General features: G+C 37.7%; 1 protein-coding gene and 1 long non-coding RNA gene across 4 annotated transcripts; both read right to left on the reverse strand.

Moving 5' to 3' along the window:
- Positions 1-1,106: 1,106 nt before the first annotated feature.
- On the reverse strand, positions 1,107-179,999 carry LOC135773845 (protein unc-13 homolog C). Of its 3 annotated transcripts, none has more exons than XM_065283701.1 (33): positions 179,523-179,999; positions 170,195-173,664; positions 163,325-163,347; positions 158,802-158,845; positions 156,117-156,195; positions 152,335-152,388; positions 137,517-137,736; positions 135,656-135,883; positions 130,362-130,503; positions 115,199-115,368; positions 111,785-111,900; positions 111,412-111,575; positions 98,754-98,907; positions 98,512-98,580; positions 91,404-91,493; positions 85,977-86,105; positions 74,463-74,596; positions 73,333-73,418; positions 51,339-51,465; positions 46,114-46,210; positions 43,247-43,390; positions 40,309-40,386; positions 34,557-34,634; positions 34,241-34,267; positions 26,634-26,722; positions 22,640-22,780; positions 22,439-22,562; positions 22,227-22,286; positions 16,763-16,843; positions 15,339-15,486; positions 7,339-7,431; positions 6,588-6,747; positions 1,107-2,237 (listed from the first exon to the last, which is right to left on the reverse strand). In XM_065283701.1, the coding sequence occupies exons 2-33, from the start codon at positions 173,442-173,444 to the stop codon at positions 1,952-1,954; spliced, it is 6,885 nt and encodes a 2,294-aa protein (XP_065139773.1). In that variant the 5' UTR covers positions 173,445-173,664; positions 179,523-179,999; the 3' UTR covers positions 1,107-1,951. The 3 variants fall into 3 exon arrangements, with proteins under 3 accessions (XP_065139773.1, XP_065139772.1, XP_065139774.1); XM_065283700.1 differs by having other exon boundaries at positions 152,335-152,406; XM_065283702.1 differs by lacking the exon at positions 34,241-34,267 and having other exon boundaries at positions 152,335-152,406.
- Positions 180,000-260,211: 80,212 nt separating this feature from the next.
- On the reverse strand, positions 260,212-262,857 carry LOC135773844 (uncharacterized). The gene is made up of 3 exons (XR_010543587.2): positions 262,608-262,857; positions 261,601-261,665; positions 260,212-261,230 (listed from the first exon to the last, which is right to left on the reverse strand). It is a non-coding gene; the product is annotated as an uncharacterized lncRNA (long non-coding RNA).
- Positions 262,858-288,358: the final 25,501 nt, after the last annotated feature.

Here is a 288,358-nt window from a genome sequence, read left to right on the forward strand (position 1 = left end):
AACACTCCAGCCCAGGTGGTGGCGATAATCTGCCTTTGCCAATTGCAAGAATACAAACAAAGTCCCTGGCGCGGAGTAATACCGTACCTTACATCACATCTAATACAAGTCAATGGAGTTGGCAAAAACTACGATAAAACCTGTTGGAAAGCATCTTTTGCAGCGATTTTTGTGTGAGCATACCAGTGAACACCCCTGACCACTCGGTGAGTTTTACGTCTTTGTAAATGAAAGTTTAATGCATTTTAGAAAGGATTGATCCAGTGCACCTATGCAGCCATTGTAGAGGTGGGAGGTGATACAAGAAACACCTGAAAATTCTCGGGTACTGAACTTCTTCTTTAAGTGAAAAATATTGTTTTTAATTCAAATTGTAATTGGCTAAATGATCAGATGTCCTTTTGAAACCAACATAAACTCATATAGCAGAAACACCAACATGTTCAGATCAAAGTTCACCCGAAAATCGAATTCAAACAAAAAGTGAACTGAAGAGATTAAGACATATTTTAGGACCTTTTAGAGTCTTGCTCTCATCACCATTTGAAATTAAAGCACATTACTGCATTAAATACATTTTTAACAGTTATAGTAATTTAGGATTCAAATGACTTTGCCATGAAGCATTGTTAAACTTTTAAAGTCTTTTGATTTTGGGGTAAAATGTGACCTGGACAGGTGAAATATACTGTATAACGTCTCTCTCTATATATGGAAAATAAATGTGAATCTTCAATAACTGCTTGTACAATACTGCAATACTGTAATATAGTGTAAATGAGTTGCTTAAAATGCAAAACAATGAGTCTTTCTTTACAATTTGTCACTAAATATATTTACATGACATACAATTTGCCATCAGTGCAATACATAGGAATGTTGCATAAATACCAAATGTTAAACTTTTCCTCTGTAAACAAAAATAAATGAAATGACAGTGATTGATATAATGTTTTCTATTTACCACTTATCAAACAATTTCACCAAAAAACCCCAAAATAAACTCTGATACCGGCTTCTCGACAATCTGCACATAAGTATAGACTGCTTTTTATACAGTTTATGGGTTGTTTTTGTCTGAACAACTTCAGATATAACTTTGGCAGTTTTTATTTTTTCAAAATAAACACTGTTAAAAATAAATGAATGATGATATGAAAGATTCAGCAAATGTGACGTAAGCTTTGCCTTTCAGAGCCCATTTTCACAGTGATAATTCAGAAAGGCTGGAAGCCTGTTATAAAAACAAAACCTAAAGTAAATAAACATACGAATAAACAAACGATAAAGATCGTTTCACCCCTCTCTGCCCGGACCGGCAGCACACAAGGTGTTTATCATGTTGTCAACAGCTATAAAATTACAAACACTTATGAAGAGATTCGTAGCAGTCATCGCCATTTAAAAAATGGTCTTGGCTTAAAATACAAAACGTTGTAAGGGTGAGAATCCGACCTGATGCCCATAGTGACTGTGAACACATGGGAGGAGAGACGTCACCAAGAAAACGAGACCACGAGTGCTGTCTTGATGGAAGCAAAACAATAAGAAAAAAAAGGAAACGGAAAACAAAGGAAAACCGCTACACATTTAAAGAGAGGATGACGCACACCGGACAAAAGAATCGAGCAAATTTAGAAAGACTTCACCAATAATTCAGACGCATTTGTATTTAGACTATAGATTTTTTTTTCTTAAACTCATCAAGTTTGGCACTTTATCTGAACAAATACAATATCTGTTCAAAAAGACTAATCGTCATACAAAACTGTATTCAACGTCTCTTGAACGTAACTTTGTAGAATATAATATTTGATAGAGAGAGCATACGGTAGGTAAACACTTTGTACGTACTTGTAGTTTAAAATGAACATTCCAACAGATGTTTTACACACATGCACAAAAACAAACACAACCGCCTGTCGCCATATCGTTTCCCCAACGAATCTCTTCACGATACTTCCTCGGCTGAGCGCGTGTCCGTTTTGAGACGCACAAACTCTTTGGCCACTTCGTCGTTGGTCCTTTGTGACAGTATTCTCATGATGGTCAGGCCGGTTTCGTCCATCGTAATGTTTCTGACGAGCGGATAGCTGGCGTTCACGTTGCCTTTCTCCGCCAGTTCCCGGAGCTGCAGGACCGTCATGCCGATGATGCGATCCTCTCGGGCGAAGCAATAGTCCTTCACGGAAATGTGAAGCTCGTAGGCCTCAGGGCCGTGCTCATTACTCAGCACGCTGGAAAGAGCACAAACGCATCATTTATATTAGTTTAATACCAGATCGGACTTTTTTGATAAAGTTACATGCTGTTGATCTCGACCTTCATTTTGTGAGACTGGATAGACTTTTAATTTAGGATCTGTCAGACACAGAAAGTACATTTACACAATGAGAACACACATAAGGGCTCTTATGATAGTTTAAGACTCTATTGGACTAAAAGGCTCTTAAATATCGAAAGATGTGCTTTGAGTTTCTGTCGCTTTATGCAGTGAAAGTTTAATCAGTTGACTTTTAGCTGTGAATGTCTATTCAATTGTAAAATGCAGGGTTTTTAGTTGAAGCGCGCCAGTAAAGCTGAGTCTTAATTATCCACAAGAGCCTTGAAAGCTTTAAAGGGGACTATCAGATGTAAATCTTTATGTAGAGGATTTGGTTTTGTAGGCTTTCTGTGGCTTGAAGGCGATTTGGTCAATACAGTTGAAAAAACAAAAAGTAAATGGAAACAAACTACTTTATTAATGTAATATAAATTGGGTATTTATTTAAATTGTATAAATCCTTGCTGTACTCTGCCAAAAAGCTGTACATTATTTGAATTTTAATACATTTAATAAAAATACATTTAATATTTTCAGTCCTAAATTTAATCTATGTAGATTTGATGGACAATATTTTTTTCCATCACTGTACTGTATTACAAGAAAATATGCTTATTTCCCGTTACAATGATAACAATAGGCATGCATTAATTCATGCTTTGATGCATTACTTTATTACTTTGATTGATTATTATTATTATTAATAATATTATTATTATTATATTTATTTATTTATTTATTTAGACGATTTGAGTTTTTTTTTGTTTGTTATAAATTTGTCATGTTAATGATGTATTATGCTGAGTTTTTTATTTTATCTATAGTGTGTCTGTTTTGTAAGGTTATTGTGTTTTGTATTCTGTTCGTGTTTTTGGGACCCCCTTGAAAATTAGATGTTACATCTCAAGGGACTATCCTTTCAATAAATTCAAATTCATGCAGCTTATCTTTGGTGATTTGTGCGTTTTAGGGCTGTCAAAAGATTAATCACGATTAATCGCATACAAAATAAAAGTTTGTTTTGGCATAATATATATGTCTGCACTGTGTATAATTATTTTGTTTATATAAATACACACATATGCATGTATGAATTAAGAAACATTTACATGTATATATTTTTAATATATTTTCTATTATATATATAAATAAATTAAAAAATGTACATGAATATTTTTTTTCTTAAATGCATGTGTGTATGCATGTGCACACACAGATATATTATGCAAACACAAACTTTTAATTTGTATACGATTAATCGCGATTAATCTTTTGACAGCCCATGCTTTTAAATCATTTGGAAGCCTAAAGTTTGTGATGATGTGTGAAGTGTTTGTTTAGCTCATTCATTCAGCAAAGCAATGAAAAACACAACTTTTCCTCAGTTTGACAACCTTTGTGTTTTGCTTTTTTAGCAAGAAAATAAAAATCTTTAAAGTCATTCGGTCCTGTCACATCATGAAACAAACATCAAGTATGGATGATAGCTTTAGTCAATTATACTGTATGTCATTATAGGACAAACTATTATTCAGTTCATTATCAAGTTTAAAGTTCCCATGAAATGAAATGAAATTTTATTTTATTTTACCATATATGCTTTATTCAGATTTGTTGAGAAATTTTCCAGGGGTGTTGATTATTTTTCTGTAATACGCAAAGCTAACCTGACAAATGTCTTAAAATAACCACCAAGAACCAAAGTTCAGGGTTCCCACACCGTAGTTAACTTCAAATTCAAGGACCTTTCAAGGACTTTCCAGGTCCAATACCCTCAAATTCAAGGACTAAATGTGGGACACATTTCAAGTAAGAGCAAGGTTACATCGTGTTACCTTTTAAGATACATTGTTACAGTTCCCTTTCGAGGGAACTCGCGCTGCGTCACTGCGGTGACACTTTGGGGACGCCTCCAGGGGTAAGTGCGTCTGAATCTGTATCAAATTCAACTAATGGTGAGGCTTTACGACAACGACAGGGTGACGCGGGAGCCAGGAAGTATATCGCTATCTGAAATATTGCCAAAGACGCCGTTACAGGGACGCAGGAAGTATGGCAAGGGAGACGCAGCGTCTCTTCCCTTCTCAGGGAACAACAGTTACATATGTAACCCGAGACGTTTTCATGTGTCAAACACAACTATGCAAAAAAGCATTTTGGTATGAATCAACATTCACATACAGAAGATATAAATTTAAAGCAAACAGATTAGCACGTGTTCATAATAAGTCTAGAATTTTTATGATTTTTTACACCCCTAGTGGTAACCGTGGTATAAGACTCCGGTCCTTTAAATCAGTGGTTCCCAACCTTTTTTGCCCCAAGTACCCCCACAGCCCTATCAGTAAGGCTCAAGTACCCCTTCATCGAAACTAAACCTAAGTTGTGTTTTAAAGACAAATAATTAGTAATATTTATTAATTTTAAACATTAAAGTAAAAAGCACTGACTGATGTAGCATGTTTATTTCAACAAACCAGTATCATTGTGATCAGTGTTTGCATTTTATCAGCTCATTTGCATTTTAAAAGACACACCCAAAAACGGCACATTTTACTCAGCCCTACAAAATGGCAATTTTGACATGCTATAATTAATTATCTGTTGGGTGTTTTGAGATAAAACTTCACATATGGGTTCTGGGTACGCCAAAGACTTATTTTACAAATTAAAAAAATTTAATCATATGACCCCTTTAAGGGCCTTTTACAGCTTGCGCAAACCATCATTTTGGCGTTAAATAACGACTGAACTTACTAAAGACACGCAGTAGATATTTCGCTCTGAAAAGGTGTTACTTTTGCGACCTTATTGCATTTGCATTTGTGGAAGTTTTCCTTTTAGAAGCAACATTAATGCGAGGAGAGTATTAAATTTTGCCAGAGGAACATACTTTAAAAAATATATATATAGTTTGCCAAGCCATGCTATGTTTAATTTGCTGGAGAAAAGAGGAGGAGAAGTCACGAGGAGAAGTCAAATCAGGTATTTCAAACTTCTTTTACCGTTCATCTTTCGTCCTCCTGTTCTTACTTTCACTTAGCTGGAATTTCACACTCCGCAATCCGCATTTTCATTGCGATGTCCTGCCGAGGTCTCTTATTTGCGACCCTGTACTAAATTGTGCTGCTCTTATAGATTGCAATGGTCATTATAGAAATGTGCATATGTCATTATTGTGCCTGTGTATTTTATTTGCGCCTTTGTAGTAAATCACACGCAAATTGTCCACTCCGGTGCTTATTTGGAATTGAGCTCTAACGTCCTTTTTAGTAAATGCCCTAAATTTACTACAATCTCAATTTAAGTTACTGATAATTAAAGTGTGCAAATAAGTTAAATTATTCAGTTCAAATATTAAGAGAAACAAAATGTGTTAAGACATTCTCTATAAATACAAAAGACATCATACGGGACAATATATGTTAGCCAAAAACAATGCAAAAGTTTTTTTTGCATAATTTGAAAATGTAATGGCAGCGGGAATGAATATTATAGCATTATTTGAACATTATTTATAGTTAATAAACTTTGTGTCTTTAGAAACTATTCAGGTTCATTGAAAATAGTCAGATCTTTCTTGAGTTGGACATCGCTATTGCGTTTTGGATCATGCAGCGCATTTACTCTTGACGCCTAATTATATTAATGATAAGATTAAAATTACAAAGTTGTCCTTTTTACAATGCTTTCCTCACAAAAATCAATCTTAGGTAAATGACTGGACAAACGAAAGACATTTTTATTAAAAGTAAATGAGATCAAAGTAAAATGTAAATCTTTTCGCGTACCCCCTGGAAACTCTTCACGTACCCCCTGGGGTACGCGTACCCCCGGTTGGGAATCACTGCTTTAAATTATGTAGGGAATAATTGACGATGGGCCATTAAATTATTCGGAAAGAATGCACCAGGTGGTAACGCAGCACAGCGCTAAGATTGCTGTTAAAAACAATTGAAAGGACCGGAGTCAATTATTCCGATCAGCACCCCGTCAATTACTCAGAAAAATAATCAACACCCGTGGAACATTTCTCAACCAATCAGAATAAAGCATTCAACAGGCCCGTGGTATAATTGAAAATAATGCACACCCGCTGTGTAACGGATTACCGGGTGTGCTTATTTTCGAATAATTCAACGGCCCGTCGACAATGATTCCTTACATATAATTTGGTATGGCCCAAAACGCTGACAAAATTCAAAAGTTATAAGCATTTATCTAACAATCCATTAATATTATCATGGTACAGTGTTAGACTTACTACTGGAATGTTTCATTGTATTTTGGAGACCAGTTGTTGTTCTTAGTTTTGGTGCTAAACTTTCGTTTCTTGTCAGCCAGGTGCGGTCCAATAGCGTTGATCTCCACGAATGGGCGGAACATGGCATTGGTCTGCCAGTTCATGTTGTTCACACCCACCACTGAAAAGCGGAGGAGTCACAGGTTACGTCACATAACACATTATTGTTAATAATAATTATTCATTTCTGTATTGATAACTGACTTTTTTGAAGCAACATGAATGTTCATCATGATTGAACATCTATTCATTTAAGCGTGAACTATCCCTTTGACCAGCTAATCTACCTGTCTGAACTGTCATGATCCATCTGTCTATGTGTCTTCATGATCTGTCTGTCATGATCCATCCATTTGTGTATCATGATCTGTCTGTGTGTAATGGTATTTTGTTAGTCATGTTAGTTGTTGGTGACAGGTTTTGGATATCGATTAGGTTTATAGTTCAGGTGTCTCTCTGTAGTTCATTAAATAGAGATGGAGTTGTGGATAAAGAGCCCTGCTGAGTGCCATTAAACACAGAGGAAACTTTCATCCTGGTAATTAAAGCACCAGCAAATGTCTCCCTCAATCTAAACACATTAGCAGTGAAATTACACAAATTGATTAAATGAGTATACTGTCTGTGGCAAAGAGAAACAAGTTCATTCCAATCACTTGTCGTAACCTCAACATCAGAGCTCACAGTACATTAATCCTGAATAAACTGCTACCTTTAACGCTGACTTTGTGCTCTCCTGTGCCGGGGTGAGAGATCAGATCCACCTGGACTGCCACCTCCCCGAATGATCCAGACGTTGACTGACCTGAAAACAAATAAATATTTGTAATGTATTCAGATAAGTGTTGAGGACAAATGTAAGGAGTGAGAGATTTTTCTTAATTTAGGAGTGACAGAAACACAAACTATTAAGCAGATCATTGGGTTTGAATGTGTCCTGCATTTTAATAGAGCGCCAGTGCTTCATGTAAACTCTCAAAGGGGTGTTTACACCAGCGTTCAACAAAACCACACACACACGCACGGATGTGCAGTCTTTTCACCCGCATGATAAATGATCATTGCTTACATGCATCCAATAAATATTCCTGCAAAAGCAAGCAGAATGTGTCGTAACTGATAATTGAAAATATGGCACCAGATTTTTTAACACAATAGCCTCATTTCTGAACCAAGTGTTCTGCCTAGAAATTTATAGCATCACTATTTCCATTCCAATGCAATGCATTCTGGGATTGTCTTTCTCATTAACATACAAACAGTAGCACATAGAGATGAGTGGTCTGAGATTTCCATACTATTTAGAATGCTCTCTTAAAGGAAAACACCACCGTTTTTCAATATTTTACTATGTTCTTACCTCAATTTAGATGAATTAAAGGTGCAGTGTGTAAATTTTAAAAGGATCTCTTGACAGAAATGCTAAATAATTCAAAACTACATTATTAGAGGTGTTTGAAGACCTTTCATAATGAACCGTTATGTGTTTATTACCTTAGAATGAGATGTTTTTATCTACAAACACCGAGGGTCCCATTACATGGAAGTCGCCATTTTGTGCTGCCATGTTTCTACAGAAGCCCTTAACAGACAACATTTTTTTACTAAGTTGTCTTCCACGATGAGATGTTTGTCCGGTGGCGGCTACCGTAGCTTCTCTATGTGTTTCAAAAGCGAGGGGTAAAGGGCGATTTATAGTCGTGCGTAGGTCCTACGGCGTAGCAGCGACGGCGTAGGTTCCGCGTCGGTTTTCATTTATACTTGTGCGTCGCCGTCCGCGTCGACGTGCAAACACACGCGAAACCGCTGGTTGGCAGTAATCACGCGTGTGACCACAGTAGCAGCAGAAGTCGTCAGAGAAGAAGAAGCTAAGCAAGTTAACCCACAAACGAAGAAGAAATAGCAACTTGTTGTGTATAATTTGAGAAGACCAGCAATGATGGAAGTAAATAAACAGTGACTTATGTTTCAGTTTGAGTTAAATCACTCCTCAACTTGGCTCATCTTTGTTTTCACCGTCACAAACGGAAATACCTATGACGCAGTTTTTTTACCTGACGGGAGGGGTTCTGGTGGACCAATCACAGAGCTTGCGGTCCGCGTAGAGCCAACGCGCTGTTAGAAATTTTGTGAGTGCGCGTCAGGCTACGCAGAGCTACGCACAGGCTACGGATAGCCACGTAGCTACGGCGTAGGACCTACGCACGACTATAAATCGCCCTTAAGCCGTGGACTAAGCTGTTGGTTGCAATTCGCAACCTCACCACTAGATGCTACTAAAATTTACACACTGCACCTTTAATACATACCTATCTTTTTTCAATGCGTACACTTAATCTTTGTACAGCGTGCCGTGAATGTGTTAGCATTTAGCCTAGCTCCATTCATTCCTTAGGATCCTAACAGGGATTAATTTAGAAGCCACCAAACACTTCCATGAACTAATGAATTAATGGGGCTAGGCCAGTTTTTCCCAACCAGGGGGTCGGGGCCCTAAGCAGATTTCCAAGGGGGCCTCAAGATGACTTAAAATTATTAAAAATTGTACAAAACAAGCATTAAAATAAGCTAAAACAAGCAAAAATCATTGTTGTTTTGGAAATACTCACGCATGTGCATGACATCACCGTTATCACAGTTCTGCATTTACATTACACAGAGATGACAAGGCAAGTAAATAACCAGCCAAAAAGCATAAAACGGCCCCTTAAAAGGGAGACATTAAGCGAATTCTAGGTTTTAGACACAGACAAGTGAAAACTAAAGAAACACTGCAGATGTTTCATTTAAAGTCAGTCCTGCACATCCATACCTTCATTCAAGGCCAACATCTATGCAAAGCAAAGATTACATGTTGAAAATTTCACATCACATTTTTTATACATTTGGGGAAATTCAATACATCATTTAAAAGCGATACCCACAAAGCAAAGCTGTTTAACAGAGAAAATGAAAAACCTGCTTTTTACTTGAACTAATGTTGAAAAAAGAAAATCTACATTACTTGGTTTCTCCCTTATTCGTTTTTACTCACTGTGTCCTTCACTACCTCAACATAAAGTCTATTGTGATTAATATCATCTCTGGCTAGTGTTTCCCACAGAATTTTGTGAGACTATGGGTGCTCAACATATTTTCCACTGGGAGGGCACCCGGAAGAAAATTTTGCATATTTTAAAGGGTAAATGCTGTAATTTTGTGCATTTTAAGAGCAAAATTAATAATAATAATAATAATAATAATAATAATAACCTTTATTTTTTATAGCTCTTTTAAATGTACATCTCAAAGCGCTGTACAGAAACAATTAAAACAACAAAGATACAGCACACAAAAATATTAAAACTAAAGAGACATAATACATTGTAAAATAAATATAAAAGACAATAAATCAATTAAAAGGTAACCTTAAAAAATGAGTTTTAAGCTAAAATTTAAAAATATCAAAGATTTAGCTTCCCTAATCTCAATCGGTAAAGAATTTCAAAGTTTTGGAGCTAAGAAAAAGCCCTGTCTTCCATTAATCTTAAATAATTTGAGAGTACATTTAAAAGACCAGTGACTCAATCTATAAAGAGTACAATAGGTATAGTAATATTAATCCTGTATAATTTCAGTAACAAAGTGGGCGGGGCTTTGCAAGAAGGGGTGTGTTCGTACAGTACGTGTTTGTGTGTGTGCTGCGCACATTGTACTGAAGCAACAGAAAGGGGGACGGATTTCGTCTAACTGTGAACAAAACCACAGTGCAGAATTTAACGTTAGAAATATTTATGTTGTAATAAGGAAAGAATTTGGCTCGTCTTAAAAGGAAACCCACTTTTTTCATCATAGAAAAGCAGCACCTCAGGCGCAGTAATATTGACAAAGTTTGAGCGAGAAGTGAAGTTGTCAGAAGTGATGATGTTACTGCGCACCAGTAATGCGCGGGTCAATGTATAAACAACCCGCACCCGACCGATGTTTTCAACTAACCCACCTGCAACTCGGACCAAAAAAAAAAAAGTATTGTACCCGACCCGCTCCATGGCCCGCATTTTTAAAAGTAGTAATTGTTTAAAATAGTTAATTGGCATCTTTATTTCAAATGACCCGACTGACCGCGACCCGAGTATCATTAAAAATATTTTTGGATGACTCGTAACCACGGATGACCACAGGCACCCGCTCATTTCGGATCAACCAGCGCATCACATCGCCGAGGTCAAAGTGCTGCAAACTAAGTGCTCTTCCGCCATACAATATAGTTCTCATTTTTATCAGCTTAAAATATCTCCACTTTTATTTTGTGCCACCATACTTACTCGTGTAACTACTCATGTAACAGTCTTTAAATAGGGAAAACATGGAAGTGTTTGGTGGCTTCTAAATTCATCCCTGTTTGGATCCTAAAGAATGAATGGGGCTAGGCTAAATGCTAACACATTCACAATGCGCTGTACAAAGATTAAGTGCACCCATTGAAAAAAGATTGGTATGTATTAATTCATCTAAGTTGAGGTAAGAACATAGTAAAATATTGAAAAACTGTGGTGTTTTCCTTTAAGACTGCGGCAGAACAAAGTAGACTTTGGCGGGCCGTCATAGTCTCGTCAATGAATGCGAAACACTGCAGGCCTTTAGTTGAATCTGAACTCTTTTGGAGAGATGAATCTGGTCAGATGATCAGTTTGAAACAGAAGTTGTGGAGAATGATGGAGGAGCGATGAGTGGGTTTAGTATCAGGTCACATTCACTCAAACTAATTTACAGGCAAATGATGGGTGTTAGCTAAATGAAAGAGTACAGAATGACCTCCAGGTCTCATGACAGACATCACCAATCGATTCAGATCAGATTAACCTCGTCTCTGTTCTCATCTGCTCTCTGACCTCTCGTAACAAACGCTGTGTTTCTGACACAGATGTCTGACAAGAATGTGGATGTATTTTGTTAGCACCATCAGATGTGTAATACATAACAACAGCTGGCAAACCAAATTAAAACTGTTTGTTCTAGAAAAGACATCAATTTCAGATTAGTCATTTCGCTCCGAAGAGGTCAATTGATGAGAAATTGATTTCATAATATAAAAGAAAAACTCACTGGCAGACTGTGAACTCGTTCGACAGATTTACACATCAAACCTAACAGGTCTTCTCACAATTCTTCAGCTCATATGTAAATGAATATTGATCACACCTGCTCTTCTTGCATTGTTTACAACAAAATACTGCAGTACATTGAGCAGCAGATGTTTATGAAAGGAATTAAATAGATATACACAACAGATCTCCCACAGATTGAAATAAAATAACTTTTTACATTTTAGTACATTTACTAAGGGTACTTAGTGTATTTTAGTGCACTTTTTTTCTCATGGGATACAATTTAACCCTTAACCCCCTGGACCCCACTAATTTTCAAACCCTGGCTGCGGCCATGATTACATCTGAACTGTGTGAAGCTTTGAATTCAGAGACAAACAGAATAGATGAGTTCATTTCCCTCCAGTTATAAGAACTGAATTGAAAATCTCCACAGCCTGTTTCAAACGGTCAAAGTTCATAGCGCACAATCACATGCTTATTACACTGAATATAACCCAGTTAAAGTTTCAATCTCTCCAAATATATCATATATAAATGGTGAATACTAAACCCAGTTATTATCATGTAGACAGTGAAGCTGTGCTCTAGACTGAGTTTGTAATTCAAGTTTCTTTCCTGAAAACTTTTGTAATCCTGACCCAGTGTGACATCTTTGAAATATATGGTGTAAACCAGCAGAGATTTCCCCCTCAGAACCAAAGGAACCCTGGTTTTCCATCACTTGCCCGACAGAAAACCCCAGAACTAAAATGATGAATTACAGCGCATGTGAACTCAGATGAATTATTAACAAAATAAGAGCAAGCAAACACAGCTCATCACCTCAAAAGAAATACTGTACACCCAGAAATATACACCATATTGTGTAGGACACATTAAAACAGATTGATTTTGACCTCAGGAGCTTTGGGGAACAGAAACAGACACAGTAAACACTGTATACTTGCTTACTATTTTTTGTTAAATAGCATGTGAAACAGTATACTACACTGAAAAAAACTTCTGGTCATCGGTTGCACATGATTAAATTAGGCTTTCTTAAAATGAATTTAATATAAATTAAAATAAATTTCATTTTAAGAAAACTTGATTCAATCATGTTGAACTGGTGTACAAAATTAAATTACGTCGATCCAACAATTTTTTTTTAAAGTGTATATGCAATGATGAACATTTGATGCACGGGTCAACTTATAACCAGGTAATCCGCGGGTCGGGAAAAGAAATTGTCATTTAATTTGCGTGGTGGGTTGGGGCGGGTCATTAAAAACGAAATAAAAAAACCCACGTATGTTGCATGCAATTCTCACAACATACCCGCAGGTTGGGTAAAGAAATTTTCACTTTATTTGCGTGGTGGGTTGGGGCGGGTCATTAAAAACTAAATAAAAAACATGTATGTTGGGTGCAATTCCCACAACATACCCGCAGGTAACCCGCAGGTTTGGTAAAGAAATTGTCACTTTTTTTTGCATGGCAGGTTGGGGCGGGTCATTAAAAACTAAATTAAAAAAACCCATGTATGTTGCGTGCAATTCCCTATAACGTATATTAAATTAAATTAGTTTACTGTATAGTTTAGCATAAAATGACAGAAATTGTCTCAAGCAGCTGTGAGACGCTGTCGGTCGTGGGTGCAGCATTTGCAGTGTTGCCAGATCCCATTGTGAAAAATCCTCTTTAGACATAGTATTGAATCTTTTAGCAATTAATGTGACACTTTGGGAAATTCATAAAGTCAGAATGTCAAGGTTAGTGTTAGCAATGTCTTTATTTCTGAAAAACAAGATCTGAAGTTATATTTTTTTCTTTATGGCCTATTTTGTTTGTTTTCGTACTAATATCTGGCAACTCGGGATGACTAGCACTTAAAGCAACACTATGTAGTTTTTTTACCTTTAAATAATGTCTCTAAAATTATTTCAGTGATAGAACAATTTTTAACTGGACAAATTGTACTGTTGCTGCAACCTGAGCAGCCTCCTAGCTGCTACAAGCACACTCTGAAAGTGGCGGTGGAGGGTAGGAAACACAGCCCCGCCCCTCCCCCTGCCTGCAGAAGAGTGTCTGATACAAGGCACTGTTGCGCTTTTCAACCACATGGGGGAGCTGTGAGTCATTTTTACATGGAAACTACATAGTGTTGCTTTAAATTGTAATCAAATGGCACATCATTCAGCGTAGCCAGGTTATTGCTGACATGATACTACATTCGATAAGACACACGCAATAATCATCATGATTATTTATGTAAGAAACACTTTCAACACTAAAAATCAGTAGAAAATAACACAAAGATCCAGAAAAATTGGGTTTAAATTAAATGTGTCAAATATTTAACCAGGTAATCTGCGGGTCGGGTAAAGAAATTGTCACTTTATTTGCGTGGTGGGTTGGGGCGTGTCATAAAAAAAAAAAACACGTATGTTGCATGCAATTCTCACAACATACCCGCAACATACCCGAAGGTCAGGTAAAGAAATTGTCACTTTATTTGCGTGGTGGGTTGGGGCGGGTCACTAAAAACTAAATTAAAAAACCCATGTATGTTGTGTGCAATTCCCTATAACGTATATTAAATATTTGGGAATATATATTTTCAAATTTTATTAGGTTCTAATAAGGTTAAAATACGTAGGTCTATGTAGGTCTACATAGTACGGAGCCCCTAAAGGGACATGGAGCAAAAATGAAATGAAAGTTTCACGTGCGCATGCGAAACTAAACGCAATAGTTTCACGTGCGCACGCAACATTTTCACGTGAGCACTTCTGCACTTGAAAGGTTTTACGTGAGCACATGAAACTAAAATTTTGATTTTTTTACTCCAATGTCACCTTAGGGGCTCGGTAACATAGCAATACAACTTGCATGATATCCCAAACCTTTGTTTTTTATGTCACGAAAGCGCCAAGCAGTCACAAAAACAAAACAAATGGAGAAATTAAAGTAAAGATGGAAGATGATGAGAAATTAAGGTCAGGAATTTACATCATTAAATGAAAAATGCTAAATCTAATGTTTGGGACTGGTTCTCAGAAATAGTTGTGACGTAATCTAATGGCTGTTTAGGCTGAAATAAAGCCTGTTTTCATTTACATTACAATGCCGAATATGTCTATTTAATGGTCGCGGGTGCAGGGCAGGTTATAAAAATAGAAATAATTTAATAAAAGCTGGAAAAAAACAGACCTGCGCATCTTTAATGTGATTTTATTATGCTGTGTATCCACTTCGGAGAATTATAATCTTGGAAATAAATACATTTTCCTAACTGTCTCCTATTAACTGTTGGCAAACCAAGATATCTCTGAAAGAGCCTATGATGTTTTAAAACACTCTCTCTCTATCTATGTAAACGGCTCACTATGGGGATCGGAAATGATTCAGTATCACACGCTGCGTGCCTGGATAGCAAACTGCTCATTCTGGCATGATGACTTGTAGCAGGTCATCCTTGTAGGTTTTCCACATATACAGAAAATCTACATACTGTGCACAGATTTACCGCACATACTGCATACTACGTTCTTTCAATACCAGTGGGCAAGTAATAATACAGCACTATAAAAGTAATACCGTGTTTCCCAGCTCCAGTCTGACAGATCTATGAGTCTCTTACCTTGAGATAGTTGGGTGCATATATATTTCTTGATCAAGGCATCTGTGGGTTGCGTGTAAAGGCTCAGGGCGTATTTCAAGGACTTAAGTTCAGGACTCTTCTCCAAGAAGGTTTTCTTCAAGCCGTTCCCTCCCGCATGGAAATATTGCTGAGCGGAAAAACACGACGACTAGTTAGTTTGAAACTAAAAACTAAAAGCTCTGCTACACAATACAGCAACAGCGATGATAAAAACATTTTAACATTTTAGTTGTGTCATGAAGAAATGAAAAGGTATATCTGAATGGCTGAGGCCAAGACTAAGTGGATTTAAGGTGAAAGTATTACCTATAATCATGCCGAGAGCATTCGGTCATTTTTATTATCTCATTTTTGACGGAGTTGCCGTTTGGTGGCTTTTGCATTTGAGCTAGGGATGCATAACGATTAATGGCGATGATTCTATAGCAAAATAAAAGTTTTTGTTTACATCATATATGTGTGTGAACTGTGTATAATAACTTTGCATAGATAAATGTATATTGTATATTTAAAAAATGTTTTCATGTGTATATACATTTTTATATTTATGTATAATTTATATTATATATAAATACTTAATTTATAAATATATATTTTTTCTAAAAATTATACATGCATGTGTGCATATTTATTTATACATAATTATTATACACAGTTATGCATCCCTAATTTGAGCTCTTCAAAAATCTGTATTATGCTATTTTGTATATGCTGTAAATAAGACAGACAATAGCTTTAAAAAAAATATAATGATGTTTTATCATTAACTCATTCTTAGGCTTAGTGTTTGTGCTGTTGGAACACACATTAGATAAAAAAAAATTGAGATTAGATGAAAAACAACGGCTGTTTTGATCTTTTGTTGGTGCATTATTTCTCCTTTATTATTCATAATTTCCCAGCATGCATTTGGGATGAGTCACATTAAACATCCAGTTCCCTTTGTTGTTTAAGCTAAAGGCTCATGAAATCATAAATCTCAGACGCAGGTTACATTAAAGCCCCATCATGCATGTTTTTATTTACTTATAAAACATCTACAATATTTTTCTTATTCTTACACATTGATGATCTTACTGATAATCCTGCGCATGTATCTTTCCTTTCTATAATCTGACACATCCATTATAACAAGAAGAGTTTAATTCAAGGCTTCTGCTTCAGTAACTTCACAAATGAGATTTAGCGTTCAGATCACTGATGGGCAGGATTTAAACGTTATGACAAATTCACAAGAGGAGGTTTCTTTGGAGACAATGAAGACTGAATGAGTCCCTGAAGGAAAAGGGAGTTATGGGCTGGAAAACTGAGTGGCAAATCACTCCTTTAAATCTGCCATCTTAAACTAACACTAAGGGTAGGACAATGTCTTTATCATATGGCTACAAAACCAGATACAGTACCTTGATGGTGGGCAGCACTAGATCCATGGCGGCACACTGCCGAGGACTCAGACTACGAGCATCCTCTCGAGTCACATGTTCCTGATAAACAAATACAGTATTTATTTACATGACCATCATATTCTAATACCAAGAAAAAATTTCCTAAAATGAATCCCCAATAAAAGAGAGACATTTACTGAGTCAATTACACATTAACAATAAAACATCATACTTTATTTTTTACCACTGGCTATATGGGTACCAAAGCAGTCTTTAATTAATGTAAAAGACAAAGGATATAAGTGTTTTTTTAGGGCTGCCAAAGGATTAACTCTTTACCTGCCAGCGTAAAAAAGGTTCAAAGCATTCTTTTTTCGAGGGCGCTCGATGCGAAGTTTGTCACAACATGTATGTAGCCCGTCATGTGTGTGGTTCGTAATTTCAAAATATGTGTTCTGCGCTTTGAGAGATCCTGTGTGCATCACGTGTCTTGTCAAAATAAGTGCCTGCTGCAGACGTGTCTTAAGGGTTTATGATAACAAAAGACACTCGCGTTTGCCAGATACTCACATAATCTTATGCGTAATCAGAGTTTTGTGTTTAGGGAGTGTCTTGCGTGTATTTTGTATACGTGAGTGTCTCTTTTATCATAAACGGTTTTGACGGGTGTGCAGCAGGCAGTTCTTTTGACAAAACACGTAATGCACACAGGATCTCTCGACGTGCAAAACACATATTTTGAAAAATGAACCACACACATGACAGTCCGAACACTTATTTCGAATTAGTGCCCCTCAGATAAACAGTCACGAGCCGCCACTGGTTCCAAGCCAGTGCTAGCATATTTTTAAATGAGTTTCACAAAAGTTAAATGCCTTCCAGAAAATGTTCTTCTTTAAAAATATAAATATATAAAATATCAAATGAAAGAAGAGACCCTCTGCTTTCAAAAAAAGTTGCATTTTTGTAAAGGACTTTTGTTATGCTGTGTTCAGACCAGCCGTGGTAGAGGCGTTAAGCGCAAGTGATTTCAATGTAAAGTCGTTGATGCGCATCTGGAGGTCTCACGGCGCAAAAGAGGCGTTAAGCGTGAGGCGCCCTAAAGATGCCCTAGCGTGTCTAGATCGTGCGAATGGCGCAAATTGCAAGATGCGTGGATGCGAATTTGACGCCTTAAACGCGGCTGGTGTGAACCCTGCATTAGAGACCAAATTCAGAGCAATGATCAAAACACACACATGATTTTTTACAGTTTTTGGATCAGTGGATGCTTCAGTGTTTTATAAGTTGGGTAAGAGCGCCACTTAGTGGATTATAGTGGAAATATGGATTGCCGGAAAAAACACATCATTGTCAGGGAAGCGTTTTCTCCTAAGTGACAAGATAACTCGTCAATGGCGGAGGAAAGAGTTAATCACGATTAATCGCATACAAAATAAAGTTTGCGTTTGCATTATATATGTGTGTGAAATGGGTGTAATTATTATGTATATATAAATACAAACACAGTCATTCATATTTATTTAAAAAACATTTACATGTGTACAGTAAATATATATATATATATATATATATATATATATATATATATATATATTTATATATATATTTATTTATATATTTTATATTATTCAGCTGCGAAAAAAATTAAGAGACCACTCCAGACATAAATCACCTCAACACTGATTGCATTTTTCCTAAATACTTTGTGTAACTTAAAAACAAAAGTATTTTATTATTAAAAAAATGTATTTAAACTTATTTTCTTTGCAGTATTGAAGATCAGAAAACACTGTGTCTATTTGTTATTTTGACCATGTTTTCCCAATTTCAATTTTCAGTAAATAAATGCAAATAAAACATAATTTTTTATTAAGAATTTGGTAGAAATGTTGTCGGTAGATGACAAAATGAAACAAAAATTAGCATTTTACTTAAACATAATATTTTTTTTTCCATAGCTGTATATTATATTATATTATATTATATTATATTATATTATATTATATTATATTATATTATATTATATTATATTATATTATAATTATTACACAAAGTACACACACGTATATTATTCAAAAACAAACTTTTATTTTCCATGCGATTGATCACGATTAATCATTTGCCCTTAGAAAAAATATCCTGAGAAATCTGTCTCTATAACAACCCTACACTAAAATAGCATCTGACTGCAGGACTCTGCTTTTCTTATTATAATGTATATTATTGTTGTTGTTGTTTCTCAACATCAGAATCCTGGCAGTATTGAAGTGGAAAATATTCAATCAATACTGAAGATATACAACATTCAGGGATAAACAGGGTCTTTACTATTGATCACTGTCTAAAGAAACAATTCTCAGAGGAAAAAGACTTTGTAGCCTCAGCACAATTGAAGATAAAACCCGTTTCATTTAAGGTCAATGGATGTCCAATGTTTAATAAGCTTGAGACGCATAATCTCAGCAGGCAGTGTGATTTATAATGAATCCTTTAACAAATCACTTCAAGTTCTGTGTGTGAACGGATTTGTGTCCTTTTCATGTTCCCAGGTCACATGTTTGAAATGTGGTCACACCTTTAACTTGACTGGAGAGTATTGATAAAGCGTTAAGACAAGATTTGTATGGACACAGATGAAAGCTCTGTTCAGGTCAGTTGATACAGTCTGCTTCACTGCACCACAAACCAATATATCCTCAAAAACACACCCTCTATAGAGGTGAAACCGCCCTCAATTTATAACTCATCATCCGATATTTTCAGCAATACATTTTGGTCCACGGTATGTAGTCAGCAAGACACCTTATGAGATTTGGAAAGGCGAAACCTTTTCACGCACAGTTACTGTAGTAAAGAAGTCATAATAATAAGACAGTTTGAAGTAAAAGTACAATTGACCAGAGGTGTTTTAATGCATATCAAATGAGAGAGAAAATGCTTGTGGATGCAAATTATGAGAACCGCTCAGATCCAAACAACTCTTCATCATCCAGACGCAAAGCCCTCCGCAGGACAGATGATGGAAAGAAATCATCACAGGTCTCCTGCATTGCTTTACTGAAACTGTAATGATGTTCACAGTTAGCCAGACCGCACTGAAGGTTTTTAAGACAGAGATAAAGGGGAAAGCTGGAAACCATTTTCAAGGAAAATGGGCACTACATGATCTTGCAGTAAATAACCTGCTCTTATTTCACCCACTGAGCTAAACCACAGGGGACGTCACCTGCTAAAGCTGACGTATACAAAGTGTCCTGTCTGTCGCGGCCTGTTTGTCCTTCATCTCTTTGTGAGGATGGAAAACAACACTGAGAATGAACTTGGCTTCTGATAAACATGCATTTGTAGCAGCTTAAAAGGTACATTTACATTTATATTTAGTCATTTAGCAGACACTTTCATCCAACGCGACTTACAAATGAGGTAAACAATAGAAGCAATTAGAACAACAGCAATACATAAGGGCACAAAAACTAGTCTCATCAAGTCAAACACAGTATACATAGCCAAGAGTTTTTTTTAAGAACAGAAAATATAAAGATCCAAGAAAAGATCCAGAGAATATGCAATAGTGATTTTTTTCTCCTTTTTGGGAAGGCACCACAAGACGTCAGCGATCGAGAACTAACCTGATCTCACGAAAATCTGTATTATAGTCACGGAAAATGTAATCCATTTATCCGTGACCATGTTGATAACTTTAAATCTAAACGTAAAAGTTTTTTCTTTAACAAAGCATTCACATAATTGGTACAGTAAATTATACTTATCTCGCAATAGTTAGCTTGTACGGAACAAAGCATTCACATAACTCGTCTGGGTAATATACTAATGCTGCAATAGCTAGCCTGTCTGGAACCAAGCATACATTAAAACACAACACTGTGTGACACTTGCGTTACATGCGAACGGCCCCTACGCTAATAAAATTTTGTTTCTCTCCCTGTCTCGTCCTCAAACCCGAGGACATTGAGACAAACAGACCCAGTTCCGGCTGCCGTAGAGGTCAACTCACTTGGCTTCTGATAAACATGCATTTGTAGCAGCTTAAAAGGTAGATTTACATTTATATTTAGTCATTTAGTAGACATTTTCATCCAAAGTGACTTACAAATGAGGTGAACAATAGAAGCAATTAGAACAACAGCAATACATAAGGGCACGAAAACTAGTCTCATCAAGTCAAACACAGTATACATAGCCAAGAGTTTTTTTTTTTAAGAACAGAAAATATAAAGATGGATAAATAACAAACGAAACTTTGAATTAGTAAGTAAGATGTTGGTGGAAGGGATGGGTTTTTAGCCGATTCTTAAGATGGTCGCAACCGGCAGATCATTCACATATGTGGAACAGATCCATAGAAAATGTGAAGGCAACACAAGACGTCAGCGATCGAGAACTAACCTGATCTCACGAAAATCTGTGTTATAGTCACGGAAAATGTTATCAATTTATCGGTGACCATGTTGATAACTTTAAATCTAAACGTAAAAGTTTTTTCTTTAACAAAGCATTCACATAATTTGTACAGTAAATTATACTTATCTCGCAATAGTTAGCTTGTACGGAACAAAGCATTCACATAACTCGTCTGGGTAATATACTAATGCTGCAATAGCTAGCCTGTCTGGAACTTAGCATACATTAAAACACAACACCGTGTGACACTTGCGTTACATGTGAACGACCCCTACGCTAATAAGATTTTGTTTCTCTCCCTGTCTCGTCCTCAAACCCGAGGACATTGAGACAAACAGACCCAGTTCCGGCTGCCGTAGAGGTCAACTCACCATGCCCAGCCGATGCCTGACCAATGACCACTGATGGAAACCTGTTAAATCTTCTTATCCATTTACATCCCATTTACATCCCATTTAAATATATATATATATATATATATATATATATATAACATCAACAAATATATATATATATATATCTCCTATGGGTTTTTTTTCCTCCTAGGACTTTTTTCCCTCCTGGCTAAAAAGTCGGGAGGTTTTTCTCCTAGGTGCATTTTTTTTTTCAAAGAAATTTTTTTTTCTTGAAGGCATTACATTTTTGTGAAAATTTTGTGAAATGTTGTTGCTGGCTGGCAACATTTAAAACAAAACGCTGGCGGGGAAAGAGTTAACCTCCCATCATACAGTAAATATCCTTCCAAATTGCCTTGCTGATTTTTCTGTGCAACACAAAAGAAAGTTTCACATCGACCTCCTCTGATCTGCTCTTAAATCACATTCTCCAGCACTAGTACATATAAATACAGTACAGCAAAGCTTTCAGCTCATTCAGTTTGATATTGATATTGTCTACTGTGGAGCCTGACATACGAGGCCACTATAAAGTGTTGTCGAAAGGATAAAATCAGCACAGCACATTGATAAATAAATGTCTAAATAAATTTAATTTTAAAATACTATTATAGTCATGTACTGTATGTGACTTTATTCATAGATTCAATTATAAAACGCACCTTCAGTTTGGATAACTGACCAAGATCCTTGGCAGCACTGAAGAGCATCTGAGCTCCTTGCTGTTAAAAACACACAAAACAAAGCACTTAAAGGTGGATTATCTCACAGATACTTCATTTTTTATTTACACTTAAAAAAATAAAAGTTGCTATATGATATACCATGCAATACATTGTAAGTCGCTTTGATCAAAAGACAGAGAAACACTCACTGTTTGATCTGAGAGGGGAGGAAGAACAATCTGTCGTTCGATGGTGTTGAGCACTATTTTCCACAGCTCCTTCAGAACTCGCTTGAGGACCGTTTTCTCACAGATCTTAGCAAACAATATTAAACTGAAGAGGAAAGCAAGAAGCTGATCAGTGTGATATCTCACGGGAGATCTATTGATGGATTACTGTGCTTTTCTTACTTCTTGTCAAGCAGATCCATGAGAGGTCTCAGGACAGTTTCTGCATCCATAGCTGCGTTACTTTTGTTCCCTGCGTTTCCTTTCATCTGGTTCAGCTCCTGGTTCATTTGTTTGACACAGTCCTCAATGACGGGCTTAAAACTAAGAAAGAAACATTATAAACATTTTGGGGTGGTGTCCCAGACATGTATTAGCTTAAAGGTCACGTTCTTCCTGATCCCATTTTTTAAACTTTAGTTAGTGTGTAATGTTGCTATAATAGCATAAATAATACCTGTAAAATGATAAAGCTCAAAGTTCACTGTCAGGCGATATATTTTCTTTAACAGAATTCCCCTTTCAAAGCCTACAGCGATCGGCCGGTTTGGACTGCAGCCCTCAACTTCCTGCTTTAATGACGTCACTAGAACAGTTTTTTGACTAAACTCCGCCCACAGGAATACGTCAGTCACCAGCTTAGCTCAAATGGCTCTGCTAAACTAAGCTGCTATCGAATCACAACACACTAAACAAACTACACAATCAGAACTCGATACGTATTTCTGAAGGAGGGACTTCATAGGACAAGGAAGACATCAGCCTGTTTTGAGGACAGTGAAAACAGCGCTATACAGATACGAAAATTGTGTGAAAAATACTGCGTTTTTTTACACTTGATACATGAACACATGTTATATTGCGCACTGTAAACACAATCAAGGCTTCAAAAACACAGAAAGAACGGGACCTTTAAACCAGGACTAGTTTAACTAGTTTTAACAAACATGCTTTACTAAAAACATTACTGGCGTGCATTCTGAGGTAAAACAAAGGGCACTGATGTATTTTAAGATATGTCAGTGCAAGTTGTTTTTGAGTTTGGACAGCTCTTACATTTATTTAAGTCCTGGACTAATCTAATCCCTGTTCGGGAAACCGCCCCATAACGTTTCCACATGTGCACATCGCAAACATTTTCATAACAACAAAAAGATGATTTTGATCTGGGGCCCGTTCTTCGTACGTCGCTTAATACATCCGAGATCAAATGAGACATCCGAGAAGTTTAGATCTGGCTAATTATAATCTCGCTTATTTGGTTCTTTGAACACCACTGCTGTTGATGATTATTATGGCAGGATTGAATTATCTGAGATCACTACGCGTTCGTGCACTGCAAGAAAAGTCAATACATATCGATAGTAGAAACACTGATCAGCCACGCTGTGATTGGCCAGTTGTTACAATGGCCAAGAACACGCCCATTTTTAACCCCTGCAGTCTGAGAGCTATTGATGGAAGGTTGTGAACTTTTTATGTGACTGAATTTAAAAACCCAGTTAAAGCTACTTTAGTACATAAATCACCATAAATAATTCAAAATTTTCTGTAAAAATATAATCTTGATATCTTTGCTATGCTTGTCAAAGATTGAAATTAATGATTGTAATTAAAATTTGATGCTCCTAAAGTACTTTAAGTCTCTTTTAAAAACAGTTAAATGCTATTTTGTCTGTTTGTAACAGCAACTTAAAAAGCAGAATAAAAAAACACAGGTGGTGGCCCTCCATCTTCATGTGATGTGCTGGCAGGAGTGATGTCTCTAAACTGGCTGATTGTACAGATAATCTCTGGAGCAGTTGTTCTTTCTTAAACCGACAGCCAATGCAACAATTTAATTCCTGATAAATAAAAATTTTTAATTGTAGTGTATTATAAGATAGTGTTTTCCTCTCTTTTGTGCAGTTGTAGATAATACACCAACACTTTTAGCAGTTTCCAATAATGTGGTAAATAAAGTATGATGTGCAGTAAGGGAATGGTAATGTTATTCTACATCAAAAGATTATAAAATACAACCGTTTCTGATAGCAATGCACATGACAGTAAAGAAATCCTCTCAGATGGTAGTCCTTTAGAGAAACTATATGCAAGTGGTTAAATAAGTTTACTTAAATTGCATTATTCTTAACTGATTTCTGACTATATTAGCAGTATTCCACGTTAACCGAAAGTCCTGCATCTGCTGAGTCTGCACAGAAAAGTGTAGTAAAGAAGATAAAGATATGTGAAAATATGTGCAAAAAACTTATTTGGTTATTTTGGTCATTTTTGTCACAGAACAGGGACAGGGTAACATATTTGTAGACAACGTTTTAAAGATAGAACAGATAGAAATTACTAAACGAAAACCCTTTTTATGCATGACATTGAAAGCTACTTGACAATCTAAAGACAAAACTAAAATAGGAGATTAGTTTATTCAAATGAAAATTATTTCACACTGAGTAATAGTCTTTATTGTACATAACATCTATTAGTGCTGGGTATGATTAATTGCTGTTTTTATTAAGGAAAATTCAAACAAATTTAAAATGAATGTGATCAGCATGTCATTCGTTTAAGAATAATAATAAAACACCTGTTAAACAAGTCGCACAAGTACAGGAAAATATATTTGTTATATTATATATTTTTTAAATAACATCGCTAAAAGATTTAATTAATATATTCTTTTTTTATTACGTGTTGAATTTGAAAAGCTCTTTATATTAATCATGCATCTTACGCAGATTGCGCTCGTATAATGAAGAATACGCGACTGCGTCAGACTTTCCGTATCACATTCGCTTAAAAAGGTACAAACTAATCTTGTTTACATGAAATAAGCCTGCTCCCGAGCAGGTTTGAGCTTAGGGACCTGTTGCTATGACACCAAGTTTAGAATGAGCTTCGAAGAACCAAATAATCCAAGATCATGCCAAATCATCAACAATCAAATCCAGCTAACTGAGTTAGCGACGTACGAAGAACGGGCCCCGCCAAGATTCATCAGTGTATGCTTTTACCAAAACAAGTTTTCTTTTTTGCTGATGTAACCAAACCTAAGGTGGGGATACAGTCATTTTAATCTAATTTCTTAACCATTCATTTGCAACTTAAATATAATAAAATATTTCCTAGCCTACTGGTTCGTGTACTTTTGCGCCCATTCATTTTCCAACAAATCAATAAAAAACAAACACGTGCTTTTCTCTTTATTTGTATTCAGCCTGATGAAGAGATAAACCAAATTCAAAGTAATTTTTTTTTACTGAAAATCAAATAATTGGCATTCAACTTTTTTCAGTTTTACAAAAATACTAAATTGCATATTATTTGCGTTGACCTGGAAGATAATGTTCCCTACAAAGACCGCCATAAAGAAAGTTTTGCATTTTCACATTCAGACTCTTTTTGGCTGTTAAGTTTGAATGTGAAAACACTAGAAAACTGGTAAAAATACTTTTTCAATATTTATTTGTGCATTTTTGCATTATATTGTATTAAAAATGTATTATAAAGGTGCAAAAAGTCTACAAAAATCGAAAAATATGTCAATATGATTTTTTAGGGTAGAATCTTCTGAATACAGTTCTAATTTAAATTTTGACCTTTAACATTGCATTTTAAAAAAGCAACAAGCATTTATATTATATATATATATATATATATATATATATATATATATATATATATTTTTTTTTTTTTTTTTTTATTCTTCTTGTCATGGTTCAAAAAGATAAATAAATGCACCGATATATCGGCCGATGATGCTTGCTATGCTTCTCAACGAATTATGGCAAACACATGCAGCTATGACATGCAGCTCCAGGATATGGCTTAAGGATATATTTATTTTGCTGTTCTTCAATCCTTTTTTAGGTATTTTCATGATAATAAAGAATATTTATAATGATTATGTTTGACTGTTGTTTTTTTCAAATGCATAAACGACTCAAACTAAGTGATTTCAGATTGATAAGGACTTACTAATCAAAAGCCGTAGTACATGAATTAGCTGTGAATAATATCGGCTGTGCGATTCAGAATAGTTATCGGCCACATATTATTAGTGTATATCGGCATTTATCGGTGCACCCCTAGTAAAAATTCATCCAGAAATAATGCATGTGTGTGTTGTATTTACATATTTTAACATTTAATTTGAATGTGTCCTTAAATTGTCCCTCACCTGGAGCCGAAGACTCCGCTGAGCTCATCCAGCACCGTGTTAAGTTTATTCTGCAGCTCTTTGAGTAGACCGCTCGCCTCAGCATCCAGCTATAAGAGACACAACATCACTCTCAATGAGCGATCATCATACGGCAAATATGATCCATTTTGAATGATACAGAATCTATCATAGATACAGATTGTACAGAATCAACACTTCTGCAACTTCTACATTACAAATAGTCTCCAGGGTCCAAAGTTTACAGTTTAGGAACATAATCTGAGCTTCACTTTTATTAATAACATGCAGATCTGTCCCAACTTGCACTTCTAGTAATATGCAAACGCTAAGCAAATCAAAAAAGAATTATTGCCATTGTTAAAAATGCATTTGTTTTTAATAAACAAGCGGGGTTAGCATGAAGTATTCAGAGCTAGTAAATATTCTCATTCACCCCAGCGACTGAAAAATTGGATTTTGGACCATGGTTGTATAATAATCAATATAGCTCAGCTAAACAGGTTGACTTGATTCAGAACTGGCTGACAGATTTGTTTGAATGACATGATTTGGTGATTTTATCTGCTGCACAGCAAGCCCTCAGTCAAGTGCACACGGTCGGTGTTGACTGAGAAATCGCTTGACTAATGATGACTGTGAATTCAATACAAGCCTCTCATCACAGAGAGAGATCAGCCAATGAGACGCAGGTGTTTGGCATTCAAACCTTATCATGACAGAGTCACACTAAACAGATGCTGTGTCCGTTCACTCGCTTACTCGCATTTGAGTGCACTATATGCAATTGAGTGAGCGATTTGAGACACTGCACAAAAAATATGCATCAGAAACAACATTTTATTTGTTCACTATTAAAATGATTTTACTATTATGTTTATTAATATATTATTTCAAATAAAAGCACTGTCTATCACATTTATAATTTTTTTTAAAGTACAAAATAAAAGTCAATATGTACCAACACAAGTGTACAAAAATAAATTTGTAATGTTTAGTTTAGTTTCAGTATTCTTAAGCTTATTCCAGTCACGCATTCGTCTCGCGTTGTATCATAGAAAAAAGTGAGCGAGTCATTTAAATTCGGTTGTAACTTTACTGTTTAGTGCTTAATCCTGTTCTGTACACGCACACTAAATTAATTTACAGGACTGAAAGGAAAAAGTCTTCTGTATGCGTGGTTCAGAAAATGACAGAGGCACGAGCGTTTGCTGACTAGTGTTGCCAGATCTTGCATGAAAAATACAGCAAAGAAGAAAAATCAAATAATAAACTGAAATATATCCTAAGGCTTTTCCTAAAAAAGATCATATTGGGACCGGCAGCTTCTTACTTTAATCACACCAAAAACTTGTTTGTTAATGAGCCACAACGGTACAAAAAAGACGAGGACCTGGCAACACTGCAAGACAGCACTGAGAGAATCAGCCTCACAAATGCAAACATATAATAAATTGATGGTCTCTTTAGTTTGTTTAATCTTTAAAGCAGTGTTGTTGTACACAGCGTGGCTGGAGATGGATGGCTGAATTGTGAAGTGTAACATGTTTATGATTCTCTGTAAGCAGGCGGCAGGTCAGATCAATAAGTGATGGCAGATGTCTGGTGTCATGAATAAGATCTCATCAGGTTAATGGAGATGCGAGGAACAGGTGAAAATCTCCAGTGACACATGCTTCACAAATTTAGAGAATTTAGTCAATCCTGTAAAAATTTCAAATGTTTAAAATAAACATTATTATAAAATATTATAAAACGGTTAGTTCCAGTCCTTGATTCTGATTGGTCAATATCTGTGGTTTATTTATGATAACACACATCTATGACTGCTGTATCCAACAATTTTGTATATCACTGTGCAGCACCCTTAGCAATGTAAACATATGTGACCCTGGGTCGTAAGTTGCATGGGTATTTGTAGAAATACAAGCCAAAAATATGGTACATTGTATGGGTTAAAATGATTGATTTTTAAAATGATGCCAAAACCATTAGTTAATTATGCAAAGATCATGCTCCATATAGCTATTTTGCATATTTCCCGATAAATTTATTTTTGTGAGTTGATGCAGCAAAATCACAAACAAAATTGAGCAGAAACTCGCCTACAAACTTGCACTCATTCCTACCGCTCTTTGGAGATTTCCCATTCAAGTTTGGTTCCCATGCAAGCTTAGGATTTCCCAATTCAGTAAAAAACATCATTACATCGGTAAGCCAGTAGAGGGCGCTAAAACAGACCTTTTCGTTTGTAATTGTTGATGCTAAAGGACTTCATTTGGACTTTGACCTTAAAAAGCGATTTTCATAGCGACCATATCAATAGAAAGCTTTTTTATTCAGATTTTAGATGATGTATGAATCTCCATATCAGAAAATTTACCCTTACGACTGGTTTTGTGGTCTAGGGTTAAATATGTTAAGACAGACGACTGTCTGCCAGGGACTATTTTTCTAACGGACGTATATTTAGTTATTTTACCGTATTTTCCGGACTATAACTCACACTTTTTTCATAATTTGGCTGGTGCTGTGTCATATAGTCAGGTGCGCCTTGTATTTTGACATATATGAACAAAGAGACAACATTACTGTCTACAGTCCTGAGAGTCCGCTCTATGCTGCTCCTGTATATATGTAATTCAATGAATTCTGTGATGCGGAATGACGACCTGTGAACTTGATGCGTGTTGGCTTGTTTTGTTCATTTATCCTATTCAGCCTTCCAGATATGTTCAGTATGCTATTGTGTATCGTGTAAATAAATGATAATGTTACGTTAACATACGGACACCTATTCAGCCTGCTGTTCTGTGTGCTAAGGATTTTGTGAAATAATTTCCTAAATAAATGCAACGTATAGTCCACTGCGACTTATATATGTTTTTTCGTCTTCATGACGCATTTTTGATTTACTCCAGAGCGGCTTATAGTCCGTAAATTATGGTACTTCATGAAAGTTGTGTTGATACATATTTTTTTGCTCCAATATTTGTATTGTGTGGAAACCCTTTTATAAAAGCAATAAGATACTTGAAGCGTTGCTATATTGTAAAAAAACGTTAATTATTCTACACTACAGCACTGCCTCTCATACTTTATTGCTTACATAACAACACAAATGGGGTCGAAAAGAAAAAATAATGCTTTTTATGTTTATATTTTTGTAAGCTTATTTTAGAAAAAAATATAAAAAGTGACAAATAACAATATTTTACCCTCATTACATTAAAGGTGCATTATGTAACTTTTAGAAGGATGTTTTGACAGAAATGCAATATTATATACATGACTATATTATCAGTGGTGTACATTATTATGTAATGAAAAGTATTGTTTTTATTACCTAAGAATGAGCCGTTTTTATCTACATACACAATGGGTCTTCTTACATGGAAGTCTCCGTCATGTTTCTACAGCAGCCCTAAATGGACAAACTTGTCTGCAGAGCGCAATTCGTCCCTGCGTTCTCTCATGTCGACATGTTTGTCCTGTGGCAGCTACCATAATATGCGTTTTAAAATTGAGGGGTGAGCTGTTGGTTGCAATTCCCAATCTCACCACTAGATGCTGCTATAATTTACAAACAACACATTTAAAGCAAAACAAAATGTAATCTTTTTACTATGAACAATATTCATAAAAATAAACCAGCACTATACTAAATACAATACTTTCAACATCCCTGAGACTCTGTGCATAGCAATTTTAAAGCCATCGCACCTGACTATGACTTCCGCAGTTAATTTTTCCTTGATCATTTCTTTGTAATTCCATGATAACAGCCACTGTAATTAAACTCTTCTTTCAGTTTGCTAATTGCTTTGGGAACGGTGGCTTTGCCAGACTTGGTCGGGTCACATTTTTTAACCCGAGTGTTTTATATGCACTTCCTCAGAAAGAAATAACGGAAAAGTAGAGCTCATACATTAGTCATACTTTATATAAGCTAAACTACTTATTTAAGAATGGTAGCCTGTAGCCTTTACTTTAACAAAGACACCCACGATTGATGATCCTTTATTAATCTGTAATTAGATTTTAAATGACTTGGCCAGACAAAAACACAAAACATTAAAATAAATCAGAACTTTACTGAAAAGTTTTCAACACCTGCAGGCAGGTGTGATTAAAAAGGCAGACAGATGACAGATCTGCCCAAAGCATAAACGCTGGGAACTCGATTGTTTATTTTGCTTTGCCAGCCAGGCTGAATTTTATTAAAGCAAAACAAAATCTCACCAAGAGAATCGCTTCAAACTTCAAGGTTTGTTAGCTGTGAGTATTTTAATACATTAGTTGAACCAAAGATTAATCTTGTGATCATTTACACCCCTTATGTACTTTTAAACCTCTTTAAATGTTTTCTCCGTCCTGGAAGTCGAACGATGATGCTCTACCTTTGATCTGTTCATCACACAATCTGGTATTCACTACCTTCTCGTTTTATTACGGATGAGAGAAAACTTGGGTTTGGATTATGAGGGGAGTAAATGATGCTAAGGATTTAGCATCTCAGTTTATAAATAAAAATCACTCCTTTGAGGTTTCAAGTTAAGCGTCTCAAGCACGTGCAGCATGCGCCTGAGGGACCGGGACAGGAAACAGGAAGAAAACGTAAAGATGGGCGGAGTTTCAATGACAGCAAGTGGGCACGTGCTGGTCATAGCCTGGATGGATTAATCAACTTGGATGAACTGAGACTGCAGCCAGATTCCCAGCCAAGACCCAGAGCTCTGCTTCAAGAATATTTCACCCAAAAATACAAATCTCTGCTTACGTTATGGACACCAAAGAGGGTGTTTTGTTTACAATGCAGTGATAAGAAATGAAAAGTTGGCCTGTTAAGCTTTGAACATACTGTAATACATTTTATACATTACAAAAGTCGATATAGCTCATGCATTATATTCCAAGCCTTCTGACACCAAATATTAGTTTTGTTTAAGACTTAAGTTTGCTAAACATTTACTGAAATTCACTTTTCACGCAAAAATCACAAAATCATGAAACATCATGGTTTTACCATTGACTTACATTTTAATTGAACATCTTTTAGATCTTGCTCCTTAAAAGATTGGGAATATACAATAACACTAGCAGTTTTGATACTTTATATGACATTTTTAAGTTTAAAAGAGCTGTAAGAGAACTAGAAAAATGTATTTCTTAGTATTTTTGCCTTGTTTTCCAGTACAAATTAGCAAACATTACATATATAATGATCAGAGAGTACAGTATATTACATATTTGAGTTTAAGCTTAAAACAAGAAAACTATCTGAATTAGGTATTTAAATGGCCTGTTACTAAATAAAATAATACGATAATTTATTAGTAGATAGTTAGGTTACATGCTAGGTTAATGTATCTGTTTCTCTGAAACACAATGCTGAAGCCAGTTCATCTCTCTTTGAAATGTGCCTTCCGCTCCATAATGTCTGTTTTCGCTTTCGTCTTTGTGATCCTGCCCACAGCCAATATATCCAGCAGTGTATTTCAACAGCTCGGTTGCCAGTTATTACGGTTGCTTAAATGAGACCACAGTGGCCCATAAATGCAACCTCCGAAATGAGCTGCAGATCAAGTTATAAAAATCAACACGAGCAGGTTTGTAATTTGTAGACAATAATGCACGAAAACATTGCAAACGTATGCATTCAATCGTCAGTGTGCTCCAGTATTTGTCTGCCAATCCGAAAGAATTGTTACATTGTTAAATGTTACATACTGTACTGAACCTTTAATAAAAAGTACAAATTGTAAAGTTTCTTTACACGATTAGCTTATTTTATTTGGATAATTTTCTTCAGAAAACAAGACTTAGGGCCAGATTTACTAACAGCTTGCGCCAGCGCAAACCATCATTTTGGCATTAAATAACGATGCACAGTGGATAATAAGCGTTGAAAAGGTGTGGTCTAGTTATTTTTGCGACTGACCTTATTGCATATGCATTTCTAGGAGTTTCCTTTCAGATGCCAAATTTATGGGCCAAAAATATTTAAATAATTCACGCAAAGCGATTTACTAATGTTTGCGCATGTGATATTACTGGTATTTGAGCCATTATTTAACGTTAAAAAAGCATGTCTTAAAGGAAAACACCACAGTTTTTTTATATTTTACTATGTTCTTACCTCAACTTAGACAAATGAATACATACCTATATTTTTTCATTGCATGCACTTAATCTTTGTACAGCGCATTGTAAATATGTTAGCATTTAGCCTAGCCCCATTCATTCTCTAGGATCCAAACAGGGATGAATTTAGAAGCCACCAAACACTTACATGTTTTTCCTATTTAAATACTGTTACATGGCGAAAGAGCACTTAGTTTGCAGCACTTTGACCTCGGGCACAGTAATATTGACAAAGTTTGAGTAAAAGGGAGTTTCTCAGGAGTGATGATGTTACTGCGCGTCCAGGTCGAAGTGCTTGCAAACTAAGAGCTCTTCCGTCATACAATATAGTTCTCATTTTTATCCGCTTAAAAAATCACCACTTTTTATTTTGTGCCACCCTACTTACTCATGTAATAGTCTTTAAATAGGGAAAACATGGAAGTGTTTGGTGTCTTCTAAATTCATCCCTGTTTGGATCCTAAAGAATGAATGGGGCTAGGCTAAATGCTAACACATTCACGACACGCTGTACAAAGATTAATTTGCACACATTAAAAAAAGATAGGTGTGTATTAATTCGTCTAAGTTGAGGTAAGAACATCGTAAAATATCGAAAAACGATGGTGTTTTCCTTTAAATCATTTTGCGCTTGAAATGGCTGAAATTGTTGCTGTAGGAGCGGCATCAGATAGATCAGAGAGAGTGTGGTACAAGGCAGAAGATTTTTTTACATTTTATAACAGTTTATTTGGAATGCCAGAGGAACATTTTATTCAAAAATATTGTTTGCCAAGTCATGTTATTTTTAATTTCCCGAAGGAAATAAAAGAGAAGTCACTAGGAGGTCACACAATACCAGATGTTTTAAAACTTCTCGTAAGCCTTCATTTTTTGTCATCCGGTTTGTCATCCGTACTTTTCAGTGTCCTATGGCTTTGTTAGCTGGGATTTCACACCCCAAATTTTCCACGGCGATGTCCGTGGTGCTGATCTCAAGCGCATCAGGTGATAGTAGATCACTTTCACCTCATCAGCTCTGCTTATTTATGGCCCTGAACTATTTTGCGCTGCTTTAAGTAGACTGCGTTGGTCATTATGGAAATCAGCTGTTGCACTTGTGTTATTTAATGTGCGCCACTCCCATCTGCGCTTTTTTGGAATTCCGCTCCCATGCTAATTTCCCCGTTTAGTAAATCTAGCCCTTAATATGTTAAGTCTTTTGCTTCTCAAGTAAATGTATTTTGATTTAAGAATTATTTTATATTCGTACTGGAAAACAAGACAACAATGCTGAGTTAAAAATCTGGACATTCATCAATAAAGCTTATTTTGTAACTGATTGTGACAGTTTTTATTTTAGGGTGAATTATTCCTGTAATATGATTATATATTTCATCAGGCGTTATTAAAACTCAAGAACATTCTGTGTCTGGCTTTAAAGTTCTGACTGTAAGTAAAAAGAGAGGAACCTGTTCACACACCTTGCAGAAGACCACAGAACCTTCCTCCTGGTACAAGAGCCCAGAGGAGACGGAGACAAAATCACAACAAGATACACAACTCGTAACAAAAACCTCAAAGTTAAACACATGCATACTTCACATGATGATATGTTATACTGTTTTGATTCGTGTCCTGTTAGAAATTACTTTCATAACATTGTGAGATTGGACTTCACATCTAACAACAACCAATGAATTAGTCAGTGCATACAGTAATTCAAACATCACAGCAGCAGGTGATCTACAATAACTGACACAGTTATCCGGATTTGCGGTAAACAAGCAGGATACTGACCTGTTTTCCTCCCATGGATTCAAACATTTTCTCCAGCTGAACTCGGAGTTGCTGAATGTTGTTGAGGAGGATACAGGGCTGTCACAGAAAAAACAACAAACAATACATTTTATGACTGATTGATAGTTCTGCTTCTGGTGTTAATGGTGGTCTCAGGCGTTTGGATGAGTTAGCATAATTTACCTTCATCAGTGACAGTAAATCTTTGTTTCATTATATGAAATCTATGTCTCTCCACCTCTCTAGAGACGAACACATTGAATATAGTCATATGGACTCAAGCACTCAGATATTCTGAACCAGTGGCGTCACCAGGACCTTTTTAGGTGGGCTTTTACCCCCCAGAATTTCTGCCCATGCACCCAACCCAAAGAAAATGTGATTTATTCCACAATCTATACATGAATGCATGGGTTGTTTCTCAAAACGAAGGCTGCAGCCCATTTGTAAGCTGCAAAGTCTTATTTTAGAATATTAACAATTATAAAGTTGAATGGTAGGTAAGGAATAATTAACGACAGGCCGTTCAATTACAAGAAAATAATGCACACCCAAGGTGGTAATGGGCCCGGCACGACGCAAAGCAGGTGTGTACTATTTTTGAATAATTCAAAGGACCAATTATTTTGCTTATACCACGGTTACCAAAAACATTGCTCTGGTGTCTATTTTTAAGACATTTGACATGTTAGGTATGCGGTTTATTGAAAAATAATCAACACCTATGAAACATTTCTCGACCAATCAGAATACAGCACTCATATAATCTTAGTTAATCGTAAATTGTTGCTATATGCTTATGCACCAAAAGCGGTGCTTATGACTTGTGAATGTAATGCTCTGTAAACCAGGCTTGATAACGTATGCAGCCTGCATTAGCGTGTGAAAGCCGCGTGTGAAATTCTAGTCATCGAGACATTCACACGGAAATTCGCGTATTGGGAGGGGCTTCTGCGACTCCGCTAGCTTTCTATAATCACTTCACTACTAAAGCAAGCTCCTGATTGGTTAATGCGGTGCATTTTTCCGCCAAAGTTCAAATTTTTCAACTCAAGCTTTTGTCGAGGAAACACACAATTTGCGCCATTCAAACTAGACGCGCGAATGAGGCGGAAACGCGTCTACCGCGCCGCGCTAAACACCTCATTCGCGCCACGAGACCTCCAGACGCGCGCCAACACGTCTTCACATTGACTTAACATTGAAATCACTCGCGATTGACGCCTCTACCGCGTCTGGTGTAAACGCAGCATAAAACTAACAGTGGTAAATAGCACCAAAAGCGGTTTTTGGCTCGTAATCATAGAGGAACCATTTTTAGTGCTATATAGCACCTATGAAGAACCATACGGGGTCATATAGCACCACTATAGCACCACATATGGTTCTACATAGCACAATATGGTTCTACACCGGTGCTACACAGGTACTTCATCGGTGCTATATGTCACTTACAATGGTTCCTCTATGATTACAAGCCAAGAACCACTTTTAGTGCTATTTAGCCCCCTTTGTTTTTAGAGTGTACTTCTAAGCGAGAAGAAAACAATACACTTTGGGATGGTCTTCCTCTGCCTGTTCTCTGTTCAGTGAGCGGCAGGGAGAAACAGCGCCTTCAGACACATCCGACTGTGCAAAAGCGTTTCCCAAAACCTGCCGCTGACTGTTTAGACATAAGAACATGAATATACTTCTATAAAAATATATGTGCATAGTTTGTTATCTAGACGCTGGGTGTGCTGCATTAGATAAATACAGTAATACTGCCAAAATCACAGTGTATAATAATGATGATTAGACGCCGTGTCAGTTAGTGAAAGTTACTGCCGGCTAACCTATAGAATTAATATGTCACATTTAATTACTATTTTTTTACTGGTTTTTATGTCTGACAACAGTAACAGAAAATATACTGTATGTATACAGTCTTGTTCAAAATAATAGCAGTACAATGTGACTAACCAGAATAATCAAGGTTTTTAGTATATTTTTTATTGCTACGTGGCAAACAAGTTACCAGTAGGTTCAGTAGATTCTCAGAAAACAAATGAGACCCAGCATTCATGATATGCACGCTCTTAAGGCTGTGCAATTGGGCAATTAGTTGAATTAGTTGAAAGGGGTGTGTTCAAAAAAATAGCAGTGTCTACCTTTGACTGTACAAACTCAAAACTATTTTGTACAAACATTTTTTTTTCTGGGATTTAGCAATCCTGTGAATCACTAAACTAATAATTAGTTGTATGACCACAGTTTTTTGTGGCATGGAGTCAACCAACTTGTGGCACCTCTCAGCTGTTATTCCACTCCATGATTCTTTAACAACATTCCACAATTCATTCACATTTCTTGGTTTTGCTTCAGAAACAGCATTTTTGATATCACCCCACAGGTTCTCAATTGGATTAAGGTCTGGAGATTGGCCTGGCCACTCCATAACATTAATTTTGTTGGTTTGGAACCAAGACTTTGCCCGTTTACTAGTGTGTTTTGGGTCATTGTCTTGTTGAAACAACCATTTCAAGGGCATGTCCTCTTCAGCATAGGGCAACATGACCTCTTCAAGTATTTTAACATATGCAAACTGATCCATGATCCCTGGTATGCAATAAATAGGCCCAACACCATAGTAGGAGAAACATGCCCATATCATGATGCTTGCACCTCCATGCTTCACTGTGTACTGTGGCTTGAATTCAGAGTTTGGGGGTCGTCTCACAAACTGCCTGTGGCCCTTGGACCCAAAAAGAACAATTTTACTCTCATCAGTCCACAAAATGTTCCTCCATTTCTCTTTAGGCCAGTTGATGTGTTCTTTGGCAAATTGTAACCTCTTCTGCACATGCCTTTTTTTAACAGAGGGACTTTGCGGGGGATTCTTGAAAATAGATTAGCTTCACACAGACGTCTTCTAACTGTCACAGTACTTACAGGTAACTCCAGACTGTCTTTGATCATCCTGGAGGTGATCATTGGCTGAGCCTTTGCCATTCTGGTTATTCTTCTATCCATTTTGATGGTTGTCTTCCGTTTTCTTCCACGTCTCTCTGGTTTTGCTCTCCATTTTAAGGCATTGGAGATCATTTTAGCTGAACAGCCTATCATTTTTTGCACCTCTTTATAGGTTTTCCCCTCTCCAATCAACTTTTTAATCAAAGTACGCTGTTCTTCTGAACAATGTCTTGAACGACCCATTTTCCTCAGCTTTCAAATGCATGTTCAACAAGTGTTGGCTTCATCCTTAAATAGGGGCCACCTGATTCACACCTGTTTCTTCACAAAATTGATGACCTCAGTGATTGAATGTCACACTGCTTTTTTTTTAACACACCCCTTTCAACTAATTCAACTAATTGCCCAATTGCACAGCCTTAAGAGCGTGCATATCATGAATGCTGGGTCTCATTTGTTTTCTGACAATCTACTGAACCTACTGGTAACTTGTTTGCCACGTAGCAATAAAAAAATATACTAAAAACCTTGATTATTCTGGCTAGTCACATTGTACTGCTATTATTTTGAACAAGACTGTATATGAATAACTTTATTGAGCACTTAGCTGCATTAAAATACATGACAGTTCAGAGACTAGTAGCAAAAGTGCAAACACAAGTCTGGCTTTAAGCACACGTCACATAATAATATGCTTATTAGCACATTTAGAATCAATTTTGAATCGAATCGGCACCCTAAGAATCAATTCTGAATCACATCATGAGGGTCCAAATGATTCCCACCCCTAATATCATATCAAAAAGGCATTTGTTTTCAATAAAAATTAAGAAAATGTTCAAAAAGTGGAAATAAAGTGCCTAATGTTGGGTGAACTATCAGTTATAGGGACACTCCTTTTTTTTTAAAATAAGCTCATTTTCCAGCTCCCCTAGAGTCAAACATTTGATTTTTACCGTATTGGAATCCATTCAGCCGATCTCCGGGTCTGGCGCTAGCACTTTTTAGCATAGCTTAGCATAATCCATTGAATCTGATTTGACCATTAGCATCACGCTAAAAAATACCCAAAGAGTTGTGATATTTCTCCTATTTAAAACTTGACTCTTCTGTAGTTACATTGTGTACTAAGACCGACGGAAAATTAAAAGTTGCTATTTTCTAGGCCGATATGGATATGAACTATACTCTCATTCTGGTGTAATAATCAAGGACTTTGCTGCTGTAACATGGCTGCAGGAGGCACAATGATATTACGCAGCGCCCAAAAATAGTCCCATTGGTAACTTTCAATAGCAAGGGACTATTTTCGGGCACTGCGTAATATCATTGTGCCTGATGGTAATTATTGCATCCTGTTAATCTACAAAAATACTGATGTGCAAAAAGGGTCTGCCAATATAGATAGCATTTATTTACTATTAACACTTATTGCCAATTGAATTAACTTTATTTAATTAATTAAACTTATTTTCACCTACTGTAAATAAAAAAAGAACATTTACATATTGTCACTTGACAAATTTTTTGTTTCGAGTTTCATTGTTTCAAGCAGCCATTGGCAGCGCATATTGATCACATTAAAAACTATACTAAACTATGATTGTATAGATAGTTAGCAGAGAAATTGAAAGGACGTGCAGTATTGTGGATCCCTAGAGGGCAATTTAAATTTTAAGACCGATAAGACGTTTTAGCACCATCTTATTATTTTCATCATAATTAAGCAAATGTTCCTCTCCAATTCTCTTTAAATGGTCAGAAGTAATAAGCTGCAAGGTCAGTTTCATTATTACAGGTGAAGCAAACGAACACTTAACCCACTCCAGCTTCTGACAGATGAGATTATTTACTGTTGTGTGTGCGTTTAAACGTCACATAACCACTGACAAGATCAGAGATGAACCAGAAATACAGTCAAGCGAGACGTCCAAACTCTTTGGTATTAGTACCGTATAAGTACATTCGATGTGCAAAACTGTGTAATTATCCATAAATTAATTAAAAAACAGACTCTACCGATCTGCATATTCTCACACTTCTTAAAGGTCACGTGTCAACTGTGTGACAAATACACATGTGATACCCGAAATATACGTCTCATTAAAGAAAACGACAACATTTGGCAATTTTACAACATTAATTCAAAGAAAGCATGAACCTTGGATGTTATTAGGTTGATATACGAGACATTGATGCGTTTAAGCATGTACTGTAGATATTCTCAGTACGAACCAAGCTGTCTATTAAGGGATTGATGTGTTCAGACGAGCGTCTAAGTCAGCATAGAGATATGCGTTTAATCACCATCCACACCGTTTTTTCTCTGTGCTCCTGTCAGGGCACTTAAAAGATTCATCTGTCTTTCGTACTGCTACAGACATCCTGCACGTCGAGCTTTTATATTCATTACACAAAGACACTGTAAAATATCGTAGCGGGACAAAAGCGCCTCTGAATTAGCTTGTCATTTTAAACAAAGGAGGGAAAGTTAAAAGAGCCGTGGAAGCGGACGGGACGTGAGGCGAGAACATCTAGCAGTACATTTGTCGTCTACATGTTGGCGTTTGGCCTTCGGTAGAGCGGAGATAACACTGATCGCGACCGCCCGTGCCCATCAAAGTCACGTCTCACTAGGGTCGCCTGGCCGGTCTCCATGGCAACGATCATGGAGCACGTCCCGCCTAATCTGATCAAGCCATGTTTCGACACTTGGAGGGTCATGACTTTAAAAAAAACGCTGACATTTATTGTGGTTGTAGGAGAACACGTGCGTGCGTGCGTGCGTGTGTTAACTCACCACTTTATCCTTGTTCAGATGATTGCTGAAGTCTTTTGTGATGATGGCTGCATACTGGAGGAGGACTTTATTTATGGTCTGCAAAAATATAAAAAGCACAACAGGGTTTTAACGTATTAAAGCAAGCCGCTGTGAAAGTAATCACTCAAAAAAACAGCTTTTTATTTATCTTAATGATCAAACTTCTTCAGCAAGTAATCTGTATGTATCTGCTGTCAGATGAGGCTTTGCTTCATCAAGAAAATCTGCATCATCAACCTGCTGCCAAGTGTAAGTAAATAAAACACTTAATATATTTAATAAATATGTAAATAAGTAAATGATATGCGTCTGCTAAGGCAGCCCTAATAGATTTCTCATGCCAAGTTTGTTTGAAGTAATCAATGCCTCCTACAAGACTTATTACCCACAATCCTTTGGGAGGAGCCGAGAGATTTTAAAGGCCTTCGATGTCACATTTAAATCACGCACATTTAAAATATCCCAGTAATTGTGTGGAAATCTCTTGGAAATCTCTTAAAACACTTGGATAATGTTGTGTGTGTGTGTGTGTACAGGCTACAAGTGAACTACCGAACGTCTCTTTACATCAAAGTCATCAACACCAAGCTTCCCGCAGCTCTTTCAAACTTCATTAAACACATTTAAAAACATGGTTCCTGATGTTTCAATCATCTGTGGATGAATATTTGTAGGGAATTGTGCCCATGTTTTTGAGATCTTAATGCGTGATACTGTTTAAAGTCCCAGACAAAGTTTGTAGTCCCATGTAGCAACTTGTTAGTAACCGCCCTTAAAAGGTGCAGTGTGTAATTTTTAGAAGGATCTTTTGACAAAAATGCAAAATAATTTACAAAACTATATTATTAGAAGTGTTTAAAGGCCTTTCATAATGAACCGTTATGTGTTTATTACCTTAGAACGAGACCTTTTTATTTACATACACCGAGGGTCCCCTTACATGGAAGTCGCCATTTTGTGCTGCCATTTTTCTACAGAAGCCCTTAAAGGACAATTTTTTAACTAAGTTGACTCCGAAGATGACATGTTTGTCCGGTGGCGGCTACCGTAGCTTCTCTATGTGTTTCAAAAGCGAGGGGTGAGCCATGGACTAAGCCGTTGGTTGCAATTCGCAACCTCACCACTAGATGCCACTAAAATTTACACACTGCACCCTTAAAAGATACATTAAAAAGTCACAAGTGTGGGTACTACTGGTGTGTTTTTTGAGGTAGAGTAAAACGTGAAAATATCTTGGGCTTGTGTTACCAATATCTTATTTAAAGATGCAATTTGTATTATCTGCACCGCTAGATGGCGCCAGATCAAATCAATAACAATGACGTAGATGAACTCTTTCCCCGCCATTGACGAGATATCTCGTCAATTAAGAGAAAACGCTTCCCGCCAATGACGAGATTTTCCGTCTTTCTGCAATACCGCTATTATCCACCAGGTGGCGCCCTTCCGCAACTTTTTAAAACCGGAAGTATTGCCCTATGGCAAGCTGCTGCATGTCCGTGTCTGTTTTAAAGATCGCTCTGGATGGGATCTCTATGAAAAGTCCGTCACAAATATGGAATTATTTTTGCTTTTTGCTCAAAATATGGTGTTTTTGCAAAAACCTACCCATATTCAAAAGCTGATTACAAAAGAACCACTGAAGGTAGGATGAAACGGTTTTTTTTGTTTGAAAGCAGAGGGTCTGTTCTTTCATTTGGTATATTGTATGTTTATTTATTTAAAGAAGAACATTTTCTGGAAGGCATTAAACTTTGGTGAAAATCATGAAAAACGCTGGCGCTGGCTGGCAACTTTTTTTAAAAACGCTGGCGGTGAAAGAGTTAAAGATGCTCTGAAGCAGCGTGGACTGATGGGATTTGTTTTCTTTAACTCAAATGCTGATGGCCATCAATCAGACGGGAACGAGAAATCATGTTACACATGAGGTTAAGTAATCAAGTTTTATAAATGTTGCGTTTGATGACATTGTTTTTTTTCTTTATGTAAGGTTTCATGTAATGTTCAAAACGCAATTGTTAGTCATAGATGTTACAGTATTAGTCCAATACGATGGTTTGTTAACACAGCAAAGAATTAAGTGTTCAGATGAACAAAATTACTATACAAAAAGCGTGTGGCCTGACAGACGCGATTACTTCCGCATTTGTCCACGCCACTGTTGTCATGTGGTTTTTACATCAGTAAAGGCGATAACAAAGGGTAACATAGATATTAACGTCATTTACAAAAAAAACCGTTCTATTTCATCATAAACAATCTGAAAACAGGCTTTAAGTGTAAAATATCGAATTTTCTGGAAGGCATTAAACTTTTTTGAAAATTCTGAAAAATGCTGGCGCTGGCTGGCAACTTAAAAAAAAAAAATGCTGGTGGGGAAAGAGTTAATGAACAGTGCTGGGGTAACGCATTACAAGTAACGTGCATTACGTAATAATATTACTTTTCTGAAGTAACGAGTAAACTAACGCATTACTTTATAAATGTACACATTAATATCTGAGTTACGTTTTTAAAAAAGTAATGCGAGTTACTTTTCAGTTTAATTAATTGAATTTAAAAAAATAAAATAATGTACTGAATTAAATTGAACATATTAACGTAGAATTATGCACTCTGTGCGACTGATAATGGCAGGCCTAAGTTTGACATTTTTGCCATCATAAAAACACCTGCAAGGCCTGAAAGAGATCAAGCCTTAGCCAAGTAAGAAAAAGTAACGCAAAACTTAAAAATAACTAAAAATAATTTTTGGGAAGAAACTTAATATTGTAATGCATTACTTTTAAAAGTAACCTTCCCCATCACTGTTAATGAACAATCACTGTTGTGTGCAAGAGCAACCCTTTAAAATCTAGTGTAGTGCACACCTTTAATATTATGATAATATCATCATGTAAGACAAGGCTTTCCCTACCTTCGCAAATCTCCGCATGAAGTGAGCAAGAGCTTGAGGATTTGGACACTCCAGCTTCTTAATGATCTCAAAGCTTTGATTCAACTGTGTGAACACATCCACCACCGAGCAAGAGAAGAGAGCGTGTTCAGATGTCTGCTGGAACTGCAATGAAAACACAACAATTCAACTACAAACAATGAACACATTTGACCACATTAACATAATTAATCACATGAACACGTCTGATCAAATGAATACATTTAAGGAACGGAGCTCTCCAAAAGATCTTGCAGATCTTGTGCTGGAATGAAGAAGGACCGCTGGGAACGGCTGTCAACATAACCTATGACACAATTAACCTGTGACTCTTTTCTTTTTCTCCAGGCGCTTTACCAACGACCACAAACCTTATAATCATTACACAATTAACTCAAGTGCTGCTCCATTAGCATCTTAATATTTAAGAGTTGTCACCTGTAAAACTAAACTACTAGCAAACATGTTTATCCACCTGCTCCGCTCCTGTGATTTCTCATCTAGTAAACACAAAGATAAAAAACAGCGTTTGTTTCTCTGTTACATTAATCTGTGTCTGAAATGTTTGTGTGTACAGTAATTATATTTCTCTTGTGTATAATGATGCAGCGCAGGCTAATAATAACCGCACTAAATGAAATTGTGTTTTTACTGCAACAGGTTTGTGTAATTACGATATGAAACCATCACGCCGCTGATTTGTTTTCGTCTGTGAGTTGAAAAGCAGGCAGGATAAATGTGTGTTTTTATCAAGCATGTATTTGAATAGGTTCAATCTGAAGAGCACTCATCACCAATTCACCTCAGTTTATCAAAACACTTTATTCAACTTATTTAATGCAGGTGCTTTGAGAATATCGACGTACGTGCAACCGGGTTAGATAAATTCTGAATGACACCTGCTGAAGGGTAATATTCATACTCTTTTATCAAGAATAGGCTGTTTTATGTGCTAATGTGGCCCTCGAGACATCCCAGGGTGATCACATTTACAAGATGAATGCATGTGAATGAAGAACAATATTGATTTTACAAGTGGAAAATCTGGATTGATTTTGAGTCCTGAATCTTTGATTTAGGGTGGAAGCTGAATCATATTGATGATACTAAATTACAATTACATAATGTACGGCAAAAATGTGTTTTAAATATATGTGAAATACATTTTGTAAAAAGTAAAGCACAATAAAATATATTTTGAATTTGAAAATATATTAAATTTTAACCTTCATTTATCAAAATGTATTTTAGGGGCAAGCATAATTTAAATGAATGTTAAATTAAAAAGAAAGGAATTTTACAATCAAACTGCAGAAAAAGAAATTCCTGTCCAAAATATATTTTACACTTATGTTAAATACTGTGAAGTGAATTTTATAAAGTATATTTTTGCGGGTGAAAATATTTTATTTTGACCTTTTCAAACCTGTTACATTTACAAATCTGTAACATAAACAAAATTTTCTGCCAATGTGACGTGAATATAATTCCTTATATTGAGAGCTAAATATTTTAAAATGCTTTCAAATATATTCCAAAAAATTATAAATCTGGCAAAAATATTGTTGAATATAATTTTAAATATATTTCAAAATATACAAAAATGGCCAAAAAAGTGTATTTGTGAAAAAAAAATTAAACATATTCTAAAATATTTTTTATCAAATATCTTTTCATCGAATATATTTTACTATATATACATACTATATAACATATACAAAATTTTCTTCCAATAATTCCTTTGATTGAAATACATTGAGAGCTAAATATTTAAAAAAGTAAAAAATATTGTCGAATATAATTCTAAATACATGTCAAAATATACAAAAATGGCCAAAAAATGTGTATTTGTGAAAAAATATATATTAAACATATTTTAAAATATTTTTAATCAAATATATTTTTATCAAATATATTTTACTATATATATTTACAAATTTGTAACATAAACAAAATTTTCTTCCAATGTGACGTGAATATAATTCCTTGGATTGAAATCCATTGAGAGCTAAATATTTTAAAATGCTTTCAAATATATTCCAAAAAATTATAAATCTACTCATACAGTATGGCAAAAAAAATTGTCGAATAAAATTTTAAATATATGTTAAAATATACAAAAATGGCCAAAAAAGTGAATTTGAGAAAAAATATATATATTTTAAACATATTCTAAAATATATTTTATCAAATATATTTGTATTGAATATATTTGATCAAATATATTTTACAATATATATTTACAAATTTGTAACGTAAACAAAAAGTTCTTCCAATGTGGCGTGAATACAATTCCTTGGATTGAAACACATTGAGAGCTAAATATTTTAAAATGCTTTCAAATATATTCCAAAAAAGTGTATTTGTGAAAAATATATATATTTTTAAACGTATTCTAAAATATATCAAATATGTTTTTGGCCATTTCTTTGTAAATTTTGACATATATTTAAAATTATTTTAAATAATATTTTTTGCCGATGAGTGGATTTAAAAATGTTTGTGTCTTGAGAATCGAACCTTGTCTTAAAGCTCTACCTGCAACAGAAACAAAGCACAAAATCATGTTTTCCATTCTTTGTTTCATTTGTTCTGAAAAAGCGTGAAGACGCAAAGAAATATAAAATCGCACAATGCATCTATTTGATTAAGACCCAAATCACTTGACCACACATCAGATCATAATTACAATTTCAGACTTATAAGCAGAAACATCCCAGCAGGATTAAAGCAGGAATCTATTACAGTATTTAATGTTATTGTGATGTTTAAATGTACAATTGCCCATTTACACATGAACAGCATTTACAGAAACATATTAATGACTCCAAACTCATGACAAATCTCACCCCATCTTTCTTATCTCTCTCAAGGGCTCCGTTGACGAAATCCATGGCTACATCTTCATTTTCATCCAACCACTGGATCACAAACGGTTCAAACCACCTGCAGAAAAACAATACAACAGACACCAGTGAAATGAAAGCGCGCACACGCAAAACTAACAAAAATACAAAAGCAACATCTAATTTCTTTGTCTTGTTATCTTATTTATATAGTCAAAAGGTGATGTTAATGATTTTTGTTCTTGCATCGCTCATCATGTCACATTTGCGACAGTTTTTTCCATCTGAAAACTAGCAAAGTGGATATGAACACAACTAAAAGGTGCAGTGTGTGCATTTTAGCGGCATCTAGTGGTGAGGTTGTGAATTGCAACCAACGGATTAGTCCACGGCTCATCCCTCGCTTTTGAAACACATAGAGAAGCTACGGTAGCCACCACCAGACAAACATGTCATCATCTGAGACAACTTAGTAAAAAAATTGTCCTTTAAGGGCTTCTGTAGAAAAATGGCGGCACAAAATGGCGACTTCCATCTAAGGGGACCCTCCGTGTATGTAAATAAAAAGGTCTCGTTCTAAGGTAATAAACACATAACAGTTCATTAATAAAAAGGTCTTTATACACACCTGATAATATAGTTTTGTATATTATTTTGCATTTCTGTCAACAGATCCTTCTAAAAATTACACACTGCACCTTTAAGTGCACCTGCGCCTAAGACCATGTGCTTAAATCGTTAAATGTTGTTGTTATTTTTAAACTCATTTCTTTGGAATATGTCTCTGAAGATGCTGGTTTGACACTAAGCAAATGTTTTTTTCCATTTAGGAATTATACCGTATGTACTAGCTGGAGGAATTTGCTTGCTAAAAATGTTCAAATAACAGCTTTAGCTTTAAATGTGTTTTTGTATTAATGGTTTATAAAAGCAAAAGCCACTTGAGGATATTAAGTAATCTAGTAAACACTCTGCCTGTTGTGCATAAATCCCGCTGGCAGGGAGGACGACTGATCACTGTTAAAATCCAATAAAAAGAATGATGTGATAATCACAGTATTTTACCATCGACTTAAAACAGTAATGGGAAACATGCTGAGCAAATGTTAACGGCTTAGAGTTCAGACACAACTGAGATTGTAATAAACTGTGTGTTGCTAATGATAAAATCTAGTGATGATGATGTCATATTGTTACTCTGTTATTCTGCAGTTAGCTTAGACAATTTTTATTTAGTCTCAGGTGTGCTATAAATTCTTGTTTATTATGAAACATTTATAATTTAGGAAACTAGGAAAAGTCCAATAAATTCCTAAAAACTGGTTCCCACACCTTAGTTAACGTCAAATTCAAGGACCTTTCAAGGACTTTCCAGGTCCAATACCCTCAAATTTAAGGACTAAATGTGGGGACACATTTCAAGTGAGAGCAAGGTTACATCGTTTTACCTTTTAAGATACATTCTTACAGGGGAACTCTTTCGAGGGAACTCGCGCTGCGTCACTGCGGTGACACTTTGGGGACATTTCCAGGAGTGAGTGCGTCTGAATGTGTATATAAATTCAACCAATGGTGAGGCTTAACGAAAGAGACAGCATGATGCTGGAGCCAGGAAGTATATCGCTATCTGAAATATTGCCAAAGACGGCTTTACACACTGTAAAAAAAATCCGTAGAAATTGCAGCTGGGTTGCCGGTAATTTACCGTAGATTTACATTTATGTTATTTACTGGCAACATTTTGTTCAAAGTTAAATGAACATTAAACATTTACAAGTCTTTGTCTTTACAGAGTAAAACTAAAAAAACAGCATCAAGCAAAACATTCTGGAAAACAAAATCTGAAGCAAAAAACAGAAAAAGGTTGATGATGATTTCTGGTTCCCAGAATGCTTTGCATGAGGCTGTTATTGTATAGTTTTATTCTGTAAAGATAAAGACTTGTTAATATTTAAAATTTATTTAACTTTGAACAAACTCTTGCCAGTAAATAACATAAATGTAAATCTACGGTAAATTACCGGCAACCCAGCTGCAATAACATTGTAATTTCTACGGAATTTTTTTACAGTGCAGGGACGCAGTATGGCAAGGGAGACGCAGCGTCTCGTTCCCTTCTCAGGAAACAACAGTTACATACATAACCCAAGACGTTTTCATGTGTCAAACACAACTGTGCAAAAAAGCATTTTGGTATGAATCAAATATAAGCATTTAAAGTGAACAGTTTAGCACGTGTCCTTAAAAAGTCTAGAATTTTTATGATATTATACACTACACAGGGAATAATATGGATTTTTTTCCTGAAAACTTCTTGCATAAAATAGATTCAAGCACTTTCAATGACCTGTATCTTATGTATGTATTTTTTCAAAAACTTCCCAGGGTCTTGAAGGATTTCAAGGACCCGTGGGAACCCTGTTAAATGACCACTAGCTTTGAATCCTTTCACAAAACAACATTCAAAAGTCACTTTGGATAAAAGCGTCTGCTAAATAGATAAATATCATACACACACTCTGATTCGTCCTCCTCTTTACTTTTTGAATGCAGACTTGTGATTGGTTTCTTTGGACCTATTCAACAATCTACACTGTAACAACGCAAGCTGGTTGTTTTATATGCATATCTCCCATCGTCTCCTCGAAGTGTAACTAATGTTAATAACTACGATGGGCGGAGCAGCTCCTCTGTGCCTCCACAGTGAAATCAATTCTCCTCAATGTAGCTTTTGATTGACAGGTGTGTTGCTCTACCCTGATGGTCTGTCCCTTCTGTCAAGCCACCTCTCCACACTCATAACTCACGCTAATGAATGAGTGAATTTCAACCACAGACAGCAGCCAATCAGAGCCAAGCATGTGTCTCTACTGTAGGTTCAGTACAGATGCTTTGTGGGTAATGTATGGATGTCAGGCTTACAGTTTCTATCAATACTTTTGGTACTTTTATTCTGAGGAAGCATTCAGACTGTGTCTCAGCACAAATATTAGATGTGAAAATAACTGACAGGATATATATATTATGAAATATAACATGAAATGTAAGATTAATGGTATATAATCCACAATATGTTCTTATAAAACACTATCAAACAGAAACACTAGCGGAAAATGTAACACTGGTTTACAAAACCAGTCATACGGGTAAATTTTTTAAATTGATATTTATTCATCATCTGATTTATTATTACTATTTATTACAACTATTCTATAACTGGAAAATTGAAAAAATTACCTTTAAAGTTGTCCAAATGAAGTTATTAGCAACACATATTATTAACTCTTTCTCCGCCATTGACAAGTAATCTCGTCAGTTAAGAGAAAACAGTTGAATAAATAATGTGTTCCTAATAAATAACGTGAATTTTTATGTTAATCTGCAATACCGGGATTATCCACTAGAATTTATAAAAATACTGATGCCAAAATTTTATTTACTAATTTTAAACTCTGAGTAAGTATTGATGTTTTGAATCTGATCTCTAACAAAATTCCTTCACAAAAATGCAACTATTTCAGCTTTTTGCTAAAAAAAATTTTTTTTAAAGAAAATACCCATATTTAAGAGTTTATAAGCAGATAAAAAAATTAAATAGGACGACATTTTGTTTGTTTATTGTTTGTTTGAAAGCAGAGGGTCTTTCATTTAATATATTTGTATGTTTATATACTTTTAAAAGAACATTTTCCTGGAAGGCATTTTGTGAAAATCACAAAAAATGCTGGCAGGCAACTTTTTAAAAAATGGCTGGCGGGGAATGAGTTAATGATAAATACATGTTTGATATATTAACAGTAGAAAATGTACATAATATCTTAATAAAATATGATCTTTACTTAATATCTTATGATTTTGGGCATAAAAAATATACTATACACTGTAAAAAATGATTTTCAAGAAAAAAAATCTTAGTATTTTTGTCTTGTTTTCAGTAAAAATTTCTAAAAATGTTCTTGATGTGCAAAACAACCCAAGAAAATAAGTCTAGTTTCTAGACCAAAAACATAAAATTTAAGTGATTTTGTGCATAAAACAAGCAAAAAAAATCTGCCAATAGGGAATTTTTCTTGAATTTAGTGTTCAAGAAAAATTTTCAAGATTTTTTGCTTACCCCATTGGCAGATTTTTTGGCTTGTTTTATGCACAAAATCACTTAAATATTTTTGGTCTAAAAACTTATTTTCTGGGGTCGTTCTGCTCATCAAGAAAAAGCATCTTAATTTAAGAATTTTTTCATCATTTTGACCTATACAATGTATTTTTGGCTATTGCTACAAATATACCCATGATACTTTTGACTGATTTTGGTCCAGGGTCACAAATATTGCTGCACTTATGTTCAAAATTATGAAAATGTGTTTTAAATGCTTAATCTTAAAGGCCTGGTTTCACAGACAAGGCTTATCCTAAGCCAGGACTATGCCTTAGTTAGGATATTTATGTAACTTTTATAAAAATACCTTAAAAAAAAATACATTACTGATGTGCATTTTGAGACATAACAATAACACTGGCATTTTAAGATATATCAATTTTTAAGTTATTTTCAGTTAAGACAGCTCAAACATTAATTTTAGTCTGGGACTATAGCCTTAAGCATTTTCCGTAAAACTATGTGCTTAAAGTGTAGGTTTAAACGCATAATGTATAAATATAAACAAATGAGAAAGAAACATAGTATTAATTTTATTTTTATATTATATGGAAAATAGCATTTAAATGTTTATAAACTGGTAAATATGTAAACATCAACAGAAAACCAAACATGCACTGCAAAAAATGACTTTCTTGCTTATTATTTTTGTCTTGTTTCCAGTAGAAATTTCTAAAAAATTGTAAATAAATTTTAAAACAAGCAAACATTTCTGCCAATGTGGTTGAATTAAGTGTTTAAGAAAAAAGAAATCTTATCAAGATTTATTTCTCACCCCATTGGCAGATATTTTTGCTTGTTTTAAGCACAAATTCACTTAAATTGTATATTTTTTTTGTCTAAAAACTAGAACTATTTCAAGAAAAAGCATCTTAATTTATGATTTTTTTTTTTATATTTCTACTGAAAACAAGACAAAAATACTAAGTAAGAAAGGGATTTTTTTCAGTGTGAATTTACACTCAACTAATAAATTCAAAGAAAGAGGACGTGTTCACTTCTTCATGACCACCACAAGCTGATGCTGTGAACTTAACTGCAAGTATGACAGATAAGATATATGGATACTTACAGGGAATATTCAGGAGGAATTCCCTTAAAGGCAGGCAGATCCCGGACATATTCATTGTGGAACCATTTCACTTTGAAGTGTAAATTCATGTACTCAGTGCTCTTGCATAGACGATGCTTATCGTGTTCTGCAAAAAAAAAAAAAAAAAAAGAAAGAAACATGAGTGAATGTTTTAAGATCGTAATGTCACACAGCATGCTATAACGGCATGCTATAATAAATGATCTGTGGCGTATTTTGAGCTGAAACTCAAACACATTCACAAACCAAACCACAGTATCTCAATTCTGCAATGAACTTCCATCACACATTGTGTCACCATTTAGACTTCTCGTAAAACACCTGAGGCATAGTTCAGAACACTATTAAGTCTTTATGCTATAAAGAAAAATACACAAATAACATTAAATAAATGGCAGGTTTTAAAGTTATGCCGCCATGCTGTGAACTGCAGTGTTGTCTGAGTTCTTGTGTGATGTTTTGTGGATCTGCACTTGCACACAGTGTGACAGTGACCACAGCGGGCCGAGCTTGTCTCAAAAGATGAAAACATGCACACCTGTGCAGACAGAGTCAGAGTCCCGCGGGGCTGCTGTGATATACTTTGACTGCTCAGATAATAAAGGTCAGAGAGGATTGTGGGTAGACATAGGAACAGACCTCAACCCACAACAGCTGCTACTGAAAATCCACACACAGTGAGGAAAGACCGGATACCAGAAAACTCTTACAGTCATTAAAGGAACCCAGAAGGGAGAAACAGAGAGCTTAAAAAATAACGATGGGAAAACAGTGAGACAAAAAGTGAGTTGTTTACTGCAGTCGTCAAATGTAGAAATCACCAGCGGGACACAAGAGATGGGGAACTCTGAGAATATACTGTATGCACAGTAACCTTGCAGTTTCTATACTTCAAACATGAAGATATATCACTTCTCGAAGAAATATTAAATTAATATCAACTCATGAAAGCATCGCTTTAAACAAGCATGCATGCATGACACTCCTGAATATCTACAGTACATGAAAAACATTCATCAGATCTTAAAATCCCATTTGTGACCGTAAAGGTGGTTTACATTTATTCAGTCCCTCCAGAAAAACGGGGTTATGCGATCGCATGATTCAATGCATAATCAGCCAAAGTCCGCATATTTATGCGAGGGTCGCATTTTTTAAATACGCCGCAATTTCACCACATGAATTGCAGATTTCTGCTTTCAAAATATGTGGGGCTTGCATGATTTCATAATCCCCGCATTTTCATAGCAAACAGTCATATATATTTTAGCAGAAAGTTGAAAAATGTTGCATTTACTTCACACATCCGCAGCCAAGTCCCCTGTTGTCATGGAAATGTTAGGAAGTGATGTAATTATGCTACGTGAACATCAATGAAGAGCATCAAGTTCCCGCAATTTTGGCAAGTTCCAAAAAGATATGACAAAAAGTTTTTGTTTGTGGCAAAAATATGGTGGGATAATACAGTGCAGTACCTACAATTTACAGTACTATAATTATTCGATATACAATATCAATTTTTACACTTTTGTACCTAAAAGGTGCATATTGGTACCTCAAAGGTACATATTTGTGGTACATATTAGGACCTTTGTAAAGGTACCATCACCGTGACTTTGTTTGTACCTTTTTTCCATCATCTTCCATATATACACTGCAAAACATTTCTTAGTATTTTTGTCTTGTTTTAGTAAAAATATCAAAAACTTCTTTAATTAAGATGCTTTTTCTTGATAAGCAAAACGACCAAAGAAAATAAGTCTAGTTTTTAGACCAAAAATATCAAATTTAAAGTGATTTTGTGCATAAAAAAGCAAAAAAATCTGACAATGGGGAAAGCAAAATTTTTTTCTTAAACACTAAATTCAAGAAAAAAAATTCTTACCCAATTAGCAGATTTTTTTGCTCGTTTTATGGCCAAAATCACCTGAATTTGATATATATATTTTTTTTAGATATTTTTACTAAAAAATGTGTCCTGAAAAATCGGTATAACAGCCACGTAATAGCTTACTCGGGAATTATGTCCTTTAAGAGACGACTTCAAATAACATAGATCATTTCTACAGAGCCGCGGTCTCTCTTTTTCTTTGTCTTTATTTCGTTACCAGCGCATCAGCAATCACATTGCTGTCATAGAGTTTGAGCATACAGTACTTTTAAAACACAATCGATCAAAGAATTGCAGAAGTATGACTTTATGAATCATGTAATTCACTTTATTGAAAAGTAATTTCAGAATTATCCTGCGATCGTCGCACCATGATCAAAATAAACTCTTTTACTGCAGTAATAATATTTAACAGGTAAACTTTTAACGCAGGTTTGAAAGGAAACTAAACATTTAGTCATGTGTCAATCATCATTAAAATCATATCGTAAACGGTGGTCTCTGTGCCTCCGCACCCAGTGTTACATACATACATCAACTCAACTTTGATCAAAGTTTACTAGTTACCCATTGCCAGATTAATCCTGCCTTTCACACAGCTATATCCCAGGTTTTCCTAGGAGGTTAACCTGAGTTAACATAGTGAGCCCTAAACTGTGGAATGGCCCATGTATTATTGATTATTTTTCTGAGAAATATTTGGGATTAAATGGCTTAACATGTTTAGTCTAATATTGAAACAAATCTAATCGTCCTTACTGTTTTAGGGCAACCAAATATTTGGTATATGTTTGAAAATATCAACATGCATAAAAAGAAAATGATGATCTAATGCACAACAGTCATTTTACATAATCCATTTAAAATTGAACAAAGAAAAATTTGTGTTCTTCCGCGTTTCCTATTAAACTGACATTTAGTGAGATGAAGGACTTTCTCACTTACGTGACCTGTTTCTAAATATTCACAGTACGATTTAAAACATTTAAACTACTGTATCAGACTGTGTTTATGAACATCTAAGTGCATTAGTGTCAGTCATTCATTCATTCAAGTTTCTGCATTAATGCAGCGTAAACTTCTGATTTCAGGCCCTTTGGCTAAATTTACACGCTGTTGTGTTTCTGTGCCGGACCTGGAGCCAAGGGTCACCCGAACCTACGACCTGACAAACAGCTCTTCATGAGTAATACTGCCTGTACGTCATAAAAAAACATTTGAAGGATCACTAATAAATAAAAGAAAAGAAAAGAAAAATTCAACATCATTTTGTATTTTTTGCAGTTCTCGATTCTTACACTTATAAATATGTTTTCCATTCTGCTTCTGAGGCACGACTGCATTATGCAAATGATTATTCAAACAAATGAAGAACTTTTTTTAGCTGCTCATCATGCAAACTCAGAAGTGATAAATGACAACAGCAGGTTTAATTCCTGACAGCCGACTGGACGTCGTTATATTGTGTGGATATGGGAATGTCGGTGATTGCTGATTTATCTTAAAGAAACTGCTCTGGCTGCACTACAGGGAAAAGTCGCTTGGAGAGTAACGTGAGGAATATCAGATGCCCTCTTTCACATTAACATCAAAGTGTTCAATCCATATTTCATTTCCTAACAGGAGTTTTTCCCCTGCAAATAAAGTCCTGATAAACACCTGCTACTTTTTTCCAGATACACAATGTTAAATCCAGCCGTGAGTCATTTAAAGCTAATTTGTTTGAGAACGATGCTGTAAAAATTTATTCATTTACAAGGAGAGAATCAATGGTTGGGTGAATCGCATGAAGCCTGTCAAAAACATATCAAACAACCAGAGTTATTATCGTTAACTAAAACAAACTGAAATTATTAAAGGTGCTCTGTGTACATTTTTGCAACATCTAGAGGTGAGATTGTGAATTTCAACCAACAGCGAAAACGTATAGAGAACCTACAGTAGCCACCACAGGACAAACGATATAGTGACAAAACGCACTTTGTAGAGCAGTTTGTCTGTTTAGGGCAAAATAGCAACTTGCATGTAGGGGGACCTGCGGTGTATGCCAATAAAAGCGGTTCATTCTAAGATAATAAAAACATTTCCATTATGTAATGTTTATGCACCACTGATAATATAGTTATGTATATTATATTGCATTGCTGTCAATAGATCCTCCTAAAATGTACACATTGTAACTTTAAAAATATGTCTGTTAACTCTTTTCCCGCCATTGACGAGTTATCTTGTCAATTAAGAGAAAATAGTTTTTACGGTAATCTGTAAATCTGCTATTATGCACTAGATGGCGCTCTTACCCAATTTATAAAAAACTCATGCAAAAAACTAATTTAATCAAATTTTAAACTCTGTGTATGTTTTGATCATTGCTCTGAATCTGATTTTTAACAAAAGTCCTTTACAAAAATGCAATTATCTCAGCTTTTTGTTCAAACTTTTTCAAAAAACATATTTAGGAGGTTATAAAAAGAACAAATAAAGATAGGATGAAACTTTCCCCCCATTTTGTTTGTCTGTTTGTTTGAAAGCAGAGGGTCTGTTCTTTCATTTGATATATTTGTATGTTTATATGTTTATAGAAGAACATTTTGTTCAACATTAGCATTTTGTAAAACTTTTGTGAAAATCACAAAAATGCTGGCTTTAAAAAAAAAGGGGGGGCTGGAGGAGGATGAGTTAATTGAAATCAAAAAAGCCTTAATTTTAAACTTGAAGTTAATGACAATTAGAAATACCTTAGCAAAATATTATTAATTGAAACAAAACAAAAACTAAACAAAAACTAAATCTGAAATAAAAAATACATTTAATTAAAATCAACATTAGCCTGAAAAAATAAAAAAACATGAAAAAAGCTTATAGCAAAGCTATTCAAAATTAAACTAAAATTAATATGACAGCTAAAAAATATAAAATCTAATTTAAAATAGTAATGAAACTAAAATGTACAAAAAATAAAAAATTACATTTAAATTGTATTTTTTCCAAATTAATTTATGATGATTTAAAGACTTTATAATAAGTATACTAAAATAGCTTTTTCTTTCCACAAAGTATAATTCTTTCTAAACTTTAGAGTATCTTTTCAAACCTGTAATCTGTGCTTTAGATATACATAAAAGTCACAAGCAGACCTCAGGTTTAACTGTGAATGGATGTTGATAAAAATCATGTGATGCACTATGACAGCTCAGCTTTAATTTCTTGACCTCAAGGCTCACACGAGTGCCAGCAATGCACAGTGAAGACACAAATGTTGTTTGGAAATGCGAACGCCCGGCGGCCTCGAGTGCCATCCACCCACATACAGTATACAGGGTTCCAGTGGACTGTGTGTCCACCTCCGTCATTTTAAGGTTTATTCAGTACGATCCCCTCATCTGAGACAGGCCCTTATTAAGCTCCGGGCACATCCAGCGTGGGCTTTTCTGACAGAACAAATTTAAGCGCAGTTGAACTTTGAACACAGGGGCATTATGCTACCGTTACACAACAGCGAGTCAGAGATTCCTGCTTTGTACTTTGTGCATACTTTCATTCAAAATGCCAGGCCAATTAAAGGTGCACTGTGTAACTTTTAGAAAAATCTCTAACCAGAAATGCAAAATAATATACATAACTATATTATCAGTGCTGTATAAAGACCTTACATAATGAACTGTATTGTTTTTATTACCTGAGAATGAGACGTTTTCATCTACATACACCGTATTTCGCGCCGCCATGTTTCTACAGTAGCCCTAAATGGACAAACTGTTCTATAGAGCGCATTTTGTCACTACGTTGTCTCAGACGATGACGTATTTGTCCTGTGGTGGTCGCCGTAGCTTCACTATGCGTTTCGAAAGGGAGGGGTGAGCTGTGGGTTGAGTTGTTGGTTGCAATTCACCGTCTCACCTCTAGATGCCACTAAAAATCTACACAGTGGACCTTTAAATGAACATTTGGAGATTATCACCACTACAACAACATCTATTGACAGATAACATCAATACGTTAAATGAAATTGAAACATATCAGACTTTTTAAACCTATGCATTTGCATTAGTGATATTCCTCTCTGGCTATTGACGTCTGTATTGATAGCTGAAAAACATATTGGTCAACCACTTTTTCTAACATTCCCAGTTAACCCCAAAGGAAAAGACAAAATACTGTGGAGTAAAAGAATTGATGATGATGACGATTTGAAGGTTTAGTCAAGAAGCAGGTGCTCTGATGAGAACTCTTGACTCTTCATATAAAGCACGATTTGTTATAAAACCTTAAGTGAAAAATGCAATAGATGCAAAGTGCAAATGTAATGATTATCAATTATGAATAAATTACAACTTCTATTCAAGATAGTGGGCACAATTACTCAAGTAAAATGAAAAGTACAGCAATAATGAGATGTGATAATGAAATAAGGGAAATGTGTTTAAACCGAGCTCATAACTGACTTAAAGTATAATATAGCCCAATTCTAATCAATGCTCTCTCCAGCATCAAAGATGAGATTTCAACCCGGGCTAATTTTCCCTTCTAAAATTAAAAAGCCACATGTCTCCAAAGTGTATAACTACAGCTCTTAATATCATTTATCATAAGTTATGCACTGAAACATCTTCCTCTCAGACTGCACTTCACACATAACTATAATGTTAGACCTGAAATACATCGGTTTACATTCTCCTAAACATGAGGGGGACAAAATGTTTTTGCATTTTTTGGTGAAATATTTATTTATTTAAATTAAATTCAGATTTAACACAAGGTTCTGCTACTTAACCAGGGTCTATGTAACCAGCATATATAGCATATAGGTAGAGAGAAGGTGTATTTTGTCTAGTGTGTGAAAATTCAAAATAAACAGCAAAATATTAAATTTAAGAGTTTGTTTTTACTGAAATAAATGTTCTCACCAAGTAAAGTACTGATAAAAGGTACCGCTGGGTACTGTTACCAAATTTCAGGTATTAAAAAAACGCCACCCAACCCTAAGCTGTGTCTGAAACCGCTCCATCGTTCACTAATTCACTATTCCCTATATAGCAAATGACAATTGAGTCCACTATATGAGGAAGAAGGAAAGAGAAAATGAGTGAGCGATTTCGGACACTGACGTAAATCCCATGCATCGTAGAGCTGTCGCAGAGATTCGTCATAAACCCTTACACCTGTGTGGCTTTATTGATTGTACTGTGAGACGGTAAAGTTTACTTTCTCACTGTTTGTTATATCATTTGTCATGTTTATTGTATTAGTTAATAATAAAGAGAACAAAACAACTGCTTATCATATTTATTTACTATTGTTTATTTATTAATTAATAAAAATGTGCACTATATTGTAAATAAAAGATATCGCAATTATTTTGAATTTGTTTTAATTCTCCATTCAATTGATATCCCTGCACATATATTTCTTGCTAATGTGGTTGTTTTCACTTATTGCAGTTTTTTTGTTGTGATGAAATTCAGTCATTCAGTCTTTGCGGCAGAACATAAAATGAACTTGAGTAAAAATCATGCCATTAGAAAACTTTATAGCACACAAATTGTAGTCAGTATTTGTAGCTGAAATGGTACAGCTTGAATGTAAGTCCCTTTGGATAAAAGCATCTGTCAATTGCATAAATGAATGTGTTCCTCAATTTCCCACATTGAATCAATAAGGTACCATCCATCCATTAAAAAATCCATCTTTCAATCCATGTTTACACAAGATAATGACACAATGTTTATTAAAAGATCAAATCTAAAAAAAAACATGTAATCAGTAAATAAATGTTGCTATGCAACAAAAATAATGAGTGCAACATCAATGAGCAAAACAATCTTCAGTTTCATAAGTAAGGAATAATTGAAGACGTTGCATTGAATTGTTCGAAAATAATGTACACCCAAGGTGGTAATGTGGCACGACACAAAGCGGAGTGCACCTTTACACTGCAGGTTTTTTTTATCTAATAAAATATGAAAATATATTTTCCCAAATATTTAATATAGGTCTATGGGGAATTACACGCAACATACATAGGATTTGTTTTTAATGACCCGACCCAACCCAACCTGCCCAGCAAATAAAGTGACAATATCTTTACCCGACCCACGGTTTTCCAACGCATCACTTGTATAGACCACCACCACACACACAATCAAATACACTCACACACCATCCTCTGAGGTTTAGTATCAATGATTTCTCAAGTCAGACCCCTTGTCTACTTTCGACACACCACTCAGCTTATTTCTCCTGTTGTTTACATTGATTAGAAACACCGAGAGACAAACAGACTCAATGGACCAGCTGATCATGGCTATCAAACACTGTCAATATGAGACTGTCAAGAGTTTGTTGTGTGAAGACCGAGGAGACAGGAATGTTTTACCTGCTGATGCACATTACAACGTGACACAGCTGGCTTTTAAAAGAAACCACAACATTATTTTCTGTCCAAAAGCTTTTTTGCTTCTCGCCTATGTATGGCTGAATAGGGGTGCACATTATCTGATTTCATATATAACAGCTTTCTCCCAATATATTAAAGGTATAGCGGAAGATTTTCATTTTCCGGGTGGATCACCACTGTTATTGGTCATCCCAGATGTCAATCATTCTGATTATATGTTGACGTATAACCGTCGTACGTGCTCGCCTCTACGTTCGCTTTCTGCACATGCGCACTTTCACGTGTATGTGTGTTGTGCTACGGTTTCAACAATTCATTGAATTTTCAAAATGTCTGAGGGTCGCAAGAGAAAAAGTGTCTACGAATTGTATGACAAGAAGAGAAAGGACTATAAATAAAGAAACAAGTCCAGAATGTTTATGGGAGACTATTTCACACGCTGGCGTGAGCTAAAAGGACAGGTTGGGCTTCCCACGCAAAGTTTCTACTGGAAAGGTACATTTTGTCATGCTATTTGGAGAAATCCATTTAAAATCACTGCTAGTAAAAGTTGATGTAAGCTATGATTTGCGATGCTAGCCCTGGCACAAGTCACGAACCGCACAGACACGGTAAACATGCCGACAGAAACTTGTAAACAGAGTGAAGAGAAGAACTGAGCTCCTGCACGCTCTCTCTCTGTCTCGTGCACGCGTTTAACAGGCGTTCCCTCTCCGGAGCATTTTTTTAAAAATATCGAGGGGCGGTTCTTTTAAATAATTCGGGAAAATTTTCCGCTATACGTTTAATATACCTATTATCATTATGATAATACTATGCAAATAATGTGTGGAAAAAGTAGCTTTTATAAGTGCGTTAAATATTTTAATAAATACAACAACCCTGTGATAGGGCTATACGTTCATATGGTAAGAGGTTTTCAGGTTAATAAACCATTCCGAAGCAGTTGTCTCTTTGTTTCTGCAGTTAAAAAGACAAAGATGGCAATTCTGACTATACTTTCATTATTTTAACCATTTCTTTACTTTTATTTTATTTATGGATCACTTGGGGCTATCTGATTTAACTATTTGTGCGTTGTGTTTATTCCCTCTGCACTTCAGGCATTTTGCACACATGTTCTGCACCTTGTTACTTGATTCTGACCTTATTTTTTGATTTATTATAAGGGTAAATTCTGATCTAATTAAAGTAAATTTTGGGTTGCTTTTCGTTGTAACGATGTTGCGTGCTGGCATGCAATTTAGCTAAACACACTTAAAGCTTTGCATGTCAGATTTAAAATTATATTTATGAGTTCATCAAACTAAACATCAAAATGCAAAATAATAAAGCGTAGTGTCTATAAAATCAGTCATTTCAGTATTTTTCTTGTTATGAATAAACGTTTAAGGAATTGTATATAAAGCTTAGTTTTTATCATTTACAGTAATAATCACAAATGATATGTTTTTAATCATAAATACTTTGACGTGCTAAATCTCAAAATTAAATAAGATTGCTGAACTAGTTTCCCAGGCGGGATCACATCTGTTATTTTTACGTTTAGTTATCGAAAATGTTTTTTGTTATATCTTCGTGTGATGTTCTGTTCATCGTGGCTTTAAAATGTTATGAGGAATCATTTCACGAATGTTTATACTGCCTTTCAGTTTTGGTCACTTTATCAGAAAGTTGTTTCTGTTGCTTGTGAAAAAAAATAAAAGTTAACCATTTGTTGACTACCTGTCTGGTCCCCCTCTCAACCAATGCACACACACACATGATTGACTATTAGTCGACTATATGCAAGATTCCCCATCTCTGATTTGAATATGTAAATCTAGTCTGGGACACCCCTAGTATACATCTATGCTTTCTTTCACTTTTAAACACTCTGGCAATAATGTAAATCCACATAACAGTTAAACCAATAACGCTTAAATTTTTCTTGTATCGAGTACAAACACAAGCTCTTCCCAAACAGTGAAAGTCAAGGCTCAGTTTAAACCTACCGCTCCATTGGGACTCAACTGAGATTAACAGTGAATCAATACAAGCAAACATCAGAAAAGATTTAGACCCGTCACCTGACTGGATTAAAGCAGGAGAGTTATGCTTCTTAACCATAAAGGTTTACAACTAATCGACCAATAAAAACTGACTTCTTTAGGGGTTTAGACAGATTTAAAATAGATAAGAAACACAACCAATACTGTACCATCAATCTTATTGGTATTCCCAAAATACAAATGACTTCAGTAACATCCCCCTCACAGTGAAACGTCTGAATGCTATGGCAATCGATAATAAAATAACAATACGAGTTGCACTTATTCAATAATAATGTCAGTAAACCTCACAGTTAAAATAAATCATACATGCAGAAGAAACGTGAGTACTGCACATCAACATTTATCCAATGCAATAACAAATAACAAGTAAAGCAAATGCTTAACATGATTCTTCATGCAGACTCTTATGCAACACCATTGTGGAGATTTCAGAAATAATCCAACATCTGACATTCACATACAAAAATCATTTTGATTGAAGTTACAACACTATTTGTCTGCAGAAGATTGCTGTAATATTTTGTTATTTTATGCAAGTATTTAATCTATTTCACAAACACATCTTATGTCCTGCTTACTGTCTTGTAAGCTGGGATGTACAAGTGAGCGGGGCACAAACTAACGCGGGGTTAATTGTAACACGACTACTTTACATATTTATACAAGGCCGAGCAATCTGTGCTTTTGCTTTTTTCTTACTGTCAGAAGATGATCTCCTGTAAAAATTTTGCTGTGTTTTAAGATGTTGAACAAAGAGTGTTTGTAAATTTCTTTCAATTTCTGAGTTGGGTGTGTAAGTCACCAAATTCAACCTTATATTATTTTAATCACTGTCTTGTTACTTAAATCATAACAATATTTTGAAACATGTCAGCAACTCTTAGTAACTGATAGCTGGGATTGAAAACTAAGTTTTACACAGCGGGATTAGTTGTCACACAGTGTTACAATGAAGCCTCAGGTATATGGAAGGTATTTTTGGACTTTTTTAAATTAATTAATTAAATTATAAAATAATTAATTAAATTATAAAACAAAAAATAAAATCGCAAAATATGTCCCAAATTTAAAAATGAAATGCTAAAATAAAAATTAAAACATCATATTAAATTATTTCATTTTTATTTTTAACGTGATGAAGCATCATTCCGGCCAAATTGAAATTTTTTATTAAATTGATGATTTGACAATTAATTTTCAATATAATCTTGAGTCAAGACTGACAATATTAAAATAAAAAGGCAAGCTTGAAAAGGAATCTGTAAATTCATTTTTTAAAAGGCTTTTTATTCATGCCCAAGCAATAATAGGGACAAAATCAGTGGTAATCAGTGGGTGGGGCTTACTTGCTTAAAAAAAGGGGATTGGCTGAAGCAGTGTTGCCAACTCAGTGACTGTGTTGCTTGCCAACTTAGCGACCTTATTGCTACATCTAGCAACTTTTAGACCCATTTAGCCAAACTAAGCGACTGTTTGGATGAATCTTAGCTTCACATCTGTACAGATAGGCTACTGTGTCGCTTGTACTGGCCAACGAGTGCCGGGTGGCGCTGTCACGGTGAAATGTGCGTCTACCCTCTGTGCATGGAGCTGGGCAGCGAGCAACATTTATACTGTACGAGCTGACGCGATTACATTTCAAAGGAGGAACAAACATTAAAAGAAGCTGGTCTGCTGTTATGTATGTGCGTATTTTTACACATCTGATCCGGTGAGGCGTCAGTTCAATGAATTGCAGACATACACAAACAGTCACTTACTTTTAAATGAGGGTCTACTCTGTACACTGCACTGGACACAACATAGGCTGCAGTTCTGACCATAGCTGAAGCGTGAAAGACGAGCTACGCACATAAATGCAGTGCGGTGATGTCACGGCATACAGAAATACATACAGTATTATTTCATGTTGTTAACAATACTGTTAAGAATGACTGATGCCTCACCGGATCAGATGTGTAAAAATAGGCACATACATAACAGCGGACCAGGCACTTTTTAGTGTTTGTTTCTCCTTTGAAATGTAAACAATCCACGCGTCAGCTCATACAGTCTAAATGTTGCTCACTGCCCAGCTTGGGCACAAATACATTTGCTATTTAAACAACGTGGCGCTAAACGTGAAAATGACAATTGCGCAGGGTGGAAACTAGCAAAAGACACTTGTGTTGCGCATTGCACTGCATTGCGCCGGCTGTAAGATAGAGCCCTAAGTGTTCATTTGTAGCAGAGATGTGTGTGTGTGTCAATTGTGTAAATTGTGTGATAAATCTAACTTAAACATAAGTTTTAAATGATAGAGCATAAAGCCAAAAGATGTTACTTTGTGCCCCGCTCTCCCCTACAGTGTTGTGCCACCATGCCACTATTAGATGTTGTTTTAGGAATGATATAGTGAGTGACCATATATAATTATTTCTCTTTATTAGTAAACATCCAGAAAATACTGGAAATGTGTATGCACTAAAAAACAGGAAAACAAGAGAGAAAAAGTAGCTTTGTGTATTTAGTTTGAGCTCCCTTTACACTTCAGCAATAGCAGGACCCTGCAGACTCTCTTAAACCCAAATAAAAGGAAATCCTAATTTATAATTGTAATCTAATTTTTTATGATTTTAGGTCTTCAGTCTCCTCAAAAGAGTTCAAGATGTGTTTAGTGCCAAGGCAGGTTTGCCAAAACTTTGCTAAAACAACAATGCTAGTGACTGTACTGCTGTTAGGGATTTTTTCTGATATTGTACCTCAAATCTAGACCATAAGCACATAAAAAGATGCTAGACTGCCTTACACGAGTCTAAGCTTGGAACTGTGAACAATTTCACAGCTTGTTGAACAACATTCACAACAATAGTCTGACTCTTGCCGCAGATTTTTTTTTCCAGGATATCACTGCCTAATCGACTTGAGGTGTGTGGTACACAACAGGCCTGTCGAGTTTTGTGTGACTGTGTCCTAATTCACAAAATAAAGTACATATTTACCTAAAGCATAAAGCAGTTAACGTAATCTTTCAAGAAAATAACTTCAGATTTAATTTGTAGCATGAATTACAAACTGGCAGACGAATCAAAGTGATTTTCTGTGCTAATGTGCATCAAATCAGAGAAAATGTCAATAAAGCGTTGGTTGAAATGAACCTGGAAAATTAAGAAGAGATAAAGCGAGCGAAAGAAAATCCACTGTGTTTTCTGACCTCTGTCGGTCTGTTATATTACGTTACATTAACTTACAATGTGATTCACTGCTCAGGAAAATTAACCACCTTCATCTTTCAACCCACTGCAAGACCAAAGTGCATCAAAGTCTTCATTAAACCACACACACAGACATTTCCTGCTAAGTGCTTCTGGGTAAGACTTGGACAAATGTATTGGGGACTAAGGATTGAATAAACAGGTCACAGAGAAAGATGCAGATATGGAGAGAGAGGGAGAGAGAGAGAGAGAGAGAGACCTCTGGAGGATGAGCGAGACCTTCAACTGCCCTAAACTTCCTAAAGTGCTTTTAGTCCATGACTCGGTCAACATTAGCAGCTGTTATCTGTAAACTGCAAAAAAGTTCAGTATATTATTTGCATGCTGAAGGAATCTTGACATAAACATCATAATGTGAATAAATGCAAGCTTAATTGCTTTTCATTCGTTTTTTTTTTTTAAAGCACAGATTTGCATTTCTAAATGCAATTTAAAGTCAAAAGTCGCTTTCTTTCAGTCTTGGAAGTAAAATTAGCAGGCTTTTAATTGCTGTAAATGTATGGATAGCCTACAAGATCTGTGCAATTTCAAAGAATAATTTACAAATATGCAAGAAAAGGTTTGTACTCTAAAAATACTTTATTTGTAACAAACAGGAGATAAATAATTTACAAACATGTGGAGAGCCTTCAGCCCTCGGACAGCGTTGTGTTTCGAAAAGCATTCCTTGAAAAAGAAAATCATCATATACAATAAATCTGTGGGGTAGCATTTAAAAACAAATCAAAATAAATGGAATATTTGCATTTGTTTAAAGCAAAACATTCAATTACTCACCAGGCTCCAAGTGAAGCAGCTCTTTAAGCCTTCTAATCGGTCCTCATTTATGTCCAAGAGACTCAATAATATCTTTAACAATTTATTCCTTTAATTTTTCATATTTAAAAACGTTTGTGTGCTGCTGTGCATCCATGTGTGTGATAAGCAAATGTGAGTTGCTGTCCCGTTTATAGGCGCATATTACTAACGCGCTCATTAAATAACAAAAACAATATTGCGCCATAGACTTTAGACCAGGTTCAGGTCTATTTTAGTTACCTCAAAATTGCAACAAGCCAACAATGCACCTGAACACACCTCGTTTTCAGACCAGAATGCCCATGGGCGCAAATACATTTGCTATTTAAACAATGTGGCGCTAAACGTGTAAATGATCATTGCGCCAGGTTGAAACTAGCAAAAGACACTTGTGTCGCACATTGCGCTGCACTGCGCAGGTTGTATGATAGGGCCCTTAATCTGAGCTGTTCAACCTTTCATCTTGATGTCTATTAAATTTACAGTATATCATAGAGAACTGAACAGCGTGAGAGAAGCAGCCAGTGAAGTTATGCATATATATACCATATGTGAATAAATCAACATAGCAATATATGTTAAACACCTGTCTTACGTTTTCATTGATAGACTTTCACGGGCTAATCTGTCTCATCACTGCGTGAAAGTATTTTACTCTGAATGTACATGCCTATATATACTGCATGTACTGTATATGCAGCAGACAAGAAATACCATAGGGTATACTTGAAGGAGGGACAGAAAACAATATCATAGAGATTACGGGGTGAAACTTTTGAACTGGGCAAAAGACAACCACCTAGCAACCATCCAAAATACCATAGCAACCATGCAGCAACCCAGTGAATACCACTCAGAGCACTTTAGCAATTGCATAGGAACCAGACAATTTAACATGTTGTTGTTGCCACAGTTTTCTGCATTTGCCTTGCCTTGATTTTACCACAGTTTCTCTAATTTGACCTTTCAATTACGGTAAAATACCACACAGCTTTAAAAAGTTATTACATTATTATACATCAGTTAAAAACAGCAGGCATCATGTTTATTTTTTAACGTTTGATGAAGATAATCAGGCACATACTGTATTATTATTCCAAGTTGATGCTATAGTTTGTGAATGTGAAGATTTACACTAAAATCTAATAAAAAAAACATTTCACTATCATCTGGCCGTTTCAGACCCTTCAGGACTAAAATGTTCAATTCTCAAACAAATATACATAAACTATTATATCTGTTCTTTGCAAGTATTTTATTGCTTCAGCAGCACTTTAATGGTTTACAATTAAAACTTGGCTGCTTATGGATTATGAGGTTATAAATAAGTTAAAACTTTAATAACTGTTATAATAAAGTTTATTTTTTAATACTGTATGTATGATGCTTCTGTTTGATCTGATTAAATTAACTGTGAGCTGTGAACACACAGTGGTAGTATATGAGTTTCCTCCGGTGTCGATCATTTCATTCACAGCATTTTAGTACCAATTTTTGTTCAATAATGTTGAAGAATGAGACTGAAATAACACAGTCTCACCCCATTTCGTCAATATTTGACGACACTTGACCATTCGTCATATGTTGACGTGAAGGGTATACCTTTCGCGTCATTTTTTGATGAACTGGGGACTTCAATACTATTACGTCCGTTGCATTCTCTTTCCTATTTTATTACCATTTGCGCGTCGGTTTAGGGTTAGATTACGCAAAATTAAACAGTGTACGCGAAATGAAACAGTTGTCACCTGGCGTTGGGGTTAGAGTTAGGTTTGGGTAGGGATGTCATTATGTAAATCTAACCCTAAACCGACGTGCAAATGGTAATAAAATAGGAAAGAGAATGCAACGGACGTAATAGTACTGAAGTCCCCAGTTCGTCAAAAAATGACGCGAAAGGTATACCCTTCACGTCAACATATGACGAATGGTCAAGTGTCGTCAAATATTGACGAAATGGGGTGAGACTGGGTTGACTGAAACTACAATTTCTCTGTAACATTTCTTAATAAAATTACTAAACTGCAGCAAATGTCACCGTTACACTGTAAAAAAAATCCGTAGAAATTGCAGCTGGGTGCCGGTAATTTACCGTAGATTTAAATTTATGTTATTTACTTGCAAAATTTTGTTCAAAGTTGAATGAACATTTAACATTTACAAGTCTTTGTCTTTACAGAGTAAAACTAAACAAACAGCATCAAGCTATTTTTTTTACAGTGTATATTCAACAGATAATGTTGATAGTTCACTACTCAAAATGATTTTAAAGCGGCTTATATTCCCAGTTGTGACGTATATCCGAGTGAAACAGCTTCTGAAATGAAAAAAGGTAGGGATGGACTTGAATTCACCAATCGAGAACTGATTGGATAGTTTGAAGTTGGGTCAACGATTAGTCACGACTAATCATTTGCAAAATAAAAGTTTTGTTTCCATAATATATGTGGGTGTACTGTGTCTAATAATTATGTTTAAATACACACCAGAAATGGGCACTCGAGTTGCATTTTTATGGACTTCAGACTCGAACTGAAATGACTTCAGACTTGACTCGACTCAACGTAAAAGACTTTTATATAGTCAAATCTGAAATTCTAATTTCATTAAGAAGGATTAGTAGAGGCATCAAGCACAAGTGATTTCAAGGTTAAGTAAATGTAAAGACGCGTTGACGCACGTCTGGAGGTCTCGTGGCGTGAATGAGGCGTTTAGCGCGGCAGCTACGATTTAAGGGAAACGCGCAAGTAAAAAAATCGGAGTGGCAGAATCCCCTCCCATGACGCGAATTTTTGTGTGAATGTCTCGATGACTAGAATTTCATGCACAAATGAAGCGAGTAAACTCAAAATGTTCAAGCGTCAAACTACGCGCGGTAGACGCGAATTTGATGCCTCAAACGCATCTGGTGTGAACCCACAGTTAGAAACTGCATTAACATGGCTTTGCAATTGTGTAACATAAATAAAAAATAGCTTTAATCTCAAAATAAAGTTTGACTAGTTTGAATTGAATAATAGTGTACTTTTACATGTGTTTATGTATATTATGTAGTGAACAGTTTTGTCTAAATAAAAAAGGGTATTTACAAAATTGTTTAATAAGCTTTTTCCCCCTCTGCAACGCATGAAATGACTCAAGACTCGCGCATACATATATTTAGGAAATATTTGCATATGTATATACATTTATGTATATGTTTTATACATAAATAAAAATATTTTACAAAAATACAAAAACTTGTAACCCGCGACTAATCATTAGGCAGCCCTAGCAAAAGTGTCTGCGTGCATGGATTTTATTTACTTTATTATCCATAGACTGGCATTAGCTTGGCACCTGGTTCCTATGGCAACCTAAAGCTGGAGTCTATCAGAGTGAACATAATGTTGAACACTTTATTCCCTGGACTGGCATAAATCAAACCACATGATTTATTAAGATTTATTTCAAACATAGCAATATCAACAGGTTCCTTTAAGGGTCAGGTTTAGGGGTGTGAGAGAAGTATTATCATTATCTAAGTATCAGACATTGTGTCTATAAGAGGATCTCACTAATATAGCTTTAAAAGTCTGTATGCGTGTTCATTAAATCCCTTTAGACCAGGGGTTTTCAAACTTTTTGTGTGTGTGGACCACTATTTGTAATCAAGAATTTTCGCAGACCACCTCATAATACTTATTATAAAATATGTTTACACAAAGTCCTGAATTAATCTGCACATCTAAATAGTCTTACTAGCACTAAACAAAAACTATAACTGGTCATCACATCAGTACAATAGGTTTCTTAACCTTATATCATAATTATTTATATACATATTCTTAGTGTTGGGAAAGTTCATTTTCTACATGAACTAGTTTAGTACACAGTTCACAAATTTTAAAATGAACTAGTTCAGTTCATAGTTCATATTTGAAAATGTTAAACTAGGTCACAGTTCCAAAAATGAACTAATTTATAGTTATTTTTTCCCATATTATTTTTTTTAAATGATTGCCATTATAGCCCATATAGAACCACCACAGACAGCAATTATTTGATCAGTTTTAACACTGAAGCTAAATGCATCAGATTTCATCTTCATGTCCAACTTTAAATCCTTATCCAACCAGGGTTTACATTAGCATTGACTGTCTTTTAATTTTTGTATTTGCTTACACATACCTTGAAAGGCTAGCTGGGTGGGGGTCGCACCCCGGGCGAGAAGCGCTGCGAGGCATTGCGTGTATGACAACTCGCAGGTATTGCACACCACACGTGCACGTTAAATAGCATGAGCTTATTCAAAGTATATTTCAAGATCCGGAATATGCGTTAGCAGCCTATGTTAATCGTTAACGATTTAGGACAAATATGATGTTATTTAATGTTAAACTATTTGAGTTGCGCAGCAGGAATTTCAGCAGCGTCTGTGTTGTTGTGATGACGCATGCAGCGTGACTGGTGAACACCGAGTGGTGGCGGTGTTGCCAGATTGGGTGTTTTTTCCGCTACACATTAAGGCCTGTTTACAGTGTGTTTTAGTCGGGTTTTCGCCTGGAAGAATATACAAATCTGGCACCCTATTGAACGACGTAAAACTGAGAGAGCGTGCCGTTCACAGGCACCAGAATGAATGACGTTCACAGTAACGTTTATTAGGCAGCAGTACACGTTCGCCCAAAATATGAACGAGTTTGTATATTAAAATATATTCTTATTTTGCCTTTTCACGGACCACCTGCAGTACCCTCACGGACCACTAGTGGTCCGCGGACCACAGTTTGGGAATGGCCGCTTTAGACGATCTGCTCTCAGACGTCTGTGTGTGTGTGTGTGTCTGAGAGAGAGAATAACCTTTCAATTCATTCAGCTTTTACTGTGGAAAACTTATGTGTGTGGCTTTTCAGTAGTCAGTCTGTGGTCAGGTTAACAACATTACTCTGTGTATTGTAGATGTTGATAGCAGGCCATCTGTGGTCATATTATGGGTCTAAAACCTGGAGACTATTAAAGAGAAGCAATGCTCTGCGGCACTAAACAACATCCACAAAAACAACAATCGAAACGTTCCCATCACCTCAATCACGAAACATACGCTATTACATGCGCAATGTTCCTTTAGCTCAATTGCAATCCATTAGCAGTGAAAGGTCAAGGGTTCGAGGAAACACACATACTGATAAAATGTATCTTGAACACAATTTAAGTCACCCTGGATAAAAGCATCTACATGATTAAACCATTTAAAACCTCAGGAGCTACCTAGAGTAAACTTAAATGAACCTACTCCCCAAACTGTTAATCCATCATGACAGCGATCTCTCCGGAAGAAAAACTGACCGCAGGAAATCACTGTTTAAACCAACAGCCACAATTACATCTCTTGTCAAACAGACAATGAATGTGGTCTGCCACTTTTTAATCAAGGGGCAACCTTCTCTTCTCTTTCGTAAATCCAACACTGAAGTGATTTAAAATGCAATTCACTGACTGGCCACTAGAGACAAGGGACAAGGCTCAAAAAGGGTCAATCCCATAGACCCCCAATACAATGCACAACTTTACAGCAAAAAAAATATGTTTACAGCCTGGTACAAAAAGTGGTTTTGGGACTATATAGCTAATTTTGCCCTTCATAACAACTATGAGAGGGTGAAGTTTTTAGTAGCTCATCCGTTGGAATTATATTAAAGGATTAGTCCATTTTCTTAAAAACAAAATCCAGATAATTTACTCACCACTATGTCATCCAAGACTGTTGATGTCTTTCTTTGTTCAGTTGAGAAGAAATTAAATTTTGTGAGGAAAACATTCCAGGATTTTTTTTCATTTTAATGGACTTTAATGGACCCCAACACTTAACAGTTTTAATGCAGTTTAAAATGGCAGTTTCTACACAGCTTCAAAGAACTCTAAACGATCCCAAACGAGGCATAGGGGTCTTTTCTAACAAAAAAATTTTGGCAAAAAAAAATTGCACTTTTAAACCACAACTTCTCGTCTTCCTCCGGAGGCTCCGGCTGTGTGACAAGCCAGCGCGACCTCACGTAATTGCGTAATGACGTCGAAAGGTCACGTGACCTCTTGACGTGATGACGTATTACGTGAGGTCGCACTGGCACGTCACAGGACCGGAGGTAGACGAGAAGTTGAGGTTAAAAATTGCATATTTTTATTTTTCTTGCCAAAAATGACAATCGTTTCGCTAGATAAGACCCTTATGCCTCGTTTGAGATTGTTTAGAGTCTTTTGAAACTGCAATTTTAAACTGCATTAAAACTGTTAAGTGATGGGCTCTATTAAAGTCCATTAAAATGAGAAAAATCCTGGAATGTTTTCATCAAAAAACATAATTTCTTCTCGACTGAACAAAGAAAGACATCAACATTTTGGATGACATGGTGGTAAGAAAATTATCTGGATTTTTTTTTAAAGAAAATTGACATCCTTTAACTTAAAGTTCTGCATAATTAAGGGTGTGACAGGTGGATTGCCGCTGCTGTTACTACAATTGAGCTAGGCAGGCGTGGTTTAAGCAACCAGGCACCTCCTATCCACCAACGTTCCGCCTCTTTGCCCATTTTTGGTTATCCAATTCTGTGTCTCAATCCGTTCCCTAGCTCCCGAGTTTGTGAGTCAGTATAGCTCACTTCACATTGGGACACTGTTCACGTATTTTCCTGTGACGTGGCTGCTTAAGCGCGTTGTGACAAATTACAGCTGTTCTTCATCAACAACCGGCAAAACCAAAATCTCTCTCTGACTTAATTTTTAAACATTTGTTAAAGTATATTATGAAAAATACTTTCATTATTCTCTTAAATATCCGTACATACATTTAGAGGAATATTACATTTAAATATTAAGTAGATTGTGGTGCGTTCCTGTCTAGCGAAGTGTGTTTATATCAAAATTGAAATAAACGTTTGTCTTTATAAAAGTTTGCATTTCATAAAGTTTATAGAGTTTGCTCTTGCGATTTTAGTTTGGAGAGCTTCAGAAAAGGTTGTTATTTTTGTGTAAGGGAACACAGGGACCATCAGTGCTCACTGGTTTTTGTGTTGCATGTTGGTAATTTTTAGGGAATGAAAATTCCAGTGCACTGGAAGGATTTTGCGATTGAGACAGCCCTTAAGATGGCAGACTCCCGATCAGTGCCCTAACTATTGAACAAGGGAGCTGATTAAGACACAGTCCAAGATTGACATGCGGTGACGTGCTGCTAAGATGGCGACATCCGGTTCCACCAACTTTGGGCTTCAAAAATGCTCTTCAAAAAACAAAGTCCATGTTTTATACAGTCTATGGTTTAAAAACATCAATGCATAAAATCCTCACACAAAAAATCCTTCTGCTCTCAGACAAGCTTTACAATAACAGACAAAACATCTGACACTTTCACTGAAAAGGTTTTAACGTAGTGACCACCGCATAAACATTAAAAACATGAGATCCAGAGAAAGAATTGTACCACTTTCTTATGATGTTAGTCAGTATAACTGTGATGTAATAACTAGGTTCGGGATTGGTTGATCTGTGACATCACACCAAACCTGCTGAGACGTTCAAAGATTAAGCAAGACCAACTCACCTTCCATTGCATACTTCATATCCATGGCAAAGAGGTTCCACATGATTTCAGCACTTATTTTACCCATATTCAGCTCTTGAGGGAACCTAAAATCAAATAAAACACACATTACAATCCTACAACATGAACTCTTTTTATGACCCTACAATTATTGTTTCTTTTTCTTTTTAACTGCACTTCAGATTAAACTAATTAAATAAAGTTATTGGACTTTCTGCTTCAAGGAAATTTGGTCTCCATCCATTGAACAAAACACAAAATATAAAACAAACATGCATGTGACAAATGTGCATTTAGCAGTCATGAACACATGCATCCATCACTATGAGAAATAAAGCATAAAATGTCAAGTGTCCCATCAGCGTATATTTGACCTTATTCACAAACTTGAGCACATTGTGTATACAGGCACCAATTCCACTGCACTACCCATCATGAGAGCTGTTTCTATGGTAACCAGTGCATCAGCTGCTGTACCGTATCACTGAGTGAATTGATCGCTTTTCTGCTCAGCACTGCTCAAAAACAATCTCCAATCTATTTAGACCAGGATCAGCTCGGTTTAGGCTCAGCTTAAATGCTTTGGGATGGACAGAAAATGCATGCACACACATACACGCACACACGTACGCACACATGCACGCACACACACCTTTCTCTCCTCTAAATCAAAGAAGAGTAAAAGTGAGAAACTAAAAGATTGTGAAAGAAATACAGTTCTTCTTTTTGTTGGTCTTTCAAATTAAATATTCAGATTAAATATTCAGTACCTCCGTCTGACAGTGATTTTCTGCTGGAGAAACGACAAACAATGCTGCTCTTCAAACACACGCACACAAACTTTCACAAACAGTATTGCACAATGAAGCACAAGATGAATCAAAGAAATCTGTCACCAAAACAGGCATTTGAGATATTAACAAGTCCTCATTAAAATCTAAAACAAACCACAAGCATGCAGTATTCATGGGTTTGATGCACTTGTTAGTAATGGATGTGAGTGTAGTGATTGGTATGTGTAAAGTAATGGTCATTTATGGGTTTGTGTTTGTCTGTATAATGCACTTGTTAGTAATGGGTTGTGGGTGTATGTAACACCCTGGGGTTAATGATGGGCGTGTGTTACATACTGGTTAATGATGGGTGTGTAAGCTGTTCTGTCTTCATCGATTACAGACACCATCAAAGTGATGAGTTTGGGCCAGAAATCCAGGTTCTTAATAGACGGACCCTGTTCCTCCCGTGGTAAATCCTGCTTCTTTGCCTGCAGAAAGTAAAACGTAGACTGATTAGTTTAAGATAAATGACACAATTTGTCCCTTTCCTTTCTTTAACCGACAATGTTTTGTAAAGTTTAAATAATTTAGTCAGAGTAAACAATAAAAAGAAAGTTATTTTAAAATTATTAAAATAATTTACACAGAGTTCAGTTCTTAAGATATACTGTCTCTCTTACTAAGCTTATCATTGTCTTTATTTATTATGTCTGTGTACAGCAGTCCTGCAAAGTAAAGATTTAACCTTGAAAAAAAATAATGCACAACATTCAACATTGACTCTCTTGCCAAACTACTCAGTAAAGAATATTTGTTCATCACAAATCTAAGTGGCAAAAGCAACACTCACCCCCCGGTAATCCCATAATGCCTTTCTGTCTAAGATCAGACTAAGCGTATTTGATGGACAATTGGGCTTCGTGCCAGTCTATTTCTGGCATCACTCCGGGCTGTATTCCACAGCAGAATGATTCTCATTGAAACTCATAAACTTGTCAGGCCCAATGGGACTTTGTCTCTAGAGTTACAGACCTACATTTTAAAGATCATGTAGAAAAAACAAAAACTGTGGCGTGCTGCTGTCCATGGTGCTGAAAGACTTACTGCAGTCTGATTGGTTGCTTTAGCGTTTCAAATGTGATCCTGCCTGTCAAAATGCTAAAGTCTTTTTTTGTAATTTTTTAAATATTTAATCATCCTACTATGGATGTTCATATTGACCGGTTAACCATTAACCGAAGGTAAAAATTTATGACAGATTAATATTATCAAATAAAAGAAAAAATACGCATGTCAACACGTGCCTACAAACGCGAGTTATTTTTGCCCTGACGGTCCGGTGAATTAATAATTTGTATGAGAAATCATTTGTAGGCAATGTGTCTGTGCTTGGGTTTGGAAGCTGCATGGAGACGCTGCATTGCAAGCTTAATATTGCATTTATATACTGTATTTGATTAATTATCATATGGTTTCTTTACTAAGTGTTTTAACTGTAATGCATATCTTAAAGTTCAATATTATGTGTCTTCTTCTGTCACCTGAATAAAACAGTTTTGCTATTAAGTTTCGGTTCATCAAAAAGACAGTGCATTGCTCCTTTAAAGTAAGTTCATTGCAAGTGCATCAAAACGTTTCCAAAAAAAGTGCAGTTGCATTGAAACAAAAATAACTTGCTCAGGAGCAAACAAAGCAAACATGATTGCTAATTGGTGGAAACTAAAAGGTTAAAAAAACAAAAACCAGACAACTGGTCAGCTTGAATGAGCAAATGTGACAGACGCATAATTAGTAGCTGTTGCTATGGAAAGCATTGAGTCTAAATACTAAAAGGTGTTAAAAAAAATAGAAAAATGTGTGCGTTGCAAGCTTGCAATGAAATTATAAGAATGGGAATTGGGGGTTTGGAGAGGCAATTCAGCTGTTACGTTTTTTTTGGTGATTATGAGGCTGAGCCAGTATTTTATTAATTGCTGTCTTATACAATTGTTTAATAAAACAAATTAGTTTACATATCTCGCTAATGCATCCATTATTCCATCAGGAAAAATCACCACAGCGTGTATGCGCAAGATGACGCGGTCCGTCTCAGTCTTGTGCGCATCCGGACAGACCTTCGCTGATCGCCTCTGTCCTAGACCAGGGGCGTTGCTAGACATAAAGCTCTACTGGGGCACAGGCCCCCCATTTTTTGCTGACTTTTTTTGAAAGCCTGCTGTGCAAGAAGTGTGCAACACTTCTATATAATGTCCTTAATTGCTTAACCCATTATTCTACAGTGCAACAGTTACTGCAAAAGATATATACAACTGTAATCTTCATCATACCTAACATTATTAACATGTTTGGAGGCATAAATAATGACAGCAGAGAAATATTTTGTACATTATACAATGATAGCAATGATTAATAACTTATTTTTACAAGAATATTTTAAGAAAACAGTCATTTTATGCCTGCTATACTAAATAATCTCAGTTACTGCTGTTTAGTGAACTAAATATTAATTTCATATCTGAAAATACAGAACAGTATAACACATACATCTGTTGATTTTCTCAGCAACAATGCAATTCTATAGACTTGACAAGAGGTTTTCCTGAGATATTATCTCTAATGTTTGAGACCTGACAGGATGAGGATGTAGTTTCTCTTAAATCCCTTAAACTCATCATCTCTCCTTTCTGCTTCTCTTTCCCTGCTTTGCACAAAACATTTCTGATGTCCATCTACAGAAGCCAATAATGATCGAGTCAAAATAAGATTAGCATTATTATTTAGAAACGTACTTTAGTCTCGTCATGTTTTCATAAGCTAACTCACTCGTGTGGCGTCACCTTTTGAATGCGGTTGTGCGCTAATGACGCAAAGACGCGCGCAGACATGGATACGTGCGTGCACGCGTCAATGCGACTGCTTTTTCGCTTTTACAAACGTAAATTGGGTAACTGCATTGCATATAGATCCGTTTTTGCCGCGATTGTCTTTGTAAAGGATTGCACTAGTTAACTGATACAATTTAAACTTGAGATTTACACCGGGGCACAAAAGATTTACACTGGGGCACGTGCCCCAGTAAAAGGGGTCTAGCGACGCCCCTGTCCTAGACCCTAACCATCTCTCTTTTTGCTCAAACAGAGAAAGACGACGCAAAAGCTTAAACTTTTTAAAATGTGTCCTGCTTTAGAAATGGCCACATAAAAAAAGAGACTATCCGCCCTTTTTAGATATTAATCCTCTGGACTAATCGCATGCTCTTTAATAATGTAATGTTGCGTGAAAAATTGATAATGTATGAATCCTGGTTCTCTTGTTGATCTTTTGTTGCTGTTGCATTTTCAAATTAATTAAATGTTTGTATTGTTCTTACCAGGTCACAGACAACCATTAACTGTATTTTTACTCAATGACAATTTAATTTAAAATCTTGTCAGTTTCTGGTTAATGTTCAGTTAACAAGCTGCAGGTGTCGGTCGGGAAAATTTGCTGATATGAACATTGGTATTCGGACGTAATGGCCAGAATGCCGCTCTAGTCCTGACTCCCAGAAAAAAAAGCCAATCGCCAACCATAAACCCTTTGGGAAAGGGACTTTGCACATAATCGACAAGTCTTGTTTGTCTTGTTCTAACAAGACCTGGAGGCATTGCAAATATAGCAGCGGAGTGACAAGACTTCTCTAAAAGGACTTTTAAACTGAAGCCAAAACGTCATTTACTCATTTTAAATTTGTTTTGATAATTGTTCTGAATATGAACAAAATTCCTTCACAAAAATGCAATTATTTCAGCTTTTTCTAAAAAACTTTATTTAAAAAAAATATTTATATATATATATATATACCTGTATTTAAGATACGATGAAAAATTTTTTTTCCCGTTTTGTTTGTCGGAAAGAAGAGAGTCTGTTGTTCCATTTGATATATTTGTATGTTTATATGTTTTTAGAAGCAAATTTTTCTGGAAGGCATTTTGTTAAACTTTTGCAAAAATCACAAAAAATGCTGGTGGGGAATGAGTTAAAAGACATAAATGGTAGAAGAAAGTCTTTGTGTTGAGATTGAATGTAGGAAACTATTAAACAAGAGACCTACAGACAATTTTAAAAATGAAGATTTCTGTGTTTCTGAACATACAGCTTTTCTGACTGACTTTCACTGCAATTCATGCTGAAGTCTGTGTTGAAAATGTAGGAGTCAGAAATGCAGGCTGATGTTGAGTAATACGTGCTGAATTAGATTATATGAACACCATTCAGCTCTGCTTACTGGAAGCATAGAAACGCTTGTCCTCTATTCCCAGTAATGGACAGAATCATGATACATTTCATTACAGTATATAGAAAAAATAAGGAGTTATGTCATTTTTTCTGTGTAACACTATATACCACACACAGAAGGTCTTATTTTAAAAATGTAGTCTGGATGGATTATAACAGGACCTCTGGGATTTTATATAATGTGGCTCCAAATGATCTTTAGGCATTTCTCACTTCGTTTTATATGTCACATTTAAAAAAAAACATATGAATGTCACATGCACATATGTGCCATGATATGGTATAGCCCTGAGTGCTTTTATATATAAAGGATAGAATTTTTTGTGTGAATTATATTGTTTAAATTATATTTTTCCATATATATGACAATATATTTCAATCGAGGTATAATTGTAGTAATAGCCAACAATGCATTGTATGGGTCAAAATTGTCATTTTTTTTATTGCCAGAAATCAATTAAAGATCATGTTTCATGACAATATTTAGTACATTTTCTTCCATAAATATATTATTATTTTTTATTATTAGTAATATATGTTGCTAAGGACTTCATTTGGACAACTTTAAAGGCGATTTGATCAATATTTAGATTTTTTTGCACCCGTATGGTGCATTCACACCAGACGCGGAAGAGGCGGCAATCCTGAGTGATTTACGTTAAGTCAATGCAAAGACCCGAATAGGTATCCTGGAAGGCCCAGCGTGTTGCCGCGTGATCCGCGCGAGTTAATAAAAATCTGAACTTTGGCGGATTTTCGTGCCGCGTTAACCAATCAGGAGCTTGCTCTAGCAGTGACGTGATTAAAGGAAGCAAGCGGATGCAGAAAAACAAAACAACAACGGACGACAATCATCATTACTACACGAGACATCTTTGTACTTTTAAAGGAATTAAAAGGATCTTGTTTGGAAGAGTGAGGCGGTCGAACAATCTGGTAAGTTTCCTCATTTGAGCCATATAAGCCCCTCCCATGATGTGAATTTACGCATTGAATGTCTCGAATGACTAGAATTTCACACTCGAAAGAAGCGAGTTAACTCAAGATGTTTGAGCGTCCAACTACACGTGAATAGCCCGTTTTTGCCGCCTCTTCCGTGTCTGGTGTGACTGCACAGTTAGATTCCAGATTTTCTAATATTTGTATCTCGGCCAATCCTAACAAACCATACGTCAGTGGAAAGGTTGTTTTAGTGCAGTAATAGTAACTGTATCCCTGTGAAGATCATAGGTGATTACCTCAAAAAATCAATAACTATTGACAAATCACAATCCATTTTGATGATTATTATTAAACGCATTCATTTATCTTCTCTATGTGTGTGTCTACATGTTGACAGCACCAGCTTCTATCTATCATCACACAGAGACACGAGTGAGATCATCATTGTGAGACAAAGCACCTTAACATACATGCACAGTGTACACAAACATGACACAATGTCTTCACACGGGCAAAGTGTTTTTCTTACACACATCACAGTCATAAACAGACACAACAGATGCAGCAGAGTCATTCCTCTCAGATGTGAGATCAGACACTAGATGGGTTTTCCTCAGGCTTTGTGTGTGAAGGCGTTTCAGCTGTTTTAAGAAAACAAAGCTTGTGCATTAAAAACTTGACACTAAATCTCTTGTGCTGGTTGATTGTGTCTGTGTGTGTGCCTTAATATATACATTTTGATTTAAAGATGTTTTCTCACTAGAGAAAATGAGAGAGAGAGAGAAGATTAAAATTGAATTGGGAAGACATCGGTCAACTGTTTAAAAACAGCTGATGATCAAAGCAGACTATATCTTGGCAATCAAAAGGGGCAGAAAACACAGCAAAACTCATAGTGTGTGTGTTATTGAATTGGATGACAATGACAAGAATTGAAGTTTGTATGGTCTGCACTTCTAGGATTTAATGAAAAAAAAAGTAAAACAAAGAGTAAAAAGCAAACTATTAAAGGGGACGTATCATAAAAATCTGAGTTTTTCCATGTTTGAGTGCTATATTTGGGTCCCCAGTGAACCATTCTCTTCAAGCATGTGAAAAAATAGGTCATTGAAATTTTGGCTCCCCTTGTGATGTCAGAAGGGGATAATACTGCCCCTTAATCTGCACTATCCAACCACAGCACTGCCATTTAGTGCAGAGATCAGCTCATTTGCATTTAAAAGAACACATTCAAAAATTGCACATTTTTGCTCACACCTACAGTACAAAGTGTACATTTTAACAAGTTATAATAAATTATCTATGGGGCATTTTGAGCTAAAACTTCACATATGTACTCTGGGGACACCAAGGGCCCTATAGACCCCTTCAAGGTTTGTAAACATTGAATGACTATCGGGAGCGCGCGCAGCATGGGGTCAAACTGTTCATACAAGCGAGGCTTTAAAATTTAATCTAACAGGGCTGAAAAATTATGACTTACCTCAAATGAAGTGAGCACTACAATCACAAGCCTTTTTGATATTTGTATTGTTCCAGTCTGCACGTTAATAGCTTGCAGCCGCAGATGTTGTATTTTTTTGTTTTTGAGATTCTGCATGAATCGCGAAAACTTAACGGAAGACCTGGTGCGATTTTCAGAGCCCACGACGTAAGTAGGCAATTATACGATACCGAATAACACGCAACTCAATCTGCTGTAATTACTTTTCTGACCCCGACATGCGCAGTGGGAACCGCCTGTGACGTGAACCGTGAAGGGGTCTATTTTAACGATGTGAAACGCAAGTGCGAACCGCAACGCGCAAGTGAGTTTGTGGGCGGATCTTGGGCGCTGTTGCTATTTCCCGGCGTGAGAAATAACTCTTGCGCCGGGCGCAAATCAATAAGGGGTTGGTCTGAAGTAGGTTCATTATTCATAGGTGTGGTTTGGGCGTAACGTCAAATAAACCAATCAGAACGTCATCCAACATTCCCTTTAAACGCAAGTGCGCAAGTACCATGGCGGGTTGCTATTATTATGACGGATTTACCAGGCGCACGCCAGGAGCGGTTCACAGCCGAGGAGACCGACGTTCTTGTAAGAGCAGTCAAAGACAGAGAAGTTGTTTTGTATGGGGATGGGAGAAACCCGCCCAAATCAGCGTCGGTTAAACAGGCGTGGGAGGAAATAGCCACAGTCTCATCAGCTGACATCCCCATCGTTGCGCAAAACGCTACAATGATGTCTGGAGACGGGGGAATCCCAAGCTTGCCAGCATAAATCGGGCACGCCGTGTAACGGGAGGTGGATCTGCCTCAGGACCTGACGCCAGCAGAGGACATCACTGCGTCCACCCTCACCGCTGAAAGGGTTTGGGGGCTTTGAAATCGGACCCAAGAAACGCAAGCAAGGTCCAACCCCAAAGTACTCTTACAAATCAAGTTCATATACATTAAGATTTCTTATGAAAACATTTTTATTATTATTTACATAAAATAAACGTAATACAGCCACACAACAAACTTATGAAAATATTTTAATCGTTATTTGCATGATAATTTTTTAACGCAGCCACACAATAAATAAAAACTATCACCACAATGCTCACCACAATGATTCCCCTTATCTCGTGTATTAATATTTTTATGTGTAACAATTGACTGACAAAGTCAATTGTGCTGGGTGCAAGATAGGGCCCCAAATATTTATTTTACATCAGTCTTATGAAATGTCCCCTTTAATATCAATTGGTATCGGTAGGCGACATTCCAAGTAATTGAATATCAGCACAGAAATTTTGTATTGGTGCATCCCTAAATAATGAGGGTTAACCAGATACTAAATAAGAAAAAATATGGAGCAGATTTGTCTATGTGTTTTTTTAAATCCCTTGAGAAAAAGCCATTTGACACAAACATGAATGTTTCTGACATAGAGTAAAACTAGATAGCTTAGCTTAAAAATTAATGTGGATATCGGCGTTCAAACCTTTAAATCTCAAACTCTGCTTAGATTTGCCAGAAAAGCAAATCCTCAAGAAGAACCACGCTCAATCTCTAGGGTCTGTATCTCAGAAGAAAACCCTCAAATCAATTCTCTTCTTCTGTGTTTCTTTGTTCTTCTTGAATCCTCCACCTTCTCTGTCTCTCAGGATCTAACAGGATTTGGTTGTGTCTGACCCCCCTTAAGACGTGATTATATAACACTCCCTCCTTTTGGGCTTCAGATTATTATATATATAATATATATTATTATATTATATATTATTATATATATACATAAGGGAAGGAACATGAATTCCCCCACTCTTTTCCCACAAATAAAGCCCTATTTTCCCTACACAGGCATTTGCCTCATTTAAAGAAAATGATAAAATGCCTTTGATTCAAAGTCACTAAAAATAATCTCTCCTGCACTGAGATCAGACTCTCTCTTCTCTGACCAGGGCTGTATGAGACCTCTGAGCAGTTATATAGGGGCTGATGGTGCTTCTCTGTCTGACGTTGATGGGTATCAGAGCGATGCTTAAAGGTCTGACTGCAAGCTTAATGAAGCAAGAAACACAAAATCATTTCTTTTCTTCAGGACAGAGGTCACTCATAAAGGGTGAATCTCCAAAAATATGTCTAGATAATGTTTAACTAAATGCAGTTACACTACTAACTAAACTGCATTGCTCAGTATTATGCCAATAGCAAAACCTTGTGTTGCTTCTTTAGCATCAGACAGCTTTGTGATTAATACTGTATTATGATAAAATGCTAAAATTGCCGTCTCTTATTTTTGCATGAATACTCTTCTCTCTTTTATATGAGGCATTAGCAGTGGCGGCCGGTGACTTCTTTTTTCGAGGGTACTTGATGCTAAGTTTGTCACAACATGTATGAAGCCCATCATGTGTGTGGTTCCTTTTTTCGGAATATGTGTTTTGCGCGTCGAGAGACCTATGTGCATCACGTGTCTTGTCAAAATAAGTGCCTGCTGCAGATGTCTCTAAAGGGTTTATGATAAAAGAGACGCTCACGTTTGCCAGATACTCGCATAATCAGAGTTTAATGTTAAGAGAGTGTCTTGCGTGTATTTTGTGAATGTGAACGTCTCTTTTATAATAAACAGTTTTGATGCGTGTGCAGCAGGCACTTATTTTGACAATACTCGTGATGCACATGGTTAACATGACGCAACAAACAAATATTTTGAAATTGCAAGCAACACACATGACACTCCGAACACATATTTTGAATTTGCGCCCCTCAGATGAGCAGTCACGAGCCGCCACTGGGCATTAGAAAAGTCTAGATTCAATTGAACATTTCATGTTAAAAAAGTGGGTGGCATTTTAGTATTTTAGTTCTTCAGAAACAATTCCATTTCTGTTTCTCGTAGCAAACTTTTGCTGTTCATCACTCTTTTTAAACCATTTTTTAAAGAGAGCTTCACTTTAGGTAATTCAACATGTAACTTGTAGCTTTGCAAACTTCAGTTCACCAGCGCTGGAGTGGACATTGACCCTCTCATGAGAACATCGCTTTGATCTGATCTCCACAGTCAGACATGACAAAAAGATTTCTCAAGGCCCGTCCACATCATACATTACACACACACGCACACACACACACACACACACATCACACATAAATGGGCTGTGATGCTTTGACGCCTGAGATCACAGAGAATTGCTTTAAGGAGTGCATTACGCTTGGCGAACATTGTCCCTCGCTGTGCTTCCTCCTCTTTATTACTACAGTATATGCCCTAAAAAGATCCAGTCAAATTATTTCCTGTGTCAGCATTTTTAAACTGCAAAGTTGACTAGATTTTATGATAAATATCAAAATAATGACCGCATAGGACTAGATGTCCCAAGAATATTGATATATTTAAGTCTTCCGCAATATCTAAACAATTAAATGGGAACACATTACAAAAACACTTTAACTGAATCCACAGACGTAACATTAAAATAAAGTGGTAGTTGAAAAATTGTTGGCGCGCCTGGTGCATGGTCCAACAGGGTTGTATCTATTCTCTTAATTATTCTCTCATGGTTGTGTTTTGGGCATAACGTGCAATAAACCAATCAGAGCCTCACATTCCTTTTAAAAGCGGGTTGCGCTTGAATGGTGGATTCGTTATTTACATGGCGTAAGACTTGACTGAAGCAAGGACTGAACGATTCTCCAAAAAAAAAAAAAAAAGAGATCATTATGTACATGCAATGACTATCCATTATGACATGTAGACATTTGTAATCTTTTCATTTTTTAATATTTGGCATGTTTTTATGCTGCTGTGTGTGTAGAACGCGCATTGTACACCCACCTTTAGGAGCATATTACTAATGCAGCCTTTAAATAAAAAATAAAAAAATACTGCAGCATTGACTTTAGGTGGGGTTTTATTTGGTCAATGGGCAATCATTTTCAGTTGCCTCAAAATAGCAATGCACCAACAAATGCGACCAAACACACCTCTTACGACCAGAACGCCCATGGGCAAACAGATGGGAAAAAGTGCATTTGGTATTTAAACAACGTGGCGCTGGAAGTGAAAATGATAACTGCGTTGTGCTAAAACTAGCAAAGACACTTGCATCACCCCTGGTGTTGCATATGCCGGGTGTATGATGGGTCCCAGAGACTCGTTCGAGCGCTCCCAGACCTTGAGAGACTCACATATGAATGTCTTTCATATGATCTTTTTCCTACTTAGCCCCTAAGCTCTGGAATGATTTGCCAACTGATGTCCGAGAATCAGACACATCGATCTCTTTAATCTAAACTTAAGACATTTCTCTTTAACAAAGCATTCACATCATTTGTCTAGTAAATGTACTTTTCTCGCAATAGTTAGCTTTTCAAGAACAAAGCATTCACATAACTCATCTGGGTAATATACTTATGCCGCAATAATTAGCCTGTCTGGAACCGAGCAGATTTTAAAACACAATACTGTATGACGCTTGCATAACATGCGAATGGCCCCTACGCTGATACGATTTTGTTTCTCTCAGACCCAGTTTCGAATGCCGTGAAGGTCATCACACCACAGATCAACTGGCCTTCCTTCAATGTGCTGATGTCTGACCAAGGACCACTGGTTGCCCCCGTTTAATCTACTCATTCGTGCTGGGGTTTTTTCAACCCCTGGGGAGTCAGCTGAAATTGGCTTAACTTAGCACCCTATGCATTACATTATTACTACGCTCGCTAGTATGGTTTAATCTTAGCAGCTGCATTCTGCTGCTTATGTTGTCCATCGATTTTCTGTGTTTTCTCCTGCATCTTTTAATGTAAAGCTATTTTGAAACAATTAAACAATTGTGAAAAGCGCTATATAAATAAAATTGTATTGAACTAATTAATTAATGTTCATTCTCAATGTTCATGCCAATGATAAGTGACCGCGATCAATTTAAAGTTAAAGTGCTTTGGTCGTTTTAGTTTATTTGTTAAGCATAAAACAGATCTGTGGTCCAGAAATTTGGTAATACAAATTAGCCACCTCATAATATACTGTATATATGAATTGTCATGAGATTGTGTTGGCACCGCTTATACACGCACACACACACACACAGAAAGCAAAATCCTAAATAACAGCATTTTGACACAGAATGTATTTTTTAGCAACATGTTGACCTGTGATTGTCTCTTTGCTCTCACCTGATCCAGTAGCTGGTTGTAGAGTTCATGACAGTTGTCAAAAATGTACTTGTATGTTGAATCCAGACATGCTTTAACACAATCCTTAACTACTGCACTGGCCCTGGGAGGATTCTGCAACTCTTGTACCTACAACACAAAATGACTCAGATAAAACAAACGCAAGCACACAAACAGACTTATGCAAGCTCTAATTGAGTGACATATTTTTGCAGGCCAACCCGGTAGTGGGACACTCGGGTTCCCTCGCCAAAAAGCCCATTATTTTTTCCCATAGACATTTGGTTTATTACAAAAAATAAGCTCTGTGTTTAACAAAAGTTTATGACACTTTTGACAACTTTGAAGTCTAAATGTGTTTACTAGAAATTAAAAGCTAACCTTAGGCTACAAGCGAAGTTTTGGACAGCTTTTTAAAACTTTATTAAACACATTTAAAAACATTTTCCCTGATAAGGAAATACTCGAGGATGAAGGTTTGCTGAGAATTGTGCCCATGTTGATCTTCATGCGTGATGGTATTTAAAGTCGCCATGAAATGGAAGTAGCGATTGTCTTATTTTTCCTGTGGTGACATATATCTGAGTGAAACGGCCTCTGAAATGAAATAAGACGGGATTGGACTTGAATTATTCCGTTGAGAACTGATTGGATTTTTTGAAGTAAGGTCATGTTGCTATTTGCTAATCGCTGCAATCTTCTCCGGGACCCCGCCCACCTGCCATACTATATGATCGGAAGTAAAGAAAGATCGTTTCGAGGAGGGGGGGATCGTTTCGATTTGCGTTTTTGATTAAAGATTATGAGGTCACATAAATTAAAAAAATATAATGAAGCTCATAGATAATCATTTGTAAAAAAATACCACAATATTCCAAAACAAATTAAAGTTTTTCATTTTAATTTAATTGTAACTTTAAAGTCCCAGACAAAGTTTGTAGCCCCATTGCAACTTGTTAGCAACCGCCCATTTAAAAATATGTTACAGATTTAAAAAGTCACAAGTGGGGTATTACTGGTGTGTTTTACTGTATGTCTTTTACTACAAAATGAAAATATAATAGCCTATTGTTAACTTAAGATCTAATTTAAGGAGTTTACCCCAAACCCCTTTCAAAAACCCACTTAGGGATGATGGAACCTTAAAATGCTACAGTGATGTTGTTAGAAAGTAGGTCTATAGTACATGTAAAGTTATTGAAATGAGATCTATTTATTTATGTCCTTCTTTGTGTCGTATGCAACTAACTTTATGTCCCATTCCTCTGAGCGTTGTGTGTTATAGAGCATGGGAATAAGGGGGACACTCTTTCATTACCCATAATGCATTGTGACAGCTGGAGCTTTAATACTCTGCCTGCCAGGCTCTCTCTGTGGGTGGGGCTTCCGCTACCTCTTAAGATGTACTTCACTGATTTGCCTGCTTAGCTGTCACTCATTAAAGCGACAGAGCTCCTTTTGATAATAAACTGACAGAGCTGTGCGTGTTTCATGCAATCATTTCCTAACGCGCCTCGGTCTACTTCGCAACGCTCATACACTCTTAAATGCTTACAGTTCAGAAGCAATCCAATCTGTATGTGGGTCAAAAACAAAAAAGACATCTAGCCCTGGGATGATAAAAGACAAATATTTTTAAATATAATTATACAGTATTCATGTGCCTGAGTCTTAGAAATGTAATGCTATAGTCTTTAAAAACTGTGCTTTAATTTTCATTTTTAATTGACACACATTGTTAGAATAAAATATCTCCCTTACATCTTGAATGTGTGTAAGCGTACATCCTAATTGTTACTTCAAGTTGAGACATTTAGTAATACTAGTTTTACTAAAAGAATCACTGCATCAGAAATATATATATATATATATTTTGTGAGACGCAATCTGACAGCTTAAGCTAACTTTATCCATGTTATAAAACAATATTATCTTATTTGTACAGTGTTGTAGTCGAGTCCAACTCGAGTCAGAGTCAAGACCAAGACCAGATAAAGCTGGATGTGGACTCTGTCTAAACTCGGACTCGACACTTGGTCTCTGGTCTTGACTTGGACTGGACACTTGATCTGTAGTACTGGTCTTGACTCGACCCTCAATCTCTGGTCTTGACTCAGACTCGATCTCTTGGTCTTGACTCGGACTTGACACTCAATCTCTGGTCTTGAATCAGACTCGACACTCAATATCTGGTCTTGGTCTCGACTCGGACTCAATCTGTGGTCTTGACTCAGACTCGACACTTGATCTCTGGTCTTGGTCTTGAGACTCGACACTTGATCTTTGGTCTTGACTCTGACTCGATACTCAATCTCTGGTCTATGTCTTGACTCGGACTCGACACTCGATCTCTGGTCTTGACTCAGACTCGACACTCGATCTCTGGTCTATGTCTTGACTTGGACTCGACACTCGATCTCTGGTCTTGACTCGGACTCGACACTCAATATCTGGTCTTGGTCTCGACTCGGACTCAATCTGTGGTCTTGACTCAGACTCGACACTTGATCTCTGGTCTTGGTCTTGAGACTCGACACTCGATCTTTGGTCTTGACTCTGACTCGATACTCAATCTCTGGTCTATGTCTTGACTCGGACTCGACACTCGATCTCTGGTCTTGACTCGGACTCGACACTCGATCTCTGGTCTATGTCTTGACTTGGACTCGACACTCGATCTCTGGTCTTGACTCGGACTCGACACTCGATCTCTGGTCTATGTCTTGACTCGGACTCGACACTCAATCTCTGGTCTTGACTCGGACTCAACACTCGATCTCTGGTCTATGTCTTGACTTGGACTCGACACTCGATCTCTGGTCTTGACTCGGACTCGACACTCGATCTCTGGTCTATGTCTTGACTCGGACTCGACACTCAATCTCTGGTCTTGACTCGGACTCAACACTCGATCTCTGGTCTATGTCTTGACTCGGAATCGACACTCGATCTATGCTCTTGACTCGGACTCTGCACTCAATCTCTGGTCTTGGTCTTGACTCGGACTCGACACTTGATCTCTGGTCTTGGCATAGACTCGACACGATCTCTGGTCTTGACTCTGACTCAATGTCTGGATTTGACTCGGACTCGACACATCAATCTATGCTCTTGACTCGGACTCTGCACTCAATCTCTGATCTGTCTTGACTCGGACTCAACACTCGATCTCTAGTCTTGACTCGGACTCGACACTCGATCTCTGCTCTTGACTTGGACTTGACACTCAATTTCTGGTCTTGACTCAGACTCGACACTCAATCTCTGGTCCTGATCTTGAATCAGACTCAACACTTGATCTCTGGTCTTGGTCTTGGCATGGACTCGACACGATCTCTGGTCTTGACTCTGACTCAATGTCTGGACTTGACTCGGACTCAACACTTGATCTCTTGTCTTGGTCTTGGCATGGACTCGACACAATCTCTGGTCTATGTCTTGACTCGGACTCAACACTCGATCTCTAGTCTTGACTCGGACTTGACACTCAATCTCTGCTCTCGAGTGGACTCGACACTTGATCTCTAGTCTTGACTAGGACTTGACACTCGATCTCTGGTCTTGACTTGGACTCGACACTCAATCTCTGGTCCTGATCTTGAATCAGATTCAACACTTGATCTCTGGTCTTGGTGTTGGCATGGACTCGACACGATCTCTGGTCTTGACTCTGACTCAATGTCTGGACTTGACTCGGACTCGACACTCAATCTCTGGTCTTGGCTCGAACTCGATCTCTGGTCTTGGCCTTGAATCGGACTCGACACTCAATCTCAGGTCTTGGTTCTTGACTCGGATTCAACAACACTGGATTTGCATAAACTGTACTGTTTGAGCTTCTACAACAACTTTTACATTTCTATTATAAACACAATAATTTTATTCTATTAACATTTCAAATAAAAAATAATAACTTAACATGACGTACAGTATATATTCCTCATGTGTTGCTTTGAATAAAAACCTGGTAAATGAATAAATGTAAATGTCCAGATGTAAAGCTTTCTAAATCTTTAACATCTTCAACTTCAATGTTTAAGTTAAACTACTACGGTATATATTATCTATCTGCTAATCTGGCAAAACCCCTTCAACACACGTCTCTGCATGCACTGACTGTGACAAAATTGAAGGGCAAATGTCTGGATGAGAGAAAATAAAGTAATAGCCTGGGAGGAGAGAGAGCAAAAAAAAAATCAATCTTAGTTATTTCTCTGTATTGGATATGAAGGCTTTTTTTACAACATATATTGACCTGCAATTGCAATAACTTGTCATTTATTAAAATGCGATCTTAACTGCACAACAGAGAATTCACCTCTGTATAATGATGAGCAATCGCATCTTCATCATGTCATCAACAGATGCACCTTCATGATTTCCTATTGTGTTTTCTCGTGTGATTCACCAAACACATTTACTCTGTTTACTCGCAGTTGGAAAATATATTCACAGTAATCTTAAAGACCCGTATCCTCCCTCATACAATGTCATAGAAAATTTGATTGCTATAGAAGCCCAAAACAAACCAGGTTTTGTTATTGTGCTCTATTGAATTCAATGTACTTCAAGAGCAAGATGTTTTATTTTATGCAAACAAAAGCGAAACATTGAAATCCTGCAGTGCTACTGAAAATGTTTCATTACTGATAGTAAAGCAACACGGTTTTATATTAAACCTAATGAAGCTGAACGTATTTGAAAACAATCTAGCAATATTTTCATTAATATTCACCTTTATCTGTGCCTGCTGCAGTAAAACATGTTTTACTGTAGGACTCTCGTCAGATTTGCAGCTCATTTAACAATCAATACACGATGCTGTCAATATGTAACTTAAATACATCAGAAATACAAAACTGTAGAGGCCAAGAAGCCTTGAACCTGTCAAGTATATATGCAGTTTATATTACAGACCAAAACCACATTTTGAGCTCATTTTAGGACTCTGACATTTACATTACAATTATTTTAAAAGCCGTGTAAAGCATTAGGATTTATTTTTGATGGATGGCGTGAAATATCATCTGGATATTTCTTTGTGAGATATATAAAATGTATATAAGATGAGATATATAAGACTATATCTCTCGGGAATATTCAGCGATTTGATATCAGGAGTTTGGCTGGTGTTTAATATATTCTTCTGTTTAATGCAGGAATGTCTCACAGTGCCAGATCACATTACACAACAATTGGCACAGGGTTTTGATCTCCTGTAACAACAGGAGAACCCCTGATGCTTTCATTAATAATTTATCGCCAAGAAATCCCTTTTGTCTTTCAATGCATGAAGGCTTTTAATTTTGTGTGTTTACATCTTTTTGATTCATGCTGTTGCTGAGTCACACACTTTCATTACTGTGTAAATAAGTGTGTTTGTGTGCGTGTGCGTGCGCGCGTGTGTGTGTGTGTGTGTGTGTGTACCTTCATCCTGAAAAAGGTGATGCTGGTTAACAGGTCGACTGTGGATTTGAGGTCCAGGAGTCTCTCTGGATTTCCAGCTGGGAAGTTATCCTGCAAACACACACACACACACACACACACACACACACAGAGAGAGAAATGAGACTTCAACTACATATTTCTTTACACTAATGTCATTGTCAAGTAATTTGATTTTAAGGATCATTTAATGATTCATAGAAATATTAGATAAATGATTAAATCAAAATCTCAAAATCATTTACAGTATGTGATCGCATGATTCAATGCATAATCAGCCAAAGTCTGCATATTTATGCAGGGACCACATTTTTTAAATACGCCACACTTTCACCGCATAAATTGCAGATTTCTGCTTGCAAAATATGCAGGGCTTGCATGATTTCATAACCCCCCATTTTTGTAGCAAAAAGTCATATATATCTTAGCAGAAAGTTATAAAATGTTGCATTTATTTCACACAAGCTCAGCCATGTCCCCAGTTGTTATGGGAACGTTAGGAAGTGACGTAATTTCATTGCATAAAATTGCATAAATATCCCGCAAATTCCATAATTTTTTTTTTTTTTAGAAAACGTGCTGCAAGATCAAGGATTTTTGCCGGCAACAATCACAAAAAAACTCTGTTTTTCATGAAGGACTGATGGCTCACATGTTATTTATTTATTTATGTATTGTTTTAACTATCATTACCTACTATTGTAATTAGGGATGCACCAATATTTCGCCCAATAATCGGTATTGGTCAATAAAAGCAAATTTTCACACAATCGGCTATCAGCATAGGCATCGACAGATATCAGTCTGAATAATTGGCTCTCGGTATCTGTGAATTTTTTTAATATCGATGCATCTCTAATTATAATAGCTTTTTGTAGGATATGCTGGTATTGTATATATTTCTTTTTCTGATCTTATTTGCATGCATAATTTTTAGGGCTGGGCATAGATTAATCTAGATTATTCTCATACAAAATAAAAGTAATTTTTTGCATAATATATACGTTTGTGATGTGTGTAAATATTATGTATATTTAAACACACACACATACATATATATAAACATTTAAGAAATGTTTTATTTAAATATAGTTTTTTTATTTATATATAATTTAGAATATATAAAAATATAAATAAATATATATATAGATGTAAATGTTTCTTAAATGCATACATGAATGTGTGTGTATTTATATTTACATAATAATTACACACAGCACAAAGTCATATGTTATGCAAAAAATTACTTTTATTTTGTATGAGATTAATCTAGCTCTAATCATTTTACATATTGCACATATTGCCCTTATATGAAAGGTCTGTTTGTCTGTTATTGTCTGTTTTTGGTGTCTGTTCAAAATAATATAAAAAAAATAAAGATTTAGATTATATATTACCATGCGCGCTAAACATGCATGGCCGTTGTAGTTTTGCGCACAGCTCGTCATCCTCCATCCTCCCTCGGGAAGCTTTTCTTCTTCTTGTTTCATTGGCGGGTGTCATTTGAGTTATATGTTATATATAGCCTACAGCTGCCTGCTTTACCAGAGGTGCATGTGCAAACATTAAATAGAAAGATTAAAAATACGGGAGAAATACGGGAAATTATTTAAACGAGATGATGGCGAGGTAGAATGGTAAAATACGGGAAATTCAAGAAAAAACGGGACGGTTGACAGCTATGGTTTATACAGTATTTTGCACTGAACATAAAGTTTAATAAAATAAAATAAATAAATATTTTTGTTAATCACAGATTTAATTGATGAAAAATGCTAACAAAACCACAAGTTACATCAAAAATTATAATGATTGCAATATGCCTTGCGTTTTGATTTATTTTCAGACTCTGTTTTATTCATGATGGCAAAACTCAATTTTCAAAAGCAATTACCACAGACTACCAGGAGCTGTCATTCAATCATCAGGACATTTACATCTATGAGATGCATATGAAGAAAACATTGGTTGAAACCTTTATATTGTAATGTCATCTGAGACATTTTAAATTCGATTTAATGCATACTTGGTGAAGACGTTTATCAAGAATATTTTCCAAATTAACTTTATATGTATATATAAAGAAAGATGTGTATTCAGATTTGTTAAATAAGAGATGAAAAAGACCTTAAAATTAGAAATGAGAAAAATCACAACAGTCATTCTTTCTTTTACTTTAACTTCAGTTCAGTACAATCCCAGTATGTTACCATGCTGTCCACCTAGGCGATTGCTCTTTCTAAAGAATTATAAATGCATTAATCTTAAATCAGACTTTATTTAGGTCCGTGGCAGTGCAGAAGGTCTAATAAGATCTGTCTGAAATACTGCATCTCTTCACCTGTTAATATTTCACATGCTCTCAGATTTTAAAGGGTTTGGCAGAGAGGCAGATGGTTGAATATATGCCAATGTCATGCTTTTTTGTTCACCACCCAGCAGCATTGTCCTGGGCGGTAACATTAATAACCCAAGCCATCGTCATGAGCATCAACGACAAAATATATCACAATTTAGCCGACGAGCAAAAGCCAGACGAGACAGAGAAAATGTCTTCTCCGGCTGTAAAGCTATCAACCTGCTCGCCGTACCGTGAAGAAATACGGTATATTTTGCATCGAGTGTAACAATAGAGGCCATGCATGCACAGATGACCCCACGTGTGCGTTGCGACAGGCAACAAACACGCAGCAAGAAAGCATGCTGGAGGAGGAGTTGTCAATCTGATGATCATTAAATCACGTTGATGGGTTTGAAATGTCAATGAGTTTTGTGTAGGGACGGTTATGTAATGATTTGACTTTTGTTCTGTAAGAATGAGGCAAGTGATTGACAATCACTCAAGGCGATTTAATCAAAGTTAAAGAGTCACATGCTGCCGGGACGCTCGCCTTCTGTTCCACGACGGATCTCAAATTATTTAGAGAGAGAGAAAGCTGTTTGTCAATAACAAGTCGAAACTGACACTGCGTCTGAATTCGTCTACTTTCATACTATATAGTAGACAAAAATTACTATGCGACGTATGTCAGAATTAATAGTATTCGAAAAACAGTATAGGGAAAACGTACCCGGATGACTTCATGTTTGTGTGTTTTGCTAAGTACCGAAATTGGTACTGAGAACTATGAAATTCAGGTTTTATGGTTAACCATGCTAAAGATATTACAGCGTCATTTTTTACTACCGTTTAACTGCGCAAATGTCACGACTTGAAAACCCCGTCCAGCATCAACCACATTTAGCGAAATCTAGTGGTACTGACACATGTTTACTTAATGTTTCTTTAGACAGGTCCATCTTTTCTATTCATTTTCCATTAAATGATGTAATCTGATGAGTTTAAAGCTCATTTCTACTCTGTTTGTTTGTTTCTTTCGTGATTGCTGTGAGCACAGGTGTCGTGGAGTTTACTCCTGGGTCCTAAAGTACACCCAATTTCTTACAACATACGCAGACAGATGACTTGCTGATTGGTCCTGTTTTTATATGAAAATCTGATTCACTCACTTATAATTTATCTGAACTAGATCAACATTTATCTCATAACCCCAAATGTGCCATGTTTAAAGGTATAGCGGAGAATTTTCTTTATCCGGGTGCATCATCAGGATTTTGGTCATCCCAGTTGTCAATCATTCTGATGATATGTTTACGCAAGGCCGTCGTACGTCCTCGTCCCTAGGTTCGCTTTCTGCGGATGCGCACTTTCAGGTGTTTATGTGTGGTGGGCTACGGTTTTAACCATTCATTGGTTGCGTTCTCAGCGTGTATTTTTCTAAATGTCTGAGGTTCGCAAGAGAAAAAGTGTAAACTCTCTCGTGCACACGTTTAATAGGCGATCCCTCTTGGGAGCAGGTAGAGTGTTGCGCAATTGCATTTTTTTTAAGTGGAGAGGGCGGTTCTTTTCTAAAATTCGGGAAAATCTTCTGCTATAGCTTCTGCTTTAATGTTAATTTTAATTGTTTGATGCAAATCCCAATTTCAATTTGCGCAATTTGAAGGGTAATGAAAATGCAGCTAATGATAATATCAAAAGAGAGCATGCAAAGACACAAAATAAACATTGCCAATAGCAGTTCACGTTCACAAGTTAGAAAGACTGTGACCAAATGTGTGTGAACGTCAGAGAAAATGGCAAACATGAACATATGGTGCAGGCTTCAGGCAGACTGGTAACAGACTGCTCAGGTGAGAGTTCATTAAACCGTGTGTCACAATCATAGTCGAGCTTTGATGAAAAATCATCCGAACGTCTAAAGGTCTCTACAGGAGATACACACAACATTTTGTCAACCACAGCCAGCTCTACCCGCCCCCTTTTCTATCAAACTGATGCTGGTGCTCTCTCAGAACCGAATCACATTTCCACATCCACTTTATCTTCAATAACACAAAAAACAGACTTTGTGGAGAGTGTGTCTGGTGTTTTATGAAGTTCTGGATAAAGTCAGCTTAAGTGTTTGTGTGTAATATATCCGCTGTATGGTGTAGACGACCCATCAGCTCGTGAAAATTTATCTAATAAAGAAGATGAGCTAAAACGCCATGGATGTGCTTCGGCCAAACCCGTCCAAGCTGTGAGGAGACCAAATTCACTTTGCTTTCAGAATTTCATTACAGTCAAATCCACCGAGTCCTCCAGATCCAGAGTGTTTTACTGTCAGTGCATGTTGCCTGGAAGCTGACGGCAGACAGCAGCAGGTAACAAGAGCACACAATCCCCTAAACGCCTGACACTTCAGTGCGTGTCTGTGTGTAGCAGTGTGTGTTTGTGTGTGTGTGTGTCAGCGGGTTTACGTTCACTATCAGTGCTGTATAACCCAAAGACGAACCACGCAGTCTACAGTGGGGTTTCCATCCAAACATAAAGCAAATCATTTTACAATTTGCAAAAAAAAATTAAAAAAAATGCAAATTAGGTGCGTTTCCATCAAGTTGTTTGAGCGAATAACTGTTGTAACCTAGTAAACAACAGTATATAAAACAAAGCATGCGTAGAAAATGGAAACAGGACTGCATTTAGTTAAGATTGAGCAAGTTATAAATTTACTAGCAGTGCAGCTTGTAATTGGCAAATAGAATGCTGTGCACAGAAAAAGGGATTCCGAATTTTTTATGCAGGCTAGCCTGGGTTTCCCCATGCTGCCTTGTGCGCAAATTTATTCATGCTGCATGTCTAACATGGAAACCATGGACCAATTTTTCCCCTGAAATAGGGGAATGGGGAGGGGGCAGCAAGACGATGACGACATCTATGTGACACACCGAAGCAGTTTTGTTTATCCAACACGGCAGTAGACGCAAAGTTACTTTTCAATGCAGCCTTAGATAGTGTTCTAAGTAGTTTTGAACGCAAGTTTATTTAAAAAAAAGAGCAACTTCTGGCGTTAAACAATTTCATATCCAAGAAGGATGTTTGGATATAACAAGACATGATAGCCACAGAGTTTTATAGGACCAACCTGCTAGGCATCGTCGTCGGCAAAGTCCATTTAACTTATAAATGGCAAGTGGTATTTATTAATATCATATTGTCATTATGCCTGTACTGTGGTTGTCACATGCAACTAAAATGTGTTGCTTTTCAATATCAATATACAGCTGTGTTGTTCAGCTGTGTGCACACATTCCCGATGAAAGTTGTTGCGCTTGAATTAAAGTCGCTCTACATACGTCATCTGGTATAATTGAATCGATTGGCTATGACCTACGTACAGACTAGGGATGCTAAACAATTAATTGCGATTAATCGTTAGCAGAATAAAAGTTTTTGTTTACATCATATATGTGCGTGAACTGTGTATAATAAATTTGTATAAATAAATGTACACACATGCATGTATATGTTTTAGAAATGTTTACATGTGTATACAGTATACATTTGTATATTTATGTATAATTTATATTATCTATAAATATAAATACTTAATTTATACATTTTTTTTTCTAAAAATTATACATGAATGTGTTCATATTTATATATATACATATTTATTATACACAGTTTACACACATATGTGATGTAAACAAAAACTTTTATTCTGCTAACGATTAATCGCGATTAATTGTTTAGCATCCCTAGTACAGACGCATTTGATAGACATTCGTAGCGCCCAATAAACGGCTCTCGGCATTCGTAAACCACGCATCAAATACGAGAAAATGAGCATGTGGTTTCTAGACCACGTCTCATTCGCTATGAGACTGGTCTGTTGTTAGTCAGCCTAGATGCAGGCATTAACAGCAAGGGCATTGTGGCGATGTCGAGCCCCATTTATTGTAAAGACAACATTAGCTGATACAGCTAGATGATCAGTCAAGTGGGTTTACATTTAAGCATTTACCGGATGATTTTATCCAAAGCGACTTAAAGATTAAAAAACAATGAAGCGATATGTCATGGGGAGGGTGCTAATAATACCAAGATACAAGTTTTCACATTTCTGACACAATACGCACTACTGTGTTCCCTTTAAGATGAGTCGCTTTCTCCTGAGTTAACTAGGTAAACAGCCTGCACTGTCAAAAATAAAGGTACAAAATCCGTCACTGGGGCAGTACCCTTTAAAAAGGTCCTAATATGTACCATTTAGGTACAAATATGTATCTTTGAACTACTAATATGTACCTTTGAAGGACTAATATGCACTGTTTGGGTACAAATGTGTACCTTTTTGAAAGGGTACTGTCCCAGTGACAACTTTTGTACCCTCATGGAGTAAAACAGTCCCACAGAAGACAAATATCACTGTACATATTTCCCTTATGTGTATTTAAAGAGACATTGCAGATATTTGGTAAGTAGAGCGACACAATTCAAGCATAATCTTTCAAATTTTCAGTCACACATATTGTTGCTATCTAAAGTTAATGCACATCAGCTTGCATTCTGCGAAGAGATCGTAAATGGCATTGTAAATGATGGTGGGATCACTAAAAGTGATGGAGAGGTTTAATTATCTCCATAGCAATATATAAAAGATACGAGATTTCCTTTCAATCACGGTAGAAGTGACTGAAACAGAAGATCCATCTGTAGGATCTGACGTCTCAAGATCTTCTGTCTGCAAATGTTGCTTTTACTCACCCGGTATTTGGAGAGGTCAATCCTTAAAGAGTTATGAAGCTGATCCAGGAGTTTCACAAACTTCTCCCTCTGCATAACAGCAAAAGACATAAAAACAAAACTACAGTCAGTATACTTAAATAACACCCATTATTTATTTATTCATCTGCTATTTTATCTGGACATTTATTACTTCATTAGAAATAAAAAATCCATGTAGCATATATGCAAAAATCCATCTGTCCATCCCGATTGCGACTCACTCCGAAGTTGGATGCGGCGAATCGGTCCGTGGCCGAGATGTTGGTGGTTGCAGTGGTGGTGTGAGCGAAATAGGCGTTGATGTTGGCAAGCAGGTTACTCATCACGGCCGGGACGCCGGGACACATGTACTTAGAGGACAGGCATGAGAAATGACTGAAAATGAGAAATGAAGAGAGAAACAGATTTAGATTGAGTCATAAAACTTGTTTAGTACTCATAACAATATTTGATTTCCCATGAGCACCAAACTCAAAATAAAGAAGAGGTATGTTGAGTCGCCTTCTAGATGATTTATAAACTGAAAATAAATTGGATAGATTTTACCACTATCATATACAGATATTAAAATAAATTATGCAAGATGTAAATAAACTTTGTGTCGGAATGAGCAAGGAACAAAATGTGGATTCTGCTATTGTGTTGAGCTGGAGGGCAGTAAGGTTAAAGAAGATTCATCAAGGAAGATATAGGAGAAGAGAAAGAGAAGAGGGATGAAGCAAATCACTAAAAATAGAAGCAGACCTGCAGGGCTGAAACTCAAAGCTGTGCGCGCGCACACACACACAGCAATACAGCAACGTGTTACATATACACATAAAAATCAGTGCTTTCTCTTGTTGTTGAATGCATCACATGAAAGAAGAGTTTACACAAACACATTTCATTTTTATATTCCTTGTGCTACATAATCACATACAATGTAAATAATTAATGATGGCCACAAATGTGCAGCAAACAGCATTTGTCTTTAAATGGAAGAAATTATTGTCAAACCACTCACATTTCATAGCAGACAGAATAATCATAAATAATCTTTGACACAGTCTCACATAAACAACGATTTAGTTTTTCTCCTCTGCAAACATCTTAGCACACAACAACCCTGCACTGAAAAAAAATCATCCTCTCCTTTATTTTTTAATCCCTATTAAACTCTCGACGTGCACTAATTTGTGATGTCAGTTTTTGTAACGCTGCTAACAATATCTATATAGCCTACTGTCTACAGACATTAATATTATTACCTTTCTATACATCGTTTAAAAGGTGTACTGGTTTAGCATCAGTATATAGTCTCTGTTTTGAGATACAGATGCTCTAGCATCATAAATGTAGTATTTTGGGAAAGAAGTCCGGATGACAACATGCAAAATATAAACGGGACTTCTTACCTTTGTGTTGATATAACGATCACGAGTCGAATCCAATCTGTTTCAGATGTGTGAATAACCCATGAAAATCGTCTAACAGAATACATCCAATGACCATTTTTTGTCCACAAATCCATATAATCCATAAAATATAGATATATAGTCTGTTGTTTACATCAGATTTCGCATGGACATTTGTAATAGAATATAATATACAATCTGATGGCCATTTACGTTGTAACACTGTATATGAGATTACACTTTAGGTTCTAGTAAACGCATAAACCCGGGTTCAAACTTTGTTTTTAAAAGTAGGCGGGAGTATAATATATAATATCCAAACAGTGCTGTCAAATATCGTGACGTCATCTAAATCGCTCGTTCCTCCAATGGAAGGATAGACAGAACGTGTAGCCAATTAGATAACGAATCCAACGATCTTTGTGTGACGTTTTTATTGCCTGGTGTGGAAACTGCATTTTATATGCTAACGTAAGGATAAATAATAATAAGAACGAAAATGTATATTCATGTAAACAAAAAACTTTTATTTTGGGGGCTGACTGGCACTTAGAAAAGTCACTAGTCTTACATTTTTCATTTTTCTCATTTTTGGGCCTATTGACCTCAAAAGTGAAACATAACTTCTTTAGACTTGTGGCTTAGGGATCATTGCATTTCTAGATTTCACACACATATTTATCATGAAGTTTTTTAATAATAAAAAAGTACTTCAGCCTCTCTAAACTTTTTTAACTTAAAATAATTTTGAAACCTGGAAAATAAAGCTCAAAGTGTCCATAAGCGTATACTCTAAATGGTTTAGTAAAAACTACCCTTTTAGTAAAAGTAGGTCTTTTCATGGTTTGGGCCAGAGTGGCAGTGCTTTTCAAGAGGTTAAACCAAAGCATTCTCATTAGAAATGCTGTTTTGATTCTTTTGTTAATGTGATGTCACACAAACAAAGCCCCACCCATAGCAACTGACTGCCTGGTTTATTTTACCCAAAAAATTTATCTGTTAATACATTGTTGTGTGATTGCGACTTAAATTACTATTGTCTCAGACTGTAATCACAGGACATTGGTTACAATAAATGATATGTGAGGTATTTGGACCTGAAACTTCACAGACACATTCTAGCCACACTTGAGACTTATATTATATCTTGTAAAAATGGGTGTAATATGTATAATTTAACATAAATCTGCATATATTTGCAGATTTGGGTTTTTTCTGGAGGATAAACAGCCTTATGGGACGTCAGGGTTTCCCGCAGCACATTTCAGTTCAGGCGGCCCGCCTAAGCTTGGAAACCCTACCGCCTTAACTAGGTCGTCAAAAAAACCCATTTCGCTGCATAAAAGGCCCTTAAGTACATCTCGGCGAATAGTGCGTACGCGCTTCACACCGCGAGCGGGGACGCACGCCACACGGTCAAAATGAGAAAGACGTGGTCCAGATCGTCACTGTCTGGAGGATAACTAGCCAGTTGATAAAACATCTTGAAGAATAGTGTGGACGCGCTTCACACCACGAGCTTGCACGCTAGCCACACAGCCAAAATGAGATAAAGATGTGGTTCGTCATGTCTGGAGGATAGCCAGTTGATAAAACGCATGTCTGTGAGAACTGTAAGTGGACTTATGTTTTGGAGTTAAAAACATTTAATTCATTAATAATTTGGTATGTGTTCATTTCTGTCATAGTTTCTTCAAAATTTAATTTAATTTGAGTGTTTTTTAAATAAAAATATTAACATTTTCATAATGACGAATACACCCCAACCCTTTGATTGCCACATCCTCTGCCCCGCCCACTCGCCTAACCCTACCACCTTAATTAACACATTTTCTGCGGGAAACCCTGGACGTACACACCAAACGCAAAGTGTGTATTTACGAAATATTACTTGCTGGCTTAACGTTGGGTCAGGCAAACGTTCAGGTCGAGTTAAATTTTATAACTTGTGCTGAAAACACGTTTTAGACAAATAGCAAGTGTTCACGGCAATCACTTGGCCCAATTCGCGCCATTCACATCGCCCCGCAAAAATTTGAGTCTATTCACGTCTCGGCATTGACTTTGCATGTAATCTACTCGTGCAAATCGTTAAATTCATGTTTTAATGTGTACACCTTAGGCCACACCCACTGTGACTAAAACCACACCCACCTCACTAAATCTTACCCACTGAAAAGCGACTGAATGTGAATTGGTATCAGCATTAGGATATCAGGTTGGGATGGTACATTTACTGTCCATTAAACAACCTTCACAAACTTACATTCCTCCAAAAGAAAATGTAGACAATAACTCACAAAAATTCAAGCTGGGGAGAACCACCAGCATTTTACCATAGTAAATCTGGACGGATGAAGTCATGTGATCTATAGATCGGTGACTGCAAACACTGACTCAAATCTCATTAGTTTTGATAGCGTGACCCCTATCACCCATTTATGGGTGATACACAGGGGGAATGAAGTTTTATGATGCCTGTATTTCCATCTCTTTTTTAACATAATTAAAAGACACTTAATCCAATAAAATACAGAATAAATAATATTTATTGGAAGGTGTTGTCATCCAGTTGTGGGGTAACAGCTTGCTTTTCTTTCACCATTTGATCTTTCCTCATTTTTAAAATCCTTTCCTTGCCGCTTCAACGGTCCATTGAGCTGCAGTGTAAATCAGGAAAATAAAACCTGACTCAATGTATTGACTTGTCTTTTCACTCGCCTGTCCTCTTTAACCTCCATGCACCTCTCTCTCTGCCTCCTTAATTGCAATGGCACTCAAGATCCAGGTGATATTTTCAGGATTTGTGGTTCGTTAGGGTCAGTACATGTGAATCAGGTATTATTCAGAACAGCAGGGATGGGTGGTATGACAATATGTATGGGCAAACAGATGGGCAAACAGATGTGAATGATACAGGTATAATCTATACACTTCAGTATATATGATTATTAGGGAGGACTGCTTTATTTAGTTTAACATACTACAAAAAATAAAATCATGTAATGTGTATATACAGTATATATAGCTTTATATGTACAGCTACAAAACATGTCTCATACAATTTGATTTTGGAGACAAAGTGCGCATTAGTTTTGCTGTTTTAAAAGATTATTCCATTTTCTTAAAAAATAATCCAGATAATTTACTCACCCCCGTGTCATCCAAAATGTTGATATCTTTCTTTGTTAAGTCGAGGAGAAATTAAGTTTTTTAAGAAAAACATTCCAGGATTTTTCTAATTTTAATAGACTTTATTGGACCCCAACAGTTTACATTTTTAATGCAGTTTTAAATTGCAGTTTCAACGCAGATTCAAAGGGCCCTAAACGATCCCAAAGAGGCATAAAGGGTCTTATCTAGCAAAACGATTGTCATTTTCAGCAAGAAAAATAAAAAATATGTACTTTTAAACCACAACTTCTCGTCTTGCACCAGCCGTGTGACACGCCAGCGTGACCTCACGTAAATGCATCATCATGTATGCATGACGTATGCGAAACTACCGCTCCAGTGTTTATAAGTGTTGAGAAGAGGAGCGTTCAGATGTTGTTGTATGTTTAATGATACTTATTAATGTCTTTGTGTCAGTTTATTGTTTAAAATGGTCCATAAGTGAGTGATTCAACGCGCTGACGCTTCACACGGCTAGTGCAAGACGAGAAGTTGTGGTTTAAAAGTACATATTTTTTATTTTTCTTGCCAATTTTTTATTTTTTATTTTCTTGCCAAAAAATCTGAAATGTTTTGCTAGATAAGACCCTTTATGCCTCGGTTGGAATCATTTACAGCCCTTTAAAGCTGCATTAAAACTGCAATTTTAAACTGCATTGAAACGGTAAACTGTTGGGGTCCAATAAAGTCTATTAAATTGAGAAAAAGTCCTGGAACGTTTTCCTCAAAAAACGTAATTTCTTCTTGACTGAACAAAGAAAGACATCAACATTTTGGATAAAGTGGGAGTGAGTAAATTATCAGTATATTTTTTTTAAGAAAGTGGAGTGAACCCAAGCGTTACAAAATAAGAAGCTGTTTTGCAATTGTATCTTTTACAAATAAATTTTCTCAAGATTTAATGGTTATTTAATTTATAGATACAATACATTTCCAACAAATAAACCATATTGTGATATAAACGGTTTAAACATTTGATGAACATCTGCATTTCTGGGTTTATGTGAACAAACACTGCACTGACTTCATCTTCTTCCAAAAATCAGAAACATACAGCTGATGACCGAAGACCTCAGCGTGAAATCATTAAATCACCCTCAGCAATAAAAATGCTGAATGTAAGAAAATATGGCCTGCATCTCTAATAACATCGGGGATGGATCACATGACTTGTTTATAAGGGGGTCGAAGAAAGGTCATCATCCAAGATAAGCTTCTGGAAAATTCAGAATGCATTCTGGGTAATGCTTGGATGCACACCACCAGCGACCAGCAATTGCAGAGCGACACAATCTCTTTTATTTTAAAAGAAGTTGCCATCTTGCTGCAACACGAGCGACAGTATGGTGTTTCCCAAACATAAAGTGAATCTTTTCAAAACGAGCAAAAAAATAGCAATTTACAAATGCAAATTAGGTGCGTTTTCATCAAGTTGTTAGAGCAAATGCCAGTGGTACAGTATTGGCTACCTAGTAATTAACAGAAAATAAAACAAAGCACGTTTAGAACAGCTTAAACCATAAAGAAAGTAAAATGTCGCAATAAGTAATGGCCACAGACTGATTATACAAGATTTATTTCTGTATCAAGACATAAAACCAAGTAAAGCCGTTGTCCACAATTGCACTGCTAAGAAGAGTCAGATTGTTTAAACAGGTCTCTCTGGGTCAGTTTGAAAAGTGTGCTTACAATGTACAGAATGGTGTAAAAAAACTCTAAACCAAATTAATTTCTTATTTAGTGCATTTGTTTGAAAATAGACATTAAACATACAGGTTTTTTATGTATTACAATGGCATAATTGGCGCTGTCAGCGTGCAGATTTACTGTACAGAGCTCTGCTGTCTATCTGCAGTATGTCTGTGTTCACTGGCAGCAGGTCATGAATTTACAATTCGTTTTCTATGAGAGTCGAGCAGTGTCTTACACAGGGGATTGTGGGATTGACAGCAGACCCACGATATTGATATGAAAATGACAAATTTGGGGAAGTTCTGAAAGCAAATGAGAGGCGGAGGATGGCGGGTGGCAGTCAATCATTGTAAAGATAAAGTTTGTCATTATTGACGGGCTTATAAAAACAGCAGAATGTGAATCATAACAAAAGCATTACAAAGAGACAATGGTGTATAGAGGACGAAACTATTACAATTAAGGCTACATTTCCATTGCATGTTTGAAGTAACTCAATTCCGATTTTTTACCCAAATGTGGCACAGATGACCCACAAATGCATAAGCAGGAAAAAAGTGCATACTTCCAATATTCTCCAATTGGTTACAGGCCTCATTCATACGTTGAAATAAATCAGATATGAATCGGATACAGTAAATGCATTCGCATCCGCAATGTAGGCGGACAGATTGGATATTCCCATCACAAGACGTGTGGTGCATCATTGAAAATGCGACACAGGTGGACACCACCCGTGATCACATGACTCTTCTTAGCAGAGCAATGGAGGAAGACAGCTCCACTTAGCTTTACTTATACAGAAATAAATCTTGTATAGTCATTTTGTCTGTGTCCATTATTTATCGCGACATTTTACTTCCTCTGTGGTTTAAGCTGTTCCAGGTCAGTATGTTTATACCTTTAATTGTTTTGCCGAGTGTTTAGTGTAAATGCAAATATCGAATACAAGTCGCTTTTAAAAGATGATGTAAGCGGGTTATCAAAAAAACAAAGTCGCTCAGTCGTATAGCATCGTGCACCCTAGTAGCCAAAAGGTCATGGGTTCGAACATACATACTGATTAAAATGTACTATTGTAATCCATTGCCAATGCAGTGTGCATATTTTACATACAGTACTGTAAATACTTCAATAAATTGAAAAAAGCTTTGAATTATACTTTTTACTTTCCAATAGGAAATTAAACAAATATTTATATTTATTCAAAACAGTACTATACTTAAATCCTGTGCTAGTGATTTCAAAGTAAATGTTTTACACAATACAGAATATTACAAAATAATAATGTTTTCAATATTGATTTATTTAGGGATTTATTTGTTGATGTATTGCGGGGGCTTTGGAATCCGCTGACTAGGGCTGGGCATCGATTCAGATGTTCCAGATCGATTCGATTTCGATATGCAAGCTATCAAATCGATTTGATTTCAATTCTCGGTTCAATTTTCGATTCCGGTTCTCGGGTCACTTTTTATACTCGTTCTCGATTGAACTCAATGAATATAGATTTAATACAAATACTATATTAATGAAAAAGAACAGTGAACAGCAGTTTACAAGTGGGTAATTAATAAAAAAAATTAAAAGCCACAACACTATCGTCGTCGTCTTGCTTGCAAAATCGAAATTGCTTCCATACCTCTGACTTTTTATGTGAAGGTGGCTAGTGACTAGTAATTAGATTAACTCTTTCACCGCCATTGACGAGATATCTCGTCAATTAAGAGAAAACGCTTCCCCGCCAATGACGAGATTTTCAGTCTTTCCGCAATACCGCTATTATCCACCAGGTGGCGCCCTTCCGCAACTTTTTAAACCCGGAAGAATTGCCCTATGGCAAGCGGCTGCATGTCCGTGTCTGTTTTAAAGATCGCTCTGAATGGGATCTCTATGAAAAGTCCGTCACAAAAATGGAATTATCTCTGCTTTTTGCTCAAAATGTGGTGTTTTTGCAGAAACCCATATTCAAAAGCTGATTACAAAAGAACCACTGAAGGTAGGATGAAACGGGGTTTTTTTTTTTGTTTGAAAGCAGAGGGTCTGTTCTTTCATTTGGTATATTGTATGTTTATATATTTAAAGAAGAACATTTTCTGGAAGGCATTAAACTTTGGTGAAAATCATGAAAAACGCTGGCGCTGGCTGACAACTTTTTTTTAAAACGCTGGCGGTGAAAGAGTTAACGTTAAAGGTGCAGTGTGTAATTTTTAAAAGGATCTCTTGACAGAAATGAAAAATAATTCAAAACTATTTTATTAGAGGTGTTTGAAGACCTTTCATAATGAACCGTTATGTGTTTATTACCTTAGAATGAGACGTTTTTATCTACATACACCGAGGGTCCCATTACATGGAAGTCGCCATTTTGGGCCGCCATGTTTCTACAGAAGCCCTTAACAGACAACATTTTTTGACTAAGTTGTCTTCGACGATGAGATGTTTGTCCGGTGGTGGCTACCATAGCTTCTCTATGTGTTTCAAAAGCGAGGGGTAAGCTGTGGACTAAGCCGTTGGTTGCAATTCGCAACCTCACCACTAGATGTCGCTAAAATTTACACACTGCACCTTTTATCTTACGTTCAATGTTTGCGGAAATAAATATGAAAGAAAAAATCGATTCGGCTCTTTGAGAATCGATTTTGAATCGACCATGTTTTAAAAAACGATTAATCGAAAAATCGATTGTTTTGCCCAGCCCTACCGCTGACCAATCAGAATTTCATTCCTCGATTTCTAATTTCCTTAATTTTGTGAGGTTTCACCCGTGCTTCCGAAAATCCAATCTCGCTTGTTGGTTCTTGACGTAAAAATACCATCTCCTTTATACGAGACTCCACAAACGTTTATGAGCACAATTTGTTTATATCACACATTTAAGTTATATCCTTATAAACTTGCTGTGTACACTACATTCTCCAAGCTCAGAAGACAACAATTCTTTAACAATTCATAAAAGATTCATCGCTTTCTGGCCATCTGGGATTTCAGTATGGAGCTAAAGGTTAGGATCATGATTTTTACACGGCACCGTGAGTGTTCTTAAGTACAGTTTGTTGTTTGCTTAAGGCACCCGAAAGTTGATGTCAGACTTAACAAGTGGATCTACACCCTCACATGAGTCCTGCACATTTCTACCCCTCATCTGCAAGATCCTTAAACCAACGAGCAAAAGCAACTGCAATCGGCACATTTAAAACAATATACAAATAAAAAAGTTTCATTGCCCAAGCTGCAGGACTCAGCATTGATATATGATATTCTAGTGTCCTGTACTGCAATGTTATATAGCACTATACCTAAGGAAGTAGACAGAGATAGAGAGAGAGACAGAGATAGAGAGTAAGGGATAAAGAGAGAGACATAAACTCTGAATGTAATTACGAGGGTAAGAGCCCTCAGAACAGTGTGGCTACACATAATTACCTTCTTCTAAACTGCAGAGAGAGAGAGAGAGAGAGAGAGAGAGAGAGAGAGAGAGAGAGAGAGAGAGAGAGAGAGAGAGAGAGAGAGAGAGAGAGAGAGAGAGAGAGAGAGAGAGAGAGAGAGAGAGAGAGAGAGAGAGAGAGAGAGAGAGAGGGGGTCTTTCACTGAAGACCACAGTCATTCTGATACAACAATGTGATTTATAAAGCCATCACATAACCGTAAGTCATCATCAGCAGGGCCTCACAGAGACCCAACACAAAACAAGTCTTTCTGTTGAATCACAATAAGCGTTAGTGCCCAGCATCATCTTTCAGTGCATGAGAGTCAAACACAAGCGTTAAATACCAGCACAACACACTGATCTATGTAAATGACTGGATTGCGCAGAGAACGCTTAACTAACAGCGTGAGGTGAAGCCGGCGCAGAGCTCGAGCGGTCATCTTGGTATTCCCAACCGGCAGATGGCGTCATTGACTTCCATTCAAAATCATGATCTAAATTCACCCGGCTTACAGCGTATCAGTCTGGTGTTATTTGCAATGTCTATGTTTTAATCGGGCAGGATAATGGATTTATAAAAAAATGTTAAGGTGAGTGTGTCTGCTGCATTCTGGTAATGACACGGGTACAAAGTTTTTTGACATTAAGCTACACCAACCCTGTATCACGAAATTACGTACCTATAGTCACATAACTCTTTGAGTGTTTTCCGTGACACTGACACGTTTTTTCCGCCTTTTTGCGTGAACATGTCACGTATTTCTGTGAACGTGTCACTGTCATTTATTTCTGTCATTTATTTGTTACTCAACTGTTTTGTCCTTTTTTTCAAACCATTGATGCTTCGGTTTAGGGTTAGATTTGGTGTTTGCGTTAGGATATCACTTTAAATATTGGTTTATACCTTTTTTCATGATTTATTTTTTATAAATTTTGATTGAATAGGGTTAGAATTTGTTTATGTAAGGATGTAATTTTATGTAAATCTAATCCGAAACCGAAGTGTCAATGGTAAGAAAATAAAACAAAACAGTTGATAACAAATACGTGACAGTGATACGTTCAAAGAAATACGTGACATGTTCACGCAAACGTGTCAGTGTCATGGAAAACACTCACAAATTATGTGACTATAGGTACCGTATTTTCCAGACTATAAGTCGCACTTTTTTTCATACTTTGGCTGGTCCCGCGACTTATAGTCAGGTGCGACTTATATGGCAAAATTAATTCATACTGACTAACATGAACCAAAAGAAATTTGTCATTAATACTAAATATGCTGCGGTCTGTCCGCTGATCTGATACTGTAATAAAGATGAATGTATAGTAACTTACTGTTTTAAAAACAAAATGTACTTTCAGTAAATAACTATGTACATGCTTAAGACATTTGCGTTGTAATAATGTACAGGGAGACTTCAGATATAAAAACGGAGACTAGTAAAGTGATGTTTTATCATTCAAATCTGATAACGTCCATTGATTTAATCGAATGTTTGGGTATACCAACATGGCGGCGCGGTGGCTTTACAATTTTGAGGTCATGCACGAGTTCAACAGAATCCCAATTCAGCAGAAACGAGCATCAGCTTTGAGGCATCGATCAATGATTCAATGGGTTTTCAGCGTTGTTGAATCTGATCTTATCGCAGGTAAGACACTGCAGGTGTGATATTTCAGCACAAAGCTGAAGGTTGTTTTTACTGATGTCTGATCTGAACAGTAAGAGCGTCGTATCTCAGCACATATTGCTCGGTGAATGTCACAATGTAATGCAGCTTGGCAGAAACGCTGCTGTCGGAGTCTTTGAGCGTCATCGCAGTTGGTGCTCCTCTTATAGTTTTTCACAGGGGGCGAAACGACATAAAACGGGCCGTTAATTTCTTTAAAGTCCGAGGGTGAGAGAGGGTGGGAAATGGTCATGAAACACTAAAATATGATTGTTTTAAAGCATTCTGTGATATCATTTACTCACCCTCACGTTTTTCTAAACTTGTTATCCTGGACCTCCCCGCAACCCCTTTTATATCAGTGTGGCTTAAAGATTTAATCTTTTTTCTAAAACTTAAAAAAGTCAAGTATAACATCATAGGCAAGGAGGAATACTTTTGATAAATGGCAACAAATTTTCACCTACTTTAATGATACAAAAATATTGAATGTGGATGGAGGGGAGGAATACATTTTTATTATTATGTACATATATTTTCTGTACTACTTGGGGAGTGGAGTTCTATTAATGTATATACATAATAGTTTTTTTTTTGGAGGGGGGTTAATATATCTTTTTTCTCCTTTTTTATTTATTATTATTTTTTAAATGTTGAATTTTCTCAAATTTTCTCTTGTTCCAGTTGGGGGGTTATGGGGTTGGGTAAGATGTGAATGTTAAATTATACAAATGCAACTTTGCAATAAAAAAAACGTTTGAATATAAATGTCTTTGTTCCGCTGAACACAAATATATTCAAACTTGTATATATTTCTTTTTCTGCTGAATATGAAAATATTAAAAAAAAAAATGTTAATATGTAAATAAACAAACAGATTTGGGGCACCATTCACTACCATAGTATTATTTTTTCCTACAATGGAAGTCAATGGTGCTCCAGATCTGATTGGTTGCAAACATTTTAGAACAGATCTTCATATTCAGCAAAACAAAGAAATGTATACAAGTTTGAAACAACTTAAGGGTGAGTAAATGATGACAAACTTTTTATTTTTCAATATTTTTTTCGTACAAAAAACATGACCAATTCTTTTAAAAATAAATAAATATTAAAAAATGTCATCAATCTCATTTATTTGCATAAATCTTGCATACATTAAAAGCATTAACATCTCACACTGAAAGCTTTGCATTAAAGGAAAACACCACTGTTTTTCAATATTGTAATATGATCTTACCTCAACTTACTGTAACAACTCATGTAAAACTCTTTAAATAGGGAAAACATGGAAGTGTTTGGTGGCTTCTTAATTCATCCCTGTTTGGATCCTAAGGAATGAATGGGGCTAAGCAAAATGCTAACACATTCACGACGTGCTGTACAAAGATTAAGTGCACGCATTGAAAAAAGATAGGTGTTTATTAATTCGTCAAAGTTGAGGTAAGAACGTAGTAAATATTGAAAAACTGTGGTGTTTTCCTTTAACTGGAAGTTTGTGTTATGTTTTACTCACGTCATGGCCTGGTAAATAGACTCCACGCCAAAACGCATGGCGAACTCATCCACAATCTCCTGCGACACGTCGTCAAAGTAAACCTTCCAGGCATCATCACCTTTAACCTGTGGGATCTTCACAACTCCACCGTTTTTCACCTCCGTCAGGAAGTGGAAGAGATTCTGGAAAGATCACAGAAACACAAACCTCAAGAAGAGCCGCTGTGAGGTCTTCTGCTATCACTTGTAAAGCTATAAACAGAAACAAGACTTTAAAGGTTATCCTTTTTTTATTTCTTATTTGATTTTGAAATTAAATAAATGTGACATATAAACATGACAGGTTTCATTAGATTCACCGAACCACTTCTAAGTGCTGTTGTCACACAAACCTCGTGTAAACATGTGTACTGGCCGTGAGGAGGAGCTACTTTCTCTTCCCCCTTCATCTCCACACTGATCTTCAGCCTGATCGCCCCAGACACCATCGACTTATCTGTCCGCTTCTCTGCACAGGAGACAAGAGTGACAGAGATGAACCGAGCGTAAGCGAACAGGTGTGTGAAGAAATACACAAATAGCTGCTAGAAAAGACAAAGAGAAATGAAAAGGAGATGTTGAACAGAGTGTCTCTCCTATCTGACCCTAATACAGCTGATCTCAGTACAGCGACCTGCAGCCAGACACACACAAAACCTCGTCAACTCACAGCTACATTCCATTACAAATCTGACCTGAGGTCAGACCGCAAATATAAGCTGGCCATGTCAAAATGTCTTTTTTACTCCTTTGAATCGCAGAAATACTGTACCTCATGCCTTCAACCTCAACATGAAACAATACCCTCAGCCCATTTTACTTTATCTGAGTTGCATTAACCATTGTTCAATTATTGCATTTTATATTAGCAAGACTAACACTAAACAGTTAATCTGTGTGATTTAGGTGACAGCAGTCTATAAAAAAAGACATTTCACATTGCAAAAAATGATTTTCAAGAAAAAACATTCTTAGTATTTTTGTCTTGTTTTAAGTCGAAATATCTTTTTTTTTTATTAAGATGCTTTTTCTTCATGAGCAAAACGACTCAAGAAAATAAGTCTAGTTTTTAGACCAAAAATATCAAATTTAAGTGATTTTGTGCATAAAACAAGCAAAAAAATCTGCCAATTGGGTAAGCAAAAAAATCTTGGACATTTTTCTTAAACACTAAATTCAAGAAAAATTCACAAAATTTGCTTACCCCATTGGCAGATTTTTTTTATTGTTTTATGCACAAAAACACTTAAATTTAATATTTTTGGTCTAAAAACTAGACTTATTTTCTTGGGTTGTTTTGCTCATCAAGAAAAAGCATGTTAATTTAAGAATTTTTAGATATTTTTACTAAAAACAAGACAAAAATATTAAGAATTATTTTTTTTTGAAAATTATTTTTTGCAGTGCAAGAGCCTCTCTTTAGAATAATGTGCATTATTAAATTGGTCACACTAAGATTATTGTATATTACACTGTAAAAAAGTGACTTAAAACCAGCAAAAACAAGCAGGCAAGCAAAACAGCAGAAACACTTAATTTAAAGGCGGGGTGCATGATCTTTGAAAGCTGATGTTGACAGCTTCTTTTAATAGACCCGCCCCACACATACGCAACCCAGGCAACGATGTCGGTTAATAGACACACCCCTTACTACTGATGGCTACAAGTGTGTTTGGTAGTCTGCCAGACTCTCTTTTCCAAAGTGTTTTTCAAAAATCATGCAACCCGCCTTTAAGAAAAAAATGTTAGAAAAAAAGTTAAAGATTTCATTTTCAGATTTTTTTGTTGTTTTAAGCAGAAATGGACTTATATTTTGGGTTTTTGTCTAAAACTAGATTCATTTTCTTGGGTCATTTTGCTCATCAGATAAATTTATCTTAATTTAAGAATTTATAGATATTTGTACTAAAAACAAGACAAAAATACTAAGTTAGAAAGTCATTTTTTGCAGTGCAGAAAAGTCAATTTCACATTGACATCCACACCAGCTGCTGAACATCCATTCGAATAAAACACTTTGCGGATAGATCCCCTCACATGTGCATTTTATAGCTGTTACTGATGCTGTAATTGATGTCTGGTGTGGGCTGAAGTATCCAAATGATCTTCTGAGTGTCTGGATCTTTCAGAGATGTGAACAGATGGAGAGAACATGCGCACACATCAGCGGTTGAGTCTGGCCTGAACAACGGCTCTAAAACCGCACGCTTCTGCAGCGAGACAAGCTAAACTATCTGACAATCCAACAAATAAACCATCAGCAAACTCAGTACATGTACAAGACAGTGAAAATATCTTCTGTATGTGAAAAACAAGAAATGAGAAGACTCTGGGAAGGCTGCACCAGCTGGTTGTACACCTGGTCGTAAAACTAGTTTGGTCGTAAATTGCGCGCTAAAGGCGGGGTGAATGATTTTTGAAAAACACTGGAAAAGGGAGTAGGGCTGAGTACCAAAACACACTTGTAGCCAATCACCAGTAAGGGGCGTGTCTACTAACCAACATTGTTGCATATGTGAGAAGGTCCAGATTCTATTGGGTTAGGGGCGTGTCAAATATCAACATTGGCTTTCAGAGATCATGCACCCGCCTTTAATCCTACTTAGAATTAATACCCGTTGCACCATCTAGGCGTAGCGACCGTCTGAGACTTATTCTGCGTACACACCAATTTTTTTTGCGTGAGTTGAATATTTTTGGCTTGCGTGAAGATGCGTTTGAGGCGAATAGCGCATGTTTTTGCAACAATCGCGCCACTCAATTTGCGTCATTCACATCGCCGTCTATTTGCGTCTTTACATTGACTTTTATGTACAACCAATCGTTGAATTCGCATTTGGTGTGTACGCCCCATAAAGGGGGTCACATACCGGGCAAGAAACGCAGCGTGTAGGACAACTCACAAGGATCGCACACCGAATGTGTGCATTAAATAGCGCAAGACTAGTCAGAAAGAGTCTACTTCTAGATGCAAAAGATGTGTTAGCATGGTTAATCGTTAACCATTTAGAACAAATATGATGTTATTTAATGTTATTACACGCGGTTGTTGAATGCTTTGTTCTGATTGGTTGAAAAATGTTCCATGGATGTTGATTATTTTTCTGTAAAACGCACACCTAACCTCTCAAATGTCTTAAAATAACCACCAGATTAGTGTCTTAGCAAGAATAATTGACAAAGGGCCGTTGAATTATTCGAAAATAATGCACACCCCAAATTATAATTTTCAAATAATTCAACGGCCCTTTGTCAATTATTGCTTACTTATATTATGTAAGTGACGTCAGACGCTGTACATTTATAAAAAAAATGTATAAAAAAAATGTATTCATTTTTTTTATATATGTCGCGGCGCTTCTCGCCCTGTGTGCAACCTCCTTTAATCTCACGTCTAGTCAAAGGTAGGAGTAAAGTGTAAAGCCTTGACTTGTTTCTATTGAAAACATTGAAATAATGTTTTCACTAGACGTGGCATCTCAATGTGACATGGAAAATGGCATGTCTAATACACAGCCTACGCAATCAGTACGCAATTTTTTTTTTAAAAGCCAGGCGTAGCTGAGCCCGACGTAAGGTTTACGGCCAACTTTTTATGTCGAGCAGGTGCAACCCGCCCCGGTATGAGCTGCCTGTATATTTTTTTGATCGTTTAGTTAGCTAAGGAAATACAAAAACATAAAACTCTTCTAAGATCATCACCACACTATTCTCTGTCAGGTTAAATTATCATATTGATAAAGTGATACCAGAGGCCCGGAACGTACCGAGATTGTACCAGACGTCCATTTCTCCGCTCAGCATTCGCACCTCAATGATGGTTTGACCCAGGAAATCATCCGATTCCTTCTTAAAGTGCTGCTTCACTCTGGACTTTATATCATCATCTTCATCCCACACACGCACTTTGATACGGTCTGTGGCGTTGTGACACTCGCTGTGAAGAGAGATGAGATGAAAAAGAGATGAAAAGCACTAATGAGATCATTCACTCAACATGGAAGACATCATTTGCTGTATCAACAAGTATTAAACAAACAATTTTTTAAATATTTTTTTTAGGTCAGAACAATATTTAAACATCATACCTATTTTACTTTTTGGAGGTTTTATCAGATAACTTTAGTGAAAACTGTAATCTGAACACAGAAACTGACACACAAACACACAAAGCCACTCAAGAACACACACTGAAACCCAAACGCACACTGACGCACGACCACACTATAACACAGACACACAATCACAAAGAGACACACAAACACACACACACAGACACATCAAATATCAGATATATCTAACTCACAAACAGACACAAACGCACGCAGACATACAAACACACACACACACACACACACACACACACACACACACACACACACACACACACACACACACACACACACACACACACACACACACAGACAGACACACAAACATACACAGAGAGACATGCAGACAGACACACAAACATGCACAAACACACAAAAACACACCTAATCACAGACAGACAAACAGGCAGACACACAAACACGTCTGATATAGCTAACCCACAAACACACAGACACACACACACAAACACACACACATTCACAGACACATCAAATATCAGATATATCTAACTCACAAACAGACACAAACGCACGCAGACATACAAACACACACACACACACACACACAGACAGACACACAAACATACACAGAGAGACATGCAGACAGACACACAAACATGCACAAACACACAAAAACACACCTAATCACAGACAGACAAACAGGCAGACACACAAACACATCTGATATAGCTAACCCACAAACACACAGACACACACAAACAAACACACACTGAAACACAAACGCACACTGACACACACACAATCACAAAGAGACACATATATTAAACACATCAAATATCAGATATATCTAACTCACAGACACAAACGCACACTTGCACGCAGACACACACACACACACGCAGACACACAAACATATACAGAGAGACATGCAGACAGACACACAAACATGCACAGACACACATAATCATAGACAGACACACACACAGCCAGACACACAAACACATCAGATAAAGCTAACCAACAAACACACAGAGACATATAAACAAACGCACACTGACACACACACAGACACACGCACACAGACACACAAACACAGACAGACAGACAGACAAACACACACACAGAGACATGCAGACAGACACACAAACAAACAAACAAACAAACACAGACAGACAAAAAGGCTGACGCAAAAACACAAGAGATATAGCTAACATACACAACGGAAATGTAATATATGACATATATGTCCCTATATCAAAACCGATCTTGGCATATATGTTACATATATATGCAATATATTAATATCACATATATAGATCCTCTGGATATATGAATATATAGGTTTAAAACATATATGAAATACTCATATTAAAATGTATATAAATACATATATTAATATCACATATATAGATACTCTTGATATATGAAGATATATGTTTTAAACCTATATGAAATACTCATATTAAAATGTATATAAATACATATATGAATATCACATATATAAATAATCTTGATATATGAGATATATTTTTTAAACCTATATGAAATACTCATATTAAAATGTATATAAATACATATATTAATATCACATATATAGATACTCTTGATATATGAAGATATATGTTTTAAACCTATATGAAATACTCATATTAAAATGTATATAAATACATATATGAATATAACATATATAGATACTCTTGATATATGAGATATATGTTTTAAACCTATATGAAATACTCATATTAAAATGTATATAAATACATATATTAATATCACATATATAGATACTCTTGATATATGAAGATATATGTTTTAAACCTATATGGAATACTCATATTAAAATTTATTTAAATACATATATTTAAAATATGTATATGTATGAATTCTTATATGGGTTTGTATTTTACAACCATATAAGATGGATTTTTACATGATACTGTATGCTCCAACCATATGATATCAATATGTTTTATGTCTAGATTTCTAAAACAACATAGCCTATATAGGTCTGTAAATATATTGTTAAAAAATTATTAGGGTCATAACATTATAACCCTGCCTAGTTTCAAACTGCATGCATTTGGCACAATACTATACTTTTATTATGGAGTTATACTCCATGGGGGCGGTTTCCCGGACAGATAGACTAGTCCTAGACTAAAACATTTTGAAGAGCTGTCCAAACTGAAAACAACTTGCACTGACATATCTTAAAATACATCAGGGCCCTGTGTTTTGCCTCAAAATGCATACAGGTAATGTTTTTAGTAAGGCATGTTTGTTAAAACTAGTTATATTTCCTAATTAAACTAAGGCCTAGTCCTGGATTAAGATAATCCCTGTCCGGGAAACCGCCCCCATGTTACTCAATGTACAAGCTAGAAATTAAGCTCTGCACAGCACAGGTCTACTAAAGGGTTAATGGTGCCACATGGTGATCAACAGTAAAAATGACAAATTTGACCTCTTTGCAAAAGGAAAAACCACCAACATTCAAAAATGCATGATAACAAGGTGTCATTGCTCTGCAATCAAAAAATGTGGTTATAATGGAAGTCAATGGGGCAAAAACAGCCACTAACAATAAATGAGGAAGAAAACAATAATCAAAAGCCAATGTTTTTACTTTATATTTGACATGCCCAAGACTGCGAAAAAGGTTAAAAAAATCCAGTCTACAATCACTTTTTGTATTGAAAATTTGTCATTTATATTTTCCCCAAATCCACTTATGAACTTGGCAATTAAAGAGTTAAAATCATGGAATTTTTGTAAAAATTTGGTAGTTTTGATCAGAACTGACTAACAAATTTATGCAAAAAAAGTGAAAAAATAATCTGATACATTTTTACAGATGTTTAATTTAGTGGATGTATTAAATTTGAACAATGCACAAGGGTTACATTTGCACAGTGTACCCCTGCATAAAATAAAAACAGGAGGAATAATAAAACGAACACTGTAAAATACAAGCTAAACAGCGCCTACTTCAGTAACACACAAATAGCTTAAGTTGTTAGCCCCTCCCATCCAACTGCCGGGTGGATCAGTGGATAGCGTGGACGACTTTCAACGTGAGGACCCGGGTTCGAGGCCCGACTGGACTCATCAGGTACATTACAAATAATAAATTGTGTTTGTGTGTTAAGTTGTGTGAATGGGTTGTACGTCCTACCTGTGGTCTGAAACATGCGAAAAATAGATAAAAACCACGGTTCAAATTTAATTATTTTATGATATATGATAAGTATATGTATGCAACATATATTAGACATATATGTGAAGTCATGTATGTCACATATATAAATAATTATATAGATGACATATATGTCTATGTATGTTTTTTGCACACATAGACATATATTTGTATGGGATAGACATATATGTCAATATATGAAATTATTCCATTTTCGAATAGGTGTCATATATGGTTGTACATATATGTACATATATGTTTCTACTTTATATTACCATATATTTCATATAGGGATATTTCATATATTCACATATATTACATTTCCGTATACACACATAAACAAACACACACTGAAACACAAATACACACTGACACACTAACACAGACACACAATCAGAAAAAGACACATACCACAAACATACACATAAACAAACACTGACAAACACACACAGACTCACAAACACACAAACAGACAGACAGATGCACAAACACATCAGATATAGCATATAACCAAACACACACTGAAACACAAATACACACTGACACACAAACACACACTAACACACACACACACACAAACACAGACAGACAGATGCACAAACACATATAGCTAACACACATAAACAAACACACAGAAACACAAATACACACTGACACACAAACACACTAACAAACAAACACAGACAGATGCACAAACACATCAGATATAGCTAACACACATAAACAAACACACACTGAAACACAAATACACACTGGCACAAAAACACACACTAACACAGGATCACAAAGAGACACATACACTAACACACACAGAGACACATCAAAGATCAGATACACACACAGAGAGACATGCAGACAGACACACAAACACACACTAAACACAGACAAATATAGCACAAACACACACATAAACAAACACACACACACACACACACACACACACACACACACACACCGACAAACAGACACAGCTTTTAAAGGTCATATGCTCCACTGAGTATCCAAACAGGGCACTCAGCCTCCTGTGGTCAATCTACAAAAACACAAAAACACACACTCTCACAAACACACACAGACAGACAGACAGAAAGCAAACAGACACACACTTGTAAACAATCTCTCCACAGATTCAGACAACACAAAAGCCTCACAGTCCTACAAACATCACAGTCTGAATGCAAATCCAATCAAAGAAATGCTCCTCCTTTATACTGAGTGACAGAATCTGATCACAAAAATACAAACATATAACATAAACATATAACTGCTGCTTTAAAAACGTTAGATAGAGTACAAATATTCAGTTTTAGTTGTTTATGAGTGCATATCCTCACAAACTTTGATAATGAAATATACACTGACCACTGATGAACAAAATGGGCGGTAACTTTTGTATAAAACTCCAGAAGGTATTGAGATCAATATATACCAGTTTAATGAAAATCGACTTGTCCTTACGCGTGTTACTGAGATGAGCCTGCGGTCTGGACAAAGCGGTTAAAAAGATTGAAATACATGTCACACTTTAGACTCCATCTGTTCATCTGTTGGCGTGATGCTTTATGGCACACGCTGCGTACTAAAACATTATGACTTCTGAGGAAAAAACCTTGTGTGAACAGAGAAAATGTTTCTGATGACAGATTTACAGTGACTCTTCATGAGCTCTCATAAAACGGTTACTCGTAGGAATATTTGATAGATATAAAGCCCTATAATGAGAGAATGAACTACCATTATTCAATCTTAAGTCAAATAAGATACAAACAAACAAAACCACAAAGATTATACGTATAATACGTGCCGAAATCATTCAGTCAATATCATTATCTCATTTTTCACGAAGGTAGTGTTAGGAGGCTATTTCATATAGGAGCTCCTCATACACACACATATATACTGAATACGACAGAGCAATTTCCCACTGGCTAACTTCTCTTACAGGCTCGCTGCTTTTATGACGTGCTGTCAGTACTGAAGTCTTCGAGGGTTTAGTGTTGCTCTCGACTGCTGAAACACAGTGATGGTGTCTCGAGGCTGTGTATCTATTGTAAAAACCACCGCACCATTACCGAAACACTGAACTAAAATAAACACCAAACCCAAGTGAAAACTGGCTTAGGCAAGTAGAAAAATAAAACATGATGCTGATGAACTGGAACATGAGCAATATCAAAAGAGCAACGATGCAAATATTTCAAGATTTTACTTGTCAATTATACATTTACACTCCACTATCATAGAAACACAACATTATCATTTTAATAAAAGTATTGTGTCATCGCAACAAGTTACCCTTTACCTCTGTGACGCATGGGTTTTAAATACAGATCAACATTCACAACTAGAAATACACTCACCTAAAGGATTATTAGGAACGCCTGTTCAATTTCTCATTAATGCAATTATGTAATCAACCAATCACTTGGCAGTTGCTTCAATGCATTTAGGGGTGTGGTCCTGGTCAAGACAATCTCCTGAACTCCAAACTGAATGTCAGAATGGGAAAGATAGGCGATTTAAGCAATTTGAGCATGGTTGTTGGTGTTAGACGGGCCACAATCTGCTCAGTTACTGGGATTTTCACGCACAACCATTTCTGGGGTTAACAAAGAACGGTGTGAAAAGGGAAAAACATCCAGTATGCGGCAGTCCTGTGGGCGAAAATGCCTTGTTGATGCTAGAGGTCAGAGGAGAATGGGCCGACTGATTCAAGTTGATAGAAGAGCAACTTTGACTGAAAATATCACTCGTTACAACCGAGGTATGCAGCAAAGCATTCGAGAAGCCACAACACGCACAACCTTGAGGCGGATGGGCTACAACAGCAGAAGACGCCACCGGGTACCACTCATCTCCACTACAAATAGGAAAAGAGGCTACAATTTGCACAAGCTCACCAAAATTGGACAATTAAATACTGGAAAAATGTTGCCTGGTCAGATAAATCTCGATTTCTGTTGAAACATTCAGATGGTAGAGTCAGAATTTGGCGAAAACAGAATAAAAACATGGATCCATCATGCCTTGTTACCACTGTGCAGGCTGGTTGTGGTGGTGTAATGGTGTGGGAGATGTTTTCTTGGCACACTTTAGGCCCCTTAGTGCCAATTGGGCATCGTTTAAATGCCACGGCCTACCTGAGCATTGTTTCTGACCATGTCCATCCCTTTATGACCACCATGTACCCATCCTCTGATTGCTACTTCCAGCAGGATAATGCACCATGTCACAAAGCTTGAATCATTTCAAATTGGTTTCTTGAACATGACAATGAGTTCACTGTACTAAAATGGCCCCCACAGTCACCAGATCTCAACCCAATAGAGCATCTTTGTGATGTGGTGGAACGGGAGCTTCGTGCCCTGGATGTGCATCTCACAAATCTCCATCAACTGCAAGATGGTATCATATCAATATGGGCCAACATTTCTAAAGAATGCTTTCAGCACCTTGTTGAATCAATGATATGAATGCATATAATTAGCTGCTTATTTGGAGCTCAGACCCAGAGGTAGGGCCGGTTGCTGTAGTTTCTTTCTTTTTAATCTATTTTCGAATGTCCATGGTGAAATTAGTTAATGCAATATACAACCTTGAAATCAGTGTTAGAAATTTTACGTAATGTTATTAGATTGGGGGAGCACGCTAAGTCAAGTCATCAATCAAAAATTGACCTTTCCTCACAGACTTTTCTTTAACTAAAATAATGCTATTTAATAGGGATGGGCACGAGTACTTCACAGACCGGCATATTACATCACATCAGTAACGTTACCATGCATGATTCAAAATTAATAGATAAAGTCTGCGCACCCACGCCGCGACAACCCACCGCTGCGTGCAATGCTGTGGAGCCGAACACACCTCACATCACTGAGGGAGGCACTATGGTTTAAGGATGCCGGGATTTTGGGATTCACTTCAGTAGGACGAAAATACAGTCAGTCAGATGCAAAATGTACAGCCCCGTCACAACTCCCCTTATATTATCTCATATTTAAACATCAAATGTCAAGAGATACCAGAGATCCATACGAGCATTAACATTACATCATGACTAAGAACAGGTCAGTGAGCAACACGACACAGCTAATCACTAAATTGATAGCAAAAGCTGCTTAATGTTATGAAGCTTGTGCTTTGGCTGGACCCATTTCAAAGCGCGCTGTTATGGTGCATCTGTTTTAAACAGAGATGGTGATAGAGAGGCAAGAGTTACAGATTGTAGCTTTAAATGGATTTAAATACAGTCTAAAACTAAGTTTGCATTTCACAGACAGGGTCACCTACAATTAGGTCTTCAAAGCGACTGTATTGTGTACTGTAGGATTTGGCTGTGATTACAGTATATTCACAGTATACTGTACTTATACTGTAGCACAACCTCTCATAGCTAAAAGCTGAAACAGGTCACAGATTCAACAGTTTATAATTACCCGTCACATTTTAGACATGTAATACTGGAGCAAGGTATAGAACAGCAAGGGAATGTGATCTCTTTTAATATTCCTGATCTCTCTCTCTTTCTCTCTCTGGAATTTCTCCCTCTGGCTCAGTTTCCGGTTTCTTCATTACATTCCTCACTTAATTTTCATGACTGTCACTATATGGCCGCTGGTCTTACACAATTGAGAGATCTTTGACAAATGTTTTTGGCTTCCAGCTCACTTCCAGTCTCAGTTCGACTCTGGATGAAGCCACCACATGTTCGATACCGCTGTAAATATTACATAATGACTAGTCGCAGCCTACAGCAAGACTGATCAATTATATTCATTAATTGAAAAATTATTAATCAAATTTCTTACTTGATGTTCATTGAACATTGATGTCCGAATACTGCTGTTAGCAATAAGCCAGAGGCTGTGCATTATAGTGATTTGGCTAAAACTAGCAGTAAAATTATTGTAATGCACAGTCTGTGGATAAGTGCATCATTACATACACAACAAACATGGCCAAAAGCATGAGGACAGCTGTTCCGGTAACTATCTTTTAGTACTTATGGGTGCCTGAAATCATCAAGTTTCTTGCCATGTAAAGACAAACATTTTAGCAGCACTGGGCCATTTTCTGATTCATCATGATAGCGTATGTGCAGCACAAAGAGAGGCATGTGGTTACTACACTATTATCAACCCAGGATTGGGTCAAAAGCAGATTAACCTACCCATTGGGTCAAAAAGGGACGAACCCAGCCATTGGGTTATATTAACCAACAATGCTTATATTTGACCCACAATGCGTTAAAACAACCCAGCATAGGTTAAATGACAAGTTTTATCCATTTTTAACTCTCCCCCGCCAGCCTTTTTTGAAAAGTTGCCCACCAGAACAAAAGATTTTACAAAATGCCTTCCAGGAAAAGTAAAAATATATCAAATGAAAGAACAGACCCCTAAAAAATATATATATATACATATATGTTAGAGATCAAATTCAGAATGATTATCAAAACATACATGGAGTGCTAAATTAATAAATAATTTTTTGCTTCAGTTTTTTTATTAATTGGGTAAGATCGCAGTATTACAGATTACCATAAAAATTCATCAGGAACATATTTTTTTTCATGCAAATGTTTTCTCTTAATTGACATGAAATTGACATTTTTTCTCTTGATAACTTGTCAATGGCGGGGGAAGAGTAAAACCAATGCTGGGTTGAAAATCACCCAGCATTTTTAGAGAGCATGTCTGGTGTGAGAGATAATGACTGAGGCTATGTTTACATTAATGCATCTACCTTTTAAAATGCATTACTTTTGCCACATTTACGCCTTCCATTTACACTACGCCACCGTTTTCGACCCTCATAAACGGAGTCGTTCGTAAAAGGTGAAGACCCTGTTTTAGTTTGAAAACTACGGGGTTGCGCTGCAGTGTAAATAAACGTAGACGGAGTCTTGTGTAAATGAACAGCTGATGTTAACGTGACAGCGCATCATTTTCAAAGTAAAAATTGCTATTATAAACGCTACATCAGATTGTTTTTATAGATAATGTCTGTTTTATATTTATGTTTGAGTATTGTTGGGTGTGAATGTTGTTTATGTTTTGTTTAAATTTAGTTAGCTTATTACGAAAGATAGACTGTAATTTTAAACGCCATATAGGGCGTTGTAAAGGCCAATATGAAGGGAGAATTGTAATGGGTCAAACATTATTTTCGAGTTTAATTTAAGTTTGGTTTGCTACTTTTAAATGAATTTCGTTTCATATAATTTGTCTCTTAATTTTAATCGATGTTTTGTTGATAAGTTTTGTGAATATAAATTAATAAAAACAATAAAATCAACGTCATATTAATATTTAATGCTCGTTTAGCCGATTGCACTTTTTGCTATTTTTGTGTTGCTAGCGGAGGACGTGCACGGACCTCGCACACTTTTAAAAATTAACGTCATATTAATTTTTTATACTTTAGCCGGCCACGCTTTTTGTCGGAGAATGCGTTTGAGTGGGAACAAACACGCACTGAACAGCGACAGGTAAATGCGCAAAGGTAAGCTATTATTAGAGTAATAAGTTATTTTACACTTTTAAGCGCATCAGTGTTAATTTCGTTAACGAAGACGATGACGAAAAATATTCGTCAACGAACCTTTTTTCACAGACGAAAACTAAATAAAAACTAAATAAAAGTCAGATATGATGACGAAGACTGTAACGAAATATAACTGGCACTTTAGTCAACGAATAAAAATAAGACGAAAATGTTAGGGAGGGACGAATGGACAAGAGATCCAATCAGAGCTACTCATTTTGTGGGACAAGTTGGGAAGAAATCCAATCAGAGCGAATCTGTGAGGATAGGTTGATGCAGGCAGCAGTCGGCAGAGCAATTTTAAAAACCCGCGGCAAAGTTCGTTTTCACAACAGGTTGTTTACATTATATTTAGTTGTAGCTACAGTCTTACCCAGCTTTGGCTGATTTTAGTTGACTTTGCTCGTTAGCAACACGCTAACGTTTTGCGGTGCACCCGGTCCGAAGACATGTCTCATTAACAACAACAATGTCAGAGCTAGCGTCTAATCTGGTCACACTTCAAATATGACAAGACGACAGCCTGTAAAGACGACTCATCCAGAAATACATGTGAAGGTAAGCCTACACGCTATCAGATAAACCACCGTGTTTTCGCTAAACTTGGAATAACATAGAAACGAAAGGAATACACATCTGAACTGTATTGATTGTATTGGGTTGTCTGAATTAATACTGAGTATAAATATTCAGTGTCCTCAAATTAAATGAAATGTGTAACGTTATTATAGTAGATGTTGTGGTTTTACATGACTGGACAAACTGCGTGCGTAAGTGCGTGTGTGTGTCTCTGTCTGTGTGTCTGCGCGCGCGTGTGTCTGTGTGTGCATGTCATTTAGGGAGAATGCATATCTTTTTCAGGGACCATGTATATTTTTTAGGTAGAGCGGGCCTTATGCTTGTTTTATGTGATATTATCTTTTGTGAAAAAAGCCACGGTCAGTTTTCTGGCTTTAAGAATAAAATAATAATACGTGTTTTCTATAACAACCATTAAATCTGTTTCTGTATTGCATATTCAAACCTTAAAACCATTCCATAACAGACTAAAAAATGTAAGACTGGACTAAGACTAAAACTCTTATGATATTTCGTCGACTAAAACTAGACTAAGACTAAAAGATTTCAGATGACTAAAATAAGACTAAAACTAAATGGTGTGTTATTCAAAAGACTAAGACTAAGACGCGCATGCCCTTTTACGTGATTGGTCATGTTTCATGCATTTATGGTCGTGTATAGTGTGGATGAAGATTCTTTTTAAAATGCCAGTATAAACAAGGATTGTTTTCATTTTAAAATGCCATTTTAAAACGCAATTACTCTAATGTAAACAGGGCCTGAACTGCATAAACCACATCTTGTTCACATCTTGTTTTTGCACATCTAGTGCAAAAACATTATATAACATCAGCTTAACACTACAGTATATACTGTATTTTTTTTTGCCCTGTTTTGCTATCCATCTCTCTCATACTCTCTCTCTCATTTGTAATTTCTTCTAAAAGCTTCAATGCCCATGTTTCCTATCTCATTTGCTTGCTAATTGGCTAGTGGCTCCACTGAGACAGCAGTGATTGGTGCAGATATCTGTGGAGACAGAAACCATTGGTCTCATACCTACATCAACATAACATTTCCCACAATGCTCAGAGGCCATTACCCATAGCTCCCTAAGATGTGTCACAGCACAGTTCAGTACTCCAGCAACGACCGGTCACAGAATCGCTGCATTACTTCCTCTTTAAACTCATGACATCAGTCTTGGGCTAAAGTGTGCATTACTCAACAGCCATCAACATCCATTAACAGGGTGATACACAAGAGTGGTTTGGGCAAAATGACCCTGGAACACCCATAATGGAAAACTGCCAACGAGGCTGGACCTTAATCTAGATTTAGCAACAAGGGGTTTGCCGAGGCAAATATCACAGTTATTGCTCATACAGTATTTAAAGGGAAAGTTCACACAAAAAAAGAAAATTCTGTCGTCGTTTACTTACACTCAAGTTGTTACAAACCTGTGTAAATGTCTTTGTTCTACTATGGAAGTCAATGGTGCTCCTGTTTCCTGCTTGATTACAAACTGGGGCTGTCAAATGATTAATCGCAATTAATCGCATACAAAATAAAAGTGTTTGCATAATATATGTGTGTAGGCTGTGTGTAATTTTTATGTATACATAAAATACACACATGCATGCATACATTTCAGAAAATGTATTTAATTAAATTATATAAATCAAATTTATTTATGACACGGCACTCTAAAATGCTATTTCTGATTGGCCAGCCACAACATTACAACATTTTGACAGGTACAGTTTAATATTACACAAAAAATAAATATAAATATGCCTTAATTACATATATGACATTATATTTACAAATGATTACAAATGATTAAACGTGTGTTTGTGACATTTGAACACCTTATCTTATCTTAAAGTAAACGTGGAATGTCTGCATTTGTGTAAAATGAGCAAATAAAATATTTAAAATCAAATTTTAATGTTCCTTACTTTACTTATGAGATAAATAGGCACGTAATAAGTGGGAAAATGTGTGATAAGATAAGCCCCTTCAGTGTGATTTTTTATTTTTGTGATTTATATTATATATAAATTAGTGCTGGGCAAAGATTTATCGCGATTAATCGCATACAATATAAAAGTGCATTTTTGCCTAATATGTGTGTGTGTACTGTGTGTAATTACAATGTATATTTAACACACACACACACACACACACACACACACACACACACACACACACACACACACACATATACATATATACATTTCAGAAATGTTTTATTTATATATCCATTTTTATTGTTAATATATAATATATAAAAATATTAATAAATATATACACGTAAATGTTTCCTGAATACATACATGAATATGTGTGTGTGTGTGTGTGTGTGTGTGTATATATATATATATATATATATATATATATATATATATATATATATATATATATATATATATATATATATATATATATATATATAATAATTTCACACCACACACATATATTATGCTAAAAAGCACTTTTATTTTGTATGCGATTAATCGCGATTAATCTTTGCCCAGCACTAAATATAAATAAAACAAATTTATACACAGGTTGTTATATGGGAACAAGTTTTTAATAACTTGAGGGTACATAAATAATGACATTAATTTCATTTTTTAGGGAAATATCCCTTTAAGGTTAGGGATTTAAATGTATTAAATTGGCATTAGATTATTCGAAACCCACAAGGATGATTCAGAATATACAACTTATACTATATAGACATTTTCTTTAAACATTCAAGAGATTATGAGAGAGATTTCTGTATGTCCAATAAAGATCAGAACACATGCGAAGGCTGACGTTTATCTCAGGATTAAGATTGTGAACTCAGTCTGAAATTAAAGTTGGCGTTGAGGATTAGAGGTCATATAAAGCTACAAGCTAAAACTCTAATCACCGTCTCTAATAATCCAAGAATCACACTCACAGCAAAAAAAAAAAAAACACATAGACAAGTTTAAAACAACAACACCAGAGATCTCAGGGCTCAAGCTTTGTGCATGGTGAAAAACACTGACTGCAAACAATAACTACAACCTAGATGGGACAGGATGACGCGTCTGGCCTTCTTAATAATGTGATACTCACAAAACTCAAGGATACGCTTCAACAAAGGCTGCCTTCAGAAATATGAAAGAAAACAGTCCCACGAGGCCACGGCTAAGCCAGCGGACTAAACATGACTCCCATTACTTCTCATTTATGACCTGTAGAGGCTTTTCAAACAGCCCCTTCGCGTATCAACAAGACAAGGCTTATTTTATACTCATAATGGAGGGGAAATATAAAATTAATGAAAGCTTATACTTTGAATTATTCATAGGCTTTTTGAAAAATTGTTTGTAATTGAGTGTCAGGAATTTTGAGAAATACAAACAACATCTCAAGCTCTCTGTTTACAAAGGTTTACTATGTGAGAAATGTCAATAATCCCAGATAAACCTGTTCACGTCTTTAGCAAAGATCATGCAAAGAAAATCTGATCTGATCTACAGCAGGGCTTTTGTGCCACTAGTCGTAATATGCATATATACTTATATACTAATAATTAACATATATAACATATATAGCCATGCATGCTTCTGATAGCAAAATACGTGGTAATATTAACTTTTAAATGAGAGAAAACTTTCCATATTTTGTATTTTTTAATACAAACAAATTCATTGATATTATTTTAACTCTTTTGCCACCAGCGTTTTTTTTTAACTTGCCAGCCAGCATTTTTGATGATTTTCACAAAAGTTTAATGACTTCCAGAAAATGTTCTTCTTTAAAATATAAACATACAATATATTAAATGAAAGAACACACCCTCTGTTTTCAAAAAAAAAAAAAAAACATTTCATCCTACCTCTTTTTATCACCTCTCAAATATGGGTAGGTTTCTTCAAAAACATTACATTTTGAGCAAAAAGCTGAGGAGCGATCCTTAAAATATACACGGACATGCAGCTGCTTGCCCTAGGGCGATAATTCCAGGTTTTATAAGTTATACCTGGTGGATAATAGTGGTATTGCGGAAAGCCGGAAATACTCGTCATTGGCAGTGAAGCGTTTTCTCTTAATTGACGAGATAACTCGTCAATGGCGACGAAAGAGTTAATTATTCATGTATATACTGTGCATGCATGTAAGATTATACTGTACATCCCTTACTATCAATCATCGGCGCCAATCCTGTGCCGAGCACCCACCGAGTATCCAAGGAAAAACGTCAGATATGCTAAATTAATTTTTATCAAAAATGCTTTTTACATTCAGGAGCCTGTCTGATTGCTGGACCTCAAGAATTGTAATATTAACAATGTTTTGATGAATTATACACTAAATAATGGGAGCTTCACATTTCACGTCTTAAACCACGTACAAACGCCACCGTGCCACTTTCCTTCTTCTTTCTAAAGCGGTTGTGCGCTGCAGTAGCGTCTTCCATTGCGTTGCATGACGTTTTGCTGAGCACCCACCCAGTGAAAAAGAAATCGGTAACTATGCATTCAAAACAGCAGAAAACATGAGACTCACAAGAAGAACTTCTCGTCCCAGACGGGGTTGAGGTTGCCGAAGACAGTTTTGGTTCTGCGCTTGGTCTTTCCCACCTGCACTGTGACATAGGGGTCGCTGGAGCCGGTCTTGTCTTTGGCTTGTAAACCTTGAGCACATAAAACTAGAGAAAGAAAGAACTAAGCTTAGTACAAACGTAAACATTCATACAAGAGATAAAATGCTGTGGCCTAAAGAACAGGACACTTAGGGCCCCTATCATACACCCGGCACAATTGAGCGCAATGCGTGATGCAAGTGTCTTTTGCTAGTTCCAACCTGGCGCAATTATCATTTTCACGTTTAGCACCACGTTGTTTAAATAGCAAATGCATTTGCGCCCATGGGCGTTCTGGTCTAAAAACGAGGTTCAGGCGCATTGTTGGCGCGTTGCTATTTTGAGGCAACCAAAATAGACTACACTATTGACGAAATATTATTTTTGTTATTTAATGAGCGTAATATGCGCCCTACAAATGCTTTTTTATGCTACCCCACATATTTATTGTTTTTGATGACTTTGTACCTGTGGATATGCTAAGAAAACTTTTATGCTTTTCAAAACTCCCATGGCTCTGTCCGAGTGCTGAAACGTTTCGGCTCTTCGCACGTTTGTAAATTCGTAATCTCCTGTTTGTTACAAATAAAGTATTTTTAGAGTACAAACCTTTTCTTGCATATTTGTAAATTCTTTTTTGGGATAACAGAGATGGCCATCCATACATTTACGTCAATTAAAAGCCTGCTAATTTTACTTCCATGACTGAAAGAAAACGACTTTTAAAGGTTTTGAAACAAAAAATAACAATTTCAATACAAATGAAAACAATGCATTTTTTAATATCGCTCTTAAACTGGTGGGCTTCTTCCTCCGCTTAGTTTTTTATTTTACAAATTCCACCATCTAAATAGGGAATTTGCATGGTGCCAGCACAACTGGCTTTTAACTCTTTCACCGCCATTGACGAGATATCTCGGCAATTAAGAGAAAACGCTTCCCCGCCAATGACGAGATTTTCCATCTTCCCGCAATACCGCTATTATCTTCTCCAACTTTTTAAACCCGGAAGTATTGCCCAATGGCAAGCGGCTGCATGTCCGTGTCTGTTTTAAAGATCACTCTGAATGGGATCTCTATGAAAAGTCCGTCACAAAAATGGAATTATCTCTGGTGTGGTGTTTTTGCAGAAACCTACCCATATTCAAAAGCTGATTACAAAAGAACCACTGAAGGTAGGATGAAACGTTTTTTTTTTTTTTTTTTGAAAGCAGAGGGCCTGTTCTTTCATTTGGTATATTGTATGTTTATATATTTAAAGAAGAACATTTTCTGGAAGGCATTAAACTTTGGTGAAAATCATGAAAAACGCTGGCGCTGGCTGGCAACTTTTTTTTAAAACGCTGGCGGTGAAAGAGTTAAAAGGGATAAGAGCTGAGAGTCTCATTGGTTTATTGCACGCCCAAAACACACCCATTACTCATTACGAGAATAAGAACAATCCTTTTAGACCATGCGTCTTTAAACCATTTTTCCCATCGTTAAATTAGCAAAAGTGGAATCGGACACGCCCATTTAGACCGTGCACTTTAGACAATTCGCTAAGATCGTTAAAATAGGGCCCTTATACTCCATGCACACAGCACTTTGGTCCCAAAACTTTTCTGTAAATTGGCAGAGAGGCTTCTGTGTTAACACAAACACGTCGTCCCATAAATGTTCTGGGATTGCTCCCATAAGGAGGACCTAACATTGCCGTAACATGCGCAGAACACATCCTGTGTGAACAAGAGGCAGAAACAATGCCATAAGGGGCGTGCCGTAGTGAGGACACCTTAGTGTTTTTTCGAGAGAAAAATCACAGGACTTTAAATACATCACATGTCTTTATGGCATCTTTACAGTATGTTTGTGAATGCACACACAGATTTCGGAAAATCATTGGCAGACAAATTTCTGTGTATTTTCTGAAATCTCAGTGTGAAACGGCTTTAGAAACATCCATTAGCACCCAGTCATCATCGGTCAGTTACTGTACATTTGCAGATAACAAAAACGTTATTTCATGATAGACAATAGTGCAATTAACATAAAAACTGTGTGAAACTAAAGTCGGTGAATGGGAATGCCAGCCGTGTCCCCATCCATCACAAAGGCAACAGTAGTTCACAGGAAGCTCTTGCCTCATTAAAAATGAAAGAAGAAAGTGTTCAATTATTCAGTGAACATATATCCTTGAGGCTGGAGAGAGACAGAGACTGGTGCAATGTCACAGGCTACTTGAAGAGGCTAATATAGTTCAGCCAGAATGCTGTTGTGAGCGTTTGTGTATTTGTATCCAGGGCTGTGTTCAAACATTCAGGGGTTTAATGTTATATCAGTGCCTTTCACAGCGATATTGTTTTTATTATTGTTGAACCTCTCTCTCCCTCTCTCTCTCTCTCTCTCTCTCTCTCTCTCTCTCTCTCAGATCTGCAAAATAACATTTTCTACCCGTTATCTGGGAAAAGATAAATATATCTAAAACAAAAACAGATTTACTTGAGAGGCAATGCTTGAGATATAAATGAAACTGTCTGACTTCCAGAGAAACTAGGACCTGCTAACATAAACCTGAATACATTTTTAAAGATTTAAAACATAAAAAAATGTTTTTGGCAATGTGGTAACACGGAGGACAAAACAGCTCTGAAAACAGATTTCGTCACTAAACATAGTTTTGCTTCTCAGGTAAACATCTTGTTATGAATGTTTAAATAATATTGTGAAAACAGGACAAAAAGCAGATTAAATAAATGATTATGCTGCTGCAGCGTTACCTGGTTAAGATCTGCAATCCATCAGTTTAAATTAAATCAGAATGTAAAGGTCTGTGTTTATAAGAGCCTTGATAAATAAATCAGGAGTGTATGAATAGATTTGAAAATGGAAAATTCGATCCAGGCAAGCCAGGATAAATTAAAGCCGAGAGCTGTTTTTCTTTTACTATTATATTGACACGCTGACAGAATAAAAAGCTTGGCGATAATTCATATCCGCTGTTCACTACAGTATGGTGAAGACACATCACTGACGCTTTTAATGAGAAACCTCACCCAGCAGAAAGCTTAACAAATACGACAAAACCTGACAGAAATGGAGCAATTCAAGGCCATACATCTGAAGATAGGAGTCTATATGACTCACAAATGTTTCTGCGGGTGCCTACGTTTCTCATCAGAGCAGATGGTTGTTGTCGTCTGGCCGATCGAGCTGTCAGAAAACAAGCAAAACTCTGGGCAGATTTCCCAATCAACAGACCGATCTGCCGATCCTCTGTGGACCACCGCTGAATTTCTGCATTTTTTTAGGCTCTTGTGTTTAGGTTCAGTCATTTTACTTTAATGGTAATGATAAGGTTAATAGTCAGTAATATGGATGCATAACGATTAATCGCAATTAATCTATAGAAGCATAAAAGTTTTTGTTTACATCATATATGTGTGTGAATAATAATTATGTATATATATATATATACACACAAAGTTTTTATACACATTTCACACACATATATGATGTAAACTAAAGCAATAAGCCCCTCAAAGCAGTGGGTTACATGTGCATTTTATAACTCCGCTTCGCGTCGTGCCTAACAACCCCCCTTAGCTGTTATAAAATGCACTGTAACCCCACTGCTTTGAGGGGCTTATTGCTTTTATAAAATTGTTACTTCATATGCATAACGTTAGCAGGATTTCATAAAATAAAACACAAATAAGTTGTAATTATATTAGTACAAATTTCTCTTCCGCCAAACAAAGTAGTTCCTCAGAATCAAGTGCTGCTGAAAATTTGATTAAAGACTGTGGTGTTTATTTTTATAAATCACCATTCATCTAATTTATACATTAACATTTATACTGTGCAACTGTTGAAGTGATAATCAAATATGCGTGGAAGCATGCTGAACTCTTTCCCCGCCAGCATTTTGTTTTTTAAAGTTGCCACCCAGTTTTAGTTTAATGGCTTCCAGAAAAACGATCTTCTTTAAATGAACATAAAATATCAAATGAAAGAACAGACCCTCCGCTTTAAAAAAAAACAGTTTCATCCTACCTTCATTTGTTCTCTTATCACCTCTCAAATTTTTCAGCTAAAAGCGGAGACGATTCCATTTTTGTGAAGAACTTTTGTAAGAGATCAACAATATTTATTGACATTTATCTATACCGCTATTATATTGTGCAATTGTAGAAAATTAAAAATATGATTAAAGAGTGTGGTGTTTATTTTCATAAATCAGTACGCAGCAACAGTGGCGCTGTGATACTTATGTAATGCGGTCTGAACCGTGGGGTTACCAGGGTATTTTATCACAGCTTACAACGCGTTTCAACCAATCAGAATGAAGAACCAGGGCCGTTTTATAAAAAAAAACTTTTATTCTGCTATAGATTAATCACGATTAATCGTTATGCATCCCTAGTCAGTAATTAAAATGCTTTATTATCACAAATGGCACTTTTCATTTTTATTGTATTTAACAAATTTGACTGTCTTTCTCTGCAAAACCCTCTAAGTGCATGCAAGCTTTTTTCCTTTTTTTTACTTCTAAAATAAAACCAATCCTGTGTAATAAATGTAGTAAACTGTTGCAAAATCACTAAAGATGCAACTAGAAACATTGCAAATGATGAATGCAAAAGTGAAGAAACTGAACCACACATTAGTTGGCGCTGTGATTTATGTCACTATCGCCTTTAGGTTGTATTCAGGTCTGAGTACTCACAAGGGACACAAGTTTGAATGTGATTCACGGTCGTTCCACACGCCATCATCTAATTCATCTTCCATGCACTTAGAGGACTTTGCTAAAAAAATCGACGTATTTAACAGATTCTGCTGTATTTCTGAATGACATGAAGCGGAAAACAAGCAAAAATATCTGCCAATGGGGTGAGAAAATGTTTCTTGAATTAAGTGTTTAAGAAAAAAGAAAACTTATTTTAAGATTTTTTTCTCACCACATTGGCATATATTTTTGCTTGTTTTAAGCACAAATTCACTTACATTGTATAGGTTTTTTGTCTAAAAACTAGACTTATTTTCTTAGGTCATTTTGCTCATCAAGAAAAAGCATCTTAATTTAAGAATTTTTAGATATTTCTACTGAAAACAAGACATAAATATTTTTTTTTCAGTGGGTCGCAAAATGAAAAGTTTGGGAAGCTTTGATTTATTCCACAGCAAATAATAAACAAAACATGCTTATATATTATAGTCTGTTACTGTTCTTCACCTGTGATGGTGATTTTTGCCGACCATTTGGACGTCCCCTCCAGCACGGCATGTTTGGCTGTTTTCAGATGTGTCGTGAAGTCTTCCTTCGAGAGCTGAAACATCTCCTCGATTACCTCAAACACCTCGGGTCGGTTCTTCTCCCTGATTTTCATTCGTTCCTTCATGGCCATGATGATGTTTTGGGTTTTGTCCTCGGCTCCATGTTTAGAGCTCTTCTCCACCGCACCTGTAGAGATATAATATGAATAGTATGTGGAGATAATAGATCATGAATACAGTAAATGGTTCACATAAGTCCAACAAAAGCAAGAGTAGGAGAACAACTACACCAGATATCTTAAGCTGTTTTTATTATTAATCAAAGCACCCACTAAATATGATGACTTTGATGGCTCATTTAATAAATCTCACTCCGCAAAGGCCCATTTGTATCTCTGGCAGACGGCCATATTTGTGAGGTTTACTAAGGAACTCTACAGCAGTCTATAACATATATCTCACCCTCAGGGCTTAAGTGCCGTTTGACTTTAGCACTCATTTGAGAGGGGCACGTCTGAGTCTTTTAATAGTGAAGACAGTTATTCGGATAACAGCAGTGTTAAAACCATGAACAGAGACTGTAAAACCATCAGATCGTAGACTTTGACGACAGTATTTATGAACGGCTTTTGTGCTTGTACAAAACTTCCTAGAGGTTTCACAAGGCTAGCTGTTTTAAGGATGCAGTTTTAAACAATTTAGGACGTACTTACAATATGCATACCGTACCCAAGTGGGTGATTCTCGCGAAATTAGACTTATGAGGTGTAATGAAACATTTTGATAAAAAAAGTAAATGCTATCAAAATAAAAAGCATACAATTACAAACATCTCTTCACGTACTATTTTGCACATGATTTCAAATGACATCATACAAACCAATTTTGTTGTTTTTCCCCATTTAAGGGGAAAATTGGCATTACCACAACATGTCCATGACTGGATTTGGGTTCTTTGACATGGAAAATTTATAATTAAAAAATCAAAAAAATCAAAAGCTTCAGTGCATGTTAAACTATAAACATTTACAGTAAAGAAACATGTGGTATTTGGACACAATAATAAGGAATATAAATGTGTCCAAGACAAATCTTCTCATCCTCCGCAACAATTTTCAATCATTGTTTAAGCCCTCAAGAAACTAACATTTTCAAAAAAAAAAAATTGTTGTAAGGGACATAATTGACTGTGACACTCAAGATGGCTACCAGGTAAGTTGTTCTTATTTTTCTCTCCAGATAAAAGTTAAAATTTTGTTTGTCTTAGTACCTAGACAACTTTTCAGTTCTCATTACCGAAATATGAATTTGTAAATAAATATATGCAATGTAATATCATGTTGTGGTAATGATCATTTTTGATAATGATAATCTAAAAAATGTAAATAATTCTATAAGAAATATTTTTTATTTTAAATAATGGTTATAGTAATTCCAGACCTTAATTTTATATGTGCTTTTTAAAAATTCTGATGCTGGACACCTTCTAAATCTGGATTTCGTGAGGATCACCCGAAGGAGGTTTAGTTAGCCTGATTGCTCCGTACCCTGGTACGCTTTGTAAAAGTGGTTTCACTTTGCTTCGGAGAGTGCTTAACATGCTGGAGAGCAAAACGCATGAGCCATAACTTATAATTACAGTTTTCTTCAAAACAATTGTATTGTTTAATGACGTAAGTGTACTCTTGTACGGATCATAATTGTATTGTGAGTGTCGACCAGCGGGGGAGTGAGGACAATCGTACTCAGGTACAGTTCGATACGATTAAATATAATATGAGCCTTTAATGCATCAAGTATGATTTAAATTATAGACTCACGTTGAAGGCAGTCTGCGTTTAGGAGATCTTGACATTTCTCATGGCATTTCACCCCACACTCCGTGCAGCGCATGCCCTGCCGAGCGATGCCCCACAGCAGACCCTCACATTCATGACAGTAAGTGGGTGCAGTGGCCGTCCACACCTCGAAATTATGAGGTGTCGTGGAGGAGATTGGGTAGATCAATGCCTGAAGGGTCTTTCGGAGCACATGCAGTTTCTAAGAGAGAGAGAAAGATTATTAAGAGATGAGCGTTAGGGACAGAATGATACACAGATGTTGACTTCCCAATCAATGGAGATGTACGTGTCTAAATGAGTCTGTATGATGATCTGTGCTCTCCTGTCCTCAGCACACATACATACACACAGTTGAGCAAAACAAAGTAGGCAAAAAAACATGCCAACATTTAGATTGATTATACCTAAATAATACATCAAAGAGTCATAACATGTTTTATGATTTTAATAAATGGTTTAAAAGGATGCGTTTTAAACAAAAAAACCATAATTTCTACCAAGCATAATGTTTAATTTAAAATCTTTAAAAACCTGGTTACTGTGTTGGACATTTTAGTACAGTGAACTCATTGTCATGTTCAAGAAACCAATTTGAAATGATTCAAGCTTTGTGACATGGTGCATTATCCTGCTGGAAGCAGCCATCAGAGGATGGGTACATGGTGGTCATAAAGGGATGGACATGGTCAGAAACAATGCTCAGGTAGGCTGTGGCATTTAAACAATGCCCAATTGGCACTAAGGGGCCTAAAGTGTGCCAAGAAAACATCCCCCACCATTACACCACCATGACCAGCCTGCACAGTGGTAACAAGGCATGATGGATCCATGTTCTCATTCTGTTTACGCCAAATTCTGACTCTACCATTTGAATGTTTCAACAGAATTCGAGACTCATCAGACCAGGCAACATTTTTCCAGTCGTTAACTGTCCAATTTTGGTGAGCTCGGGCAAATTGTAGCCTCTTTTTCCTATTTGTAGTGGAGATGAGTGGTACCCGGTGTGGTCTTCTGCTGTTGTAGCCCATCCGCCTCAAGGTTGTGCGTGTTGTGGCTTCACAAATGCTTTGCTGCATACCTTGGTTGTAACAAGTGCTTATTTCGCTCAGAGTTGCTCTTCTATCAGCTTGAATCAGTCGGCCCATTCTCCTTTGACCTCTAGCAAAACATTTGTGAAGCCACAACACGCACAGCCTTTTTGGGCTTTACCTAGCTTCCTCCTCTATACGTTGCTTTAGTAATACGTGCAATTATAATATTGAGTCATAGCCGCAGCAAATTTAACTGCTCTTGCTATCATGTATTTTGTTGTGCTATCTGTCGTTTTCTGTGCTTTTCACTGCTTCTATTTATGTAAAGCTGCTTTGAAACAATTGACTTTTGTGAAAAGCGCTATATAAATAAAATTGAATTGAAAAAAATTGAATTGAATATACATATATTGAAGCTGTATTTTAATTCAAAAAAGTTATTTTTAATGAATAAGGCTCCATAAATAAATACTGATATGAGATACAACATTCGTTTATGACTTATGATTTTATTTGACATGCCCAACATAGACTGAGGCACATAAAGGTGCGCTTGCACTGTTCATGATGGGTTTGCATTGAAGAGTTGCTATTAAGGTACTGTAATTTATTCACATAATGTTCTCTCTCTTAAGATATGTCATATACGTATAAAGGACATTACTCCTGATCTGAGGCTTTCATAGATATTTATTTTGTACATAGTTAAGCTCTAACTAAGTTTAATGGTGTAAAGCAAAAATATCTAGTAGTGCATAACTTGTAACTTAGTGGCCCTTTATGTCGCAACTAGGCTAAGTTGTAACCTACGCACAGCTGGTGCAACTGGCCCAAGGTGATTTTTATGCACCATGCGCCTTCGTATTCTTTGACTCTGCTCAGTAACTTTACGTGGTCTTCTGAGTTGAGACTTTCAAATAATACAATTTACAGTTGACCATGGAAAATCCAAAAGGGATGACATTTACTCATTTATTTACAGTACCACGCTTGAAGTCACTGAGCTTTTGGCAGAACTAATCATTTTGTTTCACAAATGTTTGTAAATAGACACTGCTGTGGCAACTGGTCTGATTGAAACACTTGAATTCAATAATTGAGTGCTGTATCCCAATTCTTATGTCCATATATGTAGCATATGTAACATTTGATCTAATGGAAAAATGGGTGGGATTTTAAATGATTCACTGAACTAAATATAGCTGACAGCTGAGAATTATACTGTCTGGTATAATTATACTGGTATTTCAACCCGTTCTCATGAAATGCATATAAATAGCACGCAGTGTGAAAAGCCATGCAATACACGTGCCAAATTCCAATTTTGCATGTATATGATACACCAGTGCTTCCCTTTCACTTAAAATCTTTTCGTGTCGTTTTATGGGTTTCTCAATTTTTTTACAGTGTGGGATGTCACTTTATATACACTCAACTAAAAGATAATTAGGAACACCTGTTCAATTTCTCATTAATGCAATTATTTTATCAACCAATCACATGGCAGTTGCTTCAATGCATTTAGGGGTGTGGTTCTGGTCAAGACAATCTCCTGAACTCCAAACTGAATGTCACAATGGGAAAGAAAGGTGATTTAAGCAATTCTGAGCGTGGCATGGTTGTTGGTGCCAGACGGGCTGGTCTGAGCATTTCTAGGGTTTACAAAGAATGGTGTGAAAAGGGAAAAACATCCAGTATGTGGCAGTCCTGTGGGCAAAAATGACTTGTTGGTGCTACAGGACAAAGGAGAATGGGCCGACTGATTCAAGCTGATAGAAGAGCAACTTTGACTGAAATATCCACTTGTTACAAACGAGGTATGAAGCAAAGCATTTGTGAAGCCACAACACGCACAACCTCAAGGCGGATGGGCTACAACAGCAGAAGACCCCACCGGAGGCTACATTTTGCACAAGCTCACCAAAATTGGACATTTGAAGACTGGAAAAATGTTGCCTGGTCTGATGGTTGAGACATTCAGATGGTAGAGTCAGAATTTGATGTAAACAGAATGAGAACATGGATCCATCATGCCTTGTTACCACTGTGCAGGCTGCTGGTGGTGGTGGTGTAATGGTGTGGGGGATGTTTTCTTGGCACACTTTAGGCCCCTTGGTGCCAATTGTGCATCGTTTAAATGCCACGGCCTACCTGAGCATTGTTTCTGACCATGTCCATCCCTTTATGGCCACCATGTACCCATCCTCTGATGGCTACTTCCAGCAGGATAATGTCGCAAAGCTCGAATCATTTCAAATTGGTTTCTTGAACATGACAATGAGTTCACTGTACTAAAATGGCCCCCACAGTCACCAGATCTCAACCCAATAGAGGATCTTTGGGATGTGGTGGAACGGGAGCTTCGTGCCCTGGATGTGCATCCCACAAATCTCCATCAACTGCAAGATGCTGTCCTATCAATATGGGCCAACATTTCTAAAGAATGCTTTCAGCACCTTGTTCAATCAATGCCACGTAGAATTAAGGCAGGTCTGAAGGAGAAAGGGGGTCAAACACAGTATTAGTATGGTGTTCCTAATAATCCTTTAGGTGAGTGTAGATGTTTCTCCATGTTTTTGTATATTTTTAAACCATGGTCATATGGAGTTGGAGTTAGAATTGGGGTTTGGACTGGCATATCATGTGCACGCAAAATTGGAATTTGGTGTATGTATTGCATGACTTTTCACACTGCTTGATATTTATACGCATTTCATGAGAACCGGCTGGGTATTTTCATCATAGTAAGGAAAACTGTAGAGGGGACATTGGGTTTAATTGTCATAAATAGCAATCCGAATGATCTCAAAAACAGTTTTTATTTTCTTCACACAAAATATGATTTCTTATTTTTGTCTTTTGACATGATCATGGACATGATGTTAACAGGTTTGGATAGATTCACCCAAAGAATGCTGTCTGTTAATTGTGAGTAGTTCACAGTTTTCACATGTTATCAGAGGGATTCAGGCCTTGTGAAAGATTACAATCAATGTGTGCTGTAAATCTGCTCTACTACAGCTGAAGCGGATACAGAACAAGTAGAGGTGGGACAGAGATATACAGCTCTCTAAACTGCTCTTTTCTCATTTCCCATGATGCATTTCTGCTGAGAAGTGTGAGCTGCTCTCCTCCCACAGAGTCATTACATTAAGAGCTACAGAGAAGATCTGCTGCATCCAAATGGCTTATAAATAGATAAATGAACAAACAGAAGTATTGCACAGTGAATTCAGGCTAATTAGCAAGGCAGTCGTAAAAATAGATAAGGAGAGGGAAACACTGCGGATCTCTGTGGAAAAATTCAGGTCCAAAAGTAAAACGGCATTAAATTTGAAGTGCAAGTAAAACAAGTGTGGAGAAACTGATGATTCCCAAAAATTAGGAGTAAAGTCATTAATGACAGGCATCTTAGTTATATGAAATACTTTAAGGGTGCATAGCATATACTGTTTATGTGAGCTTGGAACAAAAAAAACAATCATAAGTCGCATGGGTATATTTGTAGCAATAGCCAAAATATTTTGGATCAAATTTATAGATTTTTCTTTTATGGCAAAAATCATTGGGAAATTATGTAAAGTTAATGTTTCATGAAGATATTTTGTAAATTCCTACTGTAAATATATCAAATGAGTGGATGAAATGCTTAAGTGCAAGTTATTGTCATCTGTAAGGTCTATGGTTATCTATATGCACACTTATAATAAGCCCTTAACTCTTTCCCCGCCAGCGATTTTTTTTTTTTTTTTTTTTTTTTTTTTTTTAAGCTGCAAGTCAGTGCCAGCATTTTTCATGATTTTCACAAAAGTGCCTTCCAGAAAATTTTATTCTTAAAATATATAAACATACAATATATCAAATGAAACAACAAACCCTCTGCTTTCAAACAAAAAAAAAAAAAACCCGTTAACTCCATTTTTGTAAAAGGACTTTTGATAGAAATCAGATGCAGAGCGATTCTTAAAACTTACACACACATAAAGCTGTTTGCGATACTTCCGGGTTTTATACTTCGGATAATAGCAGTATTGCGGAAAGACGGAAATACTTATCATTGGCAATGAAGCGATTTTTTCATAATTGATGAGTTTACTCGTCAATGGCGGGGAAAGAGTTAAGAAGTTCATTTTGACAACTTAAAAGCCGATTTTCTATTTAGATTTATTTATTATATTTAGATTTTTTTGCCTCCTCAGATTCCAGATTTTCAAATAGCTGTATCTACACCAACTATTGTCCTATACATCAATGACAACGTTTACAAGTACACCAATAATGCGATTAATTACAATAATCAGAGCAAGGACTTAATCGCAGCAAGATGTTTACATGACTATTACTATTAACCTCTTAACCTCTATTAACTATTAGACTATTAACCTCTTCACTCGTTTTTATTTTCTGATAATTTGTTAATGGGTGTGCTTATCATTCACACACAGCTAAATGCAGAGCAAAAATGATGAACTCACGTATACTGTCTACTGTTCTAATTTAGTTTCATTAAAGGCGGGGTGCATGATCTCTTAACGCCAATGTTGACATTTGAAATCACCTAAACAAACACGCCCCTAACCCAATAGAATCTGGACCTTCTTTTGATAGACCCACCCCACACATACGCAACCCAGGCAACGATATCAGTAAGTAGACATGCCCCTTACTGCTGATTGGCTACAAGTGTGTTTTGATATAGACGGTTTCATCGGACGCACGTGATACACGTCTGGATCCGAACTTTACTTCCGGTTTCGTTTTTTTAATGGTCTGACTAGTTGCTAAACTGATCTCTTGAACAAATGCCTCCTCGAAAATAACAAATGTTTTGATTTCCTAGGTAATCTATGTGTTGTTGTTTTTTTTTTTGCTTGTTATATAAATAAACTACGTTTAAAGAACTTTGTTGTTATTTATTCTTAGCGGAGTTTACCGGAAGTTACGTGCGGACCGCGACAGCCGCTTGTTTATGTTGTTACTGCTGAAACGGTCTATACATCCAATCCTCTTTTCCAAAGTGTTTTTCAAAAATTATGCACCACGCCTTTAAATGAAAAAAAAAAACGTTTTTAAACATTTTTCATTATTCGGTGATAAAGACAGAAATACTGTATAACGACGGTGCCTGTAACGGTTTTAAATGTTGCTGTCGCGTTATTAAAGCTACTTCTGGACGACAGACTGCTGACAGCGAGACATGTTGACAAAGTTCAGGGAACAAAAACATGCGCACTTCAGTAAGTGTGGTTTCAATGCGATTAAAGTGTTTACATGGCCGCATACTGCAATTAAAAACAGCGTATGGAACCTGTTTTAATACGCTTATACTTGCTTAATCGCATTGTTTAGCAAAGTATTGTGTTTACATGCGGCAAAGTATAAAAGCAATATTACCAAAATCCCATTATAATCGCATTATGAGGGTTCGTGTAAACATGGTCATTGGAAAGCTTAATCATTCAGATGATGTATACATCTATAAATTGACCCTTATGATTGGTTTTATGGTCCAAGGTTACATATTTACACTTTGCAAAAAAACATTAAATACATTTGAATACATAGGGTAACACTTTACAGTAAGGTTGCATTTGTTAAAGAATTAGTCAATTTTCTTAAAAGAAAAATCCAGATAACTTACTCACCACCATGTCATCCAAAATGTTGATTTCTTTCTTTGTTCAGTCAAGAAGAAATTATGTTTTTTGAGGAAAACATTGCAGGATTTTTCTAATTTTAACTCTTTCCCCGCCATTGACGAGATATCTCGTCAATTAAGAAAAAACGCTTCCCCGCCAATGACGAGATTTTCCGTCTTTCTGCAATACCGCTATTATCCACCAGGTGCCGCAACTTTTTAAAACCGGAAGTATTGCCCTATGGCAAGCCGCTGCATGTCCGTGTCTGTTTTAAAGATCGCTCTGAATGGGATCTCTATGAAAAGTCCGTCACAAATATGGAATTATTTTTGCTTTTTGCTCAAAATATGGTGTTTTTGCAAAAACCTACCCATATTCAAAAGCTGATTGCAAAAGAACCACTAAAGGTAGGATGAAACGGTTTTTTTTGTTTGAAAGCAGAGGGTCTGTTCTTTCATTTGGTATATTGTATGTTTATTTATTTAAAGAAGAACATTTTCTGGAAGGCATTAAACTTTGGTGAAAATCATGAAAAACGCTGGCGCTGGCTGGCAACTTTTTTTAAAAACGCTGGCGGTGAAAGAGTTAATGGACTTTAATAGAGCCCAACATTTAATACTTAACTCAACACTTAATGTTTTTTTTCAACGGAGTTTCAAAGGACTATAAACGATCCCAAACGAGGCAAAAGGGTCTTATCTAGCGAAACGATTTTCATTTTTGACAAGAAAAATAACAAATATGTACTTTTAAACCACAACTTTTACGGTCCAGCGCGACCTAACGTAAACGCGTAGTGACGTAGGGAGGTCACGTGTTACATATATAAAACGCACATTTGCGGACCATTGTAAACAATAAACTGACACAAAGACATTGATTAGTATCAGTTGACATACAACAACGTAGGAACGGTCCTCTTTCAACACACTTTTAAACACGGGGGTGGAGTTTCGCGTTCGTCCTCTGTGACCTCTTGACGTCATGACGTATTGCGTGGGGTCAGCTGGGCATCACGACCGGATCTGCATGACGAGAAGATGTGGTTTAAAAGTGTATATTTGTTATTTTTATTGTCAAAATGACAACCGTTTTGTTAGATAAGACCCTTATGCCTTGTTTGGGATCGTTTATAGTCCTTTGAAACTCAGTTGAAAAAAAACGTTAAGTGTTGAGTTAAGTAATAAATGTTGGGCTCTATTAAAGTCCATTAAAATTAGAAAAATCCTGCAATGTTTTCCTCAAAAACATTTTGGATGACATGGTGGTGAGTAAATTATCTGGATTTTTCTTTTAAGAAAATGGATTAATCCTTTAACATAAGTAAATGGATTAGCTAACATGAACTATGAACAGTAGTTTTATTCTAGCATTTATTAATATTGGTTAATGACAATACAATTGTTCATGTTGTGCATTAACCAATGTGGGTTCACTTTATAATAAGGGTCCATAAATCATAATGAACTAAGTCATGCATTTATTTCTACTTTTTACTAATGCTAAGTTCATGATAACTCTTCATTAGTTTATGATTAGTACATCCATTAAGTACAACATTACGGGGCGGTTTCCCGGACCAGGATTAGCTTAATCCAGAACTAGGCCTTAGTTTAATTAGGAAATATAATTAGTTTTAACAAACATGCCTTACTAAAAACATTACCTGTGTGCATTTTGAGGTAAAACAAAGGGCACTGATGTATTTTAAGATACGTAAGTGCAAGTTGTTTTCAGTTTGGAGAGCTCTTAAAACTGTTTAAGTCTAGGACTAGTCTAATCCCTGTCCGGGAAACCGCCCCTACATGTTTTTAGTTAACAAGGAATCCATGTGTTGAGTCATGAGTCAAGTTGTAGTTAATGATGACTCTTCATTAGTTTTTGATTCGTACATGCCTCAACTCAGCTTTACTTTAAATTTAAGTAAGAATTAATTTAGGTATTAGTTCATGATTCATAAGCCCTTATTATAAAGTTTTACCCAATCACATTTACTTTGCACCTAAAAAGTTAATAGAACTACCTCAAAGATACATATTTGTATCTCAAAGGTTCATATTTGTACCAAATGGTACTTATTAGGACCTTTTTAAAGGGTACTGCCCTAGTGACAGCTGGGGTATATTTGATAACTTTTTCTAACAGGGTACTTACTAGGTCTTAAAATTATTAATCATAATTTATTAATCATGTACGCTCTGAACAAAAATGCATCATGAGGTCATACTGTACGCAGTATGTGTGATTAACTGTGAGATTTCATGTTATCCAATAAAGATGAACAGCTGTCTAAACTTAAACACAACTTTCTGTTCAAATCAGCAACTCCAGAGATAGCAGATGAATAAAAAACACCACGCTGTAAGCCAGAGAGAGAAAGTAATTACTCAAGCTGAAGCAAGTGGTCACAATCTCAGAGAAACAGAGAAATTAAAACATCTGTCAAACACACGGCAGCAGACCGCACGCCCGTCTCACTAAAACCATCACACCACAGAAGCAAACAGGCCACTGTGATTTTAAGACACTCATTATTCACTCTTATATCTTTCCAAACCCACGTGATGCTTTGTCTTTTATAGAAACACAACAGCAGAACAGTTTCCAATTTTGCTTACAACGCTTCACAGTGACAATAAATTGTCAACATCTAAAAAGTAGTTTGCCTGTCTGTCGTTGGTGAATTAAGCAAGCAGTTACATATATCTGAATTGGGAGCTGTCTGCCTCCAGATCCACTGCGGTTATGTGTTCTGGTTTCTCAGAGACAAAACATTTGCTACTGCAATATAGCCTAACTATACCACAAATACCAAACATAAAAAGCCATCCTGAACTATATTAGCAAAATAGCAGAGATTACTATCATTTAAACACCAGGTCATACCATGGATGTACTTAGAAACTACTCTGGGTTTCCATTCAAACGTGAGGCAAAAAACAAAACAAAAAACAAATTAGGTGCGTTTCCATCAAGTTGTTCAAGCGAATGACGGTGGTATTGATAACCTAGTAACCAACAGTAAATAAAACAAAGCACGCTTAGAAAATAGAGACAGGACTGCATTTAGTTACGATTGGACAAGTTATACATTTACTAGCAGTGTAGCTTTTACTTGCCAAACTAAATTCTGTGCACACACTGTAAGCCCAGATGAGTTGATTCAACTTAAAGGAACAGTATGTAGGATTGTGGCCAAAACTGGTATTGCAATCACAAAACTTGTGGCTAAAACTGGTACTGCAATCACACAACTAGTGGCCAATACACAACATGACAACATAAACATCAGTTGAGGGCTGCAACTCCACTTTTTAAATGACAATATCCTAGCCAGACCACTGTTGTGAGTGATATAAGTATTTGAAATGAAAATTATTTCTTAATGTCTAGTGACATATCAGGGCCATTTTATGATTAATTTATATAAATTTCTTACATACTGTTCCTTTAAAACAAAAAACAAGGTAAATAGGGTGCCCTAAAAAATTCCATTTTGCCTTGTTAAACAAACAAGTAATTTTAAGTTTATATTGTTGAATAGGCAATTACATTTTTCCTTTTACAATGTGAGAAACTTTATTTCAAACGTCTTATTTTAACATAGTTTTATAAAACTGTAATGTTAAGTTAACTCTCAACAAAGAGGACACTTTGGTAAAGCAAAGGTAACATCAAATAAAGCAAAGGATTCAACTTCACACAGTCTCAATAATGGTGACAGTATCAAATCTCATAAAGTAAAAAGATGAGCTCTTAACTTCATCACAAAACAATAAGCAACTCCATTAGTATAATAAAGACAACAAACAGCAAAACAACACTCACATAACAGTAGCAGTTAATTTATGTATGCTGCAATGCATGATGGGTAAAATGTTCAAATCCAAAGATTTAAATAAGCTAAAATAAATGGATTCAGCTCAAAATTTCATGCAATCATGCAATTTGTGGATTAAATTAAAACAAATTTTTTTCAGGGTATAGGTTAAGTGTACTTATTTATTTGGTTTAAAAAAAATGAGGGTTAACAGTGCAGAAGAAGCAATGCAGACTTTTTGATGCAGGCAATAGCAGCAAGGGCATTACGCTGACGCCGAGTCCCATATATGGTAAAAAAAACATCACATGGGTTTAAAGTTTGCTACGTCCAAAATTGTGTTTCCATCTCCTACTCTCTTTTTTTGTCACAAACCACCCCAAGCAAATGTAAAACTTTCACAAATTAAGGGATCCAGAAACATTTTTAGTTATGCTGGTTAAAAGTCTCCTAACATCCTGATAGCAATCACTATGTTAAGTTGTTTAAATGTCATCTGTGAAAGGCGTAGGACCAAAAAATGTTCAACCAATCATAGATCTCGGTCCAAACGGATGTTGCCTTTTTTGTCCCTTATCCGTAAGCGTAATTTCAATGTTCATGCAGACACCATACGTCAGGGGTCACCAAACTTTTTTCTCTGGGGACCACATTATCAATCCTGACTGTGATGGGGGGCCGGGTCAGCTATATAACATGGAATTGTATGACCCAGACCAAAATGAAAACCAGCAGGCCTCATTGTGTAGTAGAGATTACTAGTCCCCATCAGTAAACGGCTTTCCATGGGTAGCTAGTATGTGAGCTACCTTATAGCTAGCTAAGACAGCAGCCTGGTTTACCTGAGTTTGGCAAAGGAATACATTCTTTTGTGCAGCCAGTACACCTTTCATCCTTCGAATCCTGTCTTCTCTTGCTTGCCCTCGCTAGCTAGCATACTCTTTGTTGCCGGTTTCGTGATGACAACACAGATTATAATCTTTGAAAACTACCACACTTTCTTAGCAGCCCAGTCTCACGAAATTTCGTTATATAGTCACGTATTTTTTGATTCTTTTTTCGTGCTATTATCACGAAATTTCGTGTTTTTTCGTGATCGTATAACGAATTCCTGTTTTCGTGTGATTATCACGTATTGGTTACTCAACTGTTTTGTCCTATTTTCTTACCATTGTCGCTTCGGTTTAGGGTTAGATTTACATAAAATGACATCCCTAACCAAACCCAACTCTTACCCCAACGCCAGGCGACATATTAAAAAAATTAATCAGAAAAAATAGTATAAACCAAATATAAAGTGACATTCTAATGCAAGCACCAAATCTAACCCTAAACCGAAGCGACAATGGTTTAAAAATAGGAAAAAGCAGTTGAGTAACCAATACGTGATAATCACACGAAAACAGGAATTCGTTATACGATCACGAAAAAACACGAAATTTCGTGATAATAGCACGAAAAAAGAATAAAAAAAATACGTGACTATATCACGAAACTTTGTGAGACTGGGTAGTTCTTACATATAATACAAACTGCACGGTCCTTACACTGAACAAAAAATAATCGTTGGTCCACTCTTCTTTTAAACTCTGCACTCACTTGTCATCTTTTTGTTTAATGCTAGCCATTTTGCTGTCCTGAAAACACTGCTAGTTCTGGACAGTGATCTGCACGTGCGTTGTCTGTTACTGCTTGATCACAAGCATGTCGGGTGATGAAAATGTAACAAATATAGGTAATTTTATAACTAAATATAATTTTTTTACTTTAAAAAAATCAACAAAATACCAGATGCGAACATGTTATTACTTTCCAAAGAAGAAAAGAGCCGCACTTTGCATATAAAACATATATTTATTGCACAGACGCGTTTCGGCTTTGCGCCTTCCTTAGCACACTGAGGAAGGCAAAAAGCCGAAACGTGTCTGTGCAATAAATATACGTTTTATATGCAAAGTGCGGCCCTTTTCTTCTTTTTGAAATTACTTATACGTCTGGTCAAGCACTCTTATAATATATATATATATATATATATATATATATATATATATATATATAAGAAATTGAGTGAAGCCTGTTGCAACGACACAATTACTTTCCACAGAACAATTGAAAAAATAAAATTTCCTCATAGGGCCGGTTCAAGTAGTGGGGGGCAGAGGGCTGGGGGGCCGGTCAAAGGGGGGTGGCGGGCCTGAGTCGGCCCGCGGGCCTTAGTTTGGTGACACACCTAAGGGGACATGGAGCAAAAATGAAATAAAGTTGAGTTTCGTGTGCGCACGTGAAACTATCGCGCACACACACATGAAAGTTTCACGTGAGTATGCAAAACTAAAGTTAAAAAAAAATTCTGCACATGAAGGTTTCGCGTGAGCACATGAAACTAAACTTTCGATTTTTTTACTCCAATGTCACCTTAGGGGCTCAGTAGGTTTTTGACTTATGCGAAAACAGTTAAGGCAAATAACTCAGCTACTGTAATAACAGGTATTTAAACTAAGATTTAATCACAAATTGTTATGTATTTCTGGTGCAGACAAAAGCATTTTGCTGCACTAAAGCATTCAGGCTCACTTTCATTTATATCAATGTAAACATGTTCAATAATCCATACAGACCTAGACCTAGAGTATCAACATCAAATCTCCATGGCTTGCAGTGTTGCAGAAAAGATACTGGAGTGTGACATTATATCCTGTGGGATCTAAATACATTTGCATGTTTAAAAACACTGTATAGTGCGGTCTTAAAGCAACAGCATTAAAAGATCAGCCCTTTAAAATCAAGACACTGACATTTGAACATCACAAATGATCTCACGCTCTCTCTCTCTCTCTCTCTCTCTCTCTCTCTCTCTCTCTCTCTCTCTCTCTCTCTCTCTCTCTCTCATAGTCTCATAGTCTCAGCATTGCCTTTAGCTGTTAGATTTTATGAAACTGCTAGTGATATAACAGTTACTGTCCTTGTGTTCCAGTGTCATCGACAGCATATGGAGGCCTGTGCTGTTTTCTGCAATCATTTCTCGAAGGGATTCTGTCTTTCTTATTTCTCATCCTTCCCACTCATTTTCTCATCCTCTCTCTCTGTCTTTATTTCTCTCACTCACTGGTGTATTTAATGCCTTTAAAATCCTCAGACATCTGCTCGGCCTACTTACAAATCTTCAGGCCAGCTACAGCCCTCATCTCTATATTTGAACTTTTTTTTCAGTACCATTTCGGAGATTTATACGCATGTAACGTGCCAGCGTTGTTCCGGTTGTTTATCACACAGCCATCGGTTCATATCCTAATAATGATTGTACCAAAATCAAACACATCTGAATTATGACCTCCAAACATGTCCCAGGAGGTCATAAAGCACTATTACTGTCAGATATGGCAACAGAAAGCCAAAAATCACATCTCCTCGTGCCATTCCAAGATTCTTTTTACTAACGGACAGCAATCAATTAATGGGAGGTCTGGAAAAGAGGAGTAATTCTTATTCTATTGATTCAGGGTTTTGGCGCCTCTAAAGTACCAGACTTCAATTAAACTGAAATCATTGATCAAGGGTCAAAAAGAAGAATCCAACGTCAGACAAGCAGGTTTAAATACAGAACAACAAAAGTGTCCTCTAAGAATTAATGTTAAACAAACAAACTGTTAAAAAATAATTCAGGATGAAAGACTGACCTGAAGCTGTAAGGTTAGCAATGATTCAATGGCTGTCACATGATTTTTGAACACATGTGCATTACAACCTTTAATACTCAAATACAGACACGTTGTTGTGCAGTCAGATCCTAATATCATTCAGATTAACTTTTCACATTACAGTCAGAGCTAATTAGATCTAAATATAAGAGAATCTGTTTTGATTCTCTTATCAATGTGACATCACACTGAGAAAGCTCCGCCCACAGTCTGGCATTACCATAGTTTCCACCTTCAATATTGAGATACTATTCTCTCAGACTGTTTCACAGGAATCAGATCTATTTTAACTAAAATCGCTCACTGTCTGTTGGTAAGGGAGAGAGGATCTGTAGCTCATTTGCATTTAAAGGTACACACACAAAAAATTACGATTTTGTTCCCACCCAAACAGGGGCATTTGGACACGCTATAATAAATGATCTGTAAGGTATTTTGAGCTGAAACTTCACATACACATTCTAGACACACCTGAGACAAATTTTACATCTTGTAAAAATGTGCGTAATAGGTGCCCTTTAATATATGAAGTATTATATTATATATTCAACATTAGTTCCCAAGTGCTCAAAATGTGTTTACATCAGTCCATCAATGTTTAATACTCACCAGCTCCTCGTTGTTTAAAGTCGATCTGTTCACGAGGCCAAACGCAATGCCTGCCTTTCGAGCAGCCAAAGTCTGAAAGAACAAAGGGAAAATTTGTAAAAAGAGAAAGATTGAAAGATAACTAAAAAAAAGTAAAACTAAAGGCTGAGAATCTGTTAGATAAGACACACAAGGCTAGTAACTATATTTGTTATGTAAAATCTGATTATTAAATGAAATTCTGTATAATTTGAAAGGAAGATTTAATTTGTTAAATTAAACACAGCAGGAAACCCATTCATTTTTGGCCTCACAACATCAAATCTATTCCCTCAGATTGAATTAACACACTTAAGGATGCTTTAGAAAAGAAACTTTCACTTATCAAGAACCTTTTTCTTGTACTTACTGTGCGTTCACACCAGACACGGATGACGCGGATAAATCGCACTATAAGTGCGTAGTTGGACGCTTAAACAATTTGAGTTAACCCGCTTCATTCGCACATGAAATTTGCATAATTTGCGTGTGAAATTCGCATCATTCGCATGTGCAATTCAGACACAAAAACGCTAAATTTGCTGGCTTTAGCTAGCTTGTAGTCTCAATATGAACTGTATATAGCTCAATTGTACGACCTTCTCACTCACTCTCTTCCAAGCAAAATCCTTTTTATTCTTATTTCTATAAAAAAAACTAAGATGCTTCTGGGTGTCCACATACAGCGATGCTGATTTTGTCCTCCATTGTTGTTTCATATTTTTACATCAGCTCGCTACATCGTTATCACGTCACTACTAGAGCAAGCTCTCGATTGGTTAACATAGTGGGAATATTCACCAAACACCTGAAACGTTCAATTCGCGTCATTCGCACCACCTCATTCACGTGAATCGCGCCGCAGGATGTCTATCACATCTTTGTATTGACTTAACATGTAAATCATTCTGAAAAAAACTCATTTGCGTCTGGTGTGAACTCACCATGAGTTCAAATTATTAAAATGTTTTTCAATACTGAAGTTTATCTGACTTCAGATCAGTTTTCTGGTTTTAATGATCATCTATTAACAAAAGAAAAGTGTAATAATCTTGGGTTCTCTGAAGCACCAGTAAATAAGTAAGAGAACCACAGCACCATTTTTATGAAAGTTAAGACTGAATGGACCTGAAAATGTCAAATGGTGTAACCGCAAATTGCGCCAAAGAATGAGAAATATTAAATATTTTATCCACCTTGATGGCATGTAAGCGTAATCATAAAAAAAATCATTTTAAAATATTATTTTATTAATTATTACTAAATAATGTAAATTTTAATGCGTTTTTGTAATATTTATCCTGACATATGCTGAAAACAGCTTTGTTTTCTAAATAATCTTTGACAAATGATTTAAAAATGTATTTAAAAAAATCATATTACACTAAACTTATGATTATATTTTATCCACATTTTTTATGAATATATTTATATTTTCATTTAAAAAAAGTACTAGTTACACCAATTGACACAGACCGGTTACACCACATTGACATCTTTGCAAGTATCCCCCAAAAATTCTTTCAAAATGAAATAAAACCAGAAATTTTAAACTTGGTCCTCAAAAAAGAGAATGTATGCAAGTAATCTGCAAATTTATTTTTAAATTTAACTCTTTTACATTTAATTGAACCATACGGACACCAGTGTTGGGGAAAGTTACTTTTAAAAGTAATGTATTACAATATTAAGTTACTCCCCAAAAAAGTAACTAATTGCGTTACTTAGTTACTTTTCATGGAAAGTAATGCTTACATTACTTTTAAGTTACTTTTGCATTACTTTTTCTTACTTAGCTGAGGCTTTAATTCAGTACATTATTTAATTTTTCAATTGAATTAATTAAACTGAAAAGTAACTTGCATTACTTTTTAAAAGAAGTAACTTAAATATTAATGTGTTACTTCACGCTACTTCAGAAAAGTAATATTATTACATAATGCGCGTTACTTGTAATGCGTTACCCCCAACACTGACGGACACACAAAAACATCACGTCATTGACCCATAAGAGAAAGGTTCATATACACCATTCCAAACCTTTTAAAGGAAACTGCAGAGACACTTACCAAAGCCTAAAGTGTCCAGAAGCGAAGAAGAAAAAAACAAAATTAGAAAGCGAGACAGCGGAGCCGCTTCAACACAAAGTGAATTCATATCCATCACCATGCAGAAAATCAGATCGTGAATGTTTTCTGAACAGCAGAGTAAAAGCTGCAGAGGTGAGACTCTCGTCTAAGCCACAATCCTTAAAAACTGCACTCACCTCTAACATGCAGTACAAAATTTCATTTCACCCATGCATTTGCTGTGCAATTGTTTTGTAATGCTGCTGTAAAGCATCTGATATAGTCGTATACTGCATATCTGTCTGCCTATAGCCGAAGCTGCTACAAAACAGACAAGATCAGACTGCATGTGTTAAGCCAGCTAAAAACACGACCCAAAGAGTTCAGGAAAGAGAGAGAGAGAGAAAGAGAGAGAAAGAATTAATGAGGGAGAACAGGACACGCCAGTCAAGAAGCCACAATTAGCCATATTTACATTGGCAGGCATCACGGCTCACAATACTCAGGTAGTCTTTACCATCTAAACCCTGATCCGCGGGTAAAGACCAAGCGGGCTGCTAATAGCCCCTTAAAGCGGGGATGCGTAGGAAAGTAGGGTAGATTTCACCTCTACATGAACGTAAGTGTTGATGTAAGTTTAAACATGCATTTCAAATGCTGAGGGTTGCTGCAGGCCACGTAACCAAACGGTCTAAATTTTGATCCAAAGCCCTCGGTGTACAGTACAGTAGGTTAGGACGGGTCCCTTGATCCCGTCGCAGGTCATGTGACTGACTGTCGTTGCCCTGAAGCAATCACACAGCCCAAACAGGGTAATAAACAGAGGACAGAGGCATGATGGGAAAAATCAGATCAGACCCGGTACAGCACTGACTTCACACACGCTGTAAAAGGATTTTGCCGCACGCCACTTTTACATGATTTAAAGAGGCGCAGTTAAATCAGAAGTCAATGAAGTCCCAATTATATTTTTGGGTTGAGTTGTCAACATTTCAATTTATTAATGCATCTAAATATCGGTTGAGATATGTTTGCTTTGGCTAAGAAGGAAATCTGACAACTCACGGAAAAATATCGCCCATGACAGTTATGGGCAATGAGAATGAACCACAGAACCAAAGTAAAAACAGAACGATGACCCATACTTACCAAAACACGGTTGGTTTTTAATTTCATGCAAAATATGGACAGATACAGCATCAACATTTGTCCTCCAAAACTGAAAATTTACACAATAAAATCTAGACAAACTGTATATGTGAACGTAGACAAACTCTAATGACCTAAAACAAAAGACATATAAAGTTTTTGAAATGTTTCACAAATGCAAAAAACATAAACATATAACACACTACATGAGGCTGCAAATCGAAACCATGTCATCTAATACTAGAACGTATGAATAAAACATCATCATAAATATACGAGCACAACACATTTAAAGACACTGATGATTCGAACACCAGACGAGTGACCTACTTTTACTCTGGTGGAGCGTATTAAACCCCAAAATAGCATCAAAACACAAACACGCCCCTCCATCTCCGCTATTAGTTTTTCAGTACAGATTCGCTGGTGCACTGCAGAAACACGCTTGACTTGCGGCGTATCAGTGGCACGGTGGCTACGATGGGTTAATACAGTCATCCGAGCCTCCATCAGTCAAACATAAGCACACTGGACGTGATTACTCACCAGGTCTCGGACAATAGGCATGGTCCTCTTGCGGCGTAAATCTGGCATACTGTCAATGCCGTAAAGTATGCTGCCAACCCTGGGGATGAAGGCAGATTTAGAGTCTATTAATACTATAATCATGCTGTATGGTGTGAAACATTACAGGGCTAAAAAGCAGTCGAGTGATTTATAGCATAAATGGGGATAACATGGGGAGGGGTACGGTAAGGGCTATAATAACCGCTTTTACTTCATGTGTCACACAGTCCATTGAATTTACCTGTGACATGACTGAGCCTTCCTCCGTTAAACTGAACCAACCGTCTTATTTCATTTGCAAGAACTGAGCTAAATTTTACACTTTAAGGGTGACACCCTTTCAAAAAGCAGGGGAGAGCGGGGCACAACCTAACGCTTTTTGGTTTCGGCTCAATCATTAAAAAAATATTTGAGTTTGATTAATTAAAAGTTTGCTTAGACAAGCAACACACACATCTCTGCTACAAATGAACATTTGAAGTTTGTTTCTACTACTTAACATTCTTGGACAATTACACCAAACGTGACAGAAGTGCAAACGTTACAACTTACCCCATAGGTGGGGTTAATTGTAACAGGCAGGGGGTTAGTTGTAACACTTGCTAAAAATTAAGTTTGCAAATATTTCAATACTATTTTGTCTATATACTTGAAGTGGATATTGTTTATATATCTGTCTATAATAGACAGCTATCCACACTGTATTCATTCATCCAGCCCTTTTCTAACAGTAGTTTAAGTATAATTGGATACAAATGTCTAAATATGTGAGAAAAAGCAGCACAATTATGACAAAAAAAAAATGTATGCATGACCCAGTAATAATCATACTACAGTTTCAAAATCAAATTCTGAGATAATGAGCATCATAGTCTGATTTAAGCCATTAATTTCATTATCATTTCAATCTTTGACGTGACCTTATTCAATCAATATTAAAGATATGAACAAAAATAAATTTGACACACGATTTTTGATAAGACAGGCAGATTTATTTTGTTGGCAGCCAGCAATCATTTGTGTGTAGTTTATTTAAAACAACGGCAAGAATTACGCTAACGTTAACGGTTTTCATATCGTTATTGCTGAGGGGTTAGTTGTAACACAGCGTTACAATTAACCCCGCTGGGTCAAAATTTTTTCAAGCCCACCAAAAAAGTTGCTAAGAGCTGCAGACATATTTCAAAATGATGCTATGTTTTAGTCAACAAGACTCTGATAAATATGACATTTGGTATCTTACACACCCAACGTATAAACCGAAAAAACATATGATGAAAAAATTAACTTGCATGCCACCAAAACACTCGTTCATCAATAACTCTCTGAAAAAACATTTCCAATAATTTGTGGGAGATCATCTTTTGGCAGCGTGAAAAAATACCAGAAAACCAAAAAACGCTCAACCTTGTGCAAAAATGTAAACAGTCCGTATTACAACTAACCCCGCGTTAGTTTTTGCCCCGCGTGCCCCTACATCTAAAGAGTACATATTAGTAGTACATATTGGTACCAAATGTTTATGTGTCTATGGGACCTTTTTTAAAGGGTACCGACCCAATTTTGACCACTTTTTATGAAAGTGCATAAAACACACTTTTTGGAGTATGTCATGTGCATACTGTGCAAATTAATATGTTTTCTGTTTTGCCGAATACATGAGTGACCACATAGGTGCCGATTTCTTTTCTAGTTGGTGGGTGCTCGGCAACCACAACGCAATGGTTAGGTTACTTAGCAACGGCAGACGCTACGGGAGCGCCCAAGCAATTTGGAAAGCATAGATATATATACACTAGATGTCGCCTTTGCTACAATAGTTCATTGGATTGGGTGCGTCAAATAGAGCCGCCATCTTGAAACAACTTTACCTAGCTACTTCCTATGACAAGACCCCTGTTCCAAGATGGCGGCGGTTTTGACGCATGCTTAAAACTCCAAGGTGACATCTAGTGTACATATCTATGTTTGGAAAGAAGGAGGAAAGCGGTGCAGTCATGCTTTCCGCACAGTTTTAGGCACGAAATGTGAAGCGCGCCTTTTCAGCTTGTTCATCAAAGGATTGTAGATATCACAACTCATGAGATCCACCAATCAGAGATGCTCCTGAATTTCAAAAGCGATAATTTGCATATCTGGCATTTATTCATCCATTTCAGTGGATAAAGCGTCCACAGGATTGGCACCAATGGGTAACAGTCTAAATTTGCATACAGAAATGGGGCACATATGCTTGACGCATTATTGACATCATCAGTGCTCGGTGACAACGGGGTCTCTGTGTAAATGTCAACAGTGCTTGGTTTATTTTTAACAACTCATTACCAAAAATGTAATTCATCACCACCACATTCATTAACCTGGAGACATCCCATAGCAAAACAATTAACACCAGATCAGGTCCAAAATAATAATAATAAAACACACTGCTGCTCTTCTGCCACTACAATATGTCAGTGAAGAACAGACGGGGACGAAATCCTACAACTGAACCTAAACTCCCTCCAGCATCTAAATGACTGGATAATACTGGATAATACTTTATTATTTAATACATAGTCATATATATACACACAGAAATATTCCTGTACTGTGTTTATAATGCTATAAAGAGCAGTTCAGCGTTTCACTTGTGAGTTTTATATTCATAAGGGTTTTACTTACCCTCCACCTGTCAGTTTGGCTGGATCCAGAATGTTAACACAACCCTGTCAAACAAGAAAACAGCTCACTTACGACTTGCACAGAACAATAAGACAAAGTATAAACTGATATATGTAAACAAATCCTAAAAAAGACAACAGGATTGTAAAAAACAATTTTCGGGGTGATAATGGATGGCAACTATGCGAAATAGCACTAAAAATAATTTATTGGCTTGTACTCATAGGGAAACCACTTTAAGTGTCATATAGCACCTATCTTACGTCAAATAGTGCTATAGTTGTGCTATAGCACCAATTATGGTTCTACATAGGTGCTATATAGCACTTATTATAGCTCTCCCCTATGATTACAAGCTGACGATTTGTGACCCTGGACCATAGGGGGAGATTCATACATCTGCTGATAAAAATCTGGAATGGGTGCAAAAAATCTAAACATTAAGAAAATCACCTTTAAAGTTGTCCAAATGAAGTCCTTAAAGGGATAGTTCAATCAAAAATTTTAATTCTGTCATAATTTTTCACCTTCATGTTGTTACAAATCTGTAAAATTTCTTTTTTCTGATAAACACGAAGGAAGATATTTCGAGGAATGTCCAAACCGATCATGAGCCCCATTCACTATAGTAGGATAAAAGAATACTATTGAAGTGAATGAGGCTTTAAACAGGTTTTTAACAACATTAGGGTGAATAAATGATGACGGAAATAAAATTTTTGGGTGAACTATCGCTTAAACAACTGCATCCACTCAAAAGAAGTTTTTGATGTATTCACTGTAAGAAATTCACAAAATATTTGTATCTTCATTTATATCCGAATGATTTTTGGCATGAAAGAAAAATCTACAATTTTGACCCATACAATGTATTTTTGGCGATTGCTCCAAATTCACATACTACCAAGACTGGTTTCATGGTCCAGGGTCACATTTATTTTTTATTCTTTTTTGAGTGAGGCACAGCGATGTTCACCTAGGGGAGAACTGGGGCGAAAATAATGCAGGACGAAAGTAACAATGCAATTTTCTCAGAGCCCCGATTACTTTTTCATTCCACTATGACAGCATCTTTAGCACGCAACCCTTGACAGAGCTGAAAAATATCGCATTATTTCCTCACCGTTTTGCGTGTGTAGGTGCGTAAATCTGTTTTTGACCATGATAAGTAATTTCCTAAAGCTGTCATTTCTTTCTCTTAATGTGTTGTGTTTTTGTTTCATGTGTTACAATCTATTGATCAATCTAAATGGTGTTTAGTAGTGATGCGCGGGTCGTCTCGTAACCTGCAGGCCCCGCGGGTCGGGTTGGGGCGGGTAAAGAATTTGTAACTTTAATGCGAGGCGTGTTGGGGCGTGTCATTAAAAACAAAATAAAAAAACAGATATGTTGCGTGTAATTCCCTGTAGCATATATATTAAATATTTGGGAATATATATATATATATATATATATATATATATATATATATATGTATATTTTATTATGTGGCCTTTTAAAAATGCGCGTCTCAGAGAGCAGAATGCCGCGAGCACTTCAAGAATTCTGCGGCATTCTGCAGAATGGGTGTTCGGTGGGGGACACAGAAAATATAAAAACCTGTAGATGGCAGTCGTGTTTCATGTAGGCCATACTGACGACAATTTGTGTGCTCGACTTCATGCTGAGCATATACTTTATGATATTGAAGTAACATGACTAGGGCTGGAACGACGCGTCGACGTAGTCGATTACGTCGATTACGTAATTACGCCGATTTGCCGGAAATGCGTCGATGCGTCGCACTGTTTACATTTTGAAATGAAGGCGGGCTTCAGCTCCGACCGGGTGATACAAGTGTTATACCAAACAGACAGAACGCGATCAAAAGTGTGGGAATACTTTAAGCAGAGACCAAATAAAACACATACTGTGTAAAACTGAAATGGCATACCACAGCAGCGCAACACCTGTGTATGATCATCTTAAAAGAAGAAAACCTGGAGCTCTCCGACCTCAAAATGACGAGACGTCAGCGTAAGAATTTGAACTATTACAGTAAGTTTTTATACTTACTCTATAAACAATAGAATCAGTACATATTGTGCTTAATAAAGCTGCGTTTACATCTTCCTTTAATACGAGCTGCGAGACGCCTGACAGACGCGACATTGCATCGCTTCTGGGCAGTATGTTGAAACAGTAAATAAAGAGCAGGACATGTTTTTATATTAAGAAGTTATGAAATAATAAGTTACTGTCACATTGAGAACTGATAGGCATGTGCCCGCGTGCACTGAAAGCCAGCTGGCAGTGCGGAGTTCCCAATGAACGTCTTTTTTGCGAATATGTGCGCAGATATTACAGAAGCTCGTCTTGTAAGGTATTCCTGACATGCGTTTATTTAAAGTAACAGCGGCGTAAACGCTGTTTATAAAATATTAGAAGATCATACTAACTGAACTTGTTTTTTACCCGGAACTTAAGAAAAGTTAAATGTTAAAGTTAAATGAGAATGCAGTACTACTAATAGTAATAATATTAACAGTAATAATATAACCATTACATCTTATATAAGGGTTCATGAATCACAACTTATTTTTACTTCAGTCTGAACTAATGCTGAGTTAATGCATGTACTAATCATAAACTAATGTTTAAAATATTAATATATGCCTATTTTATTGTTTAAGGTGAATAATGCCTCTTTTAAAGTGGCGCTGCCACTTTATTTTTCATGTTGAAAATTTTGGTTTGTGTGTTTGTTTAATTAAGAAAATGCTTAAATAAAATGTTAGCGTTAATGGCAGATGTTACATTTATTATTTGTTGGGGAATTATATGTATAAAAAAATCATTAGACTATTCGATTAATCGAAAAAATAATCGATAGATAAATCGGTTGAAAAAATAGTCGATAGTTGCAGCTCTAAACATGACACGGATTACTGTAGGCCTACGTGGCAACGTAACTTCCGCAACGTAACTTGATAACCCCAAACCTTTGGTGTCACGTCACGGAAGGGCGAATCTGCGGGAGAAATTAAGGTAGGGAATTTGTGAATAGATAATACAAATGCTGCTTTTTAAATGTTGAAAATGTTTATCATTATCCTATCTCTATATTAATATGACCATGCTGGTTTTAATGGTTCATTCACGTATGTTGTTACCACTTTACAGGGCGATGTAATCTAATGGCTGTTTCCAAGCACTTTTAGGCTGAAATAAAGCCTCTTTTAATTTACATTACAAATGCCTAGTATGTCTATTTTAATGGTCGCAGGCGCGGAGCGGTGTGTATTGTAAAAATAGATACAGTTTTGGGGCGGGTTGGGGCGGGCCAAATATTTCATAAAAGCGGGACCCGCGGGTTGGAAAAATCGCCAACCCGCGCATCACTGCTATTTATTGCTCTAACGCATCCTGAAGTTCGCCTTCCAGGGTTTCCTGCAGCATTATTCAGGGCGGCCGCCTAAGCAGGGAAACCCTACCGCCTTAACTAGGTCGTTCAAAAAAAAAATTGCTGCAAAAAAGGCCATCAAGTGCATCGCGGAGAATAGCACGGACGCTATTCACACCGAGAGCAGGTACGCGCACTACACAGCGGAAATGAGAAAGACGTGGCCCGGACCATCACTGTCTGGAGAATAACTAGCCAGTAGGCTTTATGCCCAGCTGCACTACTTCTTGAACTTCAGCCAGCTCCCTCTTTCCTGTCTGCCATTATTGGACAAACTGATTAATCCAGGTGTGCCTGACCTCAGTAGTCACAACAACAATAATCAGACACACCTGGATTAATCCGTTTGTCCAATAATGGCAGACATGAAACAAGGAGCTGGCTGAAGTTCAAGAAGTAGTGCAGCTGGGCAAAAAACCTGTTGATAAAACATCTCGGAGAATAGCATGGACACGCTTCAAACCGCGAGCGTGCACGCGCGCCACACGGCTGAAATGAAATAAAGATGTGGTCCATCATGTCTGGAGGACAGTTGATAAAACACGTGTCCGTGAGAACTGTAGGTGGACTTATGTTTTGGGTTTATTTAAGCCTGTTATTTTATTAGTATATATATTCATTTTCTGTCATAGTTTCTTCAAATGTAAGTTTTATTTGGGTGTTTTAAATAAAAATATTTACATTTTCATCATAATGATGAATCAAAATTCCACCTGGTATTGATAAACCACACTTGTGAGTTATTGACCACGGCAAAAATATATCTGTTTAAAACATTATCTATTAAAATTAAAATTTTTCTAAAAAAAAATGTTACTTTCGCCCCTACTCTCCCCTACAGTATATATGCAATGCAACCTCTAAAAATATAAGCAGGAAGTACAGTATAGTTATAGTGTGATGTCATTTCTGTGATGTCAGACTTTTGTTAAATGATATTGTAAAATCACCACATAACAATACAACAGAGGACGAGCAGTAAAAACATGCTTAATGTTTGACGAAGAATCATAAATAGACAAAAACACACACACAGAGAGACTGAAACATAAAAACACAAGCGAATTAAAGAACAGAAGACCTCTGTATCCAGAGCGCTGCTGTCTGCAGGAGAGAAGCAGAAAGACAGAAAGGGAAGATTAGAAATAATGGCACATATCCACTCTTTTATCTATAAATAACTGCACACACTTATAATGAATTGTGTTAACAAATAATGCCAGAACAGCTCACTTGCAATATCTCATTCACAGTACAAACAAACGCACACACAAACCTTGAACCAATATATCACTTTACCCTGATGCTATATTGATCATACAGTATAGTGTTGCGAAACGTTTGCAGTGACAGGCAAAAAGAAAGAACCTTTATGTATATTTAAATAGACTTTCAATCAAACAATCCATACAAATACAATTTCCAAATTATGGATAGATTCAAACCTTAGAGATTAAGTTTCATCAATGGTGAGCCTGTACAGTAGATGATCTAGAAACACCCCAAATCTGTCCCGCATTTACTGATCACCTCAGATGCTTTGATGTTGGACAGATGATGAGATGTAACAGCTGGGATCAATGTAATATTTGAATGGATCACTGGACCATGTGGATAATAAAACTGACAGTCTTCAGATGGACGTTGGAGGTCAATCAACGCATGGCAGCATTAGGAGTGGCAACAGTGAGCTTAAACCGAGTTGGTTAGTAGATTGCGGATGAGATGGTCAAACTGAATGTTGAGCAGATGTTTACTGTAACCCTTCACTCAGACCATAAAAAACATTGTGGTCTTAATGTATTGTGCTGTTTTAGTGGCCTGTTTGTTTGAAATCAATTTCATTAGATCAATAAAATCAATGTTACAGCAACCAAACTTCCAGGTAAAATGCAGGCACTTTAGTCTATAAGAAAAACATTCAGTTTATTAAAAATTAACTTGAGTCGAGTCTGAATGTCATTTTGCATTAAGATGTTATTTTCTAACTAGTGAGCAGATTTACCCCCCTGGTACAGAATTCAGATAGTTAAAGGGGACATATGATGCGATTTCATGTTTTCCTTGTCTTTGGAGAATTTAAAGCTGTTAAAAAAGTGCATAAAGATCGGTAAAGTCTCAAACCCAAAGAAATATTCTTTCTAAAAGTGAAGGCTTATCCACACCTTTTTAAACGTCTCATTCAAACACGCCCCCCCCCCCCACATGTCTACATATTTGCATAACATCGGCAAAATGTATACGCAGAGAAAAGAGGGCATAACTTTTATTCTCGCTGTAGTATTGTTGCCACCACCTCCATGATGCTGTGCCACCACATTTAGATGCTGTGCTTTGAAAGCTGATTTTCCAAATATGGTAAGGGGCGTAACGTGCCGTCACACGCTTGAGGTATTCTACCAATCACCACACACTGTACACTGAAAAAAATTATTCATTGAATTTGATAAATTTTTTTAAGGTAAGTGGTTGCAATCAATTTATTTAAGCTACATTTAAACAAAAGTTTTATATTTTATTTTACGTTACTAATCTTTTTTGTTTAAATGTAGCTTAAATAAATTGATTGCAACCACTTACCTTTAAAAAATTTATTAAATTCAATGAATCATTTTTTTTTCAGTGTATAGCTGGCCAATCAGAGCACTCCATGCTTTTCAGAATGATGAGCTTTGTTATAATAAGCGTGTTTCAGAAAGCCAGGGCATAGAGGAGCAACAATAATGTAAGGTATGTGGAAAATAATTCGTTTTTTTACCTTAAACCGTGTAAACACATTGCATTACAACAACAAATATACAAATAATGTTCTTTTAGCAACGTCTTTTTAAATTTGCATTATTCATATTTTTAACTAATTTATAATTTCTTTACAGAATTTTTAAACAATAAAAAAAGAAAAAAAAAAAAAAAAAAAATATATATATATATATATATATATATATATATATATATATATATATATATATATATATATATATATATATATATATAAGTATGACAACATCACAAACCACCCTGAGAAGAATAAGCATGTGAATGCAGTGTTGACTACTACCAAGTAAAAATCAATATGCCACAATGAACAAAATCTTAGACGACCCCCTGCTATTTAAAAAAGCTTTAAAAACTAAAGCATCCATGACAGACAAAGTCTTCACGACAAAGAATATTTATTCATGCGAATAAATTCTTATCTGAGTTCTTTAATTAGACAATGAGAGATGAAGAGCTGAACACTGAAACTTATGATTGTGTGAAAATAAATACTGAGGCCAGACTTTAATATACTACAGACAGCTTTCCCACTTCATTTATCTTTAATTCTTTTGTTTAAATTCACTGCCCTTAACAACACAGAACGTTCTGGAAAAAAAACATGTCCAAGTCAAATTTCACAAAAATAAAGAAATAAAGAAAAAAGATTATAAAATAAAAAATGTATTTGCATTATCTCATTACCATAACATATTCAGACATTTGAGTTTGTTTGTTTACCACTGATAACACCTTGCTTTTGTCTTATCAGTGCAAAAACAGTATAAAAATATGCCTTGATCATTTAAAACTTAAAGTGTCAATTTTATTGCAAAAACTCACAATCAAAACAAAAGATTGTGATTTCTGCAAAATGTAGAAAAGAAACAGGATGCGTTCCTCTCTCTCTCTCAGGCTTGAAATGTCTCAATTTAAATGATGTAAGTGAAATCTAAAACAAATGAGGTGGTCAGATGCAAAACCCTCTAAGCGGCTGATCACACCAAATGCGTTTTAGGAGCGGATCATACAGAATGCGTTTTGACGTTTTTTATAAGGGCAGTGAGCATTTTGTGCTGTTTTTGCACGATGTATGCCTTCCGGTTTTCCCGCCTGCTGTGCCACATGTTTTTGCAGGAGCGCTCTGAACACCTGAAGTTGAAAAACTCTGAGCGGAAAAACGTGTGGTGCCTGCCAATGCCATAAATGCGTTCTGTGTGATCAGCCCCTAAATATATTTGACATGTTTTCCTGAATGACCTAAGGCCAGGATTAAGTGGATTTGATGGAAATGTATTTGATGAACGTATAATTTGTGCCGAAAGCATTCGATTAATATCATTATCTAATTTTTTATGGAGATGGCGTTTAGTGGCTTTTGCATCTGAGCTCCTCATATTTGGAATGGTGAATCTCATTAGACTGTCATAACAGTACCACGATAAATTGTTACTATTTACAATAAAAAATAATTTCAATACAGCTATTTTTATTAAATTGAAGCTCATGAAATTAATTGATCTCTTTCCCCGACATTAATGAGTTATCCCGTCAATTAAGAGAAAACGTTTCCCTGCCAATGACACTTCCCGGAAGTGTTTTTACGGCAATCTATAATTCCGCTATTATCAACTAGGCTGCGTGCTTACCAAACTTATAAAACAGTGAAGATCTTCCATCTTCTTCTCCATAACATACAGTTTCACTTAAAAGTGCACTGTATTATTTCATATATTAAGTGCACACAGTGATGTCAAAATGTCTAAGACATCTAGTGAAAGTGCTTTAGTTATGCATTTGTCTAATTTAATAGAATATTTGTAATTACAATTTATATTATTGACGAAACAGATATCACTTCATCATCTCTATGCTTTCATGGCAGTATGCACTGACACTGACATAAAATTCATCTTGTAAGATGTATTCACATTTTATTTCACAATTAAACAGAAATATGGATGAAAACCTGTCTATAGCATAGTGAAGTGATATTTTTCAGTGGCACCAGTCGGATCTGAGAATGTCCCAGAGCTCTGAAGCAATTAATTTTCATAAACATGAAGTAAGCCACCTTGATAAATATACTCCACAATATATTAATAGTAAGGAATTGCAATTGATCTTATTTTATGTGATAGCAGACGGGCCTGAGCTGATCTGGTTTGTGGCTAATGTTTTATGTAATCGGGATTCACTCCAGTTTACGATTCATCTGTTCAGCATGAATGGAGTGGAGTATCCCAGCAGCTATTGTAAAGTGTGCTTCTGGGTTTACCATCCGCTGTGCCTGTGATTTTCACATCTAGGTCAAGAGCGTTGTGAGTGTGAGTAAGACTGGGTGGAAATTCACGTTTCTTTTTTGCTTTTAAGAAAACTCTTCTACGGAGAAAATACATTTCTGTACAAAGTTTATAGAGACACAGATGATGGGATCGCATGGGTAACATTCAACAGCAACTGTTTCTACTGTATGAATCATTCTGGTCATTATTTCCAAACATCTGTTAACTAATGGTTAGCATAACAGACATGATGAGCAGAAGTGATGTTTACAGGTATAGGAATCATTTGTACATAAAATCTACTAACACTTTCTATACGACATGCTTAACCTGCTCATATTAGGGGCGTATTTACTAACAGCTTAACCATCATTTTGCCATTAAAAATCGAAATGGCTATTCTGTCAAACAGAGCATCTGTATACGACATGCACCATTACACAGATCCTGTAGGATAATTTCGCCGTTAAATAACGACTGTCGGGATTTACTAAAGACGCGCAGTGGATAATAAGCGCTGAAAAGGTGTGGTCTGGGTATTTTTGCAACCTTATTGCATTTGCATTTCTAGGAGTTCAAAAATTTATGAGAGATGGTTATTTAAATGATTCAGGCAACGTCATTTTCGCGTGTGATATTACTGATATTTGTGCACTGGGTCAAATTTGTTCAATAGAAGAAATGGGTTCTTGGGTTCTCCAGGGTTAAATTATTTTGCGCTTGAAATGGCTGCAATTGTTGCTGATAGAAGAGGCATCACAGAGATCAGAGAGTGCGTGGTACAAGGCAGAGGATTGTTTTAACACAAATGCCAGAGAAATATATGATTCAAAAATATTGTTTGCCAAGCCATGTTATTTTTTTATTTGCTATTTAAGATAGAGTTCATAAAAAAAACTACACATATGCATATATCTCAGGGTTCCCACACCTTAGTTAACTTCAAATTCAAGGACCTTTCAAGGACTTTCCAGATCCAATACCCTCAAATTCAAGGACTAAATGTGGGGACACATTTCAAGTGAGAGCATCGTTTTACCTTTTAAGATACATTGTTACAGTTCCCTTTCGAGGGAACTTGCGCTGCGTCACTGCGGTGACACTTTGGGGACACCTCCAGGGGTAAGTGCGTCTGAATGTGTATATCAAATTCAACCAATGGTGAGGCTTAACGACAAAGACAGGGTGACATGGGAGCCAGGAAGTATATCGCTATCTAAAATATTGCAAAAGACGGCATTACAGGGACGCAGGAAGTATGGCAAGGGAGACGCAGCGTCTCGTTCCCTTCTCATGGAGCAACAGTTACATATGTAACCCGAGACGTCAAACACTTGCCAAACACACATTTGTCAAACACAACTATGCAAAAAAGCAGTTTGGTATGAATCAACATTCACATACAGAAGATAAAAGCATTTTAAGCAAACAGTTTAGCATGCGTGCTTAAAAAGTCTAGAATTTTTATGATATTATCCCACAATAATATGGATTTTTTTACCAGAAAACTTATTGCGTAAAATAGATTCCAGCACTTCAAATGACCTGTATCTATGTATGTATATTTTCAAAAACTTCCCAGGGCCTTGAATTATTTCTCACAGTTTCACAAACTTTCAAGGATTTCAAGGACCCGTGGGAACCCTGATATCTGCATCTCATTCAGTTATGAGACATGCATGGAGTTCGGATTTGGTGTCAAATAGGAGGACATTTCTGAATGAGATCTCATTATATGGCTTCAAAAGACAATGAAAAGCATATAATATAGAAAATCTTTGTGACATCCCCTGATTACAGATGTTTTTGTATAAGAAAGAAATGTATACATTTCTATTGTGTTCAATATAAAGATAATGCTTAGACAAGGGATGCACCAATATATCGGCCTATAATCAGTATTAGCAGATAAAAGCAGTTTTTAATTGTTTTTTTTTTCAATTGTTAAAAAACAGCAGATGATCTGGGCAGATTATATCCTGGCAATCAAAAGGCATGGAAAAATGCATAACTCATACTGTGTGATTATTTTAAAATGGGTGACGGTGACAGAGTTTCAGGTTGTACGCTCAGCACTTTTAGGATTTCTTGGCTTCATTGAAACAAAATGAAAAACTTGTGCAATACTCCCTCATTCTGGAAAATAATTAAACTTTTATTAGTTAAAAATCTGTGACGTTTAGGCCACCATCAAGGCTTTCATCAAAATAAAAATAAATAAATAATTTGAAACAAGGAATAAAAGCCCAACTATCAGTATCGGTTAATATCATTCAAGTAATCAAATGTCAGTAATGGCACAGAAATTTTGTATCGGTGCATCCCTAATTTAGACAATGTAGAGGGTAATGGCCTGATGTTTTGGGTGAACTATTCCTTTTCCATAAATGTTTAAATATAAATTGAATTATGGATGAAATTATGGTTAATTTGCAATACAACCAGATAATATAAGAAAGTCACAAAAGCTAAAGTACACTTTTATCTGAACTGAACAACTATTACACACACACACACACACACACACACACAAACACACACAGAGAGAGAGAGAGAGAGAGAGAGAGAGAGAGAGAGAGAGAGAGAGAGAGAGAGAGAACAAAAGAGAGACAAACGCACAAACACAGACCTATCCACACAAAGGCAAACATGAATACACAGAGGCACCCACGCACCCACACACAATCAATAGCCGTTCTAACTACTCAACATCAAATACTGGCAACTATCAGCTTGCCCTTCAAATCAACCCTCAAAAGAGTAAACTGTGGCCCTCAGATAAACCAGTGTCTTACTGTCATTGCAAACCCATACCAAAATAATAAAATGAAAACTTAAAATTGTGACACGAATGCAAATCGTAACATAAGACATACTAAAGATTGTAATAAAAACTGAAAGGTTCGTACCTCCAGCCAAGATCTGCTGTTCTAATTCTGCCATCTGCTTTCTGTAGGCCCTCAACGCTGCTTCTTTGAAGGTGGGTCGTATCCTTTTTTTGGGAGGTGGTTTTTCCTGGACAGGAACCTCTGTAAGATTTTTGTTCTCATCTTCTTGTTCTACAGTCTCTTTTACCTCATCTTCTCCTTTCGTTTCTGTCATTTCTTGAACCTCCTTCGTTTCCTCCTTACCCTCCTCCTGTTCCTCAGGTTCGGCTTCTTGTTCCTCGGTTTCTTCAACGTACTCCACCATACTCACTTCATACTCTTCTGTATCCTCGGTCAACGGATTGTCATCATATTCCTCGCTATATTCCTCATCGAATTGCTCATCAAGGCTGCAGTCGTATTCCAGTACAGGGTTCCCCTCTTGGGAGACGTCGTACTCTTCCTCCTGATACTGCTCCTCGACCTCATTTGCATTTGTTCTGTTCTCCAGATTAGCTAGCACTTGCTCCATCACCTCCACATAATGAGTCTCATTGTCCACCGGTTGCTCAGTAGCTTGTTCTTCCTCGTCTGCTTTGTAATAGAAAGGTTCTGTGTAGACGTCAGAGTCGATAGTTGTGCTTGAGCTGTTGGCTGTGGACTGGGACGTGGTTCTGAACCTGCCCATGAATGAGGTGTTGCTTGGTTCTTCGACCGGGGGGTTGGTGGGTTGGGAACTTTTATTCCACACAAAATCCAAAGCCGACTTGGCTCTCTGCAGGGTGGATCCAAATCCTCCAAAGCCAAACGTTTTTTCACTGAGGTCTATGCTGAGCCTGCTGCTCCAGGATTTAGGTACCTCCTCCACTTTCTCATTTCTAATCTCACTCTGGCTACGATACATGGCTGAGGTTTTCTGGTTCTGCTGGAGGTGGTTAACCTCTTGTCGTTTCAGCGTTTGTGGAGCAGATTCAGGTTTAGCTGTGACCTTTTTGGTCTTTGGCTTCTTTTCTGGTTGTGGTTCAGCAACAGGTACCGATACTGGTTTTGCTATGGGTTCGATTACAACCTCCGGCTCTGGTTCAGGCTCTAGTATTTGTTCTGGTTCTGGCTCCAACTCAGGTTCGAGAATAAGCTCATGTTCTATATCTATATCTTGGTCTTGTGCCGTCTCGGGTGTGCTATCTAAAGTAAAAAAGGTTTCGCCTTCAAACTGCAAATCGACCTCTAAACATTTTGTAATTTTCTCAGGGAATCCAGGGTTGGCTGCAGGGTCGAAGGGGCTACTGATCTCAGAGATTATGTTTTGTTCAGTGGAAGCATCCAAACCTGAATCAGCACCTTGCTCAAGGTGATGCCAATCTTTCCACGGTGAGAGATCACCTTGCAGAGACAGTTGAGAGCCACTGTAATGGCTCCTGTCCCCTGAAACACAAACCAGACCATTACTTACACCGCTGTCAATAGTCTCAGTGGTTTCGACTTCATTATGTTCCACGTAAGGTTGATCTTGGCTCAAAGTTTGACTGGCAGGACTAGCGTACCAGGAGGACGCCATGTCTTCTTGCTTCCTCTGCCAAAGTTCCTGATCTGAGGATGAGAGCAGGGAGCAGCCGTTGACTCTGGTGAAGTACTGACTTTCTGAGAAGTCCTCGGAATATGACTGGCAAAGTTTGGAACAGTCAGATTCGGACCGACTGAGTTTGGGTGTAGAGTAGTCGCTCTGGGAAAGCCATCCAGATGTTATGTCAGAATAGTAGGACTTGCTTTGCTTCTCTGGGTCATCGTATGCCGCATTATCAGCGTAGTGGACAGAGTACGGAGTGTCATCGGCAAGCCGCCGGTGATCATGAGACTTTTTCTTGTCCGATTTACTTTTTTGAGGTGGTTTGGACACAATTGCATATTTGTTCTTACTTAATTCATCTAGCTCTTTGTCACTTTCCATGGAGTCCCAGTCATCGCTTTCAGCCTTGTCTTTAGTTGAAACCTTGATGTCCATGCTTTCATACGTCTGAGAGGAGGCGATTGCCTTGTCTTTCCTTTCTTTCGAATCATGTGCCAGACTATCAGTTGAAATTGATACGCCTGTCCCTTTTAGCTTATAACATTTTTTCAAAACTAAATCTCTATCTTGCGGGCTTGAAAATATAACAACAATGGGTCGGGGTTTAGCATTGTAACATTCTCGTTGTTGCCCTAGTCGATGGGCGAGTTCAATTTTAAATGTCTTGCGTGCCTCTGCAAAACCCATTTTCTCTTTCAGAATTTGAAAAATAAGCTCTTCGGTTTTTTCATACTTCTGCTCAGGCACATTTAGAAATCTCAGAGCAGCTTTGTTGGTCTGGTGGCTAATCTGTCTGATGTAGTCGTGGATGTCTCGAGTCTCACGTCTAGACTGAACGAATCCCGAACGCAGCTGCTCAATTTCACTCTGCACCACCTCGACGCTGCTGGAGATTTCGTCGATGGAGCTTTTGAGGGCGTTGACGTGCCCTCGCAGTTCTGAGAGCTCTGTCTCGATCTGACTGATTCCCTGAAGTTCTTTAAAGATCATTTCCATCACATCCTGAGTCTGACTGATACATCCCGTCGAGCTAGATCCTGGCTCCAGGGTAGTGGTCTTCTGTTGCCGCCCAGCTCGGTCCAGAGATTTGCTTCTGATTCCAAGAGTCTTTCTCCAATTGCTAGCTTCTGAATCTGAAGACACGCATTCCTGGCTCTTCTTCCATTTTCTCAACTTTTTCAGAGCTCCCAATCGAAGTGTGTGAAGACTGCTACGTTCTCCCCGCTCTCCCTCTGAGCTTCCATCGGAGGGCGCCAAACTAATCAAACTCTTCCTATTCCTTCTTACTGGCATCGTGTAAGCTTTTTGTTCATCGAATCTATGGACAAGTTTCGCCTCGTTCAGAGAGTCAAAGTAATTGCTATCAATTGACAAGACCTCATGAAATTCATTATTGTTCAGAAAGAGGGCATTTCTTGGCAGTCCGTTTGCAATCGCTACGCGGTAACTAAATGTCGGTGAGAGAGAGGAACAGTCGTTTTGTCCATCGTCCTCCTCAAGAGATATATTGCGTGCCGATGAACATTTGGAGATCTTTTTAACTGTGCTTTTCAATGTGGTGGACAATGTTGGGTTCCGTGCGTGCAGCTCGGGGGAGGTTTTAGGTTCTTTTTTGTTTTCGCGGCTCTCTTTCTTCTTCGTAGTATTTGCCAGTTTCTTTGTAAACATTCCTTTGCAAATCTTTACGATGTAAGACGATAGCTTTTTGAAACGGGCAGAAACCATGGAGGGCGATATTTCAGCAGTTTTGCATTCCGGATGCAGCGTCGCAAAACTGGTCTTAAATCCTTCGGTGCTGAAGCGGAAGAACGCAAATACTTAAAAGTTTGAAAGTCAAACCTGAGGTGTGAGTGGGTCTAGAGAAGAGTTGACCTCAGATACAATTGTGCCAAGTAAAAATCACTGCACATCCTCAGTGAGGCACATGTTAAAGGGCTTTGTGTGTCTGTAAAAGAAAAAACAAAACAAATTTAGTATACTAGCAAATTAAAAACATGCATGTGCAATACATTATAAATAACATTTTGCCACCCGGTCCAATTCAACTGATCTTAGCGTCACATTTAAGGACTATTATGAGTAGGTTCATCTTAGCCGTCTCTAGGGTGGTACCCTTTCAAATACTACACATTTGCACTTAAAGAGTTCATATTAGTACCTCAGAGGTACATATTGGTACCAAATGTATACATATCGGTACCTAAATGGTACATATATTAAGACATTTTTAAAGGGTACTGCCCAAAGGGACCGCTTGAGATCATTTTTTTCTGACTGCGTAGACCAGGATCACTGCAGAGTTCATTCAGAAGGACACCTGATCTCTGGAAGATGAAGTGGATTAATTCTGTCTTTAGTAATCTGACACGTATAACATCCTACGACCCAGTGACACAACCTGCATAATAATCACAGCTGAATGGTCAAATCTAAATACTAGAAAACACAACATAACCATTATCCAAAACAACATACTCGGATGTAAGGGGTACAAGTGTCTATATTTTAAGTGAGAGGAATATGTTTGAAAATCAATAATTCAGGCGTCAATGGTTACGCCTGAGACCTCATAAGTTATTCATGAATGATAGGAAAAGATGATTAATAAAGTCATTTTGCATCACTGCACTGTAGGGTCTCATTGTGTATAATTAGATGGCTAATGTCGGGCTAACAAATTATAATGACCAATGAAATAAAGATTGCTTGGCGTGAATGTTAAGTGGTGTTTGTTAAGGTTCATTCTACTATTGTTAGATTTCTTCACACCTTCAAACCTGAAGTATAAGACATTGTGTTATACTTGGCTTGTATTAAAACAGGTGAAATATTCCTATAGACTTATTTACATATCTGAAGGCAAGAACTTTAAAGGTCACGTTCTTCCTGATCCCATTTTTTAAACTTTAGTTAGTGTGTAATGTTGCTAAAATAGCATAAATAATACCTGTAAAATGATAAAGCTCAAAGTTCACTGCCAGGCGATATATTTTCTTTAACAGAATTTGCCTTTCAAAGCCTACAGGGAACGGCCGGTTTGGACTACAACCCTCTACTTCCTGCTTTAATGATGTCAGTGTTTTGACTAAGCTCCACCCATAGGAATACGTCAGTCACCAGCTAAGCTAACGGCAAGCTAAGATACTATCGAATCACCACACACTAAACAAACTACACAATCAGAACTCGATACAAATTTCTAAAGGAGGGACTTAATTGAACAAGGAAGATATCAATCCGTTTTGAGGACAGTGAAAACAGCGCTATACAAATAAGTAAATTGTGTGAAAAATACAGCGTTTTTTTACATGTTAAACATGAACACGTTATATTGCGCACTGTAAACACAACCAAAGCTTCAAAAACAGACAAAAAGAACGGGACCTTTAAAGAGCCCGTAAGCAACACCATAGCAACCACCTAGCAACACCAAAGTCTTTTTTAGGAAGTCGCTTCACCACCATATTTGCAACGCCTACAGAGATACTCCATAGGATGTCATTCTTTATCGATTGACGATTGGCTCTTTTTACTGGAAGGCGGGATTATTGCAATTGCAATCTCCCCCATTCATATTAATACCAGTGATGCATCTTGGTAAAATTAAATATCTTTGAAAACACTCTGAACACTTTAACCACCGAACAACCCTTATAAACCACCCAGAAGACTCCAGCAATGATGTGGTGAATTTTGCATGGATGCAAACTAGGGATGCACCGAATCCAGATTTTTTGGGTTCGGCCGAATATCAAATCCACTGTTTAAAATTCGACCAAATCCGAAACCGAATACCGAATCCTATTCGCATCCTTATTCCATTAACACAGTAAAACACATTAATGAAGTAAACAACGTCCACAGCAGTGTATTTTTCATTTTATTTAATTTTAACTGTAAAAAAATTATGCCAGAATGACAAGTGGGAAAAATTATTTTGACAATTATCATAAGCCTATGCATAATGAAAGCGATGCGGTGCGACACGCTCGTGTCCGCTAAATGTGAACAGCCCCTAAGGCTCACCGAAAGAAAAACCTCATCTCCACGTCAGCACCTGATGTGTGTACTGTAATCAACGACCGCGTGACGTCGACCAGCGTAGTGCAAGCCTAGGGTTCGGTGGAAAAAAATCTAGGATTCGGCCGAACCCCGTCAAAAAGCCCAGTATTTGGCCGAATCCGAATCCTGGATTCGGTGCATCCCTAATGCAAACTTGCATGTAGACACAAACAATACACACATTATTTCAGGGTAATGCTGTACCATACCACAAAGGTTTAGGCCTGCGTGTGTATGTGAGGAAAGCTGAGAAGTTGTTGACAGATGTGTTGTTGGAGTCAGACACCTTAATGTTCACAGACCCGCTGTCTTCCTTTTTTTCTCTCTCTCTCTCTCTCTCTCTCTACTTCACTACTGAAATATAAAAGCTTAAATAGTCATATTCAAAATCCAAGGCCAAGCACATTTCTATGAGCAGTGCTAAATTCTGTCTAAATCTAATGTCCAGATTATATTTCACCCTAAAATCATGTAAAACAGATTTAGCATAAAAAGCAGGCTTATATGTAAGGACCAGTCAACGTTTACTGGCATTATTTTCATTTGATTTAAAAAAAACTCATGAATGGTGCTATCTTACACTCTTATACTTGGCATCGTAAATAACTTCTTACAACATGGTTGAGATCCTCTCTTAAACAAGCTGGGGTTTCTCCTTTACTAAAAAAAGAGCTTGGAGGCTACAGAGATGAATCATTTCCTTCCCATCTCTAAACTCCCTTTTATCTGAAGTCTTAGAGAAGGTGGATTTGATTCAATTTACAGCCTTTTTACAGGAAAATTATCTTCTGAACAAATTCCAATCTGTTTCAGAGCGGGTCATTTTACTGAGAAAGGGACGAGACCAGCCCCTTGAGTTTTAATTTGAACTATGCTGGGTTGTTTTAACCCATTGTTGTATCAAATATAAACATTTTCTGGGTTCATTTAACTAGTTGCTTAACTGAACTCTGGAACAAATACTCATCAAAAAATAACAAATGTTTTGGTTTCCTAAAGACGAGGGAAGATGGCGATCATGGATTACCGCTATGTGAATGGAGGTTTCGTACAGCTAACGGCCGGTTTGGACTACAGCCCTCAACTTCCCGATTGAATGACGTCAATAAAACAGTTTTTTGACTAAACTCCGCCCACATGAATACGTCAGTCACCAGCTAACCTAACGGCAAGCTAAGCTGCTGTCGAATCACAACACACTAAACAAACTACACAATCAGAACTCGATACGTATTTCTGAAGGAGGGACTTCAGAGAACAAGAAAGACATCAGCCCGTTTTGAGGACAGTGAAAACACCCTATACAGATAAGTAAACTGTGTGAAAAAATACCGCGTTTTTTTACACGTAAAACATGAACACGTTATATTGTGCACTGTAAACACAATCAAAGCTTCAAAAACACAGAAAGAACCGGACTTTTAAAGGAAAACGCTTCCCTGCCAATGACAAGTTTTTACTGCAATCCATATTTCCGCTATTATCCACTAGGTGTCACTCTTGCCCAACTAATAAAACACTGAAGCATCCACTGATCCAAAAACAGTAAAAACTTTGGGTAAGTTTTGATCATCGTTCTGAATCTGATCTTTAACAATAGTTCTTTACAAAAATGCAATGATCTCAGCTTTTTGTTTTATAAATTTGGTATTTTTGAAGAAACCTACCCTTTTTTGAGAGGAGATAAAAAGAGAACACATCTACGGAGGCAAATAATTAATCCACACTACAGATGTTTAAACTTGCGGAGAGGCGCGTGGATTTGCAGATGCACAGGGAATAAAAAACAGACGGATTTGGACGCATAAACCAAAAACACCGCAATTCATATGCGTGTATGGGACCATGGTAGTCATCTCAAACCTTATCGAACGGTTCAATATTATATTGAGAATTGTGGCATCCCTAATATTTACCCATAATTAATCCACTGCAGCTCTGCTGTCAGACGCTTAATGAAAACAAATCCCAGCAACCGAACCATCAGGGTCACTCGGCCACGATTTTAATATTTAGGGACCGTTTTGGTTTGTCCATTTGACACTTGTTAATCCATCCAATAGTCTAAAGTCCAGTTAACTAGACAATGATTAATACTGCAAAACGTGCGACATTTGTCAAGTTAATTTCCGATGTCTACTTGCAAAGTTCAGTCTGAGAAGAGGAAACAAATACTTGGACCTGAGGATTAATTAATTTCTTAGCTCTTCTGTGATTAATGACAAAACTAAAGTCTCTTCATTAAGCAATTACTGTACAACACTACACACCTCAATCAATCTACTAGAATTGCAAATGAGACATCAATTACATCTGCTTACAGTAACATCTGTACATACAGTACTGTATATCCCAACAGGTACTGCTAATAGTTTCAATGGGTGCAATGCTAAAGATCAGCATGGATGCAATCCTAATTTCTTCTAATAATTTAACTCTCAAAGGAAGCAATAAAACTGAGGGACATTTATTAAACCCAACTGTAATGCATTTTATAATTTCCCTAAAACACAAGGGAAACCAATGTGTTCATGATATAAATGGATAGATGCCAAAACAGCTCAAGGCTCCAGTATTACATTTATGCATTTGGCAGATACTTTTGATCAATATGCGTGTTCCCCGAGTTCAAACCCATGACCTTTTGTGCTGCTAATGCAATGCTTTACCACTGAGCTATTGTATATGTTAATATGATATGCAAATTATATGCCAACAGTATTACACTCCTGCCATTAAAAACTTTACATCAATTACACTATCATCAAGACATTCAAATGCAAAAGAGTTGATTTTTTTTAAGTCAGTTGTAGTTTAGTTCACATATTCTTTAGCTGCTCCGAATGATTGAGTTTGACAGATTGTTGTGCAATGCTTGAAATAAACAGACAGCTCATTAGCCGGTCTCTTTTCTCTCTCTTTCTGTCGGCCTGAGGGTGGAAAGAAGCTCATGTGTGCCCGTCTAAGAGCTTGATGCAGAGGAGGCATGGATTATCGATCCATTGCAGACGCAAGGGTCTTGACCCCTTACCTCACACACAGACACTCCTCTGACATCGATGCATATTTAAGATAGAGAGAGAGAGTGGGCGAGAGACAGACAGAGAGAGTGTGCCCCACCCACTAACACAATTACAACCCATTGCTCGCCTCGCATTCAATCACTACCGTGAGAATCCTTGACATGCACAGACCACGGTCTGATAACGGATGGGGAGTATAAAATGAAAACGGCTAATTCTGAGTTCAAATCAGTGCCAACATCCCCACATGCGTGCATGCATTAAACACACGCTAATGCATGCTGTCAGTGCGAGCTCCAGCTGAGAAATGCGACAAATCTGAGAAGCCCACGAGCCGTGGGAATTAGAAAGCTCTCTCGGTGATAATCCAGCGAGCACTTCAATCATCCCTTCGCCTGCGTGTGCATGCCACCAGATGTTGACCGAGTAAAACACGCTGAAGGCATCAACGGGCTGAAAACATTGGTCGCCCTCTGGCCCCCTCCTCCCTGAACATCACAAAGTCTAATGGCATGCAAAATTAAGGGTCAAATATTGAGTGACAATCAAAATGCATTAATGCATGCATGCACAGTGCAGCGTGAGCACACACATTTTAACTGCGAATAAATCGATTCTAATGCAATTTCAGATAACACCAACCAGGCTTCAGATGCAACAGCTTAACTTAGCAGAGAAAGAGGGAGAGAGAGAGAGACGGTAAACTAAACACACATACCTGAATCACAGCCCTCTCCTACAGCATGCACACTCCATCTACTACAGCGCAGGAGCAGCAGATCCGTCAACTAAACTCTTAACGGTCCTGTCGTGAACCAGACAGCATCCTTTAAAAAAAAAAATGGAACCTCAGCTCCACGTCCTGCTTTCCTGTTCCCCGTGATCCATCCCTCCCTGCTTCCTGATGCAACGGTCGCGCTCCGCTCAACCTTGGGATGATGCCTGGCTCGGTGGACGCATGCCGATTCAATCCAGGATAAAATCCCTATTCTCTTTCTGTCGTCCCCCAGACGGAGCAACAGACAGCGTCTGGGATGGCGGAAGCCCTGCTGTCTGTGAAGCGAGCGTGTGGATGCGAGCACGCTGACGTCTGTGTATGAGAGAAAGTGTGAGAAGCCCTTGGAGGAGAGCAGCGCCGAGCCTCTCTGCCTCACACAAAAAGAAACGCACAAAGCCGCTCCTGCGATTCACAGAGATGCACACGTGATGAGAGAGAGAGGGAGAGCGAGAGAGAGTAAGCAGGGAGGATGTGAAAGGATGAGAGAGACAGCAGGAGGGAGGGAGGGAGGTTGTGTGTATGCGCGCAAGAGAATTTAAGATTGCCTTGAAGCTATTAAACCCTTGTGAAAATCTTTTTCTCTCAACCTCTTTCTATTCTCTTGTTCATTTTCCAATTAATACCATTTGTTAAGGCGAGCATCACTGTTGTTGCTCATTTATGGTCGTAATATAAGATTAGTCAAATCACAATTTCAGCTTGTCACTAATTTTGCATTGTTTATGCTACGAATTCAAATGACTAAAACCTTGGGTCTTACTGTATATAGATAGTGGATTATTATGAAGACTTGAACATGGCTTGTTTTGAGTTTGACAGGTCAGGAGCCACTTAGTCTCGTGAACCGGACCTTCAGACTGACGGCAGAAGGTCTGGACTTCATTGCGTCTTTCAAAGTCCAATTGGGATTAGGAGGCCATCTGTCAGATGGAAAGCACCAATCACTGCTTTGTTTACAGATATACCATTAAAGAATAAAACACAATGGGCTTTTTGCCGCATGTCACATGGAAAACCGGTCTCATCGCATTCACTTGTCGAGAAAGCATTAACAGCAATAGGAATCGATGCCAATATCTAGGCTATAGACTTTTAAGGTATTCAGCAAACGCAGTTCTTTTTATTTGTAGCATTTTATTCTATGTTGCTTTCAAAATGTCAGTAAGAAAAAAAAATTATGTTAAAATATCAGTAAGCACATCTTCGATAGCTTATTTGAAAGCATCTCAAGTTGAACATCTTCATTTCATGATGCACATGCAAAAGTCCAGGGGCTTCATTTATAAAATGTGCGTAGGATCCTTACTAAAAGTCCACGTACGCACAAAAGACAAAAATGGCATACACCAAAAAATATTAAGACTTATAAAACAAGGCAATGCTCCCTTTGTAAATCACAGATCACCTGCAAGTGTGCGTACATGAATTATCTTCATATCCCATCCTGAAAGCCCATTCTCCCATCAAGTTTGTTTTTTATAGATCACAACCTTTGCATGGGAACTGGCGTACGCACGTTTTGTGCATACGCGCGATTTATAAATGAGACCACTGAACTGGAAGTTTTTTTTTTTTTTCGCAAAACCCACATCACCTCTCAGAAATCTTGAAGAATTCAACCAATCAGTTGACGACGTCAAGACTCCTAAAATGTTTCAAATGTTATGCAACTTGCGCATCAGACCATCAGCCAACGGTCCATCAGCGAGACATATTCATATAGGATATCCTTTCAGTGTCCTAGCAACTACCCAGAACACCTTAGCAACCACCTACCAATCTTCAAAGACACCTTAGAAACCAAACAGCATTGCACTAACACCACTCTGAAAAGATTGACAACCACGTATCAACTCCCGGACTCGTGCAAGCACTTACACTTTCTACTATATAAAATATAAAACTCAAGTAAAAGTATACACCTCTGGGAAAACAGCACTTGTTATATTAAATCTTGAGACTGCACTTGAGACTGCAGGTTAATTTATATGAATGTAATCAAACACTGACGTTTCATGCATAATATATGTGCATATACCGTATGTACATTAAATGGTCTTTTGCATAAATATTGGACATGAATATTTAGACTGATTATTCCCAGTTATGTGCTCTCTGCGTCTTTGTACAATGTGATTATTATTTCTGATTGGTTTAGACTGAGAGCTGTGCTTGTTTAATTTAGCTACTACACTACACCCAGAGCTTTTATTATGATTTCTACGGTATATCAGTCAGGAAACAGGGAATCCGTCATGTAATTTACCTCGCCTTCAAGCTAAAATGTGTTTTAGGCTCTTTTCTGTTTTAACAAAAAAAGGGAATGTGAGAGTGATAGAGAGCCAAAGGCAGAAAAAAAAGAGAGAGAGCGAGAGCGAGAGAGAGAGAGAGAGAGAGAGAGAGAGAGAGAGAGAGAGAGAGAGAGAGAGAGAGAGAGAGAGAGAGAGAGAGATGTTAATGCAGAACATGGCTCTTGGTCGCCCCCTGGTCTAAAGATGGGTAAATCTTCCCATTCACTGACATAAGGCAGAACAAATCCATGAATGATCCTTTACAATTTTCCAACACAAGTTTTCAGTCTAATGCTCTGTTTTTCTACAAGACTACAAGATGATATCTGCTTGAAATTGTCTTTGTATTATATACTTACTGCTTCAACCTAAAGTAATCCTTAATAATCCTTTGTCTAAAACATGAGATATTTCTAATTTAAGGTTCACTCCAATTTTTTTTCAAATTTTCCAGCTCCCCTACAGTTAAACATTTGATTTTTTTCATTCAGCCGATCTCCAAATTTGGCGCTACCACTTTTAGCATAGCTTAGCATAAATCATTGAATCTGATTAGACCATTAGCATCGCGCAAAAAAATAACCAAAGAGTTTTGATATTTTTCCTATTTAAAACTTGACCGATATGGCTATGAACTATACAATACAGTCTCCTGAAGATGCGTATAAATAGCACGAAGTGTAAAACTCATGCAATACATACGGCAAATTCCGCTTTGGCGTGCATATGATATGCCAGTCCTTCCCATTAACTTAAACGGTGCATCTTTTTTTGTCGTTTTATTTTTTGGTTTATTATTTTTTTTCTGTTTTTTAAACGATTTTCGCTTGGGTTTAGGGTTAGATTTTAGATTTGCTTAATGAGGTTATTTAATATACAGGTTTCTCCATGTTTTTGTCCATATTTAAGCCATGGTCGCTTGGAGTCGGGGTTACAGTTGGGATTTGGGTTAGGATGTCATTTTTATATAACAAAAAGTTGTTCTAACCCTAAACCCAAGCGAAAATGGTAAAAAATAGCAAAAAAAAAAGAGACAACAATAAATAAAACGACAAAAAAAGATGCACCGTTTAAGTTAATGGGAAGGACTGGCATATCATATGCACGCCAAAGTGGAATTTGGCGTATGTATTGCACGAGTTTTAGACTTCGTGCTATTTATACGCATCTTCAGGAGACTGGGCTGAACTATACTTTCATTCTTGCGTAATAATCAAGGACTTTGCTGCCGTAACATGGCTGCAGGCAGAGATGTATAAAGTACTAGCGACCCAGACTTGAGTAAAAGTACAAGTGCTCTATCAAAAAAGTGACTTGAGTAGAAGTTGAAGTGCTCTTTAAGCACAGCACTTAAGTGGAAGTACTAAAGTATTAAACATGCTTTGTACTTAAGTATTGCAAGTAGTTTATTTTAAAATATACTACTCAAGTACTGAAAGTAAAAGTACAAGTATTGTGTAATGTAGTTATTAAAGAAAACAGTCAAAAGTTTGAATATAATATTGTTTATATTATTTCAAATGTTTAAGCTAAAGGACACTTACAATTCCTTTGGCTGTAGCAGGAGTACAAGGACATGAATGTTCAGATAATTCAGATTAATTTAACTGATATGGCGATAGAGAATTCAGAATTAATGAAATATTAGTCAATAAAATGGTAATAGGTAAAGGTACAAGGTGTTTCATTGAATTTAGGTTTCCTTCTTTTGCGCACACTCGCCCTTTCTTGTGCATTCTCTCTCTCTCTGTCTTTCTCGCGCACTTTGGTTCTCTCTTCGCTTCACATTTGTCAACAACCTGGCTCATATTTGTGAGTGAGAGGTTGGGAGGGGTCGCCCTTTACTATCTCCAATTGGTTCAGACCACCATGTGACCATGATTCGTAACATTTGAGAGTAACGAGTAACTATGCAGCACATAAAAAATGTATTGGAGTAAAAGTATTAAACTCAAAGAAAAAATGTACTGAAGTAAAAGTGGAAGTAGGAGAAAAAAATAATACTTCAGTAGAGTACAGATACTGTCTTTTAGTACTTAAGTACAGTAGTGAAGTAGTTCTACTTCGTTACTATACATCTCTGGCTGCAGGACATGCAATGATATTACGCAGCGCCTGAAAATAGTCCCCTTGGTAACTTTCAATAGCAGGGGACTATTTTCGAGTCAAGTTTTAAATAGGAAAAAAATCGAAACTCTTTGGTTATTTTTTAGTGCGATGCTAATGGTCTAATCAGATTCAATGGATTGTGCTAAGCTATGCTAAAAGTGATACCGCCAGACCCGGAGATCGGCTGATTGGATTCCAAAAACGGTAAAAATCAAATGTTTAACTCTAGGGGAGGTGGAAAATGAGCATATTTTAAAAGAAACAGAATTTACAATGAAATGAAACAGAATATACAATGAAAAAATTCTGATGCAAAACCCCTCTAAGGGGCCGATCACACCATTCGCGTTTATGGCAGTTGCAGGCGCCTTTTTTAATGATTTTCTATGGGCATTGTAGTACGGCTGGTAAATAATCAACTTTAAGTTTATTTATGAAGAGACACTATAAAACAATTAAACCTCAGGTGGTGTTGCTAACCCAAATTTGACTCTTAGGTGAAACTCTGTACAGACATGCAACTCTCTGTTCTCCTAATCTCTTCATCACAAAGGCTTTGGCACTGTTAGCCTTAAGGCTCACATCACTGTGTATCTGCTGAAATATATGATGTAATGTATACATATTATGTGGTTCTAAGTTGGTATTTAATATTAATGTTTAGTATTATCTTAAAGGTCATGGTGCGATGAGTAAAAAGGTCTCATTTCTATAAATCTAAGATATGATGGATTAAGGTTTAAGAACTTTGGATAGAAGATGCATTTCTTGTAGAGGTGGGGTTTTGCCTTGATATTTCTGGCTAGTTTGACCAGTTGCCAAGATACTTCTGGCTAGTTTGACCAGGTGCTCTTTAGTATCACTTGGCACAGGTCAAACTGGATTTTGACCAGGTGTTCTTTAGTATCACTTGGTACAGGTCAAACTAGATTTTGGTAGTTTTCTCATGCTGTGTATAAAAGGTGGCCTGGCAAAACATTCTGGGAGGCATCCTGTAACCAGGAGCTCCCACACTTTGTGTGTAGCCTATACAAACCTTATGGAGGCATCCTGTAACCAGGAGCTCCCACACTTTGTGTGTATACTAAAACATCATGGAAGAAATCTTTAACAAGAATCTTCCTACACCATTTAGGTGTATTATATTCACGATGGAAGTACTCTGTAGCCAGAGTGTCTATTGCCAGGCATGACTTTGTAACTTTTGCAATTGTTGATCTTTTTAATTAATTGGAATTGAATCATATTCTGTATGATATTCTTTAATTGATGTTTGAAGCTGGAACCTGCCTGGTATAATAAATTGTTACATTTGATTCATCTAAATTCTTCAGAAATTGTATTGATTTATTTTAATTCTTTCAGAAATTATTATTTCCAGTAGATTAGAAGGAGTCTGGTATTACCGCAAAATAAGTATGTCAGGATATGATCACACTGGTGTTTTGATGTTGAATGGAGCATGGGGCACATTCACCAGGACTCTCAGATTTATGTCTATCACCTGCCTTAGCAAGTTGCATGATCGTGACTAAAGTAACTATTTTTATGATCGGAGCAAGCATGGGGCGGCCAGACGTAAAAATATTAGTTTACCCGGCAACCTCTGACTAAGACCAGACTGGCAATTTTGTGTCCGTGAGATGTACCCAACGGCCGGCGTATATCCTGTGCGATATCGGGTCCCTAATGAACGAATAACTAAGACTATGGGAATTTATAAATAATCAAACATATAAATTATGATCAACAGATAATAATAATACACTTAATTCTTACTATATCAAATTGGAGTCAGATTATAATTTAACCACAGAGATCAGAGAAATAAATTAAATAAATGGAATTATTCTTCTAGAAGCGCTAAAGGAAAACGAGAACACGAGACCCCTTCACCACGCATTGGATACCTTCGTTGGGCCAAATGGGTGGCGTCTTACAGCAGTGAGCATTACGCCAAACATAAATGGTAAATGGACTGCAATATGCGCTTTCATAGACCCATGGCCATCCAAAACTCTTAACAATATTGCCTCACATTCACCCATTTACTCACTCATTCATACACCAACGGCGGTGCGAGCAATGCAAGGCGCCATCTTGCTCAAGGACACCTCGACACTTGGTCAGGTGGAGCCGGGGATCGAACCACCAACCTTGCGGTTTGGGACAACCTACATGAACCACTGAGCCACTGCCACCCCTATACATCTTGCTTTTATGCCACCTGCTGCACCACATGTTTTTGAAGGACCACTCAGAGCAGAAAAGCTGCCAACGTCATACGTGTTTTTCCATTGTCCAACCGAATGAGGCGAGAGGCGGGACTTCCGTTGTGGTAACGGAGTTTAAAGTTGCGTGGAAAGTTTTTGCTAACAGTTAACATCAAAAGAGCGCTCACGCTTCAATATTTAATTGGCAGGAAAGCTGCCTCGGTGGTTGCCTAGCAATATAAAAAGCCGCGTCACACTGCAATTTTTTCAAAGTGACCAAAAAAGGCGGGGGTGTGCACCTTACGTTTCCAAGCGTTTAAAACCCGTTTTGTGTGATTGGCCCCTAAGTGTGTCTGACATTTCAGACATTTTCTTGTAAATCTTTTGTCACTCTTCACAGTCATTCTGAATAAAGATAAAATGCTAAAAAATTAAGTCAATTTTTTAATATATTCGGCAAACAACCTTTAAACGGGGGAAAAAAAACTCGACAATTGAAATCTGGCATATGTGCGTCCTCAGTCATCTACCGTATTTTCCAGACTATAAGTCGCTCCGGAGTATAAGTCGCATTAGTCAAAAATGCGTTTTGAAGAGGAAAAAAAGTCGCACTGGACTATACATCGTGTTTATTTAGAAAATGATTTCACCAAATCCAAGCCCAAGAACAGACATTTAATCTGGAAAGGCAAGTTATTCAACTAAACAATGGCTTACAGAACAGCAGGCTGAATAGGTGTCCGTACATGTTAAAGTAACATTAACAGTTATTAACACGATACACAATAGCATACAGAACATACCTAGGAGGCTGAATAGGCTAAATTAACACGACAAGCCAAATACATTTCAAAAAGGTCCCGAAGTCATTTCGCATCACTGAATTCATTAAATTACATAAATACAGGAGCAGCATAGAACGGACTCTCATCGCTGTAGACGGTAATGGTTTCTCTTGGTTCATATGAAATAATTTGACACATAAGTTGCACCTGACTAGAAGTCGCAGGACCAGCCAAACTATAAAAAAAAGTGTGATTTATAGTCCAGAAAATACGGTAATTCTTTATCTGTTCACGTGGAGGACTTATCATGATGGCGCTTAATAGATTCTATCAACCAAGCAAAAGTATAATACGTGCCGAGAGCTTTTGGTTAATAGTGGAAAGTGGGGACTAAAGTCATTTTTTAGAAAAACGTAATTTTAAAAGATAATGTTTAGACCAAGGGTCGACAAAATTTTTTACACTGCAGACCACTTTCATATTGATAAAAGTTTTGCAGACCACGGGGGTGCTGTGCGAATAAGACTCGCGTGTAACACATACCTGCTCCATCCCTTATTTTTTGTGGCTGATCAAAGAGCCATCTATGAGGAAAGTTAATAACAGCTTCACTTAGTAGAAGAACCACATTTTGGCGTTTGTTTTTACTTTCATTATCACGAGTTCCACTGCCCAATCAGTCTTAATAATTAATGGTAAACAAACTTGTCTTGCTGTCCTCAAGGCAGCTTGAACTTGAAGCCGGGCATGAGTCCCAAGTTAAATTAACAGAACTGCACAGAGGAAAGTCAAAGATTGGATGTTTTCTAACTTTTTGCAATTAAATTGGGAGTCAGAGGTAATGATTTTTGGGCCATCGGAGGGAGTTGGACAGTCCGCAATTCCCCTTGGTCCCTTTAGCCACCATTGTTAACAAACAATGAGGAATCTTAGGGTGGTAATCTTGGGAGGAATCTTTGACAGACATATAAATGCGTTTTGGTAGTTTTTTTCAACTGATGGGTATTGCTAAATCGAAGAGGTTTTTTTATTTTAAAGACTTGGAGACGGTAATACTTGCTATATCATCCAGATTGATCATTGCAATGCTTTATATCCGAGGCCGGCCAGAAATCTGCTTGCTTGGCTGCAATTAGTTTAAAATGCAGCGGCCAGACTGTTGACTGGCACGAGGAAACACGATGGCATATCCCAGTGCTGGCATTTCTGCATTGGCTGCCTCTTGATTTTAGAGTACATCACAAGGTTTTTCTTATGGTCTTGCCCCTAAGTACAGGTATATCTCGGCAGCAAGTAAGACCGTTGCAGTCTTCTTCTGGTTTTATTTTGAATGTCTTGAAATGGTGTGGTGTGAATGGAAATAAAGAAGAAAGTTAAAGGGAAAAATGTGAAAAACTTTACCAAACAAACAGAAGAAAGTAATGTCAGACTGTGCTAAACTAATGAAGATAAAGAGTTTTTTTAGAAAAATCCACAGATTGATTTGATATGTACTCTCACAGCTCTCAATGAAAGTGAAACTCATCTACACGCTCGCTCACATTCTCTTGTTATCCATCTCTCTCTCTCTCTCCGTAAGCCCATCAATCTTCCTCTGTCTCTCGTCCGGTCATGAATCTGAGCTCTAGAGGAGTCACTGTGTTTAGGCATCAATCCTGCTTCACGGTGGATTCATCTCTCCATGACCTACATACAGCACACAGATAAATCCTTACTGTACGACCGCAGGGCATTCATGCACATACTGTATGTGTAATAGCACATATGATGTGCAGAAAATTTGGCATAATGAACCGTGTACAGTCTCCACAGCTATAGAAAATTAAAAAAGCTGTCATCATGAACGTTGAGTTAGTATGTAAGTAATAGGAACTCACAGGAGTGTATTGTCTGTTAGCAAATGATAATCGTTCAGGATTATTTCATGCTCCATCATCTCCAGTGAATGCAGCTAGAAATAGCCGTCATTTTATCATCAAGGATAACTATACACCCAATATAGTCTGGCTGTGAGTAACACAGTATATTTGGGCTATAGTTAGACGTCTTTTAAATTTCCACCGACAGCCCACAGTTATGGTTATTTTGGCCTATATGTCTGGGCTGTGCTTGGACGGCTATTAGACGTCTTTTAAAGGGCCAATAAGTAGGATTATCCCCTAGCTAGTGGTGAAATTGTATTTTATATTTAAACGAATATTGCTCTCTAGCGCCTCGCTTTTCCAAATGCGTGTTGCAACTACGGTAGCGGTTATGTACTCACTGATCTCCTTGTTTCAGCTGGTTCACGTGTTCTAAAGAAAACGCGTTGTGGAAACACATTAAGGCTAGTGCTTTTTGTCCCTTTCTGCAATTATAGTTTATCAATACGGCGGTACGACATGGAAGCCTTCTTGGACTTACCCGTTCAATGTAACTAAAGAAATTTTAAGCTTACAAAGAAAAGTCAGATCATTGGCAGAGGTCATTTGACACCAATGAGGACATATTTATGAATAAAGACATTGATTTTGATTAATAAAACACTTTTAATTCTACTTACTATCCCTTTAAACGCAAAATTGCTTGCTGTTCTAATGTAGTTATGGGGTAAATGTAAACGTTTCTAATTAACTCATTCCCCACCAGCCATTTTTTTAAGTTGCCTGCCAGCTTTTTTTTGATTTCCTTCTAAAAAATATATAAACATACAAATATATCAAATGAAAGAACATACTCTCTACTTTCAAACAAACAAGAAACAAACAAAACGGGAAAAACATGTTTTATCCTATCTACATTTTTTCTCTGCTTATGAGTATTAAATACAAAAAATATGTGAAAAAATATTGCATGAAAATTTGCATTTTGTGAAGGATTTTTGTTAGAGATCAGATTCAGAACAATTATCAAAACATACAAAGTGTTTAAAATTAGTAAATTAGTAAAAAGCTTCAGTTTTTTCATGAATTAGCCATCTAGTGGATAATTGTAAAGTGTATTGCAGATTAACATAAAAATTCAACAGGAACACTTTTTTGTGCAAATGTTTTCTCTTAATTGACGAGGTAACTCATCAATGGCTGGGAAAGAGATTAAACTTTTCCTGAGGGTTTCTACTTTCCCGCCATTGACGAGTTATCTTGTAAATTATAAGAAATTGCTTCGCTGCCATTTATTATTTGCCAATATAACTATTTTTCCGCTATTATCCACTAGGTGCCGCTTTTATCCAACTTATTAAACACTAAAGCATTCACTGATCCAAAAACAGTAAAAACTCTGTGTATGTTTTGATCATCATTATGAATCTGAGTTCTAACAAAAGTCCTTTACAAAAATGCAATTATCCCAGCTTTTTGCTGAAAATTTGGTATTTTTGAAGAAACCTACCCATATTTTAGATGTGATAAAAATAACCCAAATGCAGATAGGATGAAACGAGTTGTTTTTTGTTTTGTTTTTTTAAAGCGGAGGTCTGTTCTTTCATTTCTATATTTTAAGAAGAATATTTTCTGGAAGGCATTAAACTATTCTGAAAACCATGAAAAATGCTAGCGCTAGCTGGCATCTTTTTTTAAAAACACTGATGGGGAAAGGGTTAAAGTCTGTGTAAAGGTACTTCTGAAAATTGTTTCTTAACACATTATAAATGTTAGAAATGTGTTGCTGAAACATGTTACAAAGACTGTGAACTATGTAGTACTAAATTGTGGAGATACACCGTTAAACAGTTTTCCCACATTTTTGTGTTCAAGATTATTTGGGCGGGGCTAAAGCGGTGGCTCAATGATGCACTGGAGCCACAGAGCATAACAAGCATCCATTCAGGTTGTAGCTGTATTTGAAAGTTCAGATTTCCCATGAGTGGGCGTGGTTTCAAAGACGGTGGACACGCCCCCAGCGTTTGAGACTAGAGAATGCTGCTTATATTTCTCAGATTTTGCTAACTTATTTTATTTACTTGCTTTTTTCATCCATTATTTACACAGACTTTAAAAGAAACTCATCACATAAATCAGCAACATATTTTAATCACTGTTATGCATATGTCAACAACCAGCTTAAATCTCAGCGATTGGCATAATGTCATGACTAATAATGAGAAAAAGCACACTGACTTCAAACACGCCTGCAAGTGTAACACAAACAGCATCTCTATGACATTTGAGAAAATTATAGTTTTAAAGGTCACAGCAGACCAAGATGATATGAGACACCTGAGACTTCATGCAATACCGTTATAATATATTACTGTAAAGGGGAAAACAATATAATGATGCAGAAAATGTGGATTCAGGTAAACAGACCTGTTGGCAGATCTATGGTTCCCACGAGAGACTGTTTCAGTGGTCAGCATCCTGCACACAGCATACAACAGTGCAAAAACATACATAAATTATACATTATAAAAACAGAACGAATAACTAAACGTATACAAATATAAAATCAATGAATACTTAACACACAACCCGCCACATAAATCTGCATAAATTACTATTCAGTTAGTGGCATTGGAGTAAAAAGCAAAGCAAGAATTTAATTGAAAGTGTGGATGTGACAATAAAACCTTTGAATCCTTGAACACACAATGCAATTTTTTTTCAAAAGGATGCAGACCTCACGATGAGGAACCTTCATATACGATCTTGCAATATCAAAATGTTCTTAGCACAAGCTGAAATGCATTAGTTTAATAGCGCAGTGTGTGTGCAACAGCAGGATATTGCAGAAAGTGAAGATGGATGGCTGAAGATGAGGGATTTTGAGGGTGTCACTCGCAGGTCTGTGCATGACAGGCAGGTCTGGACTGCTGCATTGCAGTTGAGAGCCGTCTTACAACCCAACACGTCATGCTGAGAAAGAGATAAGACTCATGAGAAAATGCACAAACACAGCGCTGAAAACGGATTATCATTCACTTAAACGTTCATAATCATCCGAACAAATACACTCTGTTCTTTATCAAGCTGACAAATGCCCTCAGTGGAGCTCTGCAGCCTTGACGTAACTTTTCATAAGTCATAAACAAAGCTGATCAGTAAACACAAACCACCTGTGCATCTCTCTTAATAACTGTTCAGAAATGCAAAAGCATGACCTAAAATACCCTCGCTCACAGGTAATGTTTAGGTTGAGGATGTAATTGTGTTTTATGAAATGCTGACACAGCTCATATAATGATTGTTCTGTCAGTACTGAGTGACTTTATGGGCTCTATTTTAACGATCTGAAACGCAAGTGCGAAGCGCAACGCGCAAGTGAGTTTGTGGGCGGATCTTGGGCGCTGTTGCTATTTTCCCGGCGTGAGAAATAACTCTTGCGCCGGGCGCAAATCAATAAGGGGTTGGTTTGAAGTAGGTTCATTATTCATAGGTGTGGTTTGGGCGTAACGTCAAATAAACCAATCAGAACGCTATCCAACATTCCCTTTAAACGCAAGGGCGCAAGTTCCGTGGCGGGTTGGTATTATTATGACGGATTTACCAGGCGCACGCCAGGAGCGGTTCACAGCCGAGGAGACCGACGTCCTTGTACGGGGGAATCCCACGCTTGCCAGCATAAATCGGGCACGCCGTGTAACGGGAGGTGGATCTGCCTCAGGACTTGACGCCAGCAGAGGACATCGCTGCGTCCACCCTCACCGCTGAAAGGGTTTGGGGGCTTTGAAATCGGACCCAAGAAACGCAAGCAAGGTCCAACCCCAAAGTACTCTTACAAATCAAGTTCATATACATTAAGGTTTCTTATGAAAACATTTTAACTATTATTTACATAAAATAAACGTAATACAGCCACACAACAAAGTTATGAAAATATTTTAATCGTTATTTGCATGAGAATAAATAAAAACTATCACCACAATGCTCACCACTATGATTCCCCTTATCTCGTGTATTAATATTTTTAAGTGTAACAATTTATGATTTGCAAAAATAACTGTTGCATCTGTGTAGATTAGATAAGCAAAGTGTATGCGCGTTGTGCACGCTATACATTATGGTCAAGCATGCGCCCTTAAAATAGCATAATGAACCACGCGCAACGCGCCACTGACTTTAGACTAGTTTTTTTTGGTTAGTAGCGCAATTGTTTTTTGAAACTGCAAAATAGCATAAGAGATGGTTTGCGCCGCAACACGCCTCCTTTTTGCGCTGAACCGCCCAGGGAGCGCAAGTTCATTCCCTAGTTTGCTGACGTGCATCTGTGGAGGGAAAAACCCCACTGTGCGCCGGCGCAAAATACGAATGATACATGCGTCACTGACAAAGTCAATTGCGCTGGGTGCAAGATAGGGCCCTATCAGTAACAAACTGTCACAAACATCTACTCGACCTGTTCCTCCAGACTGTGAGTCAACTTTAAACTCTTTAGACTACCACATCTGAGCCATTCATCCGTGCAAAAATGATCCAGAGACGGTTTTACATGTCCATTTACAACCCTCTGACTTGCCTTTAGAATGAAATGGTCTGTTATTACCTTATTTGGAAGGGTCATGAATAATAATGTAGAGCTCTGCTCTGATTGGCTGTTTCACATAGCAGCTCCTTTCAGTAGTTCTCTGTGTGTGTGTACAGTAAACAGACCTTGGGCCCTATTTTAATGATCTAAGCGCATTGTCTAAATGACCTGGTCCGAATCCTTGACTTTTGATAATTTAACGAAAGGAAAAATGGTTTGTGTGGCAAGCGCAGAGTCCAAAAAGGTTGTTCCTATTTGCGTAATGAGTAATAATAGGTGTGTTTTGGGCGTAACGTGCAATAAACTAATGAGAGTCTCCAACAAACAGGAGATAAAGAATTTGCCAACGTGTGGAGACGTTTCAGCACTCGGACAGCATCGTGAGTGCTTTGAAAGCATTAGGCTACTAAAAAATGTCCAAAATCATATCCACAGGTACAAAGTCATCATATACAATAAATCCGTGTTGTAGCGTTTAAAAAAAAAAAAAAATAGATGCAATATTTGCATTTTTTAAAAGCATAACATGCAATAACTCACCAGGCTACAGCAAGTGAAGCAGCTCTTTATGCCTTCTAACGTCTAATAATCGGTGCTTATTTATGTCCAAGAGACTCTTGATTTTTTATATTTAAAAACATTTGTGTGCTGCTGCGTTGTCGTCCCGTTTGTAGGAGCATATTGCGCTCAATAAATAACAAAAACAATATTGTGCCATTGACTTAAGACTTTAGAGCAGGTTTTTGTTGGTCAATGGCGTAGTCTATTTTAGTTGCCTCAAAATAGCAACGCACCAACAATGCTCCAGAACGCACCTCATTTTCAGACCAGAATGCGCATGGCCGCAAAATTGGGCCAAATGCATTTGCTATTTAAAAAACGCTAGACGTGAAAATGATAATTGCGCCAAGTTGAAACTAGCAAAAGACATGTGCATCGCGCTTTGCGCTGCATTGTGCCAGGTGTATGATACACTGTAAAAAATGATGTGTCAATTTTTTACACATTGTGTGTGTCATGCCATTTAAGGCATTATTTCATGTTAAAGGACTAGTCCATTTTCTTAAAAGAAAAATCCAGATAATTTACACACCACCATGTCATCCAAAATGTTGATGTCTTTCTTTGTTCAGTCGAGAAGAAATTATGTTTTTTGAGGAAAACATTGCAGGATTTTTCTCATTTTAATGGACTTTAATAGAGCCCAACATTTAATACTTAACTCAACACTTAATGTTTTTTTCAACGGAGTTTCAAAGGACTATAAACAATCCCAAACGAGGCATAAGGGTCTTATCTAGCGAAACGATTGACATTTTTGACAATAAAAATAACAAATATACACTTTTAAACCACAACTTCTCGTCATGTAGATCCGGTCGTGATGCGCCAGCTGACCCCACGCAATACGTCATGACGTCAAGAGGTCACAGAGGACGAACGCGAAACTCCGCCCCAGTGTTTACAAGTGTTGAGAAAGAGGACCGTTCTTACGTTGTTGTATGTCAACTGATACTAATTAATGTCTTTGTGTCAGTTTATTGTTTACAATGGTCCGCAAATGTGCGTTTTATATATGTAACACGTGACCTCCCTACGTCACTACGCATTTACGTTAGGTCGCGCTGGACCGGACTTAGACGAAAAGTTGTGGTTTAAAAGTGTATATTTTTATTTTCTTGTCAAAAATGACAATCGTTTCGCTAGATAAGACCCTTATGCCTCGTTTGGGATCGTTTATAGTCCTTTGAAACTCCGTTGAAAAAAACTGTTAAGTGTTAAGTTAAGTATTAAATGTTGGGCTCTATTAAAGTCCATTAAAATGAGAAAAATCCTGCAATGTTTTCCTCAAAAAACATAATTTCTTCTTGACTGAACAAAGAAAGACATCAACATTTTGGATGACATGGTGGTGCGTAAATTATCAGAATTTTTCTTTTAAGAAAATGGAATATTCCTTTAAAATAAATGAAAGGGACAGCACAAGTTGTGTTCAAAACAGTGATGGGAGTAACGCGTTACAAAGTAATTCCGTTACTGTAATTCCACTACTTTTAGCGGTAATAAACATGTAACAAAGTATTTTTTTTTTAAATCAATTAACGCAGTTACTGCAGGACTGATACTAACACACCCTCTGTGTTATTATTCATTGTGCCGCCCACCACAGTCCTGCGATGTTAGATTAGAAATGTCTTGTCTGCAAATGTTCATTTTTCACAAAATAGACTAACGCGAGTAATAAAGTCATTTAAATTTCAGTAATTGTAACTGCGTTACTTGATTTAAAATAAATACTTTGTTTCATGCTTATTACCGCTAAAAATGAGGAATTACAGTAACGGAATTACTTTGTAACGTGTTACTCCCGTCACTGTTTTGCGTTGTCCCTTTAATTTATTTTAACATGAAATAACGCCTTAAATGGCATGACACACACAATGTGTAAAAAATTAACACATCATGTTTACAGTGTAGAGCCCCTTATGTTTGAGTCTGTATCAGAAGAAGATACAGAATTTGAGGATTTATCAATTGTTTGGAAATGGACGTGCGTATGGACCAGCAAAACATAACGGTAATGTCAATATTAGAACTTCAGGCTAAACACTAGCATATAACATCAACTATATATAGCGTTAACTCAGCGGTCACAGCTTTGATTTTAGCATTGTAACAACATTGTACTTAATTTAATGTGTAATTTAATGTTGGGGCGTACATCTCGACTGTTACGCCATAGTTGGTGTTTTATTTTTTTTATACAAATGACTGATTTATTGAATTTCTTAAAAAAAGTTCAAAAAGACAATGTGCATCAAAGTAATAACGTAATTTTTTTTTTTTTTAGCATATAACACAAAATGTATTAACAATACAGTCATCTGAACAAATAGAAGAGAAGAAAGAAGAAAGTGAAAAAAAAAACAAACAAAAAAAAAACAATTAGGCTACTAATTACGGTACATGAAAGATCTCAATACATTTTTTGTTATCAATTAGTCTTAGTGATTTAATTAAATGTTCTACTTCACACAAGAATTCTATAAAGGTAGGTATTTTCTTAAGAAATCTTTGTTTGTGAAAATAGAATTTTGCCACAAGGATAAGAAAGTTAACAGTTGATTCTAAAGATTTGTTTTGATTTACAAAAAAACAAACCACATCCTTAATGTTCAAATTACAATTCACATTGATTTTAGAAAAGCAATACAAACTCAAATCTTTCCAAAAAAGAGTTGAAACATTGCACGAGAAAAATAAATGGCAAATATCTTCACTTTCTTTTTTACAGAAGGAACATATATCAGCTATATCACAAAATTTAGATAAAGAGGCATTGCATGGGTATATATTATGCAAAATTTTAAAATGCACTTCTTTCATTTTATTTGGTATACAGTATTTATATGGTAATAACCATGTTTTCTTCCATTTAGCCATAGTTGGTGTTATGTTGAGATTGGCCTGTTTCCAGCGGTCTTTTGCATAGACAAGGTTTACATAAGAAGAAGGAAACAATCTACAAAAGGCTAATATACATTTGTTTTAAAAGGTATCCTGACTTTTCTATTTAGCAAGAGAATCTTACAAACCCCAACCAGAGCATCTCTTTAAAAACTTTTCTTGGAACAAACCTCGCAACCCTTGGCAAATCCAGTGCCAAGTTCTTACTGAAGCAAAAAACAAATGCACTTAAAACAAATGGTTAGCGGATGTGTACACCAAAGCATTTAAACCATGGACTGTAAAAAATATGGACACTTACATCACCCATAGGTTTATTAAGCCTTTTTTATTTTGTTACATTTATATAGCGCTTTTTCTGCAGACCTCAAAGTGCTTTACATATGAAAGGGGGGATCTTTTCAACCACAACCAATGTGCAGCATTCATCTTGATGATGCGACGGCAGCCATATTGCGCCAGAACGCCCAGCACACACCAGCTTATTAGTGGCAAGGAGTCAGAGTGATAGCACATTTTTTGAAACCAATCCACTGTCAAAAATAAAGGTACAAAGCTGGGGCACTTTTAAAAAAGGTCCTAATAAAAAAAGTCAGCCAACTTTGGCTTAACTTATCACTTTACTGTATACGTTACATTATTAATAACGCTCGCTTGTACGGTTTAACCTTAGCTGCTATATTCTACTTCTTATATTATCTATTGATTTTCTGTGTTCTCCTCTACATCTACTCATGTAAAGCTGCTTTGCAACAATTAACAATTGTGAAAAGCGCTATATAAATAAAATTGAATTGAATTGAAATTGAATATGTCCCAAATATGTATCTTTGAACTGCCAATACGTACCTTTGAAGTACTAATATGCACTCTTTGGGTACACATGTGTACCTTTTTGAAAGGGTACTGTCCCATTGACAACATTTGTACGTTTATTTCTGAGAGTGTAGTTGGCAGAGCCTGCTGTCGCAATCTTGGATGCGCAAACATTTGTTAAGTCTGGCGCTGGCAAACTGGCATCTTTGAAAAGCGTAGCACTTCTATAGACTGGCTTGTTGCTAATATGTCGGAAATCACAATCACAATGCACTGGATAGCAGGCCAATCGGAGCACACCATGTTTTCAGAACGACGAGATTTGTACAAATCAATGCATTTCAGAAAAGCGGAGCATATAGGAGCTACAATAAATGTACAGTATGTGGAATTTTTTTTTTTTTACCATAAACCACTTTCTTTACAAGAAAAATCCAGATAATTTACTCACCACCATGTCATCCAAAATGTTGATATCTTTCTTTGTTCAGTCGAGAAGAAATTATGTTTTTTGTGGAAAACATTGCAGCATTTTTCTCATTTTAATGGACTTTAATAGAGCCCAACACTTAACACTTAACAGTTTTTTTCAATGGAGTTTCAAAGGTCTGTAAACGATCCCAAACGAGGCATAAGGGTCTTATCTAGCGAAACGATTGTCATTTTTGACAAGAAAAATAACAAAAATGCTCTTTTAAACCACAACTTTTCGTCTAGGTCTGATCCAGCGCAACCTAACGTAAATGCGTAGTGACGTAGGGAGGTCACGTGTTACATATATAAAACGCACATTTGCGGACCTTTGTAAACAATAAACTGACACAAATACATTAATTAGTATCAGTTGACATACAACAACCTAGGAACGGTCCTCTTTCACCACATTTGTAAACACTGGGGCGTAGTTTTGCGTTCGTCCTCTGTGACCTCTTGACGTGATGACGTATTGCGTGGGGTCACATCACGCATCACGACCGGATCTAGACGAGAAGTTGTGGTTTAAAAGTGGATCTTTTTTATTTTTCTTATCAAAAATGACAATCGTTTCGCTAGATAAGACCCTTATGCCTCGTTTGGGATCGTTTATAGTCCTTTGAAACTCTGTTGAAAAAAACTGTTAAGTGTTGAGTTAAGTATTAAATGTTGGGCTCTATTAAAGTCCATTAAAATTAGAAAAATCCTGCAAAGTTTTCCTCAAAAAACATAATTTATTTTCGGCTGCACAAAGAAAGACATCAACGTTTTGGATGACATGGTGGTGAGTAAATTATCTGGATTTTTCTTTTAAGAAAATGGAATATTCCTTTAAACACATTGCATTACACCAAATACAACAAATAATGTTATTTTTAGCAACGTCATATGGGCTCTTTAAACATTGTTTATTTGTGGATTGGAGTGCATGAAGCTGTATCCTCTCACACAAACTGCATTACAGCAGTCAGTGATAATAGGACAGGTGATTTTTCATTTCTGCCTTCAATATGCATCAGTATGCAATATGTGATGGTCTGTAAGCATGAAGCAGAGATCACCCCCTCATTAACCAATGTGACATTTAGGACACCTATTAGCATGCGGTCTCATGAACACACACACACCAACACCCCTCTTTTACATTGTGCTCTAGTTCTCTTATTAGGGTCCCTAGAGAGTCGGTGTTAGAGAACACGATTTTGCTGAAGATCTCATGGGAGCTTTTCTCTGAAAATAAAAATCAAAAACACTGGAAAAACTCCCTAATATTAACTGAGAATAAAATAAAAAATACACTTTGCACAACTTTTTTTACCAAGCGTCTCTTCTTTACCTGAGAGACTGGCTAAGGTACGTGAAGCTGTTTCTTTTGTATTCTGTGTCAAATCCTTTCAGGGCCACAGAGACCTTCAACATTGCTAAGCACAACTGCCTGGTGAGGCAGGAGAAACCTCTGGGGATTTGTGTTTTTAAATAACACCACATTTTGCTCCTGAAAGCTTGTGAAATTCAGCGAGCGAGCGGCGCTGCGTCTGATCGTGCAATAATTACTCCAGCGTTCAGCTTTACACTTTCCTGCAGATTCAGAAGTGATGTTATTGGTTAATATTTATCTGGGCTAACAAAGACAGATATAGATAGAGGAGTTTGACACAAAATAGCTCCCGTTCCACCACATCCCAAAGATGCTCTATTGGGTTGAGTTCCCTTTCAGTCGGTCACTACGACGTCACGTCGTGACCGACGAATTGGGAACTCGCTTAGAGAGACCAATCTGCTTCGTATACTACTAAAACGCCAATGAACTTGGCATTGAGATATTTGCATAATGCTGGCGCCGCCCCGCCAGGTGCCTTTATAAGCAGCAGGTGCAAATAGGGAAATTAGCTTTTTCGCTTCGAAAGCCGGCTTTATCTGCTACTGAGAAGCTACTTTACTCTGTTGGGATTTGATTGCTGAAGTTGGTTGAACTAGCAGTATCACAGCGGACGCTTCGCTTATTCCACGGCTCTACATCTGTTTATTGTTTTGAGTTTAGTGTGTGCGTTGCCTTCCTGTGCGCTCATCAACTAAGCATCTGAGTGAATTTCCCTAAAAGAGTGATACGAGAGAGCTTTGTGCCTTGTTAAAGGCAGCCACTCTCTCGTATATGCGGAGATCAGCGTCCTTTTCAGGATAGCTTTTCGCCCGTGCGATCTTGGATGCGAGAAGTATAAGGGTTCCAGTGACGGTCACGAGCGCTGTCTTCGTGCTCAGGCATCGAGCACTCCGGGGCTGCGTTCGTGGAGAGTTTCTGTTCTCTCTGTGAGAGCATAACCCTCTTGGATTGCGGAGACGACTGTCGTTTCTACGGGAACACTGTCCGCGCCTTTGCAGTGCTGACGCCGCCATGGTGCGGCTGTCAAGCGCTCGCAGGGCGCCCTTCGCGTCACTACGCTGAGTAGGACGGAGGATGCGTCCTCCACCTACCGGCCTTCTCATCCTCAGCCGGTTGAGGCTCCGGTGGAGACTGCAGAGTCGTGTTCTACGATGTCTGCCGAATCCATTGGACCTCCTTCTGGTCCCGTCACTTCTGCAGCATCAGAGGGGTGTCCATTTTTCCTCCGAGGCAGAGTCGTTCCGGAGATGGCGGCCGTGCCCGCGAGCGGCGGAGACGGTAGAGTTGGAAAGGTTAACCCCTCTCCGCCCGAACCGTCCCGCCCACATGATTGGTACTTCGGAGCTGCTCGGGCCTCTCGGTCCTCTCCTCCTGTGCCTTTCTTTCCCGACGGCACGAAGAGCTGACGTGATTTGCGGCCGTCCGGCCGTTCAGCTTCACCCCTCACCTCCCTCACCAACGGAGCCGCTAAGGGCGGGGACCCCTTCAGTGGAGCGGGATGCGTTCCTGGAGGGACCACCCAACCCTTCCCTCCCGTGTTTGTTGACAGTCGTCCGGTTACGGACGCTGCCCATCAGGCATGCCGGAGAGGCGGCTTCGGCCCTGCACGCAATAACGTTGCTGCAGGCTCACAAGGATTTACGAGGGAGCCCGCGACCTTCAGTCGTGCGATGTCCACCACAGTGGTTCAAGATCGCCACCTTTGGCTGTGTCTGGCTGACGGACGCAGACGAGAACAACTTGAATGCTCCTGTCTCACAGACCGGCCTCTTCGGCGAGCCAGGGGAGTCGTACAGCTCCGCTGCGCAGACTGAGGCGATCTCCTAGGTCATGCCCCGGCGGAAGAGAGCTGCCCTTGGTCCACCACGCCGGCTCCTCAGTCTGCCTCTCGCCGTCGGCGTCCTGCGGCGACCACCTCCGTTCCCCTCCTCGGACCCCATCTCGGCAGCGCAGGGGAACCGGTCGTCAGCAGCTCGCCCCGCCCGCTTAGCCGCTTCCCGTGAAATTCGGGAGTTTAAGTGGCCAGTGAAGGGCGACCCGGATTGGCAGAGGATCACTCTTCAGGAGATGGAGCTCCTTCCCCCGATAGAGGGTCGGGTGGAAAATCCTTGGTTTGCATATGTTCCACCGGCTGTTCGGCCGGTACCCACTTAACCACACATAAGAGTGCATTCCTCTTCCCTCTCTAGGTCTCCGGAGGATCGAGAGAGCCGTGAGCGGGTACACACCAGCCCTCCTACCTCTCCTCTATCGCCAGCGGGTGACCTGAGGAGTCCGAGCTCTCCGCTGAGGAGACCGGACCACCAGCACCCTCATCGGAGTCTGCGCTCTCCGTAGAGGAGACCAGACGACCGTTACCCTCAGCGGGCTCAGGTCAGTGTCACACACACATACTGTAGATGTTTATGCTGTCACAGCAGACGCACCGGCAGTCCCACCTGTCTCGCTTCGCTGCCCCACCGCGGGTACTTCGGTAGTGTCGTTATTTCTCCTCGTACGGTGCCTGGGTGCTTGGCTTCAGTTCCCAGCCCGTTTCGTTGGGTTTTACGCACGATCCGCCTCGGTTACGAATCCGGCACACCCCAAAATTCGGGCTTTCGTTTCACTGTAGTGAAAGCGTCCGATGCACATGTACTGCGTGCAAAAATCGATATCCTGTTGGCGAAGGATGTTCGAGCCGGTCCCTCTTACCGAGATGATGATGATAGGGTTTTTCCAGCCTTTATCTCATAGTACCCAAAATACGCGGCGGGTTACGATCGATTTGATTTACGCACCGGCTCTACGAAGGTGTTCTTTTTGGATGATAACGCCGAGGCTCGTATTTCAATGTTCAGATCGGTTTGCAGCCTTAGACCTGTAAGACATGTACTTATGTGTCCATCTCCCCTCGCTTTAGACCGTTTTTTCGCTCTGCGTCGTGGGGTGGGCATATTAATACTAAGTACACCATTCGAGCTGTCTCTCTCTCTCTCTCCGTGTCTCATGTGTAGTCACGGCATTGAAATGTCAGAGAGAGAGCGTTGTTCGCATTCTGCTTTTTTCTACGTCGACTTATAATAGCCCGTTCTTGGCAGACGTGCGCGAACACAGAGAGTTAATGCTTCGGCATCTCGCTCGTTTAAGTCTTCAGGTCGACTGGGAAAGAGCAACTTTGCCCCGTGCAGAGGATCCTTTTTCTCAGTATGGAAATAGACTTGATCGACTAATTGGCGTGTTTAACAAGAGCGCGCAACCAGTCAGTTCTGACTTGCCTCGGTTTAATTCGAGGGAAGTACGCGGTCCCTCTGAAACAATTTCAGAAGCTCCTGGACATATGACAGCATGCTGCGGCTGTGACGCCGCCCGAGCTGCTTCATATGAGACCGCTTCAGCGTTGGCTTACGATCGAGTCTCGAGGAGAGCGTGGCACCCGACATACACTGTGTAAACATTGCACCTGCGTGTCATTCAAATTTTTCCCTGTGGTAGACCCGGCATTTCCGATAGAAGATATGCCCCTGAGGGGTCTCCTGGCATTCTGTATATTGCAATGCCCTCAGCACGGGATGATCAGCCACGTATGACGGGCTTGCAGTCTCAGGGGTGTGCATAGCACCCCAACTGCCGCGAGCGGTGCGCTGTATATCTGGGACTTGTACGCTCCGCTATGGAGATGCGAGGGAAGGATGTATTAGCCGACACCAATAACATTGCGACTGTTGCGTTATTTACCGTTAAGGCGGTTTTGCGCTCTCGTCACCTGTCGCATCTCGCTCGTCATCTCCTCCTTTGGAGTCAGAAGCATCTGAGGTCCCTTCGTGCCATTTACATCCCGGGTTCGCTTAATACAGCGGCAGACGCGCTTCCCGAGCTGCGCCCCCGGCGAATGGCGACTCCACCTCCAGACGGTCCAGCTAATTTGGAAGAAGTTCGGTTGTGCGTAGATAGATCTGTTTGCGTCGCCGGACGATACCCACTGTCGCCTATTTTATTCACTAACCGAGGGCAGCCTCGGCGTGGATGCGTTGGCACACAGCTGGCCGCGGGGGGTGCGTAAATACGCATTCCTTCCAGTGAGCTTTATTGCGCAGACACTGTGCAAAGTCAGGCAGGACGAGGAGAGCCTTTTATTAGTCGCCCCGTACTGGATTGGTTTTCAGAGTTAATGCTCCTCGCGACAGCCCCTCCCTGACGATTTCCCCTGAGGAAAGCCTTTCTTTCTCAAGGAAGGGGCACATTATGGCACCCGCGCCCCGACCTGTGGGATTTCCATGTATGGTCGTTGAGCGCGCGCAAGGTTTAGGTGATTTATCGCAAGCGGTATCTAACACCATCGACGCGGTTCGAGCACCGTCCACAAGACGGGCTTACACGCTTAAAGAAACCTTTTTCGTCACCCGGTGCTCTGCGCAACGCGAGGACCCCAGAGAATGCCCATTAACATTGTGCTTTTATATCTTTAACATAGGTTAGATGGTAGGCTGTCCCTCCGCCATTAAAGTTGATATCGCCGCTATTTCTGCTCATCACTCTCTTATCAACGGCAGATCAGTTGGCCAGCATGATTTAATTATTACATTTTAAGAGGCGGTCGCAGGCTAAACCCCTCGCGCCCTCCCTCTTTCCTCCTGAGACCTGTCCATGGTGCTGAAGCCTTCAGGTCTCCCCTTTTGAGCCATTGCAGTCTACGAGTCTGATGTTTTTTATCAATGAAAACTCTGACCCTGATAGCATTGGCCTCCATGAAGAGAGTAGGGGATTTACATGCATTCTCTGTTGACGATTCGTGCTTTTAGTTTGGTCCTGCTGTCTCACTGAGACCCAGACCAGGCTACGTGCCCAAAGTTCCCACCACTCCCTTCAGAGATAAGGTGGTGAGCTTGCAAGTGCTGCCCCCGGAGGACGCAGACCCAACCATGGCTTTGTTGTGCCCCGTACGCGCACTGCGACTCTACGTGGTTCGCACACAAAGCCTCAGGACCTCAGACCAGCTCTTTGTTTGTTATGGTGGCCAGCAGAAAGGGAAAGCTGTCACTAAGCAGAGGATGTCTCATTGGATAGTTGATACTATCACCCTGGCTTATAATCTTCAGGGTATTCCTTGCCCCTTTAAATTGAGAGCGCACTCCACACGGAGTGTTGCCTCATCTTGGGCTTTAGCTCGTGGTTCCTCGCTAACAGACATCTGTAGAGCTGCTGGTTGGGCGACACCTAATACGTTCATTAGATTTTACAGTGTTCGTATCGAGCCTGTATCCTCTCGTGTTCTTTCCTCACCAGGGAGGGCACGGAGAACAGTCTCGCAGGTCGGCTTGCAGCCTCCAGCTGATGCTTCATAACTGTGTCAGTATGGAAGGCCTTCAGAACAAAAATGCGTAATGGTTTGAATTGTTCTTCCTCCGCTGCCTTGGCAGCCTTTGTTGCGGAGCATTGGCTGTCAGCCTTTCACTAGCTGTATCCTCGCGAACCTACGTGTCTGGCTCGGGCTCCACATTGTGTCCCACCGGGTTCCTTTGTGAGTATTTTTCCGTGGGGTTAATCCTACCAGCCCACGTTTCCCTTAGCAGAGCACTGCTTTGCTTACACAGCCACGGCTGTCTTTATTCCTCAACTACGGTTGACTTTCGCCCACCATTAGCCCTTAAGACGGGTGGTGGCTTCCGCAGCGTTCCTATCCCGCTCAGGTAGGGCGCTTCCCAGTCGCTGGCACTTCTGTGGGGTTAAAGGAACATCTAGTGCCCGGCCTTCTGCCTTAAAACCTAATTCTCCTCCTCCTTAAGTGGAACCGGAGGGCTTTACGCAGACACTGGAAGAGGTCAGCCCTCAGTGGCGTTTTGGTAGGGATTCCCAATTCGTCGGTCACGACGTGACGTCGTAGTGACCGACTGAAAGGGAACGTCTCGGTTACGGATGTAACCCTCGTTCCCTGAAGGAGGGAACGGAGACGTCACGTCCCGTCGCCACAGGGCTGCTCCCTGCTGTTTATCGACCGGTCACTTTCTCCCGGCTTTCTCAGCGAAAAGAAGCTAATTTCCCTATTTGCACCTGCTGCTTATAAAGGCACCTGGCGGGGCGGCACCAGCATTATGCAAATATCTCAATGCCAAGTTCATTGGCGTTTTAGTAGTATACGAAGCAGATTGGTCTCTCTAAGCGAGTTCCCAATTCGTCGGTCACGACGTGACGTCTCCGTTCCCTCCTTCAGGGAACGAGGGTTACATCCGTAACCGAGACGATCTGGTGACTGTGGGGGCCATTTTAGTACAGTGAACTCATTGTCATGTTCAAGAAACCAATTTGAAATGATTCGAGCTTTGTGACATGGTGCATTATCCTGCTGGAAGTAGCCATCAGAGGATGTGTACATGGTGATCATAAAGGGATGGACATGGTCAGAAACAATGCTCAGGTAGGCCGTGGCAATTAAACGATGCACAAATGGCACTAAGGGGCCAAAAGTGTGCCAAGAAAACATCCCCCACACAATAACACCACCACCACCAGCCTGCACAGTGGTAACAAGGCATGATGGATCCATGTTCTGTTTACGCCAAATTCTGACTCTACCATCGGAATGTCTCAACAGAAATCAAGACTCATCAGACCAGGCAACATTTTTCTAGTCTTCAACTGTCCAATTTTGGTGAGCTCGTGCAAATTGTAGCCTCTTTTTCCTATTTCTAGTGGAGATGAGTGGTACCCGGTGGGGTCTTCTGCTGTTGTAGCCCATCCGCCTCAAGGTTGTGCGTGTTGTGGCTTCACAAATGCTTTGCTGCATACCTCGGTTGTAACGAGTGGTTATTTCAGTCAAAGTTGCTCTTCTATCAGCTTGAATCAGTCGGCCCATTCTCCTCTGACCTCTAGCATCAACAAGGCATTTTCGCCCACAGGACTGCCGCATACTGGATGTTTTTCCCTTTTCACATCATTCTTTGTAAACCCTAGAAATAGTTGTGAGTGAAAATCCCAGTAACTGAGCAGATTGTGAAATACTCAGACCGGCCGTCTGGCACCAACAACCATGCCATGCTCAAAATTGCTTAAATTACCTTTCTTTCCCATTCTGACATTCAGTTTGGAGTTCAGGAGATTGTCTTGACCAGGACCACACCCCTAAATACATTGAAGCAACTGCCATGTGATTGGTTGATTAGATAATTGCATTAATAAGAAATTGAACAGGTGTTCCTAATAATCCTTTAGGTGAGTGGAGTATAGTATTTTTTTATTTAGTACAGTCCAAAACATACAACCTACAACTCTGCGTCAGAAATTACAGGATTACGCTTTCTTCTGAATTTAGGGAAATATTTTTCCTTGATAAAGTTACATTTTAACAAACTCTTACATAAAATCTATTTCAATGCCGTGAAACTATATTACCTGTCGACTTAATTTCCCGCATTATTATTACCTGCCTGTCCTCATCAAAAACAAATGCATTATGCTTCTGAGTCAATTTTTATAAAAGCTTCACCAGTGAAAGCTAAATTCTTTCAATTACCCCAGATTGCCATTTACGCTACATGGAACTTTGATTTGTTGTCACATCAGAATTAAAGAGGATTTTTCACATTTAGGCACAAATGTTCCCTCTAACAAGACGCTGCTTGTCAATGATCCATCATATTAGACAGATACAAGTGCTTGATTTTCTGTCTGCTGTCTGATCTCTCATCAGACCTTCCCATGATAACCAAACACACAGTGATGATGCTTAAGGTCTAAAGAACAGCTGGGACACTAATCTGTGATCAAGACTCATTTATCTCTCATAGCAGAGAAGACATCCAAAGCCATGGATCATGATTAAAACGTGTTTCAGACGTATCGAGCCTTAATGAAGGTTTGAATCTGAACTGTCTTACTTGGATGCTCGTAGTTTTCAAACAGCATGATTGCCAAATTTTATAGGCGACTGTAGCACAAACCCAGAATGAGTAAGGCACCAAAGTTGAATACCTCAAGGTTAAGGGTTTGTTTAAAGGAATAGTCTACTCATTTTCAATATTAAAATATGTTATTACCTTAACTAAGAACTGTTGAATCATCCCTCTATCATCTGTGTGTGTGCACGTAAGAGCTGGAGCGCGCTGCGACGCTACGATAGCATTTAGCTTAGCCCCATTCATTCAATGCTGCCATTTAGAGATAAAGTTAGAAGTGACCAAACACATCAACGTTTTTTGGGGGGTACTTCGACTCGCCTGAAAAGTCCGCTCCCCTTCTCACTCTCATAATGGGAGAGGGAGGGTGTTACTGCGCCAAGTCGAAGTACTCCCAAAAGTGCTATTACGCCATAAAATATAGTTACTCTTTTAAATCCGCTTAGAAAAGCGCTACGTTTTATTTTGTACCACCAAACTTGCTCGTATAACTACTCGTCTTAAATAGGAAAAACGTTGATGTGTTTGGTCACTTCTAACTTTATCTCTAAATGGCAGCATTGAATGAATGGGGCTAAGCTAAATGCTATCGTAGCGTCGCAGCGCGCTCCAGCGCTTACGTGCACACACACAGATGATAGAGGGATGATTCAACAGTTCTTAGTTAAGGTAATAACATATTTTAATATTGAAAATGAGTAGACTATTCCTTTAAATCTCATCATTGACGCTTGCCTTAAACACAACTTATCCTGTGCCTTCTTGTTATTATGTGTGGGCTCAGACACATAGGAGGTGGATCCAGCCCACATTCGACTGAAAGGCTGTGTTTACATTTATATCTGTCAATGTGGCAGTTGAACTGCCCCCAAGATGCACCAGTGCTTACTAACTAAATCAAACCCTGCAAACACACATCCATCTCATTCAAACGCCATCGCTCAGAGACGTGTTAGTCACATACAGCCGTAGAGAGCGAGAATGAGAAACAGCGAAGGAATATTTGTAGAAATAATTCACTAATCACTAACGGGAAGCCAAAGGCATTGAAAGGGATTCAGTGTATGCTGCAAGCAACGTGAGCATTTTTGTTCATTAAACCCAGGGCGCTCATTTATTTATGCTTTTAACAGAATAGTGTAAGCAAGAATATGAAGCCTGCCACCACCCACATGTTGCTTTAAACCTGAACACAAAAAATTTAAGGGCACAATGAAAATCAGACTTTTTTGCATGTTTAAGTGCTATAATTGGGTCTCCAGCACTTGTATCAACCTAGAAAATGTAAAAAAGGTCAACCCAATAACTTGTTTTGGTAGACAAGTTTTGGTATAGGTCATTGAAATTTGGCTTCCCTTATGATGTCAGAAGGGGCTAAATCTGCACTATCCAACCACGGCACTGTCATTTAGTGCAGCTCATTTGCATTTAAAAGGATACACCCCAAAATTTTACTAACACCTTCAAAGTGGCAATTTTAACATGTTATAAAAATTATCTTTATAATATTTTAAGCTTAAACTCCACACGAGTACTCTGGGGCAGAGTCCTGCAACGGGTCGGGTACGTGCGGGTACCTGCAGATACCTGCATAAAAGTGTCTAAAACGGGTGGATTGTGACATTCCAAAAATTCACGGGCGGGGATGCAAGCGGATAATTAACTCGGGTTGTGGTATGGTTGTAGCGCGAATGAAAATACGTGCAATATTTGTATGTCTAAATTACCATTACACGCGCAACATATGACATTTGACCCATCACGTCACCACCACTGCGACAGTGAGCGACCTTTGTTGATGCTTCTCGTAGCCTAGTTGGAGCGAGCATTGCAGGAGTTGCATAAAGTTTTGCCGTTGATAGCCAGAAACTGGGAACATCTTCTCTTAGAAAGCATTTTAAGACGAGACTTGTAGGAGCACAGCAGGGGTTGTTTAGGTAGGTTGTATTTTGTTCTTTTATTCATTAATAGGTCTATTTGTGTATATAGTTATCAGGTTCCATAGCCTATTTAGGTGCCGATTGTAGGCTACTTGAATGGCGCAACACAAAGCGCACTTTAGCTTGTTTCATTAGCCCATTCATGAGGCTGTTGTGATGTTGAAAGATAAAAAATAAAGCACTTTAATTGGAATTATTTTAGCATGTGTGATTTATGCGGGGACGGGCTGGGTAACAGGCCAAATATTAACTGGTCCGGGTGGGTGCGGATTTAATTTTGATAATATCACGGGTGACGGGTCGGATCTGGTGCTGCACTTTGCGGGTACGGGCGGGAGCGGGTCTCCAAAAATGGAGCCGTGCAGAACTCTGCTCTGGGGATACCAGATTTATTTTACATCTTAAAAAAGAATTGTGAAATGTCCCCTTTAAGATAAAACATATAAAAGATCATAGTTGATATGATGTGTGCTCTGTATTACAACTCTCATTTGTAAATCTTTAGTAAAAGAAAAGATTTTCAGTGAAAAATTTAAGGTCCAGCAATCCATTTGGCCAACTCCAATAACACACCATCTAGTTGTAGTTTGTCTATTGTTGTGACCTAGATGAGGATCAGATCACATTTTATGGTAAATCACAGTAGACAATTTATTCCTAGGGGTTTACTTACTTTTTCTTGCCACTGTAGCTCTTTTACAGAAGCAATACTGCAGTGCATTGCTTTAGTAATGCAAAAGGTCATGGGTTCAAACCCAGGGTACACACATATACATAAAAAATTTATAACTTGTAATGCACTGTAAATCGCTTTGGATAAAAGCGTCTGCCAAATGCATAAACGAGTCTGAAGCTGCAGCATGTGACAACCATAATAACTTTAAATAAGCATAGTGTATTGTGGAGGTCGGCTGTGGATATCTCAATTAAAGAAAGTTATCAAGTCGATGTGGGTGGTGAGTGGATCATTTATTGTTAATATAGGATTCGGGTGACATTGAAGCTGATCCACACATTTCTAATGCAAAGCATTTATTTCTCTCTACGTCCCAAACAGTGCATTGTACCTCGTGCATGCAACAGTAAAAACTCGCAAGCAAGAAATCTGCAAGACAGAAGAGAAACCCCCAGTGTTTTACTTGACTGCACACACAGCATCATCTCCATTTCATCAATCAGCTCCTAAAACAGAAAACTATACGCTTCTGCTTTATTCAACACGAGACTCGTCTTAAAGAGACTTACGGGACACGTGCTGTGCATCTGGCCGTGACAAAAACATCATCACTACAGGCAAAACAGTCAGGACGGGTATCAGGAATTGATTTCTATGAATCACAATCACCTCTGCACACAAACCCACCAAACTCGAGTTAATTTTTATAGATCTTCGTAAACCTATGAGTGTTTCCTGATCAATTCACTGTCCTGGGTGTGTAATTAGGCCGTGTATTGACCAGAGTATAGAACTTATACAACAAACTCATTGACATTGTTGTGCAATCTGCAAATCGTCTGTACAGTAAATGAGCAGACTCTGTTTTCTGTTTGACTTTGGGCAACATGTTTTAGTTTCAGGATGAAGAATGGGAACACTTAAAATAAAGTCAAACCATTGTAGTTGATCATGGTTCACTCGGGATTCAATTAATTTTCTCTTTCACGTAATTCCACTCTTAAAAATAAAGATGCAACACAAAACCATAGAAGAACCATTTTTGGCTATAATAAAGAACTATTAACATGGTCAAAACGTTTCACACCCCATTAACATGTGCATTTAGTGTCTTCCACTTGTGATCCAAAACGCATCATAATACCAGGTGTAAACAGCATCATAGTTCCCTTTCAATACGGTTCACTTCGCATTGCGTCAGTTTGCTGATGCTATGGGGGGAAACTCCTGTTTACTCCGTGATTGAAGCCTATTGGTTAACGTCTGTAGAAAATACAGACCAATGACGTTTGAGCCCGCGCGGGGGCGTGGCACACGTCCCTATATAAGCCGGTGAAATACGTCAAGAGCTCATTACTTTTCTCCTTCAGCGCGAACCTTCTCGCTGCTCCGAAGAAGAAGCCCTTACTCGCCGTCGATCCAAGCACTGCAGCGGACTACAACACACCAGCGTGTTCCCCTGCCGCTTTCCGGTGAGACTAAAAAGAGTTATCTAAAAGAGCAGAAGCGCGTTGAGATAATGTCGCTTCGGCATTGCGGCTCCTGCCGAGCCCCTTTGCCTGTGGAGGATTTCCACAAGGAGTGCGTCATCTGTCTGGGTCCTGCCCACGCCGAGGCCGTACTCGCTGAGGCGGGCTGCGCCCACTGCGAGCTCCTTCCTATCGCGGTGCTGCGCTCCCGCCTCGAGATCTTTAAACGGAAGGCTTCCCGTGCTCTCCCGCCTAAACAGCAGCGGAGCCGTGAAGCTGGAAGACGCCCTGAGACCGAGTCCACGCCGGCTCATCCCCCGCGTGCTCTGTCTCCCCGCCGTCACCCTGTCACCTTCGCCCATGAGGACCTACGCCCCCTGCCGAGTGCTAGCGGCATGGTTTCCTTTGGGTCCGGTGACAACTTGGAAGTGATGTCATCCTCTGAGGAGTTAGAGGATTGGGCGGCTTCGGATGACGACGCCCACGCAGCCGCCGCTGATGAACCTACCGAGTCGCGTCCTCACGACTCTGAACTCATCCGCATCTTGACGCAAGCTACGGCGGAGCTCAACATTAAGTGGTCGCCGCCGTCAGAGCCTCAACTCAGCCGGTTGGACGAATGGTTTCTGCAGCCCGGGCGCCGTCAATCGTCCCGCCAACGGCAGGCGCCGTTTTTCCCTGAGGTTCACCAGGAGCTCACCAAATCTTGGCGTGCTCCCCACTCCACCCGAGCTCAGAGCGCCGTCTCCCACGTCCTCTCCGTAGTGGACGGCGCCGACGAACACGGCTACTCCAAGATGCCGCCGCTCGAGGAAACTGTCGCCGCCCATCTCTGCCCGTCTTCAGCCGGCGGATGGAGGGCGAAGTTGAACCACCCATCAAAGCCCTGTCGCCTGACATCGACCCTGGCGTCGAAATCCTACGCCGCCGACGGCCACGCTGCATCCGCTCTCCATACGATGGCGGTGCTGCAGGTATACCAGGCAAAACTCCTCCGTGACATGGACGAGGCAGGTCCGGACCCGTCGACCTTTCAGAACCTGCGCAGCGCGACTGATCTGGCCCTTCGCGCCACTAAAGTCGCCACTCAGGCTGTAGGAAGAGCCATGGCCAGCCTGGTTGTTCTGGAGAGACATCTGTGGCTGAACTTGACGGAGATAAAGGACACGGATCGGGTTGCCCTTCTCGACTCGCCCGTGTCACCGTCGGGGCTCTTCGGCTCCGCTGTGGAGGGGTTCACCCAGCGCTTCACTGAGGCACAGAAATCGTCGCAGGCTATGCGGCATTTTCTACCAAAACGATCTGCCTCAGCGTCTGAGACCGGCCGCCCAAAACCGCCGCCAGCTCAACGCCCTAAGCCAGCACCAGCTCAGCCCCAGCAGAGAGCTGAACCGGAGGTCAAGCGCCAGCGTCCTGCACGACCGGCTGGCCCGCCTCGACGCCGCGGTCCCCGTCCTCGGATTACGCTGGACCCGACGCCGGCGCCGCCTCCCTGAAGAGAGTCTGAGGAGGAAAAGAGGCTCTGGTCCCGCTTCGGCCGGCCCGCCCTCGAAAGTTATGCGTGTTTCAGTCCCCTCGGGCGCTGGACACACCCTCGCTGTAACAGCGAAACAAAAATTTTTACCTTTTCACAAAAAGAGCAAATTTCCTCCTCTGTACACACAAACACACACACACGGCTTAACGTCCATAAGCATATCGACGCTCGCCGTCAAATTTCACGTTTGGCAATCCACCCCCGGTATGCCGGGCTGGATTCTAAACGTAATCCAACACGGTTATTCACTTCAATTCGCCCGGAGACCACCCCGGTTTCGCGGCGTTCTCTACACCACTGTCCCAGACGATCGTGTACAGATCCTCAGGGAAGAGGTGCGTTCTTTATTACTAAAAGACGCGATAGAGACGGTCCCGGCGGATCAAAGCGAATCAGGCTTTTACAGTCGTTATTTTCTCGTTCCAAAGAAAGACGGCGGCCTCAGACCGATATTGGATCTACGCGTTTTGAATCGCGCTCTTGCCAAACGGCCGTTCAAAATGCTTACAGCCAGACGAATCATGGCGTTAATTCGACCGGGCGATTGGTTCATATCAGTGGATCTGAAAGACGCTTACTTTCACATTCCGATAGCGCCACGTCACAGGCCGTTCCTAAGATTCGCGTTCGACGGGACAGCATACCAGTACAAAGTCCTGCCCTTCGGATTATCTCTGGCACCACGCACATTTACCAAATGTGCGGATGCGGCTCTCGCCCCTCTCAGACAGAGCGGCATCCGCATATTGAATTACCTCGACGATTGGCTTATTCTAGCACAGTCAGAGAGGGAAATTACTGCGCACAAGACCGTTGTACTCCAGCATTTGGAGAATTTGGGGTTCAAAATCAACCTCCAGAAGAGTTTGCTCACCCCCACGCAGCGAATCGCGTTCTTAGGCACGACGCTCGACTCATTAAAGATGCGGGCATGGCTTACACAGGAACGCGCGCTCACGGTCAGACGCGAGGCGGCATCGTTCAAAGCGGGTTCACATCTCCCTCTCAAACGATTCCAAAATATGCTGGGTCTGATGGCAGCAGCATCCCCACTAATACCGTTGGGAATGCTGTTCATGAGGCCGCTTCAGTTTTGGTTGAAAGCGAAAGTTCCGCCCCGTGCTTGGTTGTCGGGCCGCTTATTAATCAAAATCACGTACAGCTGCGTGAAAGCGCTTTCGATATGGACATCCCCTCACCTTTTCCTCTCGGGCACGGAGCTCGGCTCCGTGAGCAGGAGGAAAGTGGTGACTACGGATGCGTCTGCGACGGGTTGGGGCGCTCACTGCGACGGCGAGCTCGCCTTCGGTGCGTGGAACAACCAGTTGTCTCAGCTACATATCAACCACCTCGAGATGTGGGCGGTTATCTTGGCGCTACGACACTTTCGACCGAAACTCCAACATCAACACGTTCTAGTGCGGTCGGACAGTATGACGGTGGTTTCGTTCATAAACCACCAAGGAGGGCTGAGATCTCGCTCCCTATCCAGGCTGGCGAAACGGCTTTTATTATGGGCTCACGCGAACGTACGTTCGTTAAAGGCAACTCACGTACCGGGTGTAGCCAATACGGGTGCAGACATTCTCTCGCGCAACGGTCCGCCGCCGGGAGAATGGAGACTGCATCCTCAGACGGTCGAGAGAATATGGACCGTCTTCGGCCGGGCGGAGATCGATCTGTTTGCATCAGACGAGAACGCGCATTGCCCGATCTTCTTCTCGAGACATCACGATGCCCTGTCGCAAGCATGGCCGGCGTGTCTTCTGTATGCTTTTCCTCCGGTGGCTCTGTTACCACAGGTCCTTCAGAGGATAAGAGAGACGAAATGCGCGATAATTCTGGTCGCCCCGTTTTGGCACAATCAACCGTGGCTCCCCGACCTATGGCAGCTGAAAACATCAGCACCATGGCCAGTACCGCTGAGGAAAGACCTCCTATCTCAGGCGAGAGGGACGATATGGCATCCACAGCCGGAGCTATGGAATCTACACGTTTGGTCTCTGAACGGCAACCATCACGCCTTTCAGGACGAGTGTTAAATACTCTAACTGAAGCTAGGGCCCCATCTACCAGGCGCCTTTACGCTCAAAAGTGGTCTATTTTTTCTGACTGGTGCACGACGAAAGACTTAAACCCAAACACCTGTGAAGTGGAGCATATTCTCTCCTTTCTGCAGGAAATGCTGGACAGCGGTCGCGCGCCCTCGACGCTTAAAGTGTATGTGGTGGCGATAACGGCGAATCACGCCCTTATCGCCGGTCGCACCGTGGGAAAACATGATCTCATCATTAAATTCCTCAGAGGCGCTCGCAGACTAAACCCACCGCGACCTAACACGGTCCCGTCTTGGGATCTGTCCACGGTCCTGAAAGCGCTGCGCGGTCCCCCTTTCGAGCCCCTCGAACAGGCTGACCTGCGCGCTCTCTCGTTTAAAACCGCTCTCCTCCTGGCGTTGGCATCGGTTAAACGAGTGGGCGATTTACACGCGTTTTCAATTGACCCGTCGTGTCTGGAATTCGGTCCTAACGATAGCAAAGTGATCCTTAGACCGAGAGCGGGATACATTCCTAAAGTTTTGACCACGCCATTTAGAGTTCAGGTGGTTTCACTTCTCGCCCTTCCGACGGCGGACGGCGAACAAACCCCGAACACGCTCTGCCCCGTCAGAGCGTTAAGAATATACACGGACCGTTCTGCCTCATACCGCAAGTCAGATCAGCTGTTCGTAAGCTTCGCGCAACATTCCTTAGGTATGCCGCTCACTAAACAGAGGCTATCTAAATGGATCGTCGAAGCCATTGCTTTGGCTTACGCCTCCCTGAATGAACATTGTCCAGTTGGTTTAAAAGCTCACTCCACGAGGGGTATGGCTTCATCTTGGGCTTGGTCTACGGGGATTTCTATCGTTGACATTTGTAACGCGGCCGGCTGGTCCTCGCCGTCTACGTTTGTCAGATTTTATAGCCTGGATGTCCCTGCCTTACAAGCACAGGTCTTATCGGCTTAATGATTCACGCGACTGCGTTTCTGTATGCCTTCACGGTGCGTTGTTAGCTCACCGTCATGGCTACCTATTAATAATTCATGCACAGCTCGCGGCGCGCTCAGAGAACCCGCCGTCTTGTGCTCTATTGTATATGCATCATGGTGCGTTTAGAAACTTCACTGTATGCGTATTACTGTCTCATATATGGTGCTTACACTTGCGCTCGCTAGAGCTATGTATATGCTGGGTTAGGGCCACATGCAGTGTCTCTCCGGTAAGGGCACCTCAGTCCGTTGTGTATGCACGGCGGGATGGGATTACGTTCCCCCATAGCGTCAGCAAACTGACGCAATGCGAAGTGAACCGTATTGAAAGGGAACGCTTAGGTTACTCACGTAACCCCGGTTCCCTGAAATAACGGGAACGAAGCATTGCGTCGCTGGCCGTGCTACAAACGTCTACGCAGCGAGTGTTATTCGGCTGCGCGCTTCAGTCGAATAATAATGAGCTCTTGACATATTTCACCGGCTTATATAGGGACGTGTGCCACGCCCCCGCGCGGGCTCAAACGTCATTGGTCTGTATTTTCTACAGACGTTAACCAATAGGCTTCAATCACGGAGTAAACAGGAGTTTCCCCCCATAGCGTCAGCAAACTGACGCAATGCTTCGTTCCCGTTATTTCAGGGAACCGGGGTTACGTGAGTAACCTAAGCGTTTTTCTATACACCTAAGGGGCCGTTTACATGTCACACCTAAAAACCGTTGGAAAACGCTAGGCGCGCTGTTTTCTCCTTCTTTCCAAAGCGCTCGGGCAGTTGCGCTCCTTAGGCGCCTGTCTTTAGGCCGCAATTATAAGCTGCTCCTCCATTATTTAAAGTAACGGAAAAGGTGAGGAAGCTGATTGTTTGGTTCTTGTCACATGACCTGCGGTGCACTTGCGCATTCTGAAAAGCCGAGATGTTTTTAACTCGATGCGGTGCAGACGCGCTTGAATAAAACGAGCGCGTTGCACAACGTGTGGGTCGCGATCGCTTCGCTTCCAGTATGAGAGCGCATACCGCGCGCCTAAATTTGAAATAACGAACTTGAGCGTGCAAAAGACGCAATATTTGAACAGCCCCTTATTTAGCTAGCCGCCATGTGATTCCAAACTGAGGCTGTGAGGGATGGAAGTCCAGAGCGTGTGATTTAAAGTTTTGTATCATTATGCTGGTCATGTAGCCATCAAAACAAAAAAAATACATTATTTTACAAATTTACACAGAACAAAGAACCACGGAAAACCTGAATTAGAAGGCACATATGACCTAATTTGAGATGAGAATAGTGCATTGCGTACATAACATCTGTTTTGGGATATTAGCCTGTTGGCTAATCGCTAAGAGACAGATAGAGAGAGGCTGTTTACACCTGGTATCAGGCACGTAGAGGGGGGCGGTGGGTGCCCGAGCACCTGCCCCTTTACTCCTGGATGACCAAAGTGCCCTTTTTGTCAAGGGATTTTTTATAATTAAATGCCCTTTTGTGAAGGTCTGTTCAATCCAACTAAAAGTAAAAAAAATGATAATTTTGCTGTAAATAAAACGAGTCACACGATGAACTATTGACCTTTCACCGGACAATCTTTTTCGGGAAGAGCGTGCTCACACACTCTTTACTATGACGCAATAGCATTGACCGAAGCGGTATGCTTGTTAACATTACTTATTATTATTTTACAAAAACGGCATGAAGACAACATGCACAGCTTTTGTTTATAGTAACGTTTTGTTTTTAAGTAACGTTAGCAAAGCAGCTAAATGTCTACACACAACATACAATATAAACAATGATGCATACATGTTCACTCACTTGTTTGTTTGTTTGTTTGTTTGTTTTTTGTTTGTTTGGGGGAGAAAAGATTTACAAGCTTCGAGGGGTCTCGTCTTTGTTTTTTGTTTTTCCTAAAAACTATTCATACGTCCAATTACTATCATAAAAATTGAAAAATAAACACAGAGTGCCATAAAAATATTTCACACATCACTGGTAAACAGGCTCATACTGATTTTATAATTCTCTAATTTATTCTGAGTAAGGCTCATAAATGCTGTTTTTAAATAACACACACAAAACACACACACAGTATACATTGTAATGCACTGTAAGTCGCTTTGGATAAAAGCTTCTTCCAAATGCATAAATACAGTGTATATAAAACTGTCTATTTAGATTTTTCTTTCTCACTCTATTTGCAAGGGAAATAAAGAAAAATATTAGACTTACATTTTTTTCTGTTCTGTTTTACTTTATTATTTGTTTCAATTGTGTGCATGCATGTCAGCGTGGAATGTGCCCCTTTTATACTTTGAGCACCTGCCCCTCCAACGCTCTCTGCATGGGCCTGCCTGGTATTAAGATGCATGCTGGGTACACACCAAAAGATAATTGGGCTGATTTTGGGCCAATTTTCCCCTTTCCGACAATCCTAGCTCTGTCCTGATTATCTTGATGGTTCTACAGATGATCTTATCAGATTTGCCCTTGGTGTGAGGTGTGTTAAGAGTTGACCATAGGGAGAAACGGGAGTATCCGGTCTGTTTTTTTGGCCACGAGGGCCGGGGTTGTCATGCCACCGGGATGAAGGTTGCTGTGCCTTGACTGCCAGCACTTACAGCAGCCCCATTCGCGTATTTGCGTGGATGAGAGATGTCCCCGCCGCTTTATGCCCACGTAGATTGTGTCCCGAGTCCCGACTACTTATTGGAAGAATTCTTATATTAGGGTTCAATAACATCTAAACCACATGGAAAACGCAGGACGTGCCACCATTTCTGCTTTTCAAAGCGCTTACTTGTGAACATGATTTTTGTTTCAGACGCGTCTATTTGAGTGCGTTTTCTTGATACGAACGGCCTCTAAAATGGAAAGGATTTACAAATCGTATTTTTTTAATCCAAGTCATAGATGTAGCAATGAATCCTCTATGAAGAGTCATTATTCATTGTTTATTGCAAGGGGAAAAAAATCTATTTGATGCAGAACTTGTCAGTTTATTGGAAAAAAGTTTTAAAAGTATGTTCCATGATGTTTTCTTTTTTTAACACAATGTAGGCCTACCTTAATCTACGTTATTTGGGAATAGGCATGATCTAAGTACCAAAAAAATAAGATACAGATTTTTTCCATTTGTTTCCAATGCATACTTGATAAATCTTGCTTGTGTATTGTATATCAGGGGTTTCCAAAGTCCAAACTTTATCAACCCAACAGGTAATCTCAAGACCCACCATTTTAGAAATAGAAATATAGGGGAAAACACAAACACATTTGTTTCCATTAGTTTTTGAATGAGTTTACTTGAGTCATATTAAAATGTCTTATGGTAGTGCTGCACGATTATGGCAAAAATATAATTGTTTCGGCTTTTTGCACTGAATTGGAAATTATATATTTGAAAAATACAATGAATTACAAGGCTGCAGAGAACAGTGCACTACTGCAGACTTATACTACTGAGGGTTTAATGATATTATTGTAATATAGTCAGTCGTGATCTAAAGTGGGCCGGTCTAAGGCATGAAACTCCAGGGCTGAAAATGAGTCCCACTCCGGCTGAACCAGATCGGAAAAACGTCACCCGGTCGTATTTACGATCAGAAATCCTGATGTGCGAGGGAACCCTGAGGACAAACGCGTGCATGCTCTTGAGATTATCACGTGAAAAATAACAAATCCAATCAGAAAGCGAGATGATGGAAGACAGCTATGGTGCATCACAAAGTGAAGTTGATGCAAAGTGAACTTGTTTAGACCATGTTCCCGCTGTCTACATGACTTCACCCAAACCCTTTTCTTTTTTCCTTGAATTTTCTGTGAAAATCATTCGAAACACTATCATTGAAATTTCTTTCTGCATATCGTCCTCCATGCTTATTCTAAAGTCTCGCGAGATTTTGGATCACAAGTGGACGACACTAAATACAGGTATAAACAGGGTTTAAAACGTTTTTAGCTCCTCCAATTTCTACCACATATTTAGAAGGAGTTGAAAAACCATTCGACCGAGAGAAAGAGACAGAGAGAGAGAGAGAGAGAGAGCTAAGCTATAGCACTAATCCCTTCATATAAACTGGGATGCTAAAGCAATCAGATATAAACATGCGTTTAACACATTAGTTATGTATACTGGAGCTTTGTGCATTCGCACAAACACACAATCACTCATGAACACACACACAGACAGATTTGAGAGCTGCAGTCTTTAACCTCAGCATGTTTCGAAGCTTCTAACAAGCGAGTTTCAGCCCACAGACTCCCAATTTACCGAACATCTGATGCATGCAGTGCTATACACACAAACTGCAAGAACTGGCGGACATCAGTGGTCAAACAAGCTGTTGTCCAATAAGCTGCCAAAGGTCAAAGCTCATGAGACTAATACTATACGGCTCTGTAGACTCATTTAAAATACAGCTTTCTTGTAGCCCCTGATCATCATTCACTTTTATTGTATATCAGTATGGACATTCTGCCATGTGTTGCACAGATGAAAGCAATGCAGGTTGAAATCACATGAGGGAAGAAGATTCAGCACTCTTAAGAAAAAGCAATCCTCATTTATTCTTAAAGAAGCTTGTAAATACATTGAGACATTCTTCCCGTGGGATTATATACACTTCCCACAACGCTACGATGCTATTGCACTCTGAATTCAAAGCTTTGGATGCCTTGCACGCTGGGCAACACCCTTAGGGTTTAAACAACCAGCCACACGGATCATACTCCTGTGGACAAACTAAAATAAACTTGTTTATCCATTCAAAGTGTGTGGTTTGTAATCTGTGAGAAGATTAAGAAAAAGACCCTAATGTGAAACAAAATGCAAGAGTCGGCTGAAGACAGAAAGACTTTCCTGCGGATGTGGGAAATATTAAGGGAATGAACTAAACTGTTTTAAAAAGAGAATAGATCACTGAATCACTGACCTGCTCATAAGAAAAACAGTTTTTTGTGTGAGTTTAGTACTTCAGAATAAAGCACTGCTGTTTACTGAATTACAGATAATTATGTTTACTCATTTCCATCGATGCTAATGTGCACACTTGGTGAAAATACACAAACATTTACTGACATTAATTATACACAACCTGCTGTGTACAAAAGTCATACATTTAAAAGTTATAAGTTCTGTTTAAGTAAAAGTTTCAGTTTAACCAAAAATGAACATTGTCATCATTAAGGCCCTGTTTACACCTGGTATTAAAGAGCACCTATGGTCCGATTTACAATTTTACATTTCCTTTGGTTTTCAAACACACGGATTGTAGGCAACAGTTTACTTCCCGGTACTGATGATGTAGACAAGACCGACATTATCATAATTCCTTCCGCTTCTGACTCACAGCCTGTAAGTTAACTCCTGTTAGCATTTCATTGTGAGCGAATCTTTTAAACATGGTCATAGTTTGGCTTGTCCTGCAACTTATAGTCAGGTGCAACTTATATGTCAAAATGTATTCATGTGAAACCATTACCGTCTACAGCCATGAGAGTCCACTGCTCCTGTATTTATGATATTCAATGGATTCAGTGATGTTGAATGACTTCAGGAGGTTGGTGAACTTGATTTCGCATGTTATATTAGCATGTTACATATGTTCTGTATGCTATTGTGTATCGTGTAAATAACTGTTTATGTTACTTTAACATGTACGGACATCTATTCAGCCTGCTGTTCTGTGCTATTGTTTAGTTGAATAACTTGCCTTTCCAGATTATATGTCTGTTCTTGGGGTTGAATTTTTGTGAATTTTCAAAATAAATGCAATTAATTACGGCTGGAACGACGCGTCGACGTAGTCGATTACGTAGTTACGTCGATTTGCCGTAAATGCGTCGATGCGTCGCACGGTTTACATTTTCAAATGAAGGCGGCTTCAGCTCCGACCAGGTGATACAAGTGTTATACCAGACAGCCAGAATGCGATCAAAAGTGTGGGAATACTTTAATTTAAGCAGAGACCAAATAAAACACATACTGTGTAAAACTAAAATGGCATACCACAGCAGCGCAACATCTGTGCGTTATCACATAAATCATCTTAAAGTGCCCATCTTATGACTGCTTTTCCACAAGTTATATAGGTGTATGAGTTCCATAAAGCATGTTTCAAAAGTTGTTTGCTCGAAATAGCTTGTAGGAAAAGATTGTTACCCGTCTCTAGTAGCCTCTGTTTCAGGGCAGTTCAGATTGTGCCGTTTTGAGCTAGTCTTACATATTTATGAGCTGCTGCTCCTTTGATCACGCCCCACTACTAACGTCATGTGCCCGTGCGCATGCTCAGTGGTATCGTGAGCAGTACAGACCATATTGTGTTATTATTTTATATATTATTATTATTATTAACGGTTTATGTTGCCAACAGACAAATCATACAGAAAAGTATCACTAATAAGTACACTACAGGAGAAGAAACTCATGACACACAATGATTCCTGAGTATTTGTGATGTTACGTTAGCAGTCACAACAATAAACTCGTTTTCCCTGGACAATGCTAACATATTCCCATTATAAAACATTTTCAAACGCATTATTTTCGCAAATTACATAAATTAAGACCCGACGGGGGACGTATACTGCTTGTGGACCGCGTGCTAATTGCTAGAAGCTAGCGGGAGGTCCGGACCGTGTATATATCTATGCAGACCGTAAAGTTATTAGAGGCTCGCCTCGTCAGAAAAGCCGGGGCGTACGGTCTCGGTTAGTTTGGCAAAAAGCTTTTAGCTCTAGCATCATAAATGTAGTATTTTGTGACAGAAGATTACAACATGCAAAATATAACGTGACTTCTTACCTTTTGTGATGAAACAACGCGATCGCGAATCGAATCCAGTCTGTTTCAGATGTGTGAATGATCCATGAAAGTCCAATAAAATACATCCAATGACCATTTTTGTCCACAAATGCTTATAATCCGTGAAATATAGATACATAGTCTGTTGTTTACATCAGATTTCGCATGAAGGTCTTATCGCCTACAATCTGAGGACTGTTTGCGTCGTAACACACTGTATATAAGATTACTCCGGGTTCCAATAACCACGCGTTAAGACTTTGTTTTTAAAAGTAGGCGGGAGTATAATCCATAATATCCAAATAGCGCTGTTATTTCCGTGAGAGATGATAACAGCACAGAGGGTCTCATTCAAGTGACTGCTCTATGCTCTCTAGCTACCTGGTGGGTGGAGACCTGCGAGTGGGGTGGTGGGCGGGAAAATTCAAACTGAATGTGACGAAACGGTTTGTTACGTCACAACGGAGCTGAGTTTTAACTGGCGCAATCTGAGACTCAAGGCAGAGGACATTCAGAAACCTGTATCTCACTCAAAACAGCATGGATGGATTTTTTTCCAAGTTTGTATGCGTGTGGGAGCATCAGAGACACAAAATAACACCCCAAAACCCAGAAAAAGTGAGTTTTTCATAATACGGGCACTTTAAAAGACAACAACCTAGGGTCTCCCCGACCTCAAAATGACGCAGTGAAACAGTAAATAAAGAGCGGGATATGTTTAACTTTTTATATTAAGAAGTTATGAAATTATAAGTTACTGTTTCACTGAGAACTGATAGGCATGTACCCGCGTGCACTGAAAGCCAGCTGGCAGTGTGGAGTTCCCATACAGTAGCTTATTTTTTGCTATGTGCGCAGATATTGTTAGGTATTCCTGACATGCGTTTATTTAAAGTAAGAGCAGCGTAAACACTGTTTATAAAATATTAGAAGATCATACTAACTAAACATGTTTTTTACCCGGAACTTAAGAAAAGTTAAATGTTAAAGTAGATGCTAAATGAGAATGCAGTAACTTTACTACTGATAGTAATAATATTAACAGTAATAATATAATGGTTACATTTTATAATAAGGGTTCATGAATCACAATGAACTTATTTTTACTTCAGTCTGAACTAATGCATGTACAAATCATAAACTAATGAAGAGTCATCATTAAGTACAACATGACATGTTTTTTAGTTGTTAGTTAATGTATTAATAAACAATGATTTCATGTGTTGAATCATGAGTCATTTTGTAGTTAATGATGACTCCTCATTAGTTTATGATTAGTAGGGCTGGAACAATAAAGAGCGGGACATGTTTTTATATTAATAAGGAGTTATTATTCAGTTTCATTTATTTTTATTTTACTTCTTTGATATTAATATATGCCTATTTTATTTGTTTAATATATCAATATTTGTTTAAAAAAATAATCGATAGATCAATCGGTTGAAAAATAGTCTAAAGTTGCAGGTCTACAATTTATAGTCCAGTGTGACTTATATATGTTTTTTCCTCTTCAGAACGCATTTTTGACTGATGCAACTTATACTCCGTAGCGACTTATAGTCTTTAAAATATGGTAGACATTTTTATCCATGATCATACTTTATTCTTACCTTAAATTCAGGCCATGTTATTTTAATGCTGTTTTTTATTCATTTTAATTTTCTAGTTTGCAGTAAAAATCATAGCACTTGTTCCAGTATAGATACTATAATAGACCCCAAACTCAAATGTCAAGCTACACCTATGGGTATTTCTTCAATTGCTTTGAAATATCTGAGAAATCCCTTACATATACATGTACAAAACTCTGTGCAGCATGTTTACGAACACCACAAGACTCTCACATAATATTAATGTGCATTAACTTTAACATGTTTAAGGACCATTCCCTGGAAGTAATCAGGACAGAAGCAGTCAAAAGTGGACAAAAGAGACAAATTAAAACAGCAGGTGTAAAAGGAAAAGAGTCGCTCTCATCCACTTGTGATCGACTAAAATGCATAACAGGTATAAACAGGGTGTTACTCATGATGCCACTTGCATTATTTTTCACACTGCCTCGATTTTATGTAAAAAACTTTAAATATCTGGATGTTTATAAACCCAAATCTATGCCCATGACCAGCAAGCTGCACAAACTTTCTTGCTGACACTCCTGATCAATGAAGTGTTATACAAAGTCTTGATATGTACCGATATTCATTACTTATCCATTTTGTGTTCAGCGGAACAAAGTAACCCAGGTTTTAAAGACATGTGGGTGAATAAATGACAGTAGTTTCATTTCTGGGCCGACTACTCCTTTGAGTCTCAACAAAAATCTTTTTAGTGCCTTCCTTAAAGTGCAATTAAACTTCATTATGACTCAGCTGTTTGACATTGATAGATATAACCTATCATTATTTGGGACCCTTTTATATTAAACAGTAGGGTCATATTTACCGTAGTTCACAGGACATTAATAATAGAGACACAGGAGCTGACGCTGCATGTGTTACATGAGGAGGTTTGTCCTCACAGCCTACGGACACGACACAGTAAGACATCATTACAACAAAATTACCACAGTAAAGTGAAACCCACACACAGGGCTGTGCCAAAAAAATTATGCATCGATACACCGTAATACTATTTAACTTTCTTGGATCATACTTTTGTTCAGGCAAAAGAAACAAACACAACAAATTTGACACCACAACCATTCTGATACCCATGTGCGAGTTTGTAACCTGTTCAACTAATGGTAGATAGGAAGAAAGTCACAACCGATATCCAATTACAATTTAATTAGTTGCAGGGCTGCATAACGATTAATCACGATTAATCGTTTGCAGAATCAAAGTTTTTGTTAACATCATATATGTTTGTGTACTAGGGGTGGCACGGTCCATGAAAAAAATCCGAACCGTTCGGTTCGCTTGTCTCGGTTCGGAGCGCGTGTGTACCGCACGGTTCAACGGTTCATGGCATGCGCAATGTAGTCTCATGCCCTGTATGTGACCTCAGATTGCGTGTTTCCCTTTCGCGCGAAAGAAGAGAAGAGGTGACTGGTTTCGAGTATAATGGTGCGTTCCAGGCAGGTTTTTAAACCCGTGAGTTACGACTTCAAAACCACGACTCACGACCCTATGCGTTCCAGGCAGCCTGTAACTCGTGTTTTTACAACCTTCTACCGGTGAAAGTGCACTGGAACGGCAGTCAAACCCGTGACTTCCCACCCGTGAACACGTACTAGATCGATCTACTCCCAGTTCAAAGTCGTGAGTCGTGGTTTTGAAGTCGTGAGTTACGGGTTACAGGTTGCCTGGAACGCAGCATAAGTACTGCAGGTTATGTTACGTATAGAAATGGCAAGTGGGAGAGAAAAGGAAGTCTGCCCGCAGTTGGAGGATGCGCCAGCGTCGTATAAGTTTGGTGTGTGGAAACATATTTTTATTTCATGTTACCTATGATGACAGCGGAAATAAAACAATAGATTGAACTGCTCGAACAGCCACAGGAGACCGCCTTCTCTCCGACCATTTATCTAATCTGAGGTACTGTTTTACGTCTTTAGCGCTATTTTTAGCCTTTCATTGATAAAATTAAAGCGGCTGATTTCCGCGTAGTTTCATTTTGCTAGCGTGTGAAAGTTGCGCGATCTTATTTCAGAAATTTCCCCTCAAAGTAATCAGGACAGAAGTGGTCAAAAGTGGACAAAAGAGACGGATTTAAATATTACAGGTGTAAAGGTTATGTTTCTCTCTCGTCCACATATACTCTCAGTATTAAAGCAGCCTCTCAGTGATAAATCTAAGAGCTACACTGAAGTTGGCATTCTAATAAATGCAAGTTATCTTTGTGTGCTAAAAATGCACACAAAGTTCATGTAGATGGCAATACACATTCTCTTTTTTGCCAAATAAATGAAAAGCATGTTGAAATCATCAATGTCTTTCCTCTTGCTGTTTAAAAATCTCACCTGGCTTTCCTCAGGGATGGTCCCAATAATGTGCTTAAAGTCAAATTCAGTTTGTGCATGATTACATGATATAACTTTTTTTTAATACTGTATCCTAAATTATGGATAATTAATACATTAATAAGATAATACATTCCTGGAGTGTTAAAAATGTAAAGAAAAAATAACAACAAGAACCGTACTGAACCGAGAACCGTGACCATAGAACCGTGATACGAACCGAACCGAGGGTTTTGTGAACCGTGCCACCCCTATTGTGTACTGTGTATAATAATTATGTATATATTAACAAACACACACACACACACACACACACACACGCATGTATATATTTAAGAAATGTTTATGTGTGTATATACATTTGTACATTAATATTATACATAAATAATAAAGTTATACATGCAGGTGTGTATTTATATATACATAATTAATATAATACACAGTACAAAAACATATATGATGTAAACAAAAACTTTTATTTTGCAAACGATTAAACGCGAATAATCGTTTTGCAGCCCTAATGAGTTGTGACATAAGCATCACAGTGTGTGTCAGTTTGCGATACCCAGTCGCAGATGTAAGTGTGTTGTTGTGTTTGTTTACATTCTTTCTCTTTCCAAGAAATGGTCCACAACTAATTTCCTTACAAAGCTGGGAAAAGGAAAATAAATTAAAAAAATTGACTTAGATTTTCATTATCTTTACATTATATTCTCATTACCTGCCCCATTTTTCTACTTATCCAGAGCTTTGGCAACTTTATGCTTTTTTTAAAGGTCCATTGTGTAGATTATTACGGCAACTAGCATTGAGATTGAGAATTGCAACCAACGGCTTAGTCCACGGCCAAAGACGTCATCATCTTAAACAACGCTATTTAATGTGCACTTGCGGTTTACGATACCCCTGAGTTGTCCTAGACGCGGCGCGACGTTGAGCTGCGTGGCCGGTGTGCGACCCCTTTAGTCACAAAAAATGATCTATTGAAAGTTTGTCCATTTAGGGCTATTGTAGAAACATGACATCGATTTTTCTGTAAGTGGGACCCGCAGTGTATGTAGATAAAAACATCTCATTCTAAGGTAATAAAAACAATACATTTCATTATGTAAGGTCTTTATAAACCACTCATAATATAGTCATGTATATAATATTGCATTTTTGTAAAGAGATCCTTTAAACACTGATACACCCTTCATTCATCAAACAATCTGATCAAGTAACATTGTTAATTAAATGTGATTAATGACAGAAGAAAAGCATTTTGGTGTTTTGATTAAACCCAGTGAAGCACACAAGCACTTCAAAAACTATTTTAACAGAATAACAATTATGTGGAATAATTATAACTAACTAAAATAAATTAGCATTGCCGTATCTCCCACAAAAACATTTTATTTCTGACTCAAGGATTAGTTGATTTAAACAAGTTATCTTATTTAAAAGTATTAAACATTACTCATGTCCGTGTTGGGCCTGACTAATAAACATGTGAGACAAATATAGTTAACCAACTGCATAATCAGTGTAAATACATACAAATAATTACATGATCAATCTAGGGCTGTTTCATGTTATAAACGCACATTCACACACTTCTGATTTTGTTTTGGCATCATGACGCTGCAATGTAACTCACCATCTGTTTCTGACATACGCTACACAGGAAATTAACTCCTCACTAATATCATGCTTTCATCTTTCTTGTCTAAAGAAAACATTGGTTTTCGGCTCTGAGAGAAGAATTTCCAATCATGCCCAGCTTATGTTTTACATCATTTGTGTTAAATTCGCAAAACATAACTAGTAAAACCCAGTTACTAAGCTAGTTAACTGTATAGTTAACTGTAACATAATATAGTGCATGTTTATTCATGGATTTCTTAGAATAATAACCTAAACTCTAAACATTTTCAACTCAATACTGGGTTAAAATAAGGACGGACCAAACCCTTCAGGTTGTAAATTAACCTATCTTGAGTTGTTTCAAGCCAAAATGCTGGTTTGTTTTGACCGTGGAGTCAAACACAGCGGGGAAAATAAGTGACACATCAGCATTTTTATCAGCAATTTCTAAGTGGGATATTGACACAAAATTTCCACCAGATGTAGCCATCAAGCCAAATATTGAATTCATACAAAAAATCTGAACATTTAAGTATACAAGTTGAGTCATAATAAATAAAGTGAAATGACACAGGGAATAAGTATGTGAAGAGAACAAGATGCAAAATGGCATAGAAAGCCAGGAGATCACCTGAAATCTGTCAGTATTGAGTCATACATCTTCTAAAAGTTGAATAACTATGCTTTCCATTGATGTATGCTTTGTTAACATAGGAAAATATATGGTTGAGATACAACTATTTGAAAATCTGGAATCTGTAGGTGCAAACAAATTAAAATATTGAGAAAATCGCCTTTAAATTTGTCCAAATGAAGTCCTTAGCAACACATATTACTAATTACATTTTTTATTATATATTTACGATAGGAAATTTCCTAATTATCTTCATTTAACATGATCTTTACTTAATATCATAATGATTTTTGGTATAAAATAAAACTCCACAATTTTGACCGATACAATGGTTGGTGGTTGGTTATTGCTGCAAATATACCATTGTGATTTAAGACTGTGGTCCAAGGTCACATATTACACCTGCTATAAATGATATTCAAATAAAACAGATAAATACAGTAATACAGTAACATTTACAATCAGAATAAACAATTTGTGAAAAAACAAATCTGTAATTTTCCTCACCAGAACAAAAATATTAAGAACAGAATCATAATGCAAAACCCACTACAATATAATACAGAATATTTGGCAAGGTGCACCAAATAATAAAGAAATGCATAGTAATGCTTAACCCAAATTTGATTTATATGAACTGCACATCTCTCAAAGCCTCTCTGTTCGCACAAAAGGTATAATAGTTTGCAGATTCATTATAACAGCTCAAGTTGAAGTTCAAACTTAATTAAATGAAAGCTTTTAATAAGTTCTCTACAGTGTCTTTGTAAGTATTTATGTATTTTATTATAAAATTTATTGGCGGTCTCTCTACCATGCATGAAAGCACATTGCTCGCGTATCCTGTGCATTAGACGCGCCAATGTCTCGTCACATTTCATTATTTCTATTTTAGCCATAGAAACAAAGTCAATACTTTATACTTACGCCTACCATTGACTAGACATAAGTTTACGTCACAGACGTGCGCTACGGCTAGATTGTGCAACGGGTGTAAATTTTACGTCCGACGCAAAGCGCATTTTATGTCCAGAGTAGTCTAACGACCGAGTTTACACCCAGCTGGTGCAACCGGCCCGGTTGTATTGTAGCCTTGTGAGGTTCTGCTATAGATGGTGTCATCGGATGCACGCAAGTTATCGCGTTTACGCACCTAAACCAAGGTGAACTTCCAGTCTGTATTTATAATACTTCTACTTAATATCAGGTGTCAACAGCCTCAGTGATTCTATGTGGAAGTCCAGAGGCTTCTTCTGTAAGCAACATCTTCAGAAGATCATCCTCCTCTGATTCACCATCACTTTAGGTTCATTGTGATATACTACAGACCTCTGCTGTTTTTGAATAAAGCCAATTACTGAACGATTACTACAATGTAGCCCTGACCCCATGAAAAATGCATTATTATGAAACATTATATGGGTGATGTCCCTTAATACCCTAAAAGGGAGGATTCATCATTAAGATATTTCTGGGGATATTTTTGTCCTTACATTTAACACCACCCCACTCCACAAAGTCAATGTGTGCACATATTAAAGGTCTCATAGGGCTTATGAAAATTTGTTCTGCTCTGTTTCAGGGAAAAAGAGCTGACGGTAAGAATATTATGACCTTCCTGTTTGATCTTCAACAAATATTGTCTTTGTTTCCTATGATCAATGGCAGAAACCCACCTTCACATGGCTTCATTATTTTTTGCTTTCATTCTCTCCCATTAATGGCAACAACCTGTTTCTACTCCTCTCTCTCTCTTTCCCTCTCTCTCTCTCTCTCTCTCTCTCCTTTAATCTATCTATATGGTACTACAGCTCCAAACCTTTATTATCTCCATCCAGAGCAGCTTGTTTTATGTTCAACAATTTATTGTTTGGCCATTGGCTGTATTTAAAAGGTATACCTTGCAGTGCTTTATTCACCCGGGGGGCTAAGTGGTTTGATTTCAATTAAACTCCCCCATCAAAAGGTGATGCTGGTCTTACCTTGCATTTGCAGTCTTCATGCACCTCATCCATCATCATTGACCAAACTATGTTATACTGTAGAAGTCCAACAGGTGTTTGATGGCTTGGATATTTCCTGCAAAGAAAATTCATAAGTATTATTTTAAAACTAGGTGTAAGATGAATAATTCTATAAGGAAACAGCATTTAGGACTAAAGCTGTTATGAAACAAGTGGTTATAGGAAGTCACCAATAAACAAGCAGCTATGAACTCTATAAATAGTTATGATCAGTGGCAGATGGCATCACTGGTGGAGGATGGCACACAGATGGTCCAGGTATCAGGGTGAGTGCCAGGGGCACGCCGGTAAACAGGTCCATAAGATGGATCAGGCTGTCTGGGACCAGACAAAAAGCATAAAACAGGTGTTTTTTTCTTGCTTTCTTCCTCTCTTTCTTTCTCTGTATATCCACCCCTTGAATTGTAGAAGTCTTCCTCTTGGGATGTGGAAGGACCTAAGGACGAGGCAACAACTCTCTGGCAAATTCATCTATTGCAAGAACAAAGTCTGAAGAACAAACTGTCATTGCCAAAACAAGCCGATGATAAATGAACTTCTGAAGGAGCACTCATGAGGAATCAAACCGAATAGGTGGCCGATACCTTTACAGCACAATCCTTTATGTAGGACACAGAGAAACTTAAAGCAATGCCTGAATTACCTAAAGCATTAAAATGACTTCAGTTAAGCTACTGGGATAAAATTAATTAAGACTAAAGTTTTCTTCATGTTTGAAAACAAACAGCAGCACAACATGCAAGCTTACGTCTGACCTCTGGCAGAGCGTCTGTTGCAAAGAATGAGATTCATATCAGGCCATACCGATATAAACAACACTACGGGAAAATACCAATATATTACCAAAACTCGATATACTGTACCGACCCTACAGCATATGACACAAAGCACTCATCTGCTTTTGCCTGTGAAGGTTATACAGACCTATAGATGAGGAAGGGAATAATGCTGTGTGTTACATAAAGCAGATTTACTTCTTTACTTTATCCCTTAAATGTCACGACCACGATGAAGCCCTTTATAATAGTGGTGATTAAATATCTATAGCTTTTTTATCTATAGCGATTTGTGCGATCTCTGGAACGGTATAATCCAACTATAAACCAATAATTTGATTCACTTGAATAAACTGAAGAAGCTTTTGGTGTAGAAGATGCTTGTGACAGCCACTGACTAGTTTTACTTAACTGAAGCAATAAAAGATCTCACACACATACACACAGTTGGCTTTAATGAAGGTTTCGTCTGATGACCCGTGTGTGACACTGCGTATTGTGCTGGTGGATATTAAACACTCTCGAATGCACCAGCAACAGCTGCTGGGGAGAAAGAAGTCAGACTGGGGTCACTGCCCATAAACTTTAACCTCAAATCATCTCTATGCCAAAAAACATTATGCACACTTCAGCCCTGATGCAAGACATCAGAATATAATTTCCTTAAACAACGCCACAAATCATGATGCAGTTTGTGTTTATCTAAATGAAATTAAGATGACTTTAAAAGCAGGACATTGAGAAATTAAGATTAACATCAAATGTGACCCTGGACCACAAAACCAGTCCCTTGAAAGTTGAATAAATAAGCTTTTAAGTGATATATGGTTTAGGATAGGACAATAGTTGGCCGAGATACAACTATTTGAAAATCTGGAATCTGAGGGTGCAAAAAATTGAAATATTGAGAAAATCACCTTTAAAGTTGTTCAAATGAAGTCCTTAGCAACACATACTACTAATGAAAAAAAAGTATGTGAAGCCCTAGGAATGAAGTGGTTTTCTAGAGTGATCTGGCATTAAAATGTGATCTGATCCTCACAGCGCCGCCGGTCCCATAACGTGTGCTGTGCGTAGGGCACCAAGAGCTGAGGGGGCACCAAAAATAGCCTAATGAAAAAAATTATAATGCTGATATTATTTCCTGAGCTTATGGAAATATTATTAGGCACTTTTTAGTCATGTATATGTAACAAAAAAGGGGGAACAAGATAATGTAATTGCTCCAGTCTAAAATGTTTTCCCCCTTGTCTTAAGCCCGGGATACACTGCACGATTATTGGTTGTCCCAGACGAAAGATTGCCATCGCGAAACAATCGTCGCGATTTCTGTGATCGTGGCTCTTCATCGGTGGTCCTATGTCGTACAGTGAGAGAGGTTCAAAGAAGGCCATTTTCCCGGTCTTGCGTCCAAAGATAGCCTACGATAGTTTTCAGACAGTGTCAGAAATTCAGTATGATCAACGCACAGTGTGTTTGCTGCTACGACCTGCGCGCCGGTATTTGTTTACCACGAGCGCATGCTGGTGATGTTGCGCAACGTGTGACGCTGCCACCGAAGCTTCCGTTTCATCATCGTACAGTCTACATGCCTCTCGTACCCGAGTTTAAACGATCCATGTCGCACAGTGTGATAAGGTAATGATCTTATAGGAGGGCAAAAATCGTGCAGTGTATTCCGGGCTTTAGATGGTCCACCCCGGTTGATTTTATTTATTTTTTTCCGTGCCGAATGATCGCACAGGCGCCTGATGAAGTTTGACAGACAGTAGGCAACTTTTATGACCCTGAAAAGACAGCAGGAGTCAGGATCTGAGAATAGAAAGAAGAAGAAACTGATGCCTGTGCGCATCACTTGCAGGTAAAGTGAAAGTAAGTGAAGGTAAGCCCATGTTTAATCAATCTTAAATACGGGAAATGTGCATGTACTGCTGCCAATCATAATGCGCCTCAAACTTGCTGACGTTAATGTTAGCAAACTATGTTGTTATAATTTATAAATTCGGTGCAAGCTAAAAAAAAGACTTTACTGTTAAACATTATGCATATGCATTTTACAAATAACTGACGCCAGCTAGCTGCTACTTTCTTTACTATCTTTCTATAGATATTGAGCAGTAGTTTATGGTTTATTTTGATGTGACGGTGGTTAATACTTTCTCAGTAACAGTTAAGGTTAGCAGTCAGTGCAGTGCACAATTCCTGTTAAATATAAAAATATAAAATGTCATTATGAATGATATAAAGCAAACATTACTTTTGAATTGTGTGCATTATTCTCCTCATTCTATTATGCTTTTATATTAGATTAGATTAGTTGATAAATAGTTGATAAATAGTTGATAAATAAGCAATAAAGGGGGGACACGTTGGCTGCATGCTTTTAGTTTTATATGTTTATAATTTAATAATTATAATTCTTTGTTTGAATATTTTGTCTCTTTCTATACTGGTCTATAGGATTGTCTATACTGAAAACATTTGGACTAAGCAGATTTTGCACTTTACTTGAATGTGTGTTTAGCTGTTCTACATAGCCTACCGTGTTTACAAATTAAGTAAAGTTGTGACTTTTAGTCTTCTAAATATTTGTTTTATTTAGAACATTGACTATTCTTGTTTGTAATTATTGATGATTATTTAATTTAATTTATTCAAAGTGACATTGAATTTGGAAGAAACATGTCTGGATTATTTTGATATTTTTTTTATTTTGCTATTCTATTTATTGAATAAACTTTTGCACTTTCAAATGTGTAGTGTGTGTTGGCTATTATACATATGTTTACAAAATCAGCAACGCTATGAAGATTTGACATTCTCTTTTTAGTGTTCTTAAAATGTATACTCTGATGCTGCTATTGTGTTATTGGTATTGAGTTATATGTTTGCTAATAAAAAGTTAAACTGGCAAAAACAAACATTTTTTTCTCAGGGTCAGGGGCATCATAAAGGAATTATGCTTTGGGCACCAAAATGGCTAGCAGTGGCAATGGATCCTCATCAAGGTCACAAAAATGGACAAAGACAATGTGCATAAGCTGACAACACACAAATAATTCTAGTTTCTTTTTTGAAAACACCCATTAAACATTCACAGTACTGTAGGAAAATGTAAGTGAATCCATAGACTAATTACTTTAATGACAGCTCATTTGTGTCAGAAGCCGGCAAACTGGAGTCCAATTAATAAAATGTGTTTAAAGGTGTGGTTTACTGATACGTTGATTTATTAAAAGACACTCAAACATTTTAAGATTGCTGTCCTTAAGAAGCATCAGCTCTTATGAACCATGCCACTCTAAAGATATCCGATCAAGAGTTGTTGCACTCCATTAGGCTGAAAAGGGATACAAAACAATCTCAAAATGTTAAGACATCCATCACTCGACAGTTAGACAAACTGTATATAAATGGAGAAAGTGTAATACTGTAGCAAGTCTTCTTAGAAGTTGGCGCGCAAGTCAAGATGACTCCTAAGGGCACAATGCAAAATACTCAATGAAGTACAGAAGAACCCACAAGTAACAGCTAAAGGCTTGAGGACATCACTGGAACTGGCACACATCTCTGTTCAAAAGTCTACCACACTTAAGTCTTTGACCAGGCACGGTGTCTATGGCAGAACACTACGGAGCAAGCCACTGCTCTCCCGAAAACATTGCTGTGAGCCAGAAGTTTCCAAAACAGAGCACCTTGGCAAACCCCAGTGCTACTGGGAAAATATTTGATGGACTGATGAAACAAAAGTTAAATTGTTCTGGAAGAATACTATGGTGCAGGTTACCAACATCAAAACATCATACAAACAGTGAAGTATGGTGAAGGGAACATTATGATTTGGGCATGCTTTGCCTGGACCACATGCCATCATTGAGAGGAAAATGAAATTCCAAGTTTAACAGAATATCCTACAGGATAATGTCAAGGTGGCTGTCCGCCAGTTGAAGCTCGGTAGAAGTTGGTTGTCGAGCAGGACAATGACCTTAGGCACTGAAGTAAATCCACAACAGACTGGCTTAAGAAAAACAAAATGTGCCATTTGAAGTGGCCTTGTCAAACCCCTTAACCTGTGGAATGACCTCAAGTAAGCGGTTCACACCAGAATTGAACCCTTTTTTGTAAAGGGCAATGGGTAAAAATTCCTTCTGAACGATGTGCAGGTCTGATTCAGAAAGTGCTTGCCTGAAGTAATTGCTGCCAAAGGAGGTTCAACAAGATATTAAATCCAAGTGTTTACTTACATTTTCCTCAAGCACTGTGAATGTTTAATGGGTGTTTTCAAAAAAGACACAAGAAACTAGAATTATTTGTGCGTTGTCAGCTTATGCACATTGTGTTTGTCTATTGTTGTGACCTAGATGAGGATCAGATGAGGATTATGGCAAATCACTGTAGTAAACCAGTTCACATACTTTTCTTGCCACTGTATTTACGGTAGGACATTTACAAAATATCTTCCTGATAAATGATCTTTACTTAATGTCCTAATGATTAAAAAATCGATACAATGTATTGTTGGCCATTGCTACAAATATACCCCTGCGACGTATGACTGGTTTTGTGGTTCAGGGTTACAATTGTATTTTAATGCAATGCAATGTTGACTGCCAAGGCCAAATTTCCTCAACAATGTAAAGTTTTGTGAGTGGTTGACAGAACGTTGAAGCAATGATGTTGTACAGTAGGTGGTTGCCAGGACATTGCTAAGTGGTTGCTAGGGTGTTCGATGGTTGCTTACATTTTACATTCACATTGATGCATTTGGCAGATGCTTCAATTCGAAGTAGTACATTATACAGTTGTTTGTATGCATGTTCCCTTGTGATCGAACCCCTGATCTTTGAGTTGCTGAATCACTTGCACTACAGTAACTTTTCCTTACAATGTAAACAATGAATGAAAACCGTAATATTGATGTTTGCCCTTTACACACATCTACAGAATAATTTTATTCCCAGTCAGTTTTGAAATATTTCACTTGCAAGTGAAAAAGTATTTGATGTTCTCTCGACACAAACCCAGCATCCACATTTTTACTGACCTGAAGTTAGATCGACTCTACATCAGCTTGAATAAATCAAACCCATATCATTAGGTTTAATTGGCTTGTGCACAACAACCACACTCTGAATCAGAAAAAAAATGAATACATTCATTAAAAAACAGCATGTGTTAAACTTACAAAGAAACACAAGAATAGAGGAAAGATCAATTTCTGTCAAATACAAAGGCTGTTTGTTTTTGCACTGTTTATAGCAGCATACAATCATGAAAGTCAAAGAGGCTCATATCTTTGTGTTTTGTATAATCCTTTTGCATGCTCGAGGTTGCTTTGCATTATAAAAAGCAGTATATTTAATATGTAAATCAATGTGAGGATAAAGCAAGCCTCTCTGGGGACATAAGAGATCTGCACATTTTAAGGTGAAGGGTGCAATTTCTGTACTTCTGATGGGACCAAACAAACAAGTTGCTTTTTACTTTTTTATTACACACCAAATTAAACTATACTGGACTGAAACTCCTATATAAGCAAAATGTACAATACAACAACAAACCCAACACATACATAATAGTAATAGTGATGCTTGCCTTTGCCAAATCCTCCTACCACCCCAAGCTCATGGTCAGCAAACCAATCACCCAATTTCAAATCACTGAATGGCCCTATGTCAACCAAATAAGCATTCACCTTGATATAACTTTACACTCATCTCATGTTAATCTTGAGAACCAGAGTATCATAACATCGTCATATCTCTGAAGAGCCTTTATTATAGTACAACCCAGTAACTTAGTTTTGGTAAACCATTCTCTGCAAGCATGTGAATAAATAGGTCATTGAAATTTGGCTCCCCTTGTGATGTCAGAAAGGGGATAATACCGCCTCTTAATCTGCACTATCCAACCACAGCACTGCCATTTAGTTCAGAGATCAGCTCATTTGCATTTTAAAGGACACACCCAAAACTGCACATTTTTGCTCACACCTACAAAGTGACAATTTTAACATGTTATAATAAATTATCTGTATGAGATTTTGAGCTAAAACTTCACATACGTACTCTGGGGACACCAAAGATTTAATTGACATCTTAAAAAAGTGAAATGTCCCCTTTAAAATACAGATGTCAGAATAGCGATATTGCAGGGTTACATACTTAAGCAAAGGACTGTCAAAGCGTGCATGAGGAGACAGATTTAATGACCCGTAAAGGAAATGTTCACCATATCTTCAGCTTGCATGCTGTATTTTTTTCCTAAAGCTGTTTGAGTCGCTGTCCACTAACTTTCACCTGCAGGGATTCAAGACTGAAGACTGAGGAGAGGGCTGACAGCGTTACAAGCATCTCAGCGGGAATGAACATCCCACTGTATCTTCATTAGAGAGAGACGCGGGCGGATCAAACCCTTCCTGACACTCCATGACATCAGAACACTGATTACACGTGACATCACTCGCCGTTGTGCACACACAGCACGACACATACACATCACGGCACATTCTAGCCACGATCTATAAAATCTTGACACTGGTGTAGAAAGACTGAACAGATGAAGAGATCAGGGGAATTAGAAGATGAAGCATTTGTTAAACACTGTGGTGTTGTGTAGAAAATAATGAGCAGGATGTAAATGTGCGGTATCTTGTGTGTCAGTCGCACACGTACTGGCTGGAAGAAAGTTAATGCGGAGAGATGTTCTGTAGCCTGGATTAAGACAGAGCCGTTGAGCGGTTACATAAACATGTATGACACGATTATGTCATACTTTACATTACCCATGTATATACTGACACAAACACACACCCACATACAGTGCTTGAATATGATTCATGTGATTCCTCTGTCAACAAATAAAATTTTAATTACAATATTAATAAAACAAGTATGTTGGTTTTACCAAGAGTAGCCTAAAGGTGTTTATATAAAACTAAAACACTAATATTGAAATAAATAGTTACATGTTCACACCAGCAGGTACATACATCTACACACTTGAAAACTAGTAGCATTTATTATTCCCATTGCACTTTAATGACATTGATGAGATAAAATCAGATACAGCCAATAACAACAGGTTTTCTTTGTTTGCACAACCTTGTATTTGTTTTGTGATTAATCGTGCCATGCCCCCTTTTCACATTTGGTATGAATAGACAAATTGCCTATTGCAAGAATTATCACATCACATAGTTAGGACAGGGATGGGCACCTTTGATAATGACGAGGGTCAGCGTTTTTCTTCTTAATAGCAAGAGGGCAAAATACATTTAAAAAAAGTATTAATAACAATGTATTTTATCTTTGAAATCTGAGATGAGAGTACTTCTGGGGCCCTATTTTAACGATCTGAAACGCAAGTGCGAAGCGCAAAGCGCATGTGACTTTGTGGGCGGATCTTGGGTGCTGTTGCTATTTTCCCGGCGGGAGAAATAACTCTTGCGCCAGGCGCAAATCAATAAGGGGTTGGTCTGAAGTAGGTTCATTATTCATAGGTGTGGTTTGGGCGTAACCTCAAATAATCAGAACGTCATCCAACATTCCCTTTAAATGCAAGGGCACAAGTTCCATGGCGGGTTGCTATTATTATGACAGATTTACCAGGCCCACACCAGGAGCGGTTCACAGCCGAGGAGACCGACGTTCTTGTAAGAGCAGTCAAAGACAGAGAAGTTATTTTGTATGGGGATAGGAGAAACCCGCCCAAATCAGCGTAGGTTAAACAGGCGTGGGAGGAAATAGCCACAATTGTCTCATCAGCTGGCATCCCCATCGTTGCGCCAAGCGCTACAATGATGTCAGGAGTCGGGGGAATCCCAAGCTTGCCAGCATAAATCGGGCACGCCGTGTAACGGGAGGTGGATCTGCCTCTACACAGACGCCAGCAGAGGACATCGCTGCGTCCACCCTCACCGCTGAAAGGGTTTGGGGGCTTTGAAATCGGACCCAAGAAACGCAAGCAAGGTTCAACCTCAAAGTACTCTTACAAATCAAGTTCATATACATTCAGGTTTCTTATGAAAACATTTTAATTATTCTTTACATAAAATAAACGCAATACAGCCACACATCAAACTTATGAAAATATTTTAATCATTATTTGCATGAGAATTTTTTAACGCAGCCACACAATAAATAAAAACTATCACCACAATGCTCACCACTATGATTTTCCTTATCTCATGTGTTAATATTTTTTATTGTAACAATTTATGATTTGCAAAAATAACTGTTGCATCTGTGTAGATTAGATAAGCAAAGTGTGTGCGTGTTGTGCACGGTATACATTATGGTCAAGCATGCGCCGTTAAAATAGCATAATGAACCACGCACAACGCGCCACTGACTTTAGACTAGTTTTTTTCTGGTCAGTGGAGCAATTGTTTTTTGAAACTGCAAAATAGCATCAGTGATGGTTTGCGCCGGAACACGCCTCCTTTTTTGCGCTGAACCGCCCAGGGAGCGCAAGTTCATTCCCTAGTTTGCCGACGTGCGTCTGTGGAGGGAAAAACCCGCTGTGCGCCGGTGCAAAATACGAATGATACATGCGTCACTGACAAAGTCAATTGCGCTGGGTGCAAGATAGGGCCCCTGGTGTCACCAGTGTATTTTTCATACATTGTGAGCAGTAGTGTATTGACTATTTAAATTATAATCCTTCATTACAGACTTAAGCACTATTCGGACGGTATTAGTTTCTCAATCGACGTTTGAGTTTCAACGTGTCCCCCCACAACGTCTGTGATTTTATGTACCATATGCTATTCCAGAGATGGGAGTTTCTGTTTCATGCATTTGAGTGTTGCAGAAGATCACATGCTCTGGATACGTGTGTTTTTAATGTTTGATATTTTGCTTTAAATGTAAAATTATTACAGAACATGTAATTTATTTATTTAATTTTAACAAATGAAAAAAAATTATACAAATCCTACTAAAGTAGCCTACAACTGGCTGCTTATAATAAACCCCAAAAAATGAAGAAATAATGATTAATAACAATTTATTATCTTTATTAATTAACACAATTCCAGAGTTTAATAAAATAAGGTTGAGTTGACCTTATACTGATATTACAGTGGCCAGTCTTAACAGTGTTCGATATTCAGCTCATCTTTATTTAATTATTTTATTTTGCCGAATGGAAAAAAACATACATTTCTGAATGAATGGGACTCTTTTACGCTAGTTACTAAAACTTTACGGCAGATCACATTGGCCAAAACACGAAAAGAACCGCGTTTTTAATAGATATTGCAGGCAAACACAGACATTTGCATCTGGAAGGGATTAAATTTCTCAGAGGACCTCTGAGTTTGACAAAAAACAGTATTGCTCTGGAATTCTTGCGAAGGTCGTCAGAGAAAAACAGACATGGCCGATTCGGATGGGATTATAAACACAAAGGACCTCTGGGAAGCACGATTTTTTCAGAGGTCCCCCTGTAAAACTAATCCCGTCCGAATAGGGCTTTAGTTTCTAAACCAACCAAACACATGGGTCCCCCCTTGAACTCGTGAAAAGATCATCCGTTTCCCATATTTGATGGAAAACACGATTTTGGTTTTAATTTGTTTTTTCTTTTTGCTCTTTTTCTCATTACAGTACTTCGCATAAGCCCACACACGAGACTGTGCTTAAATACTGTGACAATCCGCGGGAACTAGTGCCCCCTCCTGGTTGGGAGGATTTACATCCTTATCTGAAAATCATCATTTTAAAAAGTATTTAATTAAGTATAATATGGTCCAGCGGGCCTATTAACATTTACCCCGGGCTGTTTTTGGGTCTCCAGTGCTAGTTTTGGTAAACCATTCTCTGCAAGCATGTGAAAAATAGGTAATTGAAATTTGACTCCCCTTGTGATGTCAGAAGGGGATAATACTGCCCCTTAATCTGCACTATCTACTACGGCACTGCTATTTAGTGCAGAGATCAGCTCATTTGCATTTAAAAGGACACACCCAAAACGGCACATTTTTGCTCACACCTACAAAGTGAAAATTTTAAGATGCTATGATAAATAATCTATAAGGTATTTTGAGCTAAAACTTCTGGGGACACCAAAGATTTATTTGACATCTTAAAAAAAAGTCTTGTGAAATCTCCCCTTTAAACGAATTAAACAAAGTTTATTCAATTAAAGGAAAAATGTTAGTTCCCAATGAAGAAATGACAGCTGATAAGGACACAGACAGAAAAGCAAGATAAGAGGTAAATGACAAACATTCCAATTTCCTTCCCTCTCACAGATCACACGCACACACAGACAGAAAGCTGTATCTAAGATTACAGGAAGGAAATCTAGATCAAATGAATCAATACTTTTTCTCTTTGACTCCAGTGCAGTCCTGCTGGATCTTTTTCAGCGTGAACTATCCTGTATCAGAGCACTGAGACATAATGTGAGAATGAATCATGTGTTCAAAGCCTGATGACCCCCCGTCTGCTAATAATGACTGAAGGAAAACTCCTCCGTCTCCTATCACCCCCATTATTACCATCATTATCTTATATATGCAGTAAGACAGCAGTTAGTTGGGGTTCTTCAGTTTGATTAGATGTTTTAAAAGTGCTGATATAAGAACAGAACAGATTTGAGACATTTGCCTGCTTTGTATCATTTTGCCACAGTAAACAATGAAATGATACAGTACGACAAAGTTATCAATGTTCTCATCTTGTTAACAATTAATCGAATAATTGTAGATAAGAATTAAAAACTTAACGATTTTCCAATAAACAAGGTCATGCACGTGTGTGCGGCGCCTGCGCAAAACCCATACACCAGGAGAAAAAAATTAAGCAATCGCACAGATGTTAAACTAGCCAATACCACAACGATGCTTGATCCCAAGCACATACCTGGGAATTTTTATCTCATCCGAGATGAGGCTGGCTGCCAATGCAACGAAATGGGACCCGCAGTGGATCCCTAGACCCTATCTAGGGAAGCCTGCAAGCTTTGCATAGCAACGCTGCTATATAATCCCACCAGCATGTTATTTAGACAAAATAAATCTTTTAATTTGCGTGAGGAAGCTGGCGTCTTTACGCACACTTTCATGTCATTGGCTATATGCCACTGCAGTAAAGGCTTATTGCACTATTACAGGTAACGATTATTCGATTGATTGATCGCTAATTTAAACGATCGTTGAATACGAGGAATTGCATAAATTGACATTCTCAACAGACTTGCTACGGTATCTGCATCTGGTCACCCTCACTCCATCACAAGGGTTTTTGGAAGCGTCTTAGTCTTCCTCACTTACTGAAGTATTCACAATAATTTTCTGCAAGCTGAAGCCAAGACTTCTTATTAAAAAAGTGACCTTGTGCCATGAAACATTCAACATCCTAAATCATATTCCCCAGTGTTCACCATAAGATATTGTGCTGAGAGACCCTTTGATATCCACGATAAGATGTGAATTGCTGTCTACAAACACACACAAACAGAGGAAATGAACATTTACGGGTTACACCATATGACTTTCATCTCAGCGGTTTATGGACTGTTGCTTAGTTTCTTCGTCACGTACCCTGACCTGCATTTTCAACCATCAGAGACAAACATTCATAATGCTATAGCAGTACCCTAAAAACACGGCGGGAATGGTTTTTTTGGGGCTCTCTTCCCAGATGTCAATGCACATCATGTCTAATAATAAAATGTGCTGGTGAGAATACATTTTGGTCTAAAAATAACAAAAATTACGACTTTATTCAGCATTGTCTTCTCTTCCGCATTTGTTGTGAAGCGCAAGCGTGAGACTAAAGTCACGTGACTGCAGTGACGTGGCTGACGTGTTATCTGGTGCGCCCCAGCTATATTTTTGTTTTTTGTGCGCCCGGGCTTTGTTTACAGTCTGAGGGAGAAGAATGCTGTAAGTTTGAAAAAAAACTTTGCAAACATGTCTGAGGATAACACGTCATCCACGTCACTGCAATCATATGACTTAAGTCTCGCACATGTGCTTCACATCAGACGCGGAAGAGAAGACAATGGTGAATAAAGTCATAATTGTTGTTGTTTTTGGACCAAAATGTAGGGGAGAGCGGGGTATGTTGTCACACTTTTCACACTGTCTAACATTTACTGAGCACCATACATCAAAATGGTATAAATCTCATACCAAATGAAAGAAGGAAGTCTTGGGCACATATGTTGTATTCATAACATCTTTATATCTTATCTCATTACAGAGTTGTAGACTGTTGAATAGTGACTGTGCACTTGTGACAATTTGCCCCATCGGAGGGTAAGTTGTCACACTAGGGCGGGTAAGTTGTCACACTAGATTATCTAAAAATAAGAACACAACTACTTAATTGTGAATATTGATTTTAATTTTTAAACTCAAAACAAACTGGAAATATAAACATCCGTGCCTGGAGAATCTGGAAAAACAATTATTTCAATCCAAATAATGCACATTTCAATTAAGTGGCAAGACCACTTTACTTTGAACTTTGGTTCAAATGTTCTATGGCTTTCACATAAAACCAGATAACTGAATGGAACGCTGCAGATAACTTGCTTAACTTAACATGTTTAACCTCTGAACAAAACAGATGCCCTGTATGACTAATAGGACTCATCTCCAGAATCACAATTCTGACACACATAAATTGCCTGGCCTGAGGTGCAAGCATCATGGGCCCAATTGTTGCATTTTACACATTTTACCCAGGTCTCCTTTGGACGACTCTTTGAAAATGGCTCTACACAGACGAGGCAGAAGCACTCTTCATCATCTGATGATGACTCTTGCATGATTTTTCTTCTTTTAGCTGCCTTGTTTTTCATAGGTCCAGATTTCTGCTTCCCTTTCTTTTGAAACAGCTTTTTGCTAGATTGAGGCTTATTCTTTTCTATATCATGTTTTCTGAGCATGTTCGATGTGTTTGTTTGTACAGGGGCAAGTTGTCAGATGTGACGACTTGCCCCAAAGTCATTGAGACAACTTGCCCCACACTTACTTGTGTGCTAATGTTGTCTAAATCTCAAGTTTAGCTCATCATATCACTTTAGCTAAAGTATCAAAAGACACTTTACGGTCTCCTCTATTTTGTGCAAAATAATCATTTTAAACATTCACACCTAACAAAGTTGTATTGCATAAAATGTAAAGTGATTTTTTTTTACTTTTTAAGCAGAAAAATAAGAAAATTGTGCTAACCTCAGATTACAGTGATCTTGACCACATGTGAACAGGAAGTTGACTATAGAAGAAGAAGTCACATAAAGTGGCTATTTGATTTTTCAGATAGAGCCTCTAGTGTTGGAGTTATTAACAGTGTGACAACTTACCCGTGTGACAACTTACCCCGCTCTCCCCTATTTTAGATGCTTCAACACATTCTTACTGATGTCACATGGACTACTTTGATTATGTTTTTATTACATTTCTGGACATGGACGGTATACCATACCTATATTTTCAATGAAGGGTCAACAAGCTCTCGGACTAAATATAAAACATCTTAAACTGTGTTTCCCAAAATGAATGGAGGTCTTACGAGTTTGAAACGACATGAGGGTGAGTCATTAATGACATTATTTTCATTTTTGGTTGAACTTTCCCTTTTATGATGTTGTGGACGTGTCTGTCAAGCTAACATGTAAAAACTCGAAGTTAAATTCTGATCATGTGGTCTTGCTCTCTTAACATGAACTTGATCTGGATCCAGGTCTTATTAGGCCAGATTCATCTGCACTAAAGGTAATTAAACTCAGATTCGTAAGTAAGCACAATATCTTTACCACTAAAGAAAAATTTCAAATACTTTGAACAGCCTTGAAAAGGTCTTGGTCTCCAGACTGGTCTCAAGACCATTTTTGAATGGTTTTGCTCTTGTCTCGGTCTCAAATGTCTTGGTGTAGGTGGTCTCGACCACAGCACTGACTGCTGGTATAAAGTCTGGTCCACATTACAGCTCATTATGTTTAGGAATTGCCCACATTGAAAATAAAGTATGACCAATATATAAAACAATTAATCAGTTTGTTTTTCTGTCTGTGGTATTCAAGGTTGTGTGAATTTCTTTATTGTTACTGATTTTAGCACAAATAAGAGGAGAAGATGATCTAATTCAAGTCGCGATAAAAAATGTTTCATGGTTACGAACACAATGTCTGTAAGAGAGAGAGAGACAGAGAGAGAGAGAGAGAGAGAGAGAGAAAGGTTAAAATCAGCACTGAGAAACACAGATTTGAGTGTAATAAATAAAGACTCTGCACTACTGGTCGATGCATTGATGCTGATTAAAGACTTTAGACTGATTAATGATCCTCTTTTCTTCAGCCGAGCATTTCGGGCAGAAACCATTCAATCAAAGTTTCCAACAGATTGTTTCACAATAGACCGAAGACACCCAGAAAACAATTCAGCTCATTTGTTTCAGTGTCTTAATTTTCTGCAAGTAATAACAGAGGTCAGACTAAATCAGTAATTAACATAATGCAACGTAAGTCACTCTATTCTGCAGAAAGTCTAGTTGAATAATAAGAGGTTCACATTAAAGGCATAGTTCAGCCAAAAATGAAAATGACCCAATGATTTTCCCTCAAGCCATCCTAGATGTATTTGATTACCCTTTTAGACAAACATAATTGGAGTTATATTAGAAAATGTCCTGCTTTTAAAATTGAAATGTTGTAGTCAAGACCACCTAAACCAAGACCAAGTAAAGACCAAGACAGGCAAAGACCAAGTCAAGACCAAGACAGGCCGAGACCAAGTCAAGACCCAAGACCAGTGCAAGTCACTGCATTAAAACACTTATGATAAAATGTGGAATATGCAAATGATTAGGCACTTCTTGTCTGTGCGTGTGTGCGTGTGTGTATCCCATCAGAGAAGTTGATAAAATTGCAGATATTTGGGAATTTATCTTTGTCTATACTGTAAGCAAATAAAAGTAAACAAACACTAAAGAGCTAAAATCAACTTAACCATTTAATCTGAACTGTCTTTCCATGGCTTGCCATCCACTTAACACAATGCAGGTGTTTTTACTAATAAAATTAGAAAAATTGTCATTGGGAGAAACTCAAACAATGCTTAAACAATGCCAACATCATATGCCAAACCTGAATAAACTGCATAAAATTAATGATAAATAAATTTGTGATGTGCCATCAGTTGTGGTCTTCACCGGTCTTGAATTAAAATTCCGAGTCTTCTTTGTCTGAGACCAAGACGAGACCAAGTAAAAATGCGGTCGATTCCAAGACGAGACCAAGATCTTTAAAAAGTGGTCTCGAGACCGGTCTCAAGAACTACAATACTATAAAATGGTAATAAAGCCAAAAAGAGTGCATCAATCCTTCACAGTTGTAATCCACACAGCCCCAGGGGGTTAATAAAGGCCTTATGTGGGTAATCAATGCGATTTTGTAAAAGTATATCAATGTTTAAAACTTAACTAAACTAAACTAACTTAAATACATTGCTTCCGGTAACGACCGATGCCGTTCACTAGAAAATGTTATTTGTTATCTCGTTAATTAAGAGAAAACATTTCCCTGCCAATGACGCTTTCCCGACGAGTTTTTATGGTAATCTTTAATTCCACTTTTATGCACTAGATGGCGCTCTTACACAATTTTTAAAAAACTGAAGCAAAAACTAATTTAACATTTTATACTCTGTTTATGTTTTGATAATCTGATCTCTGACAAAATTCCTTTACAAAAATGCAATTATCTCAGCTTTTTGCTAATTTTTTTTTTTTTTTTAAGAAATCTACCCATATTTAAGAGGTTATAAAAGGAGAACAAATTAAGATTTTTCCTGTTTTATTTGTTTGTTTAAAAGCAGAGGGTCTGTTTTTTTCATTTAATATACTTGTATGTTTATATACTGTACTTATAGAAGAAAATTTTCCTGGAAGGCATTTTGTGAAAATCACAAAAAATGCTGGTGCAACTTTAAAAAAAAAAAATTTGATTTCCTCTGTGCTTTTGCAATTGAAACCTTTTTTTTAACATTCAAACTGACTCATGGTTCTCCGCCACCCTTGAGCTAAATGCATACATTAATCCAGAATTAATGTGATTTGTTTTCTGTGGATAAATAAACAAATTCTTACAATTCCAGTGGGAATTGTAGCGGAGACACTCAAATTGTATTAACTATTTGTGAGCCTTTTTAAAGAGCACCAATGGTTTGATACCAGATTTTACATTTCCTTTGGTGTGTAAGTGTGTATTAGTACATGTTAACGATATGCAAAAGGTACAAACCCCAAAGTAAACAATGATTCAAGTTATTGTCTCCAACGTAAAACTCTTCTTGGACTACAACAAACACACGGATTGTAGGCAACAGTTTACTTCCTGGTCCGGTTGACATGAACAAGACCGACATTATCATAATTCCTCCCACTTCAGACTCAGCCTGTAAGTTAACTCCTGTTAGCATTGCATTGTGAGCGAATCTTTCAAACATGGTAAGGAGCGTCACATTTCTGGCTGACGTCAGAGGTATTCAGGCCAATCACAATGTACAGATTAGCTGGCCAATCAGGGACGCAGAGCTTTATGATCTATGAGCTTTGAGAGAAGGGAAGGAGCTACAAAAATTTACGATATGTGGAAAATAATGTGTTTTTTAACCATAAACCACACAAACAGATTGTATTATACCAAATACACAAAATATTGTAGTTTTTTAGCAATGAAATAGGTGCACTTTAAAATCATTTTTTGTTTTAACATTCAAACAAGCTCATGGTTCTCCGCCACTCTCGAGCTAAATGCATACATTAATCCAGAAGTAATATGATTGGTTTTTTTCATTTAGCCCTGTTGTATTGACAATTTTATTTAATATTTTAGTCTATATTAGTTGGTTAACTCATGTGCCATCACATCATTTAAAAGTCTGTTTAATGGTGGTTGTTATGATGACAACATTTGGCTAGAAAGAATGTCACAGTTTAAATGGTGAAAGATTTTGTGTTTATTAGGGTTGTGACAAATAATCGGGCAAATGCGCGTTTTCTCAATGAATGAATTTGAATGAATTACGGTGAAATGCCGCCACATTCAAAAGCCAGGGCGCGCTTTCGTGCAGAAACTCCATTTGTGCCACAGATCGAAGAAGTATCATTACAAACACTATTCCAGGAAATGTCTACAGGAATATTTCTATCGCTGTTCTTCAGATTGTTTCAGGTATTTTCATGATAATATAAACGAGTCAAACTCATAGTGATTTTAGATTGATAAGGACTTCCTACTGATCACGGAGCCGTAGTACATGCACAAGCTGTGCATGAAACACTGAATCGGAGCCTTACGATTCAGAATCGATTTTTAGACAGGTCTTTTCAATGGGAACGCGATGCATCGATGCACATCCCTAGTGTTTATATCATCTTGTTTTGGTTTATCTGTTGCTGGAGTTGCACTTAGTTAAAAATTACAGCTTTGAATATTTTAGCATTTGTATTGCTTACATATTTGTTGTTATCTGTAAGTCTGTGCATGTCCATGCATTATTTTAGTATGGTGGAGTTTGTACACACCGGGGGAGTATGTACACATTTTATGGGATCCATGTTGTCTTTGTCAAGGTTTTTGAACACAAGACACGAACCCAAATGCGGACGTTAACAACAAAGGAATTTATTAAACAAACAGGGTAAAACAGAAAAACAAAACCCACGAGGGGGCAAAACAAGACAAGGGAAACACGACACAAAACTAACAATAAACTTTTCCAAAACATTAAACAGACTAAAGGGGATTGCACACCGGCCGCGCAGCTCAGCGCCGCGTCGCGTCGCGCCTAGCAGAACTCGGAGGTATTGTAAACCGCAAGTGCACATTAAATAGCGCGAGCTTCGTCAGATAGCGTCTACTTCAAAATGCAAAATATACGTTAGCAGCCAATGTTAATCCTTAATGATTTTGGGCAAATATGATGTTATTTAATGTTAAGCTATGTGAGTGGCGCTGTGTGGCGCGACAGGGATTTGAACAACTTCCTGAGTCACAGCTGGGCGGCGCCGGTGTGCGTACACTCATAGAAAACAATGTGTTCAGTTGATTTAGAACGGCGCGGTGCTGAGCGGCACGGTCGGTGTGCGATCCCCTTAAGACTAAGAATTCACTGAACACTCACAAGCAAACCAACTGGATAAGCGACAAGACGAATGTGCACAGAGCAGCAAACACAAGGACAATAAATAGGGACAACTAATGAGGGACACAGCTGAAATCAATGACAAGTAAGGGAGCGGGAAAAAGTGACAAGACCCGGGAAATGCGTGGTCAGAATAAACCAATACTAAAACCCCGCATCTCCCACATAGAACATATGTACAGTCAGAACCCTGCCATGCTAAACTAGATCTAAATACAAACAAGGATCTGGCAGGATTCTGACAGTCTTGGTATGGCCCGAAAAAATTATGCAATACCCTAGGTTTTCATGAAACGCCACCACTGTAAATCATGGGGTTATTTACATTTTTGGCTGAACAATCTCTTTAAGAATTAATCAAGAAATCTGGACAAAACAAAATACACTTGGGTCTTTGAAAAATGCTTTCATATTTTGGTTTAAGGAAAATCTAAAAACAACCCTGGCAATATTTACTTTATTACACATTCCTGATCTGATTGTGATTGATTCTTTGTCCTCGGTTGTACCATAGAAAACAGTATTTGTCTTCATGATCGATTATCAAAATGTTGTAAAGTCTCTGAAACAACTTTCTTTTTCTGCTGATGTTATCAACTCCTTTTTTGCTTTTTTATTATCCTGTGTTACTCTGAAACACATTATCAGATAAAGAAAATAAAATGGCCTGTAAAATATGGGTCTATGTTGTGTTTACATATTTGTGACCCTGGACCAAAAATCCAGTCATAAGGTCAAAATACATTGTCTGAAAGCTGAATAAATAAACTTTCCATTGATTTATTATTTTTTAGGATAGGACAATATTCGGCCGAGATACAACTTTTTGAAGATCTAGAATCTGAGGGTGCAAAAAGAAGAAATATTGTAAAAATGTCATTAAAGTTGTCTTTAAAAAAGTCCTTAGCAACACATATTGCTAATTTCTTGATTTAATTACTAATATTAAATAAATTTTATATATTTACAGTAGGAAATGTACACAATTTCTTTATTGAACATGATCTTTATTTTCATAAAAAAATCTGATAATATTCAAGATGTTGATGTCTTGTCTTTCTTTGTTCAGTCAAGAAAAAATTAAGTTTTTGGAGGAAAATATTCCAGGATTTTCTCCATATAGTGGACTTTATCTAGCGAAACCATCGTAATTTTCTTCAAAAAATATATAAATAAATAAATAAAAAATATGTACTTTTAAACCACAACTTCTCGTCCTGCACTTGCCGTGTGACGTGCCAGTACGACCTTATGTATTAAATAATCACTCCGAAAGGTTACGTGTTACATATGTGAAATGCACACTTTGCGGACCATTTTAAACAATAAACTGACACAAAGACATTAATTGGTATCATTCCACATACAAGAACGTCTGATCGGTCCTTTTTGTCTACATTTATGAACACTGGACCTTTAGACGTGGCGCATCACAAGGCCAGTGCAAGATGAGAAAGTGGGCTTAAAAATAGGGATGCACTGGTAGGCCATTTATTAAAGTTATTGTTTTCAATAGCCAAAATCAAGTTTAGATTGTTACATTTTAGATGGTTAAATACCAAATAAACATCTTGTTTATGTGTACTTTCATTCTTTGTTTGGTGCTTGATAAGAATAAAAAAAATCGGAAATCGGTATTGGAATCTGCCAATTTGCATGTAAAAAAAAGAATCGGTATGAAAATCGCCCATGAAAAATCAAGATTGTGCATCCCTACTTAAAAAGTACTTATTTTTTAGTGAAAAAGACGATCGTTTTGTTAGATAAGACCCTTATGCCTTTAAAGCCCTTTGAAGCTACATTGTAAATTGTTGAGGTCCACTACAGTCCTTGAATGTTTTCCTCAAAAAACTTAATTTCTTCTCAACTGAACAAAGAAAGACATAAACATCTTTGATGGCAAGGGGTGAGTAAATTATCATAATTATTTTTATGAAAGTGGAATATTATTTTAATATTCTTTTAATTTTGGCATTAAAAAAGCATCAATTTTGACCCATACAATGTATTGTTGGCTATTGCTACAAATATACCCATGGTACTTATGACCAAGAAACAGATCAAGAGGAGGACATGCAGCTCGTATACTTCCAACTTTATTTTTTTGCTTATGTCATCACAACTGAAATCATTTCAGAGCAATATGAAATGTGAGCGTGGGTTTGGATCTCTGTGTGTAATGGCTTGTGAAATATCTCAAGTCCCAGAGGACTTTTGGGTTATTAGGACTGTGTAAAAAGAACTAAACATGTATGAGATATAGCCGTAGGGCTTAAACGGCAAAGCCGGCATCGCATACACACACATACACAAATCAAACCACACACAAACACTGGAGGGGTCTCATTTTAACAAAAGCTTTATAAACATGTAAAAGTTTCCTGTCAGGTTTTCATCTGCAAACAACATTCTCAAATTTCAATGGTGTACATAGGTGACAGACATTATTGATTATAAAATTGACCTGAAGCAAAATTATCTGCATACTGACAACATTTTCTCATGGGTGAGAGTACGTGCTATTTGGACTTTTATCTGAACATATGAACTCACCAGGAAGCAATAATATCTCAGACACCGTAGGGCCATTGCAATAAGCAACGCATCAAACCCCCACACTGCCATTTACGCTGTGAATACCTGCTGCTCACGGCGTTCACTGACTGATCAGATCAGGTTTCTGACGGACTAAAGACGTGGAGAGATTTACAGACACTGTCACATGAGAAAATGTCACATAGGAAGAATGTCAAAACAATTTAGCACCTTTCTGTCATTAAAACATGGCCACATTTAGCAGGCATCCACATTATAGCTTAGGGCTTTACACCAAAGCATTTAAATGCGGCTGAAAATGCCAGGCTGACTGCAAGCGTACCACACAAGCCCTGAAAAGGTAAGCCAAAAAGTCTCGATCGCCCCCCCAGTGACTGGCCTTAGTATGGGTCATAAACTCCGCCTCCCCCATGTTATTCAATGGGACTTGAGTCCAACTTAACAATTTATTACACTTCAGTTATCATTTTTCCGAAGCTGGTTTCACTCATTTACTGTAGTTTTAATCACGCTGATGTAAATTCAAGTGTTTGTTTTTTAATTAAGTTGGTTTTTAGTTAGTTATTTAATGCTATAAAAATAGTGGTGTGACGTCATGATTGACAGCTGTGATATACGCATTTTGCGAGAGCGAGGGCGGGCCTTGATTTCGCGGCTTTACTTCCTGCTCACTACTGTGCAGGACTGGTCCCAAATCGCTACTGCGCAGACTCAAGACCCAAGATGAAAGCGCCGTATCGGGACACTGGCAGTCACACTTTTCACCAATGGAAGGGAGCGAACGGGCATCGTCCATCTTTTTTTACAGTCTATGCCCTTAACGCGAGTCCACGGAAGCGCACCGGAGTCATTTTTTGGGACAGACTCGAGCATAGGAAATAGGAAAAGAAGTGGTGTAAACTCCTCCCATCCGTCGTCTGATTATTCTTTTGCAAGGGTTGGTAAAGTGTGTGGAGTCTGTGGCAGTGTGGGCTTCGCTGAATACCGCATCTAGGGTGCAAAGAGGGCGCTGATGAGCACACTTCGGAGCATAAAAATGACAGATAGGACACCCTACAGACTCGTAGACTAAGCAAGCATGCACAATTTAAGGCCACAAGACCAAAGTCCACATGAAGTGCGCCATTTGGGACAGGACTATTGAAGAGCTGAGCGTTTCAGCCAAAGTTGAAGATTTTTCAACTTTGTCTGCTCAACGCTGAGCGCAAAAAAAAAATGCAGAGCTGCTGGCGTTTTTGAAAAGCACACCGCTTCCATTGGAAACAATTAAAAAATACACGTGCTGGCTGCAGGTGAAAACGACTTAATGTACACGCCCCTTACTGTTTGTTAAGTTTGGCAACGTAAGAGGTCATAATGACAGAATTTAAAGTTTGGGTTGAACAGTTCATTTAAATAGTATGAATGCATCAAGCTTTTGGTTTTCCTAAAGCAATACTCCAGCCAAATATCAAAATTACCCCATGATTTACTCACCCTCAAGCAATTAAAGATACAAATGTCAAGCATCTTTCAGACAAAGCACATTTATAGCTATTTTAGTACAGTCATTGCTCTTTCAAGATTTATAATGGTAGAAAACAGGGATCTGGGAACAGACTCTGAAGCCCAAAAAAGTTCATTCTACACAGAAGTAATCCACACGACTCCAATGGGTTAAATATATTTCAAACTTAATAAACTTTAATAACTAGCTTCCGGTAACGGCGCCATCTTGGATGTTGGTTGCCATGGGAACGTTGCACAGTGACTCTTCCAAGAGTCCAAGATGCCGCCGGAAGCTAGTTATTATAGTTTATAAAGTTTAAAATATGGATAGTGATATATCGACTATGAGCAGAAGGCCTTTATTAACCCCTTGGAGCAGTGTGTATTACTTCTGAGAATGAAGAATGCACTTTTTGGGGGGTTTGTAGTTAGAATATGTTGCCTGATCCCTGTTTTCTCCCATTATAAAGCTTGGAAGAGCAAAAACATTTACTAAAATAACTTCAAATGTGTTCATCTGAAAGATGATGGACATCTCAGATTTTTTGAGGGTGAGTAAATCATGGGGTTATTTTGATATTTGGCTGGAATATCCGTTTAATATCTTGACAAGAAAAAACTATACAGTAGAACAATATAAATTGTGCAGAACTGATGCATTGTTATATTTTGGATAGGTCTCCATTGGGCTATGCTGTAGGCTATGGCATAGGTTTTGCGTCTATGCGTAGGCTATGGCATACAATTAATGCAGAAGTATATATTGGGCTTTAGTAATTAAATATCGGCACAGAATTTTGGTATCGGTACATTCGTATCCCCACGAATTACATTAATAGTAGCTAAAATTTCAAGAAAGTACCACTGGTTGATAGGTAGCTCATAGAGACGGGTATCCGAAGAGAGAGAACAAGAGAGATGGGCGAATGCGAAAACAGGAAGCAAAAACAGCCAAGGCAAACAGTGAGCAGATGGAGTTGTACACAAACACACAGTATGCATCATAAAATTACATGCAAATCCATTCATGCATATGCTTGCACATAAACACACAATGACATCCACAGATTCCATCCTTGTCACCTGCTGTATCTGTTTGAGAAAATCCAGACCACAGCCATCAGAAGTGGGTTTTTATTATGTGAAATGTACAGTACAGGTGCATCATGGATGTATAACGGGATCAATATACAGTCATTTTATGTAAGATCTGTATACTTTTGACATATCGTGTGTAAGGTGCTGACAGAACCGCTAAGGGTTAAAGTCCCCTCCTCTGGGGCAGCAAAGGCAGTTCTGAGAAATATGAAAAGCACTTTCAGCAAATCACAATAATCCAACAGTTTAAACACATTTACAGGGATTAGTCTTTTTAAGCTGATGTATGTAATTTTTTCTTCGTAAAAATACTGAAAGTTTAACATGCAGTGAAAACTATTAATTGAAGAGGGTGAACACTGTGACAAGATACACCCTAAATCAAGGATGCTTAAAAGAAACCTACTATAACTTTCAAGGAAATAAAATATAAAATAAATTTGCCTTTTAAGAAAAAAAGTATATTAAAAGGACAACCTAAAATAAATCCAAGCTGCATAAAATCCAGATTGAGCTCATAGCTCAATGAATGAATTAAAAACGATGAATTAAGTTATATAAACATTTAACATTTTGCTAAATATTAATTAAATATTAATATTAATTTAATAAATATTATTAAATAGATGTCTATGGATATTAATTAATTATTTATTACCTCCGCAAGCTGTCGCAGTTTGATACGTTTAATGCGTGAGTAAAAGCATAGATAAACAGCGCTTTGTCAACAGCCATTTCATAAGCTATAACAACAAAACGCAACAGCTTTGTTTTATATCAAACTCAACAATTGCATGAAAGAAGAAGTGTGTTTTTGGATGTAAGGAGAAGAAAGACAGAATTATGGACACAATGGATATAGTTTGTTTATCCGGGGTAGCAGCGGAGTTTTGCATGTGTGTTTGGATAACGCTGGATTTCATCGTAAAGTCCCGATCGGGTCATGAGTTTCATCCGGTAAGTAAGACTTCTGTCTTATGTTTGAAATAGGTGCGTTAGTGCATATTATATAAACAACACGAACATGTAGTGAATCATAAGTTATCCAGTCAGTGTTGTATAAAGTGTTGACTCGCACTCGCTCCTCCCGCAGCTCGTAACTCCTTACAAATTTTTTCATACGTTATTTGAAAAGACTCGGTAGAGCTGATCTGTCTCTTATAAATCTGATTAAACGAAAGACTCTTGGAAGATATGAAGGATGTAATACTACTCTATATGGACTTAACATCAGATGCACAAACAGCTTGTGTTATGGACGCTTTAAACAACTTTACTGATAAGATGTGGATGTTAACTTCAGGTGTGCTCGACCTTAAGCAGCGCACATGTGAGATACATCCGTAAACAGTGCGGGGGTAAACGTGTCATCTGTATCAAACGTTATGATTGGCCCAAAACTGTCAGCGCGTTCTGACGTCGTCTGTCCTAATTGCAGGTATGATGAGATTTGGGAAGCAATAGCCAATGATTCTGAAACATTTTTATGCATGAAAAAATCACAAAATTTGTAACTTGACTATGGAGCCCTGCAATATACTTTCTCTGTGCTCGTGTTTCTTCTTTTCAGGGAATCTCTAAGGACTTCTGCAGAGATGGGCATTGCCTGTGTATGTGTGTCTGTGCACGAGAGAGAGGGATCATCCAGCTATAAATCACAGTAAAGGAAAAACTGAAAACTCTTATCCTCTCTCTCTCTCTCAGGAAGGCAGTGTGTGTGTTTACTTCTACTGTATTATTATTAGTAGCAGTACTTTATTTTATTTATAAATGTTAAATTGTGTAATAGATTCACTGACCAGCAGTTTTGTATTTATCAGTTTAAGCAGGCACTACAGTAGTTTATCTGTGCAGTACAGCACTGCAGCAGTATTTAAATTACATAGTCATTTCAGCATAAAAATGCTTTCTTTCTATTTACTGTAAATGAAACGTATTAAACAATAAGCCGTATTTAAGTCAGAACTATATGCCAGGGACATTTAACATGGTGCTTCTATACGGCAAACTGAGTTTGGGAGTTGTTTCTACTGATCATGGCAATAATAATTCATCAAATGATAATAAAATAATGAAGAAGAGCCTTTTGACAGGACATGTAGTCAAGTGTATCTTAAGTAGACGATTCTTTCCCTGACCAACAGTCTTCTACTATTCACGTGTGCCAATAACATGCAATCTCATATGCAAATACTTCCCATTTTTGTGACCTCGGGTTATAAATGGTGCTCAGCTTATCTTCACTTACTGTAGCTTAGCGACTTTTTGGCATACAGAGCAAGACCTAGTGACAAATAGTCCAGCAATGGAGTAATGCTATATGTGCCGATAAATTATGCAAAGTCTTCAACTTAACATTCAGAAGTGTCCTGCACGATCAGCGATTTTGCTGTGAAAACTGCTTTTCGCACATTTTTTGGCAGTGTTTCAAAATGTGCCTAATTTTCGAATGCTGAACCAATACAGAAAGTGTGTGCCAATTACTATTAGTCTAGAATGCTTGATTCTGATTGGCCAGTGGCAACATCCTTATCCGAGTACGGAGTCATCTTAACCAGTACAGTTTAATACTTTTGCGGTTTTTATTTAAACGTAATGACATATATTAGCGGTGGGGGTTAAACCGGTAGGGATGATAAACCTGTAGAGGTTTTGGACTATTGTCACATTGCTGTACACGTGCCATCCTGAACACCATGCAGCGTATGAGAAAGACCGACGCTTTCTCATGGCAATTTGTAAGTATTTTACGAGGTGGAAAATTTGTATTAATTCATATGACCACATCCGTAGATTTTTGTACGATTTGCCTTGACCCCTGTGACTTTGGGGTTAGGGGCGGGGTTTGGGTTCCCTTATTGTTTTTTTATGATAATCGTAAGTTTTTGCGCGATTATCTTTGTACAATTCATACGTATTAGCCACATTGCAAAAAATTATTTTCAGGAAAAAAAATCTTAGTATTTTTGTCTTGTTTTCAGTTAAAATATCTGAAAATTCTTAAATTAAGATGTTTTTTTTTTATGAGCAAAACAACCCAAGAAAATAAGTCTAGTTTTTAGACCAAAAATATCAAATTTAAGTGATTTTGTGCATAAAACAAGCAAAAAAATCTGCCAATGGGGTAAGCAAAAAAAAAGATTTTTCTTAAACACTAAATTCAAGAAAAATTCTAGAAAAAATTGCTTACCCCATTGGCAGATTTTTTTTGCTTGTTTTTTTTTGCTTGTGACATCCTAACCTGAACCCCAAATCTAACCCCAAACAAAAGGAACAATGGTTTAAAAATAGAAAAAACAATTGAGTAACCAATACGTGAAACTGACACGGAAAAGAAAGTCTGTGGTACAGACACAGACAAAATGCAAAGATCCGTGACAATGACACAAAATATTCTGTGTCTACCACGGAAATTTGTGAGATTACATACAGTCATATATAAACATTGTTGTAAGTTTCTTAAGGCATAGTAATGATAGGTTATTTGCATTTTATGCGGGAATAGAAGATTGGATTAATATCCGTTTATCAAAGACTCATTTATGTGGTTGAATGCAAATACAGTTTTAACAAGTCTATCCATATCTATCTGATCAGAGAAGTGACCAGATGTAAAAAGCCTTATAATGACTGCTGGAATGTAAAAAAAAAGTATTGTTAAGAGTTGAGATTTTTTTTTTTAAAAACATTCCTCAAAATATTTTCATTCATGTTCACCAGAACAAAGACATTTATACAGGTTTGTAACAACATGAGAGTGAGTAAATTATGACAGAATTTTCATTTTTGGGTGAACTATAAATCCGATGCGGACAAAAATTAGGGTGCACCTAACTTTTGTGCTGGTGCACCTAAGAAAAAATGTTAGGCGCACCAGTGCAACCAGTGCAAAAAGTTAGTCTAGAGCCCTGAACATGATAACATAATAATAAAAATGTTTTGACAAAAATGTTAAAAACGGAGTTATCTCGTTTTGCAACGAAACTCTTCAAATAATGTCAAATAAAAGGACATACTGAATGTTACTTGTGCAATGGTGAGAAAACTGGCAAAATAATAATTTATTCGGCCTTCAGCTAAGATTTTCATTTTATCCGGCTTCGGCCAAGAATTTTCTTTCGGTGCTTCCCTAATTATCCTGATATAAAATGAATCCTATCGTGATATAAGGTTTTGGTCATAGTGCCCACCCCTAACATATATGAGATTTTATTTACAATGATCAAAGCAAATGCATGTTTGTCTTTCCTCGCAGACGTGTGTGTGCGTGCGTACGTGCGTATGTGTGTGTGTGTAATTGGTATTCTGTAGTCAAACTTCATCCTGCCAATGTCAGTGGCACCTGGTCACGCCTTACAGCACAGGGGCACAGCATTATGGGATTGATTCGGGCCTCCCTGGAGGTAGAGAAACCATGTCAGAGAGGAGTTTGCCTAAAAAGACTCTCCCTCTCTCGCTCTCTCTCTCTCCCTCTCTCACACACACACACAGCCACCTGGGCATTTCCACCTTGGAAAAACAGCTCTCCCAAAGACTGTGTGTAGACAGCTTTGAATGACAGCTTGCCAACAGGTTTGTTTCAAACATCAAAAATTGTGCCTCTCCACAGTATGGCAGCAATTTCAATGTGCAGAAATAAATCAATTTGTCTGTCAAAGCTTTCTGAGATTCTGAGCTGGCTTGCAGAGACCGAGTAAGCCCATTCCTGAATTAAACTGGGCTTTCTTTCAAAAATGTCTTTACTTTATGGATTACATTTTCAATGAAAACCATCCCAAAAGACTAGCTTAACACTGAGAACTGTTTCACACAACTTGTTTGAGTCTCACAGAGGCATAACCAAATGTTCAGTTATAAAACCAAACCGATCATAAAGGGATTTGTGGGATACCATACTGAGTAGTTTCATAAAATTTTTGAAAGTGGCCTATTAAGAACTTTTAAAAATATGGTGGTAATGAAATTTAATTTACATGAAGATAGGTGCCACATTTACATACACTCTAAAAATGGTTGGGTTAAAAACAACCCAATTGGCAACCCAGCGCTGGGTAAATATTGGACAGAACACATGCTGGGTTAAAGTAACCCAACACGCTGGGTAACACATTTTAACCCAGCAGGTTGGGTTGTTGAAAAAACCCAACGTGTAGTCATTTTAACCACTTATGAGATTAATATTCTGGGTTTGGGTTATTCTTGCTGGGTTATTTTTATCATGTGCTTTATTGTAAATCAAGACCATTGTGAACACCAAATAAATGTTTATTTGACTTCAAAATAACTACAAACTCTTAAATTTTTACAGTTGGCAGTTGCAAAATCATTTAAAGGACTGCTGCTTACTGACATCAAGTATAAATATATTTATTAAATATCAGAAATTATGCACATTGAAGTAACAATGTAACAGGTTAAATCAATTTGTTTGAATTTATGACAGAATTTGTATATAAGTATATACAATATATAAATGAAATACTGAAATGTACATAAACAAAACTGCAGCAGTGTAAGAAAATAAACAATGTAATTGTTAAATTAAAAGTAAAATCATTTACAGATGTGTAAAGTTTTTTACAGAACAGATGTTCCAAGTTTCAGAGTATGGAATGTATTTGACTAAAAATACTTCATTTATTAAAGTTACTCCTCACGAACAAAGATGTACAAAGGAACCGAACAGCAGAGGATTCATCCATTTGGAAAATGACAGACTACAGTAGATGCACATTGCCTGGGGTATTTATTTTCAAGCACGTAAAATGCCTTTAAACCATAGACTGAAAAAAAATATGAAAGTAGTGTCCGTGATGTCACCCATTGATTGTGAAGAGCATTTTTGAAGCCTAAAGTAGGCGGTGCGTGCCGTCGCCATCTTGGCCAAATTGCAGTTTAAGTCACTTCCGTATTGGCTCCATCAGAGAGACTGATTGCATGTTTCCCATGGCCAGGAAATAAAGGAAAGGATTTCGAGGATTCTGTCCAGAGAAGAACTTCCACCACATTTGTTGCAACCTACAAAAGAGGAAAAAACTTTTAGTGGTCTGAACTAAATGATCAGATTTAAGTGTTCAGAAAACCATGTGGGCCAAGTGAATTATACATTTTATAAAAATTATAAGACTTTCTTTTGCATCCCTGGCCGCATTACCACCACGTGTGAGATTTTTTTCCCCAAAAATGCAATGGCCTGTCGTCGGTTTGCATACGACTTTGGTGTTACACTCCTTTAACTGTTGTGCCAACAACAACGGCTGCAAACCACACAGACTGACAAATAGGATGATCTGACTATAAAGAATAAAGTGCTGCAGAATAAAATGCAGCAGATAATTAAGACATTCCCAATACATTTTAAATAGGAGTTATTAAATGTTATACTTACTGGCTGAAGTTGTATGAAGGTCTTGCTAGCCTCATTAATGGATGGACATAAAAACTCTGCACTCTCTAGACAAAAAGAATGGGAAAACAACATCACATCTGATCTCTGCTAAAAACATAACATCTCTGATACAGTATCAGCCACAGATCAGAGGGTTGGTCAATATAAATTTGAAATCACAGGAGACAACCCAAGAATATTATAAAATTAATATAAAATAGTAACTAAATACGACTCAATAACACATCTTCATTCATATAACACATATAAATGTTTGTTAAACTGTACACGCAGTGACACGCAGTGTCTTGGTGACAAATGCATTTATGCATTCAAGTTCATGTCCAAACACTGACATTATTGTTTCATTTTAAAAGAGAGGACCAAGCAATATACATATTAGACACCGGTTCTTGGAAACGCTGTTTCGTTTTCATTTATCGACGCGTTACCCGCCGTACCGACTGTGAAGTGAATGTGCTGCTTGTCCCTGCCTCTCAGTGACAGAGTAGACGCCGCGGCTCCGCAATTCTCCGCCGCCGGTTAAGTTAACTTGTGCTCGCGCCTCGCGGTCTGTCTTTCCATATCGAATGACAAGAAAGCAACTCGTTTGTCATCAACTTTAATTTAATAGTGTCGCTATTGCTAAGCTGGGAAAACTATGCGCGTGTGTGACACAAAAAGCCGAAACGTTGCGGAGGTCGGCTCGGTACCGGTTTTGACTCGCTTTGTTAAAGGCTTACAGAAATTGTCATGAGTTAACGTAATCAACCGTATGATGGGGATTTTGTAACATCGATTTTATTAATTTTATTAATATGCCATATTAAACATCTTAGAACGATTATTCGAGTCAATTTTTGTAAATGGCGATCTGAGGTAACAGTCGTCATTCCTCTAAATTACACCCGTCGTCTTAGTCTGTATAAATTAACACGTTGCTGTCTCGCAAAATGTTATAATCTTGTTTATATTCATGAAATGTTTACAAAAACATATAAACTTACCTTGAAACAACTGCTTCCAGTGACTCTGTCCTTTCAAGACGACCGTTGCTGAGCACATTCAAACATCAAAGGCGCGAAGCACGTGAGCCTCTTCAAACAACCCAGTATAATAACCCAGCAGTTTTAACCCAACAACCAGAAAACTGAAACTACCCAAAAAGTGTTTAAAATGTTAAAAATTAACCCAGCAAAACAACCCAACAGACTCAACCCAGCATTTTGGGTTAAAAAATAACCCAGCCATTTTTAGAGTGTACTTACTTATTTGTTATTTTCTAAACAAAGAGCCCATCATTTGTTGTTCCTTTATCTGTAATCAAGCATTCGATCCCAGCGATCACACAAACTGATTCAAATATGAAGCTTGAATACATTGTACATTGCTCTGGATAAAAGCGTCTGCCAAACACATAAACATAAATGTACTTGTGTAATACAAGAGGCAAAATGAAAGTCCCATGTGCAGGTTTTAAGTTACCTACTACAGTAATACGCTCAACCTGATTTTGCCAAGTGGTTGATGTCCTCAGAGCAACATATTGTGTTGACCCAAGGACAAAATTTTTCTAAATAAAACCTAAACCCACCCCAAACCCCAACCCTAACCATAACCAAACCCTAAAATCAGAGGGACATGATAAGTGAAAAACAATGGTCTAGAAACAGCTAACCCTCGTTGTAAGCTTAAAAAAAAAACTGTAAACTTATTTCTGAAATCTGATTGGTTGATTGAAATGTTGTCCCAGGGTAATGTTGGCCTGAGGACATCAACCTCTTGGCAAAATCAGGAAAGCCTAACATTAAGTGCTGTTTGGTACCACCTTAGTAATGCAAGAATTTATTAAAGGTCCACTGAGTAGATTTTTAGTGGCATCTAGTGGTGAGATTGTGAATTGCAACCAACGGCTCATTCCGCTGCTCACCCCTCCGTTCCGAAACACATTGAGAAGCTACGGTAGCCACCACAGGACAAACATGTCATTGTCTGATACAACAGTGACGAAATGCACTCTGTAGAAACATGGTGCTGTGAAATGGTGACATCCATGTAAGGGGCCCCCGCTGTGTATGTAGGCAATGGCTTTTAAACTGGGGGACATGAGATTTTTGCAATTAAAAAAAAAAATACATTAATTCTATAAAATCTGTCCAATTAAACCTCTAGCGCTACTAACCAAAAAATCTACATTGCGACTTTAAATTATACAATGAATCTGAAATGAAAAACTGTAATTTGTTTAGAAATATTGTGGTATTTTTTTTACAAATGACTTTTTGTGCCCTCATAATATTTAATCAAAAACGCAAGTGGGTGATTCTCCTGAAATTAGACTTATGAGGTGTCATGAACATTTTGATAAGAAAAGTAAATGCAAAGTAAGAGTTTTAAAATAAGAAGCATACGGGTGATTCTCACGAAACCATTGAAACACCACGGCACTAATGATTTTAGCTATAAAATGTGTAATATAGTAATATTAAAAAGCATCAGAATTAACACAACAATACTGTGTTCTACCTTGCACAATGTGTGATTTTAACATAAGAATTTATAATTTGTCAATTTTATCTCATTTTCTGCTGAAATTCTCATTACCGCAATGTGTCCGGCTGTGTTTGAACATGCGTTATGTTGTAATTTAATCAAATTAACACAAAAAATATTTAGAAAAAAAATAAATGGATGTTTTGCTAGACTACTTTAGATGACAGAAAAAATATTTACTGAATATTCATGTATAATAATAATGAAGAAAAATTGGAAAAATGATGTGTCCATGCCTGATGTTCTCATCCTCCGCAACACTTTTTGAGAACAGTTTAAGCACACATACAGAATTTTAATAAACTTTGATTTTGAGTGACCAAGCACATGGACCAGTTACTTCAAGATGGCTACCAGGTAAGATCATTTTTTTACAGTTAATTTGAAATATTGTCTTGTCAGAATGCTTACACGACATTTTGATTATCATTACCGCAACAGATGCTTATTAAATGTTAATTGAATTAATAGAAGCATAATACTTTGATTTTAAATGCATGTGCAGAATCTCCAAATTATGTTCTTTCAGGTTTGTCATGTCATTTTAAAAATATGTCAGTGTTGATGTTTTCTGACTGTTGCGGTAATGAGATTTTTTAGGACTAATTTTTTAAATTATGTTACAAAAAGTGTTAAATGATAAGTAAAAGTGTTTAAATTAATGTTCCCATTTACTCCAGACTTTGTTTTTCAATGTCTGGTGGGAAAAAAGTAAATTTAAGCAATTTTTACATTTTCATGCTTGACATTTTTAAAACCAAGTTTTCGTGAGAATCACCCATACAGTTAAAAACATCTCTTCATGTACTATTTTGCACATGATTTCAAATGACATCATACAAACCAATTTTTTTTTCACATTTTAGGGGAAAATTGTCATTACTGCAACGTGTCTATGACTGGATTTGGGTTATTTGACATGGAAATATATATAAAAATCATAAAAAAATCGAAATGTCGTATTTGGTGATCATTGGTAAATGAAGTTATAATAATAAGGAATATAAATGTGTCCAAGACCAATTTTCTCATCCTCCGCAACAATTTTCAATCATTGTATAAGCCGTCAAGGAACTTACATTCAAAAAAAAATATTTGTTGGAAGGGACATAATTGACTGTGACACTCAAGATGGCTACCAGGTAAGCAGTTCTTATGTTTTCTCTCCAGATAAGAGTTGAAATTTTGTTTGTCATAGTACCTAGACAACTTTTTAGTTCTCATTACCGAAACATGAGTTTGTAAATGCATATATTTAATGTAATGTCATGTTGCGGTAATGATAATTTTTATGATGATAATCTAAAAAATTAATAATTTTATAGGAAATATTTTTTTAATCCTCCAAAAATAATGGTTATAGTAAGTTCAGACCTTAATCAAATCTCCTCTCCTCCTTGAAACGATTTCTCTTTATTTCCGGTCATATGGTATGGCAGGTGGGCGGGGTCTGGGAAAAGATCACGGCAATTTGCAAATAGCAACATGACCCAACTTCAAATTATCCAATCAGTTCTCGATGGACGAATTTAAGTCCAGCCCTAAATTTCTTCATTTCAAAAGTCATTTCACTCAGATATATGTCACCATGGGGAAAATAAGACAATCGCTACTTTAAGTTTCATGGTGACTTTAATTTGTTTGTTTAATTTAAATTTATGTTTGAGATTCTTTTATGTCATGAATTTTGTTCAGGGGCACGAAGGCATGAACCCTAAACGGGGGGTGGTGGCGCATGCCGAAAAGTTTGAGGACTCTAAGGTAATGAAGACATAACAGTTCATTATATGTCTTTTTACACCCCTGACAACATTGTTATGTATATTATTTTGCATTTCTGTCAAGAGATCTGTCTAAAAGTATCACAATGCACATTTAAGTATGTCCAGGAAAGAATTAGAAAGTCATTAACATCCACATTATTTTTTAAAACTACTCATAAGCTTACATCTGAATACAACTTATAATTCAAAAACACAGTTGTGGGACTAAACACAAATCACTTATGCTTTATTAGCCCAGAATGATCAGGATTTATTTTCCAGCCAAAACCAACCTGCCAGAAACCCTCGACCCAAAGCATCTAAAAATGAAAAGTGAGTCTCATCGTAAGCTTGAGTTTGTCTTAAATATACAAGCTTTAGATGGTTGGTGCCATTGGAGATCACAGTGCAGAACAACAGGCTAAAACTGTGGACCATTAATGGGCCTTTAGACCGGAGCTGTGTTCTGCTGGGCTTCGTCTCTAGTTTTAATGCTTTTGTTTTATTAGGAATGTGAATATGGTTATGACATAACATCATACAGTTTAGTGCTTTGGATTCTGACAGTTCCTTTAATGTTGTGGACTTATTTTGACAGTGGATGAAGTTTATCAACCAATATAAAATGTTTGGGAAGGTTATTGTTTGGAAACATTGCAGAGATGAAAACTGCTCCTAGTGGACCCTTGTTTTCTACAAACGCAGATACAATTTAACCAGCTCTCTGAAGAAATTACTTAGTACCAATGGCAATTAGATCAGTATAAGCTTAAAGAAAATGTAAGAAAACACACAGAGATGTTCTGTGCAGTTGTTAGTACATTGCTATATGGTTGTTAGGGAGGTATGGATGGTTGTTAGGGTGCTGTTTAAAATAAAGAACAAAACTTCTGATTCTCTGGTTTATACACATGAATACTTCCTCACTGTCAGTCTATGGGATTAAAGGCTGGGTTCATGATTTCTGAAAGCCAATGTTGACATTTGAAATCACCTAATCAAACACGCCCCTACCCCAATAGAATCTGGACCTTCTTTTAATAGACCCGCCCCACACATACGCAGCCCAGGCAATGATGTCGGTTAGTAGACACGCATCTTACTGCTGATTGGCTACAAGTGTGTTTCGGTAGTCGGCCTGACTTTTCCAAAGCCTTTTTCAGATATCGTGCACTCCGTCTTTAATCAAATTTTTATAATCTACAAAACGAAAAGTCAGATAACTGAAAAGTATATATACCCCAATATTACCCCCCATTAAGGCCCGATTCCATTTCTGTCCCTTACCCCTACACTTTCTTTGTTTAGCGTGTTCACATGAAGGGCTAGGGATGTCCCAATTCTCTTTTAGTTGGAGGGATTAGGGAATGGGCCAAACAGCCCTCCAAACAAAGATTTTTCAGGACCTCACTTCAAACAAAGGGGTTAGAAATTTTCCAACATGGCTGCTCATGCGAGTTTAATTAAAGTCTTTTTTGCCTTAATAAAGTTTTCAATGACAAATAATAATTTGTTTTATGTTACATTCATTTTGTGTTCATATTTACACTCATGCGCAAAAAAAATGTCGTAAAAAAAATCAAACGCTTGCTAACATATCCCACAATACTTGCACAATAGTAACGTTACAGCAAAATAAACATCTAACCTCCAAAGTGTGAATGCGTCCCAGTTCCCTTGTCTGATATATAAATATGAGAACATGAATAAAACAACAATATCTTAAATATTTCATATTGACCATAATTATTTCATTAACGTTTTTACTAAACAAACAATACAGAAATCTCAAGTTTGCATTTTATTCCTCATCCAGTGGTACATTTAATACAAATATAAGCCAATAATTCTGAATCATATGTAAAAGAATTTGCAAAGTTTCTATTCTTTAAGTGTCAGATAAATAGTATATGCTTTGTTTTGCATAGATCAAAGAGATACATCACAGGCTTGCTTGCTCGGCCAGAATCGCCTCGAGGTCGTCAAATGTGCACATGCTGTGCACCCACCTCGCGAAATGAGGTCTCGCGCATCCAACGCGCACAACCGCACACTCCACGTTGACATATTTTCACCAATGCGCTCATAAGTAATTCTCGCAAAATTAGACTTATGAGGTGTCATTAACATTTTTGATAAAAAAAGTAAATGCATAGTAAGAGTATCAAAATAAGAAGCATACAGTTACAAACATCTCTTCATGTACTATTTTGCACATGATTTCAAATGACATCATACAAACCAATTTCGATTTTTTTCACATTTAAGGGGAACATTTTCATTACCGCAACGTGTCCATGACTGGATTTGGGTTCTTTGACATGGAAATATTTATAATTAAAAAATCTAAAAAATCAAAAGCTTCGGTGCATTTTATACTATAAACATTTACATAATAGAAACGTGCTATTTGGTGATCATTGGGAAATGTAGAGACAATAATAAGGAATATAAATGTGTCTCATCCTCCGCAACAAATTTCAATCATTGTTTAAGCCCTAGAGGAACTAATTTTTTTTTTTAAATTGTTGGAAGGAACATAATTTACTGTGAAACTCAAGATGGCTACCAGGGAAGCAGTTCTTATTTTTTCTCTCCAGATAAAAGTTTAAATTTTGTTTGTCATAGTACCTAGACAACTGTTTAGTTCTCATTACCGAAACATGAGTTTAATGTAATATCATGTTGCGGTAATGATATTTTTTTTATAATGATAATCTAAATGTAAATAATTCTATAGGAAATATTTTTGAAATCCTCTAAAAATAATGGTTATAGTAAGTTCAGACCTTAATCTTATATGTGCAAAAAAATTGGCTTCAATGGCTTTTTAAAAAAATCTGATGCTGGACACCTTTCAAGTCTGGAGTATAAACCAAGAATTTTAAAGAAAATAGTGGATGACTTTGATATAAGAAAAAGAGGATACAGAGTATGTGTATACCTGTACAACCCAACGCACGGTTCTTGCAAGAGTCTATTCTCACAAGATCGTACACATCACCTGCTACGCTACTCTCTGGTACCATTATAAAGCTTGGAAGAGCAAGGACATTTTTTATCTCTCTCTTATTGCGTTCATCTAAAAAAAATAATCATGAACATCGATGATAAATTGAGGGTGATTTTATTTATATGCTGAAGTATCGCTTTAACCTTTAAGTACAGTGTTATTACAGAGTAAACCCAAGTAATCAATACACGTTAAGTAAATGCACATGTAAGCATTTGTGCAATCCTCTTCTTCATGTTTCCGATCAGAGCGACACAAACATCCCAACATTCACAAGATGCATCTACACAATAACTCTACCTCACACACACATAGCAACGGATGGTCAAATGTAAGAGTTACACTTGGGGCTGTAGTTCACTTTATAATGAGACTCCAGCATCCCTGAGTCCAGAGCTTTGTTAATAACCCCATAGTGTTTCACATCTCTGATCTCACCTCCAGCAGCACACAGAGAAGAAACACTTCTCTATACAATATAATGAAAACCTGTGTGTGTCCCTGCTGTGATCCTGTAATTATACAACACTGGATCACACACAAAAAGTTGCTGGGGGACAGATACACATAAACCATCTGCCCTGTTGTCTACCCATACATTCACATATACTTAATGTTAGTGTGGGTAGCTCTGTACTAGTGTTGTGGTTCTCGAGACCGGTTTCAGTCTCAAGACCGGTCTCAAGACCACTTTTTTAAGGTCTTGGTCTTTTCTACTCGGTCTCGTCTCGGTCTCAGACAAAAAGGACTCGGAATTTTATTTCAAGACCGGTCAAGACCACAACTGATGGCACAGTGCAACCCAGTCTCACCCCATGTCGTCAATATTTGACGACACTTGACCATTCGTCATATGTTGACGCGAAGGGTATACCTTTCGCATCATTTTTTGACGAACTGGGGACTTCAATACTATTACGTCCGTTGCATTCTCTTTCCTATTTTCTTACCATTTCCGCGTCGGTTTAGGGTTAGATTTACATAATGACATCCCTACCCAAACCTAACTCTAACCCCAACGCCAGGTGACAACTGTTTCATTTCGCGTACCTAACTCTAACCCCAACGCCAGGTGACAACTGTTTAATTTCGCGTAGACTGTTTAATTTTGCGTAATCTAACCCTAAACCGACTCGAAAATGGTAAGAAAATAGGAAAGAGAATGCAACGGACGTAATAGTATTGAAGTCCCCAGTTCGTCAAAAAATGACTCGAAAGGTATACCCTTCGCGTCAACATATGACGAATGGTCAAGTGTCGTCAAATATTGACGACATGGGGTGAGACTGTGTTACAACGTGCAAAAAAATTATTTTCAAGAAAAAAATTCTTAATATTTTTGTCTTGTTTTCAGTAAAAATATCTAAAAATTCTTAAATTAAGATGCTTTTTCTTGATGAACAAAATGACCCAAGAAAATAAGTCTAGTTTTTAGAGCAAAAATATCAAATTTAAGTGATTTTGTGCATAAAACAAGCAAAAAAATCTGCCAATGGGGTAAGCTAATTTTTCTTGAATTTTGTTTTCAAGAAAAGGGTTCATGATTTTTTTGCTTACCCCATTGGCTTAAGTGCTATAATTGGGTCCCCAGTGCTTGTATCAACCTAGAAAATGTGAAAAAGATCAACCAAGTAACTTAGTTTTGGTAAACCATTCTCTGCAAGCATGTAAAAAAATACCTCATTGAAATTTGGCTCCCCTTGTGATGTCAGAAGGGGATAATACTACCCCTTAATCTGCACTATCCAATCACGACACCGCAATTTAGTGCAGAGATTAATGCATTTGCATTTAAAACCCCAAAACGGCACATTTTTGGTCACACCTACAAAGTGGCAATTTTAGCATGTTAGAAAAAATTATCTATATGGTATTTTCAGATACAAAAGTCTTGTAAAATGTCCCCTTTAACATTTTTTTATTATTAGCATTAATACTCTTTCATCCTCAGTTTACTTGAAAAATGTAACTTCAAGAGCACCTATTGTTCGATTCACAATTTTACATTTCCTTTGGTGTGTAAATGTGTAGTACATGTTAACGATATGCACAAGGTACAAACCCCAAAATAAACAATGACGCGAGTTATCGTCTCCAACATAAATCTCTGTTCTTGGACTACAACAAACACACGGATTGTAGGCAACAGTTTACTTCCTGGGATTGGTGATGTGAACAAGACCGACATTATAATAATTCCTCCCGCTTGGACTCACAGCCTATAAGTTAACTCCTATTAGCAACCGAATCTTTCAAACATGGTAAGGAACCGCACGTTTCCGAATATATAGAACGTCAGAGGTATTCAGGCCAAACACAAAGTACAGATTAGCTGGCCAAGCAGGGACACAGAGCTTTTTAAATCCGTGCGTTTCAGAAAGAGAGTGAAATCTAGAGATACAAATAATGTGGAAAATAATGTGTTTTTAACCATAAACTATGCAAAACCATTGTATAACACACAATAAAATAGGTACTCTTTGAATGGCCAGAGACGCTGTGAGGGTAAGCAAAAGGCAGAGCACGACCCTCACTAAAATCACAGAGGCTTTTTTTACGGGATATTTACCGTATGTGTGTGAATGCACGCAGATTCTTGAAAATCATTAGCAGTGTAAATGAACCAAAAATCAAATGATCCCAGACAAATCCCGGACGCATTTTCCATGCATTTTCCATGTAGTGAAATAAATAAATAGTAAGATGGGTTTTACAGAATGAACATAAAAAAGTCAAGTAAGAAGTGAAACTCTTAGAGTTGAAATATGACAGTGCCGTATTTGAAGAGACGGAAAAGTTCTCGGGGCTAGAGCAAACTGCTTTCATGAGCAAGGTCGAAGTACACCTGTTTCCCATTCTCAAAGCTTCCAGAGAAAAACAGTAGTTGATGGCCAACCGCCCGCAGCCGAATCTAGGACTGACAGCATTGTGGGAAAAGAGTGTTTCAAAAGAATATGCGCGTGTGACGCGTCTCTTGTTATTTCGTGGATCTGGTTTGTGTGTGTGCCTGCATGTGTGAAATGAAGGCACACTCCAATTGGTCCATTTTTACTAAAACTTTAAACAAACCAAAATAATAGACATATTTAATATATTTAATAGTCCATATGTAAAGTTACATTTATTAAAGCAAATCATTAAAATAAATACAGGTTTCAAAAGGCAGCTATACTGTTTAAGTCATAAGACAGCTAGGTTATTTTTATTTTATTTTATTCGTTTTTTTAAACAAGAATTGTAGAAAAAATACACAAACTGAAAATACAAAAGAATTGTTCAAAAGTGTGTTCATGTGCTTTTATATATTAATGCTGTAAAATTAATGAATCCATAATAACCGTAACAACCATACAATAGTGATTATTCATCAGACTATAACCGTACCAAAAAAATCTATAATCGCTGCATCCATAATCACAACCCATGATGTAAATCATAAACCGAAAGACGAAAATAGCACAAAAGGCTCAAAATTACCTAGTTTTGCCATAGACTGTAAAAAAAGATGGACGTAGTTTCTGTTACGTCACCCATAGGTTTCTGAAGATCGTTTTTGAAGCCAATAGTAAGCGGTGCCTGCGTCGCCATTTGGTCGCGTGTGACTCATGGATATCCAAAAATGGGTAAAGAGGCGGGAAGTGGGTGAGTATGAGGTGGCTGGTTTTTATTTTTTGGGTATTTATTGCATAAAACAGTATAAAAGTATTACAAACCATTCGCGTTGCAAACCTTGCGAACTGAAGCCATAAGATTACTTTGAAGAACGCACAGTCAGATCTCATTCAAACATAAACCAGCATGACGTAGTCGATCACAAGAGCAAGTAGCGCTTCACATTCTTAGCTGACGTAATGGTGCGATCATTCACGAGACAAACGAGAGCCAATGCCTTTTTACAATCATAGATGACGTATCATCGCTTCTTCTGGCGGACAGAACCCCCCCCTATCTGAAGGTTTTCCCCCCTTTAAAATATCATTAAAATATGTGTATTGAAAATAATTTAATGATTTATAATACTTAAAATAGTTGTGTAAGAAGTAAAACAATACAAATGCAAACAGAGCAACTACAAAAAACGTTGTAAACATTTTGATTCCCCCCTCCCTTGCCTCACAGTGGTTTGGTCCACTGACAGCGCCACACAGTCGGGTGGTTGAGAAGTGTACGGAGCTGACGCGTTAATCAGCTATATACCTACAAACCAACGTTTGGACATATAAACATGAAAATATTTTGTTTTATGAGAACAGAAGCAGATAAACGAACAAGAAAACATTTTTATGCATTCATGCAGAGGTGAGGCAGAGCTGAAAGTAACAAATTACATTTACTCACGTTTGCTGTAATTGAGGGTTTTTTGTGTACTTTTGCTTTTTTTTAGTAGGTTTAAAATCTGTACTTTTACTTTTACTTAAGTATGTTTTGTTTAAAGTATTGTAGGCTACATCGCTGCATTTTAAATCATATCCGTTACTGAGTAAAAAAATAAAGTAGCAAGGTGATAAAGAAGCGCCACGGATGATTGATTGATGGGCGGGGGAACGCGCAAAAAGAGCCATGGAGAGGGACGAGACAGGCGCGGGCTAATGCAGACCCTCAATTCAATTCTTATGAAAGAAACCCCTGGCCATTGACGCGAAGCGATTGTTTCATTGAGCCGGGTTTTTACCGCTAATTTGCACGACGCGTTTTTAATACATGTGCATTATCCTTCGAGGTCTATCAGCTTCGCGTCAAGTCAAACAACTTAAGAACGTCCTCGGGAATGCGCATTAGACATTGCAGAGAGGGAGAGAGCGAGAGATAGAGAGAGATTGAAAGACATCAGGTACACAGGTCTGGGAAGCTAGAATACAATAAACGTGTAAATGATAAAAGTATATGCCACTCATCTCATTATATGCTCATTTAAACTAGGTATATAGTTTAATAAAATAATGTATGTTACCAGCAATATATCAATTACAACCTTACTATAGTGATTTTATTTACTAGCTGCTGACGTCATATTATTTTTGCTTCAAAAGTGCATAACTTACCTGTAAAAATCATTAAACAATTCTATAAATGTTTCTTAGTTATAAAAAAGCTTTTTGTTTTATTAACTTTTTGTAATTGCACTTTAATTTTTAAGATGTTCCTACAATAAAAAACAACTAGTTTGAGATTTATATACCCTTGTCCTTTTTGAACAATACTAGAAACCTCTCCCCGCTGTAAAAAAGTAACTTTTACTCTGAGTAAAATTAAAATTACTTACTTTTACTTGAGTAGATTTTTAGACCAGTAACTATACTTTTATTTAAGTAGAATAATTTAATAATTTTTCACCTCTGCATTCATGTGTATTAAAATTAAATTTGCATCCGTTCATAGAGAAAGAGAAACGTTTTCTATCTGTACACATTTACTTGCAATTACAATTTTGCCTGTATTATTGGTGTCCCCTTCAAAAATTGTTCTTGAAAAATGTTATGTTTAATGTCCCCCCCAACATTTAAATGAAATTTTCGCCCCTGGTTTATATCATATAATAAATAAATGGGTATGTTATTTGCCCTAAATGCCTGAATAGTGCAGTGTGTAATAAAATACAATTAATCCTGGCGGGGATAAAAAATCTTGTCCCAGTACATGTCATCTTAGAAAAATAGAAATAATTTTACACCCAAATATATTTCACCTGCTGCCGGTAGAGGCGCTTATTTAGTAAATGCATCTATTGGTCGTATTTGGTGAAATGGACAAACGACCAAAGCAATCGTATGAGTTGGAGGATATGTTGTAATTTGTTGCACTTTTTGGATGAATGATTTGTGCTCGTCGCAATGCATTCGGGGATTGCTTTCGATTGGGCACATGCAATACTGCCTGAAGGGGGATTTATGGTTCCGTGTAGGACCTACAAATTAGGCTATGTGTAGGCTGTGTGTAGCTCTGCGTAGCCTGACACGCACCTCTCCAAAAATGTAACAAGGTGTCCATTCTGTGATTGGGACGCTAGATCCCCTCCAATCAGGTCCAAAAATCTGCATTGCATTTCCTCATATGCATTTCTGACAAAGATGGGTAAGTTGAGGAATGAATTTTAACTCAAGCTGCAACAAAAGTCGCTGTCTATTTACCCCCATCACATGCCTTCTTTGTCTTTGCCTTGATACTGTGTATACACCACTGTGGACATTGCAAACAATGCAATGCAAACATATTTGCAACGCAAACAAAACACACATCGACGTGTAGCCTACGGTGTGTCTGGGCTATGGTGTAGGTCCTACGCGAAAGTATACTAGTATAATGGGCCCTTTAGATTTTGTAAGGCATCTTTTAGAGCAGCATTGTCTGCAGCCTTTACATTTGTAACAGTCTTTACATCTGCTGTGAATGCATTAGGCCTTAAATGCTGTCAATCATTTCACTAGGATTTGGGACAGGACCAGAATGTCCCCAAGCATAAATTTATGCATTTATGAAATTCATTTCCAGATTTTTACAAGCGTTTGGCAACCTACATTTCCTGAGGCACCGTAGATTTGTGTCTCTCCCACAAGCAGCAATCTCGGTTTCAACAGCCTCACAACAGCAGAGGTGTTTATATCACATAAAACAGTCCACAACCCAACAGAGGAGCTACAGATCTTTTGGTCTGCACTTCTCAGAGATGTTGGTGACCACTTTAGACAAACACGAAACAAACTAGTGTGGGTATTCACTGCAAACCGAGACATGGAAAGTCTCTGAAGAGAAACAAGGTGAAGCAGCCAGTTTGTGCAAAAGTACTTCAAGTGAATTCAAAGTAAAATCTCAGCACAGTAACAGACCTAAAGACACACAGACAGACAGACTCCTGGATGAGTCAATAATGAAACAAATCAGGTGAGGTTTCTGATAGCTCCTGTCTGAGTCTGAGAAGAGTCGAGCTGAATAAGATCAGAGTATTTCACACACTAAATCAATGTTTAAACTTAGATCCGGATCAATCACTCGACCTTCACCGTGCCTTACCGGAGCTAAAATGACATCCTTACTTGACACTTCTGGATGACAACTTATTAAGCAAAATTAAGTTCATGGTCCCGTGTCACCTTCTGGACACAGGCCAGGAGAGCAAATGTCATTGTGATGAATCTGAAAGCTAATAGATAACACACATCAGACAATTCAGACCTCCTTGAACCCACCTCTGAAATCTGATTGGATGAGACGCATTTTAAATAGCCGGCATTGCCATAGCCGATATTCAAGTCATCGTACATCTACTGTAATGCCAAAATTATTATTTAACAAAAGTTAAAGACACTTAAACGTAAGACTTGATTTTACTGATTAGTTTGATTTTTGTTTTGACGCAATTTTTAAGTGATACTTTGTAGTTTTTTAACCTTCATAATATATTTGGGTTTAAAATGCAAATGAGCTGATCTCTGCGCTAAATTGTAGTGCTGTGGTTGGATAGTGCAGATTAAGGGGTGGTATTATTATAATAAGATCCCCTTCTGACATCACAAGAGGAGCCAAATTTCAGCTATTGTTTCACATGCTTAAAGAGAATGGTTTACCAAAACAAAGTTACTGGGTTGCTCTTTTCACATTTTCTAGGTTGATAGAAGCACCAGGGACCCAATTATAGCACTTAAACATGGAAAAAGTCAGATTTTCAAGAGCAGTGACTATAGCATGATACAGGTTCCCTGGCAAAAAAGCGCATTTATTTTTCTTTTAGATTATTGCAAAAAAATAAGCTCTGTGTTTAACAAAAGTTCAGGACACGTTCATTCTTTACAGATTAACTTTTTATGAATTTTAAACTCAAAATTTGTCTTCCTATATTTCTAGTAAACCCATGTGCACTTCAAAATGTTACGTTCAAAACTAGGGATGTTAACAATCGATCTTCGATTAATTGTCGATAAGAATTTACTCGAAAAAACGTAACGATTGTTGAAAAACAAGATCATGCACATGTGTGCGGCTCCTGCGCAAAACACATACAGTCGGAGAAAAAAAAATTAAGCGAGCGTGCAAAATTTAAACTACTAGCTATGATCACAACGATGCTCGATGCCAAGCACACGCATGTGCTTTTTAACGTCATGCGAGACGAGGCTGGCTGGCTGCCAACGCAACGAAATGACATCCGCAGTGGATCTGAGAGGGTCCGATGCAGAAAATGCAAATATGTTTAGGATACTGAAAGCAAAGACCCTCTTCAGGGAAGCCTGCAAGATTAGCATAGCAACGCTGCTATATACAGAGAAGGAGACCAGAAGCCGTTTTTAATGAACAGATTAAAATGTAATCTTAAATTATGGCAAGAAACTGTCAAATGTAAACTGTAACTGACTGTCGTTACACCCTGAATGCCCGCAACATATATCACTGATCATCATTATTGACTGGCTGAGGCGCTGCGTGTTTTCTAATGGAAGGTTGCCATCTCCGTAATATTTAGCATCTTTGCTGAAAGTACGTCTAAGCTGAGGTGACGACGAGAAAAGTGCCCTTCGTGTGCTTCTTGGATATAATTAAAAACAGTGTATCAACGACTCGGAAAGCGATGTAAACAACTTGATAAATAACACTTGATGATAATAAAACTGTTATTTTGACATGGACTTTCATGCGTCTGTTGCAGAGTGCCCATGTGAGGCGGAGTTATACACTGTGTCTATTAGTCATTATATTTCATTACGAGATAAGTTTAATTTGATGATTTTATCAAAACAACAACTACATTGACTCATTTTACAATCCCACTAGCATGTTATTTAGACAAAATAAAATCTTTTAATTCGTGTGAGGAAGCTGTCGTTTTTATGCACACTTTTATGTCATTGGCTATATGCCACTGCAGTGAAGGCTTATTGCACTATTACTGTTAACGATTATTCGATTGATTGATCGTTAATTTAAATGATCGTCGAATATGGGAAATTGCATAAATTGACATCCCTATTCAAAACGTGTTATAGGGCTGGGCAATATGGCAAAAAAAATTAGATTTTTTATCAGAACATTTGATCGATTCACAATTTTGATTTTCGATTTTTTTTTACTTAAAACATAACTACAACAATATACAAGAACATCTGGTTAAAGAGACTAAAGATCTAATCCAAGTGCACTAAAGGATAGTTATCAACATGGTATAAATATAACATGAATTCACTTTTTTCAAATATGCAGGAATTAGGCATTGTTTAGAAAAGGGCACATTTTGGTCACACCTACAAAGTGGCAATTTTAACATGCTATTATAAATTATCCATATAGTATTTTGAGCCAAAACTTCACTTACGTACTCTGAGGACACCAAAGATTTATTTGACATCTTAAAAAAGTCTTGTGAAATGTCCCCTTTAACATAGAGTTTAACATTATGAAAAAGCTGCCAGAAAAATGTTTTAAAGAATGAACGCGCCCACTGCGGGAACAAGCTGTCAATCATCTACTCCCTCTTTTAACAGAAATGCAGTGAGTCATTAACTCAGACGGCAAGCAAAGACTAAACCACGCAAACAGCCCACACATCAGTGTTTAACACCTACAGTACAGTCGTGTGAGCCAAAACCAGGACAGGCGTATGTTCACGTATGCAAAAACAGTAACATGCGTAACACATCCTCATGACAGGCCATGCTGTTAACTGCTCATAAAACACAAAATGAACAAAAAAGTTCTTAATGACATATTGCTTATTGTGCTGCTGTATATTCAGATATGATAACTGGATGTCTCTCGTTTCAACAGTATGTTAGCACACGTGTGCTTTTCCAAACACAGCCATACAATCCAGAGCATCTGCTTTAATACAACAGGAAATTATTTCTTTATATAGGAACACTATTTTTTACACGACCCAATTTATCAAAACCATGCATCCGCAAGAGACAGAATTGGGTCTGGATGCTAATTATTTAATCAATGTTGATGGCGGATATAAAGAGAACGAGACTTTCTTAAAATCATTTACGTTATTACCGCCCATTTCAATTTACCTCACACAAACGCTGCATCAACCATGTTTAAAAGAAACAAAATCAATGCAAATATTGTTATAAATATTAATAAAGCAACGGACGTCTGATGGGTGGTTACATAAATATTATTAACTATAGCTTATGAAAAGTGACTCACACGCTGCCGTGAGCGTAATTTAAACAGTCACACATTAGAATTAAGTTAATAACGTCTGCAAGACATTTTTCTATTAAATCCATGAGGGATTTTTTCAGTCGCACAACATCACCTCACAGCATGAACACTCACATACCTGCTTTGTGTTGATGCACATGGACAAACAAGGATGAGATGATTTAGGGTCACGTCCATCAGACATCAATCAGATGCATTTCATACTAGCTGTTCACAAAGGACATGTCCTTGCACTCCAAAAAAGAACACAACATAAAATAGATATCTTAAAATCATGTTTGATAAAGTTTGACACCCGACAACCAAAAATTTATTTGCATAAATCAACAATTACAGAAGAAAACACAAGCTGAAGTTCTTCCAAAAAAGCATGTGACATCATTTACTTTAACAAATAAACAAATCTATTTTAGGCAGAAAAATATCATAGCCTACACCAAATGTGGAGACAAGAGATTATGCATCAGATTTCTTAAAGCTTACATCGACCATGAAGACTTTTATGATTTAATTAAGCAATATCGCTGGAGTAGGAGTGTAATATAGGTCTATACTAGCCTAATCAAATCCATGAAGATATAGACCTATATCACACGACTCCGAGAGCGATATTGCTTTTATACAACAGTTTGATGGCACACGTTTGAAAAAAGAAAACTAGAAAACAACAAGGGAGTTATTTTAAGTTATTTTCTTTTTTTGGCTGTTTTGAATCTCATAATAACTCAATAAACGGAATAGCTTCCGTTTTTTGAGTTTCTTAATATTACCGTTTCTTGGTCACAAAGTGTAGTTTTAAGATTAGTTCATTCGAGAATAATATGTATTATATTCAAATCTGCAGTCGATTAGTAAAGATAGCGCCTATTTGAACGTTTGTTAGAAAGATTCGGTATGTGAGAACCAGAGCCATGAGCGGACGTCAGTGTTCACTCACCCCGCTGACCACCGCCCTATCTGGGCTAGGGATTCCCTGGCTCTGATGTAGGCCCTGTCTGTGTTTGATGGTGAAAAAAAGATGATTCTTACGGATACAGGCTACTTTAAAAAATATATATCTTGGTTAGGGTGTGATGCCTACTCGATCCCTGATGCGTTCTTCCAGCCGCTGCTACCGAACTACCACTATTTTACAACATAAGAAGGCGCGACACAACATGAAACTTTGCTCAAAGTATCACCTTGATCTCTACACATGAACGCAAGCATTGAGAACATTGTTTGTGAACACAGAGTTTACTAAAAAGAAAGGTTTTGTACAACTGACTTTGGCTGTTATGGTGTCCGCTTGTCATCTCTGCCAGACATAAATAATTGATTTCCGAATGCGAATGAATGAATCTCATATTAGGCTCCTTTTTCAACTAGAAGGTCAATATTGTTTGTCACCTGCGACAAAACAACGAATTATCCGTGCATTTTTATGGAACTATGCTTTAGGAGCTATGGATGTATACTCTCCTCCCTCCTTATGTCGCATTCGCAGATCGATACAGCTTGACTGGGAAGATGGCGGCGAGGGGACACCAAAACAGCCAAAGTCAGTTGTTCAAAACCTTCTTTTTAGTTAACTCTGTGTTCACAAACAATGTTCTCAATGCTCGAGTTCACGTGTAGAGACACAGGTGATACTTCGAGCAATGTTGTGTCGAGCCTTCTTAGTGTTGTAAAAATAGCTATTTTGATGCTCACAACATATTGAAGCCATAGCTTCTAGTTCTTTTGCAACTACTTCAGGTACTCAAAATGGCGGAAGACAAGTGAGTGACATCAGCTGAAACGCGTCTATAGATGTGATTATAGTTGGGGTACCGGCTTTAAAAAAAAAGGGACACTCCACTTTTTTTTTTTTAATAAACTTATTTTCTAGCTTCCCTAGAAAATAAACATTAGATTTTTACCGTTTTGGAATCCATTCAGCCGATCTCTGGGTCTGGCGTTACCACTTTTAGCATAGCTTAGCATAATCCATTGAAACTGATTAGACCATTAGCATCGCGCTCAAAAATGACCAAATAGTTTTAATACCTTTCCTATTTAAAACTTGACTCTTCTGTAATTACATAGTGTGCTAAGACCGACGGAAATTAAAAGTTGCAATTTTCTAGGCCGATATGTCTAGGAACTATACTCTCATTCTGGCGTAAATCAATGACTTTGCTGCCATGGAGGCGCAATGATATTGCACAGCTCCTGAAAATAGTCCCCTTGGTTACTTTCAATAGCAGGGGACTTCTTTCGGTCACTGCGTAATATTATTGCGGCTGGGCGCAGAGGCACTGAGACTCCCGTTTACCATATGCTTTTAATGATGACTGACACAGGACTAAATGTTTAGGTCCCTACGTTAAAAGTGTACCTGTTAAAATATTACAGAGGTGTAAAGTACTCGAGTAAATGTACTTCGTTACTGTACTTAAGTATTTTTTGGGCTACTTTGTACTTGTACTGAGTATCAAAAATATAGGCAACTTTTACTCTCTACTCAATTACATTTTTGATTGGGTATTTGTACTCTTTACTCCACTACATTTGAAATGACACTTAACGTTACTCGCTACATTGTTTATGATGATGGATAGAATCTGTGGTCGCGAGGTTACACGCACACACACACAACTTCATTTGGCGCTGTGCAGAGCTATCGTATAAATCAAAGTACTGCGAGAGCGAATCAAATGCATATGGAGAAGTCTGGTCTCGCGGTTCTTTGATGTCAAACGCTGAATGGCTTGCGTTGAGCCACCGTAGCGGGACATCTGCATGCTGCGTATGTCATAAACGTAGAGAAAAGTTCGCGTCTGGTCTGAGAGAAGAGATAAAGAGCAAACATATGGATGCATATCACATTTGCTTCAGTCAAGGGACTTAAACTTGTGATACTACAATCAAAATAAAAGTGATGCGCGATTGCAGGAGGGTCATCCCGCAACTCAAAGGCAAGCACAAATGTTTGTATACTCTGATGCTACTTTATCAGCTAACCTGAGTTACATAACTTGATATAACTTACTATATAAGCCAAAATAAACCAGCGAGGTCCTGTACTGATTGCCCGAGTAACTTAAGTACATTATAAGATTGATAATAAGTGTACAATTTCACTGTCCTCACATTAAATCAAGTATGCTGTAATGTATTTAATGTAAAGAGGGATGCATGACGGAAGAAATGTAGTGAGATAGTGGTGTTACGTACTACATGTGTTTACAATTAATCTTTCAAATGAACAACTTCACGTTTTTAATATGCATTATCATATTTCTGTTAGTGTAATTTTAGTTTACTGGAATTTTTTAAATATTAAAATTATATCTTTTTTAGGATAGGCCTATATAAGAATATTTGGTAACACTTTACAATAAGGTTCATTAGTTAACAGTAGTTAATGTATTAACCAACTTGAACAAACCATGAGCAATACATTTGTTACATTATTTCTTCATCTTTGTTAATGTTAGTTAATACAAATTTAAGCTTTAATTGTTTGTTCATGTTAGTTCAGAGTGCATTAACTAATGTTAACAAGATTTTAATAAAGTATTAGTAATTGTTGAAATTAACATTAACAAAGATGAATAAATGCTGTATAAGTGCAGTTCATTATTAGTTCATGTTAACTAATGTAGCTAACTAATGTTAACTAATGAACCTTATTGTAAAGTGTTACCATATATTTATATCACAAAGTTAGGCTATATATTTTTCAGCATGGCACATTTAAATTTAATGTAGATTTCTAGACTAAAATCTCATGGCATTTAGTTGAATAAAATTAGACTAAAACTAAATCAATTCAGATGACAAAAATATGACTAAAACCTAATTAAATTTTAGTCAAAAGACTATGACTATGTTTAATCTGTGTTTGTTCTGCCAGGTCAAAATTTTGAGGTGTTTGATTTCTTTTCTATATTAGGAAATAAAACCTCATAAATAAACTTTCTTAGTTTTCACTGCCCAGACCTACAATGTCTCTTTGTGTTGAGGACTAGTGCATCTTTGAGCCAACATTCAGTACGAGTAAAAATACTTGAGTACTTTTAAATTGGGTTACTTTAATACTTTTACTCAAGTCGTATTTAAATTGGTGACTTGTAACTTGTAGTGGAGTAATTTTTACAGTAAGGAATTTGTACTTTTACTCAAGTATGGCTTTCAGCTACTCTTTACACCTCTGAAATATTATTACTGCTTGTTTTTGTAATCATTTGAATCAAAAATCTAAATCAAAAATAATTTAAATCGTATATGCAGCCCTAATATGCACACTGATGCTGTATTATCTTTCTCTGTGAAGGAATACAGAGATAGATAATATTTTCTATGCCATAACCATTCAATACCCAAAACCTGACACACACACAAAATCAATCAAAACATTTTGACTGGTGTTGCACAACATTTACTTACTCTCTTTACATAGAAACACTGTTTCGTAAAATAGAAATTACACTTCTGATGTTGACTCTTGTGGCTGTTCGATGGTGGACCTGCACATCACCTCAATCAATCAATCATGTGGATCAGCAGAAAGCTTAAAAAGGCTTCCTCTTTCCCCAACACAGGAAACGCTTAGGTTACTCACGTAACCCCGGTTCCCTGAAATAACGGGAACGAAGCATTGCGTCAGTTAGCTGACGCTATGGGGGAAACTCCTGTTTACTCCGTGACTGAAGCCTATTGGTTAACGTCTGTACAAAGTACAGACCAATGACGTTTGAACCCGCGCGCGGGAGGAACGCGTCCTTATATAAGCGCGGTTCAATCGTCAGGAGCTCATTATATTCGACTGAAGCGCGCAGCCGAATAACACTCGCTGCGTATACGTTTGTAGCGGCAAGAGACGCAATGCTTCGTTCCCGTTATTTCAGGGAACCGGGGTTACGTGAGTAACCTAAGCGTTCCCTTTCAATACGGTTCACTTCGCATTGCGTCAGTTAGCTGACGCTATGGGGGAACGTAATCCCATCACGCCGTGCATACACAACGTACTGAAGTGCCTTACCGGAGAGACACTGCGTGTGGCCCTATACCCGGCATATTCACAGCTTAAAAAGCAAATGTGTAAGCACCATATAATTGTTGACGCGCACACGGTGGGGTTTTAAACGCACCGGGGGCACATAACATAGCACAAGACGGCGAGGTACCGAGCGCGCCGCGGCTGTGCGAGATAAGTAAATTCAGAGTCACGTTGGTGAGCTCGCTGAGCGCACCTTGGTGTACACATAAAACGCATGAGCGTGCATGATTGAGCCGAGAGAACCTGCGCTCGTAGGGCAGGGACGTCTAAGCTGTACAATCTGACAACGTAGACGGCGAAGACCAGCCGGCCGCGTAGCAGATATCAAATATAGATATAGATACCCCTGTAGACCAAGTTCATGAAGAAGCCAAACTCGCAGAGAGTGGGCTCTATATAGGACATAGCTCATAGAGGGGCGTGAGCCAGTGCGATGGTTTCAACGATCCATCTAAATAACCACTGTTAGCAACAGACATACGTAGTGAGTGATCTGCGAAGCTCACGAACGGCCGATCTGACTATAATATGCGGCAGAACGGTTCGTAGCGTGGGATTATACAGATACCACAATAGTGTGAACCCAGGTGCACCCTCGAGCGCATCGGGATGCATATAGGTAGTATTATAGTGCACAGATCGGTGAGCTTTCCAAGCGCGCCGTAAATGTGTATTGACTATAAATTGCACGGGCACAGGTGAACACTTGAATACATCGTGAATGCATATAGATGAATCAGAGTGTTATAATGCACAGGCCGGCAAGATTCTCGAGCGCGCCGTCATGTGTTCTGATAATAAATTGTGCGCACACGGGTGAACTCTTCAGTGCACCGTGAATGCGTATAGATAAATCAGTGCACAGAACGCGCCATGAATGTGTACAAATATGATTGATGAACGTAACGGTGGGCACCCAACGCACCGTGAACGTACACAGATGAACAACAATGTATGTGTCACAAATCATAACACAGCTGTGTATACAGGTGAGCTTTCCCAAGTGCATCTTATTGTATACCAAAATGTTATAGCGTGTACATGTGAGCTTCTCTAAGCGCACGGTGGACGCATATAATTAAAAACCATATCGTGCATACAGGTGAGCTAATGGGCGCACCTTTAATGCAACAAACCTCAGTAGTGCGAAGCAGGGATGTCGAAGCTGTAAACTGACAACGTGGACGGCGGGGACCAGCCGGCCGTGTCACAATTGTCAAATGAGAAACCTCTAAGACCATGCCCATGCTCTAAGACAAGTGAGCATAATTGTCACGGGAGGTGATAACGTCAACGATCCATAAATAGCCTGTATTGACAGGTGCTCTAGTGAGTGATCTGTGACGCAGATGAACAGCTGATCGTCTGATGTACGTCAGACGTATGTGTCATCCAGGACCTTGGACAGTTCCAGAGCGCTGTGCCTCGGGCACCGTCCGCATCTGAGAAATGACAGGCTTATGAATAAAGTGAATGGCCAGCCGTAAAAGCATGGTTCGCTGTTACCGCCGCCGTCCGCATCTGAGAGATGACAGGCTTGTGAATTAAATGAATGGTCGGTCTTAAAAGCGTGGTTCGCTGTTATCACGGCCACATAGATATAGGTAGGGGAGAGAGCCGCCGTGCCTCTGTAGTGAGGAGAAAAGTGTTCCACCCACGATTCGCGGGGGGTATTGACTTTCAAATGTCACTAGACAGAATGGATCAGACTTTGCATAAGGACGCCTCGTGAAAGGGGTCCTAGCAGCTTGTGTCAATGTGTCATAAGGCACGTAATGTAGGTCGTGTCCCACGGATGCCATCTCCGCACGCCCATCGTAATGGGTTTATATTGGTAGTTTTAGCATGAGATGCGTATCACTCTGATTGAACATAGCTTATAAAGCGATGCAATGAGTTTATAAAGGAGATGACTCGTCAGCTTGTTCAGAGGCGCACCTTGTCAACAGGCAAGGCAGGCAACTGCTTGGAGCCCCGAGCCACTAGAGGGCCCCCGAGTTTGTTTCTCGGATGGCCAGCAACACCCGGTAGATGAACATAGATACTCAACATGACTGCATATCAAAATTCCGATTGGATGGAATGTTGATTGACATTGGCTTAGCCCAGTCAAAATCGAAAATGAACATAGCGAATGGGTGACGTTGTATCGTTCAGTCGTGATGTCGCAGTTGATCCGTATGGATCACAACCCACGGTTTGGCTCGCATGTGATTGCAAATGATAATACTCAAGTGATTTAAAACAATTTAACCGCATATAAAAGGCGCTAAAGTGAGCAGCCCTCTGTACCCACATGTGGTTTAATGTGCCCGGTCCAGCTCCAGTCAGGCACGTGCCCAAGTGTAAATCTTCTGGCGTAAATCTCAAGTTTAAATTTTAACAGTTAACTAGTGCAATCCTTTACAAAGACAATCGCGGCAAAAACGGATCTATATGCAATATAGTTACCCAATTTACGATTGTAAAAGCGAAGCAGTCGCAATGACGCGTGCACGCACGTATTCATGTCCGCGCGCGTCTTTGCGTTCATTCGCGCACAACCACATTCAAAAGACGCCACGCGAGTGAGTTAGCTTATGAAAACATGACGAGACTAAAGGAAGTTTCTAAATAACAATGCTAATCTTATTTTGACTCGATCATTATTGGCTTCTGTAGAAATACATCAGAAATGTTTTGTGCAAAGCAGGGAAAGGGAAGAAGAAATGAGAGATGATGGGTTTAAGGGAGGTAAGACAAACTACATCCTGACCCTGTCAGGTCTCAAACATTATCAAACAAATCTCAGGAAAACCTCTTGTCAAGTCTATAGAATTGCATTGTTGCTGAGAAAATCAACAGATGTATGCGTTATACTGTTCTGTATTTTCAGATATGAAATTATTATTTAGTTTACTAATATTTTACTCTAGGACACTAACTTACATAACAGTTAGCAGTAACTATGACTGAGATTATTTAGTAGCAGTCATAAAATGACTGGTTTCTTAAAATATTCTTGTAAAAATAAGTCATTAATCATTGCTATCATTGTATAATGTAGAAAATATTTCTCTGCTGTCATTATTTCCAAACATGTTATGCCATTTATGCATCCAAACATGTTAATAATGTTAGGTATGATGAGGATTATATGTATCTTTCGCAGTAACTATTGCACTGTAGAATAGTGGCAAAGGACATTGTATAGAAGTATTGCACACTTCTTGTACACAGGGAATTTTCTGCTTGGGGCCCCCATAGACCCTAGAATCGCCTCTGAGCTTGTTCAGGGGGCGAGATCTCAGTCTGGTTCGGTAAATAATGAAACCACCGTAGATTGCCCGACCGCATTATCACAATAACACGGTCGAGAGTGCTGCAGTGCTAAATCATCCTCTTAATGTACCGTATTCACAGTACAAGGTGATTTATATGAGACAAACGGCGTTCCACGCGCCGAAGGCTGATTGCCGTCGTAAAGCGTGTTCAACCCACAGCAAATGCTGGGCTAGCTCGTAATGACAGCACTCCATGCAGCAGTGTGTAACTTAAGCAAGCTTCCCGGCCGTCAGCTCGGGGCGGGACCTTTGCTTAGTCAAACTGAAGTGGACTTATGAACAATGCCACGATATTCAGCTTTCTGAGGCTCGTTAGAGGGGTACGTGCGCCCGTCTTAAACGAGATGCCGCGCGCCTCTGACTGTGCGCGCGCTTAAAGCTTTGAAACTTATTGTGGCGGGTAGCAAGCTCACTTGAGGTTGATATTACCCTTAATATCTCCGAGTATTGGAGCGGAGGTGTGAGCGTCTTCGGATCCGCTAATATAAATCAGCTATATGGCCGAAAAACGTCATAAACCGCTTGGCTGTAAAGGGTTTGAGTGGCCGTCCGGAGAGGGCGCGATTCAAACGCTTGGAGCCATGCAAAAGTCTGAGGCTGTCCTTCCTCTAGGAAGAGAGAATAACAGCCGTAAGACCGTGCTCGTTTGCGCCATCAGCATCGTAGCGGAGAAACTGAGGTGGGCTGCGAGCGAATTTGGCAGAAAGGTGTTAGAGACACCGTACAGTCGTGGGGTGTCAATACACAGTATATGGCCAAACCGGGGTTTTTTCGGCTAGCGTCGATAGAATTATGGACAGCGGGCCGTGTGTGCGTATTACTGATTGCTTGTCAGTAAGGCGATAAAGTGTTTAGAGACACCGTACAACCGTGGGTGTCAATACACAGTATAGTAAGCACGGAAATTACTCTTTTTAGAGGA

Source organism: Paramisgurnus dabryanus, chromosome 9 (assembly GCF_030506205.2).
Source record: "Paramisgurnus dabryanus chromosome 9, PD_genome_1.1, whole genome shotgun sequence".
Taxonomy (NCBI): domain Eukaryota; kingdom Metazoa; phylum Chordata; class Actinopteri; order Cypriniformes; family Cobitidae; genus Paramisgurnus; species Paramisgurnus dabryanus.

Bases quoted from the DNA above. Each gene is read 5' to 3' on its own strand.
- LOC135773845 (XM_065283700.1), bottom strand. From the start codon at position 173,444: ATGGTTTCTGCCCGTTTCAAAAAGCTATCGTCTTACATCGTAAAGATT. The intron at 163,348-170,194 runs GTACGAACCTTT...TCTCTCCTGCAG, and splicing joins ACAGCAGATCTTGGCTGGAG to ACAGCAGCGCTCTGGATACA. The intron at 86,106-91,403 runs GTACACACACAC...TTTGTGTTGTAG, and splicing joins TCACCTTTTTCAGGATGAAG to GTACAAGAGTTGCAGAATCC.